This window comes from Phodopus roborovskii, unplaced genomic scaffold (assembly GCF_943737965.1).
Source record: "Phodopus roborovskii unplaced genomic scaffold, PHOROB, whole genome shotgun sequence".
Taxonomy (NCBI): domain Eukaryota; kingdom Metazoa; phylum Chordata; class Mammalia; order Rodentia; family Cricetidae; genus Phodopus; species Phodopus roborovskii.
The window spans coordinates 2,137,335-2,425,692 of record NW_026126586.1 but is presented as its reverse complement, the minus strand read 5'-3'; positions in this window follow the sequence as shown (position 1 = coordinate 2,425,692).

Genomic DNA, 288,358 nt, shown 5'->3' with positions numbered 1-288,358 from the left:
CCAGGTGACCATGATATGTCAGTACATCCCAAAAGAAAAGGAGAATTTTTATTCCTATTAAGAAGAATGGGGTAGACGAGAACATGCCTTTAAAGTGAATCAAAACGTGACAGGAGGTCTCATATGCCTCCCTTCCTACTTATCATTTTGTAGCACGTTCTTCCAAGACCAGAGCACTAAGAAGCGCTTGGTACCCTGTCTCTCCCATTATGGACTCTACGCCCATGAAAACTGTTAACAAGAAAAATAAGTTGCTTTTAGTTATACTATTTTATCACAGCAACAAAAGAATTAATCCATGTATACTATTCCAAAGAACACACCAAGCGCTTAGTAGAAAAATAATGTGAATCATTGTTTCAGTTTCCCTTATACTTGTAGGAACTGGCTAGTAATTCAAATTTTACATATAACTATGGGTTATTTGAGGGGGGGAGCATAATGAACTTCAAATCATTTTTTTTTTTCTTTTTAAGAGGTAATGGGTATCTATCCCAGAGGCCCAAGGTAAATACTATGCCACTGAGCTGTAACTTCAGATCCTGAGGATTTTTAACTCTAAATTTACTCTAACTTCCTATGCCTTGACACATATATTGAATGCCAAAGGGAAAATCACTATATAAAAGGCCCATGAATATGAAAAGCACAACCAGGAAAATGTTTCTAAAGCCTTGTTATATACATCCTCTTGGCAAACTCATGTGCATGTAAGCTTGTTAAAAGTGGACTCTGGGAATAAACAGGACTCTCTTATCACAGACATTTAGTGTCCTCCAAACTCCCTAACTCTGAAAAAGAAACAGCTAAAGGAAAAAGCCATTGCCAAGGCAAGGTTGCCCTTGGTATGGAAATGACTGCAGAGGGAGGGAATAAGAAGCCAGAAGGTCATCCATGAGGCAAACACTTTACTCTTGAGAAATAGGTAAAAAAGGCACTCTAGCATGGCTCAGCTAAATAAGAGGGGGGTTATGATATATATATATATATAATATATATATATATATTATATATATATATATAGATAGATAGATATAGATATAGATATAGATATAGATATAGATAGATATATAGATATATAGATATATAGATATATAGATATATGGGAAAAGAAATCAGTGAAGAAATATAGGAAGTAGAGAGTAAGAGTAACTCTGCTAATGTGCAACTTTATTCCCAAGAGACCCCACAACCTAACTTTTGCAGAAGCATACAAATACATCCAGAAGTTAGACTTATTTGTTTGTTTGTTTGTGGGGGGGATGCCCCCACCCCCGGACAGGGTTTCTCTGTGTAACAGCCCTAGCTTCCTAGAACTCTCTCTCTGCTGACCAGGCTGGCCTCAAACTCACAGAGATCTACTGGCCTCTGCCTCCTGAGTGCTGGGAATTAAAGGTATAAGCCATCACCACCCGGCTGACATCCAGAAGTTTTATGGACCACAATACTATATTGAGAATTTTAAGAATATTCAATTGTTAAATGTTGAGTGACTCTGTGCTCATTTTCTAGGAGAATTTTGACTGGACTACAGAACTGTTTGAAGACAACTTCAGTTTATTTCAATGGTTTTCGTCAAACACAGCCTTTATTAACAAATAGGAATTGAAGAGTCAAAAACAGAGAGACTGGCTGATTTCTCCCTCTACTAAACTACTGGAAAATGGCTACATAGAAAACTTAATACAATTTCAAATGTTGCTGCTCTAGTAGGAATGCTAATTCAAACAAAAATGCAAGAGAGACTAAACTAACTGATGCCAATATTCCAGGTTCTTAAAGGAAAAGCATCAGCCTACTCATTAACTGCTATTTTATCACCTATTTAACTCCCAGAAGACACATTTTAAATTGGCAAGTATAATACATTATAACCCAGAAAAAGAGCTGAGAACCAAAAAAACTCTTGCTCATGAAAACAAATCACTATTTCCCCTTCCTTTAGTTTTTCCCTAAAATGATACAAAGATTAAAATGACAGAAAACTGTTGAAATTCTAATGCACAGTAAAATATTACCACATTTTTAAAAGCATGTAATTCATTAAATGGTAATTCAACATTGAGAAATCAAAACAAAATTCCATCCAAAATGAATTTCCTAGCAATAACAAAAAGTGAAAATTGGGATATGGATGTACCAAGAAAATTTAATTATATTTATAAGTTAAAAATTAATTCCCTTATTCTTTTCCTATAGAAAAAAGATTTTTTTAAGAATATACTTCAAAAATATACTTTACACAGATCTTTCTATATAAACCCCAGATAATTACACAAACATTCTTGAGGATAACCATCTTAACCACGAATATCTCAATAATAAAACTGTGAAAATATTAGGCACTGTTGGGTATTCTTTTTAACATTATAATTTAATTACAACATTTCTTCCTTCCCTGTCATCCTTCCACAATCCCAAATGTCCCTCCCACTTTTCTTCAAATCCATGGCATCTTTTATTCACTAATTTATATTTATGAATTACTTCTTCATGCTCAACAACCTGTTGAATAATTGGTTACCTGTCACACGTATACAAAGAAATATGGAGGGGTGAAATATAAAGTATAAATCAACAACATAGACATAAAAACTGTAAAAATTTAACTTAAAATTACTGTGGTTCAAAAGAATTTATTGCATCAAACACAGTACAACATGATATGATCACTAAACTAAATAACAAATTCATAACCTTTTGGGAGAAAAAAGATATTCAGAAACCATCTTATGTAGAGTTAGACTCATTTTACTGAAAAAAAAATATATATATACATATATATAATATTTACACTGACTTATGATATTCTAATGCATTATTTCGTTATTTTACCATTCAGTCATACCTGAAAAACTATAAACAATATGGAGGCTATATAAGTTTTGTCAAGTATATAAACACTTGTATACAAAATATATAAAATATGTATACTTGAGGACTACATATTTAAATACTTAACAACAGTGATGTTACTATTTGAAGAATGAAAGCTATTTCTTTAAGAAACATGACAATTACCAAATAAAAAAAATAACAACACAGTAAGTATTACAATTGCAATTTATTATATTTCTACATATACATTTTAGATGCATTTAAATTTCAAGCCACTTTTGAATTTCTTAACCTGTATTCACTGATTAACTGTGCTGTGACAGGATTTACTTAGTAATAGAAGACCCTGATAAACCATTAGTGAAAACAAGAAAGAAGAAAAGAGGCACAATATAGGCAAAGGTAGCCATGAGCCATCCCTAGTGACAGGCTGCACATGACAGCTGGCTTCCTCAGCGGTCCATATACACAATTCTTTACCACCATTTCAAGGCAGGGTGAGCCAGTATCTGTTCTGGTTATTTTCATGGGAATTGAATAAATATTGGGAAATCAGGAAATAGAAAATAGATATACACATGCAAATATAAAAATATTGTCAGTGTATAAGGTACTGTTATCCTGAGAATCAAATAATTTATGTAACATCTGCTTTCATATTTTTATAATTTTTTCTAATTAACATGCATATTTAATGCCTAAATGCTGAATCTCTCTCTCTTCCTCTCTATCTCTCTCTCACTATGCATATTGCTTTTTTTTTTTTTTTTCAATTTCAAGATTGTGGGTTCCTAGGGAAAAGTCTACACAGGCAGAAATCCAAATTTTATTGAACACAATAACTTTAAAATGTAAACAAAAAGTAAATCAACTTTTTAAAGTGACATTGAAGTCCTAGGAGTTTTCAAATCTGTGCCTACAATGGTCACATATTAATAAACAAGGCCTCAATATAGTTAAAGTCATGAATTCATATTTCTAATATTTTTAAAGCCCTTTTGAACTTTTCCTAACATCCAAAAGAAATGAAAAGCAAAGTCATCCCCTCCTATCCAGGGGGTCTCTCTCAGCTTGTGCACTAACCCAGCCTGGTGAGTTCCACTGAGAGCAGCTACAACCCCAGGCAAAGCTGGGTTCACAAAGTTTGTGCATCAAAGCAGCCATGTGAATGTCATCCACCATATAAACAAAATGAAAAAGAAAAACCACATGATCATCTCACTAGATGCTGAAAAAGCCTTTGACAAAATCCAACACCCTTTCATGATAAAGGTCTTGGAGAGATCAGAGACAACAGGAACATAGCTAAACATAATAAAAGCAATATACAGCAAACCAACTGCCAACATCAAACTGAAAGGGGAGAATCTTAAGGTGATTTCCTCTAAAATCAGGAACAAGACAAGGCTGTCAACTCCATATCTCTTCTAGAGTGTACATGAAGTTCTAGCTAAAGCAATAAGACAACAAACCGAGATCAAGGGGGATCCACATTGGAAAGGAAGAGGTCAAACTGTCACTGTTTGCAGATGATAGGATAGTTTACATAAGTGACCAAAAACTCTACCAGGGAAGCCCTAAAGCTGATAAACACCTTCAGCAAATAAGCAGGATGTAAGATGAACTCAAAATAAATAAATAAATAAATAAATCAGTATCCCTACTATATACAGACAACAAAGGGGCCGAGAAATCAGAGAAACATCATCCTTTATAACAGCCAAAAACATAAAGTATCTTGGGATAACGCTTACCAAACAAGGGAAAGACTAATTTAGCAAGAACTTTGTGTCATTAAAGAAAAAAATTAAAGAATATACCAGAAAATGGAAAGACCTCCCAGGCTCTTGTATAGGAAGGATCAACATAATAAAAATGACAATCTTGCTGAAAGCAATCTATAGAGTCAATGCAATCCCCATCAAAATCCCAGCACAATTCTTCACTGACCTTGAAAGGATAATATGGAAAAATAAGAGACGCAGGATAACCGAAACAACCCTGTACAACAAAGGATCTTCAAGAGGCATCACCATTCTGGACTTCAAGCTCTACCACAGAGCTATAGTCCTGAAAACAGCCTGCTATTAGCACAAAAATAGACAGGTAGACCAATGAAAACAAATCAAAAATCCTGATATTAACTCACACACCTATGAATACCTGGCTAAAAGTATACAATGGGAAGAGGACAGCATCTTCAACAAATGGAGCTGGCACAATTGGATGAGGGTGTGTAGAAGACTGCAGATAGACCCATGTCTATTGCCATGCAGAAAACTCAAGTCCAAATGGATCAAAGACCTCAACATAAATCCAGCCACAGTGAACCTCTTGAAAGAAAAATGGAAGGTACCCTTGAACAAATTGGTACAGGAGACCGCTTCCTGAACATAACTCCAGTAGCACAGACACTGAGGTCGACAATTAATAAATGGGACCCTCTTCAACTTAGAAGCTTCTGTAAGGCAAAGGGCACAGTTGACAAGACCAAACGGCAGCCCACAGAATGGGAAAAGATCTTCACCAATCCTACATCTGACAGAGGGCTGATCTCCAAAATATACAAAGAACTCAAGAACTAGTCAACAAAACACCAAATAACCCTATTAAAAATGGGGTACAGAACTGAATACAGAATTCTCAATAGAGGAAATCAAAAAGGCTCAAAGACACATAAGAAAGTGCTCAACATCCTTAGCTATCAGGGAAATGCGAATGAAAACGACTCTGAGATACCATCTTACTCCTGCCAGAATGGCTAAAATTAGAAACACCAATGACAGCTTTTGCTGGAGGGAGTGCAAACTCACACAGCCATTTTGGAGATCAGTATGGTGCTTCCTAAGGAAAATGGGAATCAGTCTACCACAGAATCTGGCAATCCCCCTCTTAGGCATCTACCCAAATGATCCACATCCATGCAACAAAAACATGTGTTCAATTATGTCCATAGCAGCATTATTTGTAATAGCAAAATCCTGGAAGCAACCTAGATGCCCCTCAACTGAAAAAATGGATAAAGAAGATGTGGTACATTTACAAAATGGGATACTACTCTGTAGAAAAAACAATGGAATCTTGAAATCTGCAGGCAAACGGATGGAACTTGAAGAAACCCAGTCACAAGAAGGGGAACGTGGTATATACTCACTCATATATGGATTTTAGACATAAAGGATCACCATAGAAACTAGGATACAAGGAGGAACCTAACAGATTCATACAAGGTCCTCCACAGAAGGGGAAAGGAACAAGATCTCATAAGCATAGTGGGAGTGTGGGGGTAGAGGGCAGTAAGTGGAGGAGAGGGAGTTGAAGAAGGAGAAGGGAAGGAAAGGAGAACATGTGGAACCAGGAAGATTGAGTTGGGGGAAAATAGACAAGAGAGAAAAAAAGAGATACCAAAAAAAGAGAACCATTATAGGTTCAAAGAGAAAACTGACTCTCTAGAGAAATGTCCAGAGACCTACAAGGGTGACCCCAACTAACAACCTTAGCAACAGTGGAAAGGCTACCTTACGGGCCCTACCCTGATAATGAGATTTATAACTAACTTGTATGCTATCACAGACCCTTCATCCAGTAGCTGATGGAAACAGAAGCAGACACCCACAGCTAAACAGTGAGCCAAACTCCTGGAATCCAGTTACAGAAAGGGAGGAGTGATATCAAAAGCGGTCAAGACCAAGCTACAGAAACAGAGACAGCTGACCTAAACAAGGGGGAGCTCATGGACCACCAGTCTGATAGCTGGGAAACCAGGATTATACTGACTCAGACCCCCTGAACATGAGTCCTAGTTAGAAGGCCTGGGCAGTCTATTGGACCTCTGACAATGGAACCAGGATGTATTCCTGGTGCACGAAAGGGCTTTGGGAGCACATTCCCCATGGAGGGATACTCCCTTAGCCTAGAGGTGGGAAAGGCCTAGTCCCTACTCCAAATGACTTAACAGATTTTGATGATCCCTCCTGGAAGGCATCACCCTCCCTGTTCAGTGAGGTGGGGGATGGGATGGGAGGGGGTTTGGGAGCATGGAAGGGAGAGGGAAGTGGGATTGATATGTAAAATAAGAAAAAATAATAATTAAAAAAGGAGACTATTCAGTCAAATTTGATTTAGCTCAGAGATACAGAGGTTTAACATTCATAAGTTAATAAATCAAATAAATGGACTCAAAGGCAAAAATCACGAGAAAATCTCGATACAATAAAAAAAGTTTTTTGACAAAATCCAACATGCCTTCATGATAAAAAGTTTTAGAAATAATAGGATGAGAGGAAACATATCTCAACCTGGTAAAAAGCCACATATGATAAACCATATACAATAGAAGAAAAACTAAAAGGAATCTCAATATCTACACTCAGGAGAACCTAAGAGTCTGGAGTGCTGTATTAAAGGCATGTGCCATCGTACCTTTAGTTTTCTAGTATACGAATAGGTTTAAATAGAAATGAAATCTATATCCTCCTAAATGAATGTCTTCACAAATTCAGTACCTTTCCTCTCTAGCTATCATGCTGTATCAGAATTTCTCTGTGTGGCTTTGGCTGCCCTAGACTCACTCTGTAGACCAGGCTGCTCTCGAACTCACAGACATCTGCCTGCCTCTGCCTTCCAAGTGCTGGGAGTAAAGGTGTGCACACCACCAGTGCCCAGCTCACTTCTACTCTTGAATTAGTAAGTAACTGTAGCATGAATTCTAATTGTTCTTAACAATAAAAATTCAGAGTCAGCTATCAAGGGGTGAGAGCTGAAAGAGCAGGGAAAGCAAAGCAGCCTGCAACTAGCTCTTACCTCTCTACCTCAAATGGAAGAGGTGATCCTGTGCTCAGATTGAACGTCTCAGACTGCCTCAGACGGGCTGCTTCAGAATGCCTGCTGCTCAGACTGCACTGAGCTCCAGTCTCTCCCCTCCTTATACTCCTCTTTCTAGCCAGCCATACTGTCTCCACCTCTCTAGTGCTGGGATCAAAGGTGTGAAGCTCTGTTTTCTCTGTTAGAATGAGTCACTATGGAGTAGGCCAGGGTGGCCTTGAACTCACAGAGATCTGTCTGCCTCTGTTTCCTGGGTACTGGGATTAAAGGTGTGTACCACCACAATGGAGCATCCATGGCTAACTAGTGTGGCTAACTCTGCACTCTGATCTTCAGGACAGCTCTACCTGTTAAAGCATAAATAAAATGTCACCACAATAACAATTACCATTTACTGAAATATTCTACTGGTAGAGAACTATTATTAGGTACTCTAAAAACACATTTGTTTTTAGAAGCTTTAGAAAGCCTGGTTCAGGAACAGCTAAATGCTGGACATATTGAGGAATCAACCAGCCCTTGGAATTCTCCTGTATTTGTGATCAAAAAGTAATCTGGTAAATGGAGAATGCTTACAGACCTGAGAGCCATCAATAAATTTATCCAGCCAATGGGCTCTCTACAGCCTGGAATGCCCTTGCCTTCTTTGATACCCAAAGAATGGCCTATTATAGTTATTGATTTAAAGGATTGCTTCTTCACTATACCTTTACAAGAACAAGATAAAGAGAAATTTGCCTTCACGGTACCTAATTACAATAATTCTCAACCGGTAAAGAGATATCAATGGAAGGTTTTGCCACAGGGAATGCTAAATAGCCCCACCCTGTGCCAATATTTCGTACAAAAACCGTTAGAAATAATTCGTAAACAGTTTCCACAATCCATAATCTATCATTACATGGATGATATATTGTTAGCTGACTCTAAAGGAGAAATATTAGAAAAAATATTTGAGAAAGTAAAGGAAGTTTTACCTCGCTGGGGATTACAAATTGCACCTGAGAAAATACAAAAAGGAGAGTCTATCAACTACTTAGGATATAAAATAGGTCTACAGAAAATTAGACCACAAAAAGTACAGATCAGAAGAGATCGCTACCAGACTCTTAATGATCTTCAAAAATTACTAGGAGAGATTTCTCAACTGCAAACCATTATTGGAGTAGAAGGGCATGGTTTGAAAAACCTGAAAATGGCCCTAAAAGGAGATAAGGACTTGAATAGTCCATGAATACTATCAGCTGAAGCTGAGAAGGAATTAGAATGGGTAGAAAAGAGGATACTAGAAGCACATGTGGACCGTGAGGATCCAAACCTAGACTGTATTCTGGTTATATTACCATCTAGAGAATATCCTTCAGGGATTTTGATGCAGAGAGAAGATATCATATTAGAATGGATATTCCTACCACATAAACAGAATAAAAAACTAAAAACATATATAGAAAAGATCTCTGAATTGATTATAAAAGGTAAATTAAGACTTCGTCAGCTAATAGGAAGGGACCCAGCAGAAATTATAGTACCTTTAACTAATGAGGAAATTTCTTCCTTATGGAAAGATAACGAATATTGGCAGAGAGCTTGCAGTAACTTTTTGGGAATAATTAGCAACAACTATCCCAAAACTGAGAGAATCAAATTCATAAAGAAAACTATTTGGATTCTTCCACGCATTGTAAGAAAAACACCTATTTCTGGAGTTCATATATTCTACACTGATGCAAACAAATCAGGTAAGGCAGGATATAAATGAGGAAAAATTAGCAAAGTGGTTCAAAGCCCTTACAATTCTGTACAAAAGGCAGAATTGTATGCCATTCTCATGGTACTTATGGATTTTAAAGAACACCTCCATATACTTACTGACTCTCAATACGCAGAGAGAGTCGTTTTATACATTGAGACTGCAGAATTTATTCCTGACAATACAGAATTAACTTCATTGTTTATACAGTTACAAGATACTATCAGAAAGAGGACTCATCCTATATATATAACACACATCAGATCCCATACGGGTCTGCCAGGTCCTCTAGCACAATGCAATGATGAAATATTTTCTTCAAATCTTGCTAAATGTTAATGGACTAAATATTGTTAACTGTGATTCTTACTTGATAACTGTTGTATAATATATTTTGCTATGTTAAGGTTAAAACCCTTCTTTTTATTTAGACAGAAAAGAGGAGATGATGGGAGATGTCATTCTGTATATGTTTCTCATACTGGTTAATAATAAAGCACTGTTGGCCAATAGGAAAGGAAGATAGGAGGGACTAGGAGACAAGGAGGAAATAGGAAGTAGGAAGGAGGAGTCAAGATGGAGAGTCTGGAGAGAGAAGTATGCGGCAGCCGGCTCCTGGTAAGAAAAACACGTGGACATACATAGATTAACACAAATGGGTTAATAACTAAGGCAGAGCTAGCCGATTAGAAACTAGCACCTGGCCAAAGCATTGTATCAAATACAGAGTCTCTGTGCATTATTTGGGGCTGGCGCAGTGGCAGGACAAGACCAGGCGGCGGCAGGCGGAAAAACCGTACCCTTACACACATTGGTCACTGATTGTCATTCAAACACCAGGGAAGCCTCTAAGGAATCACACCTTTGCTCTCCAGAGTTGTATACACACCACACCACACACACACACACACACACACACACACATGCACGCACAGACATGCACCACCCAGCTGGATAACAATCTTCTTCTCAGATTTGTGGCATTTTATCAGTTTGTATTCTTTTACCCGATCACTTCCATGATCGTATCGTATCCTCTGTGACAATTTTGGCCTGATTCTCAAGGAGGACAAGCAATACCTCCAGACATACTCTATAATGTCTCCGGTACACACTACTTACCGCCTATATCAAAACACAACAGTCAGTCATCAGGTTTACTGGAAGTATCCCTTTGCAAATGCTCAAGGTAAGAAGACACCCCACAATCCAGATCTACCTCTACAGCCTGGTCTGCTACCCCTGCACTCACTCTTTGCTATTTGTCAGCTTGTGCTTCCCAGGTCTCAGTAAAAACTGACAATCTGGAAAGTAATACTGCACACTTTTCAGAATACCACAGTTCCTACATATCACTCCTTTCGAAAATACCTATAACCATACTATTGATTTCTTATCTCTAATTCAGTTTCCAATATGATGAATCATATAAATTATTATTTCCTTATTTTGTATTTGTCAAAGTCTAGCAAAATACTAGTATAAACTGGCCCACTGAATCAAAACTAAATTTTTCATATGGAACATTTTTCTTCAACCGTTATCTTCAACACGCATGTGCATGTGCGCATGAACACACACTTGCACACAAGTACGCCAACACACACACACACACACACACACACACACACACGGAGGAAACTCCTTGTTACCCTTTTAGAATTAATGAAATTGTATTCCAAACGTCCAAATGAATATACAATAAATATTTTTTCTAAAACTATCATATCCTTGATTACACACAGACATATTCAGAATCTTCTTTTCAAAATCACACTCCCCTTTGTTTCCAGCCTTCCTCTTTGTAGCATTTTTCTATCATTGCTTGACGTTCTTGAAGAATTACCTTTGGCTAGTTGCTTTTCTTGGATTTTTTTTTTTTTTTTTTTAATAGCAGTTTCACTCCAATTCATGCCTTTGACCATCAACTTCAATTGTGAATGTTTTCCACATCTTCAAAGATACAGTCCAAGGATAGCAATTACATAACACCTAAGAACCCCAAACAGAGTTTACCACTTGTATGTTTACTGCCTCAAAGGATTTTGCATCACTGTTCTGGGCAAGCTATCAGATAGAGCTAGCACTAAAGAAAAACCCAACTCAACATCTCTAATCATTCTACCAATCTCTTCTGCACACCACTTAATACCAGAGACACAACATTTCATCACAATAAAATAAAATCTTCTACAACTGAACATTTCGAGGAAATCTTAACTGTTTAATAATCACCCTTTGTGTATCTTTAGGCCTAAGCTGTTACCTTATGTTACTAAAACTGTAGTATCTCTCAAACTTGTCCTTTTACATTCCATTATCATACCCTAAACCAAGTAACACCTCTTAAATAAGTAGCAAGAACTACTAACTTCCTAACTAGTCAATTATCTGCACTCTTTTTCCACATACTAAAACTGAATCTCTTCATTTGCCTTTTGATGACCTACATGCTACCCTTTACAATATAGTTACAACAATTATATAAAATTGTTCTTGGTTTTTCAATTTTAATGAATTCAATTTTAATGTGAGTTAAACTGCCTTGTTTTATGAAGAACAATGAACTTTAAAAAAAAATAAACAAGGATTGATAGGGAAGTTGCTATGTGTATTGGTCTAAATAGGAGCAGCCCCCATTGGCTCATTAATTTATGTGAATGCTTGGTCGTCAGGGAATAGTATGACTTGAGAAAGATTAGGAGGCATGACCTGGCTGGGGTGAGTGTAGTCTTGTTGGAGAAAGTGTAACACTGGGGAAAAGCTTTAAGGTTCCCACAGCCTGAGACAGACCATTGTTGCTCTCTCTCTTGTCTCTGACTGTAGATCTAGATGTACAACTCTAAGCTACTTCTCCATTGCCATGTCTGCTGCTTGCCCCAATGACAAAGGACTAACCTCTATTACTGTAAGCAAGCCAAAATTAAACGATTTCTTTTATAAGAGTTGCCATGGCCACGGTATCTCTTCACAACAATATACCAATGACTAAGAGAGTTAAGTGTGAAGGGTGAAATAGTAGGGCCCTGGTGGCAAACACCTTCAATCACAGCACTCAGGAGAAAAAGGCAGGTGGATCTCTGTGAGCCTGAGGCCAGCCTGGTCTACAGCATGACAGCTGAAACTACACAGAGAAACACTGTCCAAAAAAAAAAAAAAACAGAAAAGAGCTGAGTTTTATCATACTGAAGATACTTAGTGACATTGACATTATTCACTTGAAGCAAAGTGCTACTTGGGTGAGGGTTAGAACTTATGCTATCAAATACTGATATCACAAAGCAAGTTGATAACAAATAGGCATTTGATCTCAGAAAATAGGTATAGATAGGTATAGATTAAAGGGATCACTCTTAGAATAAATGGGAATTTTAGCAAAAAAAAAAAAAAAGGTTTCAAAAGAATCAAAAAACAATTAAAAATTCACAGATCAAAGGAAAAGGGGTAAAGTAACAACAGCAAGAATGCTTGAAAAAGTCGTAAGGAATCACTCTAAAATTACATATAATACACTTAAGTCTATGTGTGATTTAAATTATTTTCCCTTCTGTGTTGACAGTGTTACCTCAATAAACTAAAACCCCCAAACCAGCCATGAGAATCCTTTTGGGATAGTGGTCAAGATTGGAAAAGAGACTCTAAAAACACTGTAGGCTGTGTTGCCCCGTGTTGCCTTTCAGTTGAAAGTAACTTGCTTTGACAGTGATATCAACAGCAGACAAAAGACGAGGAAGAGACAAGCTAGCTAGATCAGACACAAAACCTCAGCACTGAGTACCAGAAGGTACCATGAAAGCTTGTAAGGGAAGAAAGCAATCAATAGTCTTAGCCAGCTACAAAGCTTCTGAACAACAATGGCCAGAATCCGGATAATATCCCTAAAGGTGCAATGGTAGCAAGCATACCATGAGGGTAACCAGCAGATCTTAAATGGACTTAAGCCCCACTTAACAAGAAATCATTCCAGTGACTGGAAACCAACCTAAATATTGGAGGCCAGTGATGCCACGCATCTAGGAGAACATACAAACCACCACTTTACTAAACCAGCATCATTCCTAACCACATTCTAAGTGTTTATCCATATGTCTACAACAGATAAGCATCTTTACAATAAATGGAGACCATTTCACTACCAACCAAAATGAAGACAACAGGTGGCTATATAATGCCCAGCCTCAAATGGAACATCTACAACATAAGTACTCCATCTAAGGCTCAGGGATCTTACCAGAAGAGGCAGGAAACTGGTAAAAGCCAGAGGAGGATATTTGCTGTGAGGCTGAGTTACCTAGAAATGTCAGAGAAGCTATGCCCGTGAAGTCTCAACAAAAGAGCTGCCTAAACAAGACATGAAGAAAGAGTGAGACCAACAGACAGACATACCAATGTGGAAGTGGGGAAGTCTTATTGGGCTTCAACCCTAGACAAAGAACTATAACTATCAAGAAATGCTGAGAGTCAGAGACATTGTCTTCCCCAGGGAAAAGTGCCTAAATTGGTTATCCAATACTAAGTGGTCAGCCCTGATTTCATATACATTCATGTAACAATATATAGACTAAACAAATTATATGCATATATGTAAGAGTATGTCATTGTACATACACAAAACCTGTGTGTATGCATGCTTCTGTGCATGGTGTGTGTGTGTGTGTGTGTGTGTGTGTGTGTGTGTGTGTGTGTGTGTGATGTAACAGCAATTAAAGAGGCCATGAGTTAGAGAGACACTAAAAGTATGAAAAGGGAAAAAATAATACTATATTCTATTTTTAAAGAATATACATAATATATGACAGAAAAAAAAAACTGGAAGATACCCAGAATATGTCAATGTTAGCACTTATAGAGGAATGATACTAGCAGGGAGGGGGGTGAGGAATCAAAAACAAAAAGGCAAACAATAATGAAAAAGGAAAACATGGGGAGCTAGCGAGACTGTTTACAAGTTACGAGCAACTTGCTGCTCCTACAGAGGACATGGTTCTGGTTCACAATATCCACATGCCCACATGGCCATTCACAGTGTCTGTAATTCCAGTTCCAAAGGATCCCGTGCATGGTCTCCACAGGTACCATGGACACACACACAGTGAACAGATACATAAGCAAGTAAAACATGCATAACTAGGCAAGGCTTTAGGGTGTAAGCTCTAACCCAGTAACTTGGGAGATTGCAGCAGGATAGCCATAAGTAGAGATTTAGAAGCCAGCCTGGTCTAAAGAAGCCCAGCCATAGGAAAACCAACCAAATAGTAATAGTAGAGAGTTGACAGTAGTCTACGCTAGTGACCAAAATTAACCTCAACAACAAAATTTCCAATGTGATGTACACTTCTAAGACAAAGGTGAATTCTCATTAAAAGGCAAAATACTTTTTTTTTTTTTTTTCTTTTTAAGTACTATTAGGTCATTTGGGAAAAGAAAATGAATGACAGATTAGGTATAACTGTTAAACTAATTTTACATTTATTGAAACTGAGGGTATTTTAAAATCACAAAAGACTATTCCTTTTTCATTCTTTGTTTTTGTTTTGTTTTGTTTGAAATATGAACTGAAATGTTCACTATGTATGCTGACATTGTTTAAATGTTTCAGGGAAGAAAACCAACCAAATACAATAAAGTGATAAAGTGGAATTTGGTTTTGTTTTTTAAGGTCAAATAAATCTGGAAGATTTTGAATTAAGTTAGCAAATGTAATTGGTTATTTGAACGAGAAATGATCCCCACAAGCTCCTATAGTGTATCTAAACACTTGCCCCTCAGTTGAAGGTACTTCTTCAGGGAGAATGTAAAACTTAGGGGTGGCAGAGTCTTGTTATAGGGTGTTTGACACTAGGGGTCGGTTTTTAGTCTGTAATATCTCATGCCACTTCCTGATCTGTCTGTGTTCTCTTCCTCATGTTCTTTCTCCTTCCCCACCCCTCCCTTCCCACTTCTGTCCTTGATGCTTCCGCTGTGAGGATAAAATGTGATTAGTCATCTTTCTTCGTCTATCCCATTTGTGCTTGCTGACACATCGTCCCTACTGTGATGGAACAGGAACCGTAGACCAAATTAAATTCATTCTTCCCTACTTTGTTGTAGTATTTTTTTTTTTGGGGGGGGGGTTCATGGTATTTTATCACAGCAACAAAAATTGACACACCATGTTTCCAAATCTTAATATGTCAACATATTCTTGTGTCATCAAACACACAATCAGTGCTGTCCAGACCATTTTAAACTAGGCTTTCCAGAGCATCCCTGGGAAAAACATGTCATCAAATGCATTTGAAAATGCTTACTATACTAAGTCAGGAAGGAAGTAATCACAAGTATCTGGAAAGCTCCAAAGATAACGGCCTAGCCAAAAGAAAACACTAGCAGGGCAGTAAGAAGCTTTCAACATCTACCACAAAGATGTGGCTGTTTCTACTGTAACTCCCTGTGGATTGAAGCACAAGAGCACTAGACTGAACATGTTCTCTACTTCTAAAACCTACTAAGATTCTCTTTACTGTCTCCTCTAGAGCTGGAACTGACCAGATTCAGAATCAGTACACAATGAAAACATGCATCCACATACACACAAATGAAAGAGTTGATAGGGTGCTTTATACCAGTCTATCTCGGATTTTAATGTCCACATGAATTGCCCTTAAATTTTCATGAAACACAAACTATCTTATTGGGTATGATGTTAGACCAAAGAGTCTACTCTACAGTAGTACCAAGGCTGTTGACCTATATACATTATGCATTAAAAGTACAAATATAGCACAAGCAGAACAAAAAGTTGATACCTATAACTGATATTTGTGGCCTTATAGTTCAAACTGCTTTCCAAAGGCCTAATTTTCTCCCATAAAACAATAGTTTTTCATTTGTGAATAAAAACAGAAACTACACAAAAATGATAATACATATATTGTTATTTTCTGGGAACTGTACTTTTTAGACACTCACAAAAGTGCACTTAAAGAACAGCAGCGTGTACTCTACATCTTCATTCTGCTTCTGGTTCTGAATTCCCACAATGAAAAACCAAAGACTACAGTCACTTTCAAGAAAGAGTTCTTTAATATTACTGACTGCAAGGCTTCAACTGTAAAATTGTACCCAGCCCAAAATGGCATGTATAAAGCAGAATCCTTATCAATGATTTACGGAAAGCAGCAGCTCATTTTAATAAACCATCCCCAAACATAAAATTGATGGAACCAACTGCCGTGTTGGGCATACACAACAGCTGATGAAAATCATTCAAGATTTTTATTATTACTGATTTCCTTTAAGGTTTTTAAAATTTTCTCCTATTCTGTATCTTTATCTTGATAATACAATCACTTTAACAATGAAATAAAGTTTTAAACTACAGAAATAGGAAAGCAGAAATATAGTACAATTAGATCATATACAATTTAATGCACATACACAGACTAATTATATAAAATGTACTTTGTGTAACCAAAGGAAGTTTAAACTAAGAGAGGTATCAAAACTCAGTACTGTTGTTGAGCAAAGTATGACATGTGACGTATTACCATCATTTCTGAACAAGGAAAACTTGGTAAGATTAGAAAATTATTTCTCCTTATGATTGGTTTCATTATTGAACCTTTTCTTATTTTAGTTCACAAAAAACAAACAAACTTATTTTTGCATATTACATGTCAAAAGTTGAATTTTTATACTAAAGTAATTTTGTAGTTGTTCAGTCACAATGAAGGACAAAGATTAGCCAACTGTTTAGTTTCTTCTCCTCTGTTGTGTCTTTGATCACTAACAATGCTGTGTGAACAGCCAACAGAAGGCTGACATTTCATAAAATATGCAGTGATAAAAACTAATACTGTAGCATCTGGGAGCAATATATAAAATGCAGAAATACACCTAATAACTGTGATCTTAAATTACAAGCTACTTACTTTTAAAAGTTAAATGGGGAAAAAATACCTAAGATTAAAGAAAAGGAATAAAAATCAGAAAAATGAAAGTGTTTTTTTTTTAATGTTAATAATACTATACTCTTCTTCCTCTTTAAGAACTTAAAGCTAGAGGTCTTGTCATAAAAGATGATATGAACTATATACCTTTTAACAAATGAAAAGCATACTACAAAACTGCCAATGAAAGATACCATACAAAATGCTGAGAAATTTTTAACAGGTTATTTACAATTCTCAAAATTGTATCATGATGCAATATATCATTTTTAGAAGATATCAAAAATCATGACTAAAAGGGACACTATCAGGACAACACACCCCCAAGACCAAGTTTTCAGCACAAAGGGGAAAAGGGAAATCCCATGTTAGGATGAGGTGTTTAATTTTAATTTGGCATGTTAATTAGGGTTGCTGGACTTCATTATTTTGATAGCTGGACTTTGGTAGTCAGCCTCAGGAGGATAAAATGGCCAAAAGAGGGAATGGACCTTGATGGCTAGCTTTAAGAACAGTGATTAAGAACACTGGCTGCTCTCCCAAATGACCAGATTTCAATTCCCAGCACCCACAGGGCATCTCACAACTGTCTATAATCCAGCTCCAAGTGATTGACACCCTTACACATACATTCAGACAAACATCAATGCACATAAAAATAAAAAAACCATTAATAAAAACTAAGAGAAAACAAAGGAGAATGAAGAGAGAAGAATGGAAGAGCAAAGCCTTCCAGATCATGTTTGCCATGCTCAGGCCTGATGGAGCCCCTTCACTGACAAATTAGATTTTTAAACTGTAATAATCTAAGTGAATATATTATTTATCCAGCATTAATATAGTTTTCAGCAATATACTTATCATTCTTAGGACACCACAACAAGCCAAACATGCTAAAATATATTTAAATAATTTTACCTTTATCACTAATCATGTTTAATCACAGAAAGTGTGAAGCTTCACAATAAGAACAATCTAAGACCAATCATTAATTAACTACATGGCATTTATTTTAATCCATCACCTATGTCCATCAAAATCAGATTCCTCAGAACTATTCCAGTTCTTATAAAATATACATACCAAGTAAGAGATAATGAAAAATATGAAAGCTATATTCAGTACTTCAAGAACTCTAAATTACACTTGGACTAAAGAAAATGCACAATAGTTAAGTATGTGAAAAGCACTGCCTTGTGATTATAATTAGCATCTGAATTTAGAGATTTCACTCCTTAATGCACACCACCATCCTGTTACACTTACTTTACCATTTTATGTCACTTACAGGAGATAAATATCCTTTTCCCTTCTCACATTTACTTCAATGCTATTTAATTGTTTTAGGCCATTATAACAGCTTAATCAGTAGTCTCGAAATCACTCATCTCCCCCTGGGCAGGAAAAGGCATATTACAAAACTGATAAGAGAAAAGACATGTTTACATTTACATTTCTAATGATAAGTAAATTATGATTTTTTGCATAGTACAATGATATTTAGTTTTACCGAATACTTTGCTATTCTCTTAACATTAACTTTCTACATATCTCCAAATCAAAACATCATGCCTAGAGAAATGTGATCCTACAAAATCTACTAAAAGTAACTTAAATAAAGCTGAAATACTATGTATGTAATGTTTGTAAACTAGAAACTAGTCTTATTCCAATATGAAGACAGCTTCAGTCTATTATCTAAGAAGTCCAAATCATTTGAGTTTATATAATCCTTTAAAAAATATTTTGTCTTTGTTTCACATATACTTAAATATCACATAATAATTGTATTTACTAAAAATTTTTTAACATAAGGATGCATTTGACTTAGGAATCAACTGGTGGTGGCACATGCCTTTAATCCCCACACTCCAGAGGCAGAGGCAGGCGGATCTCTGTGAGTTCCAGTATAGCCAAGGCTACACAGAAAAAAACCTGTCAAGAAAACTAATATATAATTGAAAATACTCATAGTATTATCAATATTATTTAATAATGAATGATAGTACTATGTACAGTTAGAAAGAAGTAACTTTTTGGCTATTTATAATTTCATGACTGTAAGAATAATTTATTCAGTTAAATGCTCTTTTTAAAAAATAATTGTACTGAGAGAAGAAAAAAAATTAAAGACAATTTTCAGTAGTTTTTCATCAAAATATATACCACATTCCCCAAGTATTCACTAAACAAATAACCAAAACAAGCTAAAGAATTCTGATTTCTTCTTTGTAGAATATCAATTTCAATGGAAACAGAGTACTCAACTATCCCATTTAGCTCAATAACTATGAATGGATCCAGGTGATAAATATTTACAAGAAAATTTATAATGGACCATAAATAGGCTAAGAGAGACACCCTCCTACAGTTAAAATCCAATACAGAAACAGGAAATACAGGACCTAGATCCAAGTATACAAACAGTAATGTTGAGTTTCCAAATTTCAATCTATTGACAAAGTAGGACCACTGGAGGGTTCCAAGCAAGAACACAGAAAAGTAAAGTCAACACTTTAGAGAGATTAGTCTGACATGAATATATACTAAACATTTGGCATCATGGTAATAATATCAATTAAGAGATTCAATGGGAAAGGAGTAAATCAATGACTTAAGTAATTATAATATAAAATGTGGCTTGTTTATCAAAAATTAGTGGGGAAGAAAGGAAGGAAGGAAGGAAGGAATTAAGGAAGGAAGGAATTAAGGAAGGAAGGAAGGAAGGAAGGAAGGAAGGAAGGAAGAAAAGCCGGCCATGACATTTACTCCTAGAGAGGTAAACCATCCTGGTCCTTTACAAAAGGGTCTAAAGGAGACAGACCAGAAAAGGAAAGGACTCAATAGTGAATCTGAAAGACATGAAGTTAGGAACTGGAATTGGAGGATTTGCTCATATTATAAATCTTAATATTTAATAAGTACTCTAAATAATTAAACTGGCTATTCAGAAAATGGGTGACCAGATAATCATTGCTCCAACCAGGACATTTATGCAAGTGAAAAGAAGTACAAGACAGGATGCTGTCTGTCCTTCCCAGAGACCTATGTTCTCCTTCCTACAGCTGAAGGTCTAGTACCTTACAGGGCAAAATATGTCCATGGACTCTGAGAACAAAAGAATGTTCTAGGTTATCTAGTGAGTTCAAGAGAAAGTGTTCCGAAGAATGGTCTGAAAAACATGCCAAATTGAACTGCCTGGAGAAATTGAAAGTCGATGTATGTTCCCATGCAAATGAAATCTATGTTCTTATACCCACAAAGAACTGAATCTATCTAACAAACTAAATCAACAGGAGACTCTCTGCTCCCTGATGTTTATGTGATATAGCCTACACTAAAGCCCTGTCCCAGATATTGGATTTCCAAACACCAGTAATGTTTTACACGACTACATTTGTGAAAGTTAGTATGGGAACAACAGAAAAACTCTAATTTAGGCATACTATGTTTCCAGAGAAGAAGTAAATGTAGGATTTGGCTCTCTTTTAAGATGAAAATGTTAGAGCCTAAATTTCAATCAAAATAGATCAGAGAACAGAGCTAGGTAATCTGGATGGAATAGCACCTTGCCTTTTAACCTTTTACTTTAAAACACATTTCCATTTTGTTATGCTTGTAAGGGTTTAGTCATGCATGTAGTCATCCCAAAATCCAGGTAAATATTATTAAAAATTCAGAGTAGGAGCTAGAGTGATGGCTCAGCAGTTAAGAGCACTGGCTGCTCTTCCAGAGGACTCAAATTCAATTCTCAGTCACCACAGGGCAGCTCACAAGCACCTGTAACTACAGTCCCAGGGGATCCAACATCTTTGCTTGGCCCATGCAGCTGTGCACCAGACACCCAGAGAGTACACAGACATACATGTAGGCAAAATGCCCTTACATATATAAAAGTATTTTTAATTAAAAGTAATTGTCACTAATATAATTTCAAATTTAATTCTAAAATTATAGGTACTAAAGGAAAACTGGTACCAATCAGAAGTCTGTTGTTAGCTACAACACAAACCTTGTCGGAATTTCATGTTATACTAACCAAAAAAAAAAAAGAATTTGTTTTATTTCCAGAAATTCAACATTTATAGAATCATGCTTCCTAAACAATTTAGTATTCAAGTTAAATTGGTCAATAAAATTTTAGTATTAAGAAATGTATCTACTATACAATGTAAATAGATTGGAGACTTAAACAATTGAAATTTAGAAAAAAAATGTGTAGACTCTATATAGCAATAACTAGAAAAAAAACTATTATTTTTTTAATTTAATTCTATGCACTACATTACACATAGAGTTTTTACCAATTTTCTTACATATTATTAAAAAGTAGAAAATATAAATCAAAGATGGGTGCACATTGTTTTTGCTATGCTAAAACAAAGATGCGCCATCAAGAGATAGGGAAGGCTACAGGTAAAACAGGTCTTCCTAAACCCTGAATTTGAGATGGGGAGAAGCTAGACAGCTGTCTACTGTATTTCATGACATGAAACTGCCAAGATAAACCGCTCTCCCCAACCCTGCATGCGGAGAGAACTGAGGAGACTTGAGGAGTGACAGAGGGAAAACCAAGAGGGTGGTAAACTGAAACCAGTGACACAAAGGAAGAGGGATCCCAACAAATGTTAGCCCCAAGTTTCAAGTAAACAGGGAGTGGCCAATGACTGTAATAAAAGGAGGTGGTTGGTTAATCACAGAGTGGATAGGCTAAGGAAGCTCTTGCCCTGATTGTGAAGAGTTTAAGGGAGACTGGAGACAACTGCAAATAACAGGGACTGGCCCCTCGGAGAAATTTTAGTATCAAAAGGAAAGAAAACAGGGAACATGGCTCCAGGGAAATCGAGACAGAACCAAAATGATTTAAAATGAGAAAAATAGTATGTTTAAGTATTTACAAAATATATCTCCAGCACTTAAAGGGAAGTTAACAATACGGGAACAAAGCAGAGGTTTCGCCACCTTAATTATTCTTTATGGAGTTATTTTTTAACCCCCACTAAAGTACAGAAGGTTGAAAACCCTGATTAAAGACACAATGAAACTGAGTTTAAAATTTTTCACTTTAAATGTATGTACTATTAGCTCACTTGAAACTAAATAACTAAAAGAACATCCTAGTGGTATATAAATGTTTCACCAAAATGAGAGGCTCATGAGTATGTGATTACTTAGAATTTCTTAACAGTAAAGTGTCAGAGAACATGCTAAAGCTTCTCTTTACTGTTTTGTTATCATTACTTAATTTTTGTATTGGTTAGCACTGAGTCCGGGCTCTTAAACATGTGGCCAGTTCTGTACGGCTCCCGGTATTGCTTCCCTTTCACTACCTATACCAATCTTAAGCATACCAGATGGGAAAATGATAGAAGCATGAAAAATAACATCTGTAAACATCAACAAAATTGGAACTAAAAAATATTTAAATACATAAAAAAGTTTTGGAAAGGATATATAAGTCATATAAAGAAATAAAAACTGAATTACCTGAAACCTATTTCATCAACCCTAACACAGAAGCATATAGAGCAAGAGGTACTCTTTCTTCTTATACAACTGCCACTTTTCACAAAAAAACACAGCCCATTTTAATAACTCTGTTGACATCAATGCAAATATAACTTTTCCCATCTGAAATGTATGAGTCAAAGAACTGGAATACCCAATCACAATTAATTTTAGAGCATATAAATATCCTAGCCACAAATTACCTCATGTCTATTGGCTATTCTTTATCTTTCCCAATGTAAGTGATCACAGTGAGTAATGAAAGGGCTATACAATTCAGTCACATAAAACTACTGACTTGTACACTTGAAAGGTAAATGACCCGTTTATGAAGTAACTTACTCCACATCCCTCATCAGGGAGAATGTCTAACTTTTGGGAAATACATGTACATATATCTGTCTGAACCTGAAGTGCAGTGATGTGATAAAAAAAAAAAAAAACAAAAACAAAACAAAAAAAAATGTTTACGTCAAAACATTTCCAGAAAGGCAATGGCAGAGGATGAATCATTTTTGTGGTAAAGGTGATGTGTCTGAGTGCACAGAGGGGTATTTAACTTACTTCTGTTTAGAAGATCGTTTTCTCTGGCACCACATCAAATCCTAAACATTAGATACAAAGGGGGAGAATTTCTAGTAATCATCTCTAGTTCTCTATCCTAGAAACAGCAAACAAATTTTATTCATACTGAAACTTTTTATATCTGAAATTGAGAAAATTATGAAACTGCCTTTTGGCTATATAAAAAAAAAAACATGTTAATGTTAGAAAAAAAAGAGAAAAAAAGACCTTAGGGTGGAGAGACTAGAGAATCTAGCCTGTGCAGCCGGGCGAGCCCGTTCATTTGGAAGAGGCTAGCCTTAGGGAAAGCACTGCTTCTCCACCCTTTCTTCTAGTTCTTCTCTGAGTACTCAGCTTTATCTTTTGTTGGTTTAACAACTTTGGGTATCCCCCAACAATGTAATATGCCTCACTCTTTAAACCAGTGTTCTCTGCTTTTATTTATTTTTTTTTCCTTCCTTTTTCTTTTTTGATTGTTTTTAAAGTCAAGGTTTCTCTGTGTTAACAGTTCTGACTGTCCTGGAACTCGATCTGTTGACCAGGCTGACCTGGAACTCACTGAGTTCTACCTGCCTCTGCCTCCCAAATGCTGGGATTAAAGGTGTGTGCCACCACCTCCCAGCAACGGTTCTGTGCCTTCCTAAGTTTGGATCATTTAATACAGTCCCTCATATTTTGGTGACCTCCAACTATAAAATTATTAATTTTTTTGTTTTTTGCTATTTCCTAACTGTAATTTTTGCTACTATTATGAATGGTAATATAAAAATCTGTGTTTTCCAGTGGTCTTGGGCAAGCCCTCTGAAAGGGTCTTTGAACACCTAGGGGATTTCAATCCACAGCTCTAAACCCTCCTTCCTTGCCATGGGGCTGTCTATCTACCCTGTCTGCCTTCCATGCTTTCACACTATTCCCCTCCTCCAGGCAGCAACTTAAGTTGACAGCTGGCCTGTCTGGAGTTTTCTTTTCAACGATAATAAAATTGTCCTTGTGTTCCTATTTAAGTCCATTCTTAACTTATTACTGTTTAGGGTTTTTTTTTGGGGGGGGTGTTTGTTTTTTTTTTTTTGAGACAGGTTCTCTAGATGCTTATCCGGCTTGCCTAGAACTCACCACATAGACCAGGCTGGTCTGGAACTGAAGAGATCTGCCTGCTTCTGTCTCTGGCTCCCAATGCTGGTATTAAAGGTGTGTACAACCACACCCTGTCCTGTTCTTAAATTATCTGATTAATGAGACGAAGAATCCCAAGGGAGGGTCCCCAATTTCCCCTGTATACCTGTAGAATATTTGGTATCATGTATAGTGATATCACTGATGCTTTTGAAGAATAAAGCAGTAAGCTGTATCTTTCCTGTTTTGCCTCACACTACCTTACACACTACTTAGACAATATGGTTTCTGTGTAAAAGTGCCACCCACACAAGACTACTGAGGTTTTAAATCAGGATTGACCACTTTAACAAACAGTATCTCAGGAACTTAAATTTCAGTCAATATCAAGGGTCACAATTGTCTTAGTTAAGGTTTCTATTGCTGGGAAGAGACCATGGCAACTCATAAAACTGTCACAGATTGTTTATAGTTTATAGCTTATGGGGGGAGGTCATGGTGGCATACAGGTTGACATGAGTGCTGGGTACATCTCTTGAAATGCAGACCAATAGGAAATGGATGATCTTGAGCACATGAGACCTCAAAGTTCACCTCCACGCTGCCTCCAACAAGACAACACCTACTCCAATGAAGCCACCGCTCCTAATGATGCCACTGCCTATGAGCTTATGAGGGTCAATTACATCCAAATGAGCACAACAAATGTCACATCCACCTTGTCTAGTCTGAGCCAAGCCAGGCTTTTACACTCAGATTGCTCACCCTTTCCATTCTCCATGTGTTCCCCAAACAAGAGCTACCTATGGACACTGGGCATAGGTGTTTGCTTTTTAAGACAAAGGGGTGACTGTACATAGTTAGTCTAAGGGTCAAGGATCCCATAGGGATTTGTGCCCTAAAAGTGAATGAGCTCATTTTATTACAGAGCTAAGCTCATCATGACAGGCAAGAAGTAATCATATGGCTTTGTTGCCATCTTGGCTAATGATCGCTTCAAGAGGGAGACAGATATGTAACTTGGAAAATGTCAGTAAGATAGCAACAACAATGCAACTTGAACTTCACATTAGTTAGTAACATCAAGATGGAGAGGACCGTGTGTCTTCATTATCATTATCATTTTAGATATGCTGGCAAAACGCATAAACTTCCGTACCTATCTCTGAGCCCTGGAGGGTTACTAATCTCATAGAATTTCCTACACCACAAGTATTTAGGCACATATCCCAATCTCCTCTCCCAACTTTTCATTTTTGGTTTTCAACCTACTGAATGACTACGAGGATCACCGAAATTCAACAGCCAGAGGGGACTCAATGTGGGGTCTTCTACAAAGTCATAACGTTAACAAATTTTTATTTCAGACTATGAAGGTAACACTAGACTCCACGGTTATTCTTAAAATTTGACACATTGTTTTGCATGGTATATGTACTAGTTCTCAAGGGATGCTTGGCAACATGTAGCATCCCTCCTCTAGCCTATTCTACACCTACTGAAAGCATATAGAAGATCCATTTTGTCAACCTTAACAGCAGTAAGACTATGTTGAGCAGCTATAGAGAAGAATAAGATGTTATAGTGGTTGAGCTTACTATAACACCAAACTCTACCACTTTCACAAACAGGCATTGCCTGAACTGCTTGGTTTTAAGGTAACCAATAAAAACTGCTAGTACTTTTAAATAACAACAGCAAATCTAAACCTCCCACTCAAATTATCAGTTTCATATTAAAAGTGGATGCTATAACAATTTAGACATTAGGTCTTAGGACTTCAAAGAACAATACTTTGAGGGAGGAATTTTAAAAGAAGAAAAGGGGAAAGACAATATCTAAGAATAAAGTAAATTTTACCTATTTTACTATTTCAACAGAAGAAAAAAATAGTAGAGGCTAATTTCAAAGATTATTGTTCATTTGCCTCTACTAGTCAAAGAGGAAAAATAGAAAACAAGAGTCAAACAAACAAAAAACCCACAAGTATGTCTTAAAACAACAATCTAATCTTCATTTGCCAAGTAATGTTTGGTCTTAACACCAAACATTTTATAGAAGACCAAACTATGGAACTGCATTATTTCTATACCTAAGACAATGTTAATTCCGACAGATTATCATGGAAAACTCTGTAAAAGAAACCAAATGTTCTAATTAGCCAGGATATTCAGCCAGGAATTTATAAAAAATGCAAACTCAATCTCTACCTTAAAAATCAGTGTTGGGGAGGTGGTTCATTGGGCAATGTGCTTGTTGTGTAAGTATAAGGCCTGGTTTTGTAATCCTAGCTCCCACATAAAAGCTATACCGAGTGGCATGCATTTCGAACCTGTAACCCGAGTGCTGGAGAGAGGGGTCACAGGGAGACCCTGGAGCTTGCTGAACAGCCAGTCTAACAGAAATGGTAAGCTCCTGTGGTTGACACATACACAAGCACACAAGCATGCACACACACAAGCACACACGCATGCACACAAAAGAAGTTATTTTTCAAAAGGATATAATTCCACAATTATACTTTACCTTAACTTTTCATCTATTTACTTTCCTTGACAATTAGGAAAAGAGGGGTGTAAGTGAAATTATTATATGGAATAAGACTTTATACAGGTAACAAATGTTTTTTATTTTGATTTGTTTTGTTTTGTTTTATTCCATCTAGGAAGACGCTGTACTTACTGCTGAAGTATTGTTAAACTGCTTCATTAATTATTCAGAACTTCACTGTCTTTAAAATCCCAAGAAACATGTACCAAAAATATATAACCCATTATTGTTGTGTGTATCAACAGATGGAGCATATCAGTTTCATGGAATCAGTATGAATAGTAGTTTTAGTGGTTTGAAAGAAAATGGCCCCCGAAGGGAATGCCACTGTTAGGAGGTGTGGTCTTGTAGGAATAGGTTTGGTCTTATTAGAGGAAGTGTGTCACTGTGGAGGTGGGGCTTGAGGTTTCATATATGCTCGAGATACCACCTGGTATTTCATACTGCTTCCTGTTTCCTGTAAGTCAAGATATAGGACCATGTCCATCTGCATGCCATGTTGCACCATGATGGTAATGGACTAAAATATAAGGAACCACAGTTGAATGTTTTTCCTTTGTAAGAGTTGCTGTGGGTCATGGTGTCTCCTTATAGCAATGAAATCCTAACTAAGAGAAGTTAAAGGCATGAGCTCTAGAAACCCACTGAGGCTTAGCTACTTTACCTAAGAACGAATTTATAATTTATTACTTAGAAGGATTAACTGCTCCAATCTACATACATTGTTTAGAACAGTGCCCACTGTAAAGTAAGTGCTCATTTGCTACCTGATGCTCTACTCTCCCTTACACCCTGACTTTGCCCATCTCTCTGTGTAGTAAGGCTATCTACACGCCCGTCTCTCTGTGTAGTAAGGCTATCTACACGCCTGTCTCTCTGTGTAGTAAGGCTATCTACACGCCCGTCTCTCTGTGTAGTAAGGCTATCTACACGCCCGTCTCTCTGTGTAGTAGGCTATCCACACGCCTGTCTCTCTGTGTAGTAAGGCTATATACATTACCGGCCTCTACTTCCAAAGCACCTTTCCTCTCACAGTTTGCTCCAATGTCTCATTTGCAGCTATGACTTCGTGTTTATTGTGCTTTTTGCTTCCTGCAAAAACTGCAATGACTTACTATTGCAGTATTTAGAATTTTAAATTTCAAAATCTATAAATAAAAAGTTAAAATAAATTATTTTATAGGAAGCTAGTCCTGATTATAAATGCAGACTAATGACTTTTTCCTTTACACAAAAAGACATGATTTGAAATAGCCCAAAATCTGTTCCTTACAAATAATATTATACAGTACCACAGTTTTTAATTGGTTTAAAATCAAGTATCATAAATTATTGAGAAAGAACTGAATAAGTCAGTGTATATAGATCTTGGGACATAATATGAAGATCTTGTAAAACTTTATCCATTTGTTAATCATGTTGTAATATTTAAAGATTTTTATTCTATTTTTCCATTACTTCAATTCATAACACTTTCTATGCTTGAGATTGGGGGTGATTGATTTCAGACTACTTACTACATAAATGATCTACCACTGAGCTCTACCCTCGGGCCCACAAAATATCACTGCAGTGTCATTTTCCATTTACCTAGGAGCCAGCTACCTCAAGGTGATCGCTTTGTTCTAGACAAGGGGCTTATCAGATGGGAAAGGTCCCTGCAGAAACAATTCCACAAAGGTGAAGCTGTTCTCTCTTCAGCATGTCAAATCATAGTCATTTTATCCCAGGCCAAGCTGACACTGACCACGTGTTCTGTCCACTAAGTCTATGGCTTCTCTACAAAGCTTTTACTGTTCCCTCATAAGTAGTGAGTAGCTTGGGAATATACCTACAGAATAAGCAAATATTCTTTTTTTGAATTAAGCCTTACATCTCCATTCCCCCGCCCTTTTTTTTTTCAGAATCAAATGAAGAATCTTACCTGAAATAATTACTGTGTTGCTTTTATTTCTCGAATTTCTTTACACTTCATAATTATAAATGAGGAAAATGTGATTTTGAAACTGTATCAAGTAAACAAGGGCCAAGAAACCTCTTAAAACAGTCAGTGTGTCATCTTTGGCTATACTTACTTAGCTTCCTAAGTCACAAGTCCAGCAGCCCCTTCTTAAAGGATCTGTAAGCTGTCAAGGAAATCTGTCAACATTTGTGCTATTTCATTTTGCATATAACTAGCCAAATACTTTGTTGCAAGTAATACAACATGATGCATACTTAAAGTTTTCCAAATAAAAAGTCTAGAACAATAGTAGCTAGTACCACAGTACATGAGGCTATGGTGTAAGCTTTTTCCAGAACCAAAGAATAGCGAGCATTTTGTCTCTGCAAATTCCATTCTTCAACCTGTAGACCTGTCGCAAGAACAGAAAATTATTCTGGCATGAATGAGGTGCAATCTTGGAGAACAGTGAGTTCCAGAGCTTTTGCTTCTTAAGAGTATTATTTCTATGACAGGAAGAGAACCTGAAAATAGGTAATATAACCTTAAATTATTCAGTTAACTCTTTCACAATAGGAATACTTGTCATTCTAATGCTGAAAGACTTCAAGTTTACTAAGAGTTTCAAGAAATGCCTTATTTCTCAAAACTTTACTCTGTATTAGTTCACTAAATAGACTGCCATATGCTAAGGATAAGGAACGTCAACCAGTTATGTCAAAGAAGCCCTATTTATTAATAGTTAAGGCTACAGAATTATCTTAATAGGCAATGTGGTTTATTCCAAAATATATTTTAAACCTCAAGCAAAACCTTGTCACCTAGCCACACCTTTCAAATGAAAACCCCAGTAAACTAGCTACTAGTACCAAGTCTGGAACATTACGAAATCTCTTCAAAATACATCAGTAAGCGAGTGGGAAACAACACATATTCAATATACTAGTAACACAAGTTTACAGTTTCTTGTAGATGATTTCCATTGTAGACGAAATTTCAATTTTCAGAAATGTATACATTTTAATTATTTGTTTAAAAACATTAAAAGGATTTAAAATATATCTAAATATCAAGGAAACATATTCTTGAAGTTTATCATTCCAATGTTATAAAGTCTTTGTCAATGATATGAAGTCATGTTTTTCAAGTGATTTATTTTCATAGTAGGTAGTTGGGAGATCAAAAGTGATATAAAATGAGAGTTTACTCATATTTCTGATCTTTTAAATTAAATTATGACTGTAGGATTTATGATGACTTAATTTTGTTACAATTCTTAATTTATATTTTAAAAAATGAACTCTTGGTTTAAATCATAACCACGTGTACTATTTTAAGAATCTTAGCTAATGAATTAGACCTTGAAGTTAAGTTGAGGCAGTTATTTTCTGACATTGATATAGCAAGTTCATAAGTAACTAATTGGTATTTGTATATTCTTTAAAATAAAACTTAAAACACAACATTGCTTAGTGTGCTTTCCCACACTGCTTTATATTACTGGAGTGCAGTGCAGAGTGGGGAAAATTGATATGCAATAGTAGCCTTCTGTTTAAGAAAGAAAATCACAGTGAACAGCTCCCTAATTTCTCAGATCCCAATGGCCAGAGAATAATTCTAACCAGCAGGGGGAGATAGGAAGGAGAGTAGTAAGACAAAGAACAGGCTACAGGCAAGAAAAGCAGTTATAATTATAGCTGGGAACACAGAATTTGCTAAAGGAAGTCTACTGTATAATTATATTTGAAAATTTAGCAAGATGCCCAGAGGCTGACTCGCAGCTGTCAGGGACTGGTAACTTTACTTCTTTCTGTTCATGTAACTACCACTTCAGCAACCAAATCTAGCATCTAGACGTGTTACTAGAACTGACGGTTAGAGTAAAGGGATAGATCTTTTAAAACATTTTATTTTCTAAAAAAGGATAGAGGCATCTATTTCAACAAACCTCACTTGAGCTGTCTTTTTAGGCTTCTCTCCTTCAAAACTTAAAGATTATGACAGCAAAACTATTATCTATAGGCAGAATGCTACCATAAATTCTGAACAGATTCAGATCCTGACTATAATACAATTCCAAAATCAGTGTGCTTATAACACTGATATCTTCACTACTCTCAACTTTGCCTTTCCCATCCCCACTCCTATCGTACATAATGGGAACAACACAGCCTGCTAGACCTGAAGCTAAGATTTGCCTTTGTTCATTCCCTTACCTTCCTAAAATCCATCCTAGTCTTTACCAATTCAAACCATCAGATCTTACACAGTAGGCAGAAGAATCTATCCAGGTTTAGTGAGAGACCCTGTCTCCAAAAGTAAGGTACAGAGCAATGAAGAAGATGCCTGACATCAGCTTCTGGCCTCTGTGTGTGTGCGCGCGTGCATGCCTCTGTATGCACACATGTGTGCATGCTAAGTTTCAGTCAAGGTCCTCACGGTAATGTTTAATTTTTCAAGACTGCTAACATAACCCAACTTATGTCTAGTATTGTATACTGATTTATTCCCTGTCTATAAAACATCCAAATGTTGTCCCGTTGTTATAAGACACTAGATGCAAAACATCTCTGTCATTATCAGGTTCCTAATGGTAAAGTCAGAAAAGGACTAGTGGTTTCATCCTTTCAAAAATAAAGTTTAAGTATGTGAAACCAAGAATGGAAACTCTCACCAATGACAGAGACTGCGAAAGTCTCAAAAGAGAATAAATCAAGGTTAGTTACCAGGCCTTTAAGAACTCATCATTGAGGAAAAGAGGATTTCCTGGGTCCACAGGTTTCACTCTTTCAGAAAGTATCTTTTAGAAATAGCATGACCAAGAACAAAGATGGGGTTTTATTTGCTTTTTGTTTTTGTTTTTTTTCCAAGACAAGGTTTCTCTGTGTTCCAGCCCTGGCTATCCTTGAACTCACTCTGTAGACCAGGCTGGCCTCAAACTTAGAAAGATCTTCCTTATCTCTGCCTCCAAGTGCTGGAGTTAAAAGCATGAGCCACCTCTCCCAGAAAAGATGTGATTTTAAACAAATAAAGAACCACTCGTTTGGTACATTTAAGGCCCACAAACAACTTTTCTATTCTCTCAAAAGTAGGGAAGGTTTGTATTTTTAAAAACACCTTTTATAAACCTGGCTCACTCTTACACGTAAGACTTCCTATTCTCATTTGGCATCATTTTACATGTTTATAGTGAAATTTTCTTTCTCTGTCTACCAGAGGGAAAAGTATCAAACATTTTTAGGTCAACATAATTTTACATGTTATGTAGGAATAAATCATCAAAGTTTCAAAATTTTGTCAAGAATCTCAACTATGTAATCAACAAAAATTTCCAAATAGCAAGTTTTCCTCAATTTCTTTTCAGTATTTATTATAGATATTTTCTTAAAAGTAGTAAAGTTGTTGCATGTTAGAAAATTAAAGACAAATCACACACAAGTGATCACACACACACACACACATACACACACACACACACACACACACACACACCTCACAACAAATTGATGGCCTATAGTACTCTATCCTTAGTTACAATTCTAAATGAAAAAAATTAGGTACAGTCTTTCAACAATCAAGGCCAGAAAAAAAAAATAGGTTAATCAAAATGACAAATATTTCAAGATTTAAAACATATGGTGATTTAAAGATTTAAAATATGGTGACATTTAAAATGTAGAAGGGATATTTTTACCCTGATTTTTGTGGTACTGATTATTCTATACAAAAATTAGCCTTTTTCATTCAAATGAAAGCCCCAAGAACCCAAGAATTAGAGTACCCCAAAGACAACATTTGTTAGAATTACCACACACAAAGGTTTTAGAAAAAGTTCCTATTGCTATGAAGAAGAAGAAGGAAAAAGGAAAAAAAAGAAAAAAAAAACAATTATTAAAAGCATCCTTCGGCTTACACTTACTTCAGTTAACAATCTACTGCAGAGGGAGTCAGGGCAGGAACTCAAGGCTGGAACCTGGAGGCAGACACTGAAGCAGAGGCCATGGAAGATGGCTGCTTACTGGCTTCCTCCTCACAGCTACCCAGCCTGTGTTCTTACACTATTCAGGACTGCAAGCCCAAGGGTGGCAAAACTGCATTTTGCTGGGTTCTCCCATATCGAGCATCAATAAAATGCTCAGACAAATCTAGTGGGGATATTTTCTCAGATGATGCTTCCTCTTCACAAATGACTCTAGCTTGTGTCTAGCCAGCACAGTCATTTACTGTGCAATAGCATTTATTTGAAATGAATACAGGTAGAACAAAAATCAGAGGGAGGACATCAAGTAACTAATGGAACAGGTCTTCTTTGGGGGTAATCAAAATGTGTTGGAACGAAACAGATTTGGTTGGTGCATAATACTACAAATGTACCAAATACCACTGAACTCCTAAGTTTATCTTATGCGCATGTCATCTGAATAAATAAATAAAATAAAGCTATTTCCAGTTATAAGCTCTTAAGACAGACAAGGAGACTATTAGAAGACCCTGGTGAAGCAGAAGTGAAATCTGTAACTTAATTAATACAATTATATTAATTATTTATTAATCTCTTAGCCATATAAAGCCATATTAAAGTAAACTCAGAGGAAACTGAATAGAAGGCATGATTTTAGCAACTCTGAAGTTGCTAAATAATGTCTAACAACCCATTTTCATTTGGAAAATGTTGAAATAAACTAAGTGAAGACAATTCTAATGGCAAGAATTAACTACTTAAACACATTTATTCATTTGCAAACTACGGGGGTAGTTTCCTTGGTTAGGTCTGGATAATTACTTTAGAACTCAGGTTAAGTAAAATTTAAACTCATACAGACATTTCAAAAAAAGCTCTCAATTTAAAATAGGCAAAGTCAAAGAAACAGTTCAAAGGAAATGCTGGCGCAATTCCTATAGGTAGCTTCAGCATTCTAGCTTTACTAGTAAAATGGGGAAAGCAAGCCTAACAGAACGATATAGAATAACACTAAAATATCTCCTTGATAACTTAAATTTTATTTTATTTTAAATCTGTAACTTTCTCTACAGCTACATTATCATAAAAATATTAAAAAGATTTCATATATTAACAGAAATTATTTTGTGTCTCAACACAATGTTCCTTATAATGCTAACTTGTAAAGAATGTACTATTCTACTCAAGCTTACTCTCTTAAAGGTAAATATGCTGGCTAAACGACTACATCTCCAAAATGAAACCAAAATGAATTGATAAACTTTCCAGCATGTATAATCCGCTGCATCCAAATACTATAAATATGTTGCATTAATATTAAGCCTGATATGTCAAATTATTAATTAAGCCTAATAAAAAATACTAACACATTTAAATTAGGAAATCAAGGTTTAACAAGTACACACACTCTCTCAGAAGATATGACCCTACTACAACTTTGACAAAGGACTTCTACACTTAGAATCATACAAGAATCAAGTTCTGTTTGGGAGCCCCACAATATGGTATTTTACTAGTGCACTCCTAGAAAACTAGCACAGCCCTCAGGCATTAAATGAGCCAATGCATGCTCCTGTGTTCTCCCAACAGCATTCCCTGGAATAGGACTCAGATTTTCAGCCCTACAAACAATGTGCTTAACTGTAACACCACTTGCACAATAGGGATCAGTAATTAGGCTTACCATTTTTAATTAATTTTGAATTAATAACCTCAGAAGAAAACTTTTTATTTTGGTTGCTTCATGATGAAAAGTAACAACTTAAGCTAGAACATTAAGAAACAAAAACATTCTATTGTAGCCAGAAAGAAAGAACAAAGTGGGGCTAATTACAATACACTGACTTAAATTTGAAACCACAATACAATCAATCCTCAGACCAAGCCATGTTCTTGGAATGTGTATTTGAAAGTATTAAATAAACATTTTAGTTATTACCAAACATTTAAATATATACATATAAAAATTACCTTTCATGCAGCTTAGCCTATAATGCAGCTGAAAGGATACATATTTTTCACAGAGTGACACAGAACTAACTTTCTAAAGTATCATGACAAGGTAGTCATTACCTTAAGGAGTCCAGCCTTCAGTAAAACTCACTAGAAATTAAATTTAGACAGAAACAGGACTAAGAACACACAACTGTCAAATAACATAGCAAGAATTTGAATCTTCTATTCTCATTATATCTCTTAATTATTATTCTACATACAGGAAGAAAGGAAGGAAGGAAGGAAGGAAGGAAGGAAGGAAGGAAGGAAGGAAGGAAGGAAGGAAGGAGTTTGTACTACCTATCTACTTGCAACTCTAATAATACCTCTACTTAAACAGATAGAACCAGAATATTAACAACTTTCCAGTAAAACCTTGGCTGAGAAATGCTAACTTCAACCACTGAACCGTTTCCAAATAAGATGGACACAAATGTATTCCACACCTTCATTGTGTATAATCTTCCTTAAGATGCAATAATACAGTCAAGCAGGCAAATGGCTAAGATTCCCAAGCTCTTGAATTACTTCACCTTTTCAGAGACTGTCTCTCTTGGTAAATTTTAAATTCACAACAATTCTCTAACTACCCTTCAAGCTTTTCTGGAACCCCAGTCTGCTGTTTTATAAAAAATGAATAATTCATGCAGAAACATTTAAGATCTTTGATTTCCTACTTTGTACATGCTAACTCCACTCCATTCTCAAAGAGTTCAGAAATATACTACAGAGTAAATAAGCCTGTGTATATCTTTCCAGTTCACCATTTTGGGAAGCTGAGGATTAGATTTGGGACTGTGAGTTCAAAGCCAGTCTAAGCTTTAGATTTTTAGTAATAACAAGTTTCAAAAATAAATAAATAAAATCAGCCCTGTCCAGAACAGGAAATCTCATACAATGAAACTTCAGGATAAATAGGACTACAAGGGTATTAAAGGTACAGGAAAAACCAGAATGAAAGTATTTGCCAATGAAGAAAAGTAAAAGACAGAAGATCCCCAGCCAAGAATAAGGCAGCCCTTCAAAACTACTAAATCACAGAGAGAAAGTTGGGCCCCTGTGGTAAGAATTCTGAGAAGCCAGAGCTCATTCATGCAGAGAAATCTTTTTGCAAGAACTCTCAACTGGGAACTCCAGTTCAACTGCTTTAGCAATCTATTTCTGCTAGATCTTGTAAGTGCCTGATTTGAAGATGTCTTGCTGCCTAACTATGACTTGCTATTTGTTCTTTTGCTTATAAGCCTCACCCAGGGCATGCTTTGTGTTGCCTGGGACTCTCAAGTGGAAACTCCAGCTGGCCACCTTCATAGGGTTTCTCCAGTTGTTTCTGCTGAATATTGTAAGCCATCAATTTGATGGCTGTTGCTATCTACTACTTGTAATTTGTTCTCTTTACTCTTGCTTGATATATTCTTAATAAACTCATTCGAAAATGAAAGCACAATTACTGTAGGTCACTGACGGAGCAAAACTATCACCTGCTTCCCCACCCATCCCTCCATCACTCAGAAGCTGAACCCCTCCAACTACAGCAGGCTGCAGCACTGGCTCTCAATCATCATAATGTTAAAATATTAGCACCCCTACCAGTAACAGGTTCACAAACTTAGATTTAACTAACCAGCATCAAATGACTGTCGTCTGCAGTGAGAGAAATATTTGTATTCTCTGCGGGAACTAAAGATGTTAGATGTACTAGCTGCTGATCGAGCCATACTGTAAACAGGAAAAACAAAAACAAAAAAACAAGAAAAAAAAATCCTTATTGCCTATGTTCTGTAAATATATTACTTCATATTTCTACAGCTTAACATACACAAAGTGTTTAAAGACCAAGTCCTAAAGGGTCCCCTACAGGGGGCATTTACAGTAGTAGGGAAGAAAGAAACTTAATTCTGGTCAGATTATTCGAAGAATTCTATTACATAAATATGAAATAATAATTTTAAGTTAATTTAAAATAGTCCAAAAGGAAGCACTGTTTATGTTTATTACCAAGTGAGTTCTGGGGACCCAACTCAGGCCATCTGAGTGTACCTCCTCCTGAGCTCTCTGGACAGGCTAGGAAGTATTTCTGTAAAAGCTAGTTTAAAGGAGGAAATGACTTCATACTTTATAAACAAATTACAATCTTTAGAAGTCTAATGTTAGCTTTCTTAAATCTACTCTGAGTTAAACCACAAAAATATAAGTGGCCATTTAATAGACAAACAAATAATGAATTTGGGCTGGTTTTACTTGATTATATAAAACTACTTACAATTCTAAATAAAGAAAAATTGAACTGTGACCCAAGGGTAAGTTAATTTGTACAAATCTTGAATAATGTCATAGATGTTTCCAAAACAGATGCTTAGAGACCCTGAAAGACGCTCGCTCACTCAGAAACCAGATTAAAGTTCCATCTGGAGCCAATGGCTCTGTGGTTCTATTAACAATTATCCCAAGTCACCAAGGTGAGCCTACACATGTCACAAAGTCTCCTTGGAGAGTCCTATCTCTAAAACAAGATGATAAAAATAATTTCATGTATGCATACTACTACACAAAGATTCAGCAGGTATTCAAGTGTCACTGTACTTTCTCAATTGAATAAATATAAAACCATACATAATTTCTCTATGTGATTTTAAGCAGTGTACTCTGTCTAAAAACAGTTGCTGGGACTTTGCATCACCACCTCAATGTGAAATGAAGAAAGCAAAGTTCATTTGTTGTTGCCTTTAAGTAGAATAATGCAGATGTATAGAATAACCTTATAATTCTCTTTTTATTACAGGCATCATTACTTAAATATGAATAACTTAGTACAGCATGTTAATGGCTGGAAATTATCACAAAGTAAAAGATTTTAGAAAATGACATCTGGTGGAATCTTCTCAAAGACCAAATTTTAGGGCAATACTTTTTGAAGTTCTTCTAAAACATTTTACATTGTTCTGAAAAGGTAATGAGTTCTTGTCTCCATCACTGTTGCTTCATGAGGGTTTCCTTCTGGAGCAGTCCACAGGTCCAGTATAGGAACCTGAACGTCACTAGGATACAAGCCTAACAAGCGGTTTGAGGTTCACTCTGTCTGAATGCCTTTAGACTACTTAAAGTAGAAAGATATTTACATGACTTGGCTGGACAGCCCCAGAAGGCACCTGATGTTCAGTAAAAGATCACTAGACTGATGTGATGATTTAAATGATTTTAAGTATCCCATGATAAGGCATGTCAAACAAAATGTAGGATATGTGTAGCATGTGCTTGTTTATTCAGGTATCATACATACATATATATTAATATTATATATAAATTATATATGAATATATACATATTATATATATACTTTATACTTTATACCTAACCCAAAAAAATCTAAATTCAAAACGCTCTAAAAAATTAAACATTTTGAAACCTGATATTCCACCAAGAAAATTCCATACCTAACATAACGTGAGAGGTTATAGTTACAATACAGGTGACTACAAAACTGAAAATAGTTACTTTCAAATTATATGCATGAGTATATAGGAAACATGAACAATCTCCCACCACTGAAATATATTGTATGTATTAACTATTCCAGGGATCACAAAATCTGAAACATAAAAACATGTCTGGTCCCAAGCATTACACATGAAAGATACACAATTTACCTCTTTGTGTGTTGTGGTATTTGAAAGTATTTGACCCCCATAAACTCATGGGGTGCAGCACTGTTATGAAGTGTGGCCCTATTGAGCAAAGTGTGGTCTCCTTGGAGGAGATTGGATGATACCTGGGCCACACCTTCTGTTGGAAATGTGTCACTGTGGGAACAGGCATTGAGGTGATAGTAAGTAGATTTCCTGTTGCCTGCAAGATGTAGGACACTTGGCTATTTCTCCAGCACCATGTCTGCCTACATGCCATGCAGCTAGGCTCTTCTGCCATGATGGACCGAACCTCTAAAACCATAAGTAAGCTCCCTCAATTAAAATGTTTTCCTTTATAAGTTGCCAAGGTCATGGAGTCTCTTCACAGCAATAGTAAACACTAACTAAAACATATAAATATGAATATACTAGATTGAGATTTAAATTTTACTTTAATATATGCATATACATGTATGTATATATGTGTGTATGTGCATATACATACATATTATACGTGCCCCACACACACACACTCAATGTTTTGAATGCACGAAGGCTTACACTACATGAGTGAAGGTCAGAGGAAAATTGACAAGCAGCAGTCCTTTCCTTCCCTGTGGGTCCTGGGGACTGACCTCAGGTGGTGAACTATAGTGGCAGGAAATTTTACCAACTGGCCATCTCACAGGCCCCTGCACGTTATTTCTTGCTTGGGACCATGGATCAAGGCTCTCACAACTAAACGGGCAACATAGCAGGCCATTTTACCGCCAGAGAAGCTACAGCTAAAAGTCACAGTCCAGTGAAAACATGTTCCAAGTTCCTTGTTATGTATCTGGGATTACTGATTTGGTACACATTAAAGTCTAAAAATCAAATACAAAGGAAAAAATGGAATATGTACCAAAACTAACATTTTTAAATCCTCAGTTATTTTATTTTATGTACTCTTTAAGCATGCAAAACACCAAAGACATACATTTCTACATAAAATACATATTTGAGTAATAAATCCCCAAAATAAAACAAGACAAACAATATCCTTCAACTCATTAGTTTAAAAAAAAAAAAAGAAAAACATAAAAATGAAGAAAAAGTACTGGTAGCCTTTCAGGAGACAAAAAGCTGATATTTTCTTTAATACATATTAGTGCTCAAATAAACTGGAGAAAAATACCTGAGGCAAATAATATTGAGAGATAAATGATAAAATACAGAAATAAGAGCATTACAAGAGAAGCTTTAAATGAAATTACTTAGTTTCTCCTATAAAAAGATCAAAAACATTTTCATGTTAAATATCAATGGCAATAAATCCTCTATGGATCACTGTTGATAGGAAAAAACAGGTATCTCATAATTGGGAGCTAAGAAAGCACTTCTAAATTTTGGCAAAAACTGTCAGGAGAGTTATAATTACCCTTTTATCCAGTAACTATATTTCTAAAATGTATACTTACATACATATGTGTGTGTGTGTGTATGTATGTGTGTGTGTGTGTATATATATATATATATATTTTCTAGACAGAGTTTCTCTGTGTAATCTTGGCTGTCCTGGAACTAGCTTTGTAGACCAAGCTGCCGTTGAACTCAAGAGATCCTCCTGTCTCTGCCTCCTGCGAGGTGTAATTAAACATGACTGACACCACTGCTGGCTACTGAAAAATTATAAATACTGGATAGTAGCCAACAAGAACTGTTCACACAAATCTCTACATATAACACCAAAATTATATGGGATCATTAAAATATAGGTTTTTCATTCCCCGCCCATAAAATGTCATGAAATGAAAAACACAAATATGTTAATGTTCCATTTTTATATGGATTAACATTTTATGAGTAAATCCCTCTTTACTAGTAAACAATGCAATGCTTTAGAATAAGCTTTAAAACCCCACACTTTTTTCAAAGATTTTGCCACTTTTAAACAAGAAATAGAAAGAAAACTCAAAAAAGGACAAGGAAAGGCAGAAATTGATGCAGGATACTTGACTCTCGAGGTAAGCTACCTTGAGCCTCTAAACTGCTGAAATGACTGAAAAAAGATTTTCTGAAAAGGAAATGAAATGAGCTCCTGAACTGCCCAGTCGTTCCAGAGTAGGCTTTAGCCACAGATTTCATTTCTAGCTTGTGTGCACACTACAAAACAGCCAGGTGCAGGAGGACCCCACAGGATGTAGTGAAGGCATTCCCAACATCCACACAACTCCGTTGCAAATATCAACACAAAGGGCTACCAGAGGTTCTCACTGTTGCAAAGGAATGGACATACAGCCAAGAGGAGGAAAATAAACTCCTCTTAAGAAGGCAATGAAGGTAGACCATTAGATTTAATTCTGCTACTAACTGGTCCATCATGTTACCTTACAGATGTGCAGGTTATTCTTTAGCAATCTGGAATATCAACATCAATAATTATCTATTCAGTATCTCAGCTCCATGTCCATTATTCATATGCATATCTCTCTCTCTCTCTCTCTCTCTCTCTCTCTCTCTCTCTCTCTCTCTCTCTTTCCTCTCTCTCCCCTTCTATCCCCCCACACACTGTGTATGTATAGTTGTTTGTGTATAGTGCACAAAAAAATTAATTAAAGCATTTTTCAGATAGTCAAGCAATTTAAAGATTAGAATATAAAACGTTAATAATCCTTAATATTACATACTTAATAGTTAGTAACATAACTATACTTATTTTCTTTATTACAAGTTCATATGAAATGAGCAACCAACTATACAACAGAACTAAAGTCATTCCCTTGAAGCTATGTGAAATTTTTATTATTGAGACCAAAATTTCAAAGAACCATTTAGCATCCCCAATATTTTCTTCATCAAATAATAATCATATATTCCAATAGATGTTAAAAACAACTTAGTCACAAAACTTCCTCCTAATGCTGCCCATCATTTAAACTACAGAGCAAATACAAAATACGATACATTTTAATTTTGGAACAACTACTTTCAAAGGCAATGCACACTATAGATGGCATGATATATGTTTAGTCTCAGGGCACAGTAAAAGTGGCAGATTGAGGGATGCTAATCTGATGAAAGAAGTGCATTTCACTTTTAAGAATGATAAAGTTTCAAAGTTGAATTATTTCAATTATTTCCCAAGGAATTCATGATGATTTTATTTTGTAATGACTGTCCTACATATGTATGTTAAAACTTGTAGGCATATTCTGCGCATTTCATTTGTTCATAAACATACTTACGGTATCAGTTATTGGTATTCAGTGAACTGTTACTGTCTTCTAACCTTGGTCTAGGCACCCACCTCTCAAACCTCGCAGTTCCATACTGACAAGCTGGATGCTGGAAGATCATCTCTGGGAACTCATCTACTATCATCAGTCTACAGCACCTTTATTTACAGAGTAACACACTTAACACCATCACCTCTTTCTCCTTTTACTCCGCATGTGCCTGCAGCTCCAATAGCTGTGGACTTAAACGAGGAATACTCAAAATGAGTCCTATGATACAAGACGGTCTCAAAACAAAGTACATAAAGAAATACAAATATTCTTCTAACAGAAATGCTGGGTTTGAACAGTGAATGGATGAAGTTAAAGTTTACAATTTTTTCCATAGAGGGAGGGTGTATTTCTATTTTCTTCTTATCTAAAAGGTTACTTATAGTTATAAAAACATTTTTTAATGCAACTACCACTAAACCAGCTAAGCTCTTAATGGTAACAACGGATATGTATTCTGGTTGGCCTAAATCAAAAGACAAGATTTGACTAAATAGCTACAAGGTAGCTCAAAAACATCAAGACAAGGTTGGAGAAGCACATTCATATAGTAGCAATGATGACAAATGAGAATGAAATCTGCATCGAGCTACAAGCCAGAAAGTAGTAACTCATTAACAGCACCCAAGTCTCTGGAAGACATACTAAAACCAACTTTGGGTAGTAGATAAACCTGATTCAATGTCTTACTCCTATCTATGAAAGTCTGTGAATTCCTACTGCACTCCTCTACCAGTATTTATCAGATATGGTTAGGTGTATTTTCTACACAAAAATTTACTTTGCCTATTCTAGTTCTATCAACCAATACTAGACTGAGTTAATTTGGATGGGGTCTAGCAAGTTTCTTAATACACTGTAAGTATTGCCTCTTGCTTTATATTCTATCCATCTGCTAATTTGGTTTCTTGCTTGCCTTTTTTTGCTGCAGCTGTGCACCGGGTTAACTGTTTCAATGGTTTTCCTACAATAACTCACAAATTTTTTCCTGATCAGTGTGCTGTATGATTGGTTCTTTGTTCCTAAGATAATTATTTTACATTTGTCTACACTGAACTGCATTTGCCATCTGCTGGCCCAATCACCTAAACAATCCAAATCTTTTTGAATCTGATTGCATTGTTCCTCATTATTTCCCTTAGCTCCAATTTTAGGATCATCTGCAAACTCCAAGATCTTTTCTTTAAAGCGTGGACACATTTTATCTTAATAGAGAAGGGTTTTTTTAAATGACCCTTTAGATACTCCAGCTGAAATCTTCCTCCATCTTGGTAAGTTTCCATAAAGCTTACCCCAAGACACCTTCCAATTACAGAGTCAAAGTGTTTCCAGAAACAAAACTGAGGACGGCCCACTTTATCTTTCTCTACATTGCCATGTTATTAAGGCATGTATGCCTAAATCCTCTTCAAAGAACAAATTATTTAAGGAATGTAAAAGCTCTGTTCTCTACTTTGAATGCTCACAATATTTTATTTTGTAGTGCCTGTCCTAAGTATGAATGTCAAAACTTCTTGTTCACAAACATACTTAATCCAACACACCAACTATTAGCATTTGACACATCTCTGCCTTCTCACCTTGGTCCAAGTACTTATCCTACAAACTTGAATCTTACTAACAAAGAATATTTAAGAAAATATTTACTAGGAATACATATATTACAACATCCAAACTACCTTTTACCTACTACTGATAGCATGCTTATTCCACAATTTCTAACATTTTTATACATCAGATTACGCAGGGTCCAGTTCATTTTAAAACATCTTTTTATAAACCAATTCTTTTTTCAATGTTTTGAAGTTGAGATACTGAACAAAGATTTTCTTGAAATATTTGAACAAATTAAACTGTTAATTAGGACATAGAAGACCTGGTCAATTTTTAGGACTGAGAATATTTGCAGACATATGAACTGCACTGATTTCATAGTATAAATCTTATCACTATTAAAGCCCTGCATATCTATATAGACCATTAAATCAAAGGGGGGAGACATTAATGTGTGCTCTCCTGCAGTGACTTCAAGTGGTAGATGCAAAAGATGCTGAATTTAAGAGCCTCTTAACTTACTCACAAAGCACAAGTCACAAAAAAACAGGTCTGACCACAAGCTAGTGCTGGCCTTCAAGGAGTTCAGAGTAAGACACAGACAAGTAAAACAAGCTTATCATTGTAGGCAAAGGGAAAAAACTGTCTCCTAGTTACTAACTGATAAGCTTTGTGAAGGGTATGTCCAACGAACAGCATCTTCTAAAAGCAAATCCACTAAAATATGATTATTAACACAGGAGGAAAGTATAAAATTCAACAAAGCCAAAAAAGAAAAGACCCTAAGAAAACAGGAACTTGCTGGTTGCTTCAGGACTATAAAAGTGGGCTTTCGTGTTTCAGTGTTCCATAATCAGCATACATCATTGCTTTAGTTCTTTTCTTTTTGTTGTGCTAAAGACTAAACAGGTGCTCCAACTCCTACACTATAATCCTAGCACTATTATTACAAGAGAAAACTTCCCCCCCCCAATTGTTAAAGCCAAACTTTGACCAATTGAATATTGTTGAAGAAATTAGAAACCATTAAGTTAAATCAAAAAATATCAGCAAATTTACATATTAAAAATATGTAAAGTAGCAAAAGGACACAAGAATTCATAACATATTAAGCACATTTTAAAAAACTAGATTTGAAAAAAACTAGATGATTTGAGGGAAATTATTTTATTATAAGATAGGATTTGAGAACACATTAAGAACACTTATTTTGAAATTTTTTTTAAAAGCGAGATTATTACATTAGATCTTTCATCCAGATTTGGGGAAGAACTCACAAACACCTCACCAGTCTTCCCCTTTCCCACCAAACCCTTATGAAATGACACTAAAATTCTCTCCATGCACATATGAATTGTAAGTAACAAAAAATTACTAAAGCCACATTATTTCAATCATTGGCCTCTTTAAGCTTCATTTCCTCATTATGACTAAAGGAGATAATAGCCATTATTGTACAGGTTTTATAAGTACAGTAAGGCATGGTAGTGTACTCCTGAGGCAGAGGCTAGCTGATCTCTGTGTGTTCAAGACCAACCTGGTCTACAAAGTGAGTTCCAGGCCAGCCAGCCAGGACTACACAGTAAGACCCTGCTTTGTTTTGTTTAAAACATAAAACAATATATACAATATCACACCCAAAATTAAATGTTCCATAATGATAGTTATTATTGAACTACCTAGACTAAAACTCATAAACATTTCAAAATAAAATTTAACATAATGTTCCCTTTTTTCTACAGATACAGGACAGGGAAAATCACAACAAAACCCAAAAACTAAATTCCTATCATTTAATATGGCTTCTTTGTAAAGTAGAGGAGTGGAGATATGACGGCAACAGTGAGTTGTTATAAAAATGAAAGAATCGGTACGAATACTCTGAATACCACGAGGCACGTTCTCCTATTTAAAAGGCTGTTACACCCAGTAGTAGTTAGCAGTTTTCCCGAAGGGCTGGCATGCAAGATTAATAAATGTTCGATGAAGAGAAGCAAGTCAGTAAGTCAAAACACCCTGAGTACGGGACCACTTCCAACATTATTGTTTTGTATACAGTTATTAGCAATACTCAGCTATCCCTTATTTTTATGTTTTAGTTAGAGATCTCTATAAACAAGTTACTGGTAACAAGGAGAAACAAACCTCCCTTTCTGGACTTGAACAATTCAGCCCTGACAGCAGGAGACGAGCTCATTCCACTCACAGAGCATGCAATTATCTGCTGCTGTCCTTATTATTTTCAAAGGAGTTTTAGAGTAGGGCTGCCACCTGGAAAGATAGGCTTCCTGGCAAACTTTTTTCTGCCTCTCAGAGACTCTCCGCAGCTGAGTAAGAACCAGTGTAGAAATATACTTTCAAAACACTGGCTATAAACCTAGCCACCAAGTCAAAAAGAGGAGACAGCCTTGTCAAGAACCAGCTGTGGTTAACATTCAATGTTACCAGAAAGTGGATCTGATCTTTAGCATACTAATCATTCCCTTTAAAGGGATTTTTAATTAGTCTAAGAACAATAAAGAAGCTCTATTCTTCAAGTATTTAATATAACACAAAGATAAAGTCAGTCTTTCCTGGCTAAAGACGTACATATATTCTAGATTCCCTACCAGGTCACAAAAATCTTTTAACAGTACAAAATGACAAGAGAAGTAGGAAAAAAAAAAAAAGCAAAACAAAAACCTACTTAAAAAGAGTCAGTCCTTTCCTTCCCAACCTACATAAACTTCCCTGAAACTTGCCTTTGCCTTTGGTAATCGGCTAAGCAAGCTGCAACAGCATGAGGACAGTGCAGATAGCTAGCAGGTGCTGCAGCTTATCACAAAACCATGTAAAGTAATCACAATGACAACCAGCACTACCACAAGTGACATCAGTCATCATTCAGCTTCTCAGCTTCCTCGGGGCCAGAATAAATAATTTACCAACTCTCTAGCTTCCAATCATTAATTATTTCCTTTGCATCCAAACCACATTTTAACTCTGATAGGTTCCATGGAATAAAACACACAATGGGAATAATTTTCAAATATAGAGTGATCTGACCAATGTAAATGCAAATGTCTACCAAGTGATGCAGCACGGATGTAGTAGGGTTTGGAGGTGATCATGTAATAAATTAAGTAAACGGGAAAAGAAACAGAGCTTAACGAAAAGAAGAAAAAACAATGGGTTCCTATGCGCTTTACCAAAGAGAGAATCTAACTCTGGACATGAGATTTGAACCCCAAATCCCAATCTCACAGCAGGCTACTTGACTGTAATTGAAGGGCGAGGCAGAGAACCTGTCCCATGACTTTAAGAAAATATTCATTGCTGCCCTCACAGGAAAGGGGCAAAAAACTTTAAACTGGCACATAGGGGAAATTTGTCAAAATAAACTTAACATACAAGAAGACAAATATCTTTTAGAAGTATTTTAGTGGGTACTTTAAATTGGTATGTGAGAAAATTACAGACATCAATAAATTTCAGAGAAAACAGGTATAAGAGAAATCAAAGAATATTTTCTACAAATCTTATAATGATGTTACTTTTGTTATTAAAAGGTGTTCACTAATGCTACAGAAATAAGAGAGAACAAAAGTCATATCCTAAATACAGTTGTATACAAGCCTGCTAATCCTGCTAAGTATAAATCAACATTTATGATTAACACAGCAAGACCACTGTGGCACATAATGTATTGCATTGTTATAGCAACATCGGTTTATTACACAGCATAGACACTTTTTTCAACTTCTGAAAATACTGATATATGAGAAATGGCCCAAACCTATCCACATACCTAATCTTTTCTTTTAATTTCAGTAAGAAATCCTTGCACTGAAAGAGTAAAAACAATAATACTCTAATATCTGGCTTGTATACCAATTTCAGTCATCACAACTTGACTGTTGTTAGAGTACATAACAACCTGGGAACAAAATCATATTGTTAATAATAAGCAAACCTATGCCTTGCTGATGCACTGACCAAGTAAGGAACTATACAAGTTAGACAGATTCCTAACAGGCAGACAGATAGGAAAAGGCCAAGACAATTAAGTGAAGATGGCATGCTTCCAGCTTCTTCATCCTCTAGAACTGATTTTAAAAAAAGGTCCAAAGGGGTCCTTTCAGGCTGACAGGCCCAGAGTGGACAGGTAAGTTCAAGGCTGGAACCAGATGTGCTTATCCCAAGCTGTACTATTAGCAACTCTTCTTTGTCTAAAGTGGCCAAGTCTAACTTAGGGGAAGAGGACACATTCCAGCGCACTAAACACAACAGCAGAGTTAAAACCTCTCTGCTTTGCTCTGAGTGTGCGTATGGGTGTGCATGCAGATTTTCACCTTTAATAATGCTTATTACATGCTGGTCCCTGCTGAGGTTCTTTTCCTGCCCTTCAAATCATTTAATTGGTAGAGAAAACAAACCCAAACAAGACCCCTAGATGCTAACACAGCACTTGCATTTGTTTGATAAATAAAGATATTATACAAAGAGATGGGAAGGCTTAGGGGCTCCACCAGTTACTTTCCTGTACTCAAACAGCAGGGTCAAAGCAACTTACAGAAGAGTTTATTTTGGCTTACAGTTCTAGAAGGTTAGAGCCCAAAACTGCAGAGCAGAGACAGCAGGCAGACACAGTGCCTGAGCAGTGTGCTGACAGTTCACATCCTGAATAGCAAAAAGCAAGCAGAAAGCAAACTGAAAATGGCTTGAGTCTAAACTCTCAAAGCCCACCTCCAGTGACATGCTTCCTCCAACAAAGCTGCACCTCAAGAACCTCACCAAACTGTACCACCAAATGGAGACCAAGGGTTCTAAGACATGAGTTTTAAGGAGATATTCTCGTTCGTGCTCAAAACATGGAACCTTGCAGATCACCCACGAATATCTTTATAGACGTCAATACGTTAAGTATATTAACCTTTTAGTATCAGTCAAAAGAAACTAAATGAACAAATATTGTCACATTATGAAATACTATAAACAGTAAAATAATTAATAAACAGATATTAGCAAATAGCATGTATCATATTCACTAAAAGCTAGAAATCCCCAGTAGAGGATTTTATTTTAGCCTGCTTTTTTGGTTTTTGGTTTGACTTTTTTGTTTTGTTTTGTTTATTTATTTATTTACTTACTTACTTACTTACTTACTTACTTGCTTGCTTGTTTATTTTGAGGCAAGGTATCACTGTAACAGAGCTGGCTGTCCTGGAACTAAGAGATCCACCTACATCTGACTCCTGAATGCTGGTATTAAGGGCGTGGTGGTCCATGAAGAGGTGGGATTAAAGGTGTACCCCACCACAAATGTCTGAGCCTTATAGTTTTATACGCTTTGGTGTTTTCCCTGCATGTATGGCTGTGATGGTGCCAGACCTCCTGAAACTGGAGTTATTAAGTTGTGAGCCATGTGCTTGCTGGGAATTGAACCAAGGTCCTCTGGAACAACAGTCAGTGATCTTAACTGCTAAACCATCTCTCCAGTCCATGAGGGCTTTAAATAAATGGTTCTAATATATGCTGCAAATAAATGGTTCTAATATATGCTGCAAGAAATAAAATTAAGAGCCCAAACTCCCAATTCCACAACTGTAACAACTTAAAGGAACTTGCTACTTCATTATCAAATTCTTCTTAATCCTCTTCATATGAAAAATCAGACTTCTACTTACTTAAAAAGCAAATAAAAAATGACTGGAGCACTGTGCTAACAGAGATTTCATTCTTTTTCTCTTTCTAGAATTTTGCTATATTGTCCAAACACATAAAACAATCTACTATATTTCTTACCTAGTTTTATCAATATGCCATAACTTACATACACATCAAGAAAAAAAAAAAAGTTTCTTAATCCAATTCCCTGTGCTCTAACGGAATACCTGAGACTGGATAATTTATATCATGAATGAGCATTCATTTGGCTAATGGTATGAAGGATAGAAGTAAAAGATAGAATGTAGTAAAATTCTTCTTAGTTCCAAAAATGGAATGAGAAAGATAAGGAAAGGCCAATAAATGAGAAGGCTGTCTGTGGTGATTATTAAATCTTGCCTTTAGATTCAAAAGAGTAGTGTCATCCACAAGTTATAGAGATCAGGCAGTAGTGATATATACCTTTAATCCCAGCAGCCAGAAGCTAGGAAGTGGTGGTATACACTTTTAATCCTAGGACTCAGGATTAAGAAGTAGACCTATCTCTGTGAGTCCAAAGCCACCCAGATCTACACAAGATTGATCCAGTCCTAAAGGGAACCAGCTCACACAAAGATAATCTCCTGGGATCACAGCACCTGGGATCACATGCCTTTAATCCCAGCACTAGAGGGTATAAAAGATAGGAGCAAGTTCTTCAATAGTCAGTATCAGGGATTCGTTCTCCAGTCACATTGACAATAGGAAGACACTGAAGTCTCAGGATTCTCTAGCACACTGAGGAAAGGTCCATACAGTCTGCAGTTTGGTAGAGCCAGGGTAGCCTTTCATTCTGAGGTAGAGTAAGAGCTAGTGACCAGCTGCTTTGCTTTTCTGATCTTCAGTTTGAAGTTTGAACCCCAATATCATCTGTCTCTGAGTCTCTTATTTTTTGTGTTGCAGCTATCCCCACCATCAAAGAGAAAGATCCCATTGACATCAAATTCTGATACTGGTGTCAAATACACTGTGTATTTGCTGTCATGGAGAAGGTGGGGGCCTACCTGAGGGTGGAACCTATGAGTCATCATCTCTGGCTCCTTCTGGAGCTATGTGATGGAAATAAACAATGAGAAGTACAAAAGAATCACTTAAGATTATTAGCAATGTCTCTTGAACCACCAACTGCTTAAAAACCCTGGCCAAGGTCATCCATGACAACTCTGACATTTTTAAGGAACTCATATAAATCTCACTCAGGAGAATGTATATAACCCCTTTGGTGAACTATGGTGTGATGGCCCAGAACATCATCCCTGGCACTGGCAAGGCAGAGGTTAAGGGCATCTCACAACAATAATTCTTCTAATTTGATGCTCAGTTGGTATTGCTATCCATGACCATCGTCAAGTTCATTTCCTTGCAATACAACAAATTTACCTATAGAAACATGGTTAAGCCTCAAGTTCCACATGGCCAACAAGGAGTAAATAGCCCTTGATCACCTACCCCAGGACACAGAAGAGAGAGTGTGCCCCAAAACACTCAGTATTTTGCGTCACAGACCTCCAGAAGAAGGAGGAAGGGTTAGCAATCCCTACTCTCTCTTTGTACAACAAAGTTCACAGTATCCTACCAGAAAGAAAAGAAATAATGCATGATACGTGTTGGGGATTATTTGTTTATATTTGTATGAAGATGTGTCACTGTGATTGGTTTAATAAAGATCTGAATAGCCAATGCCTAGGCAGGAGAGAACAGGTGGGACTTCCAGGGAAAGAGAGGAACTCTGGGAGAAAAAGAGATGGAGAGAGGCCTCCAAGACACTGAAGAATTTTGGCATACATTTAGATGAAAGGTAACTAAACCATGTGGAAGAATATAATTTAGAAGGGGGGCGCGTTATTTTAAGTTATAAGAGGTAGCTGGGAAACTCAAAGCTAAGGTCAAGCTTTCATAATTAATGCTAAGTCTCTGAGTCATTATTGGGGGACTGGCAGTCCCAATGAGAAAGCATGACTACAGATAAGAATGCTAATTCACCTGGAGAATCGGGGAAAACTGAGCTATACTTTTCATGATGGATGGCAGGAAGGAGAATGTACTAGTTATCCAGAGGGAGTTCTCAAACTCATTAAAATGATGCCATGACTTATTTCACAGAAAGAATGGAAGCAACAAGAAGAAAGGAAAGAAGAAAGGAGGGAGGGACGGAGGGAGGGAGGGAGGGAGGGGAGGACGGAGGGAGGGAGGGACGGAGAGACGGAGGGAGGGAGGGACGGAGGGAGAGAGAGGGGGAGGTGTTTACAGAGGGGATAGGCAGATGCTAAGTCAGTAATGTGCATGCCACACAAGAGTGAAGACTGTGTGGACCACTTTTATGTCAACTTGACACAAGCTAGAGTCACTTGGGAACAGGGAACCTCAAATGAGAAAATGCCCTACTAGATTGTCTGTGGTCAAGCCTGGATAACATTTTCTTTACTGAAGATTGATGAAGGTTACAGCTCACTCTGAGTGATGCTAACCCTGGGCAGATGGTCCTGGATGCTATAAAAAAGCAGGTGTAACAACCCATGGGGAGCAAGGCAGAAAGAAGCACTCTTCCTTGGGCTTTGCATCAGTGTATCAGTTCATGCCTTGACTTCTTCCACTGAGTAATTATGATGGGGAACTATAAACTGATCTCATTAGTACTCCTACTTCAGACAGGCTATTTAAAGTCAAACATAGGATCTAGGAAATTACACAACATATCTATAAGTACACCATGATAATAAAGTAATTTAACTTGTGCAGTTTTTATTCCTGTCCTTTTTGTTGCTACAGTGTTTGGATTTACTGTTTAGATGGGCAACACAAATACTAACCTAGAAATCCTACAAATCATTATTATTAAAGTCTCTTATGCATCAGTAATCAGTGCCCTAAGAAATCCCAGAGCATAACAAAGCCTCCCTTTTTTAAACTTCACAAATTCTAATTTTAATAGTGTTTCATTCAACAAGTCTAGAAATCACATAAACAGCAACCTTGCAACTAGATGGGAGAAAACCTACTTCTAACCCTCAAAAGAACAACTTAGTTCCTCTCCTAAAATATCCGTGCACAAGGCTGGGCTTGGGAGTCAGAGAGGCAGGGAGATCTCTGAGTTCAAGGCCAGCCTGGCCTGCATAGTCAGTTTCAGGACAGCAGGGACAGACTGTTTCAAAAAAAAAAAAAAAAAAAAAAAAAAAAAATCAGTGCTGAGACCCAAACTACTTCACCTTCACCACCTATTAGACACAAACTGGGTGGGGCACTAAGGAAATTTTGTGTTTAATAAGTTCTCTGACCATACTTTTATAGTCACATAAAGAAGCCAAGACACAACCCATATTATCATTCTCAGAACTGCAGTATTATTTCAGAAAATGCTTAATTCTGTGATAAAAATGAGAAAGAATGTGCAAACACCGCTTTTATTTGCTACAGGGTGTTATTTTCTAAAGAAAAGAGCTCTGATATATTATACACATGAATAAGAATCACTGCTCAACAAGTTTTTGAAGATTTTAATGTACAAACATAAGCCATCTATAATTTAAACACAATCTAGAAATTAAACTTTAAGAGCCTAAGTATAGCTTAGTAATATAGGTTGCCATAAGGTAAAAAAAATAAAAATTAAAAAGACTTCACCAAGAGAGGTGAAGAAAGGGGGAGAGGGGAGAGAGAAGGGAAATCGTAAGCTACACAGTTGGAGATTTCTATTTTCTCACGCAAAATTTCACTCAGAAAATAGTTTTTTAAAAATGTTTTGGCAAAAGTGCCAACTTTATCAACATATGTGACACACAGCACAGCTTTTAAAAAAATAATAAGATCACTGGATCATTCAGCTAAATTGAAAATTCTGAAGGTTTAACAAACAGGATTAGCTTTCAGTACAATGTCAAACACACTGTGTATTACCAGACTTACAAGATAAAAAGAAACATAAAAACACTACAATATTTGACATACAGAAAAAAAATTACAACTGTCCACTATAATGTGGTCCACTCTGCCTTCTTATCTTTCTGCTTACAATAATAATACCCTTTCAAATACATACGCCTTGAAAATGAGTTCTAACCATCCAGCCCTAAGAGGGATTGGATATGTTTATCAAACTCACCCGCTCAAGGCTCAGGGATCTATATGAAAGAGGCAGAAAGATTTTAAGAGCCAGGCGAGGCAGAAGAATTTTCCAGGCACCGAGAACTGAGACACATGTGAACACGGAGGCCCTGGCAGCACACACAGGGTCTGCACAGGTTCAAACAAGACAAGTCCCAGCAGAAAGAGAAGAAGTGGACACAAACTCCCACTCTAACCGTAATCAATGCCTGCTCGCAGAGGGGAAATCAGTCACTGGGTATATCCACCACACTTCCAAGAGTTCCTGTCCAATACAAAATGGATTCCATGCTTTTATTTTTTGTTTTGTTTTTTGTTATGGCTTATTGGTTTTTGTTTTGTGTTTTGCTTCATTTTCTTGTTTTGGTTTTGTTTTGAGAGACAGAACATGAAATCAGGTGGGAAGCTGAGAAGACTCAGGAAGGAGAATATAGCTAAAATATTCTGTAGGAAAAGAAATTTTGCAAATCAATAAATTTGGCTATGACATAAAGTATTACCTCCCTTTTATATGAATTAGGTAAGGCATAATTTAACAAGTAAAAGAAAAAGTAAATAGGTTCCAAGATTAGTACAGTGTCAGCCATTCCCAAAACAAATAGCCACCAACCGTGTTGGTTAGTATAAACACAAAAGAAAAATAGTGACCCATAATAAAAGTTAACTTAAACAGTTAAGTTTAATGATGCTGTATATCAAGTGAAAGTCCTGTTCAACAGACAATACAAAGGCTATCAGAACCCAGGAAGGCTCCACTCTACCATATCCTATCCTAACAAATAATAGTTACAAAAGTGTCCTAGGTAAGAAGATAAAGTCATAATAATCATAGCAGTAATAATATTTCATATCACTAAGTGAACTAGGATTTCGTGATATGACGTTATTTGAATAATTACAACTTTGAAATACCCTATCCTGCATGCTGTGGCATTCATACCAAATCACACAAACACTGCTGTTGTTTAATTAATCTATTTTCTGATGTGTTTAGTGTACTTATTTAAGAACCAGGATGGAGAGCTCCCTGTTGTCAGGTAGCAAACACAGATGGAGAGACCCTGCCCCATGAGCCTCACACAAACTGACACCCTTTCTTAATCCCTGAGACTAAAAACTGTACTGGACTGGGCATGATGGTTCATGTCTTTGATCCAAGCACATGAGAAGCTGAGAAAGGAACGTAACAAGTTCCAGGCTAGCCTGGGCTAGATAGTGGAACCCTGTCTCAATAATAAGCAGCTGCATTAGAAGCTGAAATAATGACTTTGTCATATTTATGAACGTATTAAAATTATTGTGTATTGAGCACTGTGTTAAGGATGACTTAATAGCATATGGCCATGTATGTAAAACACGTATTTCAAACACACGTGTCTAGTCCTAGAAATATTATCTTATGAACAAATCATACTCGATCAAACAGAGCTCTGGGAATGCCCTTGAGTTCAACTGTCAAAGATCTGGTCTTAGAATTTATTATCGAACAGGCAAATACACAAGATCTTAGAGGTACAGATATGCAGCTTTGTTCACCTCTACAGATTATAAGAATCCAATCAGAAAACACCAGTAGTTCAATTATGTGTCCACCATTCAAGAAAGATAATTAAGTATAACACAAACTGAATATACTGAACAAGCTAAACCTGTAAGACAGGTAACCAAATAAAACCTCTAAAATGCACAGTAATCAGTAGTTAAATACTATATACTATCTACATTTATAAACCCAGCAGGTTAGAAAGGCCCCTCCAGCTGACTAAATTATTCCTAATCACCGTACCCTCCACTTACGTTTAGCTGTATGACAATGATCAAGCTATTTATTTAATATCCTCCTCTCTAGTTCCTCAGCCACAAAATGAAAACTTACAATCATTGGGAAAGTCAAGAAATCCAAGTAAAATATGTGAACACTGAGCAGCATATAGTAAGAACTAAGTAATAGTTATTAATATATCTCTTTTCAAACACAAGATTTTTGTTGGTTTTTTCAAGACAAGGTATCTGTGTGTAATATCTCTGGCTGTCCTGGAACTTGCTCTGAGGCCAGGCTGGCCTCAAACAAACAGAGATGCACCTGCCTCTGCTTCCTGAGTACTTGGATTAAAGGTATGTACCACTACCTGGCTCAAACAGAAGAAATTCCAGGGTGTGTATCATCAAAGAAATGATCACTTATACAACGTAGTAAGTATTCTTTCAGTAGGTGGTAATAACAACATACACTCAAGAGATTGCCATGACTGCTAATATATACTTTATTCATCAAATGGAGAAAACAACATTTCTCTTCAAAAGGCCTCAAAAGTATATTAAAGAATATTTAAAAGTGGAATTCCATATCTAATAATATATGAAGTTCTCTTCTCCAAAATAGAAAAGCCACAAATATATATGATATACACACTTCTAAATCCATGTTACATAAATCACTAAAGAACATCTTTCAAGATCTGCATAAGATAGTACTGCAACATTTTAATTAAATAAATATATGCAATATTTCAATGTAAGAAATTGGGATATATGTGCATAATTTACAATTCTGTAATAAAACCTATCTAGAAAGTCATAGCATTCTCGACTTGAGATATACAATGCACCTTCTCTCCCCAGTGTAAAAACTATAAAGCATATAGTCATTCACTCTAAGAAACAGGAGAGGAAAGTCATGTTGCAGACATGCTTTGCTGAAGTGTTATTTACGTGTTCATCAATTGCTAAAGGAAAGCTCTGATTATTACCATATGACACAGAATCAGAAGAAGAAATGATAGTGATTGTTTAACAATAGAAACCAATCTAACTTATTAAAATATTATTTGTAATACATAGGAAATAATTACCATTATGACAGACGTAAAAATTTACGTAAGTATCTTGCTGTTTTCCAAAATCCCATATAATCAACTTAAAACAAAGAAGGGATCCAAATCAATTCTATAAACTTTCCAAAAGCATTCCAGAGGTAAAACTGACTCGCCACTAAAATCAAATAACTCCATCATTTATTTTAAAACAAGAAATGCAGACCTGCCTTTAGAGAGACAATATGGAGTTAGATTTACAAGTTTCATTTTTGTTTACATACAAAACATTATCACTAATCAACAAATAACTCACAATGACCACATACACAATTTCCTGACACTTTATCATACTCAACTAACCCTAAAAGGGTAAATTTAATGTTAAACAACAAGGCATAGCTAAAATCCCATCACTGACATAAATTACTAACAAAGTAAAATAAAAAAGTCCATGGCACGTGGATGAATATACTCTCTGCCTTAGAGCCAATACTTTAATTTTCAAGAACCACAAAGAAAAAAAAAATCAAAACTAGTCAGTAACAATGCAGCGTCTAAAAGCAATAAACTCAAAATTAAGTTATAAATAATTTAAAACATGTCATGAAGATATATTAATAATTCATCAGATAAATAATTTACTAAATAATCAAATAAATAAATAATGAAATACATAAATAAATCAGCAAATAAATAATTCTGCAAAATAACCTAAACAATAAGCCACCCAAACAAATCACAACCTATAAAACTACAATGACTTTCTGGATTCTGATAGTTTTAAATAAGCAAATGTACACAGAATAGATCAATCCTTGTTACAATTAGAAATATTTTTCAATGCTATTGGAAAAATCCTCATTTTAATACATGAGAACACATTTTCAATTTTTAAAGGCAACACAGGACTGGTTCTTATAAATTAGTAAGATTATAATATGCACCTCTATATTTTGCATATATCTTTAACATATTTTCCCTGAAACAAATGGACATGAAATATTCTTAAACTTCTTTTTTCAAAAAGATACTTACAGTATGACAGTGCTTCAGTCTATGACGGCGTTGCTGTCTTCACTCAGCCATTGGAAACTTTCTGTAGTGGGACAACAATAAAAATACCCTTAGTATGGACATTTCATTCACATCTGAGCCACATTTTAGGAATCCACAAAATAATAGAAAGTAGACTGTTTTAGTCAGAAACTGTGTCAGGTTTTAAAATCAGGTCTCAAAAGTGAGCTTTCTCTATTGGAAATAACATATAAGCTCTAACAATTTGCAGGGTTTCAGATATGAAGATGACATACAAAGACAAAACAACTGGATGGCAACTAAGATGCTGCTAAATTTGAGAACCTCAAAGTCTTAGAAAGTACCCAATGAGATCACTTAACTGTTACAATCTAAATTTAGCATACCATAGGGGTCAGACATAAAGCTAGTCTTCACTGAACATTTTCTAAAGTTTCTCATGTACTCAATATAATATAGCATTCTTGAAATCTTCCTGATTTATTCATAAACCTTCAGGATTCTTATAGATCTGTTCTTCACTTAATTAACACTTAAGTTATAAACATTTTTAGAAACAGCACTAAACAGTAAAATGGTTGTAAATTTTCATTTATCAAAAATTTTTCAAAAATGCAAAAACATTCTGCCATATAATATATAGCCTTTAATGTTTTATATCCTGCCTTTAAAGCTATCAAATGTTTCCTCAAACAGTATTATTAAAATTACTTAAGGGCTGAAGAGATGGTTCAGTGGTTAAAAGGGGCACCACTCTTCCAGAGGAACAGAATTCCATTCCCAGGAGACAGAACAGGCAGCTCACAACCACCTACACAACTCCAACTCCAGAGTACTCAATCCAATGGCCCGGCATTTGAGGCACCCCCCACTCACAGGCACATATACCCTCACACAATTAAAAATAATTTTAAAAAATACTAAAGCACTTGTGATAGCTACTGTTGCTTGTCAAATTGACTACATTTGGAATGAACTAAAATTCAACAGGGAGGGTATACTGTGAAGGATCTTTTTTTTTTTTTTTTTTTTTCTTATTTAAATCATTTGAAGTAGAAAGAGCCACTTTTAATTTGGATCTTTTGAGATGGGAGGATCACCTTTAGTTTGGGCCCCTCCTTCTGCTGGTGACCTATATAAAAGGCATGGAAGAAGGAAGCTGGCTGTCTTTGCCTGCATGCTTTCCTTCTCACTCAAGAAATCTACTCCTTCACTGGCATTAGAAGAGGCAACCTCTTCAGGATTCTGACGTATACTGAATCCAGCAGGTATACTGGCTTCGCAGACCTTCCATTGGTAGACAGCCATTGTTGGACTAACTGGACCACAGCCAGTAAGCCATTCTAATAAATTCCGTGTGCGTGAGTGTAATTCTCTAAGTCTGTTCTTCTAGAGAACTCTGACTAACAAAGAACTCAAGAACAAAATTCAGCAATCATCAAGAAATTCCTAAAATTAGGTATCTCCTGTGTCATTTTAAATATTTCCTTCTCAATGCCAATTATTATGACTGAAGTCTGAAATCCACTTTTCAACAGATCTCACCTCCACCAGAACACAATGTGTTTTTTTTCCCTATCTATGTCCTAATACACGAACAGAGACCTTAAAATTTAGGTCATACCCCTTCCAAATCAAAAACATACTAACCACCAAAAAATGATTAACCAACATAAATCCAGGAGTGCATAATCAAAGGCTGATTTGGCACCCTCTCCAACCAACTATACTGTAAGTTTCTTTTTTTTTTTTTTTATTCTGCCTCCTACTTACTTCCAAGTACACACATTGAAGCAAGAGGCCCAGTTCCATTCTAAATTTCACATTGTATTGTACCTAATACATCATTAACACTATATGGCAAACTAAGAGAGATAATAATCCTGTACACAAAATGAAAAAAGAAAGATTTTAATTACAAAGGATCATTTTCTAGTGACCAAAACTAAGGAAAATAAAAATGTTAACAGTTAAATTAAGAGGGTAGTCTCAGAATAGAGTACATGCCTATGGTGCTTTGATCTCTTCCTTCCCCTGTCCTCCATTCCTTCCCAACCTTATGTGCTCTTTTCTTCTTCCTCCTCTCCTTTCCAAACCCACTGAGAATGCCTTGTATGTGCATGGCTATAGAGCTAGAGGACTGGTAGTGGGGAGGAAGTCTCCTTTTTCCAGTAGCTACTGCCAATAGCTTCTCAACTAGGAATGAGTTCCATGAGCTGTGCTTTTACAAATAGGGTGATTATAACAATAAATATGTTGCACATTTCAAAAAGGTGTAATGGTACTGAATATTTTCAGCATAAGAAATACATGGAACATCAAGGTGGCTTAGCAGATAAAGGTACCTATCACCAAAGCTGACATCAGCTCCATTCTATGACCAAAATGTTAGAAAAAAAAAATTACTCTCTTAAGTTGTCACTTAAGGAAATCCAGAGAATCATCAGGTCATACTTCAAAAACCTGTATTCTAAAAATTGGAAAATCTAAAACAAATGGACAATTTTCTAGATAAATACCACATACAAAAATTAAATCAAGACTACACAATTTAAATAGACCTATAACGCCTAAGGAAATAGAAGCAGTCATTAAAAGTCTCCCAACCAAAAAGATTCTAGGACCAGATGGCTTCAGCATAGAATTCTACTAGAATTTCAAAGAAGATTACTCTCCAAATTGTTCCAAGATACCCAAACTACAGAAAGATGCAAAAAAGAAAGAGAACTACGAACCAATCTCCCTCATGAACGTTTATGCAAGCATAGTCAATAACATACCATCAATCCGAATTGAAAAACACTTCAAAATAATCATTCATCACGACCAAATAGGCTTCATCACAAAGATACAGGGTGTTTTAACATATTGAAAACTGTCAATGTAATCCACCACATAAACAAACCACATGAGCATCTCATTAGATGTTGAAAAGGCCTTTGAAAAATCCAACACCCCTTTATAATAAAGATCTTGGAGAGATCAGGGATATCAGAAATGTATCTAAACAAAATAAAAGCAATTTATGCAAGCCAACAGCCAACCTCAAATTAAATGGAAACTCAAAGCAATTCCACTAAAATCAGGATCAAGACAAGGCTGTCTACTCTCTCCATATCTATTCAATATTGTACTTGAAGTTCTAGCTAGAACAACAACAACAAAAGGAGACCAAGGGGATACAAACTGGAAAAGAAGAAGTCAAACTTTAAGTATTTGCAGATAATATGACAGTTTACATGAGTGATCCCAAAAATTCTACCAGGGAACTCCTACAGCTGATAAATATCTTTAGTAATATGATGGGATAAAAGATTAAGTCAAAAAAAATTCAGTAGCCCTGCTATATACAAATGATAAACAGGCTGAGAAAGAAATCACAGAAACATCACCCTTTACAACAGTCACCAATATAAAATATCTTGGTGTAACTGCAAACAAGTGAAAAACCCATATGACAAGAATGTAAGTCTCTAAAGAAACTGAAGAAGACATCGGAAAATGGAACAATCCCTGTAACACAAAAAATATAAAACCTAGAGATGGACATTAGGGTTCAAGCTGAAGATCAGAGACGCAAAGAAGCCAGGCCACCCATGGTTAGGGCAATCCTGTCCTCAACATGGCTGGGGACTAAATGCTGAATGAACACCCTGAGCTCCTGTTTTACATATCTCTCTAGTGCTAGGATTAAAGATGTGTACTACCACTGCCTGGCCTCTATGGCTGAAGCTAGCTTTGCATTCTGACCTTCAGACAAGGTTTATTAGTTCATAAACAATATATCACCCCAGATCTCCCATGTTTTTAGATAATAGATAGGTAATATCAACATACTAAAAATGGCAATCTTAGCAAAAGCAATCTATTGACTCAATTCAATCCATCAAAATCCCAACATAATTCTTCACAGACTTGAAAGAACAATACTCAACCTCATACGGAGCAAAAAAAAAAACCAATAGCTAAAACAATCCTGTACAATAAAGAAACCTCCAGAGGCTTCACCATACCAAACTTCATCTACTACAGAGCTATAGTAATAAAAACAACTTGGTATTGACATAAAAACAGACACATGGCCCAACGAAATTGAATCAAAGATGTTAATATTAATACCTATGAACACCTGATTTTTGACAAAGAAGCCTAAAAAGTACTGTGGAAAAAGGAAAGCATCTTTAACAAATGGTGCCAGCATACCTGTATGTCACTATATAAAAGATTACAAATAGATCTGTATGTATCACCATGCACAAAATTCAAGTCCAAGTGGATAAAAGAACTCAACATAAATCCAGTTACACTGAACCTGATAGATGAGGAAGTAGGAAATAGCTTTGAAAGCATTGGCACAGGAGACCACTTCCTAAATAGCACAGTAGCACAGACACTAAGAACAACAATTAATGAATGGGACCTCCTGAAACTGAGAAACTTCTGTAAGGCAAAGGACATGGACAATAAGACAAATGACAGTCTACAGAATGGGAAAAGATTTTCATGAACCCTACATCTGAAAGAGAGTTGATCTTCAAAATATATAAAGAACTCAAGAAACTAGATATAAAATAACAAAATAATCCAATTTTAAAATGGGGTACAGATTTAAACAGAATTCTCAACAGAAGAAATTCAAAAGGCTAAAAGACATTTAAGGAACTGCTCAACATCCTTAGTTATCAGGGAAATGCAAATCAAAACAACTCAGATAACATCTTACACTAGTCAGAATGGCTAAGATCAAAAATACAGAGGACAGCTTATGTTGGAGAGGATATGGAGTAAGGAAACAGTCTAGAACAGCCTTGTTCAACCCCATCAGAGGAACTGCTTCTTTCAGAAGATGGGAATTAACACTGAGACTCACAGAGTGAGAAACTTTAGAGTACTCAGCTCTCAATGGAATGTCTTCATCAAACCTTTCCCTCAATGCTCAGAGTTCTATGCAGAAGACAAAGGAAAGATTGTAAAAACCAGAGGTTACGGATGGCTCCAAGGAACAGTACCTTCCAGGCACAACAGGATTGATATACATATGACCACACAGAGGTTGTGGCAGCATGCAACACAACCACACAATACACAGGTTAAAGTTAAATGGGGTCCCAACACTCCAAGGGGAATTAGAAATGGGGCCCTACTCCTAAACAACAAGTTGTCTGCAACTGGTATTTGATGGCAAAGGGAAAAAAAAAAATCAGTGTTCTCTATTAAAGTCTCATAGAGTATATCAAACACATTTTTGTTCAGAAGACCCTATGCCCAGTAGTGACCAATAAAACATTAACCTAATAGAATTTTTGTGGACTTCTTGTTTCATTTTTGCTTTGTTTGGTTTTTCTTTTCTTATTAGTTGTGATATTTTGGTTGAGACTAGCCCCATAGGCTCATGTACACAGGCTTAGTCCCAAGCTGGTGAAGTAATTGGAAAGAATGAGGTGTAGCCATGTTGGTGGAGGTGTGTCATTAAGGGTGGCCTTTGAGGTTTGAAAAGCCTACACTAGGCCTACTCTTCCTCTGATTGATGCCTGTGGACCAGGCTCTAAATCTCTCAGCTACTGCTTCAATAGCATGCTTGTCTGCCATGCTAATAATGTAATCAAGCCTAAAACTGTAAGCAAGCCTCCAATTTAATGCTTTCTTTTCTAAGTTACTGGTCATGCATGATGTCTCTTCACAGCAACAGAGTATCTTTGTGAGGGTTTTATTGTGCTTCAGGGTTTTGTTTCTTTTACTTGTTTTAAAGAGAGAAAATAAAAGAATATTGGGTGAATAGGGAGGTGAAAGGGTCGTAATCAATGGGGAAAGTGAAAGATGATCAAATATAATACATAAGCTTTTTCAATTAAAAAGAATGATAATACTCAAAACAGACACAAAAGCACATTTACTAAGTTTTACACAGAAAGGGGTACTGATTTCTGAGTAGAAAACAAGATACAACAATCATATTAAGATATAAATTTAAAAGTTATGGGCAAATTATGTTTTAACTTATTAGTGTCAACATAAGCAATATACAAACAAATGCAGAAAATTTAGAAACAATAAGCAAACTCAGAAACCAGCTTTCAGTCTTGAGGATATGTCCCAAAGATGGTGAGACTGAACTTATATTCTGATTCCTGCACAAGGCCCAGAAGATAAGAACCTATCAAAAGTTAAGATTTCTATGAAACTGATATTTCAAAAGATTATAGTAAGCCAGGCAGTGGCACATGCCTTTAATCCCAGCACTCAGTAGGCAGAGATAAGTGGATCTCTGTGAGTTCAAGGCCAGCCTGGTCTACAGAGTAAGTTCCAGGACAGCCAGGGATACACAAGAAAGGAAGGGAAGGGAAGGGGAGGGGAGGGGAGGGGAGGGGAGGGGAGGGGAGGGGAGGGGAGGGAAGGGAAGGGAAGAGAAAGGAAAGGAAAGGAAAAGAAAAGGAAAGGAAAGGAAAAGAAAAGGAAAGAACAGGAAAGAAAAAAAAAACTGTCTCAAAAAACCAACATGGGTGGGTATGTAGGTAGGCAGGCAGGCAGGCAGACAGCTATGTTTAATAGAAAAAAAAAAAGATCACCAACATCTCCTTGCTGTTACCCTGTTACAATCATGCCAAGTACTCACTAATCATTAATCCATGTTTTAATTTTTATCATTTTGAGACTGTGATGGGAGATGTCATTCTGTATATGTTTCTCATACTGGTTAATAAATAAAGCACTGTTGGCCAATAGAAAAGGAAGATAGGAGGGACTAGGAGACAAGGAGGAAGTAGTAAGGAGGAGTCAAGATGGAGAGTCTGGAGAGAGCAGTATGAGGCAGCCGGCTCCCGGTAAGAAGAACACGTGGACATACATAGATTAACACAAATGGGTTAATAACTAAGGCAGAGCTAGCCGATAAGAAACTAGTACCTGACCAATAGCATAATATCTAATACAGAGTCTCTGTACATTATTTGGGGCGGCGCAGCGGCAGAACAAGACCGGGCGGCGGGTGGATAAACCATACTCGTTACAAGACTGAAACAATTTTCCTGGAATATAATCACAAAGTGTCCTTCACAAAGGTTCTCACACAATGTATATGACCTCTTATGTCTCATAAGAAGACATCATTTAAAGGACTCTTAAATTGCTCCCAGCCAAGTGAAAAAAAATAGTAAAATAGTTCAATACTACATGAAATAAACCAATGTATCCTTTAAAAAGTCCAGAACCAAACCAAATATATAAATAACTTTACTACAGCAGACACACATATACACACAAGCCACATGCACGTGTAGATGTATGTAAAACATCAGCCATCGATGAGGACCAACACAAGGGTAGAATTAGACTACAGAGCATTCAAATTTTTGAAAGATTACTTAGTAAAACTGGTTTAAGCAACAAAGGATTACTCATCTTGGTCACAAAATAAATAAAATATGTAAAATGTTTACTCAATGTAAAAGGCAGTGTTGCTATAAGTCAATTCTTTTAAACAGAAAAAGGAAATTCTACTTTTAGCTTATCTTAAATGAAACTAAGACCAAAAAATGTAATATTATTAAAAAAATATAAGCTAAAAGGAAGTAGATAAAATAGTCAAATAACTAAATGCTTAATTATTTTCCAGACTAATTAAAGATACATAGGAATGATCTGAGAAGGAAAAAAGACAAGTAATGATCTATGAAAATATATGGGTAACTACCAATTTCCAGACCATATTTATTATAATTATTCTACCACAAACACAGGCTAGCATTTTCTTTCCTGAATGCACTCTAGAGGAAAAATAACAGGGACAAGTAGACTTGACAATGAAAGTTAATAAAGACAGAATTTCAAGAGTTAAAGATTTTCTCTCATATTGAGAATATCCTGTCCCTACTACAAAAACTACGCTATTTTATTAAATCTGGTTAATTTGAACATATAGCTTTAAAAAATAAAACATTAATTGGGCTGGGAGGATGGCTCCATGAATAAAAGTTTTGACTATAAAAGCATGAACACTTGAATTCAAATCCCTAGATTAAAAACCAAACACGCAGCACTAGTATCTGCGATGCCAGCAGACCAACAGGGAGACAGAAAACAAGGACTAGAAGTATGTTCATGCAGAACCAGCAGACACAGAAGAAAACCAATGAGACCTGTACCCAACTTTGTCTTCTTCCTGTCACACACACTACCACATATGCACATTTCTATTTACTCATACAATGTGTATACAATCATTTATACACACTCTGTGCAAATTAAACGTTAAAACTATATATAAGTATGAACCAAATATATTTTCAATTATATTGAATAGGCTTCCAATCTTCACTACCTACCCTCTTCATGAGGAGGTGACCCATGTATCTCAGTATACCTTTTTGTCAACTATAACAGAGTCTTATACTTTCAAATACAGTCCTTTTGGTTTGTTGGTTGGTTGGTTGGTTGGTTGGTTGGTTGGTTGGTTGGTTGGTTGGTTGGTTGGTTGGTTGGTTTTGGTTTTGGTTTTGGTTTTGGTTTTGGTTTTTCAAGACAGAGTTTCTCCATAATGCTTTGGAGCTTGTCCGGGAACTCGCTCTGTAGACCAGGCTGGCCTTGAACTCACAGAGATCTGCCTGCCTCTGCCTCCTGAATAGTGTGATTAAAGGCCAACAACGCCCAGCCTCAAATACAGTTCTTTCAAAAATGGTGTTTATCAGATTTACACTAGACAGTCTAAATTTGTCACACAAGACAATATCACTTAAAGTACTCAGAAATAAAATCTATTTAGTAAAACTTAAACTGTGGCATCATACCCACAAAAAAAAAACACATATAACATCATCTTTATATTTGTTCTTTTTCAAATATTTGATGTATAACTTAACTGAAACACCACAACAGCTCCATGGAATTCTGGCTTCACATAAGACCATGTTCAATAATGACTAAAACCTTAAAAAGTAGCAACATGGGAATGTGTGTGTGTGTGTGTGTGTGTGTGTGTGTGTGTGTGTGTGTGTGTATTATACAAAAAGAATATGACCATGTAAAGAGAAAAGTATTTAAAATCCACTTAATGGCAACCTAGTAGTCATGCTACCATAAAATTGAGAAGACAACACACAGCAAAGTAATCAAAATGATGCATTAACCTTTTTAACTCAGTGACACAAAATTCAAATAATTTAGCAAAATTAAGTTTTAATTAAATTATTTACCAGAATTGGTAAGATTCATACACTTATACCTCCAATAATACAAAAATTTAAACAGAAACAACAAAACAAAACTGTCATCCACACCTAGCCATGAAGAATAAAAGTCTATGTAACTAGGAAGACAGCTCAGTCCAGAAAGTGTTCAACACCCTCATAATAAAAGGCCAGGCACAGTAGTGTGCACCTATAACACAGTACTGGGGGGCTCACTGACCAGCTCATCTGGCTGAGCCAGTGAGACCTAAGTTCAGTGAGAGATCCTGTCTCTTTTGAGAGTAAAATGACTGAGGAAGACACAGAATATCGACATGCAGGCACACAGGGTTTAAACCATTTGGAGAATATCAGTGTTAGATTTTTGCAATTAGAGAATTTTCCTCCAAACTGTTCATGCCTGTTCTGTACTGTTTGTCTGCTTAAGCAGACAACAAACAATTTGGTAGTTTAAAGCTGAATCTAAGCTGGAAGTTGATGATGAAGTTAAAAGTTAAAAGAAAACTCGATACTAATTAATGTTCAGTGTAGAAGCCTACTTGGACTTAACCAATTCAAGCTTTGACAGCTCACACTGAGGTTAAACTACCAACACATTCTAAGACAAAATAAAGTGGTAACTTTTGAGATTTTACAATTATACCACATGCATCCCTAGGTCCCTTCATGTTGTTTTTACTTAAAGCAGGCTTTGAAAAGCATATTCTCTTACACATGCTCTTTCATTCTTGTACAGAAAATGTTCCCCATATCGTGGCTTTTTTCATTTTAAAATACGAAAGTGGAATAAGTAAACTAAATTTTGGGTAACACAAAATGAAAATTAATGGACTTCAAAAACAGATTTCAAAAAATAAAAAGTAAACCAAAAGGGTATTACTTTTTAAATTTCATCCATAAAAATAAAACCACAAAACAAAAATTCCTTATCATAACATGTTAACAATTCAGGGGAAAACAAAAGTAGTATTTTACTTCTCATCTGTCAAAGAAGACGAGAGCATTATTGCAGAGAGAGTTTAATAAGCAAAACCATGATAACTCAATACTAAAATCATGAGTCAGTACCACATATACCCCTTCCAAAATGCCCGCAACAGGTATTACCATAGCTACTGCTCTGGACATAAAATCACAAACTGATATTTTAATCATTATTTTTCTTCCATATGAAATATGTTACCTTCTAACAATGATCATGTTAATTCTCTTCCACTCCGGAACAGCCCTTTAAAATTCACCCCCGAGAACACACTCTGTTCTGCATGTCTCTAAAGAACTGACTTAAAAGGTCTCTTCCTTTGGATCAAATCAGAATGCTATTCTTTTTTTTAAAAGAGCGCACATTTCATATTTGAATGAAAGGAAATACATGACACTTTCATAGTTATGAAAGAATCAAGTGTACTTTACAAAAAGACAGACAGATACAAACACAGATCCACGCCTATGCCCACCCACCCACACTAATGTGACACTAGAGAGTGAGCCATGGGCCTCACACATGCTGGGCAAGCACTCTACCATTGAGCCATATTCCCAGACTGCTTTTCCTTTTCTTCTTTTCTTTATTTTTTATGTTGGTTTTTAAATATTTTTTTATTATTATTTAATTGGTACCTGGGAATTCAGGGCTGAACCACCAGGTTAAGTTCTTCTGAAACTTTTCAAGTAACATTAATTTTGCAATGGTTAATTCTTAAAATTTACCTCACATTATCATACAGAAGAATATTTGCTGCTTTATCATCTTTTTCTAGCAATTAAGAACTAGCACTAGTATTAAGCTGTAAATATTATCAAGAAAATCAAGTGAAAAAAGTTCATGTCTTGTTCTCACCTAATTATAAAAATTATCTTAAAAGGTTATGTGACTTACTTCAAATTCTATATAGTTAAAATCATAACTATTCCTAATTATATATCTTAACTAAAATTATAGTAAATTAAATATTCTGAATCTACATTATCATGAATTTTACAATTAAGTCATTCTTATCATTTATATGAACGCTTTTAACAATAAATTAGTTATAAAATTCTAAGATCTTTTTGTAAATAAAGTCATTACTTTTTTAGTCACCTTTGATTAGATTGACATTTATATGTAAAAATATATAGATTATTATTTTTGGATTTAAGTTCCTCCTAACAAGTGTAAATAAAAATCATTAACTAAAGGTTATTTAAAGTTTTTCAATTTAAATTAGGCTTCCTAAACTTGGGATAACTTTTGGTAAATGCTTTTTATTTAAAAAGTATAAACTGCCATATAATTATAAATGCTGTTTAAATTTGTTACTTAATTTGAGATAATTTAAATTCAAAGAAACAAAAAATAGTTATTATAACTTTTAATTATACTATATTTGAAATACTTATTTTTATGTCACATTAAGAAAGAGTAAGGTTATATACCAGCTCCACTTCATTTTACTGTCAGTGTTTTATTTTATACTAGAACTAACCCTTGTATTCTAAGAGATGGCACTACACTCAATTTCATTCTTCTATAACATTTGTAAATGTTGTATAGTCCAGTGCAGCCCATTAAAAAAGTTAGTCAACAAGAACTCTAGGTATGTTTATGAATAAAGTTCCTGGAATCACTTTAAGAGACTGATTGACTCCTTGATGGTCTCTGACTGGACTATTTAAACTATTATAATCAAAATTTTCACAAAAAAGTTAATGTAACAAATATCTGAGTAAGAGAAATATTTCACATTCTGCAGTAGGAACTATGCTTTCAATATTTTACTATACGAAAGTCAGATAAACAAAATAAGTAGTTTATTAATTCTTCATACTGGTTTTCATCTTCGTGAATTAAACACAAATGTAATGGTTCATGTTACTCGGTGCAGTTTATTTACAACTACACATACAAACGGTACATAAAAAATAAAAAGACTTATCTGCTCAAAACTAGCCACAATAATTTCCTATGTAGGAAGAAATGGAAAAATATAAACATGCTATACTAAATCTTGTATTTACCAATAAGTTTTTCAGGTTGAAAATTTAAAACTATTTCTTATTGCACACAGTATCATCACAATATCTATGCTGTCACCAATCAAAATGCATAGAGTAAAATTTATATTATGCCTGCTAATTTAAATAAATGCAAAAGAATATCTGTTCATTATAACAATAAACAGAAGAAAACTGAAGCCCATTTACAACCTCTAAAACAGTTCTCAACCTGTGGATTGCCTAAGACCATCAAAAACCAAAGATATTTACATTATGATTCATAAAAGTAGCAAGATTACAGTTTAGAAGTAACAATGAAAATCGTATGTTGGAGGGTCACCACAAAATAAGGAACCATATTAAAGTGTCACAGCATTAGGAAGGTTGAGAATCACTGCTCTTAAGGTCACCTCAGGAGTAACCACTCCCTGAAGGTAGGGATTAAAGGAGTCTACTCCCTAAATTGGTAGGTAAATTCAGTTTTCATCTATTATTTACATATTCAATAAAGTTGTATTTTATGTATTTTTAATTATCATAAATGGTATACTAAAAGTATTTGCTACTTTTAATTCAATCATATTTAATTAATATAAAGTACTGAGCCACATATCCATTCATTTTATTTATCCATTCTCCCACTAATGAACATTTAGATTATTTCTCATTTTTCACTGTTATAATGTTTTAACAAATATCCTTAAACAAGTGTCTGTCTGTTTCACTGTGTCTGTGAGAAACAGAGAGAAAGGGGACAGAAAGAGAGAAGAGACAGAGAAAGTAGTTTCTCTAAAGCAGTTAAGAGTGTCTCATCTTACAAAAAACAAGGAATAAAAAGAACAGCCCCAGCACACCAACTCTCCATATCACTCACATTACAGCACCTAAAGTCAGAAGGAAACAGATGAATAAATAGTTAAGTATTGGCCTGTATTGAAAATCAAATCACAGAAGCCTGGTATACAATCTAAAGGTCTACTTCAACATTCCATACTAAGCAATCATGAAAAGTTTCTGGGGAGGCCAGGTGGTGGTGGCACATGCAGGTCAGCACAGGCAGGAGGATCTCTGTGAGTTAGAGGCCTGGTCTACAAAGCTACATAGAGAAACCCTGTCTGAGGAAATGTGTACAGAGTAACCAAAGACACATTTTAGAAGGATGAATCAAGCATCACTAAGGGGGAAACACAAAAAGGGAGGCCAATCTATCCCAGAAACCAGGTGAAGACCCTAGACAGAAAAACCATGCAGCAAATTAATCTTAATACATTACAGTCTACTATCAGAAACAGGGGAAGACAGAGGAAGGGAAAGACCGTGTTTATTCATTCATTCATCCCATCAGGAAATACTTTGTAAAACTCTATTATAATATCCTTAGTGCTACTAAGTTACTGTAAGGATCAAAGTGTCAGAAATAGCACTGAAGTTTTGAGTCTCAGAAAGTGAAGGGAAAAAAAGAAACAGACATGTCAGGACAGAGTGCTGGGTTTCAAGACTTCAGGTTATTTCCATTTTAGAAGTGCTAAGGGTTTTGTTCTGAGAATTTTACTTCTATGTAAAGTATTTTTATAATAAATACATCTAAAAGGTTTTAAACTTACATTATAAAATCCTTGAAGCAAACAAAAGAATACAATTAAACTGATAAATACATCTCTGAACCTAAGAACTAGACTATCTCCAAAATCTCCTAATTTTCACTTTGTTCCTCCCAGAATCTATCCTGCCCCATAAACACATAGCTAATTAACACACTGAATTTTTCTTAACTATACTCTTAAGTTTTCACCATAAATAATTACATATATATATTTATACATACATATATATATACACATATATATATATAACTAAACGATATGCTCAGTTGTCAATCTGTTTTGAAGTTTCACATTTAATGTAGTGGACACATCAACAATCTCCAGTTATACTAAATACTGTTTTATATAACTGATGTGGACACCCACGCCTGAAGGGCATCCACTACATTGCTATATAATGTGTCAGTGGATGAGTATGCCACAGATCATCCACTTTACTTCTAGCTGAAGTATATCTGAGAAATTCCAGTTATTTGCTAGCCATAATGTCTCACAAAATGTTCTTGAACACATTTTCTGCTCTGTACATTCAAGTGTTTCTCTCATGTAACTAAAAGAAACAAGGTTCTCTAGAAAAATATAAGAAGGGATGAAGCACAGGTGGAGGAATGTTAGCCAAAATTAAAAGTGTATGAAAAAGCCATATAGAAATATACATTATAGATTTACAGGCCAATTTTTAAAATAACTTTTAAAAAATATTACAAGAGAGATAGTCTGAATGGGTAGGTAAAGCTGCTTGCTCATATAAGTCATAGGTTATTAAGCAAAAATCTTACTGAGGTAGGTGACACAAGCCCTAAAGCCTTCCCACCCCCAAAATGTATTTAGCATCATTTTTGGTTGCCTACCAGCTAGAAAAGATACTATTGCTCAAGATACTACACACCATGAATGCATGATACAGAGAAATCAAGATGAAACTAAGATGGACATTTTTCTCCCTTCTGGCTAGCTTTGACCGTGTCAAAATGCAGGATACTGTTAGAGAAAAGGCGTCAACAAAACAAACTCCCCAAGCCTTGAATTCTGAAAACTATGATGCTAACCTACCAGTCAGGATGTGACTGCCTAATAGTGGAAAAGTGAAACAGCCAACCAATCTTTAATTGTATTCGAGGCCTTCTCCAAAGGAGGAAACGTCTGGTATGATAAACCTAGTCCAAAAAAATAAAATAAAGTAAAGCCATGGCTGGGAGATCATATATTCTAGGGGAAATTGACTACATTATTTGGCTAAACTGTCTTCAAAAATATCCATTTATACCCACTGATACTCTCAGCCTCTGACTTTGGGGGAACCTTTATGTTCAGCAAATGCAGGAGAAGGGGTAGAAAGAGAGAGCCAGAGTATAGAGAGAAGCTGCAAATACTATCTTTTGGGCAAGACTATTAGGCTCATCATCTCACAGTGTCTGCTGTTAACAGTCAAGCAGGATTCAGGGATGAGAGCACACAGCTCCATCACCTTTTACACTACAGGGTACTAACAATTCCACCAGGAGGTGCAGTCACTATTGTCAGCTGTATCCCTTACTGGTGAGTTGACCAGATGCCAGTGGATGGCTCCCAGCCCCAAAACACTAAGAGCCACTGCTGTGGGAATGCTTTGTAGAGAGGAGGGAGTTGGCAGGCATGGGGGGGGGGGGGGGAGAACCAAGAGGTTACAGGCAGGTGGTAAGAGTATCGAGAATGAAGTACAGGCATGAAACTGCCAAAACAAACATACTTAATAAAAGAAATGGTGAAAAGTGCTAATAGAACTGGGAACAGCGATTACAAATGATCTCCACACAGGAGCTACAGAAGCTGCCAAACTTACACCATTCTATCATGAGGACTTCTCTGGAAATGGGCTTCACTTTGCTCTCCACATCAGTTCCTTGGGGTTTTTTTCCTTAACAATTGCTATTGTTTTATGTACATGACAGTTTCGACTGCATTTATGTGCATCATGCATCATGTATGTGCAGTGCCCAAGGAGATCAGAAGGTGTTGGATCTCCTCAAACTGGAGTTTTGTGAGCTGACATGGGTTCTGGGAACTGAACCAACATCTTCTACAGGGGCAGCAAGTATGTTTAACTACTGAGACATCTCTCTGCACACATTCCTTGTTTTTTATGGTCACGACTGATTGCTCTATCACTAACAAAGTACAACTTCTATCCTTAACATCTAAGGTCTTCAAATACTGAAAAAAATCAGCTTGATCCAATTTATCATGAATAGTCCATGATCCTAACAGTTATGCAATGAAAATTCGATAATCACATTTATAAAATTCTGCAGGCCTACCCAAAGAAAAGAGATATCACTCCCAGAAAAAAAAAAAAAAAAAAAAAAAAAAAAAAACACTATGTGTGCCTAAGCATGGTGATATATTATTTTATGACTGTCTAGAGGATCAGAATGCAAAGCCAGCCACAATAGTTAGCTAAAGAATGGATTGTACCCAACACCAACATAGTGAAACTGATAAATTTTATGGGGTTGCTTACAGGATCTTAGGACCCAACAACCAGGAAGTCTCTAGAGCAACTGACAAGCAATTACACCTCTTAAAGAGTCCCACCCATTCAATTAATTGTTTTACATTTTATATAATCTCAAGGGGAGGAAGGGCCTCAAGAGGATTTCATGAAGGTTTCATGAACCTTGTAAACCTCCTCTCGCTCCCTATGTAGTAATGTTATCTGTTGAGGGCACAGAGGCCCTTATACTCACAGAGAAGCACTAAGAGAACCAGGAATGTTAGGCACACATGGGCAACCCCTCAGTGAAGGAGATAAAAATCAAACAGTTGCATTCCACCAAGGAAGCTGAGAGTGGATTTTGTTAGCAAACTGGTAGGTGACCCTTTTATTATCTGTAGAGGAATGCCACACCCACCTTTTGCTAAAGCGGAAGATCTCACACAAATTCCCGGAATAATTATTCCAGACTCTTCCTTCCCTAGACTATTACCCATCCCTAGGAGAGATGTGCTTTATGGCCTGCTGACATCTAGGCCTTTTGAACATACCTTCATGGTCACATGTACTTTGTAAAAGAATCTCTATATAGCCACACCTTAGGCTTTATTGTGCACCTAGAATTGAACTGATGGTTGCCTGGAAACCTTCTCCCAGATTGCACTGTGTTTCAAGTATGTTGACAATGAACTGTCTCGCAATGGACTCCCCAGAGTCTGATCCAGGTTGACAGAGTCAATCTGCATCCGGTTTTCATTCTTGTCTCTTCCAGAGGCTGGCTTCCCCTGCACGGAATCCCTCAGTTAATATAGGAGACCTTCATACACTGCCTCACAATGGTAATGATCATATCCAACTAGAAGTAACTACTCTGCACCCTAACATAACTACCAATTTTTTTAAAAAATCAAATTAAATTTCAATGTCTAAAAACATAAAAGAATTCTATATATGGCAAAACTGTGCTTCAAAAATAAGGGAGAATTAAATTACAAATAAAACATAAGTTAACAGAACTACTACCACAACATCTGTTCTACAAGTAAGGCTAAAGGCTTAAGTATAAACGGAAAAAACATTTTAAAAGTAATTCTATTATAAGCCTTACAAAGAAATTATCTCTAGTTCACATGGGCAAACATAAAAACAAGAATTAGTTCACTCTTATATCTTACAGTTTGAATCTGAAATGTCCCCAACAGGTTCATGTTTTAAATTAAAACCCAACCTGTGGCACTATTCTGAAGACTTTACACTCTTTAGGAGGTAGAGTCCAATCAGTGGAATTAGATCAATAAAAGGCCTCTCTAAAAGTTATACTTGATTCTTTTTTCTTGACCTATCTCCTATTCTGCTGTTAAAAGTTCTGCCATTTACATCTACTACCACAGATGTGGACACTCCAGTCATTATTCTCTATAGGCAAAATCCAACAATAGTGTATTACAATCTGAAACACATCTACATCAAACATAGGAGAAGCCAATTTCATAAAAGAAAACACCATTAGACTTAAAACCCTAACACAGTAACAGTAAGTACTTCCAATACTCTACTCTCATTCATAGACAGATCATCTGATAAAACTAAATAGACACTGGAGTTAAATAACAATAAATGGACCTAAGAGATATCCATACATACCTCCCAAACACTACAGAATACACATTTTTCTCAGCCATCTCATGAGACTATAAAGTACATATCAGAATACAAAGCAAGTCTCAACAAATACAGGGAAATAGAATGCTATCCTACATTCTATCTGACCACCTGGAACTCAACAACAAAAAGTAGAAAGGTCATAAATACATGGAAACTAAATGATATATGACAAAATAAAACGGGTGAAGTGAAAAAGTCAAAAAGAGAATTGAAAAATTCCTAGAAGAAAATAAAAATATGACACTGAAATATATGTGCCTCAATGAAAGCAGTCATAAGAGAACTATGTGCCTACATAAAAATTCTTAAAGGATCTCAAATTAATAACCTAACAATGCAGCTGAAGGCCCTAGGGGGGAAGACGTCCTCAAAAGAAGGTAGGGAAAAATAATCAAAATCAACGCTGAAATTCATAAAACAGAAGCAACAATCAAAAATACACACACACACACACACACACACACACACACAAAATCAATGCAACAAAGAATTGGTACTTTTAAAAGATTAACCAAATTGACAAATCATTATACAAAATAACAAAGAGAAATGATCCAAATTAATAAAACATATTAAAAAGGAGAGATTACAAATGACAGTGAGAAAAATTCAAAGAATACTAAGAATATAGTTTAATAGTGTGTATTCCACCAAATTGGAAATTCTGGGGGGGGGGGAAGGGAATGAAAATATATTTCATATAATAGTGTGTGTGTGTCTATGTATATATATATATATATACACATATATATGTAATATTATATACACACATATATATGTAATATTATATACACGCATATATATGTAATATTATATACACATATGTGTATATGTATATCTATATATATATATATTCATCCTAACTAAGTTAAATAAAGATGAAATAAATCCTATAAATAGATCCATAACTGCCAGTGAAATACAAGCAGTAATTAAAACATTTCCAACTCAAAAGAGCCCAATAGAGAATTCTATCAGACTTGCAAAGAAGAAATAATACTAATACTTCCGGAACTATTCCAAAAAACTGAAAAGTAAAGAACATCCCAAAACTCCTTTTACAAAGTCAGTATTGCCCAGACACTAAAACCAGACAAAGATAACCCAAATCCCAAAATATGAAAGGTCAGTATCTCTGATGAACAGACACAAAATCCTCAAACCAAAAAAAAAAAAAAGAAATGCATGCAAAATGAACTGAAGAATATGCCAAAAAAAAGAATATCCACCTTGATCAAGTCAGCTTCTGCACAGAGGCTGAGAAATGGTTCACCATATCTAAATCAATAAATGTAGAGTACCACATAAATAGACTAGGGTGTTTAAACCATTGATCATCTCATTAGATGCAGAAAAGGCCTTTGGCAAAACCCAACAATTATTCATAATAAAGAGCCTGAAGAGAATATGGATACAGGGATATTAATAAAAGCAACAGCTAAAAATTACCAGCAAACATCATCCTAAATGAAGAAAATTGTAAAACATTTCTACTAAAATCAGGAACAAGGTAAGTATATCCAATCTTCCCATTCCTGTTCAGCACAGTAGTTGGGATCTTAGCTAGACCAATAAGATATGTGAATAAGACACGGAGATACAAGTAGGAGAGCAAGAAGTCAAAGCATCCTAATTTGCAGATGATACAATTCTATACATACAAGACCCTAAAGGTTACATCAAAAAACACCAATAGCTGATAACAATATTCAGCAAAATAGCAGGATACAAAATTAACAAAAATCAGCAGCCCTCCTATATACAAATGACAAACACAACAAGAAGAAAAATAAAAGGAAACAATACCATTCATGATTCACTCCCAAAAAAAGGAGGAGGGAAAAATCAGGGAGGGAAGGAGTGAGTCTTAGAACACACATAAGTGGTGAAAGACTTGTACACTGAAAACTTTAAGGAACTGAAAATAAACAAAAAAAAAAAAAACAAAACAAACAAAAAGAAAACAAAGACCTCCTATATTCATGGATTAGCAGAATTAATATTGTGAAAAATGAGCATCCTACAAAAAATACAGATTTAACATAGTCTCCATCAAAATTCCAATGCAAATGGAATTCCAATGCAATGCTTCAAAGAAACTGAAAACACAAACTTAAGTTCCATATGGAAATACAAAAGACCCAGTATGGTGGTTTGAATAGGGAATGCCCCACATAGGCTCTCCTGCACCATGTCTGCCTTCAAGCCACCATGCTTCACACCATGACACTAAGGGACTAAACTTCTGAAACAATAAGCATGCCCCCAGGTAAATGCTTTCTTTTATAAGAGTTGCCATGGTCATGGTGTCTCTTCACAGCAACAGAACAATGACTAAGAAAGAAGCTGGTACCAGAGACTAGGAAGTTGTTGTGATAGGCCTGACCATGCTTCTTGGTGGAATGTGGATTTTGAGACTTTGGGTTAGGAAGGCAGTTGCACTTTAAACAAAGCTTAATGGCTCATACATACATACTAGTTAGTAGGGGCAGAGAAGACTGTGGCGCTGAAGGCAATGAAGACTATGGCAGCACAGCTCAAGAGGTTTCCGAGATTATTAGTAAGTGGCCTAGAAATCATTCTTGTTGTATTTTAGTGAAAACTGTGGCTGCTTTCTACCCTTGTCTAAAAAAACTGCCTGAGGCCACTTAGTTTTAGAGTAAGCACTGGCAGAGGAGACATCAAAACAGCCTAGTATTGACTGTGTCATGTGGGTATTAGTGGCTAGTCTTATGCAGATCCATAATAAAAAGCTGATCATGAAAACTGAGCAAGAAAAAAAAAAAACATGTACAGTTTGAGGAGAAAAGGAATACCAGGATAAAGTGTAAGAAAAGCCTGATGCTAAATGGAATGGGTGACCTTAGGGCATGTCTCCACCCAGCTGAGGTTCCACCTTTCAAATAGGAATTAAGGAAAACTGCAGGGCTGGAACCAGACCAAGAGAAAGAAGTGTATTTCAGTCTACAACGCTGAAAGGAGGGGAGAGCTAGCTAGCACTTTGACAGCAGACATGGAGACACAGTCTGGAATTTGCTCAGCTGGTTTTAGGTCTTGCTTTAGTCCAGTTTCTTCCCTTTTGGAATGGTGATATATATCCTATGTGTCATTGATTGTTGGAAGGATGTGATTTGTTTTTTCAGTTTGATCTTACAAGAGATTACAGTTAAGAGATTGCCATGACTCTCCAAAGAAATGTTGAATTTTGGACTTTTAAACCGTGTTGAGACTATGACAGGCTATGGAGACTTTTGAGGTTGGACTGAATGCATTTCTGCATTATCATATAGCCAACAGCCTATGGTGGTCAGGGAGCAGAATTTGGTGGTTTGAATATGAATTACCCCCCACAGGCTCAGATAGTTGAATGTTTGGTCATTAGGACCGCGATTAGGAGGTGTGGCCTGGCTGGAGGTGTGGCCTTGCTGGAGAAGTGTGGGTGGGCTTTGAGGTTTCAAAAGCTAAAGCCTGGCCCAGTGTTTCTCTCTTCCTGCTGCCTGCAAATTCAGATGTAGAATCTCAGCTGATACAGCACCATGTCTGCCTGTGTGCAACCATATTCCCCCCATAACAATAACTAAACCTCTGAAACTGAAAGCAAGCACCTGTTAAATGTTTTCTTTAATATGTTTTGCCATTTTCATGGTGCCTAATCACAGCAATAGAACACAAAGACAGACATATACACAAAAAACTCCATTTTTGTATTCAATAGATAACTGTTCAACCATATTCATCACTGCTCTACTCACAATAGCCAGGAAATAGAAACAGATTAAATGTCCATCAACTGATGAATTGGTAATAAATATGTGGTATATTCACACAATGGAATATTATTCAACTATTAAGAAAAATGAAAGTTGTAGGTAAATGGATGGAAATGGAAACAGTCACTCTGAGTGAGGTAACTCAGACCCAGAAAGACAAATGTCATGTTTTCTTCTCTGTGAGCTTAGCTTCAAATCTTCAGATATGTATATTTCCTTTGGAATACTCAAAGGTGCCAGGAAATTACTAGGAGGCTGTGGTAGTACTTTGTTTATGCTATAGCAAAGCTTGCCTCAAGATCAGAGTGCAAAGAAAGTTAAGCCACTAGCTAGCCACAGAAGCAGGTGGTAGCATACAGCTTTAATCCCAGCACTCAGAGACAGAGACAGATGGATCTCTGTGAGTTCAGGACCACCCTTGGCTACACAAGATTGAATCTGTCTAAAGAGAAACAGAGCTCATACAAAGGTGATCAGAGCACTTGGGATCTGCATGCCTTTAATTCCAGCACTGGGGAGGTGGAGACGGGAGTGATATAGCTGAGTGGAGAGAGGAATAAAGGCCAGAGGAGACTGGAGCTCAGTGCAGTCTGAGCAGCAGTCAGCCTGAAGCAGTCTAAGGATTCAGTCCGAGGATGTAGTCTGAGGAGGCACTCGGACCACAGAAGGCATGCTGGCCATTCTGCTCTTTGGCTCCTTCACTTTTCACCCCTTGAAAGCTGACTCTGAGTTTTTATTATTAAGAACAGAGAATTTGTGCTACAGGAGGCCATGGGAAGAAATGTTCTACATAGTTGAAATAAAAAGCACTAATATAAAGGGTTAAAAGGGAATAATGGAATAGGAAGGGTTAAACTACGGTTGGGGAGCAGAGGGTAGGGCAGAGGAAAGAGTATAGGGAGACATAACAACACCTTTTGAAAAGGGCATTTTGGAAATGTACTACTAAAGCTCCCTAAGTTCTCTCACAGAGTCATACAGAGAGAGAAAGAGTCAAAATAGACTTACCCTATTATATAGTAACAACACCCTTACTAGACATCAGAGACTAACCAGCTTTAAAAAAAAAAAACAAACCTCAACAGATACAAGAGAATAGGAATAGTCCCCTGTATCTTATCGGACCACCATGCTTTAAAATTGGAATTCAACAACAACACAAATAGCAGAAAACCTGCAAACTCATGGAAACTTAACAATGTGCAATTGCACCACTCCTGGGTCAAAGAAGAAATAAAGAAAGAAATTAAAGACTTTCTAATATTCAACGAGAATGAGGATACAACATACCCGAACTTATGGGACACCTTGAAAGCAGTGCTACGAGGGAAGTTCATTGCACTAAGTGCCCATATGAAGAAAACAGAGGATAGTCACATAAATGAATTAACAGCCCAACTGAAAACCTTAGAACAGAGAGAAGCGAATTCACCCCGCAGGAGCAGACGCCAGGAAATAATCAACTTGAGGGCTGAAATCAACAAAATAGAAACCAGGAAAACAATACAAAAAAATCAATGCAACAAAGAGTTGGTTTTTTGAGAAAATCAACAAGATAGATAAACCTTTATCCAAATTAACGAAAAAGCAGAGACAGAACATGCAAATTAACAAAATCAGAAACAAAATGGGGAACATAACAACAGACACAGAGGAAATCCAGTCAATTTTCAGGTCATACTTCGAAAATCTGTATTCCACAAAAATTGAAAATTCAAAAGAAATGGACAAGTTTCTGGATAACTATCACTTACCAAAATTAAATCAAGAACAGACAAACAACTTAAATAGACCTATAACCCGAAATGAAATAGAAGCAGTCATCGAAAGCCTTAAACGAAAAAAAGTCCAGGGCCAGATGGATTCAGTGCAGAATTCTACCAGACATTCAAGGAAGAACTAATACCACTACTCCTCAAACTGTTCCACAAGATAGAAACAGAAGGTTTATTGCCAAACTCTTTTTATGAGGCCACAATAACTTTGGTACCCAAACCTCACAAAGACAGAACTAAGAAAGAAAACTACAGACCAATATCCCTGACTCAATAAAATAATGGCAAACCGAATTCAAAAATACATCAGAGAAATCATCCACCATGATCAAGTAGGCTTCATACCTGGATTGCAGGGATGGTTTAACATACGAAAATCTATCAACGTGATCCACCATATAAACAAACTGAAAAAGAAAAACCATATGATTATCTCCCTAGATGCGGAAAAAGCCTTCGATAAAATTCAACACCCTTTCATGATAAAGGTATTAGAGAGGTCAGGGATAACAGGAACATACCTAAACATAATAAGAGCAATACACAGCAAACCAACTGCCAACATCAAACTGAATGGAGAGAAACTTAAGCCAATTCCTCTAAAATCAGGAACAAGACAAGGCTGTCCTCTCTCTCCATATCTCTTCAATATCGTACTAGAAGTTCTAGCTAATGCTATAAGACAACAAAAGGAGATCAAGGGCATCCAAATTGGAAAGGAAGAAGTCAAACTGTCTCTATTTGCAGATGATATGATAGTTTACATAAGCGACCCAATAAACTCTACCAGGGAACTCCTACAGCTGATAAACACCTTCAGCAAACTAGCAGGATACAAGATAAACTCAAAAAAATCAGTAGCCCTACTTTTTTCAGACGACAAAGAGGTAGAGAAAGAAATCAGAGAAACATCACCCTTTACAATAGCCACAAGCAACATAAAGTATCTTGGTGTAACGCTTACCAAACAAGTAAAAGATCTATATAATAAGAACTTTGTGACTCTAAAGAAAGAAATTAAAGAAGATACCAGAAAATGGAAAGACCTCCCATGCTCTTGGTTAGGTAGGATAAACATAGTAAAAATGGCAACCTTACCAAAAGCAATCTACAGATTCAATGCAATCCCCATTAAAATCCCACCACAATTCTTCACCGACCTTGAAAGGATAATAATCAACTTTATATGGAAAAACAAAAGACCCAGGATAGCCAAAACAATCCTATACAATAAAAGAACTTCAGGAGGCATCACCATTCCTGACTTTAAGCTCTACTACAGAGCTATAGTTCTGAAAACAGCCTGGTATTGGCATAAAAATAGACAGGTAGACCAATGGAATCGAATTGAAAATCCTGATATTGATCCACGCACCTATGAACACCTGATTTTCGACAAAACAGCTAAAATTATACAATGGGGCAAAGACAGCATCTTCAACAAATGGTGCTGGCACAATTGGATGAGGGTGTGTAGAAGACTGCAGATAGACCCATGTCTGTCGCCATACACAAAACTCAAGTCCAAATGGATCAAAGACCTCAACATCAATCCAGCCACATTGAACCTCTTAGAAGAGAAAGTAGGAGGTACCCTTGAACAAATTGGTATAGGAGACCGCTTCTTGAACATAACTCCAGGGGCACAGACACTGAAAGAAACAATTAATAAATGGGACCTCTTCAAACTTAGAAGCTTCTGTAAAGCAAAGGACACAGTTGACAAGACCAAACGGCAGCCCACTGACTGGGAAAAGATTTTCACTAATCCTATATCCGACAAAGGGCTGATCTCCAAAATATACAAAGAACTCAAGAAACTAGTCAACAAAACACCAAATAACCCTATTAAAAAATGGGGTACAGAACTGAAGAAAGAATTCTCAATGGAGGAAATCAAAAAGGCTGAAAGACACTTAAGAAAATGCTCCACATCCTTAGCTATCAGGGAAATGCAAATCAAAACAACTTTGAGATACCATCTTACCCCTGCCAGAATGGCTAAAATTAGAAACACCAGTGATGACTTATGTTGGAGAGGATGTGGAGAAAGTGGAACACTCCTCCACTGCTGGTGGGAGTGCAAACTCATACAGCCATTTTGGAGATCAGTATGGCGGTTCCTCAGGAAAATGGGAATTAGTTTACCACAGGACCCGGCAATCCCCCTCTTAGGCATATACCCAAAGGATTCACATCAATGCAACAAAGACATCTGTTCAACTATGTTCATAGCAGCACTATTTGTAATAGCAAGAACCTGGAAGCAACCTAGATGCCCTTCAATTGAAGAATGGTTAATGAAGATGTGGCACATCTACACAATGGAATACTACTCTGCAGAAAAAAATAATGGTATCTTGAAATTCGCAGGCAAGTGGATGGCACTTGACGAAACCATCCTGAATGAGGTAACCCAGTCACAAAAAGAGAAACACAGTATGTACTCACTCATATATGGATTTTAGAACTAGATCAAATGATCACCAGCCTATAATTCACATCACCAGAAGAACTAGGATACAAGTTGTATTCTAAGAGATTCATATAAAGTCCCTCACAGAACTGGGAAGGGACAAGTCCCCCAGACCTCAGGTAAAGTGGGGGAGGATAGCTAATGGAGAGAGAAGTAGGAGAAAATGAGAGGGAGGAGAGGAAGGCATGTGCGACCAGGAGGATTGAGCCTGGTTAGGAATGGAAAATAGGAAAGAGAGAGAGAGAGACAGAGACAGAGACAGAGAGAGAGAACATAAAAGAGGGAGCCAATATTGGTTTGAAGATAAAGTTGAACACAAAGAAAGGTCGAGGGAACTACAAGACTGCTCCCAACTAACAATCTCAGCTTCCGTGGAAAGGCTATCATAAATGCCCTTCCCGGAGAGTGAGATCAACAACTAACTTCTCCATGGAGCCCTCAACTAATGCCTGTTGAAAACAGGAGCAAACACCCATACATAAACACTGAGTCGAACTAGAACCCAGAAGCAGATGGAGAGGACAAGACCATGCGGTAGAAGTACATAGAGACAGCTTACCTGAACAAGGAGGAGCTAAGGGCCACTAGACTGATAGCTGGGAAGCCAACAGGGGACTGATTCAGACCCCCCTGAATATGGGTCTCAGCCAGAAGGTCTGAGCAGTCTAAGAGACTCAAGACAGTGGAGCCAGGATGTATCCCTGGTGCACAAAAGGACTTTGCAAACATATCCCCCATGGAGGGATAACTGCCTTATTCTAGAGATAGGAGAGAAGCCCTAGTCCCGACTTCACAGGACCTGTCAGATCTACATGACCCCAACTGGATGGCATTCCCCTACATATGGTATTGTGGTGGGGGGTTGGGAGGGGAGGGTGTTTAGAGTGCATGGGAGAGGGTAGAGAGGGCAAAAGGGAGGGAAGGAGGGAGGGAGAGCTGGAGGGGAGGGAGGGAGGGAGGGAGGGAGGGAGAGGGAACTGGGATCGACATGTAAAATAATAAATTAAAAAAAAAAAAAAAAAAAAAAAACGCTTTGACTCCAAAATTTAAGTTGAAGAACAAGTTACTGGGGAAATGGATTTCTATTTTTGTTTCCACAGAAAATGAAAAGCTGTGGATTCCTTCCAGACTAATGTGGTTTGATCACACCAGACCGCCTGAAACAGAGTACAAGCTGATCCTACATTCCAAACAGCTGGACAAAACAGCCCTACAGACTACAGCTAGGATATCTGAATCTTCTTCGAATCCCCCAAGACAGCGCCCCTTACCAGCAGGAAGTAGTTTGGAAAGAACGACGCCCAAATTCCCAAATATTGTGTATAAATGTTTGTTTTCATTTAATTGGACTTTGTTATATAAAATTAAATAAAAAAAAAAAGTCACAATGCCTGGAATGTGTTACTACTTTTGAAGCTATGGGACAATTATGTCTCTTGACCTTCAAATATTACAGGCTACTGCCATTGTTCTTGGTTACCCTCCAGAAGTTGACAGGAAGACATTATTACTAAAGACTCCATATGCTTGAGTCATAAAATATGATGAAGTCAATCTGATACAGACCTGAAAGGTTCATCCCTATTGGCTGCCTTTCACAATGCTATAGAGTACTATGCTGGGGGTGGAGGGGGAGTAATCCCAGCTCTAAACTCTATAAGCTATAGAAATGACTGGCCTGGCAGGACACACCCACTGCTCCAATTGTAGCATGAACATCATGGGAGTAACCATCCAATTTCTAATTGTACTTGAGTCCTGCTCCACAAAATTAAACCTCTAACTAGCATCTTAATGGATTAAGAACAAGTCATAGGGTCTAGGGGAGTACCTACTAGTATTACTCTGATAAATGGCACAGTATTAAGGCAATTCCTAATGACCAACAGATCACACATCACTCAACACTCATCTGAGAAATTCTACTTGCAGTAGCTGGCAATTTATAGAGGCTCACAACTAGCCAAAGTACAAAGAAGGACTTTATTTTTCTTTTTTCTTTTTTGTTTATTTATTTATTTATCTATCTATCTATTTATTTATTTTGGAAAAGGATGCAAAGTTGGGTGGATAGGGAAGGAAGGAGTCTATGTGGAAAGAGCTTCAGGGGTTGAGTATGATTAAATTATGTTGTATGAAGCTTGCCTTGGTTAATGTTCAATTGCTGTGAAAAGACACTATGACCACAGCACAGCACTTTGAAAAGGGAGCATTTAATTGAGGCTGGCTTACATTTCAGAACTTTAATCCATTATCATATCATCATGGCAGGAAGAATGGTGGCATGCAGACAGACACCATACTGGAGAAGGAGCTCAGAGTTCTACATCTGGATCTACAAGAAGCAGGAAAGAAGAGTGATCACTGAGCATGGATTGAGCTTCTGAAATGCCAAAGCCCATGCCCAGTGACTTTTTCCAACAAGGCCACACCGGTTAATGCCGTTCCCTAAGCATTCAAGTATGTGTCTATGGGGGCCATTCTTATTCAAACCACCAGAGAATCACCAACAAATTTTTTAAAAGATATACTTTATGAAAACAGCAAAATAAAAAGAATGGAGTACAAATCTGTTCAGCATTTGTACACACCTGCATCAGTTTCAACAGACTGCTATAAATTTAATAAGTTAATAGTAATGTTCATGTTAACCATAAAGAAGAAATTTTTAAAATACAAATAGGAATGGATGGCTATCAAAATAAGTCACCACAAAACTTGTCAGAAATAAAAGATACATTAAAAAATTAAAGAGAAAAAGATATAACAAAATAGCATAAGTATGTGGATTACAGTATCATAATTAATCCAGACACAGTGTCTGTAGTCCTAGCTAACTGAAAGGTTAAGTTGGAAAGATCACTTAAGTTCAAGGTTAGATAAGGAAATATACTAATAACCAGCCTCAAAACATACACACATAAATAATACTACTAACAAAATTAAATAAAACAAAATTTTACACTAAAATGGTGATCTCAATATTCCATATTTTCAATACTGGACAGAACATCTAGAAAGAAGATCAGTAAGGAAACAAACAATAAAATAATTCAACAAGAACACAGCTGTATATGTATAACAGTGAATACAGGGTGAAAGACATGAGAACACAAAATAAAATACAAAACTATACACTCACCTCAGGCATGCACAGAAATTCTCCAAGAAAGACTATTCTAAGAAAGACCATATGTTTACTACAAAGTATGTCTCAATAACTTATAAAGGCTGAACTCATACATAGCATCAACAGAAAGAATCACCAAATCCAAAGCTGGTTCTTCAAATGGCAGAATAAAGTTGGCAATCCTGAGTGGTGGTGGCACATGCCTTTAATCCCAGCACTTGGGAAGCAGAGGTCAGTGGATCTCTGTGAGTTCCAGGCCAGCCTGGTCAAGAGAGTGAGTGCCAAGAGAGGCTCTAAAGCTACACAGAGAAACCCTGTCTTGAAAAAGAAAAGAAAAGAAGAAAACAAACAAAACAACTTGGTAATGCTTAAGACTTCTTTGGTTTACAAAGGGAAGTGGCAGCAATGAACTAGAATCACCCATGGAAACGAGAGCATTACTACCAATCTTACAAATAAGACAATTGCAAGAGAAAATTATGAGTGACTGGCAACAAGCTAGACAGCAAATATTAATCGACTAATCCTTAGAAACACAAGTTTTACATAAAAAAAAAAAACTTCAGTAAACCTGGTACAACCACATTGAATCTGTAATTTAATACGTTCAAGAAAATAAAATCCAAAAAGGTGACTTCATTGATTTCTCTCTCTCTCTCTTTCTCTCTCTCTCTCTCTCTCCCCCCCTCTCCCTCTCCCTCTCCGTCTCTGTCTCCTTCTCCCTCTCTGTCTCCATCTGCTCTTGAGCCTAGATTCATCCTTCTACTTATTCTTTCTGCCCACCAACCCCACCTATCCCTCTACTGCCTAGCTATTGGCTGTTCAGCTTTTTATTAGACCAATCAGGTGCCTTAGGTGGCAAAGCAATACATGTTTAAATCTTTAAACAAATGCAGCATAAACAAAGGTAAACACCTTTACATAAAGTAATATTCCACTGCATAAACAAATGTAACATAGTTAAAGTAACATTCATCATCATTTACCACTGTTGTTGAAAGAGATACTAAAGTTCAAACACACACACACACACACACATCATTCAAACTGAAATGGAAAGAAATAAGCCTACTTATTGATTAAATGAACCTATACATAGAAAACCACAAAGGATCCATAATAAATGAACTATAGCCAAAATTTTCAGCAAAGTTACAGCATATGATATAAACACAAAAAAAAATTACCTATGACTCCATCTGGAATAAATGACCCAAAATAAAATCAAGTCAGCTATTCTATTTACAACAGAATCTAAAGAGTAACATACCTAGAATAAATCTAAATGAGGTACAAATCTTGGACACTGAAAAATTACACTCACGTTTAAAGAAATGAAAGACCTACATAAGCGGAAAGACATTCCATGTTACAGACAGTGTTAACAAAACCACCTTTACACTGAACCTTCTGCACGGCTTATTAACTAATTACAACTGCAATAACTGTAGAGAGGGTGAAATGCTGCAGGTTCATAGCCTAATAGCCTAATTACAATTTATTGTGGGTACCTTTTTTGGAGGGGAGGGTAAGACAGTATCATTATGTAGCTCTGACTGTCCTGAAATATTCTATGTAGAACAGGATGGCATCAAAATCAGAGACCCACTTGTGTTTGCCTCCCAAGTGCTGGAATTAAAGGCGTGTGCCTCTATGTCCAGCTCACTGTGGGTGACTGTATGCCTATTTAAGCCATTGCTTGTTCTCGTGTCTGATCTAGCATCCTTATTGCTAACAGGTAAAATCCTTTTAGAATGTATTAACTTAAGAGCCCACTACTTCCACTATCCAAAAGGCTAAGAGAGCTTTCAGATAGCATGTGATGCTCACAGCAGACTTCTTCCCCTTTGCCTTAGCCTACCTACCTCATGTTCCTATCATCAATTAATTTGGAAAGTACCTTAATTTATGACTTTTCTTTGTTCTGTTATTATAAAAATTTCTTCACACTGTTGCCATATTGGAATATGGAATCTGAGTCACTCATACTTGGCTCCAGAATAACAACTACTTATTCCCCTTTGAGATCAGTGTTTCTGTGTCAGCATTAGGAGGAGTTATTAAGATGTTAGTATCATCCAAAGTGATGTACAGATTCAATGACATTACATCAATTCTAATGACTTTTTTGCATAAACACAAAAAAGGTGCTACAATGCTTATAGAATGGTAAAATTGTTTTTAAACTATAGTAACCGTTATACAAAACCATGGACAGGAAGCCACTGCCTTACAGATATTTGTTAATGTGAAGCATATTTCAAACTGTTAAAAAGACATGTTAGTCAGCTTTATAATATTCTTTCTCTTATGAATCAATTAATCTTCATATGTCTCCCTAAATCTTTGGCACCAACCTTGCTACTCTTTTGGCCTCTACACCTAAATTTCTCCTCTTCTACAATATGTATGACAGAAAGAAAACTATTACTCCAAGTTCAAATTTACCTTCCTACTTCAAAACACCTGGTCTCAGCTAACAGGTGCTGTAGTCCTGTCCTCCATGGTAATAAATCGGGGCTCCTTATCTTGTAACTATCCATTCCACCCCTAAAATTAAATAACCAATTTTTATCAGCTGTACTTTAACTTCTTTTCCTTCCAGTTAAAAGAACAATTACTTCAAAGCAGCATAAATTTCTCTCCCTTAATTCCTCTACCAATGTGGCCTTTTGTTTCCAAATAGAGATCAAGAAACTCAACCTCTGAAATATACCATGCTTTCTCCTTTTCCAAGCCCCTGGGTAGTCTCTCATGAAATAAATTCAAACTCACTCTTTTTATATCATTCTTGAGTCCTGTCAGTCACCAAGTGGATTTATCATTCTTCTAGCACACCGCAGAGTTCATGTCTGGATGCTCTGTTTCAAATGTTTTACTATTCAGCCAAACACCTCATCCTCTAAGACCTAAAGGCTTTTGTTATTCTCAAAATATTTAACTTTCCTCACATTCAAGATGCCAACAGACTGCAAGATGTTTACCCATTTTAAAAATAGTAAAACAATGGAAATATATATCTCATACATAATAAAATATAACTTCTTTCTTTAAAATCCCAATTCAGTGTTTATATCTCATATTTCTTTTTAAAGCCTTTAGTTTTGTGACTTTGTACTCACTGTCTACCTCCTTTAGATTATAAACACTTAGGGATCAAAATTCTCCCATCTATGATTCTATAAAAATTCTACTAGACTGCAGGCAAGATGCCAATAAATCACTTAACCATGGAAGCCTGACAAGCTGTCCAATATCTGGAACCAATGTAAAGAGGGGAGAATAACTCTACAAAGCAGTCCTCTAACATCCACATGCACATTGTGACACAGATACCCAGAGTGCACACACATGTGCACACACACAAACAAACACAAACAACACACACCACAAACGCACACATACACACACCACACACACACCTCACACCAACATCACACACACAACACACACAACGCAAACACGCACATACACACACCATGCACACAATGTGCACACAAACACACACAACACACACAACACAAACGCACACATACACACACCACACACACCTCACACCCACATACATACACACACACATCACACACATACACACACCACGCACACACATGTGCACGCACACACCTCACACCCACATACATATACACACACATCACACACAAACACACACCATGCACACACATGTGCACACACACAAACACACACAACACACACACCACAAATGCACATATACACACCACACACACACACCTCACACCCACATACATACACACACATCACACACACACAAACACACACCACGCACACACATGTGCACACACACAAACACAACACACATACCACAAACGCACACATACACACACCATACCCCACACACACACACACAAACATACAAACACACATACTACAAATACCACAAACGCACACATACACACACACCACACCCCACACACACATAAACACACATACTACACACACCACAAACGCACACATACACACACACACACACACACACAGTAATTTTTTAAGGGCATTTGCACATATGGAATCCGAGAGACAGTGATAACACAAGACCTATACAAATGCAAGTCAGACAAAAATCACACAACATGGAGGAAGGAAAAGGGGCATGAAGTCCCATACCTAGCCAAAGAGCTACTGGCAACTGATAGATGCTGGGAGAGGTAAAGTTGGTTTTCTTTAACACGTAACCACATTCCACGGGAGGTCCTATGCTCAGGAGAGGTGGTGAATATAAACTGGACTCCATGGTTTTGTTTTGGGGGTTTTTTTAATCTTTATTTTTAAGAGAAACAACATGAATTCGGGTAAGTGGGGAAGTAGGATCTGAGAGAAGCTGGGGGTGTGTAAATATAATAAAAAGATATATGATTTATTCCCACAGAATAAATAAAAATATTTTAAATTACCATCAGAAAGCATTAACAATGATAATAGTGGTGATACTGGTGGTGCCCCAGGCCAACACATCTTAGTAACTAATAAAGAATAATAACAATAACTTATTAAATTCCTCTAGGTTTGATGTAATAGAATTGAATCCAGATTTGAATATATGAAAGACAGAGAAAATGGAAGAGATCAGATAGACCAAATGACACCTATCTTACATATCAGAATAAATTAGAAATATACATTAAAACCAATTTGTGAAATGGATCTCATTCAAGTGTAAGATTTTTGTATTTTAAAAGATATATTTACTAAACTTAAATGTCATACTGCAAATCTGTCACTCTTTAGTACAGGAAGCTATATTACAACATTTTCTACATCAGGAAAATTTCTACATTAAATTTCTACGTTAGGAATATTTTCTCAAACTCCATCCCATCACACTTCAGTAATGTAATTGCCCGGCTCCTAAAGACACCAAGCTCTTCCAAAACTCTGCCAAGGACACTAAATTACAACTGGAGCTTCTTGTTCCTGCTTTAACAAAGCAATACTCTACCTGTTTGTAGCCTATCATAGTGATTAACAAAGAAATGCTCTACCTGTTTGTAGCCTATCATAGTGATTAACAAAGAAATACTCTACCTGTCTGTAGGCCTATCATAGCAATTGCTCAACAATATTAAATTAACTGAGAAGGCATGTGCAACTTGGAAAGAAAACAGCATTTGCCCTTTCTTTACTTTAAAGTCCCATTATTTAATAATTCTGAATTTCCAAATAACATAGGAGAAGGGAGTAAAAACTAGGGAGCAGACTGAAAAGCCTGATATTAGGAGGCACTTAGATTAAATGAGTAATTTAAGACATAAAAAGAAGCCACTCTGAGTTTATGCCTGCCCATCATTTTTCTACAGTCTTTTCTGATCTGCAATTCAGCACTCTTAAACTCATCTTTCACTACAATTTCAGACAACTCTCAGTCAGCTTGAGAGCAGAAATAATCTGGACTTAAACCTGCTGTCCAAACCCAGCCTGCAAGCTACAGACAAGATGTTCTAGCAAGTGACCCGATTCAATTGTGATATACCCGTTTTAAATGTGTTTAGGCTGTGTGCCTTTGCTAATGGCTGCCTTGCTCCAGCAAAGTCCTTTTGCCTATTTGCCAATACTTGAACTTCCTTCAAAGCATGGCTCAAGTTTCCTGCCCAGCTGAAGAAGGCTCAAATTCCAAAACTGGATTACTTTTTCCCCCCCCTTGAATTCTTAAAAAAAAAAAAAAAAAAAAAAAAATACACATTTCTTATCACACTCTTTAAAAATGAAAATTACCTTTTAAAAATTATCTCTTCCCACAACTGTGAAACCAAACCAAGAGCCAATTTTCATTTTCATAGTTTAATCTATCTATCAGTGCCAATCAATCAGTAAATATCTGAATTGAACATAAGTGCTAATAGCACATCTGGGTCTCCTGAGGACTGGGGAATGCATGCAGGGGAGCCCTTCCTAGAAGACTAGCCCATCTGGAATCTGCCTGCATCTAGGCCCACCTCCACCCACGGGAGGGAGGGGGTAAACGGGGACCTGTTTCTGGCCTACCTTCCCAGGCCCTGCTTGGAGCCTCCTGAGGCCTAGGGACCGCACATGGGGGAGCCCGTCCCAGCAGATCAGCCCATCCAGAGTCTACAAGGATGACCCCAACTAACAATCTAAGCAATAGTGGAGAGGATACCTTAAATGCCCTTCCCCAATAATGAGATTGATGACTACCTTATATGCCATCCTAGAGCCTTCATCCAGTAGCTGATGGAAGCAAAAGCAGACACCCACAGCTGAACACTGAGCTGAACTCCTGGAATCCAGCTGCAGAGAGGGAGGAGTGATGAGCAAAGGGGTCAAGACCAGGCTGGGGAAACTCACAGAAACAGCTGACCTGAAAAAGGGGGAGCTCATGGACTCTAGTCTGACAGCTAGGAAACTATTATAGGACGAACTCAGAGCCCGTAAATGTGGGTGTCAGTTAGGAGGGCTGGGCAAACTATGGGGCCTCTAGTAAATGGATCAGTATTTACCCCTAGTATACAAATGGACTTTGGAGCCCATGCCACATAGCAGAATACTTTCTCAGCCTAGACACATGGGGAAGGGCCTGGCCCTGCTCCAAATGATATGACAGACTTTGAAGATCCCCCATGGAAGGCCTCGCCCTCCCTGGGGAGCAGAAAGGGGATGGGATAGGGGTTGGGGGAGGAGGAGAGAGGAGGGGAGAGTGAAAGAACTGGAATTGACAGGTAAAATAAGCTTGTTTCAACTTTAAATTAAAAAAGCATAAAAAAGAAAAATATGTATATCTGATTATAGATAATTATTTCTTTTCACTGCTTAAAATTACAAAGTAAACCATAGTTGTGCCTCCAACTGCACCCATCACCTCTCCTCTGGGAATGACTACCAACAGCTCCTCTAGACAACAGCTCCTCTAGACTGCCACCAACAGCCCCTGCTCCTCCCTGCGTCACTTCCCACATATACCCATTAAGGTAGGAAGCCTCAACTTGTACCAGCAATCCTATGTGCCTTCATGAAGAGCCCTTGCTTGCCCTAACCCTAGATAGGAGAACTAAACTCCTCTCTAACTGGAATCCGCCTACCCGAACTGGCTTCCCCAAACCCAGTCCAGACTCATACATTTTGCACCAGGACCCGGCCTGCTAAAGCCACTAAATTCTTCCCTCTATATACAGCCTCCTCAATTCCCAGTATAGACAGGGTGCCATATCCAGTGCCAAAGTATAGTTTGGTTAGCTGCATCCACACCACCCCAAACTCCAGGCTTACATCAAGAGGCAAAACCACACCAGCACAATTCCCTGTATCTACTAGACTTCACATAATCTACATCATACTCAATTTTCAGGCCCTGTGTTCTGTCCCACTAGATCGTGTCCATTTCAGACACACATCAATAAAAATAGTCCACATGTCCAGATCTCATGGGAAAAACACAAACAATATGAAAGAGCAAGGCAGTACCCACTACCACCACCCCAAAAACTCACAAACCCTATAAAAATCTTCTCCAGTGACCCAGAATACAAAATTTAAAACATTGATAAGCTTAATCAAAGAGTTAGGAGATGACACAAAGAAACAGTGGACTAAAAAGAAAATGACCCTTAAAGAGAATAAATGCCTGAAAGCCAGTCCCAGCCCTCGGGAGACAGAGGCAGGCAGTCTCTGTAAGTTTGAGGCCAGCCTGGTCTGCAGAGCAAATTCCAGCACAGCGTCCAAAGCAATACAGAGAAAACTTGTCTCAAAATATATAAAAATAAAAAGAGAGAGAGAGAATAAATGCCTGAGTAATAATGGGTATTACTTATGGGAAAACAAACATTGAATGAAGTGATAAAGACAACCCAAGATTTTAAAATCAAATTCAATAAACAGTAATACTGAAGAGAACTCATGATGCAATGAAAGCATAAAAACTAAGCATTCCCGTTAGAAAACCCGAATGGAAGTCTTACAAGTAGAATGGATCAGGCAGACAATAGAACATTAGAACCTGAAGACAAAGCAGAGAACAAAATATATATATATATATATATATATATATTATATTTTAAAACTTAACACATGAAAGGAACAAGCAAGATTAAATTTTCACATTATAAGCATAGAAGAGGGAGAAGAACCCAACATCAATGGCACAGATCAGATCTTCAATATGATTAAAAAGCACACACTGTATACCAAATAGACAAGACCAGAAAATAAACTCCACATAGCACATGGTAACTAAAATACTAAATATACAAAACAAAGGAAAAGTTTTGAAAGCTGCAAAAGAAAATACCAAGGTCAAATGTAATGGAAACCCCACTAGAATAATCATTTATTTCTCAGTTGCAAACTTTGATAGTCAAAACGACCTGGAGCCAATCTTGACTTCTGTACCCAGCAAAACTATCTGACATAGCTGAAGGAGAAAGAAAAAGTTCCCATGATCCAAAGAGATTAAAAGAATTCATATCCAGCAGTCTAACCCTAAAGAGAATACAGGAAGTAATACTTTGGGCTGAAGAAAGGAATAAGCAGAACCAGAAGAATATATATATAAATATATATGAGAAACACAAAGTATGCCTGAGAACACAAAAAATAAACAATAACAAAATGAGAACAAGAAGCAAGTAAGCAATACTATCCTACTATCTGACAAAATAAGGCTTCAAACTAAAACTAATCAAAAAAGATAAAGAAAAACATATTATTCTAATCAAAGAAACAATTAACCAAAAAAATTACAATACTAAACTTATATACACCAAACTCTGGTGCACCCAATTTTATGAAAATCTTACTACTGCAATTAAAAACACAGATGAACACCCATCTTTAACACTAGATGGTTTCAACACCCCACTTTCTCTGAACAAAAGATACACAGAGAAAACTCAGAAATACATCAAGTAGACCCAACATTTATCTATAGAATATTCCATCCAAACACCAGAGAATACATATTCTACTCAGCAGCCTGTGGAAATTTCATTAAAATAGACCACATACTGGGATGAGGACCCTAATGCTTTATCCAATACCAATCAAAATCATACATACAAGTAACAAAAAAAGAGGCCATGAACTTAAAGGGGAGAAGAGGGGTGGGGAGTGTTATGGGCAAGGTTGGAGGGAGCAAAGGAGGAGGGGGGGAAGATGTAATTATATTTCAATTTCAAATCTGTAAAACACAGGTGCATCCTAAATTCTCATTAACAATTAATGTTAATATATATTGATGAGTATTATAGACCAGCAACAGAACTGCTGAGTTCGCAAAACCATTCCCAAGATTCAGCCTGCGCTGCTCAAGACCACAGGCAACTGCTTTTCTCTAGCACCTCTGACCATGGGCAAAGATGTAGAGAGGAGAGGCAGCATGACTAGGAAAACATAAGCCATTACTCCTCCTTCTCCTCCTCTTTTCCAATTTCCTGAAGACCTCTCTAGATCAGGTAGGCCTGTGGGCATGCCTATGGGGCATGGTCTTGTTAACAAACATACAAAGTACTAGTCCATTGTAGGGGGTACATCCCATCCACTAGACCCTGAATTGTGTAAGAGGAAAGAAATGTAGCTAAGTATCAACATAAGAAAGCAGGCAGAGTAAAGTGCATTTGTTTCTTTCTGCTCTTGAATGTGGTGTGATGTAACTATTACTTGACTTCCTGAACAAATTAAAGTCATATAAAGTTGCATTTTATATGCACAGCAGCAGAAATGAAACTAGAACACCCAACATGCTTTGTTTCCTCCCAGAGCCATGGCTTCTGTATTTGCATAATATTACCTGTTCTCATCTCCACTTCAAACATGATGGGAGTATGGACATTTCTTTCTATGGCAAGTATCTTAGCCACTCATAGACCACTGTTTGATTACTGACCAATTTCATTACCAGTGAAATTAGTTCTTGGATTAACTTTCCTCTGTTAAATAATCTCCTAATGTTACTATTTTCTAGGCAAAAATAGGCAAGTTGCCCCAAGCCTATAATCTCAACACTTGGTAGGGAGTGTGAGGCCAGCCTGCATAACATAGTTAATATGAGGCAAACCAAAGCTTCAGAGTAAAATCCTGCCTCTGGAAAACAAATCAGCAAACAGAAAGAATATATTTCAGCATAGCAAAGTATTAAAAACTTTCAAGTGAAGACAGTTTATTATACACTAACATTATTCTGAACACAGATAAAGAGAAAATCAGCCCCTAAATTCTTAAAAATAAAAATAAAGAATCTAACATTTTATTCATAGCAAAGTATTTCTCACTAGGATGAAGTCTTTACTCAACTGCAATATTTGCCTGAATTAAATCAATCACATACAATAAAAATGTCACTTTTCTGAGACTTACTTAGTAGAGGGGAAAATTGGAAAGATTATGGGATTTGGAGTCACTGCAGGCCAAGACATCTGTTCAGAGGGGAAAAAAAAATGTTAAGGACCTCCTGTCACTGACTTATCATTCAAATCCATAAAACTCAGAACTTTTTTAAACTCGGTACTTTTAAAAGATAAATTGAACTAGACTATTCAGTTAAAGCTTTATGTTTATCCAAACATACTTCCACATAGTTGCTTAAAATTATAAAATAGCTAAGTAAAAAAGAATCACCTTAAACATATGGAATACAAGCATAATCTGTAAATAGTTCAATGTGCTAACAACAAATTATTACATAAAAGATTTCTTCTCCACTCTTTTTTCAGTAATTATTACAAATATTCCTAGTAGAACAAGATTGATAAAATAATTCATTCTCTGCCTTTAATCCTAGCACTTGGGAGGCAGAGGCAGCCTGATCTCTGAGTTCAAGGCCAGTCTCAACTACAGAACAAATTCCAGGACTGCGACAGCTGTCTGACACAGAAACCCTGTCTTGAAAAACAAACAAACAAACAAATAAAAATCACTCTCTATCCATATTGTATTCAGGAAATAGGACAGTTCCACAACAGAAAAACATGTATTATTTTTCTTCTGAGTAAATAGCATTCCTTAATCTCTGAATCCATGGTCTTGACCTCTACAAATATTTTTAAATCCCATAAATGAACAGATTAATATTAAAGATAAATTTAAGATTACAGACCACGAAAGAATGAGAAATGTAAAGAAACAGGGACCTAACATTATTAATAAGGGCCTGCTGAGCATAAATTCCAGACATTTATATAAACTACTTATCTCATTCAAAACTTTGAGGTAACTTTATAAAAATATTACACATATTTTCCAAGCTATCTCTAGCAAACAACAGTAGAATTTCAATTAAGTAATGTCTGGGTCTAGATTGTAATCCTATTAACAATTCTCCCTTTTTTTCTCTAGAATAAGATGCCCTATGGTAATACCAAAGTAAAAATAAAACATTTTTAACAAAAACAACATGAGTCCTATTAATCTTTCAAGAATCTTAAATATCAAGCTTTCAAATATTAACATAAATAATTATAGTTTAAATCACAGCTTTAGTATGTTGAGGTTCTATAAGTAAACAGATGATAAGGATCTATCACATAAAGTTCCTAAGTGATTCCCAATTAATATATACTTCTTACTGATAAAGACTCAAAAATGGCATCAACATCTCCAAGCCATCTTCCTACCCTCTTCTCTTGTGGGTTATTCACCATATGCTCATAGACTAGCCTTCCTGGCTCTTCCTATTCAACCATTCTTCCTAGTTGGCTAGTATATGAAAACAGGTTGACATGCTAAGTAATTGTCTACAAACCTCATCAAAGTTTTGACGTCTGCTTTCTAGTAGCTACACAGGCATCAATATTTTACATACCACTCCTTTTCAAACAACAACAAAAACAAAAAATCCCACTTTAAGGAATAAATGGTATTTTACAACTATGTGCACATTATATAACTCATACAAAAATTCCATAATAGACATTTTCTAACTATTAGGAAAGCGAGTAGCAGCCCCCTAAACTGATCTCACAACGACTAACATAGACTTAGAAGAATGTTGCTCTAGTTCTGGCCCACTAAGGAAATACTGACTGCACTTCAGTGCTTTGCCTTCTTTCTCTCCACAGTGAAGGAGATGAAAGACAAGGAGAGGAAGAAAGGGAAGGCTTCCCTAGCACATCAAGAGTTAGTTTATCAGCCCGCCCAACACAAAAGATCTATAATCACTTTATCCATTGTAATTGTAGACAACTCAGCACATTCACACAACTTGACCAGTTTTACTACCATTTTCATACTTTCATCTCAAACAGGATGAATCAACTAAGTCATTTCCAGTGTCTATTTTAGGCAACTCTTCACTGATATTTATAAGGCCATTCTGGAATCATATACAAATGACTCATATAACCACATGCTCAGCTCAACAAATTATGAAATTCTGCAATGTCTAATCACAAAACTTCCTGTTATTTCACCCATACAGACTTAAAAACATGAAAACTACAAAGTCTTTCCATCTAATCACAAGGACATTATTACAACAGTATCTATAATAATTTCTTGCAATCTTCAGATGCTGCTTTTTTCTTTGGTCCCCCCCACCACCACCACCACCCAGTTAATCCTGGTTGGCCTGGAACCCACTATGTAGACCAGGCTGCCTTCTAGATTAGTTTGTCTCTATCTCCCAAGTGCTGTGTTGTCTTAAAGTTCTTCCATGAGTAAATACTGCAATGACTTCTTAAAGTTTCTTAAATAAACTGTTTATAAAGCCTTATTAGCCAATCTAGAAAGAATTACAATGTTTTAAATCAAGTTTTACACAGATTTCTCCTGTACCACCAGTACTGTAAAGCCCATTGAGTAGAAAATATTGTTTTTCCATAAAAGCTCCGTATTAGCTAGAATGTCAAAAGTTAGGATGTTTCTTAGTTAGGATGTTTTCTTAGCAGAACACCATAAAAATAACCTAGGAATACTTATGAATGTCATTATTCCACATGACCAGTCATGACTAATTAGAAAAGCCTATTTCTTATGTGTAATTTTAACAGATTTGTTTGACCTAAGTATGTCAGAATTACAGAATATGAATATAACTTTACCCCCCCCTAAAAAAAGGAATAGTATTGGTTTTACAAAACAGTTAAACTAAAACAACAAAGAAATACATGAAAAACAGTACAAACAACAACAATTTCTCAAGTTTCAGAACACACTACCATTGTGATGACCCATCCATATTGAAAGACTTCCTCTAGATAGACATAAAAGCGCTACTATTCAGATCAATGCAGAGAATGACACAAAAAGAGTTGAAGGGAGGGAATAAAACATACTACTAAACTGTATTCATGGGTTGGCCTTCCTGTTTTTTCAGTGATCAAGTATGTAAATGATCAACGGTTAGCTGTTATTGCCCTTAATAGCCAAATGGAAAGGCAGTGGTTTGATTAAATTCTAAACCTAAATATTAAGGAAACAAATAGAAAGAAATTGAATCAATATCCCAAAGCTAAGTACATTGGGGTGAAAAACCTATTGCACGAAATAAGTACCAGAGCTGAAAGGAGGGCAGACACAGGAGGGACATGAAGGGCTGCAACACTGCCCGAGTCAAAGATGGCTTATTTTACACTTAACAGTGGCAAAAGAAACAGCAAATATATGCAAGCAAGTGCAAGCACAATACGACTTTACGAGTACTTCGTATTCAGCCTCCTCGGAAAGGAGCAAAGTCATTGAGGCCTTTTAGTGTTTGCACTGATGCTTTTCATGTTGGAAGAAAACACAGCAAATAAAAAAGTGATCATTTTTACTTTGAAAATGAAAATAAATCTCCTAATGAGCAATACAAAGAAAGCCCATCAATTTACTTTCTAAATACTAATGATAATAATAATACTAATACGATATTTATACAAGACAATTAAGATTTCCAAGAGTTCATAGGTCAGCCAGTCAGCATCCCAGCTTAGTATCAGCTATGTAAATCAGGAGTGTGATCTACCCCCCAGTCTCTACTTCCTTACTTATGAACAACGTGAATTAAGATAAAATAATGTGTTTAGAATATAAAGAAGCAAGGTAAAGTAATAACTAAAATTAAAATTATAAAAATTATGGGACTGAAAGTAGTTGCTATTAGATTTTCATAAAGTTCTTTAAAACGTAACTACTTAGCATGTATACACAGGCTCTAGGTCCAATTCACTGTACCGTAAAAATAATAGTACAATCATTTTTATGTATGTAAAACATAAGAAGTTATATGGAACACTTTAAGCGCTTTCATTTACATATTATAAAAATTACATGAAGAAAGGAAAAGCTGAATCCAATTAGGACACCCTTTGTGTGGCTACAACTGTTTAAAAGTATGCTTCGGATCTCAAGAACACACTACCCAACTGAGGCTGCGCTTCAAGATGTCAGACTCAGTGCTTCTGCCATTAAAGAATCTTTCATCCAGTACTACATTTAGGGTCAAGATTCGTAGCCTATGTCTTAGCAAAACTCAACAAACTGCTGAGCAAGTTTTTCAAAAAGTACACCAAACTACTATAGCAAAATACAAAAGACCCAAGCAAATGGTGATGCAGACAACACACAACATACAGAACATGGAATGTGTACTTCTTTTCCCTCTGACAACCAGAGCTGACTGGCTCACTTTATGCCCATTAGCAAGCTTTTTTGTTACATCCTGACAACTGAACCTTCCTATACTAGGCCATCTCCACATTCAGGCCTTATCTTCATCTTTATTACAGAACAGGGTCTGTCTTGTCCAGCACCACATGAGAAATGAATATCAAGTTGTCTCAATACCACATCTACTAAAGTAGTATCACATTTTAACAAGAACCCAAGTGAGTTTGACCAGTACTCTCTATCACACTGCTGCAAGCCTTTACAGTCAAATTTGGAGATATGGTTATGGACATCAGGACTTGGAATCGGACAAAACCAAAGACAAATTACATAAAAAAGAATGTCTTTGCCACTGTATTCAAGGTTTCTTTTCCTATTGTGCCGACACTTGATGCATCCTGTGCAAGAGCACACTAGTAACAGTTGGTTTTATGGATTATATTTTTCATATACTACACGTACAAAAGCGCTAACATTTCCGCACAATGCAGCCCAGGTTAACATGTACCCCACACGTTAAAGTTTCCGGATTCAGCCCGATTCATTTGAGAAATGGGACTGCAGAAAGTGGTGGGGGCGGTGTTTAAAAACGTAAACTTCAAAAACTGTTGACACTCTCGAACGCTGAATTAATAACTTAAAACGCTGAAACTCAAACTGTCCATCACTAGTATCGCCCAAACTCTAGGTCGCGTTTGCACAGAATGTTTTGGAAGATAAATACATTTCCAGGAAAAAAAAAAACAAAAAAACGGGGGGGGAGGGGGTTTGCAACTTTCACCAGTTTTTCTCGGTTCCTGACAGGCCTCGAACTTTCTCGCTGGTGTGAATAACTTAAGGAGCCCTCCAACACAGGAAGGCAGGACAAGGGTTTGTCTGGTCTCAGGCTGCCCGTCCCAGGGCTCGAGCAGCCTGACTTCCGGCCTGGGAAGGAAACGTGCTGCCCAGGGCTGCAATAAACAGGGCACCCGAGCCAGGAGGAAGTGGGGCCGGCTGAGCCACCCGGCTGTGCGCGGTGGCGCCGGGGCCTCAGCCCGGGCTCCGGGCAGCGGGGACGAGCCGACTGCGGGGCCGCCCCGCGCGGCCGCCTCCCTCCCCGGCCCGCGCGGAGCCCACGGCCGCCCCAGGCCTTGGCGGGCGGGGACGGACGTGCCGGGCGGGCGGGCGGGGAGGCGCGGCGCTTTGCCCCGTGAGCAGCGTCGTGGTTTTACCTGTGCGCAGCAGGGCTCCCCAGCTCCTACTCCCTGATCCTCCTCCCTCCTTCCTCTCTCTCTCTCACACACACACTGTGTCTCTCTCCCTCAGTCTGCCGGCCTCGCGTGGAACCTGCCGGCCCGACCAGCACGACAAGGGCGGGAGGTGGCGGCGCTGGCCAGCAGCACGTGACCACGCTCGCGCCGTAACGGCGTCCGCCTCCCGGCGCTCCACCTCTAGTCACCCGGCGTGTCCGGGGACCGGTGCGCAGGCGCGCGGCCGGCTGGCGGGGCCGGCGGGCAGCGCTCGCCCCGGCGCGGGCCGAGGGGTCGGAGCACTCCCGGGGCCCGAGGCCACCCGGGCCGCGACGACGCGCACGCGCGCCTCCGCGGGGACCCGGCTGCGGCGTAGATGGGAACCCGCCCTTCGCCTTCCGCAACCTCGAGTCCCCACGCGCCACCAGCTTCCCAGAGTGGCACTGGCCAGGACACAAGTCTGCTCGGGCGCTCCTGCCCGGGAGCTCCCGTCGCCTCGTCACCTGTAAATGGCCTTCCCGTCGCCATTGGTCTACAGCTAGCTGTGCAGATGCTGACTGCTGCTGCCACACTACTGTTTGGAGGGACGCTTTAGCACTTTGTAGCAACCCGGGGAGGGGTGTTCATTTTCTAGCAAGCCCACCCCGGTAAAATCACACAGGTTCTAGCTTCTCATAGCTTGAGTCTAGTCTCCCTAACCATCTAATGACTGACAGTTTGGGCAAATGACTACACCCTGATCTTGTCACCTTCTGCACCGGCTTAATCATGGCATAGAACCTGCAGCACTGGCTTGCTTCTGTTTCTTTCTCCAACAGGAAAGCATTTGAGTGTAATGATAATTACCGTGACAAATACCTCATCTACTTTTAGGGGGGGAAAGTGTGCCTTTTATTAGTCTTTACCAAAAAAAAAAAAAAAAATCAAAAAAAAAAACAAACTCAAAAAGGAAATTGGTAATTTGGCTATTAGGTTCGGAATAAGGAAACGGAACAGAGAAAGGTCAGAAGTTAGCTGGTTTCCAAGGAAGGCATTGTTATGTTATATTCTCACAGGGATTAACTTTTTTTTTTTTTTTTTCTAGTGCCCTTCTTGCTATAACAGAATCAGAACAGGTTGAATGGGCTAAGTTAGTGCTTCTGGCTAGATGTAATGGCTGCTAATAAAATGTAAAAAAAAAAAAAAAGTCCTCACTGAAATTCTGGCTAAACTCATTATTACATTAGACTGATGAATTCTCAGAGGGTGATGATACAGGACTAGCAACAGAATCCTAAGAAATTTGAGAAGCTGTTCTTTCATACTGATCTTTTTCCAGCTAGCAGTCAGGCACATGATGGTATGCTATGGTGCATAATGACTTTCTTCCCCAGCCTCCACATACCTTGCTCCAGACCCTTATCTCTTTCCTTATCTCTTTCCTTGGCTGCTTCCTCTTTGCTGGTGTTACTGGAACTGTAGGGGTCTCTGTGTGTGGTCACTAGATGACACAGAAGACATCTCTAGCCCCTCTTGTGGTTCTTAAGAAAAGACTGAAACAAAGCTCAAGGGCAATTTTATTAAAGTTTAAAAGAAAAATTTGGAAAAAGACCAGCTGTAAAGCTTGGCTGCTTCTCGGGGGAGGGGGATGAAGGAGCTCAGGAAAACAGCCATGCAATCTGTGGAGGTCTGAATGAGAATGACCCCCATAAAGTCATATATTTGAGTGTTCAGTCATCAGGGAGTTGAACTGATAGGATTGGAATGATTAGGAGGTGTGGCCTTGTTGAAGGAAATATCTTACTGAGGGTGGGGCTTTAAGGTTTCTAATGCCCATGCCAGGCCCAATCTCTCTCTCTCTCTCTCTCTCTTTCTCTCTCTCTCTCTCTCTCCTTCTTCTTCTTCTTCTTGTTCTTCTTGTTGTTGTTCTTCTTGTTGTTCTTCTTCTTGTTGTTGTTGTTGTTCTTCTTCTTCTTCTCTTCTTCTTCTTCTCTCCTCTCCTCTCTTCTCCCTCCTCCTTTTCCCCCTCCAGATCAAGATGTAGCTCTCAACTACTCCAGCGCCATGACAGATACATGGCCACCAAGCAGCTGCATAGTGGGGAGGGAGGCTTGACAAACAGAAAGAAAGCACAAAATGTTGGAAGGCAAAGCCCGGGGTGTTTAGGAAAGCATGCTTAGGGAGAGATAGAAAGAAGAAAAGGAAAAGTAACTCCTTTCTGAAAGGCAGGCTGGCTTACTACCACACAGCTGCAGCCCTACACAGGGGCTTGGGATTCTAGGAGGAAAAGGAAAGTCGCTGAAGAACAGGTTAGCCCAGCTAGCTCTCTTAACTGAACTTAGGTGAGTGCAGCTGTCTAAGGGCAGCCTGAGGGTAGGCTCAGGTCCCACTGGAATAGTAGGTCTTGGAGCCTGAGAGTGCACTGCCTTGATGGGGAGTTTTTTACTCTAACACTAACAGTAGGCACCCAGCTTACCTACTAAACTATGAGACAAAAAAGCAAGAAGATATGAGACAGGTTTTTCCAAACAGGCAGGCCCGCTTGACCTCATAAAATGCAACTCCATTATCCTTTAGGTCATAACAGTTTTCTCTCTGTCTTGTTCTTTATCCCCTCAGAAAGAGCCTGTCTGCAAGAGCCCAGTCTATAGAGCACCATGGCAAGGCACAGACTAGCCCTCTAGGTTCCTATCGGGTGCTTTAAAAAGGACTATAAAGGTAACCTTAGAAAAACAAACTAGACTGATGAGTAATAAGTCCATAAAATAGAAACATGGTATGAAATCCACTTAGTTATGCTACTTGTAATACAATTCATGTGCTTAAGGTGGGAGAGTTACACTTTAAACCAACATCTCCACATTGTTAGAAACTATCTATATGAACTCTTTGTCTTGGGTAAAACAGCATGAAGTATAAAGAAATGCAAACCATATTTAGGAATAGCAGGAACTACAGGGACAGCCCCTGACTATAACTGACTTCTAAGCTTTTATGAGCGTTCAACTTCCATTCAAGCCAGGCTAACATGTTAATAAAATATGCATTATGGCACATCCACTGGGCAGTGAGAGGATTGTGTCTTTCTCTTTCTTAATTTTGTATCAAATGTTGCAGTTTTCACCATAAAACTTTGCTGTATTCAGTCCCATTTTTGTTTTCATGCTTCTGTGAGAACCTGAAGAAACACACGCCCGTTTTATCCTCTGCTCTATTTTCAATCTACAGCTACAGGACATTGGTTTGGCTTAACTGTGAGACAGCTTAACTCTCATTCTAGCCATAGCAAACAAAATTGACACCATTTTTTTCCTAATCCCTACCCAAAAAAATGAAAATAAAAAGCTGAAATCAAAATCGATTTGTATGTAGTGTCTGCATACCTATGTGTGATAGACTTCTGGCTCCTCCTCCTTCCAAATCTATTTTTCTCTTCTTCCATTGGAATTGAGTTTCAGCTGGGAACACAGCCATCCATCTGGAGGCTGCATTTTCTATTCCTCCTTGTGGCTGGGTGTGGCCATGTGACTCCATGTTCATCCATAGACTACTAGAGGAAGCAATGTGTTCATTTTCTATATTACTTGCCTTACCACAAAAAAGTGCAGCCTATAATGTTTCTTCCGCTCTATTCTTGCTGTCCACTGTACAGAAATACAGACATACTGACCTAGCTCAAGATGCATAGCCTGGCAGAGCAACCAGAAAAAGCTGCTGGGTCTCTGGATTGCTGCATGAAAAGCTATCTACCCAAAACTGACTTCATGCACCAACTTTTATTGGAGAGATAAATGCATAACTTAAGCCACTGAATTGTTAATCTTTCATTAAGCCATATATACGTGTGTATGTGTGTGTGTGTGTGTGTGTGTGTGTGTGTGTGTTTGTGTGTGTGTATTTAAATCACAACAGTAACTAAGGAGCCAGCTTCTCTCTGGCTTGTGTGTGTGACTGTGTATAAACATACATACATATACATGTATGTTTATGTATATATTACAATTCTGGTAAATAAGTTATTATGTGATGGAAAAACTGTCTAGATCATCTTTTAAGTCATAAAAATATAAATGCATTTTCTCCTAGAACAAATGATGTTGCATTTATAGATACCTGAGGTTAAATGCCTTAATACTACAAAGTCCATTTCACATCATTATAAACAAACACAGCTCATATTGTAAGTTCCTATCTTCATTAAAGTGTTTGCCCGGTTATATTTTGAGTGGATGCTTAAAAAGACGTTCTACAGGATATGAGCTTCTCAAATGCAAGAAATGTGTCTTATTCAGCTCCAGACTTGTTTGATGGAATTGTTTGGTTGGCTGGGTTTTGATACAGTCTTCCCTATGTGGTCCAGGCTGGCCTCAAACAGTATTTTTACTAAGGTATCTAGGTTGTTGAGATCATATATTTTCTGAAACAAAAGTAAATGTTTCACATTATAAAAATCATCGACTTACTGTACGACTAAACAGAATATTATTATGTGATGAAAAGTACCAGAGTAACACAAATTCAATCACATTTCTAAATTCTCAGTGTCTGTAGGCCAAGAGTCCTTAGTTTACTGTGATTTTTGCTTCCAGTGTCTCTCTGTGTCTGTAAATAGTTGTTAGCTGAGGCTGCTGTCCATCTATGTTTGCAGGCTCACAGGGTTGGCAGCAAAGGTGAGTTACTTGACAGTTTTAGAATGAGAGGCTCAGTCTCTAACTGCCTGTGAACTACAGGCTGCTCACACATGTGAGCCTTACCACACAGAAGCATGTTTCACCAAACAGGGCCATAACTGACAAAGAATATAATCATGGACATGACATTCTGCTGGCCCTTCTAGCGTGGTCTTTGTTAGAAAGTATGGCTTAAGTAGAAGGTATCATATAGGCATGCACTGTCAATAGAAGCTGCCCTCAAGTGTGCCTGCCAATGGCATGAACACACATAAATAAGGTGTGAGCACGTAGAGTACTCACATAAAGACTCATGAGAATGGCCAAACGCTTATCTGAAAATGCTAAATTCTTCTAAATTCCATATAAAGGGAAGAGGGTCTAAGGGTAGTGTTCTTTTCATCCAGAATAGATCCATTACAACACATGAACACAAGCAGTTGAGCACCATGGCCATTGTCGGTTCATTAAGATAATGCCTAGGCTTCCAGACTAATGTGGTTTGATCAAGCCAGACCACCTGAAACAGAGTACCAGGTGATCCTACATTCAAAACAGCTGGACAAAGGAGCCTTACAGACTACAGCCAGGATTTCTGCATCTTCTTAAAATTCCCCCATGACAGCGCCCCTTACCATCAGGAAGTAGTTTGGAAAGAATGACGCCCAAGTTCCCAAATATTGTCTATAAATGTTTGTTTTCATTTAAATGGACTTGATTATATAAAATTTAAAAAAAAGATAATGCATAGGAAGAAATTATTTTTAAAAGGTGACTGGGATATGAATATTGGAAACATGTAATATATTTTTGTACCCTGGAAAATGTATAGCAAAAGTGTCTTACTTGGTCTTTGGCACATTCAGTTGAGTCCATCCATTTGAACAACCAGTTTAAAACACTCAGTGGAACAGAGGAAGACAGATGCTTACGAGCCAGTGTTGACAGAGATATCAATCAGCTACATCACAACAATGATGCATAACAACTCCAGCATCTCAATGACTTGAAAGCCAAACACTTTATTCACTCTGGAGTTACAGGTTGGCAGTAGGTTACCTGATCTCAATTGGATTGGCTGTGCCACAAAGGCCTTTGTTGGACTCTAGACTTTTGGTTGAGTTTGGGTTTGTTCTCCACGGTTCTTTTTGTTTTCCAGGTATATTCTGGGAGGAGAAGCTTGCTCTAGTCACCTTTCTATTTCTGTGATAAAACACCATGACCAAGGCAACTGTCTTAGTTAGGGTCTTATTACTGTGAGAGACACCATGATGCCTGGGTAGTGATGGTGCACACTTTTAAGAAGAGACAGTGAGCCACCGGGCCTGGCTTGAGCTTCTGAGACCTCAAAGCCCACCTCTGGTGACATATGCCCTCCAACAAGGCCATACCACCTAATAATGACACTCCCTATGGGCCTATGGGGGCCATTTTCATTCTAACCGCACAGTAACTTAGAGAAGGAAGAGTTTATTTAAGGTTTCTTGTTCCTGTGATAGCAGATTGAAGGCAAGATGGCAAGAGCAGCTTCCTGCTCGCTGCAAGCAGGAAACAAATGAAGCACCTGGGGAATTAACACTTGGTAATCCTTCCCAAACTGGCGCCACAGGGGGGACCCAGTATTCCAATGTCCCAGACTGATGGGGTACATCTCATTCAAAGCTCCACTCAGCTACATGGAGCACATTTGTGTTCTATTCACGGCAGATCACAGGAGGACAGGCGACAAAGGGACAGTGTGTTTCTTAAAGCTTTGTTTCAGAATTCAGACTATATCCGTCCACTTACACTCTGCAGGCTTAAGCAAGGCATCCCACAAAAAAAAAAAAAAAAAAAAAAAAAAATCCAGGAATACATATATATGGTACTGGAATGCATTCTGCTCTGTCTAGTTGGAGGCTATGCGAAGCTCCATGTCTGAAGAGGTGGCAAGTCCTTCCAATTTAAGGGTAGCTGAAGAAGGAGAGCTCGATCACGGGGAGCCAACATCTGAGGCTGGTCAACCCACGAGGCTCGATATCATGGAAATGTCTCCACAGGCCGTGCACTCACACAGCAATGTGCCACTTTCAGGCAATACTCTATAAAATACAAAACCTAGTTTATAGTTCCGTAATAAAGGTAAAGATTTTACAAGCACGGGAGTCTTAAAAATGATGGTTCCCGTGGCAAATATAACCTAGCCTTTTGTGCCCATATACTGTAAAGACAGAAGTCCTAACTATAATCCAAAAGGAGAAATCATGAATATTCAGGCATAAGGGTGCTGAAAGAGTTACAGGCTCAGTTAGAAAATTACTTTGGGAATTTTATCTTATGGACAAAGCCTCAAGTAATGTACAACATCATATAGCGAGTGTTTTAATAGGTGACTTTATAAAGTCATTTTCTTTCCTTTAAAAAGGCTACAATAGCATCCAAATAAAATGAAGCATGCTTCCTTATTTTCTGTTTTTGCTCCAAATGTCAACAGTTCACTTGAGAAACTTCACTTCTTGAACCTGGAGAACTGGTGTAATTTTCTGTGTACTTTTTAACACAGAGAATCCGTGATCACCTGCTTTTAGTTTACTGGCTTCTGAATAGGTGAGGTGGGTTAATATGATATAATCCACAGCTTGCCATTAGTCTGGCTATTTGAAGGGCATTAGATACTATGCTATAGTAATTAAACTGTAATTTTAATTCAGTTTGCACACTTAAATACCAGAAGTGGTAACACTGTTCCATCAAAAATACTTAAAGAACATAATGCTATTCCAAATTCTGTAGCGTCATAATGTGTCACATGTGTAGCCAACTCCCCCTGATATCAAATTATCAATTCATTTATGTATGCCTTAAGACATGAACAGATGCATTCTGGAAAAACTGGAGTAGAGCTAAATTTCATATAGCAAGATATTCTCTCATTTAACTTTCATATCTTATGGTAAAATATTTGAAGTTACAGTCCTACAGCAAAAGCCTATAGGGACGTATCTACTATTGAGGTTCACTAGGGGACTGTCTAGACCTATCTGATAGGCGACCTTATGATTTCCTGCTTAAATGCCCACAAATATACAGAAGAGGAGAAAACCTGGCATATGGCCCTGTAGACTCAAAGTGGAAGAAGACAAGTTGTTAAGGAGTCTGTGGAATTTCAACTAACTGCTTCTTCAATCCTGATGGGCTGAAACCCTATAGAGCCATGGTCCATGAGTTCCTCTCTGTGAGAGGAACATAATGGGTAATGAAAAACAAGGACAAATAAAACAGCACATCAAGACGAGGAAAATTCTCGGTGTGTCCTCGGAGACCTCCTCTAACTCCAGTGTACAGACGGACACTGGCTGATAGCAAATAAATGTGGGTGGGGCCAATGAGAGCGAAACTTCCATCTTCGTTGAACTTAAGTTGATTAACATTCATCTCTCCAGGAATTCAGAAGCAATTCCTGCACGTGCCGCCTCAGAAGGAAAGGTGAGTGAACCGAGAGGAGATGAACCTTGGGATTCTTATTTACTTGATGAAAAGAGCTAAGAACATGCATGAAGAACTGCATTTATATGTGACACTCTTCAAAGAAAAATCACAGTTATCAGAGACCTCAATGTGGGTAAGAGGAGAAAACTGAAATATCAGGCAAACATACATACACTCATACATGCATACATACATGCGTGCATACATACATGCATGCAAACATATACATAAACGTTCATATACAGGTATAGAAACATTGACATTTAGTTGCTTGTTCATTTGGATTGTACACATGGCTTCATTTATACTAAACACCTACTCTACCACTTAGCTATACATTCAGCCCCTGTCAGACACACGCTAATGTCCTAGGGCAACAGTCCTCAGTTAGAGCTCCATTGTCTTTGGAAGGAACAACGTTTTTCTTTCTTGTATACGACAGTTGACTTCATGGGCACTTGTTTCAATGTGGTCCAAGTATTAATGTGGGCACAAAGGCTCATGGCCCTGAGGCAGACAGCAATAATCATCTTATTATGCTTAAAGATTCCACGGGTCAGGAATTAGAGTGTCATATTTAAGATGGTTTGGCACTTCTTTCTCTAGGCTTCAGTTGGGAAAAGGTTAAGATGGAGTGTTTGGCTGATAGGGGCTGGAGTCATCTAGGCATCTATGTGCCATAGGGCAAGATGGATTGGAAGTCTAGACTGCCCACCCATGCCTTTCCTTTGAGGCTTTTCTCTACTTTGAAAAATACCCCAAGGACACTCAGAACCTAGGGCTCTGAGTGAGAGTGTAACATGAATAATAAAAATCCAGTGACTGACATTGGGGTTCAAGCTGAAAGATCAGAGAAGCAAAGCAGCCAAGCCAATAGCTCTTACCTCTACCCAGCCTGAAGCAATCCTGACCTCAACATGCCTGGAGACCAAAATTCCACAGACGGAATATCTGCTCCTAACTTGTATACCTCAAGTGCTGGGATTGAAGGCATGTGGTACCAAGTGTTGAGATCACCTCTGTGTGAGCTGTTTCTCTTTAGGACTGGATCAATTTCATGTAGCACAGTATGGCCTTGAATGTAAAGAGATCCATCTGCTTGTCTATTGAGTCCTGGGATTAAAGGTGTGTACTAACACCGCTTGGCTTTAATGGCTAGCTAGTAGTAGCTGCTGGGATTTAAAGTGTGCCTCACCATTGCATGGCTCTATAGGTTGTGGCTAGCTTTGCTTTCTGAACCCTCAGGCAAGCTTTAATAAATCATAAAAAATATATCACTACATTGGAGTGTTTCAGGGAACAAACGAACAGCTTCCTGACCAGAAGCCTCACCTCTGCATAATTCTATATGTTTAATTTAGCAGGCCAACATTTGAAGCTAGGGACAGTTGTGTTTTCAATGGGAAGACTATCCAGGGCAATATTGGATCAACTTTAGAAAATAAAATCTGCCACAACCTGTTACTAGGATAATGCCATAACAATTTAACCCAAAATAGAATGACTCCAAAAAACACAAGTCATTATCTTCTTTGTAACAAAGGTCAAAAGATTGACACAGAGTTTACTAGACTAAAATCAAAGCACTCCCTTTTGCAGGGTGGTACTCTTCATTTGGACAATTAGTGGAAATCAGTTCCTTGAGATTATAGAATCAGGTCCTCATTTTCTTGATAGATTACAATAAGAGGTATCCCTCACTTTTAGAAGCCACTCACATTCTTTGTCTGGCTCACTTCTTTCTTCCTTAAAAGCTAACCACACCACCGAGTCACTCTCCTGTAACATGCCTCTGACCTTTAATAAACCATCATAGCTCTCTGCAACCCAAAGACAACACAGTAGAAAAGGATCTGTTTACTTTTAAGGACTGTGCACTATATTATACCCAGTAGGATAAGTCCAGATATTCTCTTCATAAGGCCCATAACAACTTAAAATTCCTTTCGTTGTTTAAAGTAACATGATAAGGTTTCAAGGATTAGTATAGAATCACATTTGTATGAATAGAAGAGTCAGGGCTCTCTGCCTGCATATCACACACTCTAGGATACCTACTAATGTTCTGAAGTTTTCCTTTTGGTAATAGCCCATCCCTGGCTATATATGTACCATAAATGTGATTTTGCATATCAAATTGGCCTTCAGAATTATATCTGCAACTGCTCAATGATGCTTAAGCCAATCTGTCTACTGGAAAACACTGGGCACAAACAATTATGCTCTATGAATTCCAAAAAATTAAAGGCAAAAAAAAAAATCATCTGTGATGTATAGATGAATTAGCAGTTAAGAGTGTTTGCTGATCATGCAGAAGACCCAAGTTCAATTCCCAGCACCTGTATCAGAAAGCTCACAAATGTCTATAACTCCAGCTCCAAAGGATACAACATTCTCTTCAGGCCTTATGGGCACCTGAATAAACATGCATGAACACACACACAGAGATATACATACATATAATCAAATAATAAACTTTTAATTAAAATGGTGGCACGTATTTATAATTTCAGCACGTGGTATGGAGACAGAAAAATTGTGAAATTGGGTCAGTATAAAAAGGTCCTGTCTTCAATTTTTTTTTCTTTAGAAGTAATTTTGGCGGATGATTAAACTTGATTGTCAACTTGACAAGCTCCGACATCAAGTAAGTCCTGACAAAGCATAACTAAGGAGCGAAGTTCCTCCCCCACAGTGGGTGCCACTAGCCAAGCAGTGGCCGGCTTGAAAGAAGTCTGAGGAGCAATCGGTGTCTTCTGCCAGTCTTCTCTCTTTTTATGGGCTCTGTAGACCAAGTTGGCCTTGAACTCACAGAGATCTGCCTGACTCTACCTACTGAGTGCTGCTGGTGTTTCTTTCCTTTGCTGACAAATTTCCTTACTCTTCTAATAAGAACTGAAGACTAGCCTTTACTGAGACAATGCCGGGAATGGAGAATCAAAGATGGGGAAGAACGTAGAGGGATTGGATCACTCAGTAAAGACAAATGAGAAATAATATAAAACAGACCATGTGAAAGATCTGAGACACCTTAAAAGGCCCCACTTCTGGGTTATGGGTATAGAAAAGGGGAAAAGAAAACCACAACAGATGCCTAGAAAACATCTCCAGTAAAATTATGGAAGAAAATGTCTCAAACCTAGATAAAGAGATGCTTAGTCGGGTATAAGGGGCATATAGAAGATCAAATTGAAAAGATCAGGTGAGCATTTCTTCACAACATGTTATATTTAAAGCATTTAAAACACAGAATAAAGAGAGCATCTTAAAAGCTGCCAGAGGGAAATGCCTAGTCACTCATAGAGGCGGGCCTATTAGAACAACTGATAATTCAACAAAAAACCTTTAAAGCCAGAAGAGCTTGGAAAGATGTACTTCAAAGCCTGAGGGACCACAACTATCAATCCAGGATGGGTTTAAGAAGGACATTTTTAAATTTCTAGAAGTAAATGAAAATGAAAACTCAACATACCAAAGTCTATAGGACACAATGAAGGCCCTCATAAGAGAAAAGTGTATAGTACTAAATGCCTACATTATAAAAATGTGAGAAATCTCAAATTAATAAATTAATGATGTATCTGAAGGCTTCAAAAAACAAGAGCAAACAACACCCCCAAAAAAGTAAATGGGAAGAGATAATCAAAATAAGAACTGAAATGTATGAAATAGAAATGAATATATATATATATGTATGTATGTATATATATATATTACACACACATATATATACATACATACATACATACATATATACATACATACATACATACATATATATATATATATATATATATCCACTGGAACAAGTTGGCTCTTTGAAAATACTAGTAAAAGTTGTTGGGGTGGTGCATGCCCTTAATCCCAGCACTAGGGAGGCAGATGCAGGCAGATCATTCTGGTTCAAGTCCTGCCTGATCTACAGACAGAGTTCCAGGACAGCTTGGGCTACACAGAGAAACCCTGTCTAAAAACAAAACAAAACAAACACAATAACAACAAATACTAATAAGATTGACAAACCTTAAGGCAAATAACTAAAAGAAAGACAGGCAGAATCGAAGAATAATGACATTAGAGACAAAATTGACACATGGCAACATGTATTAAGGAAATTCCTCTAAATTTCATTAAGAACATTCTTTTAAAACATATATTCCACCAAACTGGGTGAGATGTGTATGTATATATTTTGAGAAGCTTCTAAGTTTCCATATGATTTTTTTCATGTTTTTACATTAAGTTTTCTTCCCTGTATTTTCCCATGTATCCTGTTCTCTTATTCCTTTCCCATCAAAACCCTCTTATACTGTTATTCCCTTTAACCTTTTATGCCTCTATGTTCTTTCTTCTGTCCCTTGAAACTTTGTCCCCATGGCCCATTACTAATTTTCCAAACTCTATGGGTATTCTTAATAGAACACACATGTCTGAAGATTCAAGTCTAAGATCCACAAAAGAAACATGTGGCTGTTGTCTTTCTGAGTCTGGGTTATATCTTTCAGAATGATTGTGTCCAACTCCATACATTACCTGTGAATTTTATAATTTCATTCTTACTAACAACTGTGTAAATTATACATTTCATTATTATTCATTATCCACTACTCATCAGTTGATGGGCATCTAGACTGTTTTTATTTCCTAGCTATTGTGATTGGAGCATAAATAAACACTGATAGAGAGGTATTTCTATAGTAAGATGTAGAGTCTTTGGGTATAAGCCAGAGTGGTATGGCTGGATCTTGTGGCAGATCTGCTCCTAGCTTTGTGAGGAACCTCAAGACTGATTTCCAAAGTGGCTATACCAGTTTATATTGCCACTACCAGTGAGCGTTCCTCTTTCCCACATCCATGCCTTCAATTGTCACTTGTTTTTTGGGTCTAGTCATTTTGATGAAGTTTGGATAAAACCTGAAAATAATTTTAATTTGCATTCATTGAATAGCTAGAAATACTGAACATTTAAAAGAAAACATTTCTCAGCTATTTGTTTGTATTTTATCTTTGAGAACTTCATTTAGGTACATAGTTGCATGCCCCATCTTCTAATGGATGTTTAATTTTTTTGAGTTTTCTGTATATTCTGGATACTAACCAGATAACAATGTGTATCTGGTAAAGACACCCTCACTCCCCCACCCCACCCCAGCCACTCTGCTATACTGCCTGTGGAGCAATGGCATCCTTGTCTGTCTAGAAATGTTTGAGGTTCATGACATTTCCTTCTTGACTGTTACCGTGGTCCTATTGGGAGAGTCCTTTCCTATGCCAATGAGTTCGTTGTATCCCTCCTTTCTTCTCTATGGTATCCACAGCGTCAGGTCTCACACTGGGGTTGTGGTGTAACCTTACCACCTGCTTCCCCTCCCTCAGCTGGAAGTGCTCTTGCCGCTCTGCCTTCCCCATCAAGGACTGCACAGTCAAACCATGAGCCAAAATAAGCCTTTCCGTCCTTACGTTTCTTTTACTGGACATTTTGTCAACACCATAAGCAAAGTAACTAGTGCAATAACTACCTTAAACAGGTACGTTACAGGGTCCCATGGGTCTCCCTAAGGGGAGGGGGCAAGTAGACACAGAGCTAACAACTCAAACACCAGCATCAGGTTAAAGCAACACGCTCAGTTTATTAAGGAAGGGGCAAGCCTTATATACCCCCCACCCTGTCTCAGGGGAGGATCTGTTGTGATGGCAACTGCTGGTGTGATGTGGCCTCTTTTCCTTGGTCCACATCATCTCTTGCTACAGCTCGCTGCTGTTGTCAAGGCTGGCTTTCACAGAGCATTTACTACACACGCCCTTAGAGCCGATCTAGGTAGGCTGGCCATTAGGCCATAGTCAGTTATCCACATAGATCATTAATTTTGGTGCACGTATATGTGTGTACAATACATGTTGGTTTATATGTATGCTCACATGTGTGTAGGTACATGTGTGGGTATGCAGGTGCACAGGCATGATTGTACCCATGCATGGAGAGTTCCAGAGGTAATGTCTGGTATCTTTCTTCATCGCTTGCTACTTCATTTATTCATTCAGGGTTTCTTGCTGGCAGCCATTCTCGAATAACCACTCAGAGATTTAATATTAATTATAAATGCTTGGCCAATAATTCAGGTTTGTTATTAGCTAACTCTTACATTTCTTATCTATGTTTTGCCACATGGTTCTACTTTCTCTCAGTACTGAAGGCTGGTCTTGTTTCTCTGAATCTGCTGGCAACTCCAGATTCTGCCCTTCTTCCTCCCAGAATTCTCAGTTTAACTCTTCCACCTAACCTTATCTTGTTCAGCTATTGGCCTGCCAGTTTCTATATTAAACCAAATCACAATGACATATATTATCACAGTGTAAAGGAATATTCCATAGCACCAGAGCTGTGATTGCACTAGTCAACTTGTTCCAAAGCTGGCTGTCTCTGCCTCCCCTGAAGCTGAGATTACAGGCAAACTGCCATACTCACCTGAGTTATACGCATGTTCTGCAGATCTGAACACAGGTCTTCAAGCTTGCTCAGCAAGTGTTTTAGCTGTGTGGAACCGAATACAAGTGTCCGTGCTTATTCAGCAAATGTTTTAACTGTGTGGAACCCAATACAAGTATCCGTGCTTGCTCTGCAAGTGTGTTAGACACTGAGTCATCTCCTCTGTCCCTAAATAAGCATTAACCAATTACTACAGCTCAGTGCCCCAAAACATCACTCAGAATGACTGAAACCTGGTAGTGCTCAGTGCTCAGTGGAGATGGGATGGGTGATAAAACTAGCTTGTCAGCTACAAACCATGATAACTGTTAGGTAGATTACAAACTAAGAACAAAAACAGAACTATTCGAAGATGAGAAAAACCAATAACCCACCCCAAGAAAAACATTTCTTCAGGAAAAAAACAAAGGTGAATGAATTCACACCTACTGAAATTTACATTTACATCATAAGATATTTTAAAGACAGGCAAATGCAAATTCTGTTACATTTCTCACAACATAACAAAAAGTTTATCTATAAAGAGCTTCCATGAACTCATAAAGAAATATTAATATCACTTTAAGAAAGATAAGATCCAGGAGTGAACTAGCATACAAAAGGAAAAAATACAAAGGGTGGTTAACTTACAAAAATGCAAATTAAAGCAAAACAAAAATATAATCTTCAGTACAAAGGGAAAAATAGCTAGTCACACAATAACTATACATTGCATATAGATATGTATGTGTTTATCTAGAAAGGTATTTGTATAAATTTACACTTTTGAACCCAGTATTTATACCTACAGTCATCTATCCCAAAGAAATAATTGACAATGTTGATAAAGGTGTTGTAGAAAAATGTACATAAGAGAAATATAATAGATAAATAATTGAAAACAACTTCAATGTTAAGTAATATGGAAATAATTAGTCATAATTATGATCTATCTTTAAAACAGAATGTTATATAAGAATTGCAAGGAAATTTATGTGTACATTATGCCATATTTACATAAATTCACATTACATACCAGAAAAAAATACCAAAACACTTTCTTTCTTTCTTTCTTTCTTTCTTTCTTTCTTTCTTTCTTTCTTATTTTTTTTTAACTTTTTGAGGCCTAAGACTCACCAGGCTAGCCTTGAACTCATAGAGAGCCACCTGCAGATAACTGCTAAGCCTTGGGATGAAGAGCACCCGCCACCATATCCAGCAACAAAAGCTTTTTAGTTGATATTTCTTCTCTTAATTGATGGGTTAGAGGCAATTTTGACACTTCGTTTTCACACATTTTTTAGTAAACATGTATTATTTGTATAATTGAAATTTTTTTTTTACAGTCCTGTCCATTCTGTACTGTAGTGATGGCTCAAATCTGAGCTTTGTATTTCCTTTCATTCTTGGCAATGGATGGCTGAAAGTTCTCTCTTTCGTTTTGAGGTACTGACAGCCCTGAGTTGTTTCTCCATCCTGCTTTCTGGGATGGACATGTTTTACACACTTGTATTGGTTACTTTTTTTTTTAATCAACTTGATCCAAACTAGAATGGCATGGCAAGGGGGACAGACCCTCAGGAGAGGGACTGACTCTGTTAGATTAGCCTGTAGGCAAGACTGGGGGGGTAGTTTCTTGGTTAACTGACAACCGTGGGTTGTACCACCCCTGGAAAGGTGGGTCTGTGTTGTATAAGAAAATGAGCTGAGCAAATCATGGGTGCAAGCCAGTGTTCCTACATGGTCTCTGTCTCAATTCCTGTCTCCAGGTTCCTGTCTTATATTTCTGCCCTGATTTCCCTTCATAACAGACTGTAAGCTGCAAGATGAAATACACTCTTTTGTCCCAAAGTTGATTCTGATTTTGGTGTCATAATGTCAGCAAAGCTTTAGAGATTCTCTCTCTCTCTCTCTCTCTCTCTCTCTCTCTCTCTCTCTCTCTCTCTCTCTCTCTCTCTCTCTCTCTCTGTGTGTGTGTGTGTGTTACTATAAATAAACCTAGGGTCTTGCACATCCTAGGCAACTACTCTACAACTGAGCTGTATCCCTAGTTTTGTTTTGTTTTGTTTTGTTTTTTAAGAAAGTTTCAACTTTCAACTTTCAAAGTTCTCCAGACTGGTCCTGAATTCTCTCTCTAGTACAGGCAGACCTTGAACTGGCAATTGACCCCTCCATCAGCTTCTCAAGTAGCTGGATCACTGCTTGCACTAACAAACCCAACTTACAATAGCTAAAAGACAGAAGTAATACAAATGTTCATCTTCAGATGACCAAATTTTAAAAATGTGTAGATCTACACAAGGAGCTACTAGAAACATTAGGAGGAAAGAAATTTTGACACAGCTCAATATGGATGAGCCTGGAAGACGTTATGCTAAAAGAAACAGAATGCCAATGTACACACACACAGAGACACAACTTCACATTCCAAGAGCCTGCTAAATGAAATAGGACCCACAACACACACATACACACACCCTATACACGCTCACACATGCACACACCTATACATGTACACACCACACATACACATGCCACACACACCACACACGCCATACATACCTTACACACACATCAATGCTTAATGCGCACAAACACCCATTCCAATTCACACACCATACACAGACACCACATGCATACACAGCCACTTACACATACCTCCATTTACACTCACACACACAGGCCACACTCACTACACATACAGCACATACACACACACACACACACTCACAACACAACACATATACACACCTTTACATTCGTAGATTCGGATGCACAGAAGCAGAATAGTAGGAACCAGGAATTGTAAGGAAAAGAAAATGCCAAATTTTTCCTTTAATGAGTACAGTTTTTGTTTTAAAGAAGAAAGTGTTATAGAGATTGCACATGAATTCACTTGAACACTGCTCAGTTGTACACTTGAAAAAAAATTAAGGTTTCAGCAGGCCCGGTGGTGGCACATGCCTTTAATCACAGCACCTGGGAGACAGGTGGATCTCTGAGTTCGAGACCAGCCTAGTCTACATAGCTAGTTCCAAGATAACCAAGGCTGTTAAACAAAGACATCTTGTCCTAAACAAAACAAAACAAAAAAAGATGCCAGCCTTTATGTTAGGTGTGCTTTGCCATAACTTTTCCAAGAAAGGTTTCAGGTAGAGGTAAAGACTACTGAAAGAAAAACCAGGACGTTCTGTCTCACACCGGCAAGGCACGTATCACACCACCAGCAGGACCTGAGCACTGGGCCACCGGGACTGTCTCTTTGATTACTGCAAGTCGTCATTTACTAAATTTGTCCCCCGCTTTATTAATTCTGTGAGATGAAGAGTGCACTTATCAACTTGTCACCAATTAATGGATACCTAAATAACGTGTAGCACACTCACAGGGAAGTAAGCTTTCCTGAAGCCACCGTGTTTGGGGACTCAATGCAGAGGTCAGCACTGTGAGGGAGTGGACCACACTGATTTCTTTCTTTTTCTGCTTGGTTGACTATATGTGCTTTCACCGGAAGAAGAGGTTTGTTTGTTTTTGTCATTGGTAGACTTCCAAGGGTCCCTGAGGTTGAAAAATGTTATTACTGAACTCGGCACCTAAGCATACGTTTGTAATTGCAGCACTTGAAAACTGAAGGCAGAAGGGTAAAGAGTTCAAAGCTAACATCAGCTCCAGACAAAATTGGAGGCTAGCCTGGGCTACCCGAGATACTTTTCAAACCACAAAACAATATAAGACACGGCATAAGGAAGCGCTCCTTCCACGGTAAAATCTGTTCCTGGTGCCTCACATTTCAGGGTCTCTCCAGTAGCAATCTAGATAGAATATTTCTGTACCCAGGATGTTGTGGATTTAACAGGTTGAGCATGATTACCCTTCGTGGCTAGAAGTCTATAACACATTTTCCTTTGTAGAACAAACTGGAATAGATTCAGTTTTAGTCACATCTAAATTCTTCAGTTATCTGTCTATTCAAGACCTATTATAAATTCAAAGTCTTAAATGGTTCTTGTCTTACTTGGATTTCAGTTTGGACATATTTTTTTCTTATAAAAAAAGAAAAAAAAGATCAAAACCAAGACCTTCACTTGTGTCTCTTTATCTTTGATATTTGCTTAATTTATACATTAAAACAGCTTTACAACATCTCACTGTTGAATAACTTTACATTATTGTTCTCAGAAGTGGCCCCAGTTAGAAGAGTTCCCTTCATGCACAGCACAACAGCCTATTATACACATGTATAACACAGAAATCTCAAAACCAGACTCCATGGGCTCACAGGACACTCTAGCCTTCTGTCTTCCATGCTCTCTATTCAACCTTCTAAACCAGTGGTTCCTTAAAGTGATCTAAAAAATGATTGTAAAATACGGATATTTGGGGCTACCCCTTGGACCAGTCACTTTCTTCATTACTGTATAAAAGCATTGGGCAAACGCATCCTAAAGAGAGAAGGGTTTATTTGGGTTCATTTTGAGAGTCCTGTCCAACCGTGGTGGATGACATGGCAGCGACTGGTCACACTGAACCCCTGCTCTGGAGGAGAGGTAAGAAGGCTGGTGCTCAGCTCACTTGTCTCTTTATTTAGTTTGGGACCTCACAGTGACCCCTATGTTTATAGTAGATCTTCCCTGATAGGTTGAACTTTTCTGGAAACGACCTCATAGACACAACCAGAGATATATTTCTATGGCAAATAGAAACCTCATCAATTTGATAATAATAATTAACCATCACATTCCCCCACCCCCTTCCATGTCACCAAACATTTTGACTTAGATTGATTTGGGGGGAAAAACTGATTGTTGAGATCTTGTAAAGATATGCAGAAATTAAACCTCCAGCTGGTGTTGAAAATTAAATTTATTTAAGTGATAGTGCTCTCCTCTCTGAGGTCTCATCCCTCAATTTGAAAAACAGTGTTTCAATAGCCTCTTTGGTGCTCTAGCGATATTTAAGTGTTCTCATTAGTTTTGTTATCTATTTATCAGTTTGTTTGCTTGCTTATTGATATGCTGTCTTTCATGTACTTAAGTGCTTCTCAAGGAAACCAAGGCTTGAACTTGCTTATCTGCTGTGGGACTCAGAGAAGTATGTAGAAAAGACCAGGGCTTCTCAAGCTTTGATCTCAGACTTTAGTGTGGTTAAGAATCACTTGGCATCCTCAGCATAAAAAGGGTCTGATTCAGTATGACATCTCGTTTCTAATGAAATTGCAGGTCCATGGACCACATTGGACCAGCAAGGCGAAGATATTTTGGCTCTCCTCTTATTTTCTTCTCATTTCTCTGGCTAGATATCTCCACACTCTTTCTCTTTGTTTTACATAGTCTCTTACAAGACAAAAAGAATTTCGTTTCCTTTCCATTGAAAGACAAATAACCTCATAGTTGGAGCTCAAGATTTCAAAGATTCTGCCCCCTAACCTCAAATGGGCAGATAGATGAAAATGAAACTTAGATATTAAAGGAGTAAATGGCCACTTGATATGATAGTATGATTTGGGATCCTGCTGCTATATATTATACTGTGAAAGCAGCATTCATATGTATGAAGGTATGATACAATAAATGTTCAAATTTTATTTTACCCAATTATACAAGAATGTTAAAGCATTGTTTTTAAACATTGAAACTGAGTAGTATTTTCATAGCATGGTGTTTTTGCTTATTATACTTAATACTGTTTTATGCTGATATCACATATTGACAAATTCATGTCTTTTACTAGTATATAACCACTTTGGAGGCAATGACTATTATGCCTTGCTCATCTTTGCATCACCCCAGAGCCTACTAGGTACTCAGTGAATGTTTCTTCAACAGTGACTGTATGAATTGTTAATCACATGAAAACGCTCAGTGATGCCACCTCAAATCTCAATGGCTTAAAATGCTCAGCATTTATTTTCTTAGCACACTAGTCTCTAGATGAATGATTTATTTCTGTTTTGGAAATGTAGTATCTCTGATCAGACTGTATGCACTGGCAAGTCCGATGGTTATCTCCCCACAGCCTGGGCCATGGGAGGGACGAGGCATGCGTTTCTTAGTCGCCAATGAGCCAATCTACTCTTCCTTTGGAAGCAGATGCAATGGCATGATTATACAAGTGGAGATAGGTAAGTTCTTTGAAAGTTTCTACATGCACCATGTCTGATAATGCCCCATTGATCCCAGTAAATTATCAAGCCAAGCCTGAATTAGGACAACAGGGATAAAATGGGAGAGGCAAAGAATTGAAATCACGTTTTGTGTTCATTCTACCAAAGTATTCTTCTCTGCTATCATCCTCCAAGTCTAAGATTCCCACAAAGTGTGGAAAAGCATAGTGCACTGGAGTCCTTTCTGATTTTCATTTTGAAAAGCACGAGTTAGTTCTGTCATAATAGAGGCTTGATCTGAAGTGATTTAGTCAAAAGCATGAAGATCCTGATTTTTACTGGAGTACAGCCTAGGCTTCATTACAGTCCATTCTCAAGTCAGGTGTATCAGCCACAATCCCATCCACCTGCTGGTGCATGATCCTTCCAGGCACTGGGCCAACGAGCAGGAAAGCAGACACCCATGTGTTTAATCAGCCTCTGCATCTTGATTTGAGGGGGGAGTTACTCTTTGAGCCATGTTAAACAAAAACATAAAAATTACCTTAAAAGCACCTTGATGAAAAGGCTCTGTTATCAACTTTTTCATCAGATGGAAGGAAAATTCTGAACAGGGAGATAAGAGGCCAACAGCGCTGACTTTACTGAAAAAAAAAGAAAAAGAAAAACATAATAAGTGCCTAGTTTAACAAAATGATCATAAAGAAACCATTGATTGTAATAACAAGAAAAACTAAATAAGCAATGCCATTTTCTGTGTCCCCTTATTCTTCTACCACAAGGAGATATATTACACAAAACATATGTGTATAATTGGGAGGAAAATAAAATTGCTTAAAAAGAGATACTCAACTGACAGCAATAAAATTTAGACCAAATATCAGAAAACACTTAAGCCTAGCTGTAATATTGGTTAGACTTCTGTTTTCTGATTTGGTTGAGCCTGGGAGGTCCATTGAGCTGCTCTTTTGTTTAAGCTGGTGGAAAGGTACACTAATCTTATGTAATGGGCAGAAGACAAGGAAGCCATGCTCCCTCATCTCAGCACAAGGGACGCTTGAGGAACCATGGATGCCTAGGGAGGATTATTGTATTTAATTCTTCCTAGAAAGGCAGAGACTTGTGGGAGATGCACCTTAGGCCAGTGAAAGGTTTTTTTGTTTTGTTTTGTTTTTTTTTTTTTCTTTCTTTCTTTCTCTTTTCTCTGAACTCATATAAAGTTGTGAAATAAATCAGTTCCCAGCTTCAACCTTTTTGTCTGGATGGTATTCTGTGGAAAAATCACCATTTAAGATCCAGATAGAAAATCCTGGTTTTTCTTACCTACCAAAAAGACCTACAACGCACTTGCACGTCAAGGCTAATGAGAGCTAACAAGCATTCCCCCATGCCTAACGAGAACCAAGTTCTCCAATGACGGGTTCACTGGTGACGGTGTCTACACCGTTTCCACAACTGAGTAACATTCAGTTAGTTGTCTCTTTGTAAGACAGAATTCTGACAGTTAAAACAAATAGCATACCTGGAAAGAAGCTAAACTTGACTGTAAACATGTCAAGTATCATGGAAATTAAGAGGCTTCTGTCCACGTTGAGGACCTCTAATGATTTTTTTCCCTACTAACAGCTCACCAAAAATTCAGAAAAGGATGAACTCAATGGTCAAAGCAATACTCATGGACACGATGGAAGCCGGGCTGTTAAAAACTTCATTTTGGACTAATAGAAGGATACGCGGTAACTGAGTTGCTTCATTTCTCTCCGTCTTGTATCTGGGAGATATTCATGGAGTAGGCAGTAGTTGCACAGGCAAATGTTTGATAAGTCGAATGGACAGCTCTATCAAGAACTGTGAAGGAGGGATGCATGGTGGGACATGCCTGTCACCCCAGTACCTGGGACACTGAAGCAGGAGGGTCTTGGGTTTGAGACTGGCTTGGTCTACAAAGTGACACCTTGATTCAAAATAGAGAACAAAGTAAGGGTAGCTATGGAGGGAGGGAGAAAGAGAGAGAGAGAGAGCTCTTGACAGAGAAGGTGAAGGTGACAGAGAAGCGTTCATTATGAGATTTACTCTACTTGCATACAAACAGCTTAGCTTGCCACATGGATGTTGACAAAGCATGGGACTCTTGTCTCAGAAGCAATGCATTCTATTACTCATCATACAACAGTAGTTTCATGTTCATGGTCCTTTGCCTCCCAAGTTCCCCAAGAATGAAGCGAATCAGAAAGTTCATGTGTTGGCAGTAGTCAGGGTCATAGCTGATGAATGAGAGTTCTGGAAAGTCCAGGCTTACTCCCTGATGCCTCTTTGTAAGGAAAGATTCTCTGTATTACATTGGATAGCAAAAATCCTACAATCAATTCTCCTAGCTTTCTTTTCCAAGACTATTGGTTATATGAGGATGCTGAGGGAGTGAGAGGTTATATGAGGATGCTGAGGCAGGGGGAGGAAGAGAGAAATATATATATATATATATATATATGTGTGTGTGTGTGTGTGTGTGTGTGTGTGTGTGTGTATGCTGTCAATGTCCCTGATAATAAGAAGTGCAGAGATAGAGCCACTGAGGGGGCTCAGGTAGGAAAAGCATTGCTGCTAGTCCTGAAGTTTGATCCTCAGGTCCTACATGGCAGCAAGAGAGAAGTGACTCAGATAAATTGTCCTCTGACTTCTGCAGGCGCACTGTGCTAGATGTATGTCCACATCAACCCACCCATCCACACAAATCAGTAAGTGAAATGCTATCCAGGCGCCCTCCCTGCTGCTTCTGAAATTGTGGCTCATGTGCCCTGAGGTGTTTCTTCCCCAATCACAGTCTCACAGGACCTAGGCTCTGGTGACACCATCTTTTCCTATTTGTCTTCAGGCCCTAGGATTGGTGACTCTTCATGGCATTTTTAATATCTATGTCACTTTAGCATTCATCTTGGGACCTTGCTGCGTTTGTATACCAATTCTCTGTATAAAATAGTCTCTCAATTTGGAGACGTTTGTATTTTGGTATCTATTGCTACACAATTCACAACAGCCAGGAAAGGGAAGTTGCCTCGATATTAACTGATGCTTGGAAAAAGAAAATATACACAATTGAATTTTATTCTATTGTAAATAAAAATGAAATCATTCCATGTGCAGGAAGATGGATGCAAACTGGAGATCCTGTTAAGCAAAGTAAGCCAGTCTCAGAAAGACATCTGCCATATTTTCTTCTCATATTCAGAACCAAGATTTAAAGGTGATACACACACACACCACATATATTGGTGTATATAATTTTAGTTACTTTTTTATTGCTGTGAAAAAATACCATTGGAAAAGACAACTTACATTAAAACAAACACATGAAAAAAGCTTTTAATTTGGGCTCATTGTTGCAGAGGATCCCCAACATTATAGCAGGCAGACATGCATGGTGCTCATGGTGCTGGAGCTGCAGCTGAAGAGTTTACACCTGGAAACACAAGCATGAGGCAGAGAGACAGAGACAGACAGACAGACAGACAGACAGACAGAGACAGGCAGGCAGGCAGGCAGGCAGGCAGGCAGAGACAGACAGACAGAGACAGATGGAGCTAACTGGGAATAGCTTGGTTTTCAAAGCCTCCGAGCCAATCCCCCCCCCCCCCACACACACACACAGTGACACATTTTCTCCAATAAGACCACACCTCCTAATCATGGTATTCGAATTATGAACCTATGGGAACCATTATCTTTTAAACCTCGTGAGTTTGTGTGTGTGTGTGTGTGTGTGTGTGTGTGTGTGTGTGTGTGTGTGTACGTAGGTCATGAAACTAGAAAGAAGATCGTGAGAAAACCTTAAGGTGAGGAAATAGTAAGGGCAATGGAACACATGTAGTCAGAAAGCAGAAGAGGAAGCTAACCTGGGGTGCGGGAGGGAGGAGCACAGGCAGTAACAAAGATAATAACACGTGTGTGAAGATGCTCTGATATAACCCATCAATTCGTAGGTAAGTTTTAGTATGAGCTCTGTTCACTCATTTAGGAGCATCTACATCTACACTGGCAATGAGCAGTTTTCTATACGGCGTCTTTAGGTGCAAGCAAGGGAGACCAGAAATGTGGGCTAAAAGAGGTGAGAGGGTTAGGTGAAAAGGTTAGGCTCACAAGAGCAGCTGTCCACATCTCATCCCAACTCCGTGTTTAGTGACGCCATGATGATGACATAAAGCTAAACAACACACCCCTGAAGTTCGTTCTTGCTCTGTGTCTTCATTTTTATTTTTACTTTCTTCCTCTTTTCTTTATTCGTTCCCTTTCCTTTCCCTTCCTCTTCTTTCTTTGTCTTTTTAAAATTAAAATAGATTTTTTTCATACAATGTACTCTGATTACAGTTTCACCCAACTCCATACCTTGTCTTTCTTTTTCTCATTAGAATACAAAAGGCATCTGAAAATAATAATAAAATAAGTTAAAATAAAACAAAAACAATCCAGAATAGGATATAGCAAACAGGAGAAAAAGAGCCAAAAGGAAAGGTCAAGAACTACGTATGGATGCATCACTATTTCGGACTGAACACAGGAGTTTGTTCATACTAAGTAAGCTGTGCTCCCAGACCCTTCTTGTCTTTTTTACAGGAGTTTTATTTTCATTACAGGGTAGTTCAACACATCAAAAGGCGCAACAAGCTGGCCAAGCTTTAACAACTAGGTTTCTTTAGAGAGAAAAGGGCCTTAGTTGTATTGTATGCTGGCTTCAATCTTGTAAATATGCCATTCATAGACAGCTTCATGTTGTCATCATTATGTCACTAGACAGACCTGAGATGGGATGTGCATCTCCAGCTCTTGTGAACTAATGCAACAAGCTCTGGAACATTCCTGCCCCTTCCTATTCCTCCACACCCTCAGGTCAACTTCTCTTCTTTTGACCCAGGTTCTGGTACCCCACACTTGCAAGTAAAGGCAGAGCATCATCCAGTGGGAGCATCAATAGCATCTATCCACTCACCTCACTCTCTGCTTACTCTTTAATTAGTTAATTTCTACTTATGCATGCTTCAGTTTTAATGGCATTTCTAGAGAGATGCCTTCCTGGACCACCTCAGTTTAAATTGGGTCTCACCTGCTGGTCATTTTCAAGCCACTTCATCATTTAACGTCATGGCATACATCCCAGTTTGTAATTAAGTAATTATATTTATGTTCATGTATTCATTGTGTGGCCACTTCCACTAGTTTATAAACTCCAAAGGGTCAAGCTCATCATATATTTTGCCCCCCTCTGTATTACTGAATAACACCTGAAAAGCACTTTGAACAGTACCTGGCATGGTATAGATGCTCAATAAATATTTATAGAATGAAGGAATGAATGGATGGATAATTAAAGCAATGAATATCTAATATATGCTAGATACTCTCTGGAATTCTTTCATGCATGCTGTTTTATTTTTTATAACACCCTTAGTTATTACTGTCCTTGTGCAGAGGAGGACATTGTCTCAAACATGCTAACTAATAGGCTTCAAAGTCATATAAGCAGCACTATTAAAAATTAGCCAATTTAATTAAAACTCTTGTGTTTTTATGTAGCATTCACATCTATGATTTTTTGTTTGTTTGTTTGCTCTCTTTTCTTTTCTTTTTTCAACCAGGATTTCAGTACGTAGCACACACTGACCTCTATCTCATGGTGTAGACCTGGCAGATCTGAAACTTCCAGAGGTCTGCTGACTCTGCCCATCAAGTGCTGGGATTGCAGGCATGGGCCACCTCTGCCCCGCTTTCTTGCTTATTATAAGGTCTTTAATTGAAACTTATTCCAAGTTTGCACATGCTGTGGCTGACCGCCTTTCATGCTGTAACAAAGTATGAGGTCTGTCTCTGAGTATATGTCTTTGACCAAAAGCTCAACTACTTTTGGGGGTTTCATTTCACTAATCTCAAGAAAAAACATTTGCCATTAAGTGACTGCAGTCACGATCCATTCATACAAGAATACAATTGCGGAAGGCAAGGTCCTTGACTGCTAGTGGATAGACTGGGAACTTGGATTTCTTCCTATCAGCAAAATAATTGGATCCCATCAGTCAGATGGGCACACCACAGCACCCGGTGGGGGAAGTGAAGGGAAGGTGGCAATGGGACTGCTGATAGCTTGTGTTTATTAAGAACCAAGCATGGCTGGGAAGATGGCTTAGTACATAAAGTGCCTGACAGAAACCATGAGGACTTCAGTTTTCATGTCCACCTCCTCCCAAAAGCCAGGACCCCCATTGCTGGGGTGGGGGTGATATGGTGGGCCAGCCATTTTAGCCACATGGATGAACTCCATGCTCAGTGGCAGAGAAAATTAAGTGAGGAGGCTAAAGAGAGCTCAGTTGTGTGCTTACTACTCTTGTAGAGGGCCTACGCTTGTTCCCAGAACCCATGGTGGCTCATAACACCATCCAGATCCATGAGGATTATATTCTTTTTTAGTATCCTTAGTTACCTGCACTCAGACCAATGGAAGAAGACACCCAGTATTGTCCTCTGGCCTGTACACACACACACACACACACACACACACACACACACACACACACACACACACACAAATCCCTTAAGAGGCTGGTGAGGCACATCTCTGAGTGTGTTGATGAAGGTATTTACAGAAAGCTTTGTCTGAACAGCGTTTGTGGTTAACACCATCCCACAAGTCTTGATAGGATAAAAAGGGGAAAAGTAGAAGCCACCCGAGCACCAGTACTCTGTTCCTCCATTTCCTTGACCACTATGATGTGCATTGCTCTGCCCTGCCATGATTGACTAAATCCTCTGAAGCCAGGAGCCAAAATCAACCCTTCCTCTTTCTCCATTGTTTTCTAGCTAATTCAGAGAATAGAGTCTTAGACACATACTAGGGTGAATTGAGGAGGCAGATTTGGTGTAATTGTACCTAGTCAGATCTCTGGGTGCCGAGAAGCAATGCTGGTGGTGGCTTTTCGATTTTCAGGTCCTGGTATGGGACATTCTTTCAGTTGAATTTGCAAGTACCTAATTTCTTACATTAAATCCCTCTCTGTTTAAAATATCCAGAATGGTTATATTTCTCTTAAGATAATAACTGCTGTCCAACTTCGTGAAAGCTCTGTCTAATCTCCTGATTTCACTTTCTCCATAATTTTACCTCATCCTTTATTAGGATTAATTATTCATAATTTTCTTTCACATCCTGCCAAGAAAATAATCCTTTTGAAACAAAGAAGCAAATGCTACTGAGACCATGTTCAACTAACACAAATTCTCATCCAAAAGAGATATAAATTTATCCCATCTGGGCCAGGAATTTGTCATCAGAGGCTCGATCATACCTAGCATTTTCCAGAGATCTGGGACAGGAGGTACCCTGTAGAATACTGTGAGGCCTTCAGAGGCTCCTTAATTCTTGTGTCACTGATCCTGACCAAGATGGACTTAATCACTGCTCTTTTAGTTGAACACAAACAAGAATTCAGTGGCATTATTGTGTATATTTCAGTTAAACACATTATTTAGGTCAGTAGTTCTCCATTTCAGTATCTAGACAAGCAGTACTAGCATCACTGGGGAAGTCTTTAGAAATGCAACTTTGTGGGTTCTACCCCAAATGGATTAGAAGTAGAAACTCTGGGATAGTACTAAGTAATTGAAATTATAAATCCTCCAGGTGATTCTGAATAAGAGTGAAACAGATTAAGAACTGTTGGTAATCCACATCTATTTACATAGTTCTTCATGGGCAGTGATAACGGAGTTTTCTCCAATGGGTATGATGATCTATCAGAGGGACGCCAGGTGGGACTTCCAGTAAATGATGGAGCTATGGAAAAGCCTTCTTTGCAAGTGCTCATTTAGTTTCTGGTGCTAAATGATGTGCTTAGGAGCAATGACAGCCCACAAAGAAGGGCTTTGATGAACTTACCATGACAAGAAAAGTACACTGCTTCACACAGGGAAATTTGGTAGTCTAAACCATACATGTGTGAGTCATGGTAGTCTATGGCTATAATCTCAGCACTGAGCAGGCAGAGATGTGGTGATATATAATTTATGATTTATTAATTCTTGCCTGAGGGTTCAGAAAGCACAGTCAGCCTTAAGCTATAGACTCAGGCAGTGGTGCTACACACCTTTAATCCTAGGACTCAGGATTAAACTGTAAACGGCTCTCTGTTAGTCCAAGGCCACCGTGGCCTACACAAGAGAGAAGAGTAACAGAGCTCATGCCTTTGATCCCAGCACCTGGGATCACACATGTTTAATCCCAGCATTAGGGGGGTATATAAGACAGGCCCTAAAGTCTGAGAGCTGCCATCTGTTCCCCAGCCACATTGAAGACTGGAAGAACTGGTTCTCCAGCCACACTGGGGAGGCACCAGTCTGAGTCTTGGTGACAGCTTGTGGAGGCAGGATCAACTCTTTCATTCTGAGGTAGAGTAAGAGCTAGTGACCAGCTGCAATGCTTCTCTGATCTTCAGCTTGAAGCTCGAACCCCAGTATCATTCCCAGATCTTTTAGTTTTTCATGCTACCCAGAGACAGAAGGATTACCACAAAGTCAAGGTCATCTGGTCTACACAGGCCAGGAAGGGCCACATAGCAAGGAATTTGTACCTATTTGAACTTATAAAATTATATACACCTTAGTCTAACTGCTTAATAAATGAGCCAGTCTGAAAACAGATTTTGAGACCTGCTCAGTAATCATTCTTTCCTGTCATTGTTTATGTTGTGCTTTGTTTCATGATGAAGAGTGGCTCTAGGGTGTTGACTCCATTAGCCAAGTGCTTTGTACTGAGATGCCAGATCATGAAAATATTGAGACTTAAGTATATGTATATGTGTGTGTGTGTGTGTGTGTGTGTGTAATATCTCTCAGAGACAAAACAAAATGTACTGTTTGTGTTTTTTAGATGAAACAGTATTCAAAATAGTTTTTACTGGGAAATAATTTTCAGTAGCAATTAGGTAGTGCTTAAATTCATAGTACCTCAATACATTATTATTTAGTCTAAAACATGCACAAAATCCACTTCCAGACAAATGTCTCATAAGCAGATGCTGCATCATCCTACCCCTTAAATAAGAATGTGGGCTACTGATGATTAATTTTAATACATGTTTTCAATGATGTGTACATATAAGGACGCATATCAATTTCAGATTATAGAAGAACTAAATATTTTAAAAATCAAATTCTTTAAATATTTCAAAAGTGTATAGCTATTTTAAAATTACCAAACGCTATTTCAGTGTATTCCACTATCATCATAACTGAGAATGAAGTAGTTGGAGCACAGCTAATCATATTCCGTCCTTGCACACACTGTTTCTGAGTGCCTTACCTTTCCTGAAGCGAGTCCTATCTCTATGAATAACTGCTCCATAACCCATCATCTTCCTCTGGTTACAAATTCAGGTATGATTGCATAATCTTGTTGGGAAAAAATAGAGTCCCATCTTGCTTAATAACTCTTTTATTCATTCTCAATACTAATGTAAAACCTGGACTGCACATTGACTTATGCATCTGGCAGTATTTGAGATAAAAATGAAGAATTCTGTTTTACAAGGTTCAATTCTTTAAGGAACTGGAGCAGCAACCTTTTCTTGGTTTTTTTTTTTTTTTTTTTTTTTAATTTTTTAATTTTTTTTTCCTTTTCTACATTTAAAATAGAAACAATCTTATTTTACACATCAATCCCAGTTACCTCTCCCTCCCATCCTCCCATGCCCCCCCCCACTGACCTGCTTCCTCCCCCATCCCAGTCCCTATCTACTCCCCAGGGAGGGTGAGGCCTCCTATGGAGGATCATCAAAAGCTGTTATATCATTTAGAGCAGGGTCTAGTCTCTGCCCCTTGTACTTAGGCTGATCCCTCCATGCAAGAATGGGCTCCCAAACTCCATTCCTGCACTAGGAATAAATACTGGTTTACTGCAAGAGATCCCATAGACTGCCCAGGCCTCCGAGTTCAGGAGGCCTGGTTCCATCCTATGCTGGTTCCCCAGCTGTCTGTCTGGGGTATATGACCTCCCACTTGCTCAGGTCAGCTGTTTCTGTGGGTTTCCCCTGCAGGGTCATGACCCCTTTGTTCATCACTCCTCCCTCTTTACACCTGGATTCCTGGAATTCCACTTAGTGTTTAGCTATTTATCTCTGCTTCTGCTTCCCATCAGCTACTGGGTGAAGGCTCTAGGATGGCATTTAAGGTAGTCACCAATTTTATTATAAGGGAAGAGCATTTAAGGTAGCCCCTACACATAGTTGTGTGGATTTGTATACTTTGGGTATATGCTTAAGAGTAGAATTGCTGGATATTGAGGTAGACTGATTCCCATTTTCCTGAGGAACTGCCATACCGATTTCCAAAGTGGCTGTACAAGTTGGCACTCCCACCAGCAATGGAGGAGTTTCCCCCTTTCTCCACATCCTCTCCAGTATAAACTGTCCTTGGTGTTTTTTATTTTAGCCATTCTAACAGGTGTGAGATTGCATCTCAGAGTTGTTTTGATTTGCATTTCCCTAATAGCTAAGGATGTTGAGCACATTCTTAAGTGTCTTTTGGACCTTTACAATTCCTCTACTGAGTTTTTGTCATACAGGTCTTTCACTTGTTTGGTTACCCCAAGATATTTTATGTTGTTTGTGGCTATTGTAAAGGGTGATGTTTCTCTGATTTCTTTCTTGAAATATTTATTGTGTGTATATATAGTAAGGCTACTGATTTTTTATTATTATTATTATTTTTTTTTTTTTTTAGTTAATCTTGTATCCTTTCACTTTGCTGAAAGGGTTTATCAGCTGTAGGAGTTCCCTGGTAGAATTTTTCTGGTCATTTCTGTAAGCTATCATAGCATCTGCAAATAGTTTGGCTTCTTCCTTTCCATTTCGTATTCCCTTGATCTCCTTTTGTTGTCTTATTGCTCCAGCTAGAACTTCAAGTACAATATTGAAGAGATATCGAGAGAGTGGACAGCCGTGTCTTGTTCCTGATTTTAGAGGAGTCACGTGGAATTTCTCTCCATTTAGTTCGATGTTGGTTACTGGTTTGCTATATATTGCCTTGATCATGTTTAGGTATGTTCCTGTCATCCCTGATATCACCAAGACCTTTTACATGAAGGGGTGCTAGACTTTGTCGAAGGCTTTTTCAGTATCTAGGGCGATGATCATGTGGTTTTTCTTTTTCAGTTTGTTTATATGGTGGATTACACTGATGGATTTTCATATGTTATACCATCCCTGCACCTCTGGGATGAAGCCTACTTGATCATGGTGGATGATTTTTCTGATCTGTTTTTTGGATTCAATTTGCCAGTATTTTTATTATTTTTGCATCAATATTCATGAGGGATATTGGTCTGTAGTTCTCTTTCTTAGTTGTGTCTTTGTGTGGTTTGGGTAATTATAGCCTCATAAAAAAGAGTTTGGCAATGACCTTTGTGCTTCTATGGTATGGAACAATTTGAGGAGTATTGGTATTAGCTCTTCTTTGAATTTCTGGTAGAATTCTGCACTGAAACCATCTGGCCCTGGGCTGTTTTTTCGTTGGGAGACTTTTGATGACAGTTTTTATTTCATTAGGAATTATAGGTTTATTTAACTTGCTTATCTATTCTTGATTTAATTTTGGTAGGTGATATCTATCCAGAAAATTGTTCATTTCCCATAAATTTTTGAATTTTGTGGAGTACATGTTTTCAAAGTATGACCTGAAGATTCTCTGGATTTCCTCAGTGTCTGTTGTTATGTCCCCCTTTTTGTTTCTGATTTTGTTAATTTGCATATTCCCTCCCTGCTTTTGGTTAGTTTGGATAGGGGTTTGTCTATTTTGTTGATTTTTTCCAAAGAACCAGCTCTTTGTTTAATTGATTCTTTGTATTGTTTTCTTTGTTACTGTTTTAATTGATTTCAGCCCTCAATTTGATTATTTTCTGGCTTCTACTCCTCCTGGGTGAGTTTGCTTCTTTTTGTTCTAGAACTTCCAGGTGTGCTGTTAATTCTTTAGTGTGACTATTCTCCAGTTTCTTCATGTGGGCACGTAGTGCTATGAACTTTCCTGCTTTCAAAGTATCCCGTAAGTTTGGGTATGTTGTGTCTTCATTTTCATTAAATTCTAGGAAGTCTTAAATTTATTTCTTCCTCTACCCAGGAGTGATGCAATTGAGCATTGTTCAATTTCCATGAGTTTGTAGGTTTCCTGCAATTTGTGTTGTTGTTGAATTCTAACTTGAAAGGTAATCCAACAGGATATAGGGGGCTATTCCAATTTTTTTGTATCTGTTGAGGTTTGCTTTGTTGCCAAGTATGTGATATGGTCGATTTTAGAGACAGTTCCATGTGGTGCTGAGAAGAAGGTATATTCTTTGTGTTTGGATGGAATGTTGTCTGTTAAATACAATTGGGTCATGACTTTTGTTAATTCCTTTGTTTCTTTGTTACATTTCTGTCTGGTGATACTGTCCAGTGGTGAGTGGGGTTTTGAAGTCTCCTACTATAAGTGTGTGATTTGAAATTTAGTAATGTTTATTTTACAAATGTGAGTGCCTTAGTATTTGGGGCATAGAGGTTCAGAATTGAGATTTCATCTTGATGGATTTTTCCTATGATGAATATGAAATGACCTTCTTCATCTCTTTTGATTAATTTTAAAGTCTAATTTGTTAGATATTAGAATAGCTACACCAGCTTGTTTCTTAGGACCATTTGATTGGAAAATCTTTTCCCATCCCTTTACTCTGAAATAATGTCTGTCTTTGAAGTCGAGGTGTGTTTCTTGTATGCATCAGAAAGATGGATTCTGTCTTCATATCCATTCTGTTAGCCTGTGCCTTTTTATAGGTGAGTTAAGACCATTGATAATGAGGGATATTAATGACCACTGATTGGTGATTCTTGTTCCTTCCTTCCTTTGTTTCTTCCTTCCTTCCTTCCTTCCTTCCTTCCTTCCTTCCTTTCTTTCTTTCTTTCTTTCTTTCTTTCTTTCTTTCTTTCTTGTTTGGTTGGTTTTTAGAGACAGGATTTCTTTGTACTGTTTTGGAACCTGTCCTGGAACTCGCTCTGTAGACCAGGCTGGCCTTGACTTCACAGAGATCAGCCTGCCTCTGCCTCAGCAGTGGTGGGACTAAAGGCATGTGCCACCAATGCCCAGCTCTTTTTTCTTTTATATTTCTTTTTGGTGTTTGTATTATGTATGGATTTTCTGCCCCCCCCCCACCTTTTTTTTTTTGGCTTTTGGTAACATGGGATCATCTATTGCCCGTGTTTTTTTGTGGATGTAGTTAACTTCAATGGGTTAGAGTTTTCCTTCTAGTACTTTTTCTAAGGCTGGATTTGTAGATATGTATTGTTTAAATCTACATTTGTCATGGAATATCCTGTTTTCTCTATCTATAGTGATTGAAATCTTTGCTGGGTATAGTAGTCTGGGCTGGCATCCCTGGTCTCTTAGTGTTTGTAGAACATGTATCCAGGATCTTCTGGCTTTCAGAGTTTTCATAGAGAAGTCAGTTGTAATTCTGATAGGTTTGCCGTTACGTGTTACTTGGCCTTTTCCTTTGCTTCCTTTAATATTCTTTCTTTATTCTGTGTGTTTGGTGTTTTGATTATTATGTGGCAAGGGAACTTTTTTCTTTTTGATCCTGTCTATTTGGTGTTTTGTAAGCTTTTTGTACTTTCATAGGCATGCCTTTCTTTAGATTGAGAAAGTTTTCTTCTGTGATTTTCTTGAATATGTTTTCTGCACCTTTGAGTTGGGCTTCTTTGCCTTCTTCTATGCCTATTATTCTTAGGTTTGGCCTTTTCATGGTGTCCCATATTTCCTGGATATTTTGTGTTAAGGATTTGTTGGATTTAAGATTTTATTTAGTCGATGAATCTATTTCCTCTAGTTTATCTTCAGTGCCTGAGACTCTCTCTTTTGTACTCTGTTGGTTATGCTTGCATCTGTAATTCCTGATCATTTACCCAAGTTTTCTATTTCTAGCATTCCCTCAGTTTATCTTTTCTTTATTGCCTCTATTACAGTTTTCAGGTCTTGTATTGTTTGAAATGTTTTCTTCATCTGTTTGAGTCCCCCCCCCCCCCCGGCTTTCCTTGCATTCTTCAAGAGATTTCTTGGATTATTATTATTATTTTTGTTAGTCTTTTCCTACATTTCTTCCAATTTTTTTCTTCCATTTCTTTAAGAAATTTTCTCATTTCTTCTTTGAGGGTCTCTGTCATTTTCATAAAGTTGTTTTTAAGGATTTCTTCTTCTGTTTCATGTGCATTGGGATGTTCAGGTCTTGCTGGTGTAGAATCCTAGATTCTGGTGGTGTCGTGTTAGTCTTTTTGTTGTTGAATGTGTTCTTATACCATTGTCTTCCCATCCCTTCTTCCAGTGTGTGCAGGACCCTTTTCTGGTGGGTATTGGTCAAAGGCTATCTCCAGGTGGGTATAGGCGGGGGTCTCTCCTTTTACTGGTGGGTGTGGATCCAAGGCTCTTTGCAGGTGGGTGCAGGTGGGCCCAAAACTCCACTGGCAGGAGATGCTAGATGGTTCTCTCTTCCAGTGGGTGCTGGTCCAAGATTGGGAATGCAGCAGATGTTGGATGGCTGGGTCTTCCTCCAGGTCTCTTTGGGGGGAATGGGACTGGGGGTTGCATTTCAGGGGACTCAAACAGGGCAAGTTGGACAGGAAATGGTCAGCCACTCACCTCTTCCTGTGTGTGCCGGTCCAAGCCTGGGATGGTGGCAGATTCTGGATAACTGGTCTGCCTCCAGGTCTCTCTGAGGACTCCAGTGGAGGGATAAGAATGGGAGCCACATTTCAGGGGACTCAAACACGGAAAGTTGGGCAGGAAATGAACTCACCTTTTCTGGCAGGTACAGGCCCAAGCCTGGAATGGTGGCAGATGCTGGATGTCTGGGTCTACCCTTTTTGTTCAGTTTTAACCATTAATTGCCTTTATAGAATTTCCAGTGGGTTATGTGTGCCTAAACAAGGTTCATGATGTCACTCCAAAGGACTATACAAACAACAAGAAAGCAACATGTTCAATTAAGCAATGACCTTGATTTATGGTCTGTGGAGGGAGCAGCATGTGGCTCAACTTCCTCCCAAAGTGCCTATTCAAACATTTCTGTTCCACTCTGTTTTTTGAGACTTGGAATAGATCAGCTTAGTTAGAACTTCCCACTTCTATGCACTCTTAGTCTCTGTCTGACTTTTACTTCTGCTAAAAATGCATCTGCCTCTCTGCCTGCTAAATTAAAGCTTTGACTGTCAAGCTACTGACTTCTGACTTACTACTAAGCCATGAGCAAGCCCTCTGGAGCACCTGCCTCTATTCTCCCGACTCTGCTCACTTTTCTCTCCAGTGTGGTGCAGCACTGAATAATCCCTACTTCTTATGGAAAAGAAAGGGAAATGCTATCAGAGAGGACCCAGGTGTCATCAATTGGCCAGATAGTGTTTTGCGTATTTCATTGTTCACATATAAATATAAAATATTTTATAATATCTTGACAAGTAAGTTTCATCATCATCAACCTACTAAAACTGTGGTACATGATTGTGACCAAGATGAAGGACTTCACTCCTGCAACCTTCTACACATTTCTGCTAGTGATCACTTTCTCTATTTGAAAATTGTTTTCTGCCCATAAAATGTAACAAGCTTGCTATAAAAATGAGAACACTGCAGTAAAAAATAAAAAATAAAAAGTCAACGTCCATCATTTATTTATTTTTCTAGCTATCAATTTATTTATTTATTTATTTATTTATTTATTTATTTATTTATTTAGGTTTTTCGAGACAGGGTTTCTCTGAGTTGCCCTGGCTGTCCTGGAACTCACTTTGTAGACCAGGCTGACCTCAAGTGCAGAGATGTACCTGCCCTTGCCCCTGCCTCCCAGATGCTGGTATTAAAGGTATGCACCACCACTGTCCAGTCCAACATTTATTCTTGTTCTTTAAATTTATTTATTTAGCTTCTCTTTCTCACTGTCTCTCTGTGTGTGTCTTTCTCTGATCTCTCCTCTCTCTCTTTCTCTCTCTCTCCCTGTGTGTGTGTGTGTGTGTGTGTGTGTGTGTGTGTGTGTGTGTGTGTATGCTCATGCACATATGCACTGGCATGCTCCAATGCACTTGCAGAGGTCAGAGGACGACCTGTGTGTGGTGATAAATTGTTTATGATCTAATAAAGCTTTCCTGGAGATCAGAATGCAAAGCTAGCCACAGCCATAGAAGCTGGGCAGTGGTGGCACACCCCTTTAATCCCAGGACTCAGGAGACAGGCAGGTGGATCTCTGTGAATCCAAGGCCACCCTGGGCTACATGAGAGCGAATCAGTCTAAAAGAGAAACAGAGGTCCCAACACTAGAGAGAATATAAGGAGCTCAGTGCAGTCTCAGGCAGCAGTCTGACAGTTGGTGAGGAGCAGTACAGTCCGGAGATGCAATCTAAGGATTCTAGGAGATGGGATAGCCCTTTCTGTCTGAGGTAGAGGTAAGGGCTACTGATTGGCTGCTTTGCTCCTCTGATCTTCAGTTGAACCCCAGGATCTGTCTCTAGGTTTTTGTTATTCATGTTGCACCCGTGACTTCTGGGGATCAAACACAGGCTGTCTGGTACATGCTTCTCCCTGCTGAGCCATCTCATTGGTCCCCATTTCCACCACCTACCATCACCTGCACACTCTTCTTACACTGCAAGGCGTGAGTGTGCATGCATATCTCTACTTAGTAGAATTCTAATTTTATTCAGGATTTTCTTTCTTAATATTAAATTGAAGGCATTCCTCTGAATCATTTCCTTACTCTTCAAACTCCGTCTTTGACGAGCTGCCCATCTTTATTTTCACTGCTCCATTCAGTAGAGCAGTGTGTGGCTGAGCTGCAGGATGACGTCGCTCAGTGCACACAGTGTTCCAGGCATCTGCATCTTCTTTTGCCTTGTGACATCGGTGCTGTTTCTGCCCGCCATTTGACTGATGACAGGAGGACAAGGGTGTGAGGATTGTCTTCTCCCCACCCTCACTAATGCGATGTGCATCCGTGCCGTGCTCATTCTGTGCATGCTCTGACTTCTCAATCCAGGCTTCACTACACAACCCCTGAGGAACTTAATGGCCAAGGCTATTCTTTATTCCACAGTCTTTCAAATTAACTTTGAACTGCTGGGGTTAATGGTATGAGTGTGAATGCCTCTTGCTATTCTTCTACTCCAGGTTTTCTCTAAAATAGCTCAAGGCAGAGGTAGCCCAAGGCCTCACCTCAAGATTACTCACTTTCTTGCCTTCTTCAGTTTGGTAAGTGACCTCTAAGTCTGGGCATACAACTTAGCCTCTCTATTTCTTTTTCTAGTCAGTTGCCAAATCATGTCATTGTGGCAGAAATACATGGTAGGAAAAACTACTAACCTCACGGTGTTAAGGAAGCAAAGATAATGGAAGAAAAAGCATCAGGCATATCCCCACTCAGGGTATGCCCTCAATGGCTTAACGCTCTTCTACTGAGCCCTAACTCCTAAAATTCCCAACATCCAATAGTGCTACATGTTGGCAACAAGGGCAATAGTACATGGACTTTGGACATTTATTCAAACTGTAGAACCAACTCACCACAACCTTGTAGAAATGTAGTGAAATGACTTTAGTGTGCTTTTCTTCTATCAAAACAAAACCAAAAACCAAAAAAAAAAAAAAAAAAAAAAAAAAAAAACCAAAAAAAAAGACAACCCCCCCAAAAAAACAACAAAACAAAACAAACAAAGAAAAAACCTGAACCATTGAAGGCAGGAACCTCACAATGTGTTTTTCTGTGCCTTTAATGCATCTGGTAGAGAACTTGAGATACAAGGAGTGCTTAGCAAATGTCTGGTGAACATGGCAATGAATAACTTTGCTGACAACATAATATATCTGCATCTTTCTGTTTCCATCTTTTACTTTGATGCTTTATGATTTGGCCCTGAGTTTTTACATTGATGCTTCAGTGTTTAAAAACTCTTTCTGCTCTTCAGAAGACCTGAATTCAGTTCTCACTGCTAGGTAGAGTAGACCTGTAACAACACACACACACGCACATACACATATGCACACACATATGTACACAGAGTCACACATACACACACACATATGCATACATATATGTACACACACTCACACATGCACATACACACTCACACTCAGAATTAAGAAACAAATTCAGCATACTTACAGGTTATAAAATCAAGATAAAATTATTTTTAAAGCTTACAAATGAAGTCCCTAAAATTTTGAGAAAACAATGACATTTCTCCAAATATAAGATTTAAGCATAAAGACAAAAAGGCAAAAGAGATAGTTATACACTGAAAACTAAAAACAGGAATGAAATGGAAGAAAAATACAAAATAAAAACCATCCCATGTTGTGGTGGTTTGAATGAACATAGTTCCCATAGGATAATATATTTGCATGCTTAGTCCCCAGAAAGATGTGAGAGATTAGGAGGTGTGGCCTTGTTGAAGTATGTGTGACCTACTGAGTGTGGTTTGAAGTTTTAACAGTCTGTGATTGGCTCTGTATCATTTTCTTTCTGCTTGCTGCCTTTGGCCCAGGATGTAAAGTCCTCAGCTACTGTACCAGTGCCATGCATGCCTGCTTCTCATCATGATGATCATACATTAGTCACTCTAAGCTGTAAGCAAGCCCCAATTAAGTATTTTATTTTATAAGAGTTGCCTAAGTCATAGTGTCTTTTCATGACTATAAAAGAGTAACTCTGGTGATTTGAAAGAAAATGGTCCTCATAGGCCCATCAGGAGCAGCACTATTAGGAGGTGTGGCCTTGTTGGAGGAGGTTTGTCACTAGGGGGTAAGTTTTGAGGTCTCAGATGCTCAAGCCATGCTCAATGTGACACTCACTCCCTGATGCTTGCCAATCCAGATGTAGAACTCTCAGCTACCTCTCTAGCACCAAGTCTGCCTGAATACCACCATGCTTTCTTCCATGACATTAAGGGACTAAACCTCTGAAACTATAAGCCAGCCCCAACTAAATGTTTCCTTTATAAGAGTCATCGTGGTCATGGTGTCTCTCCGCAGCAATAGAAACCCTAGAGAGTAACTAACATATTTTCATGTTTTGAAAGAGTTAACATTGTTGAAACAAATATATCACCCAAAGTAATCCACATATCCAATGTTATGCCCATTAGGGTTTCAGAATAAATCTTCACAGAACTAGAAAATTAAGCCTTAAATTTAAATAGAACCACTCAAGATCATAAATGGCCAAAGAAGAAGAAAGTTGGGAGCAATCATACTACCTCATTTCAAAACATACTATAAAGTTAAAATAATAAAAAAAGCAGTCTGGTGCTAGCATACAAACCAGACCTTTAGACCAAGAAAATAATCTGAAAACCATAAAAGAAACCCATGAATTTGTATTTAAATTAGCATTTAATAAAAGAGTCAAGAACACACAACAGCAAATGGACATCGTTTTCAATAAATGGTGTTAGGAGAAGTAAATATTTGCATGTAGAAAATAATGTTGGGCCCTTATCTCCCATGAAGGATAAAATTCAACTTGAATTGAATTAAAGGTTTAACCACAAAATTTAACTAGAAGAATACACAGGAGGAATAGGAGGAAGAGGAGGAAGAGGAGGAAGAGGAAACAACCCAGGGCCACACCCATGCTGAGCAAGCGCCTGCTTTTGGCTCAAACTGGTTTAAGTTGAGTTTCTGTTATTTGTAACCAAAAGAATCCACACTGACACCATCCATTTCTCTGCTGGGAAACAAGATTCCCAGAAAAGAGAATGTACTAAGGCAACTAACCATTAATCAACTGATTTATTTCTGAATATGAGGCCAAAGAAGACAGATTGATACAGATTATTTTAAACCTTACTTGTGTGTGTGTGATCTTTAGAGTTTTCTAATGGAAGATAATTTCATTTATTTACTATTTACTTGTTTCCTTTCTATTTGTGTGCTCTTTGTTTAGTTTTCTTCTTTAATTGCTCTGGCTAGCACTCCTTGTTACATACTGAGAGCAGGCATCTTGCCTTGCTTAGCTCTCAGGGGAAAGCTTGCAGCTTTTATCAGAAGTGTGGTGATAGACGTAATCTTGTGACATATAGTATTTGTTACAATAAAGGTTTATTTTGTTTGTTTATAATGTGTGTGATGGTCAGAGGACAACTTTCAGAAATTCCTGCCATCATGAGTGCGTATGTCAAAATCAGATTATCATTCTTTTCCCTTCTGAGTTACCTCATCAACTCTGAAGTACATTCTTTCTATATCTAATTTTCTGAGAGTTTTCTAATCATGAAAGGATATTGAATTCTATTGATATTTTTGCTATATCTATTGAGTTAATCATACTTTTAGCCTTTATTCTGCTAATGTGATTTATGGCTCCTACTGATTTTTGATGCATTACAAGAATAGCCTGTAGGACAACGTTATTTTCAGATAGGAGGTGAACAGGTCATTAAGTACTCTGTCCTCTTGGAAGGATTAGTGTCTCCATGAAAATGCTTCGCAGGAGATGTGTATCCATTTTGTCCTACCACCTGAGAATTGTCCTTCCTTTTTACAACAGTAAGAAAAAACACACTAGAGGATGGTGCACTTAGTTTAGAATTTCCAGACTCTAGCACTATGAAAATAACCACAGTTCTTTATTAAATACTTGTCTCAAGTATTCTGATGTAGCAAGCCAGAGGACCCAGAACTTCAGCAATCTTGGAGCCTGGGCCATTGGTATAAATTTGGTGCTAGGGTCAGCCTGGAGCTTGAGCCTATAGGAGCTGAGCAAGTGCTGGGGTAGCCCAGATGTTTGGAGCTGCAGACTCTTGCATGGTGGTGCCAGAATCTGCTACTGAAGGCCTACTACTGGGGTTTGCAACAAAATCTGGCATTCTCTTCACTGTGTCACTACAGTAGCCTTGGGGGGAAAGGTACAACGGAAAATGCTAAACTATCCTTCCTTTTTGTCTTTTTCTATTTTTGTGTGTGTGTGGGGGTGTAGTACATGCATGTAAATACTACATGTATGCATGCATATATGTATGTATGCAGTGTGTGTGTGAGAGAGAGAAAGGCAGAGAGAAAGAAGCATAGAGAAAGAGAGAGACAGAGAGCACGTGTGTGTGTGTGTGTGTGTGTGTGTGTGTGTGTGTGTGTGTGTGTGATATGCATGTGGAAGTTAGAAATCTCTGGAACCATCTTCAATGGCTCTTCCACCCGATTCATTGAGGAAGGATTTCTCAATCACATGCAGAACTCACTGATATGGGTAGTCTTGGCAGCCATCTTACTTTGGGCAGCCTGTATTTCTGCCTTCTTGGGACTATAATTACTGGTGCTCTGCCATGCCTACCTAACATTTGCATAGATTTTGGCATGGGTTCTGGGGATCCAAACTCTGGTCTCCAGGTTTTCAAGCAAGCACTTTAGCCATGAAATATCTTCTCAGGCCCTGCAACCTTCTTCTGTGCACCTGTCCCCATTTTTGTGCTCCCTCTGGTCTCAAGGCCACACACCGCGGGTCCTCAGGTCTTGCGTGTGCATTTTGCATACGGACAGCTTGTCAGGTTGACACTCTGTGATGAGGCTGCACCCAAAGCACCTGCTTTCCGCTTCACCTTTCATCAAAACGTTTTTAGTTAAGATTTGAAGTTATTTCCTCTGAAGTTGCTAAATCAAAACCAAGCTTACCAGGTTCTAGATTAATATTCACTTATAACATATTTCACATCTGGCTTCATATTATCCTTGTTTTGGATAAATTGTTGCTACTTCAAACTTTTCCCCTTCCTTTTATTGAGGCAGTTATCCACTTACCACTTTTATCTGAATTATCACAGAAAAAAATTTATTTTCCTAATAAAAATAATTGGCTTTCTTAACTTCAGTCTTATTCAGTATTGCCTAACTTCACTTTTCTCCATAAGGGTTTTTACAGTGAGAAATTTAACTTCTTTTTATTTAAGATCTTTGGGGCTGTACAATTTTCTTTACTTTTAGTATTTCCCAATACTGAGTAAATGACCAGTCATCCCTCTGTTGCTAGACACTTCAGAAGACTCTGAAAAGCTAAGATGTGATGCAATGTTATGCTAAATTAAAATGTATATATTCTTTGATTTCTTTTAAATGGCTATTAGAAAACTTTTATCTTTGAGTAATGGATTATTGAATATCCAACATGATTTATTTTTATCTTTCTCTGTTCATATTATCCGTATTAATCCACTTTTACACGATCAGATAAAAGGAAGTTCTGCATCTGAATTTCTAATGGGTTCCTAAAAACACTTTTTTGCATGTTCAAATATCTACTTGGTATGAAGAAAGACTGGTTATTCAAAATGTTGTTACCTGTGTTCCATGTTCCAGAAGTTTACTGGAACCTATTGTTAGTATCTGAATAATCTGTATTATAATGGCCTGACTCCTATGTAGAAAATGAGAAAGCCAGAATTTATGAAGCTTTCCTTTAAAACATTTCTAAACAGTGACAAGTTAAATTGATTTTTTTCTTCAGTGATCACATTACCTTCTGTGTTTATTTTCTTTTTAAAAATGAATCTCCATTCTAATAAATCTTCATCTAAAAGGACCGCCTTAAAGAGATGCTTAATTAAATCAGACGAGAAAGTAATTCTGCCTTTCGAGAAACAGAACATATATGTTCTTTAATACATTTTCTTCTAATCAGCAGTCAGTAAAGCCTGCTTCTGCACATGCTGTGGCCTCCTGGGTGTCCTGGGATCTAATGCCACATATTAGCAACAGCTATGATGCATATGTATTTGGTCTCTGACAGGTTAGTAATCCCCTCTGTCTCTACCTTAAGGGACTTCAAATTTCCTGACATCTGACAGGGAGAGTTTTTAGAAGATAGTAAATGAGGTAGTAGATTTTCACGGATTTTAAGAAATATGATTTGAGGGTTACTGGGATGCTTAGTGGGGAGCCATTTGTACTGGCCACCAAGTGTGTGGACTTGAATTTGGTCCTCAGGACTTACAAGGTGGAAGGAGAGAATCACCTCTTGCATGTTGTCCTCTGCATGCTACACATGAGCTTTGGCACATACACATGTGCTTGCATATGCATAGACGCATGCACAACAAATAAAAAGTAAATAGTAAATTAATTAGAATGAATGTGGTGGCATGTGCCTTTAATTCTGGCATTTGGAAGGAAGAGGCAGGTAGATTTCTGTAGCCTGGTCTTCATACTGAATTCCAAGCCAGCCAGGGCTACATACTGAGACCTTGCCTAAAAATAAAATTAAATGAATAAAAAATATTGTCTGAGGCAAACTAAACCTTCTGCTTCAGCTAATTTTACATTACTATGTCTGACCAGAGACAGGGTTAATGTTCATTTTCACTTTTGCCACTCTATCAAAGAGAAACCCAATTAAAAAGTGAGACTTTCTACTCCAACATTTTCTCCAGCATCCTTGCTCGTTTCTACACATTTACCTACTGTAGATGTGTCATGAGAGTAGAATCAAAGCATCGGCCCTTTGCATCTGACTTGTTTCACTTAGCACAATGTCGTCCAAGTTTCATTCATGTTGAAGCATGGAGCAAAATTGATTCCTTGTTGTAAATAATAGCACTATTTTATAGACAAGCTGCTTTCTGTTTTTCCACTCATCTGATAATGGACTCTTGGATTGTTTACATTTTGGGTTATTGTGAAAATAGTGCTATGGAATATGTATATTATGTATTATGTATGTATGTATATTTCAGTTTGGATCTATATTTTCAGTTCTTTGGGGATAACCATCCATCCATCCATCCATCCATCCATCCATTCATCCATTTATCCATCTATCTCATCTACCTATATCTCCTAGGTCAGATGGTAATTATTCTGAGCCTTTTAAAATTAGCACATGTTAATTTATTTCTCCTGAGTGCCATGACACCTGTGTGGAGGTCAGAGGACAAACATGAGGAGTCAGTCTCTGCTTTCCACCCTGTGGGTTCTGGGGATAACGCCCAGTCCATCAGGCTTGACAGTGAGCTTCTTTACCCAGTCAGCCGTTTTGAAGGCTCTGTCCAGCCTTTTGAGGAACCTTTAACTTGTTCTCCATGATGTCTGTACCACATTTTCTGTTTACACAGTAATGTCCAAGGACAGTAAGGCCTGTTTTCTTTTGTCTGCATGCTGACTGTCATACTCATCAGTGGCATTGCATACCTGTAGTAAGCAGCATTCCACCGTCACTTTGATTTGCCTCACACTAATGGCTGGTGATCTTGAGAAACCTCTAATGTGACCATTTCCAAATATCCCTCGAAGAAATACCTGTTCAAATTGTTTGCTAACTTTCTAGTTAGGTTGCTTGCCTTTTAACGGTTGAGCTGTAGACATTCTGTCTATGTTCTGGGTGTTTAGCACCTGCCAGATTTACGAACCCCTCATTCTGGGTATCGCCTTTTTCCTTTCTAGAGAACACCTTTCAAAGCATACAATTTTAACTTTAATGAAGTCCAGTTTACCTATGTTTTTAAAATTTTGCTGCATGCATGTGGTGTCATATTTAAGACATCATTACTAATCTAAAATAATGATTTGCCTCTAATTTTTACTCCTAAGAAGTTGATAATTTTAGATACTACATTTTATAATAAATCAGTTCTTAGTTTACTTTTACATATGTATGAGGTTTAGTTTTTAAAAATAATAATAATTTGATTTTAAAATGTTTGAACATTTCTGAAACCAGATAAATGTTGCCAAAATATTTAAATTTTAAAAATAATTCACTACTTTCATCATTAAATACAATTTTTGTAGAGATTTTGTCTTTAATTTTGTGGTGTGTGTGTGTGTGTGTGTGTGTGTGTGTGTGTGGTGTGTGTACCTGAGTGCAGGTGCCTTTGGAGGCCAGAGAAGGACATCAAATCCCCTGCAGCTGTAGTAACACAGTCAAACATCACCTGACTTTGGTTGCTGGGAACTAAACTTAGGTCCCCTGCAAGAGTTGTACAAGCCCTTAACTGCTGAGACATTTCTTTAGCCCTAAAAAAAAAAAATAAGTTCTAAGATTGAATACAAGATAATTGAAATAAAAAACTTCATTCTCTGTGCCTTAAATACATCTAATATTTTAAATACAAACCAATGGAGCCATTTTTTTTTTTATAAACTTTCTGCTTCTTTCATGTCCATGGTCTCTTGGATACATATTTTATTCTATAAATGCTTTCAAAGTCAAACAAGAAAGCTCTCCGGAGTATTTCCTTATCAGCTTTTACTAAGACAGTCTACAGCACAAACAGATTTCCAAGAGCAAGCACAGCTCCTCCACTGTGTCTTCTTGTCTCTGAAGGAATGGAACCACTGTGGATCTGTAAAGAGAGAATTGGTTTTGTGTGTGGGGCACTCATACAGATGCTCTTCCTTCTGAGAGGACATGCAGGAGGACGGGGCTGGTCTCTCACAACTCTTCCAACTGCTGCTGGCATAGTGTGTGATGAGGTCCCTGCCCCCGTATGAGTGTCTTATGGTTATCAGGGTTCCCAACACTAGGCGTGTTATCTTCATTAATATATTAACAAATTTTGGTAGAAACACATTTTACAAATATATTTACATAGGGCTCTCTTGACAAATTAAGCTATTTTTCTGGAAGTCATTGATAAAACTTCTGTTCACTACTTATAAAGTCAATTCAAAAAGTAGCAATAAACATAAATGTCCATGTAACCAGGGAGACTGAGTTTTGCATGCTCAAACCATTGGCCACAGCAACACCATTTAATCTCTTCCTATAAACTCATGTTGCATTCATCTTGGTTTTGTATATTTGCTTTGTATCACATGAATTTTACTAGGAACTTTCCAGCCTTCTTTTGTAATAAGGTAGATTTGAAAATTTCACAGAAAATTTATTAAAATTGTTGTACCTGAGCTAGGTGAATTGAAATATGCACATATAAATGTATGCATAATTGGAGACAAATATATGTATACATACATATGTGGTCATTGTGTGGGTATATACCGATTAAATTCACATGCCATGTATTTACTTATATATACTGATTGTGTATGTAAGTATAATAATTATCAGTGGTAATTAGGAAAGCACATACTGATTGCATTTATTGATTTTATATTGATGTATATGTGCACATCAACACATGAAGATAAACTAATAGATGATATGCCATTAGGAAGACAGATATAGAACATATCATGTTTGAGATTCTGATTCAATTCATCTCTCAGGCTCAGGGGAAAAGGTTGTTTTAAAAACTTTGCAGAGCATTTAATCCCAGTACTTAGGAGGCAGAGGCAGATGGATCTCCGAGTTCGAGGCCAGTCTAGCCTACAGAGTGAGTTCTAGGACAATCAGGACTACAAAACTAATCTAATCCTGTCTCAAAAAATGAAATAAAGCTAATAAACCAAACCAAACAAAAAGCTTTGCAGGTGATTATAACGTGTAGCCAGATGTTAGTGTTATATAAACAATAAGAAATGGAGAATAAATAGTCAAAGTAAATACTGAAAGTATTGCTGTTGCTTGGATGCATCCCTGGAATTTCATGCATTGGAAATGAAACCCCTTAAATCATATGCTAACAGACTTTAAGAGGTAACTGTCTTGATATTGCTGCCAGCATGGATGGTAAGTGGATTAATCGATCTTCCCAAGGATTAATGGATTGTTATAGGAGTGATTTTGCTTTAAAAGTGAACGTGTTGCTTGTCTTGCACAGTCTCATCATATAATGCCCTCAACAGGGTCTCCAGCAGCAAGATGTCACTTACAGATGAACACCTCCACCAGGGACTGTACGATATAACTCTAAAACTGTACAGTGTATATTTCTTTTCTCTATTAATTGCCTGATCTATGGCCTCAGCTCTAAAACTGACCTGTGTTTTGACATTTGTATATCTGCTCTCAGCTCAAACCTCTCCAGAAGACCACCATCCTGTAAACCACCCAGGAATCCATGCTCTACAACTTCTTAGTTGGCAGGAGAGCTAGATTCACTCCACATTTCCCTTTCCCGTCTGACAGTCTGCATGTCCCCTAATTGTTGGCATTTGAACATTTGCCTCATTCAGAAGAGAGCTAACCAAAGCCTACATCATCAGAATACTAATTACCAGTAGCTTTTGCCTTTCTTTCCCAGTCCTGCTTAGTAATGAGTACTAAAGGCCCTCAGCTGATGAACAAACCCAGGATAGCTGTCTATATGTCTCTTTCTTTTGTTCTTGGAAACCCATAATCCTCTACAGTCAGGGCTTAGTCTTTCTATCCAGATTTGAATCTTGACCTACAAATCTAGACTTCCCGAATATCCCTATCATCCCAGGCCTGGCTTTTTACATCCTGAGATTCAGTTTGGGGGTGCTCTCTTCGCAGTATCTTTCTGGGAGCTAGAGCTCTAATTCCCAAAGCCCTGGGATAATAACTAGGTGGCCTTTCTCTCTACCCTCCACTGCTCATGCAATGTATACATCCCAGGATGTCACTTCACTGAGCCAGCCTAGACTTTCTTGCTTTCCACACTTTGGTTCAAATCGCCACCAGGCTTAGGAAGGTACTTAATGCTGGTTGATGTTTGTTCACTTGACACAAACTTAAACATATCTGGGAAGAAAGGATCTCCGCTGAGGAAATGCCCCCATCAGAGTGGCCTGGGTAAGTCTGTGGAGCATGGTTTTGATTGGTTATCAATGTGGACTGTACCATCCTCAGGCCAGTGGTGCTGGGTGGTGTAAGAATGCAGGTCAAGCAAGCCATGCAAAACTAAATTAGTGAGCAGCATCCTTCCATGGCCTTTGCTTTAGTTCCTGCCTGCAGCTTCTTACATTGAGTTCTTGCCCTGAATTCCCTAGACTTCCTGAAACAACATGAAACAACACAAAGCCAAACAAAAAACCCAGAATTTCATGTAGCTCTCTCCTGGTTCACATTGAAGATGGAGAATTTAGGATGAAGGTGGGTCCCTTAGGGAACCCTGTTTGCATCGAGACACAAACCTGCCTGGGAAGAAAGAGGGAATGACATTTTCTGTGCTTTTGGCAAGAATCACTGAGAGGCAAGGTCTTCTGCAAGTATTTTTGTCTGCATGACTCACAGGAGAAAAAGTCAAGCAAATATCATATATATTATGTCATTACATAAGGACTACATCTACAGATGAACAGTAAATTGGCAACAATTTCCCAACCATGGCTCTTACTATTTATTTAAAAGGTCATTTCCCTTAGATATCCTTCTTCCCTTTTAAGTGAAAACATTCTGAAGAAAAGTAGTGAAAAGCTCACACATTAAAGACTGAACACTCCATCACATAAAGGCTTTACAATCATTCTGGCAGAATCCATAGGAGAAACAGTCTCTGGGGAGGATTACTGAGGAGGTCGCTCTTACTGTTCTGAGAGAATGGGAAGCTGCTACTTTCACCCTGGCGTTCAGGTCACGGTTAGTTGCAGGGTCACAGACCAGCTTTCAGGAAGCAAACGTAGATATAAACAAAAAGGACCATCTGATTTGTCCACCTTTGGTACTGCGGCGACCTGCAGGGTGTCGTGGTGATCTAGGCCTTGAAGCTATACTGCCATGGACTAAGGCCCATGGAAGCCGATGGAGAGCAATGCTGGCATCTGGAGGAGCTATGATTGGAGGGCTGGCCCTGGCAGATCAGTGATAATGTCCATGACCTACAGTGCCCACAAATCCACACCTTCACCTTTCTAGTACCATACTGTGTCTCTTGGGGCCAAATCTGGAATTACAGAGGGTAGAGAATGCTGGACTTAGTTCCAGTTATACTGAGTCGACAAAGTGTCAAGACGCCACTGAGCAGCTTCCTACAGAGCTGGGACAATGTGACCCCTTTGATTCTCTTACTCACATCCGTAACTGAAGCCATCCCTTTAAACTTCCTGTTACAGTTGCTTTCTCCTCTCCCTCTTTTGTCCCCACGATGCCATGTCTGGACAGTCTCTCTGGTTTGGTTTTTCTCTCTTCCGCTTATGCCCTGGCGAATCATGCAGTATGTTCCCGAGCTTCAGAGGGCGATCAATGTCTTCTTCCTAACCGCCCAAATCTCAGCCTTGGTAACTTGCTTTATTACTGAAAAGTATATTTCCCATGAGGATTTATAATTCATCTTGAGCTTCAATCCTATTGCTTACATTTGGAGATAGCTTTATTTTAACTCAACAGGCCAGATGAAAAATGCCATGAGTTATGACATTAATGGTCTCCTTGGGCATCTCAGCTGAGCTGTCTTATACCATCATTACCTATCTACTTGGTCTGACTGTCTTAATACCCTCTTCCCTTTTCTTGCCTTCAGTCTGTGGCAAGAACTAGGTATGTAGAATTCTTTGTTCTTTCATCTTCTCCTACTGGCTTAAGAAAATGCTCTTCCAAGCTCCTGACACATCTGCTGCTTCAAAACCATGGCTCTCAACAGAATCAGCTGTGGTGATTGAGCGCCCACGATAGCTCACATCCCTCCAATTACACAAACCATGACTTGGAAGCATATAATCCATCACCAAGTTCTAATTGTAAGTACTTTTACATTTGAATTTTCCCATATCCTCACACCAGTGACTTAACTGACTAAGAATATCTATGGTTCCCACATTGCATGCCCACTATAGGTCAGAGATGCTCTGCTGCAAGTTACTTGTAATCTGTGATTTTAGTTGACAGAACATTAATGTTAGCATGGTGGAGGTAGCAGAGAATATGAGGAACAAAAGCTGTTCAGAAATTTCAGTGTTATGTGAATGTGGTTGGGTATGCTTATAAGCCTGGTACTCAGGAGGACTGAGTTTGAGGCCAGTTGGGCTATCTAGTGACACTGTTTCAAGAAATAAAAATAGGGATACCTATGTTGAGCAGGACTCCCATATGGATTTTATTGACCAGAAAAATCTCTCAGAGCTATGCCTGGAGTCAGCAAGGCAGGTTGAATAGCCTCTCTTGGAAAGGAAATTTAGTCATGATAATGATGGCTGGGAGATGCAGCCTAAGGCTTCAGACTGTGCTCTGAGGGGCGCTTCCCGTGTTAGGAGCTCAGTTTTAGTAACAGAGTTTCAGGGCCAGTATAAAGTTGGGAATTACTAAGAAACAGAAAGTAAATGCTTTGTATTTAAGCATGGGAGGTAAAAAGAGTGGTTAGAGAGAGAGAGAGAGAGTCTCCAGTGTCTTAAATATATAAGTACATATGTTTGTGGCTTTTGAGGTTGTATTGCAGAAAACATATCATTTATAACCAGGTTCCCATATTAAGTAAAGTCTTAAAACATTAAGTTTAAAATTGAGATAGTGTCCTTACTTTCTTATGTTAATGAACTTTCCTTTTCTAATAAATCTGCAACCTTGATTATGAAGTACATTGTTTGTGGTTAGGGATGAGAGAGAGAGGATGCTGCAAGATTAAACTCAAAGCTCACAGACAATTTAGTCTTGAGCATAGCTCATTGGCTGCTTTAATATTCCCCTTGCTATCCTTCCTAAGGTGGTCTAAATAAAAAACACCATATCTGCTATTATCACCCTATTCATGGTCTCTGATCTAGGCCATTGCAATTGTCTCTATCACAGAAGCAGGGTCACTAAAAGTGATGCATTATAGGAAGTTAGAAGCTAGGCAGTTGCTAAGGTTGGTGGAGTAGTTTATGCAGGTTACTGTCACTGTGTCTCATCTTGGGTTTGGAGTTCCTAGACAGAAGATAATTAGTGTTGATGGCTGCAAACTGCCCTAGTTTTCTTTCTGTTGCTACAACAAACACCATCACCAAATGCAACAATGATGGGTTTATTTGACATACAGGTTAGAGCCCATAATCAAGGGAATCCACAGTGGGAGCTCATGCAGGAATCCAGAGCAGAATCTGAAGCAAAGACTGTGACAGTGATGCCTGGGGGGACTGGCTCGATCCTCATGGTTTGTTCACATTGCTTTTCTTATACAACCCGGGGCCACCTGCCTGGGAGAGGCACTGCCCATGGTGAGCTGGACCCTCCTTCATCAACCGTTAACCAAGAAAATGTTCTAAAGACTTGTCTGCAGCAGGCCAATCTGATGGCTTCCTTCTCCCAGGTGACTCCAAGGTGTGTCAAGATGACAAAAATTAACCACCCCAGAACCGGAAACCGGATGTGTGGGAGAGCAAAGGTAAACAGGATAAAACAGGTCCCCAGCTAAAAGGCACCCACATTTAGTCAACACCCAGGAAAACAAAAGAAGGAGACCCATGGAAGGTGAGTCATGTGTGAGCCACTTTGCTGTGACTGGAGTTCAAAACATAGCTGTTGTCCATTTTTTATCTTCTTGGGTAAAATGTATCTGTGTCTACCCAAAGCCTGTTTGGAAGCTAGCACAGCTCAAGACTGGATGAATTGATGCATAGTTTGCCATCTCAACTGTCCAGCTGGTCTACATGGATGCAGTCTTGCATTATTCCTATTTCTTCTCCACCTGGAATTTGAGTGATACTTTCAGAGTGTAGCAGATCATATAACTCAGCTGTTTAAAGGGCACCAATAGACTCCCTTCCCCCATCGCTCAGCCTGGCCAGTATAGTCCTATGTGGTCTGGTCTTTGCTGTCATCATTTATACTTTCAGAATGGCTGTATTCTGCTAGAGTCTAACACGTGGATGGCCTTTCCATCTGAGATATTCTTGTTTTTCTGCTTTATCTGGTCAGCCCTGACTCATCTTTTTGCTTTTATCTCAATTCTAATTTTCTTAAGCAATCTCTTGTTGCTCTGATTAAGTCAATTCCTTTTCTTTTGTGTGTGAACTATCATGACATCTTATATCCCACATTCATGATCTTATAAAAGCTGTTTCTGAAACATTTGATTGATATATAATTACATGTAGTTATAGGATGCAATATGAGTTTTTATTCATGTGTATATTGTATATTAATAAATTTGGGATAATTACCATGTCCATTGCCCTAAAGGGTTATCGTTTCTTTGTAGTAAATACATTAAAATGCTCTCTTCTGTGATTTTGACATGTGGCATATATTCTTGTTGTCTATATTCACTCCACTGTTTCACAGATGCTGGGCCTAAGTAGAACATGATGCTTGTGACAGTCTTTTATCTGCTACTCTCCTCAGTTCTTCATCATGCCCTGAACTTTTCCCGAGACCACAATTTTTAGGAAATGAGGATGAGTGAGATTACACAGCACACATCTTTCCACCACTGACTCAGTCTGCAATACCTTCTAGAATACTCCTGCTGTCACAATCGACAGGATTGCATTGTTACAGCTTTATAGCATTACAGATGTATTTACACCACATTTTCTTTACCCATTTCTCCATTGATGGATAATTAGGCTGATTTTATGTTGTGTTTAACAATGGGGTGCAGGTACCTGATAGACTACGTTTCATTGGTTTGTTATTATTTAACTAGTAAATCTCTTCTCATATTGATGTATGCCCTGGAGCAAGATCAGTGAATTTTTTTTTTTATATAAAAGACAACATAATAAATATTTTAGACTTGCAGCTCTGCAACCATGCCACAAATTAAGCAGCCATAACAAAACATGAAAGGATGAGTTTGGATGTGATGTGTTTTTAATATAACTATCATTAAAAAATAGCTGAGGGTTACATTTGAACCCTACCTTGATATTTGACACCCAGAAATCTAGGACATCAGATTTAAAAAAAATTTACTTTCTGTTATAGCTCCAGTTCCTGGGATATTGCTTTATTTACAGTGGGTGCAAAAAATTATTGCAGAATGAATAAATTAATTCTACTTATTGCCATACAAACAGATTTCTGTCATACTGTCTTTCCAAAATTTATTCAAGCCATCTAAACTTGTACCTGTCTCCAGTGCAAACATTGTATTTCACTTCCCACTTCTCATCTTGCTTACCATTCTCCCCAAACCCTCTATTAGTATCTGGACTGCCAGGCACTGAGATGCATGCCTACAGTTCCAGCACTTGAAAAGCTAAAGTACGGGAGCTCAGAGTTAACCTGAACTACATAAAAAGGCTATTTCAAAACTATAAAAATGAGCAACCATCAACACCAAATGCACAGAAAATAAACCAACAACCTTGTTTTTATGTCCCTCTAAGCCGATTGAGTCCATTTGCAACAGGGCTTTCGCTTTATAGTTTATCCAGCCCCTGTGGTCCAACATCCTCTAAGTCCTATTTGTTCCTGGGAAGTGAAATGGGGGCGGGGACATAGTGAGACCCAAACACAAAACTGAGCTAACAAATTCCCTTCTGTGTATGAGGCCGCATGTGTTGCTGGCACTCCAGCCTGCATCAGGGCTGAGTTGGGAGCTGCACTTGCACAGGTAAAGGTAGACTGTATCAAGGAAATGAGACCCGAGGCAATTTATTTAAAAACCCATATAGCTTTTATATTGTGAAAATATCACAAACTTAATTTGATTCCCTGCACTTCCAAACATTTCATTAAGAAACTTTTACATCATAAAGCAGGTTAAACAATGACTACTGATGACATACTGCTGTACTCACAGATTATACCATAGAAATTGTGTCTCTGAACCCTCATCAGAGAAGATTCTTCATGCAGTACATGGCAATTTATACAGAGGCCCACAACTGGCAGCATGCAGTCTTCATGGGATGTTTGCATCTCACCCCACACGAGACTCATTTTTGGAAGACGGTAATACTCAGAGATGGGTTAGACTACAAGCAAACAGTATTTTCGGGACATGATAGGGCTAATATGCATATGTACTCACAGCAAATGTGACAGCATGCACAAGCCCCTCTCATACTCAAGCCAGACAAGTCCCAGCATGGAAGGAAAGCTAGGTGGACATGGAGTCCACTCCTACCTGAGGAACTATTGGCCTGAAGGAAAGACGGTGAACATGTGTCAGTCATCTTTGAGAATGTAATTCCTTTTATGTCAGCTGTAGTGATATATTATTTATGATTTATTAAAGCTTGGCTGAGGATTTGGAAAGCACAGTCAGCCTCAAGCTATAGAGTCAGGCACTGGTGGTACACACCTTTAATCCTAGGACTCAGGATTAAGAGGTAGACAGATCTCTATTAGTTCAAGGCCACCATGTCGTACGGATGAGTGAAGAGTAATAGAGCTCATGCGATTGATCCCAGCACCCAGGATCACACACCTTTAATCCCAGTGTTAGGGAGGTATTTAAAACAGGAACAGGGTCTCCCAGCTGGAATTCATTCTCCAGCCACACTGAAGATAGGAAGACATTGAAGTCTTAGGATTCTCCAGCCATGTTGAGAGACAGCCGCCTGAGGTTTGGTGGAGCCAGGATCACCTTTCAGAGAGGTGGAGTAAGAGCTAGTGGTCAGCTTCTTTGCTTTTCTGATCTTCAGCTTGAAGTTTGAACCCCAGTATCTGTCACACACCTTCCATCCAGCACCTGGGAGGAAGAAGCAGGCAGATCTCTGTGATTTTGAGGCCAGCCTGGGCTACAAAGCGAATTCCAGGACAGAAAAACCTTGTCCCAAAAACTGAAAAAATACAAGTAAAAGAAATAAAGTAATAAACAAGCCACATAAAGATGGAAAATACACAGGGAGCCTGGATCCTGCATGTTATTGTGTTGTCTTTGAATTGTTTGCTGCAGAGGGAGCCACAACTACTAAAAACATTTGATCATAAATGTTGTTGGATTAATCCAACTTATATATTTTGAAAATGCCTTGAATTCTAAATTTAAGTCTAAGGGCGTGTTACTTTGGAAAAGAGATTTTGTTTTCGTTTCCACAGAAAATGAAAAGCTTTGGATACCTTCCAGACTAATACAGTTTGATCAAGCAAGACCCCCTGAAGCAGTGGCTCAGGTGATCCAATATCTAAAAGAGCTGAGACAATGCAACCTCCAGATAACTACAGCCAGGATTGACCAGGTTTCTGGGTTTTTCTCAGGATCTGCATGGTATTGACAGCACCCCCAAATAGCAGGAAGCTATTGTTTATAAATGTTCGTTTTCATTTAAACAGGGTTGATTATAAAATGGTTAATGAATATAGTCAATTTCCTTCTAAAGAAAAAGGGGAAATATACAAAAATGAATAATTTGAATTGATATGGATTTTGATTTATTAATACAAATTTAAGGTCACCTTATTATAGGTATATTTCTCCTCTTATTTATGTATTGTGTATATATATATATAAAATTTTAAAATGTAATATATAGTTATACCTGTAATAGTCAAAACTTAGAGTTATATCAGATGTCCTAGGTATACAGAGAAATATTTTAAATGGATAGACATTTTTCAAACCTTTCAAAGGCATACAGAATATGGCATTTAAAATGGTTTAGGATTTTTCATGACAGTGAGACATAATTGCTCCTGATAGCATTGAGCTATTTCCAAGAGTATGATGACACCAATTTGGAGTTCATTCTCTTGGCTACTGGCTTTTTGGGCAAAGAACTACCCCCACCTCAACCATTGACTTTGGACATGCTATCCTACTGTGCTACCTAGCAGGAGATAAGTTTTTTTTTTTTTTTTTTTGAGACAGGGTTTTTCTGTGTCTTTGGAACCTGTCCTGGAACTAGTTCTTATAGAGCAGTCTGGTCTTGAACTCACAGAGATCCTCTTGCCTCTGCCTCCCAAGTGCTGGGATTAAAGGCCTGTGCCATTACCACCTGGCTTGCAGGAGATAAACTGCTGAACCTTGCCAAGTCAGGATAAGTCAGTCTTTCAGTTTCCCTGCTTCTGAGATAGTCTGCCTGATATGCTAAGCCTTAGCCAAAGTTGGTTGCCCCAATGTTACTATGAGACCTTGGGAGACTATCCTGGTAGCCTGCTGTTTCTATCTTCGCTTGCACCTTTAGGAAGTTGCACACTTGCACTTCCTACGTACCCTAGTAGTGTTATTTTTCTTCTCAGGTCTTTGATGAGGTTGAAGACTAGACAGTCACAGCTAATATCCTCTCTTGTCTAAGAAAGAAAATACACGGTATAAGACTTAGACTTTCCAGATTAAGACAACTGTCAGACAGCTATCAGAGTAATCTGTTATATGCCATTACTCTGAATCTAGCTCAATGTTGCTCTTGCTGGTGGTAGGTCTTAATTTGAGCATGTTTTTACTTTTCTTGGAATATACTTGACATTTGTTATCCTTGTATATAGTTCTTATATCAAGCTCAAAACCTTCTTTAGACAAAAAGGGAAATTTGTAGTGGCTTCTTGCGTTGGCAGTGAACTTGTAGCAGTGGCCACACCCTTTAGGCATGGTTTTGGGTACAGCATGACTCTTCTAAGTTAGAGGAGCTGTGGAGAGAATCAGAAGGGCAGAAACTGCATTTTCTGGAGCAGGAAGGCCACGGTAGTTATTTACTCTTTATCTGTATAAGTTCTTCCCCAATAAAACACCTATTTATCATTTATCTTTGGTCCAGTGAACTCATTTATACCTTGCCTTCAGAGATGAGCTTGGTAGGGGAAGAAGAATCAGTTCATGAATGGAATTCACAAGCAAAATTTGAATGTATTCTTTTGATGTTGATTTTACCATCTTCAGAGTGTGACCATGGCAAGACTGAGTTCAAGGTGAAGGAGCAACCCTACTAGCAAAATCCTTAGGATTTCCATTTTCTTGAAGCACTTTCTCTGCGTCCCCTTAAATAATCGGATCTTTACTGTGGCTCACATAACTTACCTTATTCAAATGCTGTTTCTGGAGACCCCTGAACATATAATCTAGCAAAGGACTGTTTCCTCTTCAGTGACTCCAACAGTTGATAGCCACCCAGGGACATGACCCTTCCCTGTACTTTCTTATACACCTATCAGAGAGGATTTTATTTACCACAGCCTCTGTGGGGACAGAGCCTGTTGTATGAGTTATTGATGAAGATGATCACAAACCTTTTCTGATATGAAAATCTAAGTTATTTATACCAGGTACAATTGGATTAACATTGATATAACCCTCACATGTAGTTCAGTATTTTCCTCTTTAAGTTGGGGGAATTAAAAGTTAACAGAGCTTAAATTTCTTGTCTGTGTTCTAAGTTCAAGACAGTGGTGAACATCTCTCTTTCAGTGGGCATGACAATTGACTGAACATGTCACTGAGTGACTTACTCATACCAGTGAGTACGGTGGTATTGCTTGATAGACCTGATGGACTCATATTGTATCAATTATCCACTGAACTTGTAGCTTTGTTTTTTTACAACTTCTTCAACCTTTCTCATAGTTCCTCAACACCTTGGATAGCTGCTATAGTTTCCTTCTGCTGTTATATCAAACTATTCTACCCAAAGCAACATTGAGAAAGAGTTGGCTAGGAAAGTAAATGTTATAGTTGAAGATCTGATTATATTAACTAGTCATCAATAGATAGTCAATCTGTGTCTTCAATATTCTTCGCAGCGTATGACATTGAGACAAACATCACCACCACCATCATCATCACCATCTTCATCATTTGTAGTAGACTGTAATTTAGGAAATAGTGACTTCTGGTCACCGACTGAATAACTCTTACTAATTTTTTTTCATTTTTCCTGGAGCTCTATGTAATAGTACAGACACTGACCCACTCTTTATTTATTTAAAATTCAGGCATTTTGTTCATCATAGATAATATTGCATTAATTTTGAGCTTACATGACATTTTAAAGTATTTCAAATATTGATTACTGAATTTTTGGTCCCTTCTTTAGTTTTTTAGTTTTTATTGTCCCAGTTTCTTCACCCTGGACCCATCCCTCTTGTTCTGACAATTCAGCCAACAAAGCCTTCACTCCGGTTCTAAATGAACAAAATATTGTCTATCTTCTTTAAAAACATTTTCTTTTTTACTACATTTATTTACTTATTTGGAGGAGGGAAAGGTATGCCACAATACCAACCTGAAGGTGTTAGTTTTCCCCTTTCACCATGTGGATTCTGGGGACCAAACTCTGGTTGTCAGTCTTGGAAGCAAGTACCCTTACTTTCTGAACCATCTCACTGGCCCATCAAAGTTTTCTGTGGGCACATCTATATCATTTTCTTTATTATTCTCATAATGCTCTCTCTTGGAATCACCTGTGAACATATTTAATTATTGATGCTCCCTACCTTATTCAGTTGTGAAATCCTGTTTGGTTCACCTTTGCATATTCAAAGTTAGCATCTATTAAAACCTGCTGAACATAAAATTTTATTTAAGGAACAAAACATTTCTTGTCATGTGGAAGGAAATTGTGAAATACTTGTTAGAAGGATTTATACCAAAAGGATTATAGTATTTTTATTTTTTAAAATGAAGATGCTCAGATAACTTTTAGGCTACCCTGGAAATTTACTTGAATGGAACACTTGATTCATGCATGAAGCAGAACAAATTAAAGTTCAGTCCTCTTAGCATGCTATGACTGGCAGTCCAGTGGTTGAATGAGAAAGCCCATAGGCGCATGTGAATGAATAATTGGTCCTCAGTTGATAGGACTGGGAAGGAGTAAGAGATGTTGTGAATCAAGATGTGGGCTCCCGGCTGTGCTGCCATCATGGACTCCAACCCCTAAAACCACAAGTCCAACTATAGGCTTTCTTTTATAAACTGCCTTGGCCATGGTGTGTTTTCATAGCAAAAGAAAACAAAGGCATGCAAATAGAAGAGGGAAATGTAGTAGAAGTGTGTGTGTGTGTGTGTGTGTGTGTGTGTGTGTGTGTGTGTGTGTGTAAGGTACAGAGAAAAAGGGATAAAAACCTAGATCTTATTTGTCTGTGGTAAACTATAAAAAGGATTCTATATGCAGAGACTCAGGGTTGATTATACAGTTTATCTTTAAGCAGTTTGATATAGCATTGTTGTGTATCTTTGCATCACTAAATAAATGTTACAGAGCATAAACAAAAGAAGCATACCTTAAAATAATATTCTACAACATAGTATTACCACAGGACACGACGCAGGAATTTATTTCTAAAATGTTAATTGTATTAATATTTTCAGGTTAAACTTCATTTTCTTCTTGACATAACCTACTAGTGCTTTCATTAGGATTTATTTTAAAGCTGATTCTGTGATGAAAAATGGCAAAAAGAAAGAGAAACTACACATCTCTCTATTATGGTGGCCATGTCTAGAGCAGCACTGCAAGGTCTTTTGTTGGTGAAAAGGGTCAAAGAGAACATGACCCTGTCTTGACCCCAGGCCCAGGCTTGAAACCCCACCAATCTCTGAACTTGCCCCAGAATCAGGCTTCAGAATCCTACCAATCCCTGAAGGTTGTGAGTTAGAAATGCCACCAATCCCTGAGCTTGCCCCAGAATCAGACCACAAAAATCTTCCAATCCTGAGCCATACTGGAAAGCTCTGCCCTCCATTCCCCAAAATACTATGTAAGATCTGTACCCTGTTCAATTTGTTTCTGTTTCTCACTTGCTGCAGCTGCCCTCCTGGATTCTTCCTTCCCAATAAATCTGTTGAAGTGAAGTTTGTTGTGAGGTGTGACTCTTTGGCTGGAGTGGAGCCCAGCTGAGACAGCTTTGACCTAGAGCGGAGCAGAACTCCTAACTTTCCCCCAGCAGAGCAGAGCTGTAACACTTCTCTGGAGCAGAGTGCAACAGAGCTGTAACAAATTGGCTGGGGAAACCCTCCCCTGCCAGAGCAAAGTTGTTACACTTGCATTGGGGAAACCTTTCCCCACTGAGCAGGGCTGTATGCTGTTGTGCTTATGGTGACACTGTGGCTTCCCACTTCCAGGATACCTTTCCATCTGAGCTGCAATTATTACACCGTTTGTTTTGTTATTTTATGCATCTGGTTCTGGATTGTTGTATTCGTTGTAGAACAGACTCCAGGTCACACATAAGTCTTTTGCAGGTAGATTATTTTGACACGCAGATGGAAAGCATCCCACAATCATTACTTATGATTTAAGATGTGGCACACAGGATTTAAAGGGGTTCCTGAATGTCTTTTGAGGATGTTTTACTTCTGCTATACAGTCAAATCTTGGTTGTATTTCCAATGTATGCATGCATCAGTTAGCCACTGCTGTGTAATAAAACCTCAAAAATGTTAGGGTCTGAAAATAACAATAATTTCTCATTTCTATGTCCACCTTCTAATCAAAAGAAATAAATACTTTAGGGGGAATCTGAATTGACAGAGATGTTCAGCTTGTTTCGATTAGGCTTTGCTAGTCTTGGATAGGCTCATTTATGGATATGAGGTCAGCTGATAGGCCAACTGAGGGCTGAATGTGTAGGTTTGGCCAAGATGGGAGCTTATCTTTGTTATATACATTATGTTATTCTCTAAAAGGTAATAAACCTGGGTTTGTTACCATAACAATGGCAGAGTTCAATGGCAAAGAAAATGGGCATGCATGATGCAGTTTCATTGTCTCTTTGAGTATGAGAAAAGGATATAATAGAAAACTTGCTCCTTTGAGACAAAGTCTCACTAAGGATCTCTAACTGGCCTGGAATGTGATCTGCTGGACTCTCCTTCTTCTTTTGCTGGGACCAATGGTGTGTGCCACTACATCTGGCCAAGGGATAGTTACTTTTCTGGATCACCAGCTTACAGTGTGTGGCACCCTAGACTTCGTCTTTGCCAACAGGGGAGGCTGCCTTGCAGGGTATCAGGTCTCAAGGGACTGGTGAAGTCTCCATGGAGCTCAGAGTGACCTCTGGTTGAGAGCCAAAAAGCAGAGCACTTGTCCCTAGAATCACACAGAAGTGGAATTTTGCCAACAGTCACTTGACCTTGAGCTCTATAAAGAAATGTTGGCTAGCTCATTCTCACGTTGTAATTTTATGAGAGCTGTACAGAGCCAGGTAGGCTGTATATGGAATCCTGACCACAGAAATAGTAAAAATAGGCCTGAGCTGTTGAAAGACATTAAGCATATGGTGATTTGGTCTGCAACAGTAGAAAACTAATACATAAGAGGAGGGGGGATTTTTTCAGAAAGACTAAAAATCAAGTTATTAGCAGAAAACAAGAATAACTTTTATAAATACCACAGATAGGGGTTTAAATTAGGTATCAAGCTGAAAACCAAATTATTTCTTAGATTCCTGGTGGCCAGTGTTGAGCGGCAGACACAAACCTCTCTTACTGTTTCTGCATTTGTGTTTGCATGTCATTCCTGATGGCAGATGTAAAGAACACAGCACAATGCTGCGAAGCACCCAAGGCCAAGTGTGGTGGCTGAGGTTTCCCTAGCAGCTGATAGGCCATGTTAAAACGCCGAGGACGTTAGAGCTGAGCAAGCCCTGAGTGATCTAGCCTCCTGCTCATGCTTATACTAATGCAACAGTTGGTGTGGAAGTGCACAGCGATCTTGCACTAGTGTTATTTGTGTGTGTGAATGCACAAGTGGGCACAGATGTGCATGCTTGTGAATGTATGTATGTATGCATGTGGGTGGAGGCCATGGGTCCCATTTTTTCTCCTCCATGGCAATGCGATTTCAAGTGCATTCCACCCAGCCAGCCTTTTACAGGGATCAGACTTAAGTCACGCTCAGTTTGCAGATTGCACTGCCTTCCCAGCTCTAGTCTTAAATGTGCGTGCCTGTTCTGTACACTTATGACTACCCTGCCTTTCCAGCTCTGGGTGACAGGACTTTTGTGTCCTTTCCACATAAGGTCTCACTTGTAGTTCACGCTGGCAGCAAAGGCATCGCATAGCCCAGTCTGGCTTTGGACTTGTAATTGTCCTTCGTCGTTAAACAAAGTCAGCGCACTGCCATTTCTGTTCAGGAAGCAGAGGGACAATAGGGAAGCACAGCACACAGGTTGTCTGAAATCCTAAAGTAGTAGACGAGATGCTATCTCCATCTCCACTACTATATCACATCTACCATGCTGTCTTTTTTAATGTTTATTTATTTATTCTCTTATATAACACATCCTGACCACAGCCTCCCCTCCCTCCACTCCTAGCCACACCTCACCTGCTCTCTCCCCCAGATCTACTCCTCCTCCATTTCCCTCCAGGGACATCAACCGAACACAACATAAAAAGTTACAACAAGACTAGGCACAAACCCTCATAAAGAGGCTGCATGAGGCAACCCAGTAGGGGGAAAAGGGTCTCAAGAGCAGGCAAAAGAGTCTGAGACAGCCCCACTCCCGCTTTTAGGAGTCCCCCCAAACACCAAGGCAGCATCCATAATATCTATGTAGTGGATCTAGTGACCCACACAGACCCCATGATTGCTGCTTCAATCTCTGTGAGCCCCTATCAGTCCTGATTAGATTGGTGTCCCTGTCCCACCACTAGGAAACTTGCATAGTTACAGAGGATGAACAGTTCAGTCTCCATAGTCTCCATTACTGGGGATCTTCACTAGGGCCATCCTCATGGTTTCCGTATCACTCCCCAGATACCTCCCAATTCCAGTCATCTCTTCCACTACTTTCCCCCACCACTGATCCCTCCTATTCTCTTACAAGTACATAACATGTTTGTTTTTCTGGGTCTGGGTTGCCTTCCTCAGAATGATTTCTTCTAGTTCTATCTATTTGCCTGCAAATATCATGATGTCATTAAAAAAAAATCTGAGTACTTCTCTGTAAATGTACGATATTTTCTTTAGTCATTCTTTGTTTGAGGAACATCTAGGTTGTTTCTAGTTTCTGGTTACTATAAATAAAGCTGCTACGAACATAGTTGAGCAAGTGCCCTTGGGGCAGGATGAAATATTCATTGGATATCCACCCAAGAGTAGTAGAGCTGGGTCTTGAGGAAGATGAATTCTCAATTTTCTGAGGAACCACCATATTGGTTTCCATAGTGGCTGTACAAGGTTGCACTCCTGCCAGAGTACTCCCCTTGTTCCACGTTATCACCAGCATGAGCTGTCACTGTGTTATTGATCTTAGCCATTCTGACAGGTATAAGACGGAACCTCAGAGTAATTTTGATTTGCATTTCCCTTGCTATATAGCAAAATAAGTAATTGCTCAGCTATATTGCTAAAACCACAGCAAACAATTGTTAGGTCATAGCTTAGCTAGCATGTCTCATTCAAGGTATTTTCATAAGGTTACAGTCAAGATATGGCTGATGCTGTAGATGTCTACAGCCTTGACAAGGACTGGAGGACCCAACAAGTGAGGAAGTCTGTGTTGGTTATTTGCGCAGGACTTCAGCTCCTTACTGCAGCATAGCCGTATGTTTAGAATGTAGGGGAAACCAAGTTTTCTAAGCATACAAAATAGGGTTTAGAGTACTTTAGCTCAAATGCCTAAGAGACATAAGTGGTGACTAGAGGTGAAGGTAGGATGGGGGTAAAAATTGGTGGGGCTAACATATAGGCTATAATTGAAACCATGGAATGACAGCTTAGTGGGAAAGCCTCTGAGGAGGAAGGGGAGCTGCAGCGTCATTCTGACATGGCTGTCAGAGACACTGCTCCTGGATGACCATCATTTCACAGCACGCGAGTCATTGAAGATGTCCCAGAGAGCATGAGCAACACAAATTAGATCCAGGAGGTTATTGATAATAATATAAAACAATGGAGTAGGGAGCACTAGAGAGATACTTGTGGATGAATCTGATCAATATGCATTGTATGAATTTTTAGGAAAAATTATTTATGAAAAGAGTATTGAAGGGACTTTATATTTTAAGAATACCAGGATATTGGTTAGGGAAAGACACATCAATTTGAGGAATAGAATGTCCATATAAAAGGGGTCCCTAAGAATGACAGTGTGTTGCAGGAGATGTCCCTAGGACCTGAGGTTTAAGATTTGAAACTGGGTAGAGTGGATATGTGGGGTTTATGAGGATGTTAAAAGCAGTTTCTTCTCCAAGAAGAAACTCTTCAAGAGTGAGGAGATTCTTCAGGCTCAGCAGGTAAAGAGAGGTTCACTTGCTAGTAAGTGGAAGTTTGGACGGTTCTAAGAGGCCCCAGTTTTATAGGGGTGCTCTGCTTGGGGAGGGGCCAGCCGATGAGCTGTGGAGGGGAGATTTAACTGGGAGGAGAGGTTTCTTCAACTGTCTGCTGCCCCAAATAACACAGAGATGCTGTATTAGATATAAAACTGTTGGCCTGTTACTAGCATTTCTTATTGGCTAGCTCTGTCTTAAATATTAACCCAGTTCTATTAATCTAAGTATTTCCACCTGGCCTTATCTTACTGGAGAGAGGGTCCGAACCTCTTCTTTCAAGTCCCTACATTTTGACTCTCCCTACTACATCTCTCAGAATCCTCCTTGTCTCCTAGTCCCGCCTATCTTGCCTTCCTATTTGCCAACAGGGCTTTATTCATTAACCAATAAGAGAAACATATTTACAGATGGGGATGACATCTCCCATCACTCATTGGTTTACCAAGTTGGATCATTACTTTGTTCTGCCATGGGGTTCCCTTTCTGGAGTGTAGCCCTGGTCCTGGGAAGGTCTACCCATGCAGAATTCTCTGAGTTGAATGACAGAAGAACTCAACTTTACTCACATTTTGTAATAAAAATCTAGAGTATTTCATGAAGCCTATGGATGGGCCTATGACTGGGTTTCAGGCATCTTAGAGGTTTTTCCATAGTGACTGGGAACTTACAAGACAGAGTCTGTGAATATCATGTCTACACACCAGGATTGAGCCACACAGTGAGGTCTTGTCTCAAACAACTGAGGGCTAAGGCTATGGTCACTGGGAGGGTGTTTGCCTAGGACCTGGTTTCTATTCCAATCCCTAATATTGGAAAAAGTTCTCTCTCTCTTTCTTTCTTTCTCTCTCTCCTTCCCTCTCTCCCTCTTTTCCTTTCTTCTTTCCCTCATAATTATACTTTCTTACCTCTATTTCCAAACTCTCTGGTTGTGTGATGGAAGCCATGACCTTGAATCTTAATAGTTCTGGAACATCATTTTAACCTCAAAGTATGTTGCTCTGGAAATCCCCATTAACTTCACTTGGGTCATCAATAGATGTTTTAAAAATCTATTTTTAATCACAACAGAGACAGAGGCAGAAGCAAGCAGATCTCTATGAGTTCAAGGTCAACCCAGTCATAATTAGTTCCAGGCTACTCATAGCTGCACAGTGAGATCATATCTTAATTTTTTTCACATCCATACCAAATCTATTGAATCAGAAACTTTTGTGTGCTTTAATGAGTCCCCTAGTGCAAGGCAAGTTTCAGAAACACTGGGTTTCATCTTACATTTATCTAACTAGAAAGGCTCTAGAAAATGTGCAATTCCAGGCAGTATAAAGACAACCTGACTCTGGGATCTATCTCTGCCAGGTGGTTCCTGCTGTATGTAATATTACCCATCTCACTGAAAAACACATGAGCAGGGTAGCAGTGAAGGAAGATTCAGCTGAACGTGGGGAAAGTGATGGCATGTGTAGGAAATGCTGCATGGGCACAATGATAAAGATAATTACGACAAGATTTTATACTCTGCACCTGAGAGCTGCTTCTTCTGGTAAAGGCATTGATACTTGAATCCAGGAAGATTGACAAGGGTCAAGAGCTGGTGTGCAGAAGGCAGTCAGTGAATGAGGTGGCTTAGAGACTGACATGACCCTGGTTTATGGCCTGGGGCATGGACAGTCACCCTACTTGCTCGATCATGGGTCTCCTTGCCATGTTAGTTCCCATCCACTTGGCTATCTGCTTAGGTCTTATGAGATAGATTAGTTGTTAATGCTTTTCCCTGGCCCTAGTGGGTCTATGAAAACTCTTTTGGGGTGTTTCATAAGTAATTTCTACAAATCTAAGATTGTATTTTTCTTTTCAGTGTAATGACATTTGCATTAATGGTGTAAAAACAATGGCAGGAAGATTTGCTAGCTCTTCAGAAGAAATCAGGACAGTGGTATACTTTGGGGCATGTATTTCAAGTGATCAAGTACTTGCATGTTTATTGATGCACTGTTCCCAACAACCAAGCTATCAAATAAACCTAGGTGCCCATCAGAGTGAATGAACTGATGGAAGATGTCATTCTGTAAATATGTTCCATATACTGGTTAATGAATAAAACACTGTTGGCCAATAGGAAAGCAAGATAGGCAGGACTAGGAGACAAGGGGGGTTCAAGGAAATAGTAGGGAGGAGTCAGCATGGGGAGACTGGAGAGAGCAGAACACCAGCCCGCTCTCTGGTAAGATGAGATCACGTGGAAATACTTAGATTAATAGAAATGGGTTAATAATTAAGACAGATCTAGCCAATAAGAAACTAGTACCTGGTCAACAGAATTATATCTATTATAGCATCTCTGTGTGTTATTTGGTCTGGCGCAGCTGTAGGACTGACCAGCGGAAAAAACTGCTCGTAACAATGAACAGATGAAACTTATTACATTTACACAGTGGAGTGTCATTCAATCATAACAAAGAATAAACTCATGTCATTTGCTGGAAAATTGGTGAAATTGGGGAGCATTTTGTTAAGCTAAATAAAGCTAGAGCTGGGAAGACAGTAGTGGCATATGGAATGGAAAAGGGAAAAGAGGTAGGGGAGGCACACTAAGGAAATACGATAGAAGGGGTGAATATGACCACATTGCATTATGAGAAGGTTCGGAGATATTACAGTGAAACCTCTTTCTTTGTAAACTTGACAGTGGTTACAATGTATATGTTCTACACCACCAGATGTGCACAGAAAAGCAAAAGATTGTCACACTTATGAATGCCTTTCATAAATAATACAGTTATTAATTTTTAAAAAGAGTAGTTCTTTAGATTAATTTATTTCCTTATGTGCATGAGGGTTTTGTCTGCTTGTATATATGTGCACCATGTGTGTTCAGTGCCTGAGGAGGCCAGAAGACAGGCTAGATCTGCAGTTATAGAAGGTTATGAACTGTCATGTGAGTGCTGGGAATTGAACTTAAATATCCTGCAAGATCATCAACTGTTCTTAATTGCTAACCCATCTCTTCAGCCTCTATTTTATTTTATTATTATATGAGACAAAATCTCACTGTTTAGCCTTGACTGGCCTTGAACTCAGAAATCCACCTGTTTTTGACTCTCTAGTGCTGGGATTAAAAGTCTACTATACTCAACTTTATTTTATTTTTAATTATGTGTTTGTGTGTGATGGGAGATGCCATTCTGTAAATGTTTCTCATACTGGTTAATGAATAAAGCACTGTTGGCCAATAGGAAAGGAAGATAGGAGGGACTAGGAGAGAGGGAGGAAGAGGAAGGAGTGGGGAGGAGTCAAGATGGAGAGTCTGGAGGAAACAGAATGCCGGCCGGCTCCCCGGTAAGATAAGACCACGTGGAAATACATAGAAATGGGTTAATAATTAAGACAGAGCTAGCCGATAAGAAACTAGTACCTGGACAACAGCATTATATCAAATACAGAGTCTCTGTGTGTTATTTGGGGCAGGCACGGTGGGCAGAAAAACCTTACTCCTTACATGTGTGTCTGTGTACATGTGTGCAGGTGCCCATTGAGGCCCAGTGGGGGAGTGGGTCTCCTGGAGCTGAACTTACAAGTAGCTGTGGGCAGCCACCATGGGTGCTAGGAACTGAACTCAGGGCCTCTGAAGAGCAGAGCGTGCTCTTGACCATTGAGCCTTCAGAAATGGAAATTATTAATTATCTTTCAGCCTTTGATCACAGTTAATATTTGGTGACAAAAAGTTCACATAATGTATTCCTGCTGCTTGTGATGCTGTTCCTATCAAAAGCCCCTCTCAACTGTTTGGGTTGGGAGCTGAATTAGCCATTTTTTTTTCATGGAACACCATTCTTACTTGAAAGGAAGACTGACAGACAGGCTATAGTATTTGGCAGACATGCCCTGTCACTTCCAGGAAAACAACTGACTGTAATTGTTGCCAACGATAACATTTGAGCTTTCAAGTGAACACTGTAGTTTTGGAAGAGGTCATATCTACCACCACGAGCCTGGCAGTTTCCCTGTATGGGAAACTTGTGAAAATGAGATTGATGGTGAAGCTACTCTAAGCTCTAATGTTGGGAAGGCTGGCAGAACTCAGTGAACCACTGTTTTTAAAAATGACCTTTTCATGAGGTTACAAACTTGCTCGTGGGTAAATGATCCACTCACAGTGCAAGAGAAACAATGTTTTTTTTTTTTAAACATCAATTTATGTAAGTTTATTGATGTGTTTCCAGGTTTTGCATTATGAGGAACTTGTCCGAAACTACCATTCATTAAGTGTCAGTATACTATTAAACAGCAGATCTACCATTATTCAAAACGGCTGTTAAAATTTTCTTTCCCCAGCTACATATGTGTGTAAACCTACATGCTCTTTGTACACACCAACCCAAACCACATGGCAACACAGGCTTAATGCAGAGGCAGCTATGATAGCACAGCTGCCCTCCATTAAAACAGACAGTGGCAGATTTCCTCAAATGTAAAACATTTGTTCTTGCTTTTTCCTGGCGTTTTTGTCTTAGAATCCAATCTTTTCCCACAAAAGTGATTTATGGTAATATGCGATGATTTTATTATCATCTCCGTTAATGAATTAATCCTATTTGATCTCATATTTAATTTCTAATGTAAACGTTGATACATATTATTCATGTTAAGATTCTTTGAGGTCTTCAATAACTTTCAAGATTATCAAGGGGACCCAGGGCCAAAAGGTTGAGTGTGACTGAGTTAGAAGTCTCAGCTATGACAACTACAAGATGTATACAGAACAGGAGATGCATGGCTTTCTTAAAACAATTTGACAATTCTGTATTCTTAAAGTAGCATTCCAGGGGTGAATAGGTTGGAGTCTGAGGCAGGTAGTTCTGTGAGGCATCTAGGGTCTTAGATTCTGTCATGTTGCCTTGGAATCCCCTGGGGCACAGGTTTTTAATCTAAGGTCTGTGATTTCAAGGTGTGCATGAACTAGGGTAGGAAACCTCTAAAAGAAATGCAAAATTTCCTTCGGCTATAGTCAATACGTCACAATAGTGAGCCACAGACATTTTCATAGCACATTGACTGAAAGTACCTCAAAATACTGTCTCTGCCACCACTACTTTGAAGCCATGCTGTTAGAAGTCTGCTAGATATTATTAGGTGGGTATACATAGTAATGTGCCATAGATTTTTGTTCTCATTACTTTTTTGTCAGCTTGACATAAGCTAGTGTTACGTGGAAAGAGGAATCTTAGGGAGTTGTCTCCATCAGATTGGTCTATGTAGGTAAGCCTGTGGGTCATTTTCTTGATTAATGATTGACGTGGATGGCCCTAGTCTTGAAGTTGACGCTAACCCCTGGGCAGATAGTCCTGGGAGCTATAAGGAAGGGAGTTGAACATGAGCCTGAGGAGCAAGGGAGTATGTGATGTTCTCCCATGGTCTCGGCTCCAATTCCTGCTTTAGGTTCCAGCTTTGAGTGCCTGTTCTGATTTCCCTTCAAGGTGAAGTATAAGCTTAAGCCGAAATAAACCATTTCCTCTCTAAGTTACTGTTGGTCATGGTGTTATATCCCAGCAATAGAATGCAAACCAAGATAGAGTTACATTTAAATTACTTAACAGTTAATCTTTCATTATGATCCAGCATTAGCTTCATTTGGTCCATGTCAGGGTGGGGGATCAAGGGGGACAAGGTTACATATGTGATTGAGAAGCTGGCTGTGGTCTAAGGTCATGATCAAAGGCAAGAATGTGGGGGCGGGGGTCAGACACTTCTTAAAGGAAATCCACACAGCATACCCTGCGTACCTGCCATTGCCAAGTAGTGAGGAACAGGACCACACTTAGCTGGAAGGCTGCATGCCTCTCCCAGACTTGAAGACAAGTGAGGCCGAATATGAAAAGCGCAGAAGGAACTATTGCACACTGGGGTGGGGCACAATTGAAAATCTCTTTTCAGGCTTCGGTGGGGCTGTGCTTTTTCCCATGGAGATATTCTAACTTTCCATCTCTCTTCCCTGTGTTGCTGAGGGACTGTCCTTCCTTCTCTCCAGGGACCATCTACTATCTTTGGTATTATACCCCATTCCCTTCCAACAGTACACAGACTGCGATGCTGAAGTCAGCACCATAAATTCAGAAAGTAATGAAATGTTAGGTCAAAGTTAAAAGGTTGGTAGAGCCTTCTTAAAACATCTTTCTTCACATAAGTATTTGTGGCAAAGAAGTGTTACGATGAAGGGAAAATAGTAACTTGGAGTGGAGAAATCTGGAAGACGATACTCGTGCTATCAAGGTGGACGTTAACATAATCAGACACATCTACACATGCCCCCTGACATGGTGCACAGAGATGGACATCTTCTCTGAGGTGTTTTTACTCCAAGTTACATCCTTGACTAATCATTAGGAAAACTTCAAGAATCCAATTGGAGGACCTGTCCCAGAGAGGCGGTGCTCAAGACATGAAATGGAAAGAAATTATGGATCTCAGAACAAAACAGCTGACAAAATCCAAGGAAGATCTCCAGCTTCATGGAAGCAATGCTAATTTCCTGGTTCTGATGTTATATAGATGTTACAATTAAGGAAAACTAGCTGGGTGTGATGACAAATACTTGCAATCCCAGCACTGGAGGCCTGTCTGCTTTACACATGGAATTCCAGGGTAGCCACTGCTATGCTACAAGGTCCCATCTCAAAAATTCTAGCCTCCTCCCACCAGAAGGGGAGAGAAAGAGAGAGATAGATAGAGAGAGAAAACTTTAGAGAGAGAGAAGAGAGAGAGGGAGAGAGAGAGTTTCCACCCACTGTACTGAATCTGATGGTCCAGGCAGGATGTAGTACAATATATACTTAGCCCCTCTAAACCTTAATGCTCAAACTGGGAGACTCTAATTCTCATCATATGGGATTGTTATAGGATAGAGTAAAAGACACAAAGTTGTGGCTGCAGAGGCAGCTAAGAGTGTTCTCTGCTTCTACAGAAGTCTACAGTTCAGTTTCTAACAGCCATGTTGGGAGGCTCATAACTGCCTGTAACTTCTATTGCAGGAGATCCAATGCCCTCTTCTAAACTTCATGATCACCTGTACACACACACACACACACACACACACACACACACACACACACACACACACACCTCTCTCTTTTAAAGCAAAATAGATCTTAAAAATCTTTAAATAAATGGCTAAGTCTCTGAAGCCTAAGACATGTCAGATAAATAAGCATTATCTTACATTGAAAGCAGAAACCTGGAGTCCTTTTGCCATTTAAGCAAGCTTAAGGGAAACGTATATAAGTATTTATACAGTGCTTCAAATAAACCACATATGCTCCAAGTCAAGTTACCATTAGTGATGTTAAGGTCACCATAGTGCTACCGGCTTTAACTAAACTTACAACACTGTTGGGGAATGTAATTTAATTGAGACACACTCTAATTTGGATTAAGGCTTTTTTCTAATTTAATTCCCCATGCCTTATATTTTCACATAGTTGTTAGTCTATAAATTATTAATTTAGTCGCTTTGTTTGATTATATTTTTTCTGGCATTGCTCATCAGTGCTAACATGTTTAAACATTGGTCTTAGTGGTTGCTGAAAGCAAAGTGATGTAGGAGGAAAATACCTCAATGACCCAAATCTAATAAAAACCATGCCTTGTTAAAAAAAAAATGTTTCATGATACAAAGCTAGGCTTTGTGACGGAATCCTTTCACATGCTGCTCTTAAACCGTCGTTGTGGAGTCTCTTCTGAAATGGAAGAGGTGAAGCTGAGGGTAATAAGAGCTTATCAGTTTTTCCTGCCTTCGCTTTGCCCATGTGGACCAGTGCTGGCAAGTGTGGACTGCAGATTTGCACCTGGCTCAATGTGCTGCTGGTCTGGAATAGTGGCTGGAAAGAAGCGTTACTAACACGAAAGCCATTTGATGGGGCTATTTGTTGAATTAATTAAAATGAGATCCTATATTTAATATTTTTAGCTTTCTCATGTTTCCCTAACAAGTTATTAGCATTGTATTTGACAAGCATTTCAGTTTGTGATGGACTGCAACACTTTGTCTCTACCTGTAGCCACAGTAACACTGGTCTATAGCATCAGGGCAGTCTGGCAGATTCCTGCAGGTTATGTGCAAATCAAAGTGCTCAGTGTAAAGGTTGGGGACCTCATGGAGCACTGAGCACATTTAAGCACAGCTGAAGTTAACCCTGCTGGCTGAAGCCCCAGGTACACTTGCACATTCCTCTTTATGAGGCTTTGTGTCTTTCATCTCTTTGTTTTTGTTTGTTTGTGTCTCTCCCCCCCCACACACACACCCCTCTTTAACCCAGGAATCTCCAGAGAACAGGCTCCAACAGCTCAGTCTCTCCTGGTTGGTTCCAGGCTGTGCTCTGGACAGAGCAGGCTGGAGCAACAGTTGAGCCCTGTTACCTTCTCTTTGACTTGTCTTTTCCTGATCATTTCCTTCACTTACTCCAGACAGCTCTCTTGGATCTCAGAATGCTTAATGTGGTTAGTAAACACATTAGATTTCTTGGCAAGAGCTTTGCCCTTAACTTGCTTGTTGACAACAATACCAACAGCTTGCTGGGTACCACCGTAGACTCTTCTAGCTTTGCCATAAGCATTTATGGGGTGTTCCTTTTGAAAAGTACCCGTTTCCTTGGTGTTCGTATTATCGTCCTTATTGTAGATTCGCATACACGTAGCCAAAGAGCAACAGCATGTTATCTAAACAATATAGAGCAGCAGTTCTCGTCCTAAGTATCGAGACTGTAAAAGGAGTTCTTAATTGGTCTAGATAATAAAAGGCCAGAGTCAGAGACAGAGGGAAATGCTAAGAGATCAGAGAGAAGGAGCAAGCCACAGCACACCTTACCTCCTAAGTGTCTTAGCAGAGAAGAGGGCAATTTCCTGTTTGTCCCTGCATACATCCTGTTTCTGCCCAGTTATGTCACTTCTACAGACCTCTGTGGTTAGCTAGTGGCCAGCTCCATTCTCTGACCACCAGACGGGCTTTATTTGTGCAAGAAAGATATCACCACATATCCCCCTTTTTTGTCTAAACTTTTTTTTTTATGAGAAAAACTATGTATAATAAGTACAATAACTATATACATGGCAATAAGTACATTAACAATGCCTAGTCAATAAGCACATGACAAATTCTAAGAAAATACTACATTATCTATTCTTTCTTGATCAGTGAAAAGTCTTGTACCTAATTTACTTCCTATTCTAATTTGCATATAAAATTATCTTTTAATGTCTTCTAAACCTATTACACTTAATATCTATAGTGAGTTTCTTTAAACAGGAAAAACTATACTATTTAGTCTTCAACTCACTCAGAGACCCAAGAAGGAAATAACAATCACTGAGTAAACAGGAAGTTCAAGCAAGTGACTTCTAAAAAATGTGAGAAATGACAGAAACAGCTGGCTGCCTGGACAGTCACTCAAGGTTCCTCTGCAATGTTGGGGCATCCATCTTCTGCCTATAGGCCTAGCATATCTGACTGACTTCCGTGAAGCAGGATAATCTGAAGGACTGGACCACCTTGTCTTGGCAAGGTTTGCAGTCACTATTTTTGGTGTTCTGTTTGTCCAATTTGGGTGACAGCATTCCATCAGCAGTTGAGGCAAGATATCACCACACATGACCTTTTAGAGGAAGAAAACAACCCTTTCATAGGGGTTGCTCAAGGCCATTGGGAAACACAGATATTTAATTATGTTTGTAACAATAGTAAAATCAGTTATAAAGCACTGATGAGATAATTTTATGGTTGGGGTGCACCACAACACAAGGAACTGTATTAAAGGGATGTAGCATTAGAAAAGTTGAGAACCACTCATCTAGAGGCCAACTCTGCTCTGCATGCTTCCTGTTCATTTTGGAAACTGCCGTGAACTTCCCCAGTAAGGTTTGGAAATGAAATTCAGTAAAACCCAGATCATTTGCTCTTCTACTGTCAACTTGCAAATATGTTCCTGGGTTCCTTTGGGGACTTACTTACAGGGAAGACTGAATAGAGCACTCTGAGGAAACTCTGGGAGATGCTGGAGAGGTGACTGGAAATGCCCAATGTAGGCTCCATGGGGCAGTGCTGCTAGGGAGCTTTCTCTGCTGCAGCTCTGTCTTGGGTATTTCCTTCCAGGAAAGGCCCCGCTGGGTAACTTGTTGTGGTATAGTTCACTAAAGTAGACATCAGCTGGTTAAAAAAAAAAAAAGCAGCATTCAAACTGACCAGAGAGTGGCCAGGGGATGGGGACCAGCATCTACTTGGTTGATGGATGCCTACATGCTGTCCTGTAGGATAACCAGGTTATGAAGCCTGACGAGAAGTATCGTTGGCTTGATTAAATGCAATGTCATGGTTCTAAAAAGATAAAGGCCTATTCAAAGCCATTACTTATTCTACAGCAGTAAATGAGGCATTTGGTTGCACAACATTTGGTACATGGAAAGGATATCCCTCATTTGCATTTAACAACCCATTACTTGCTCAAAATTCTATCAATGGTTGTGTTTACTTCAATAACTTGGTATACTGTTTATGCCAGAATATAATTCATTAAATTCAAAATGTGTTCAGTTTTAATTCACTTTATATTGCTACTCCAATTACTGAGTTTTCCCATTGTACCTTACTCTATTATCAGCAACCATGTGGCCCAATCTCTCTGACTTCTTAACAAAAATTTAAGATTTATTTATTTTTGTGTGTATGAGTATTATTGCCTCCTGTATATCTGTAAGTAAACCATACAAGTGCCTGATTCTTACAAAGGTCAAAAGAAGGCATTAGAGCTCTTGGAACTGAAGTTAGAGATGGTTTTGAGCCACCATGTGGATGCTGAGAATTGAACCCATAGCCTCTTGCAAAGCAACAAGTGGTTTTAACTACAGAGCCAACTCTCCAGCTCTTGTATCCCAGGTGGGCCTAGTGGTTTGAGGCATGGACTTCTGGGGTCTTGTCATGCTAAGTTGGCACTATACCAGCTGAGCTATATTTTTCCCCAGGAGAATCTGAGTGTCACAGAATTTATCTAAATTGTCTAAAGCTGAAGCTGTCTATTGACTGAGCTAGACAAGGAACCCAGCTTCTAGCTTCCTTTCATGAATAACCATCAAGATTTAGGGCTTGCAAAGGGCAATTTTCTTGTTTCTATATTTATTACTAAGGAAGGTCTTTCAGAGAACTGAGACGATGGCTTGGAGGTTAAGCATATTCACTGCTGCACACGGATTACTCTTCCAGAGGACCTGGGTTCGATTCCCAGTAGTAATATGGCAGCTCACAACTGTGTGTAACTCCGGGCCCAGGGTATCCAACACTCTGTTCTGGCCTCCATGGGTATCAGGCACACACATGACTACACAGATATACACACAGGCAAAAATGGCCATATACATAAATCAAATAAAACAGAATTTACAAAGAAATGCCTATAGAGACATGCACTATGTTTTTTAATATGTTAAGCGAAGTGTTGTCACTGATGAAAAGGTGGGACTGAATTGGAGATGGGATATTTGGTTTATCTGGCAGAAAAATGCAAGCTTGTGTTGACCCTTCAATTCTTCACACTTTTTTTTTTCTGCCAACACCCTCCTCTGACATGGAATAATTTGAGCTGTCAGTCAAATGATCACTCAGAGTTTATCTTGAGAAGGTGACATATTTGGAATTGATGGGAAACACTGGTTTGCTTGCAGGAAGGAAAGCAAATTCCTAGACAAGGTATACCCTTTTCCCTTTCCCAACAGCTTGTGTAGAGGTGTAGGAAGGTAAGGCCTATCGGACTGGAGTCTGCCTGGCACTGTCAGAGGTCCTGATCACGTCTAGTCAATGAAGGGTGACTATACAATGTCAATGAATTAGAGTACCTGGGTGCTGGGAGGGTATATAACTCTCTACCCATTGCTAAAATAGGGATCTACTGTTTCCTTTTTCAGTGTCTGTGTTGTTGATACCACACCTTCTCAATGGCACCCCCACCCCCAACCAGGCATTCTTAGGACCCAGCAACATGGAGGCATTGATGGAATGCGGCCATTCAGCCTCCTCATTCAGCCCAGTTTTTCATCTGGAGGAGGTCACTTTGGAGCCTCCAGTAATGGGATGCAAGTGGGATTAGCCAGTGCTTTAGTTCAATCCCCTTTCTGGTGGCTACACGACTTGGCAGGGAACATTGGATAGGGAAGGAGCCTGGGTACCTGGTGCATCCATGGAGATGAACCTAATAATTAGGATCAATTCCTCCAGACTCAGAGCAACAGAAACTCATCCTCAGTTGTGTTTGAGTCTTCACACATTTTTGGTTTGTTGTAGCAGTCAGTATTCTAGGTAATACAGTATGTCTGGTTCTAAATAATTTCAGTTCCACTTGGAAGGTGGATGCTCACCTAAAAATTATTAGCATGTATTTTTACAAAATATTTGATATAATTGAGTATGCCAAGTGTTCAGAGAGGTCTCAAATTTTCCCAAGAGATTAATAGAGCCAAATGGATTGAGATACTTGATGAAGCAGCTAATAAACAAATTACTACTTGTCTAAATTTTACTGATATCATGCTGTTCACTTCTAAATAAGTTCATTTTTGATGTTAATATCCTGTGTAGATGTGAGAGATGCTGTTCTTTGCATACAGACTGCAATTTTTTATATGCTGAGTTCATTTCACAGTTGTATTTCTTTGTATTTCACCTCTTTCTAGAAGAATTTGCAATGAGGTATAAAAAATGACTTAGCAACAAGGTTAATAAAATAGAAAAGCAGGGTGTAGAAAGAGGAACGAGGAAAATATGTTAACTGTAATTATTCTCATGGCTGCCGTGATGGAGTTTCAACCTTGGGTCTAAGCATTTGGCAGGCTGGTAAGAGGAAGCATGATAAATTACACACCAGCCTCGGCAAAGAGAAAGTGTGTTCCCGGCCCCAAGGGAGGCCAAGCTTTGTGCAGCTTAAAATACCTGAGAACTAGTCCTCAACTTTTTCATCTCAGGGGAGCAGGACCCACCAGGGGAAGAAGGCAGAATGGATTTGACTAAAATCTCCAATTTGAGGTTTATAGAATACATTTGTAACAACAGTGGGAAGGAGGGCACCCTGGACTAAGTCACTGTGGAAAGCCTGTCTCTGGATTTGCTCTTCCATACAGTTTAGCTCTCCGGGACCCAATTCAACTTACTGATGGAGATTTTTATGGTTGCTTACTTTTAAAAGAATCCAGTTTCTTTGCTTAGTATGTGTGAGCTCAGATCAAACGATACTTCCAAAAGCACTGTGACAAAATGTCATTAGCTAAGGTTTACAATATTTTAAGGTGATGATTTCTTTGACAGGCAATTGGGGTTTTCAGATAAATGAGCTGGTAAATTTTGGGTTCACTGGTGGATTTTGAAGGAAACACTCCTATACTGAAACATAAGTGATACTCCTTATACATCTTTAGCTCAAATCTTTCTCCACCTGGTCTACTGTGCTTGCATTGCTTAGGGAAAATGTCGCTTGGAGTTGGTCGCATTAGCTATCGTTTCAGAAATAAGAAGGCTGATACTCAGGTGAGCCCATGGTGCAGTGGCTATGAAAACAGGGTTTAAACAAGAAACCTGATTACATGATGGTGAGCTTATTTCCCCAACCTATAGTCCTTATTGATCTGCTAATAAACATAATTCGGTATAATTTTTGAAACCTTGGTTTACCCTTAAATATAGGTAGGAACAGCAAAAGTGCTATTATTGAGATAAAAATAATTACCATTTTAATATTAATTTCTAATAGAATAGTATTATTTTTAGAGTGGGTGGTATATAGCTGAGTGCTCTTCCTACTCTCTGATATTTCCAAAGCACTTAACATTACCTTAAAACTCATTATGCTAGTGCTGAATCAGATATTTAATGTTATAACTCTATTCTTATTATTTATTTAGTACCATCAAAGGAGTTAGTTCTCAGTGGGGATTGATAGTGCTAAAAGGATGAAATATTTCATGTTCTACAGGGACAAATGCTATTTACCTAATACTTTCTATCCAAAGAAATCCAATAAAAATGTAGGAAAATACTAGCAAGTCACCCATAAAAGTCTTCCTAATGAGTTAAACAGATAGTATGTAAAGTATGCAAATGTATATTGCTTTGATTTGCTATGTGTTACTTTATAGAAGTAAAGGAGCCTATGTGATTGTATTACTTAAGGAAGTGAAGAAATGAAGATAGTTTACCAAGTTATAACAGAGTCTCTGTGTTATTTTCCATTACTGTAGCTAAATACTGATTATCAACTTAAAAAACATGAGTGTTTTATTTGGCTCATAGGCTGTGAGTACTGATTCATTGTTTGTTGGTCTTATTGCTTTTGGGTTGTGGCAAAACAGAACATGGTGGGAGTGTGTACTGGAAGGCAAGAAGCAGATGTAGAAGGAAAGAGACAGCATTCCAATATCTCTTTTGGGGGCATACCCTCATTGTCCAAAACCCTCCACTGAAGCTCACCTCTCTCTCTCTCTCTCTCTCTCTCTCTCTCTCTCTCTCTCTCTCTCTCTCTCTCTCTCTCTCTCTCTCTCTCTCTCTCTCTCTCTCTCTCTCTCTCTGTGTGTGTGTGTGTGTGTGGTGCATGTATATATGCACACCTGTGGAGGTCAAATGTGGGTGTGGTATCCTGTTCTACTATTCTTTGCCTTGTTCCCTTGAGACTAGGTCTTTCCCTAAAGCTTAAGCTTGCTGTCAGTTAGTCCAGCTGAGTAGCATCCCCGTATCTCTGCTCCCCAGTAATGGAGTTACAACCACAAAAGGCCATGCTCAGCTTTGTATGTGGAGCTGAGGACTCACATTCAGACCTCATGCTTGCATCTTCCCCACTGATGGATCTGTTCAGCACCTGTGGGCCCTTTTCTGGAAGGTTCTCCCACCTCCCAATGGTGTTAAGCCACTAAGCCTCCAACACAGCAGCCTTTGGGAGCTGTCGAGATTTACACCACAGCAATTTCTCCTGAGTTATCCACTGCACTATAAATTATTTCTTGCTTTTTAAATGTAGGATTGCTCTATTTTTGAAAAATGAATGGTAATTTCAGGTTGGCTGTTGTCTTCCAAAATATATTTCATTGTTATTATAAATTTATATAGTTGATTTTTCTTTAAACATATTGACATTAAAATGAGCTGTGTTTCAACATAAAAACTGGCTATCAGTTTTCTTGGACTCTGTTTTCCTTCATGGAAAATTTGCCAGAATTTAGCTAATTTAATTGAAAACATTAATCCATTAGAACATAGGTAAATAAATGGGCTGTCTATTTGTCCCTGGCTAACTTTCAGTCTGAATAATTAACTGCTAATTATAGGCTTGTGTTCACATTTTAGAAAATTTTAATGTTCAAAATTAAATTTTCAGGTACTTGCCTCCAAGCCTGACCACCTGGGTTCAATCCCTGAGACCGGCAGGATAGAAGGAGATAACTATCTATTGCAAGATATCTCCTGACCTCCATATGTGCTTTCTCTCTCTTTCTCTCTCTCTCTCTCTCTCTCTCTCTCTCTCTCTCTCTCTCTGTCTCTGTCTCTCTCTCTCTCTCTCACACACACACACACACACACACACAAACACACACACACACATACTTCATTAAAATTTCAACTACCTTTGGTTTTTTTTTTCTTCTATTGAAATAAAATGTTTTTCATATAATACATTCTGATTATGGTTTCCCCTCTTGCAACCCTTCCTCTGTGCTTCCAAGCTCATCTAGATCTATACCCTTCTGTCTCTCATTAGAAAACAAACAGTTCTAAAGAACAATAATAAAATAAAACGAAAACAATTCGGCTAGAGCAAACAAACAGAAGAAAAAGAGCCAAAGAAAAAGCATGTGAAATGCATGCAGACACAGACACATGATCCTGCCCCTCAGGAATTCCATAAACACACAAACCTGGAAGCCAAAAACATATGCAAAGGACCTATAATGTTAAAAACAAAACAAAAACAAAATGCCCTGACAGACTCCAAAAAAGCTGAGTTCCTTTGTGTCAGCCATTACAGCTGGTCATGAGGCCTACCTCTAAGACTGGTTTGCTTCTCCAGTGAGACTCCCCTGGAGAGAACTAATTTTCAGTTGCAAGTGGTTATTAATTAAAGCTGGCTTCTGGATTAGGTGTGGGGGCAGTATGTCTGTTTCTTTCAGCTCTAGGACCCCATCTTGTGCAGACCTGTGCAGTTCCTGTGCATGCTGCCAGTCTCTATGACTTCCTATGGCATTGATCCTGCTGTGTTTGGAAAGCCTTGGTGTCCTTGGTGTCCTCCCTCTGGCTCTTATGTTCTTCTTGCCTCCTCTTCTACAGCATTCCCTGAGCCTCTCTGTGCATTGTCTGGCTGTGGCTATCTGTATTTGTTCCCATCTGCTATAGGAGGAAGCTTCTCAGATGAAGGCTGAGCATGGCTGAGTATAGCAGAGTGCCATTAGGAGTCATGGTATTATTGCTAATATATATCCCACTAGCGGAGAGCAGTATTTGGTTTTCCCCTAGGTTGCTGGCCTATCTTGTTTCAGGTTCTTGGCCACCCAAGCAGTTTCAGTATGAGTTCTGTCTCACAGAATGGACCTTAAATCCAATGAAATATTGTTTGATTGCCTCCACAAACCTTGCGCCTCTATTGCACTAGTGTATCTTACATGTGAGTTGCAATTGTAGGTCAAGCTGGTAGCTGTCTACTTTTCTACTTTAGTAGCATGCAGAGTACCTTCCAGTAACATGAACATTAGTCTATAGCAGTGAAGGCTCTAGGCAGGCACCAGCTCAACTTCATGTTCAAGACATTGTCTAGGTATTGTCTTCAGAAACAGGGCCTTACTCTCAATTTGTAGAGAGCAACCAACAGGCTTGGCTATACCCTTGGATATTTGGGGTTCCTATGAGGGTCCTTTGGTCAATAACTGGATTAGATATAATCCATTTCCAGTACTTGAAGTTTTACTAAATGACAAGAGATGCTCTGTCTCCTGTGTTATTTGGCGATTCATTTAGATCAGCATCATATATGTGTATATTTTAGGAAGCTTTCCATACAACCCCTTAAATGGTCCTTAGTTTTAACTGTGCCTTCCAGTCCTACCCTCATCCCCCTCTTTCTTCCTCCCCATTTGATCCTCCCATTCCAGTCCTTTCCCTCCCTCCCTCCCATCCATCCATCCATCCATCCATCCATCCATAACTATATATTCTAATTCCCCTTCTTAGGGAGATCTATCCCCCCCCCCCAGTCCTGTATTCTGTATCTAACCACTATGGTTACCAGATTGTAGTTTGTTTATACACAATTTAATAACTAACATCCATATTTAAGTGAATACATAGCATATTTATCTTTCTGGGTCTGGGCTAATTCACTAAGGAAGTTTTTTTTTTTTTCCTAGTTCTATCCTTTTAGCTATAAATTTCATGATTTTAATGGTTAAGTAATAATCCATTGTTTAAATGTATCATATTCTCTTTACTTATTCATCCATTGATGGACATACAGATTGTTCCCAATTTCTGGCTATTATGAATAAAGCCATAGCGAACATTGTAGAGCAAGTGTCTCTAGTAAGATGGCACATTCTTTGGGTATATCCCAAGAGTGGAATAGCTGGATTTTGAGGTAGATTGACTCCCAGCTTCCTGAGGGACCACCACACTGATTTCCATAGTGGCTGTATGAGTTTGTGCTCCCACAAGAGATGCAGCCATCATCGTCCTTGCTCCACACCCTAAATAGCACGAGCTCTCACTTGTGCTATTACCTCGGCCATTCTGAACCATGTAAGATAGACTATCAGAGTCGTTTTGATTTTCATTTCCCCGATGACTTAGAATATTGAAGAACTGAAGGTACTTCTTGGCCATTGGAGTTTTTTCTTTTAAGAATTCTTCATTTAAATGACATCCTAAAATTCACAGGCAAATGGACAGAACTAGAAAAACAAAACAAAACAACAACAAAAACAACATCCCGAGTGAGGTAACCCAAAACCAGAAACACAAATATAGGATGTACCCACTCATAAGTGGATAGCACACATAAAGCAAAACATACCCAGCCTACAATCCACAACCCGTGCCACAACCCGTGGCACAACCCAGAAACAGATGGAAGCAGATGAAGAAATTCGGAGCTAACCACTGGGCCAAGCTCTTGGAGTACAATCAAAGTGAGGGAGGAGTCAAGACCATGATGGGAAAACTCATAGAATCAGCTGACCTGGGCTAGTGAGAGATCACTGATTCAGATCTGACAAATGGGGAACCTGCATAAGACTGACCTAGACTTCCTGAATACAGGTGACAATGGTGCGGCTGGGACAATATATGAGGCCACTGGCAGTGGGTCCAAGATCTAACACTAATGCACAAACTGACTTAGTGGAGCCCATTCTATATGGAGAGATGCCTTGCTCAGCCTAGACATGGGTGTGTGTGTGGGGGGGGGGAGGGGTGAAGAGTTGCCTTGGTCCTGTTTCAACTAGATGATGGGACAGACTTAGTAGACTTCCCTAGTGGAGACCTTACCCTGATGGGAGATGTCATTCTGTAAATATGTTTCTCATATTGGTTAATGAATAAAACACTGTTGGCCAATAGGAAAACAAGATAGGAGGGGCTAGGAGACAAGGAGGATTCGAGGAAGCAGTAGGGAGGAGTCAAGATGGAGAGATTGGAGAGAGCAGAACCACTGGCCCCCTCTCTCCGGTAAGATGAGACCACGTGGAAGTACTTAGATTAATAGAAATAGGTTAATAATTAAGACAGAGCTAGCTGATAAGAAACAAGTAACTGGCCAACAAAATTATATCAAATACAGAGTCTCTATGTGTTAATTGGGGCTGGCGCCACAGTGGGTTCAGGCCAGCAGGGAAAACCTACTCCTAACATTACCCTCTCCCAGGAGCAGATGGGAAGGGGAGAGTGGGGGGGGGGAGCGAAAGGAGAGAAAGGAGGGGGAACTGGGATTGGAATGTAAAAAATAAATGAAAAAAGAATTTTCTGTTTAGACCCCATTTCCTCTATTGAGTGTGGAGTTGGTAAAAAAATATTTCCCCATTTTGTTGAGTGCTGTTTGTTAGAATGAGTGTCCTTGCAGAATCTTTTTGGTTTGGAGAAGTTCCATTCATTAATTGTTGACTTTAGTGCCTGCACTGTCTGTGTTCTGTTCAGAATGAGATCTTTGATCAATTTGGAGTTGCGTTATGTTCAGGATGATAAGGATGGATCTATTTGCATTATTCTATGTGCAGTGCTCCAGTTTGACCAGCACCATTGTTGAAAATACTGTCTTGTTTCTAATGTGTATTTTTGGCTTCTTTATAAAATATCAAATATCCTTGATATTAAGGTGTGTTTCTTGGATACAGCAGAAGAATGGATCTTGTTTTTGAATCCATTCTCTTCGTCTGTGTCTTTTAATAAAAGAATAGAGACCACTGATGTTGAGAGTTCTCTATGAGCAGTGTTTGTTGATTCCTATCTTTTGTATACTATGTATGGGAATCTTCCCACCTCTTTTGATTTGCTGGTCAGATATTATTAATTTCTTGGGTATGGTTAACTTCTTGAAGTTTTCCTTCCAGTTCCTACTATAGAGCTAGTTTGGTAGATACTGCTTGAATTTTTCTGCCACGGAATGTCTTTCTTTCTCCATTTATTGTGATTGAAAGTTTCACAGGGTGTAGTCTGGGCTGGCATCTGTGACCTCTAGAATTTTTTTTGAACATCTGTTTAGGTCCTTTTGACGTTTAGAGTCTCCATTGAAGTCAGTTGTTAGTCTAATAGGTCTGCTTTTACATGTTATTTAGTCTTTTTTCCTTGAAACTTTTAATATTCTTTTGTGTTTTGTTTATTATGTGCTGAGGAGAATTTCTTTTCTAGTCCAGCCTATTTGGTGTTCTGTATGCTTCTGGTACTTCACTAAGCACCTCTTTCTTTAGCTTAGAGAAATTTTCTTCTATGATTTTGTTGAAAATATTTTCTGTGCCTTTGAGTTGAGTTTCTTTACCTTTCTCTATTTCTAGTATTGATAGGCTGAGTCTTTTCATAATGTCCCAAATTTCTGGATGTTTTGAGTCTGGATTTGTTTAGATTTGACATTCTCTTTTCTTCAATGCCTGAGGTTCCCTCTTCTATATCTTATATTCTGTATGGTGAGGTTTGCCTCTGAAGTTCCTGTTTGTTCAAGATCCTAAATTTTCCTTTTTTAGTTTTTACTCAGTTTGAGTTTTCTTTATTCTATTTCCACTTGCAAGTCTTGAATAAGAGTTTTCTTTGTTTCCTTCCACTGTTTGTGTTTTCATAGATTACATTTATGAAATCACTCAGATAATCTTTAAGAACCTCTAACATATTCATAAAAGCTATTTTGGAGTTCTTGCCATATGCTTCATCTATATTGTGTTTCTCAGGGCCAGTGTAGTGGGCTTTAGTGGGAACAGATTGCAGTACCTATTGTTGATTTTGTTTTTATACTGGTGTCTAGGCATTTGGATTTAGGATGATTGTAATTTTAGGTGGTGATATCTAGTCTTATCTTGGGTCAGTAGTCTGTTCATTGTTTTTGATGCTCTTTCTGGTTCTTAGGAGAGTGTGGTGACTCTGGGATATCAGGTAGGGAATGCTTTTGAAATCCTGCCAGGTGTGGCCACTGGGGGTTCTGGGTAGAAGGAGTTTTCCTGGCTCATGTGGCTGGCTTGTTCCCAGGTAATGCCTGGGAGAATTGAAGGCAGCTTCTCTCGCCAGTGTGGCTGGAAGATTTTCAGGGAATGGCTTAGGGAGTTGGAGGCTGAGACAGAGGGATGGATTGTTGTGTAACAGCTTCCTCTGAGTAGGGAATCTGCAGAGAAGCTCCTTAAGCAGGAAGGTAAACAACACAAAATAGCTTCAGGAAGTTCCTGAAGCTGATCAGATTCCCCAGGCCCCTCCCTAACAGAGTAAGCAGTAAAAGCAGATAGTGCTTCTCAGAATAGCAGAGCCAAGCAACAAAGACGACTCTGAGATCAGACCAGCCACCTGAAAGAAACAGAAACCAGCTGAGCTGCCTGGAAGAGGTTTAGACCAACCAGGTCACCTAGAAAGGATATTGCCCAGCCTCTTGAGTTGTCTGCATGCAGTGTGTTCTAGAATCCCAGCTTTGTGAATTGTGGTGATATCTTGTTTGAACACTAACAAATAGCCTGCCTAGAGATCAGAGTGCAGAGGGAGCTAGCCACTAGTTAAACATAGAGGCCAGGGAATGATGGCATACACCATTTCTCCCAGCACTCAGGATCTCATGCCTTTGATCCCAGTACTTAGGATGCACAGGGAGGACAACAGGGAGGAGGAAACAGGAAGTGATTTGGCCAGGTGGAAAGAGGAATATAAGGCCAGAGGGGACAGGTCATTGCATGCAGTCTGAAGATTTGTGGAGACAGGATTTTGCCCACTTTGGCCTGAGGATTCAGTAGAGGGAAAAGTTCTCTCTTGTGGCTGACTCCTTTACTTCTCTGACCTTTCGGCATTTACCTGATATCTGACTCTGGGTTTTTATTATTAAGACCAATCAGAACTCGTTCTTTGGTGAACTGTTACCCATGCAGGGGTAGGCTTTGATGATGCAGCTGTCTTTGAGTTCTTTGTGTTCCTGCAAGTAACCCTTCATCCATATTCTTGTAAGTAACCTCAATTAAACTCCCTGGTTCACCAAGTTAGACAGGTCTGTTGGCCTGTCCTGTACTCCCTATCTGAGGAGAGTAGGCATTGTGTTGCATCTCTACAGGAAAAGTTGTGTCCCACAACACAGTTGGTGCCTGAACAGGGACACACCAGAACCAAAGGTGATCTTGGGAGTCTGAGGTATTTTTCCCATGCAAGTGATCTTAGCAATCAGGAGCCACAGACTACCACAAAGTCATGCCGTGAACAAACATCACACAAGAGATTTATTAGTGAGAACACAGAATGGTGGCTGCATTTGACAGGAGCAGGGACAGAAGAGGGCTGGGGGAAGGGGAGGCTTTTATAGGGTTCTTGAAGCATGTGTTGTGAGCTAGCGGAAAAGTACAGAGTGGTTGAGTCATGGGAGCTGGGGTTTCCAGGCCTCCAGTGGCAGGCACTGCCTTGTCTCTTGTCCTTAACTGGAAGAAGTAACTGAGGCTAAGCAGCCTGTGTGGGAAGCATCTACAGAGGACATTCAAATGCAGTTGTCTTTTCATATGTGGTGTGTGTTAGTGTATCTTTGTATTATAACAGGGGTTACATGATTCTTGGTATGGGTAGAGAGACATACAAGTAAGGCCGAGTTACCAGGATTAGGAGCATCTGTGGGAGGAATCTCAAATGGCAGTCTGTATCTTTGTGGTTTGGGGTTGCATGACTGTTTGATGAGTGGGGTCAACCACATAAACACGGAGATGCCCTGAAAACAGTCAAAGTGAATTTTTTTAATCATTGAGATTAGCCCACAAGGGCCAAGATTGTTGGCAAACAGTGGCAGAGGTTGCTTGACCTCTACGGTGTGTGGTTAGAAATGCATCTGAGGCCAAGATGGCAGCCAAGCAGGAGCTTGTTAGAGTAACATCATCTTCCTTGTTAACCTCTGATTCAGAAGTAAATTAGATAAAAGATAATGAGAGAAAGAGAGAGATGATAAAAGCAGTAAAAGATACCCCTCAAGTACAATCTTCAGTGGAAAAAGGTGGGGCCTCTCCCATGGTCCCACACAAGAAACTAGAGGAATGAGGAGATAGCACCTGAGATGCTGTGGTCAGGGATGACTTCTAAACAAGCAGAGAAAGAGTCTGGCTCAGCCTGGCTTGTGCGGCTGTGGGACATGGGAGGGGACAGGGTCAGTCTGACTGTTGTGGTGGCAGCAGAGAACTGAGCAATGTAATGTAAGGCAAAGCTGCATATCCTTAGGGTATTAAAGGGGTCAGTTCTTGATGGACTGACATCAAGTGTGAACACTTGGTTATTACATCAATCTTCAGCTCCACAAGTAGCAGGGGCTGGAGGACCACAGAGGGGGGAAATGTGCTCGAACCCCAGCTTACTCAGCCAGACAGAGCTGTGTTCACAAAGGGGACAAAGAGAGGGCTGACTCAGCAGGGACCTCAAAGCTCTTGCAGGGCGTGCCTCAGTGGCTTTGCTGAGTCCCTTGGTATGGGGCAAGACCTTTACAAAGGAGGAACGGCTTTGGCAGAGCTCAGTGACTTAGACCATCCAGAGGAGGGAAAATGGGAAAGTAGAGAAAGGTCTGGCTGGGTTACCAGAAGACAAAGGTGGCAAGATTTATGTCTCACTAGAGTGCCTAAGGAATATATTGATAGAAGCCAAACTGCTGTGGAGGTTCTGGGAAGCTGTATAGACCGAGGAACAGTTCACAGAAGACAGGCATGATAGAACAGTACAGGTGAAGGTGATCCAGCCTGTCCCAGGTGCATTTCCCTCCAGCAAAAGGCTGTGCTGGGTGGAGGTCGTTTTCCCAGTCAGGAACTCCCCCAACAGCCAGGTATAGCGGGTAGAGAGGTAACATTTAGAGTGAAAATCTGGGGCCTCTCTGGTCCAGCAAGCCCGCAGATGCAGCAGGAGAAGGCAGGGTCACATTCACCTTTGGCCCTGAGTCCATCTGAGCAGATTAAGTCAGGCCCACTGAGTTCATCAAGAGTGGAGGAATGTAGGAGTCTCTGTGCAGAATGTGGAAATGTAATGACTCAGAGAGAATGGCTGAGGATTATGGGAGCTAATTAAGTTAGCACCACCTATCCATGCTTTGTATCCAACCTTGATTTGTGGAGGAAGCAACTGAAACAAATGGATGGAGCCATTTCATGCTGTGCGAACCTTATGTTTGACTTTAGCATCTTCTTAGTTGTGACCTTCTGGGGTCACCTCACACTGCTGGGAACGGAGGACCACAGATTTTCAGAGTGCTTCAGCAAGGTTGTCTTTGCTATGGGATGGTGGTTTAAGATGTTCTGTGTTCTGCCCATGCTCTGGAAAAGTCTTTTTGTTGCATAGGTAACATAGTGCTAACTAACCTCTGGGTGTTTTGCAGATTTGGAAAAAGACAACCAGGTACACTGGTGCTTCCAGCCACTTACAGTCCTCGGGCTGAGCCCATCAAAAGGAAAATGGGTTATTAATACAACAGCTAAGAGCTTAAGTCCAAATAGTACCCTACATTGGTAGAGAAGAACACTTCCAGAGGCCATAGGTTATTGAATAAAAATGCCAGTGCCAGGGGTGACTTCCTTCCTATGAGTTGTTCCCCAGGGGAGCCCCTAAGACACCACAAATCATAAGGACTACTGCTACTACAGCTGGCTGTATGCCAGAACTAGACTGTAAGACCCTATTGTGGAAGACATTGCAAGGGCATGCTTTGGCTGCAGGATGAATTTAAGCTGGGACTGAACTAGAAACTCCCTCCTGGCTTGGCTGGCTTTCACGGTGCTGGATGGGGCCATTCAGGCTGCTGGTGAGCTGTTACCAACATCCCTGCTTGGCTGTTGTCTTAGTCAAGGTCAATGTTGCTGTAATGAGACTCCAAATGCAAATTGGGTAGGAAAGGGTTTATTAGGCTTACACTTCCACATCGTAGTTCATCACTGAAGGAAGGCAGCACAGGAACTCAAACAGGGCAGGATCCTGGAGGCAGGAGTTGATGCAGAGGCCATGGAGAGGTGCTGCTTACTGGCTAGTTCCCCGTGGCTTTCTTAGTCTGCTTCAGTATAGAACCCAGGACCACCAGCCCAGGATAGCACCACCCACGGTGGACTGAGCCCTCCCCCATAGATCTCTAATTAAGAAGATGCCTTACAGCTGTGTCTTATGGAAGCATTACCTCAACTGAGCTTCTCTCCCTTCAGATGACTCTTGCTTGTGTCAAGTTGACATACGACTAGCCAGCACAACTGACTCTTTGCTACATTGGCAAATAAACACATCACTATTAAGCCACAACCCTTCCTGTCTTCTTTGTCTCCAAGGTTTCACATTAAAAATATAAATAACTTTAAAAATTCAAATTCTTTTAAAAATATCCAACCTTTTTATAATCAAAAATCTTTTAAAAGTTTGAAGTGTTTCAGCTGTGGGTTCTTGAAAAAAATCAAAATTATGTTAAACACTTATGAGCTTCAAGAGGGAAGAATCAGGGAGCAGTCAGTAACAATTTGAGCAAAGCAAAAGCAAACTCCAACTGTATAAATATCTCCGTATTGACCAGGCGTTGGTGGCACACGCCTTTAGTCCCAGTACTTGGGAGGCAGAGGCAGGCGGATCTCTGTGAGTTCAAGGCCAGCCTGGTCTACTGAGCTAGTTCCAGGACAGGCTCTAAAGCAATACAGGGAAACCTTGTCTCAAAAAACAAAACAAACAAACAAATATCTGAGTGTCCAATGTATGGGCTTGACTCCGGATTTTCTGGGCTCATCCAAAGGGCTCACTTTTCTGGCTCTGCTCTCCTCAGCACACAGCTTGCCTTCTAGGCTCTGGCCGGCTTCCTTCCACTGCTGCTGCTGTCCCTGGTAGCTGGACCATGGTACCCAAATGTCCAAAATGCTGAGGTCTTCTGCTGTACCTGGGCAGCACTTTTACCAATAGCCTCTCCAGGCTCTCTTCATGGTACCAAGCCTCAACTTCTTTGCATGATCCCTTTCCTCCTGGGCATTCAACCGTCACTGAGGCTGCAAGGCTGCACCTTCATCAATGGTCAATGGCCTCTTCTGGCCTTCCACAGTGCCAAGCCTCAGATGCTTTCCATGGCACTGTCATGTCTTCAAAACCAGCACTACCTAGCTGACTCTTACACATTACCAAGTATGGCTGCCATCATGAAGTGCAACCTTGACTGCTTCTGGGAAATAGATCTGTAGGTTGACCCTGAGGAAACACTGCCCAGAAGAACTTCCCTTCTTTCAGATAACTCTAGGTTGTATTGAGTGGACATGAGACTAGCCAATGCAGCTATGGACCAGGCATGCTGAAATAGTGACACTCTAGGCAGGATGTGTCTGCTTGTTCAATAAAGGCTTGGATATTGTGGGTAAGATCAACAGCTTTCTAGTTGGCTTTAAGGCCTATTCCATAGAAGGGAGTTCACATCTTGTGCTATAAAACAGGACATACATCTGTGGCTAGGGAGTTGTAGATCTCAATGCAGAAACCACTTCTATGGTTTTACTGAATGGATCTGATTTGCCTGTCAAACTGCCTTTTAAACATGTGTGCTTGCACCCATAGATCTCCATTGCTGTCAACCTCAACACATAACCATTGCTGATGCTCTTGAGAACAAGTGACTGTGGCTTCCTAGACTACAAGGGACATCTATAGTGGCTGTCTTAGGGTTACCATTGCTGTGATGATGCACTATGACCCCGGCAACTCTTATCAAGAAAGACATTTAATTGGGCCTGGCTTATTGTTTAGAGGTTTAGTCCCTTATTGTGGTGGGAAGCATGATAGCATGCAGGCAAATATGGTAGCTGAGTGTTCTACATCTGGGCTGGCAGGCTGCAGGGAGAGCAAGCCCCTATGTTTGGCTTGAGCTACAGAAACTTCAAAGTCCACCCTCAGTGACATACTTCCTGCAACAAGGCCACACCTACTCTAGTAAGGCCACATGTCCTAATCCTTTCAAATACTGCACTCCCTATGAGTCAGTGGAGGCCACTTTCATTCAAACCACCGACATCATCCCCTCTAGGGCTCTTTGATCACCGTGGAAGAGGGAGTGGGAAGAATGTAAGAGCTGGAGGAAGAGGTGAAGTGTCTTTGAGTCATTTTTGCTCCTGTCCGTAACCTCTTCCCCAGATGCCTGTAAATAACCTCAGTTAAACTTATCCGTTCACCAAGTTGTACTTTGGTTGGTGTATTTCTGTCTTAGCATTTCTATTGCTGTGAATAGACACCATGACCAAGGCAACTCTTATAAAAGAAAACATTTAATGGGGTGGCTTCCAGTCTCAGAGGTTTAGTCCATTATCATCATGCTGGGGGCAGGGGGCGGTGGTGTGCAGGCAGACATGGTGCTGGAGAAGTAGATGAGATTCCTATATCACGACCCAGATGCAACAGGAAGTGGTCTGTCTCACTGGGTGAGCATAGGATACCTCAAAGTCTACCCTCCCAGTGACACACTTCCTCCAACAAAGCCACACCCACTCCAACAAGGCCACACCTTCCATTAGTGCCACCCCCTTTGGTGGCTATTTTCTTTCAAACCACCATCATACTGTACTTTGGTCTGTTGTGGGTTTTCTATGTAGGCTGAATAGGGGTGTGTGTGTGTGTGTGTGTGTGTGTGTGTGTGTGTGTGTGTGTGTGTGTTATCTTTACAGGAACAGTTTCATCACACAACATGGGGTGATGAGGAGGGTTATAGGAGAAGATCTGTATAATCCACTAGAGATGGGGGCAGAGAAAGCTGCCTCCTCTGAAGTTACATAAATGCAGTTTTCAATAATAGTAGAATAGTAGAAGTTTCCATGAGCTTTTTAAGTATGTAAGACAAACTCATATTCATGTAAGTTTTTGTCTCTTGCCTAGATTTGAACACATCCTCATGTTAGAAGTGCTGTTGAACATTTTTATTTTAGCTTAAAATTGGAACACTAATAAAGCAGCTGTAGATCCATAGATAGGAAATCTCAGACTGTATGTCTATATCATGCAGATTACAGATACTGCCAGGGTTGAGAAGATGGATGAACATTGACTGGTAATAATAGTTTCCACTCTCTAGTACCATTTATTCACTTAAGAGAGAAAGGATGATGACTAAGAGGTCATGAAGAAATAACTTTTTAAGATGCACAATTTGGCATTGCTTTCAAAATAGAAATAGACAACATGAAAATAAATGAAATTCCCCTGAATGAAACTATCTACAGATAAAAGTATCAGCATTCCTCTATATAGTCATAGTTTTTTTTTATTTTTAAAACTGCCTGCTGAATTGCAAAGATCAACAAAACAAGCTATAAACTGCTAGAGGGGTTGTGGTGAAAAGGAAGGAAGCTGTCATTGCTGTTGGTGAGATTGTAAACTGGTGTAGCCACCATGGATATCAGTGTGGAAAGCTAAGAATAAATCTCCCCTCTGAGGCACCTACACCACTTGGCATATGTCCAAAGGACTCAGCATCCTACTCCTCAGATACTTGGTCAGCCATGTTCATTGATGCTCTATTCACAGTATCTAGGAAATGGAAGCAACCTAAATGTCCTCCAGCAGAGGAAAGGAAAAATGAAAATGTACACACACACAAACACACACACATACACACATACACACATACACACACACACACACATACACACACACACACCATATAATACTATTCAGATGTAAAGAAAAAAATGAAATCATGAACTAGGCAGATGAATGGATAGAAATAGTGAAGGTAATCCAGACTCACTCAGAAACACAAACATCAAATGTTCTCTCTCACTAGAGTCTCCTACCTCCACATACTCAGATGTGAGTAATATTCTGGAGTAACTGCAGTTCAGCAAACTAAAAAGAGAGGACTGCTGGGATGGGGAATGGGGGGTTAGGAAGTAACAGGGGAGTAGTGGGATATAATGGATCTGTTAGGAGAAAGAAGGGAGGCTCTAATTAGGGAAGATCCCATGGGAGAGGAACATAAATACAGAAGAAGGGTAAATTAGTAGTATGGATGGCTATGTATGTATGTATGTATGTATGTATGTATGTATATTCCTCATCTGGACTGAGACAATATTCCTTCCAAGAGCTAAAGAATATCTAATCAATTCCAAACTAAGCACGATAAGCCCTCTTTTGAGTTGTTGGTTAGGGCTGTCCAAGAGACTACAAAATATTACAGACTATTGTATTGCCCTTGGTTACCTCTGAGAGGTAGAAGGGAGTTCCCTATCCCTGACTACCCCATGAACTTCAGACACAGGACCTAGTGGCCCCTAAGTTGGAAATGACTAGAATGCCTCCTCTTTGAGGACTAGCTTTCTTGGTACCAGAAGGTGCCATGCAAGCTCCCAAAGTAGGGAAGCAACCCACAGTCATGCCAAGCTATGGCATCTATGAAATCACCTACCAGCATAAGATAACCCTGAGGGTGCAGTAGTTACATGAATGCCTTGGAAGTAATTAAAAGCTCTCTAATTGACTTAAGATCTTCAATAAGGAGAAACCACACCTAGTACTGGAAACCTAGCCAACCACCCAAGCCTAGTGAAGTCATGGATCTTGGAGGAGGACCTATGACCACATTACCAAAACAACGTGATTCTTAACTACATCCTAAATATTTGATCTTATACAGAAAGATATGTGTGGTTCTCATACTGATCAAGAAACCTCTTTGCAACAGACAGAGACCATTATGTAAAACCATAACCAATCAATATGATATTCAGGATTGTGGAGCTCAATCCCAATGGATACATCTGAAAAACACACCCTCATCTATGGCTCAGGGATCATCATGGAAAAGGAGGCAGAAAGATTGTAAGAGTCAAAGGATCAGGGATTTTGCTGAGTTATTGTGTCTGTTAGTATTATCAGAAATTACACCTTAAAGACTCACCAACTTGACTGCCTAAACATGAGCAGAACAAGGACAATAGACATACTGAAGTGGAAAAATCCCATGAGGATTCAAACACAAAGAACAATAGGCAACTAAGGAAGAAACAGTTTCTCCAGGAAAGAATATACCCGGTTATTATCTAATACCAATGATGAGCCCTGAAAACGCGCACACCCACAATATCAGTATACAGACTGAACAGGTTATATTTACAAATATGTATGTGTATGCATATATGCATGTAATAGCAATGAAAACAGAAGCCAATAATTTGAAAGAGATTGAGAAGGGATACATGGGAGGGCTTGGAGGGAGGCAAAGGAAGAGGGGATGAGATAATTATAATCGTAAGAATAAAAACTTAATTTTAAGAAGAGCCGTGGGATGTTTTATGTGCAATTTTAAATGTGACTTTTCTTTGTGTAACCTTGTGAATTTCCTTTGTGTTAGTATATACTCCTAAAACACCGTATCCCATCATTCACTGCTGTGACATCATGCATTCACAAAAACCCCTCCAGTCTTGAACACTTAGGTTGTTTCGAATTTTTTGAGCATCATAAAAATGGAGCAATGAACATCTTTGTATATACTGTCTCTAGGTGATTGATAATTGATATTGAAAACCTCCTTGTAAAATTTAATGCCAGCTTGTTTACCCATGGGACATGAAATTCCTTTGCCTTCCAGAACATGAAATACTATTGTTTTTCTAATTTTCTCTAACTCTAAAGTATGGCTGTAGTTTTTGATTTCTAAGATTGACTAAATTAATGCATTTGCTTTTTTTCTTGGTGATATTATATCTGTTGTATATAGTATTGATATTTTTATTTTTAGATTTTTATTACTTTTCGTGTGTGTGTGTGTGTGTGTGTGTGTGTGTGTGTTGCGTGCACGTTGAGTGTGCAGATGCATGTACCCATGTGGTGTGTGTGGAAACCAGGGGACACCAGGTGTCTTCCTCTATTTCTCTCAGTTGTATCATCTTGAGACAGCCTCTTCCTGCAGGAAATGCATGGTTTTGGCTTGACTGACTCTCAGCCTGCTCTTGGGACCCCTTTGTCTCTGCCCCAGCCAGTACCTTGCCCCCATCAGTGATGGTGTTACAGGAATGTGCAGCTATGTCTAACTTTTTACATGCATGTTCAGAATTTATACTTAGGTTTTCATGCAAGAAGCAAGTGGAAGATACAAGCCAACATGCTTCATGGGCAAGTTTGGAGATAGAATCTCCAGCCTATCAAACCTTCAGATGACGTGACAGACCTTGAGCTTGAGGTGAATCACTTAGGTAAGCTGCTTTGGAAACTGCATCAAATAATACATTTTATGTGTAAATTGCTGTTTGAGATAATTTGTTATTTACTAATACATGATCAGTACATTAGATATGACTATTTAAGACATGTGACTCTATGCCCTATTTTACTTACTTTAGAATATAGTTCTGAAGATTCATGTAAAGTCACATAAATATAGGACTTACAATAGTGCCTCATGTATATAATAAACACATATTCCTCCCCTACCCCTGCAGAAATAGAACATGACTGATGGGCTTGAAATCCATTTATAACCCTTCATAAAAATAAATGATTAATGCTTTTAAAACTATAAACCTTCCTGTCATGGAGTGAATTAAGAATTCAATAAAGGGCCAGAGAGATGGCTGAGCAGCTAAGAGCACAAACTATTCTTCCAGAGGACCTGACTTTGGTCCCTTGCACACATGCCAGATGGCTTGTGGTGACCTGTAACTCTAGCTCTCAGGGATCTAACCCTCTCCTCTCATGTGAACACACACACAGATAAGCATGCATACACATGATTTAAAATAAAATGAATACATCATTAACATCCAATAATTCTTTTCTCCAGGTAGATAGTCCATTTTCTCAGCATAACTTTATTTCTTCACTCTGAATTGAGCATCACTCTTTCACGAATTGGTTACTTTTAGGCAACCATATTTGTCTTGGGCCTTCCTATGCTACCACCAGGCACATGATGTTTGACCTGCTTTAACCTTTAACCTTATGGTATGTTCTGATACTGGTAATACAAAATTCTCCCTTTGTATTTTATTTTTTACTTTTATGTGTATGGCTGGTTTGGCTGCATGTATATGTGAACACCACATGCAGGCCTGGTTCCCACGGAGGTCAATAACATCTCATGTATCTAGAGTTATAGTTGGTGAGTTGAGACATGATGTGGGTGCTGAGACTGAACGGGGTCTTTTACAACAACCAGTACTTGTAACCACCGAGCCATCTCTTTCCAGCTCCTTCCCTTCGTTTTTGAGGTAAGTAACCTCCGAGACAGCCTCTTAGATTACTTCCTCTTGGGATTCATGGCCCTGGGCAATTTCTTCACTTAAGTGTGGTCTGGATGTGGTGATGCTGTTGCTTCTGTGAGTAGATTGCAAACACACTGTGGCCTCTCTTGGGTACTCCTCTTGTTCCTGGAGCACTCTGAGGGAAGTCAGCTGGATTTGTGAGCTGCTCTGTGGGAAGGTCTACGCAGCAGCCAATGGGGATCTGAGGCCTCAATCTCACAGACTTGGGAGAACTGAACCATGAATAGATGAACTTTTAGATGACACAAAAGCCCCCAGCTGGTGCCTTGATTACATTCTTCTGAGAGAACATGACCTAGAACTGTCAAGTTAAACCAAATCGACATTACTGATTCACAGACACTGGAATAGTAAGCATTTGTTGTTTTCTGCTGCTAAATTTGTGGGTGACTTGTTACATGGCTGTGTATTGTAGATAACTAATACAATTCTTTTTTGAGTGTTTGCCTCTATCCTTTCACATGAACATGATATATTCTTATTCTTAAAAACATTTAGAGAAGTAAAGTTGGTATTACCTATCTGTAAATCATTTTAGGACCAGTGATGCCTTTAGAATGGTACTAGTGCTTTGAGTTCCATTCAAATCACCAGACTCCTATTATGTTCCTCAAAAATGTGAGTTTTCTTTATACATATTTCTTATTAGATTTAGTTTTAGATATTTTGTCCTTTCTGTTGGTATTATGAATGGGAATAATTTCTACTTGATTATTGTTTGTACGTAAGAAATTAATTGAATTTTGTCCCTCTTTCTAGTAATCTCCCACTTAATTGAATTCTATTATTAGTTTTCATTGTTTTCCATTGTGTCTCTTGGGTTTTCTATATAGACAATGATCAAGTATTCTTTTTAAAGCAAACTTAGAGACAGTGAGCATGAAGTTACAAAAATATGTGTTCATGTGTACCCCTAATACATATATTATGAAAAAACTAATTGTAATATGGAACCAAGAATTTGTAAATAAATAAAAAGGTATTAATTGTTGTATTCATTTATCTCTTTCTATTGTTTAGCACACTTCCTAAATAGAGAAGTTACTGAATAGATGGTGAATAAGCAAATGAACAGATGATCATTTTCTTTTCATTTGGTTCCTTAGGTCCCTCATTAATGTTCTGAGCCATTTCCTTATAATGTTCTACCATATCCTTGGCTGAATCCATTTTACATTTGCTAAATCCTTCGCTTGCAAGCAATAGGATCTAAATAGGACCATTATTAACCTGAATAACCATTGTGTATTGGGGAAGACAGTATGAATCCCTGTACACATTAGAATAGACTGGTACTTAGTTTTTGTGTGTTTCTTTTCTGGGCCCATATGTGGTGGCACAAACCAAGCAATTGTACCTTCCATTTGAGCAGGGCTCATTAGAGGACTCTGGTTTATACTGAGACAGGCAGCAGAATGTTCCAGGAGGAATTCAGAAACTTTATAAAGGAGAAAATTGTATGATCTGCCCAAATGGCAAAGAAAGGTACAAAGTCAGAACAAATCTGAAAACCAGATAGAAGTTTTTTTTTTAATCAAGAACGTATTGAGCAAATGTCTGGACAAAGGGATGGGGATATTGTTGCCTGGCACATGAGCATGGGTGGACATGGACCTAGACCAGTTAAGGGCTGAGCTAAACAGATTGCAAAGGAAATGTCACTGGAGGGAGAGGCGGAAGCCATGATCTGAGAAGCTAGGCTTTATTCCAGGTACAAGGAAAGCCTGAGTTGGGATGGGGGACAAGAGCAGAATTTGAGGGAATTGGTAGGGGGATGGTGAGGTGGCTCTAGATTGGAGATGATGTTAGTGAAACAAAGAGGGTCATCTATGGGGCTATTTAGAAGCATTCTCTAGCCAGGACTTGGGATCCTTACCCGGACTCAGCAAGAGCTCTTTGCCATCCCAGGGATTAAAGCCTCTGTTATTCTGGGAGAATGGACAACCTCTGTGGAATCCTCAAGATGCTCTAGCATTGGGTCTGGGATGAAGTTTTCGTAACAACAAGTATGCTTTGAAATTTTAAACATTATTTTATTTATTTTACTGTAAGAAATATTAAACAAAAAGATGTCTGTTACTTCTAAGATAATTCTACACAAAAACCTAGCTGTGGGCTTTTTACTGTTAATTTTATATGGCTAAGTAACACAGTAAAATGTCTTTTAAATAAATGCATAACCATACTGAGAGACTTGAAAGTTTTATGACCTGTTTTTTAAGATTATTTTTCATTTTAAGTTTTTCCTTTTAATTCTAATATATTCTGTAAAAAACCATTACTACTTTCCTGCATGTAGTTTAGCTTATTATTAATCTGGTTAAATTAATGTGAAGTTAATGACTGTATTTTAGAATAACCTTCTAGGATGTAATAGTTTTATTGGAACAAAACTATTTTTGCCAAAATTATGTGAAACTAATGAAAAATTAATTGCTTTATAAAATGCTGGCTTTTATCTAAAACTAATAATTCCTGTACATCTCTTAATCCTCCTGCAAACAGTTGGCAGGAAATACAATCTAAGTTTACCAGTTCAGATTTCCTAAGAGCTTCAGAGTCATTTTTATTTTTGTGTGATCCAACCTTTCAACTTCTTCACAACTTTAATCTTAACAAAACAGTCTTCTAATTAAATTCAGGCATATTAGTTCCCCAAAGTGGGGAGGAGAGAGAAGGAGAGGAGTAGAAACACCCAAGTGTAACTTAGATTTGGAACCTCTAAACTAACAGTCTCCTTTCTTCATAGTTCATGTTGGCATTTTTATATGACACCTTCCAATACAATGTAATTTTAATGTATCTTTTGAGTCAGTGCTGTATTCAGAGCCTTTTATCTGTAGTTTGCTGTGTTTTACTCCATCAGCAAAGCATGCAGCAAAATAAATGAGGGAATCTGAGGGTTTATTTGGAAACATATTAAGGGGTAGATTTCAGAAAGAAAGTCCCTGAAGTGCTCACACTTGCCTGATCTCCATCACTTTTAAGTACTGTTAAGTCGTCACTCAAGAGCAGGTTTCAATGCTTGTGTTACTTTTGTATTGGGGTGTGTATACTCCCATAAGTCAAACCTCAAGCTGTCCTTTGTTATCAGTGTTTTTCATAACCCAACTGTTGTAGCAGCATTTCATTTTAGAGTGATATCTAGCAGGAAGCTTATTGACCCCAGCTTTTGTTTTTTAAACATAAACTGTTGGCCTTGTTTTGTGCTTAGCAGCCCGCCAGACTTTGTTTATGCAAGAGGCTTTCTTAATACTCTGAAAGAGAGAGAGAAAAAAAAAGTATTACCTGACTTAATTTGTTTATTAAACTCTTTTAGCACAAAAGGGAAAAAGTCCAAGTTTGAAGACAGGTTTGGAGAGCGTCACACATGTATTATTGAGAAACACTTCCTTCCATTGACTTCTCCTCTGAAAGGGTTTTTTCTTCCATACAGAGAATGGACCCGTTTCTTAGGTTAATTGCTGGAATATGATGAGGTTCAGTTTCATTTTTAGTCACTTTCAGATTCTATTCCAGGACATTTGGGATAGAGCCCAAGAGCTTAGCATGTTTTCCTTTTTTCATGGTAAAATTGTGCAAATATGCATTAGAGTGTGAAAACAAACAGTCTAATACATTTTTGCAAAGCTCTTTATGTTTACTGTTTATTGCAGATACCAGATCCTAATTAAAATGCGCTAACAAAAGCCAAGACACAAAGAACAAAGATATAACGAAACTTCATCTTTATAAAATATTTGTGATTAATCCTGGGGGATATATGGCCTAAAGCACGGCAGTAGAATTTTAAAAGCCTTCTTCCACCACACCAGGAAGGTGATAAAATTCAGTACTACCAGGGGGTTCAAGAAAGATAAAACACAGTGTGATTATTTTTTTGGGGGGTGCAATCTTCCTATTAAAGAGGTTCTAATCATTCTTCGATTTAAGGCCTGAAGGCTTTTTTCCCCCTCCATTATATATCCCAAATGAATAGTATGAAGAACTAAACAAAAGAAGAGATGTTAAAAACATTTCTTTTGGAAAGAGGTGGCTGCATGGGAGGTGGCAGAGAGTTTCTGCATGAGGGTGGGACAGACTGCTCTTGCTATTTGCATTTTAGGAGAATTAAAAGGGTAAGGGGGAATATGAAGAGTGTTGTCAACTGATGGAAAGGACACAGGACCTAAAGTTTCCCTAACCAGTTAGGTATGTACGTTGTTTTACTGTTGCTATGATAAAATACCATGACCAAAAGCAACTTAAAGAAAGCATCTTTTATCTGATGGCTCTGGAGGGATGGAGTCCATGAAGGACAAGAAATGGCACCAGGAGCAGGAGTAATGAGATCACAGAGAGAGAACAGGAAGTGGGCTGAGACTACAGACCCCCAATGTCCACTCCTCAGTGACACACTTCCTTCAGTAAGGCTCTCCCTCCCAAAGATTCCATGACATCTCTCAACAGTGCTACCCACTGGGGACCAAGTTAGTATTCAAATGCATGAGCCTATGGGGGATGTTTCTCCATCAATCGACTGACTATGCTAGCTAACACATTGAGAGAAAGTACACATCACAACTTGTGCAAAGCAATGTGAAGAAAGGAGGGAAACACAGGGAAGAGGAAATCAGAATCACTACTTTAAACCTGCCCTGCATGGTTTGCATTTAAAAGATTGTCTTTCGGGCACTTCATCTTTTTAATTATCTAGTACTAAAGAGCAGGTGCAGGAAAATGGTCTGATGTGTTTTTAAAGATGGAGAAAAGTCAGAGCTGGAGCGATGGCTTAGGAGTTCAGAGCACTTCGTTCTCTTGCAAGGAACTCTGCTTTTTTTCCACAACAACCACATCATTTGGGCCACAATGGGCTACTTGAAACTCCAGTTCCAGGGGATCTGATGCTCTTTTTTGAACGAACACACACACACACACACACACACACACACACACACACACACACACACACACACACAGAGGCTAAAATACACATATTGAAATTGTTAAGGTATAGAATTATAAAAGCCCTTACTGCAGTGGTTTTCAAAGTCTGGATCCATGATGTTTGCCTTGAATAGTAGAACCAGAAGTGAAGACAACATTCCCAGCAGAAAACAGTGGAGAGAAAGATGAGACATTGAACTTAACCCCCAGGAGGAGTTGGAAGAAGGTCAGCGTTGATAAGGAGGCAACAAAAATCACATTTTATCCCAGTAGTGATGGCTAGCCATTGGGAACATAAGCAAGGGAGTTACGTTTCAAAAATCTCTTTAAAAATGGATTTTGGGCAGGGTGTGGAGTGGGGCACATCTTTAATCCTAGCACTTGGGAGACAGAGGCAGGTAGATCTCTGCTGAGTTCAAGGCAGTCTGTAGAAGAAAAGAAAACAAAACAAAACAAAAATGGATTTTGGAGATTTTAAGTTGTAGATGCTGTAGTTTGAGACATATTAAATTGTGTGTTGGCCTACAGTGAGTGATACACAAATGAAAAACTTTGACTTACTAAGATGCAGGATAGGCAATAGAGCAGAATTAAACCTGTGCTCCCTGGGTCTGTTTCCTTCTGAAAGGGCCACTTCAGAGAGAACAAGTTTGGAGATGATCATTGCTGTGGAATTTTGTTTGAACTGAGCAAAGACATATTACTTTTTGTTCATGCTGCAGAATATTACTTTAACTGTGTAAGCATGGGTTACTTTTGTTTTTTCTGCATTTCTGCATTTTTCTGCATTTAAATTATGTAAAGATGTGTTGTATTTGTTTCACCTGCCTAAGGCACCCGATTAGTCTTATATAGAGCTGAACTAGGCAGAGAGAGGATAGGCAGGGCTGGCAAGCAGAGAGAATAAACAGGAAGGGAAATCTAGACTCAAGAATTGCCAGAGAAGAAGGAGGGAGGAAGGAACAAGGGGGATGCCAGCCAGCAAACACAAGAAGCAGTGAAAGTAAGGTATACAGAAGGAAAGGAAAGCAAAAAGCCCTGAAACAAGACACACACACACACACACACACACACACACACACACACACACACACACACACACACAATTAATTTAAATTAAAAGAGCCAGTCAGAAACGAGCCTAAGCGAGGCATTCAAACTAATAATTAGTGTTCATGTCATGATTTGGGAACTGGTTGGTGGCCTAAGAGAAAGCCTGGTACAGATCATAATCTAGAAATCTAGGTGTGTAGACATCTTCAGGGAAGAGGAAGGGCCAGTGTGTGAACAGTTACTGAATCCACAGGAAAGGGAGGAGAGGGTTGTGCAGGCAGAATTTAGACACCATGTAGTACTGAACTCCACAAAACACATTTCAGATAGCATTCCCTTATTCGAGGAAACAGCTGGATAGGGAGGAGCCAGGCTGGTGGTCCCATAAAAGGATGGAAGAGAGAGTTTCAAGATGCAAGAGGGTTTAACTGGGTCAGGACAAAAGAAATGGAATATGTCAATTAATTGATTTAAACAGAGAAAGGTGCTTAATGTCCTGTGTGAAAGTAGTTTTGTGGAAGTAAATAGGAGACAGAAAGACAGAAACTAAGAAGTTAGAAGATATTTGTCTGGGCAGGGGCAAGCAGAAATAAGAGGATAACTACAGGGTTACATGGTGTCTAAGGAGAACTGTTAAAGACAACAGTTAAACATGTTTTTTTTATTCCTTTTTTTTTTTTTTTTTCCCGAGACAGGTGTAGCTTTGTGGAGCAGTCTGTCCTTGAACTCACAGAGATCCTATTGCCTCTGCCTCTGCCTCTGCCTGCTGAGTGCTGGGATTAAAGGCGTGCACCACCACTGCCCCGCCCCGCTGAAGGGCTTGTCTTTAACCAACTTTAGAAAACAGAGGAGTGACCCTGATGGGAAGACTAGAATTTTATGTCTGGTGGCCCCTATTTTCTCTGTAAAGGGGTGGTCACGGCCATCGGTCAGCTGCAACAGAAGAGGTACAGATGTTAGAGATTTGAGGAGACTGGAGATATTTTGAAATAGTAATTAAGAACCTAAGAAAAAGACCATCAGATAAATGTAGCATAGTTATTGGGCAGAACCCGGTGTCTAGATAAGATTGGTGTCCATGGATTTACAATGGCACCCTAGGTATTGAGAAAGAGCAGTCGGGACATAAGCACAGGACAGTCACAACACAGTATAGGAACTGAATCCAGGGAATGATGATGAATCCCAGGAAGGACAGATTCGTTCCTGAGAAGTAGAGATAAATAAGCTGAAGAGAAGGAGAGAGTATGTCAGCAGAGGGCAAACACGCCTGATCGGCCAAGAGGTGTGGAAACATGGATCTCGGGGAACTGAAGGAAGTTGCCGGCTGGGGCAGAATATGTGGGGGCAGGGAGGATTTAAGAGGAGTGAATGAAGGAGCGTTGAGAGGAAAGATAGGTAGTTAAAATATGTCTTAAACTGGCATTTCACCAGGTGTGGCCCCTGGGTCAGAAGGAACAGGGACACTGTCAGGGACACCATCATCTGAAACCTGCCTGGAACTTGAGACCTTGCCTAGACTGAGTTATCAGCAACTTGGGGTGAACTGTTTTCTAAGCCCTCCAAGTAATGTTGGTGTATACCAATGTTAGGAAGTAGTGTTTAAACAATGACCGGATTCATTGATTAAAGAGCCATTTTAGCCAGGGGTGATTCGAATCCAAATAATAAATGAGTTGATGTGTACAAAGTTGGCAGGAGGTTTCTAACCTACAACTTTAGACTTCGGTGTTAAGGTCTTGATAGTCTTCTCAGCTGGCCAGCAGTTGGATTAAATCTTTGGCAAAGATCGAAAAACGTAGTTTGCTTTGTTTGGGTATAAAAGTTCTGTCAGCCTGCAGAATTGTGGTAAGTATTATATTGTGCAAGCCCCTGGCTAGAGGGACAAGTGGGTGATTGAGCGTTCAGCCCATTTTCACTCACAAAGCCGTGTGCTTTGGTGAGGGGCTGTGTCAGCCCAGAGAAGGAAGTAGATTTTGAAATACACATTTACCTACGGGAAACTCTTGTTTTGTAAGTGACACAAAGGACCCTGAGGAAGTGGCAGTCTGTACCTCCCTCCCTCTACCAGAGGTCACTGTGTTTCCTGGACTGTGCCCTTCCAACAGGGGAGCTGGAAGCAGTGACTGAGGCAGTGTCCCATAGCACACCTGGCTTCCTCTCCAGCTGCCTGCAGGATTAAGTTCTGTTTTGGGAAGTCTTTGCGAGCCCAGGAGGGAAGGTGTAGTACAAACAAACTCCAGCCTCCCCACTAAAACGCCAAGGAAATTCTATGCACAGTGATACCACCCTCTCCCGAAGTACTGGGTCTGACCTGACAATAGCAAACAAACAGCAAGCTGCGATCTGTTTTTAATTCCAAATGAAAACCCATTCTGAAGAGAGGCTAGAAGGAAAGGCAGCTGGGCCACAATGTGTGCTTTGGCGGAGGACCCCAGGAAGCCTCGGTTCTGTTAACCTCAGCCCCCCACCCTGCCCAGAGGCTTACCTCCCACCACTGAGATGGTTGTGTATTGAGGATAAGGATGTTGACAATAGGGTTTAAGCTGCATAAATAACTGCAAATTGCTGTTTGGCCCAGCAACTGCCAGCAACAAATGTGTGAGAAAGGAGATGATACATGGAGCATAAGCTGTGGGAAGGGAGGGTTGGGGAGCAGGGATGTGGGGTCTGGCATCAGCTCTGGGTGTAAAAGACTCTGACAAGGTGATCACGGGCCACCCACAATTGCTGCTCAGCTACAAGAAGTTATTTTGACAGGACAAGTGGTGCACTTCAAATAGAGGACAGTGATACAGAGAACCCACAGATGGTGCATTAAGACGTTATAGGAAGGTTCTGGTCTAATGAGCAAGCTACCGTAGTAACTGAACAATAGAAGGACTGCAATATTGCAAATATTCATCTCTCAATTCTCGGTCCCTTCTTATGGTGGTGATGGGAGGAGTAACAGGAAAGGTGGCTTTCAAAGGAGAGGCGTGGGTTGGTGCGGAGCTCAGCGGGTAAAGGCATAGCTGCCAAAGCAACCTGAGTTTGGTCCCTGGGACTCACAGCGCAGAAAGACAGAGCTACCTCTGGTGACACATGCACGCACGCACCCACGCACTCACGCGCACACACCCACACACAAAGGGATGGATTTTATTATGGAAAAGGGGATGTGCTGGTTAAGGCAGCCTCGTTTGCTCCCTGGCCCTCATGTTTCCCGTGGTAAGATTTTTGATGGATTCTCCAACACTCATTCTCATCCATCCGCTCCATTCTGTGCCACAGGAAACCTCGAGGTAAAGGACGAGCAGCCACCGTGTGTGAAGGCTCAGGTCAGGGGCTATGCTGGTTCATCAGTCATCCCAGCAACATGCCTTTGCTTCCTGTCCTTTCCATCCACATCTTACTCCATTTTACACTTTCTCACTCATGGTCACGAGCCTGTGTTCTTAACCATGAGACTTCCAGAGTCCCAGAGAAGCATTTTACTAAGTTAAATGGGGGGTAGACTCTATTGTGGATACAAAGAAAAAATTAAGATAGAGGGTTAAATGCCTGACGACTCTGGTGTGTCCCTCTGAATCTGTGTGCCCAGCAGGCTTCCTATGCTGCCATGACCTTCTAACAGCCATTTCCTTTCTTTTGCCATATACCCGTGTGCCAGGATAGTTTTCTTTCCTGATTACCCCCAAATCCAGCCCAGTCATAGGCTATTGGGTCCTTGTCTACAAAGCTACACAGAGAAAACCTGTCTTGAAAAAGAAAAAAAAAAAAAAACATGTTTTTAAAAACTCTCTAAAAAAGACTTGATAGCTTAAAATAATAAATTGTTCTTGCTCATGGATCTCAGAGAAATCTGTGTCTGCTCTGCAGCTGGCTGACATTGCTCTGCTCAATACATATTTATTCCAAGCTGAGGAGGACAGTGACTATTTATCTGGGGAATGTATCTTTCCTAGCAATAGCAGAGAGCCAAGAAGCATGTAAAATCCTATAACTACTCTTAAGACTTAGAAATGATAAGCTTTCAGTTTTGCTTCCATTTCATTGGTCAGTGCAACACCAGCTGGGGGGGAGGGAGGTAGTGTACTCCACCGCTGTGAAACTATAGCAGAACTCAAGTCAGGGTGTTCAATCAACTTCTCTGGATCGTTTCCCGGGTATTTTTCACATGATGGTGAGGACAAGAAGTTTTATCGGGTTGCTTTCTAGTTTGCCATGATAAAATACCATGGCCAGAAGAATTCTGGGGACAAAGGGTGTATTTCAGCGTGAGCCTCCATCATTAAGGGAAGAAGTCAGGAAACTGGACCACAGACTACAGAGGGAGGCACTTCCTGGATCACTCTCTAGCTCATTCTTCATTCCCCCTCCTTTGTTTGTTCCTCTCATTGGAAACAGATTATTCTCTCCTTATTATAGTTTTACCTCTCTCTGTCCTCCACGGGTACACTCCCTTTCTTTCAAAGGAAAGAGCAAGCGACTAAGAAATAGTCAAACGTGACAAAATAAAATATAATGAGATGAAGCAAAGACTCTCATATTGAAGTGGGACCAGGCAACCCGACAGGAAGGAAAGAGCCCCAAGGGCAGGCACAAGAGTCAGGGTCCACTGGTTCTCACTCTCAGGAATCCCATAAAAATACTAAGCTAAAAGCCATACATGCAGCGAACCTAGTTAGACCAGTGTAGGCCCTGTGCTTGCTGCTTCGGTCTCTGTGGGTCATGTGTGCCTGGCTTAGTTGATTTAGAGGCTTGTTCTCCTGCTGTCCTCCATCCCTTCTGGCTCTCTCTTCTTCCCTGGGATTCCCTGAGCTCTGAGGGGAGGAATCTGATGAAGACCTCCCTCCCATTTAGATTCCCCCTCTCCCTCTCTCTCTAATTCCTGGCTGTGGGTATCTGCATCTGTTCCCATCTGCTGCTGAGGAAGCCTCTCTGGTGATGACTGAAAAAGGCACTGATATGTGTGTATAGCTGAATATTATCAGGAGTAATTTTATTGATACTTTTTAATTTTTTCAGACCAGCGAGCTGTCACTCCTATGTCCTAGTCTCTTTTGTACAGGAATCTGCTCTGAAGGCACCAAAAGAGATACATGGACACCACCCCAGCCACAAAACCTTTCACCTACACTTTGTTCTGACTGTAGAATTCACTAGGGCAATGGTGGTGCAGACCTTGGAGTAACAAACCAGTGTCTGATTTGACTTAAGGCCCACTCCACAAGAAGGAACCCATAGACACTGCTTGAGTGACCAAGCACAGAACTAGATAGGTCTGGGACATAGGATAAAATAGTCCACTCTCTTATGCCACCCAGACCTTCCTGCCTAGGGATGGTGCCACCCATAGTAAAATGGGTTTTCTTACACCAGCATCAATCGAAATAATCTTTCACTGACATGGATGCAGGCTCATATAATCTGGGAAATCCCTCAACTGAGGTTCCCTATACTCTAGGTTGTATCAACCTGACAATCAAACCAACCAACACAACCCATCCATGGTCAACCTGACCTGCAGCTGTGTCACTGTTAAAACATAACCTTTCTTTTCTTGTTTTTCCCCAAGATCTCATAATATAAAACTATAATAAACTTTAAAAGTCCCATAATCTTTAAAAATTCTAATGTTTTAAAACTTTCTTATTCCAAAAGAGAATGGTAATATAAAAAATGAATAAAAACTTTAAAAATCAACAATGAAAATATAAATATTGTAGCACAATGTCTAGCATTTGGGATTCATAGTCTTGTATGTTCCAAAAAGCTTGGGCCGCACCAGCTTCTACAGCTCTGCCATTTGTAGCACACACAGCTTGTCCCATAGGCTGAGGTTGACTCGTTCCACACCTGTAGCTGTTCCTGGCAGACATCCTATGGGACTGGCATCTCCGATGTCCTGTGGTCTCCACTGCAACTGAGACTATAATGGCCTCTCTTCAGGGACTCTGACCCCCTGACGCCATAAGCATCAGCTTTTCTCTATGATCTCTTCAATCCTGGAGTGTCTAGTACAATGAAGGCTTCTCTTTCATTGGGGGCCTCTCAGGGTCTCTGGACAGGAATTCCAATCCTGATGCCAAGTCTCAATTGCTTCCCATGATCCCTTTGTACCTTCAAAACCAGTGTGTCATGTGGGAGACTCTTATAATTGGTCATGTTCCGTTGCCAGTTTTACAAGAAGCTTTGGACTCTTGGACCACAGTTTCTGTGTGCTGACCCAGGGGGAATACTTCCCAGAAGAGTTCACGTCAGAGATGCTAACCTCTTACTAATAACAGCTGAGTTTTCAGCCCTAGGTGACCCACATCCATTGTCTCAGTGATGCATGGATGGTTTCATGTATACAGATGTTTAATCCAAATGCCCCCACAAATGGCTTCCCTAGTCCTTTCTTCACTCAGAAACTCCATAAGCTAGGCCTCCACTGTCTAATTTTTTTCCCCAAACATTCTTATCTTCCAAGCTCCCACAAAACAGCCGGTTAAGCTGTAAGCATTCTAATTCTAAACTTCTCCACAATCTTCCCCCAAACCACATGGTCACATCTACCACAGCAGCAAACCCCACTTACTAGCTTCTATATTAGTTATTTTTCCTGTTGCTGCGATAAAATTTCATGACCAAAAGCAACTCGGGGAGGAAAGATATTATTTCCGCTCAGATTTCCAGAAATAGTCCATCACTGAGGAAAGTCAGGACAAGAATCCAAGGCAGAAGCTGATGAGGGAAGACTGCCAGTTCCTCCCTGGTTTGTCCTCACTTACTTAGCTTTCTTATATGTTCCAGACTCACCTGCCTACGGATGGTACCACAGTAAAGCTGGGCCATCCCACATCTGTCATCAGTCATTTGCCAGTCAAGACAGTCTCACACGGACATAGCCACCAGCCAATCTGATCTGGGATTGATCTGGGAAATCCCTCAATTGGACTTCCTTCTTCTCACATGACTCTAGATTGTATCAAGTGGACAATAAAACTTATAACAGACAGTTACTGTTTAACTGTTAGATGTAGAACATTTTATTGCTAATGTTTCCTGCCATGTGGAGGGAACTTTAGTACAGAGACAGAACACGAGGTTGGAAAAGCAGAAGAGGCATGGCAGAGGACAGACATTCCAGGTGTCCCGTAAGCCTGGTGTCTCTCCCTGAGGCCAGCCCTTCCACTGTATTCCTCATCCTTGATTTTATTTACCAACCTTTCTGTATGGGTCCTCTAAACTGTCAGTGTTCCATCAATACTCATTTTTGTGGCCTATATTAATTTAATTAAGCTTCTACTGTTTTCAGACAAAACCTACTCTGACTGATAAATATTCTTTGGTGTCCTTAGCCACTAGACACAACACATGCTGCTCTTTGGCTTAGGGGTCTCTTTAACAAATATATAGATGCCCAGGTATATGCTTTCAGTGTTCATCTTCTTACCATGCACGGCACTCGCTATCTTTGAAAGCCCTTGCCCACAGAGAAGTGTTTGGAGCATCTCTGCAGTGGAATTTTTGTTTGGAAAAGACTCAATATGGATCAGAGAAGACAGACAAGGTGGTGGTGGCAGGAATCAGAAGAGTCAGGCTTTGGTTGTATATTTGGAGAATTCTCAGCTGACTTTGGAGCCTTATTGAACCTTGGTTTGCTTTACATATCAGGGATCATCATTCTGACTTCATAGAAAGCTATGAAGAATCAAAGAGGACTTCAATGAGATTTTTTTTTTAAGATTTATTATGTAGTGTTCTGCCTGCATGCATGCTTACAGGCCAGAAGAGGGCACCAGAGCTCATTACAGATGGTTGTGAGCCTCCATGTGGTTGCTGGAAATTGAACTCAGGACCTCTGGAAAAGCAGTCAGTGCTTTTAACCTCTGAGCCACATCTCCAGCCCCAAGAAAACATTTTTATATTGTTAATAATGATCCAATATACAAGAATCATTTATTCATTTGCTCATGTATTAAACATTCTTGATTCGGGGTATAAATATATCAGACATGGCATCTAGTGTTGGAAATAAATGAAACAGCCACGATTCTTGTACTTTTTGATTTTATAATCTAGAAATGATCAGACTATAAAGTAATCAGTGAGAAAAACTGAGTGCCAATGGGATAAGCCTAAGCTAGGCTAATTATCAAATGTTTTTCATCTCTGCAGAGCTCATTCCAGTTCTACATTTACAGTCCTCTCATCCATCAGCAAGCTCTACAGGTAAGTATCTGAGCTCTGGGCTTGAGCACAGGCTTGCATTCCTACTTGGGAGAAGAAAGACAGGGTGAGAATCTTCCAGATTCACAGTGAGACTTCAGAGTCCTTTTGGGGCTCATCAGAAACTGTCAATCAGCTTATTGCTGTAAAGGGTGTCTTATGGCTTCAGGCTGTTAATGTGGACAGCCCTGGCACAACTTGAGAGGAAGTAACCTGAAAGGTGATAGTGATTAAAGCAGATGATGCTTGAGTGCAAAGTTCATGCAGGGCTGTTAATGGGTGTTCTGCCAAGACCCTTAGTGGTAAGGGATTGTAGAGTGGCTTGTTAAAATTAAAGGTGAACGAGTTTGTCAGGGACAAGCTGGAGAATCAAGATTGTAGCTAAGGCAGTACTATATAGCAACAAAAACTGGATCACCACAGCTTCTCATAATGTCACCCCATTTAACAGCAGAGGACATGGCATACTTATCATGGCTGCTATTTGTAGCATGAGTTCTAATTTGTCTTAATAAAAGCCCAGAGTCAGAATGAGGGGTAAATACTGAAAGATCAGAGAGACAAAAGAGCAAGCCACAGCCACACCTATTTCACCAGTTTCTCAGCCATAAAGAGACCAGTTCCTGTCTCCTCCTGACTTATATTTCTCTCTCTGCCCAGCCATACCACTTCCTGTCTATCTGTACAGACCTCCAGATCTCTATGGTTAGCTACTGGCTAACTTTACTTGTTAGAGTACAAATAAGGTATCACCACATTCCCTCCCCTTTTTGTCTAAAGTAAAAATGTTATAACTAATATAAGAAAAACTAGGTACAGCAAGTACAAAAGCTATATGCATTATATACTGGCAGTAAATACATCAACAATGTATAGACCATTAAACAATTGAAAAAATCAGAGAAAATACTCCATATTTATCCTATCCTGGTGACTCCAAAAGGTTGTACCTAATTAACTTTCTATTTTAACTTGCATTATCAACCCAAAATTATCTTTTTATGTCTCTCAACATTATATACATTCTACCCCTGTAATAAATTTCTTTTCTGAATCTGGTAACAAGGAAAACTATAATTATAAAGTCTTCAACTATATCAGATACCCAAGAAGGAAATAATATCATCAGAGTAAGCAGAAAGTGCAAGCAAGAAATTTCTAAAACATGTGAGAAATGATGGAAACAGCTGTCCCAAGTTTCCTCTGTAACATTGGAGCACCCATCTTTGACCTATAGTCCTAGCATATAAATATCGGACAGACTTTCTGTGGTGCAATACGTTCTGAAGGGCTGTCCTCCCTTGTCTTGGCAAAGTTTGGCAGTCCTTTCTTTTGTGTCCTGTTTGTCCAATTAGGACAGCACACTGTCAGCAGTTGAGGCAAGAAGACTTTATTGCCCAGTGGTTTCCTTTTGCTATAAAGAAAATAAACTCCATATGGAGTTTCTTCAATGCCTATCATCATTTGTTGTCCAGTCTCGGCGTAACTGGAAAGTTCAGGGCTTGTCTCAAGTCCTGGCTAGAGCAGTCTGTCAGGCTGGATTATCTCAGCTAGCCACCTTGAAATTGTCCTCAGAAGTTTGTGGTCCAAAGCTAATCTTTAGGTGATGTTTTTCAGCTTAGTGGTGTTATCATATTCCTGGTAGAATTGTCATTGTGGGGTTCCATCACCCTTTTGGAGACTTCAAAGGTCCCTGTTAGGCATAGCCATGTTTTGCTACAGAAAACATAAACATTTTAAATGTCATATGCAGCAGAGTATAAAAACTTAATTCCTAATTACCTGCTACAGACTAAAACCCAAAATTATATACAAGAAGCTAGATGAAGCCTTTTTCCTGTGGAAAAAACAAAACCTCTTCCCCAAACACATCCTGCTTTCCATTCTGGGGTCAGCACATCTTTAAAGTATACAGGCTGATTTAATTCTGTAGCTTTTTTCTATTATCCAATGTCTTCCTGCAGCTGTCATTCCTTTCTCATCAACATTCTTAAATTTAATAAAGCATTATGCAATCTGTTTCCGGGGGACTTTATGTCCCTTTCTGTTTATTTACCATATCCTTTAGTGTTTGATTTGATGTTGCTATAACTGCTTGCCCTGTAGGATTGTGAGGTATGCCTTTAATATACTTTAGATTGTAATAAGTAAGAAATTGTTTCATTTTACTAAAGATATATGCTGGAGCATTGTCAGTCTTTATTTGTATGGGTATATCTATGATGGCCATAACTTCTAACAAATGTGCAATTATAGAATCGGCCTTTTCATAACTCAAAGCAGTTGCCCATTGAAATCCTGAATAGGTACCAATAGTTGGTGTACATGTTTTAATTTTCCAAATTTTCCAAAATGGAACACACCCATCTTTTATTTCATTTCTTTGCATACCCTTTGGATACTTCCTGCTATAGGTGGAGTTTGGTTGTATAAAGAATAAGTAGGGAATTTCCTTATAATCTCTTTAGCTTGTTGCCAAGTGATGGGAAAACCATTTTCAAACCCTTGCTATTGACATGATGTTGTTTATGAAATTCTGAATCCTTCGGCACATTTCCTATCAATAGTTCATCAATTTCATCATTACCTTTTACTTGAGGGCCTGGCAGACCTGTATGGGATCAGATGTGATATATATATATATATATATATATATATATATATATATATATATATGATTCCTATTCCTCATTATTTCTTGTAACTGAATAAATAATAAAATCAATTCTGTATCATCTAGTATATATTCAGTGGTTTCAATATGTAAAACAACTCTTTCTGCATATTGCTAGTCAATAGCTATTTTGAGAGGTTCTTTATGATCCATTCACAGCATGAGAATAGCACATAATTCTGACTTTTGGATAGAATCATAAATGCTTTGAGCTACTTTACTTAAATTTTCTGATTTGCAACCTGCCTTTCTTGATTTATTTGCATCAGTATAGAACGTAGGGCTCCAGTTATTGGTGTTCTCTGTACAGTGTGAGGAAGGATCCAGTCAGTCCTCTTTAGATATAGAATGTTCTTGCTTTGGGAAAGTTTTTGTTAATGTTTCCTGAAAAAATTATTGCAAGCTCTTTGCCAAGATTCACTTTCTGCCCATAATTTGTCAATTTCATCATTAGAAAAAGGTACTACAACTTTTGCTTGATCTATTTCTGCTAATTGACAAAGTCTCAATTTTCATTTTAGAATTAACTCAGAGGCCTTTTCTACATAAGTTTTTAATTTTTTCCTCTGCTTATGTGGTAAAAGTATTCATTTTAAGATAATATCTTCCTTCTGTAAAAACATTCCTGTAGGAGAATGCTTAGAGGGTAAAATAACCAGAATGCAATCAAGCTTTGGATCCATATGTGCATCCTGTAATTTCTTTTCCACCAAAGCTAATTCTCACTCATCTTCAACTGATAATTCTCTTAGACTGTTTAAGTCCTTGTCAACATCTAAAGTTTTGAACAAATTAATCAGTTCATCAGGTTTCACCCCAATAATGGGCCATAGATAGGAAATGTCTCCTAGCAATCTTTGAAAGTTATTAAGATTTTGCAATTGGTATCTCCTAATTTGCACATTTTGGTGTTTAATTTTTTGTAGACCTATTTTATATCCTAAATAGAACCTCATCTTTTTAATTTTTAAGGAGCAATTTGTAATCCTCAACAAGACAAAATTTTCTTTACTTCTTCAAACATTCTTTCTAAGGTATTGACATTTGAATCATCTGGTAAGATGTCATTTATGTAATGGTAAACTATAGATTGAGGAAATTGATTATGTATCATTTCTAGTGGCTGTTGTACAAAATATTATCACAGGGTTGGGCTATTTAACATTGCCCATGGAAGAACCTTCCATTGATATCTCTTAACAGGCTGAGGAGTCATTTTAAAAGTAGGGCTGTTGGTGCCTTTGAAAGATCAGAAGCTATTCTTGTAGAACCTGAATGGCTGGTGACTATTCTTTATAATATCTTCTAATATTTCTCTAAGAAGCATGCTATTTAATGGTTCATTTCTAAGATTGGAGGAATGTTAATCTGAATATTCCATTGTTGTAACAAATCATGTTCCCATAAATTCATTGCTATGTTAGCCACATATAGTTTTATTTTTCCTCTCTGTCCTTCTGACCCTATACATTTTATACATCTCATGATCTGAGGTAAAGTTCCAAACCTTAAAAGCTGAACATTTGCTTCCTGAAGAGGCCAATTTTGATGTACTAATCTACAGGCATAGTAATAAGTCATTAGAGTCTTTTAATACCATGTTCATTCAGCAGAAGAATAGTGGCAGTATCTCCTTAGGTCTATGATCTAACCATAGATTCTTGTTCCTGATAATGGTACCAAGTATGGGCTTCATGTTGTGGAGTGGGTCCTAAATTCAATCAGAAAGTGCTTGGTTACTCCCTTGATGTTCCTGCTATGATTGTACATAGGGCATGTCTTTCCAGTTCAGGTCAGTTTACAGGGTTCACCATTGAGTAAGACTGATAATTACTTTTCTCCTCTTGTAGTATGCATAACACCTTTTAGAACCATGAAAGCCAGCCCATAGAGACTAAGTTTCTAGGAGAGTACTGGCTTGATTTCTCCATGTTCTATTACTCATTTTTTGGCATTTTCAGCAATAGGATTTTACTGTCAAGTTATGGTGGGTAACCAAGGGCATTAGCCATTGATAATTGGTAAAGGGCATTGGTAGTAGTCTGTGATACTTAGGGTCTATGATACCCAAAATAACATAACTCATTTTGGGAACTGTGCATTTCATTTGATAGCTTGTGGTATTTATTAAGGTCACTGTTGTCTTATTGTAGGGTAACTCTATTTAAACTTTTTATATATGTGTATATGTGTACTTTAAGGATGATTCTAAAGTAGAAAGGTTTTTTAGGGTTTTTATTTATTTATTTTTTTTTGGAAAGGTCTTTAACGTTAAGTTTTCCCTTTCTATATTACCTCCTATAACCTGTTCTCCTACCCATCCCCAATTTAACCATTTTTACTTTATTATTTCCCTTTATTCCTTTATGCTGCTGTGTTTTATATGACTTCCCTTGAATGTCCCCCCCCTTATAGCCCCTTACTAATTTCCCGATCTCTATGGGTATTTCAAATGAAACATATGTATCTGAAGATTCATAGTTAATATCCACAAAGAGGGAAAATGTGGGATTTGTCTTCCTGGGTCCTGGTTATCGCTCTCAGAGTGACTGTTTCCAGGTCGATCTGTTTACCTGTGGATTTTGTAATTTTGTTTTTCTTACCAACTGAATAGTAGTCTACTGTGCAGTGTACCATGTTTCACCTATTCATCATTTAATGGCATCTAGGCTGTTCCCATTTCCTGGCTATTGTGAACAGCACAGAAAAGCACAGATGAGTAGGTATATCTGTAGTAGGAGTAGAGTCCTGAGCACATGCCCAGGAGTGCTAGAGTTGGATCACATGGTAGCTTTGTGAGAAACCTTCATTGTTGTGGAATATTATTTTAACTAAGCAGATATGTTACATTGGTTTGTCCTTCATTTCTTTAATTATGTAAAGATGTATTGCATTTGTTTTTGCTATATTTGTTTAACAATGTAAAGATTTGTTGCTTTACCAGCCTAAGGCACCAGATTGGTCTAATAAATAGCTATAAGGCCAATAGCTAGGCAGTAGAGGGATAGTTGGGACTGGCAGGTAGAGAGAATAAGTAGGAGGAGGAACCCAGGCTCATAAAGGAAGAGAGAGAAGAAAATGTGGGAGAAAGAAAGGGATATGCCAGGGACTAGCCAGCCAGCAGCGACTAGCTAGTCAGGCATGGAGAAAGCAGTGAAATTAGGATATAAATAATGAAAGGTACAAAGCCTTGAGCTTGTAGAAGAGAACAAGATTAAATTAAGTTATGAGAGCTAGCAAGAAGCCAGCCTAAGCTAAGGCTGAGCATTCATAGCTAATATTAAGTCTTCATGTCATGATTTGGGAGCTGGTTAGTGGCCAGAAAGAAAGCCTGTTACACCACATACTGATTTGTTTCTTCTTATTAGAACTATTTATTCATTGTCAAACTATTGATTGAATGATTTGCCTTTTATGAGTTTAGGTTTTCTTTTTAACCTCTTTATAAATTCCAGATGTTAATCCTCTATTAGCTACATATTTGGCAAAGATTTCTCTCCCATTCTGTAGTCTTTTTCTTCAATTTGCTTAATATTTTCTTTGCTGTGCAGCCTATGACTTTGTTTAATCCCATTTGTCAACTTTTGGCATTATTTTTTGAGTTGTTAGAATCATTTAAATAAATATTAATTACTCATGCCTATCTGTATCATGAAGTATTTTCCCCAAGACTTCTTTTAGAAGTTTCAAAGTTTCAGACCTTGGTCTTTGATCTATTCTGAGTTGTTTTTCTTACAGGTGGAGAGATATGAATCTAGTAAAATTCTTCTAGACTCATTTACGTTTCCCTCCATGTGGCCATCATGCATCCTTAGCAGCATCTGTTAAAGGGCTGTCTTTTTTCAAAATGTGTGATTTTGGCATGTTTGTTGTAACAAGGAGAGCAAGGTTTTATTTTCAGTGTTCTCCTCTATTTCAATGGTCTTGGTGTCTGTTTTTATGTATGTACTATTTTGTTTTTGTTACTCTGGCTCTGTGCTATAATTTGAATAAGGCATTTTGAAACTTCTATACTTGTTCTTTCTGCTTAGAATTGCTTTGTATTCTAGGGTCTGTGCATTTGAATATTAATTTTAATATTTTTCTAGTTATTTGAATAATGTCATTGGATTGGGTAAGGATTACATAGAATCTGTAATTGCTTTCAGTAATATATCCATTTTCACAATGTTAATTTTGCTCATCTAGGAACATGCAAGCTCTTTCTATCTAACAGTGTCTTCTTCAATATCTATCTGCAGTGTTCAAAAGTTTTCACCTTTTACCTCCTTGCTTAGATTCTTAGATATTCCTTTTTGCTATTGTAAATTTGGCTCCCATAGTTGTTGTTGTTGTTGTTGTTATTGGTGTGTGTGTGTGTGTGTGTGTGTGTGTGTGTGTGTGTGTACATGTGTTATGTCTATATTTATGTGGGTGGATGTGCTTGTTCATGTGAACACATGTGAAGGCCAGAGGTTGAGTTTTGAATGTCTCTTTCAATCACTGCCCACTTTTTTATAGATAGGGTCTCTCATTAGTCCTGTTTTCTTTTCTTTATATATATATATATATATATATATATATATATATATATATGTATATATATATGATTTTTTCTTATTTTATATATTGATCCCAGTTCCCTCTCCCTCCCATGCCCCCTGACTCCCCTCCCATCCCATTCTCCCCCACTCCACAGGGAGGTGATGCCTTCCAGGAGGGATCATCAAAATCTGTCAAGTCATTTGGAGTAGGGTCTAGGCCATCCTTCCTGCCTCTTGGCTAACGAAGCATCTGTCCATGGGGAATGTGCCCCAAAAGTCCTTTTGTGTACCAGGGATACATCCAGGTTCCACTGTCAGAGGTCCCTTAGATTGCCCAGGCCTTCTAACTGAGGCTCATGTTCAGGGGGTCTGACTCGGTACAATGCTGGTTCCCAGCTATCAGTCTGGGGTTATCTATGAGCTCCCCTTGTTCAGGTCAGCTGTCTCTGTGGGTTTCTGTAGCCTGGTCTTGACCCCTTTTCTTATCACCCTTCCCTATCTGCAACTGGATTCCAGGAGTTTGGCTCAGTGTTTAGCTGTGGGTGTCTGCTTCTGTTTCCATCAACTACTAGATGAGGGCTCTATGATGGCATATAAGTTAATTATAAATCTCATTATCAGGGAAGGGCATTTAAGGTAGACTTTCCACTGTTGCTCAGATTGTTAGTTGGGGTCAATCTTGTAGGTCCCTGGACATTTCTCTAGAGTCTGTTTTCTCTTCAAACTTATATTGGCTCCCTTTATTATGGTATCTCTTTTATCCACTCTCATCTATTCATCCCCCAACTCAATCCTCCTGGTTCCACATGTTCTTCTATCCTTTCCTTCTCTTCTAACTCCCTCTCCACTCATTGCCCCCACCCCACTCCCAATATACTGATTTCCAAAATGGCTGTACAAGTTTGCACTCTCACCAGCAGTGGGAGTCTTCCCCTTTCTCCACATCCTCTACAGCATAAGCTGTCATTGGTGTTTCTAATTTTGCCATTCTGACAGGAGTAAGATGGTATATCAGAGTTGTTTTTATTTGCATTTCCCTGATGGCTAAGAATGTTTAGCACTTTTTAAAGTGCCTTTCAGCCATTTTGGATTCCTCTATTGAGAATTCTCTATTCAGTTCTATACCCCACTTTTTAATAGGGTTATTTGGTGTTTTGGTGACTAGTTTCTTGAGTTCTTTGTATATTTTGGAGATCAGCCCTCTGTAAGATGTGGAGTTGGTGAAGATATTTTTGTGAACCAACAAAATCAGAAATGAAAAGGGGGGCATAACAATAGACACTGAGGAAATCCAGAGAATTTTCAGGTCATACTTTGAAAACCTGTACTCCACAACATCAGAAAATTTAAAGGAAATGAACAAATTTCTGGATAACTATCACTTACCAAAATTAAATCAAGAACAGATAAGCAAATTAAATAGACCTATAACTCCTAATGAAATAGAAGCAGTCATCAAAAGCCTCCCAACCAAAAAAAAAGCCCAGGGCCAGATGGCTTCAGTGCAGAATTCTACCAGAAATTCAAAGAAGAGCTAATATCAATATTCCTAAAATTGTTCCATACAATAGAAGCAGAAGGTTCATTACCAAACTCTTTTTATGAGGCTACAATTACCTAGGTATCCTTGTCACACAAAGACAAAACTAAGAAAGAGAACTATAGACCAATATCCTTCATGAACATTGATGCAAAAATACTCAATAAAATACTGGCAAATCAAATCCAAGAACACATCAGAGAAATCATCCACCATGACCAAGTAGGCTCATCCCAGGGATGCAGGGATGGTTCAACATAGGAAAATCTATCAATGTGATCCACCATACAAACAAACGAAAAAGAAAAACCACATGATCATTTCACTAGATGCTGAAAAAGCCTTTGACAAAATCTAACACCCTTTCATGATAAAGGTCTTGGAGAGATCAAGGATAACAGGAACATACCTAAACATAATAAAAGCAATATACAGCAAACCAACAGCCAACGTCAAACTGAATGGAGAGAAGCTTAAGGTGATTCCTCTAAAATTAGGAAGAAGATAAGTCTGCCTTCTCTCTCCATATCTCTTCAATACCATACTTGAAGTTATAGCTAGAGCAATAAGACAACAAAAGGAGATCAAGGGGATACAAATTAGAAAGGAAGATGTCAAATTGTCTCTATTTGCAGATGATATGATAGTTTACATAAGTGACTGAAAAAACTCTACCAGGAAACTCCTTCAGCTGATAAACACATTGAGCAAATTAGCAGGATACAAGATTAACTCCCCAAAATCAGTAGCCCTACTATATACAGACAATAAGGGGGTTGAGAAAGAAAGAGAAACATCACCCTTTACAATAACCACAAACAACATAAAGTATCTTGGGGTAACGCTTACCAAACAAGTGAAAGACCTATATAGCAAGATTTTTGTGTCTTTAAAGAAAGAAATTAAAGAACTTCCAGAAAATGGATAGATCTTCCATGCTTTTGGATAGGTAGGATAAACATAGTAAAAATGGCAATCTTGCCAAAAGCAGTCTACAGATTCAGTGCAATCCCCATCAAAATCCCAGCACAATTCTTCACCGAACTTGAAAGGATAATACTCAACTTTATATGGAAAAACAAAAGATCCAGGATAGCAAAACAACTCTGTACAATAAAGGATCTTCAGGAGGCATCACCATCCCTGACTTCAAGCTCTACTATAGAGTTCTAGTCCTGAAAACAGCTTGGTATTGGCACAAAAATAGACAGGTAGACCAATGGAATCAAATCGAAAATTCTGATATCAATCCATACACCCACAAACACCTGATTTTTGACAAAACAGCATCTTCATCAAATAGTGGTGCACAACTGAATGATGGTGTGTAGAAGCCTGCAGATAGACCCATGTCTATTGCCATGCCCAAAACTTAAGTCCAAATGGATCAGACCTCAACATAACCCTGCCACACTGAACCTCTTCGAAGAGAAAGTGGGAGGTGCCCTTAAACAAATTGGTACAGGAGACTGTTTCCTGAACATAACTCCAGTAGCACAGGCACTGAGATCAACAATTAACAAATGGGACCTCCTCAAATTTAGAAGCTTTTGTAAGGCAAAGGACACAGTTGACATGACCAAAGGGCAGCCCACAGACTGGGAAAAGATTTTTTTTTTTAATTTAGTCTTTTTTTTTTTCTATTTTTATTTCATCAGAAATAGATTTTTTTCATAATGTGGTGGATTTCTTTGAGCTTTAACAAATAAAGCTTGCTTGAAGATCAGTGTGCAGAACTAGCCACTAGTTAGCCATAGACGCCATGTAGTGGTGGCTCACACCTTTAATCCCAGTACTTGGCAGTCACACACCTTTATTCCCAGCACTAGGGAAGTGGAGACAGAAGTGATAAGGCTGGGTAGAGAGAGGGGCATAAGGTGGGGGAGGAGGCAGGAGCTCATGACGTTTAGTCTGAGGATTCGTAGTAATAGGGTCATCCCTTTGGTATGAGTATTTGGTAGAGGTAAGAACTAGTTGTTGACTGCTCTGCTTCTCTATCTTTCAGCATTAATCCTTATATTGGACTCTGGGTTTTTATTATTAAAACCAATTAGAATTTGTGCTACAAATTCCCTCAACTTCTCCAAGGTTCTCCCCCCATCCCTTTGAACCCACATTCTTTCTGTCTCTCCTTAGAAAATAATCAGGCATCTAAAAAATAATACAAATGAAAACCAAATAAACTAGAATAGAACAACACACACACACACACACACACACATACACACACACACACAATCAAAAAACGTATATAGATGCAGAGACACATGTTTGCACACACAGGAATACAATAAAAACCTAAAACTGGAAGCTACAATGTATATGCAAAGGACCTATGAGAAAAAAATAAAAAATACCCTGACAAAACATCATGAGACAAAGGACTTCCAAAGATGCCACTGGATTTATTTTGTGTTGGCATGGGCTGATAGGTATCCTTAAGAGTGGTTTTCAGCCCCAGTGAGATTCCCTTAGAGAGAGTTAGTTTTCCATTTTCTAGTGGGTATCAACTGGAAATAGCTTCTGGGTTATGGGTAGGGGCAGGTGTCCACTTAGCACTGGAAGCCTCTTGTGCAGAGGTTTTGTACATGCTGTCCCCATCTCTGTGAGTTCACATGTGCATGGATCATACTATATTAAAAACGTGTTTCCTTGGTGCCTCCCATGCCCTCTGGCTCTTATACACTTTTTACCTCCTCTTCTGTAGGGTTTTCTGAGTCCTGAGGGGAGGGGCCTGATGGAGACATCCCATTTAGGACTGAGTGTTCTCAGGGCTTCCATTCTCTGCATTGTCTAGCTATGGGTCTCTGTATTTGTTCTAGTATTTTGCAGGAGGAAGCTTTTGTGATGATGGCTGACAAGGCATTGATCTTTTAGTACAGAAGAATGTCCTTAGGAGTTATTTTATTGCTATTCCTTTAGAAAAATAGTAGTATTTGGTTTTCCTTTAGTTCACTGGCCCATCTGGTCTTAGGTTGTTGGCCACCCAACAGTACTGGGGATGGGTTCCAGCTCATGGAGTGGCCTTAAATCCAATCAGACAGTGGTTGGTTATTCTAACAAGCTTTGTGCCATTATTGCACTAGTGTATCTTGCAGGAGGTTTTCATTGTAGGTAGAAGAGTAGGTTCTCATTGTAGGTAGAAGGGTTTGTAACTAGTGTGGGGCTACCTTTAGTAGCATGCACCGTATCTTCCAAAATGCAGAAGACTAGTGCATAAGGGTGAAGGCTCTAAGTAGGCACCAACTTGACTTCCCCATATTCAAGGAATTGTGCAGGTATTGTTTTCAGCAGCAGGGGTTTACTGTGAGTTGTGTGATGCAACCAATATTGTTTGGCCAACAATTAGTAGATGTAACCCATTTCCAGTACTAGAAGCTTTATTTGGTGATGAGAGAAGATGTCCCATTTGGGCTCTCTCTCCCATTATTTGGCAATTTTATCTAGGTATACATTCAAGTTAGGTATACATTCACATATGTATACATTTTAGGAAGCTTCTACTGTATTAGGCTTCCATACAATCCTTCAAATGGCCCTTAGTTTTATGTGGGTTACATCTAATCTAGTTGCTGGCCAAAGATGCTGCATGGTCATACAAAGCAGACTATTGCCAAGGCAATTAGTTCTTTTCCATAAACTATTTCAGTTGTCCCTTCCTGTGTTTCCTCCTTTATCCATCCTTCCTTTCCCCTTCTGTGCTTCTTCCCCTTCTTAGGTAGATACAACTCTATTCCCTGCTCCCTTACTCTATACCTAACCTCTGTGGTTAGATGGATTGTAACTTGCTTATCAAACACTTAGCAGCTAATACTTACATCTAAGTGAATAGACACTGTGTTTGTCTTTCTAGATCTGGGTTGCTCACTCAGGATAACTGTTTTTTTCTAACTCCATCTGTATACCTGCAAATTTCTTTTCTTCTTCTTTTTTAGTAAATGGCTAAGTAATTTTCCACTATGTAAATATAGCACATTTTCTTTCTCCATTGATCCACTGGCTATTCTGAATAGAGTAGCAATAAACATAGTTGAACAAGTCTCTGATAGGATGAGGCATCCTTTGGGTATATGCCCAGGAGTGGTACAGTTGGATATTAAAGTAGACCAATCTCCAGCTTCCTGAGGAACTGACACTAATATTTGTAGTGTCTATAAAGTTTGCACACCCCTCAGCAATGGAGGAGTGTTCCCCTTAATCCACATCTTTGCCATCATGAGCTGCTATTTGTTTTATTGATCTTAGTCATTCTGACTAGTATAAGATGGAATATCAAAGTAGTTTTGATTTGCATTTCCCTGATGGCTAAGGATGTTGAACATTTCTTTAAGTGATTCTCGGCCATTTGAGTTTTGTCTTTTGAGAATTCTTTGTTTAGATATTTGGTTATTTGAGTTTTTTAGAATAAATTTTAGAGTTCTTTATATATCTTGGATATTAGCCATCTGCTGAGTCCAAAAATCTTTTTTTTTAAATTGTCTTTATGATTCTTTGGATTTCCTCAGTATTGTGTTACATTTTCCTTTCAGCTCCAGTTTTGTTAATTTGTATCTCCCTTTTAGCTCATTTGAACAGGGCTTTGTCAATCCCATTGATTTTTTTCAAAGAAACAACCTTTCTGTGTTTTTCTTTTGTGACTCTTTATCACTGTTTGCTGTTACTTAAGTTATACTCTTGATTTATCAGAGCTGCCTTTGTATATCCCAAATGTTCTGAGAAATCATATTTCCAAGATCTTGGAGGAAAACCTACTACTGTCACTTCACTAAACCTAATCCCTAGCTACATTCTAAACACTTGCCTCTATACATGCAGATAACTCTTTGCAAGAGACCCAGCCCATTACAGAAACCCACAACTAATCATAATACAGAGTTATGGAGCCCCATCCCAATGGATATATCTACATCACACTCCTTTACCTGAAGCTGGGGGAACATTGTTGTAGAGGGGATGAAAACAATGTAAATCACAGAGAAACGGAGTTTGCTGTGAGATTGTCTCCTACATTTCAGAAGCTATACCAATGGAGTCTCACCAACATGGCTGCCTAAAGGAGCTAAAGGACAACAAATAACAATAGACATGCTAATGGGAAAGGGGACATTCAGGAAGCCCAAACTGATACAAAGATCTATAGGCAAATACAGAATATGGAGAGTGGGGGGAAAGTCTTCCCCAGGGAAGAGCAACCAATGGCTTACCCAATGCCAATGGTTGGCCCTGAAAATATATGTATACAAGCAATATTCCATGGACAGAGCAGGTGGTATTTATATACCTAGGAATGCACACTATACTATGTGGCTCTAACTACAGCAGGGCAATGGGAGAACTGGATGACGCCAGATTGACATCTACCATGTCCTTGCTTGTGAGCCACTGCTACTAATCATTCCATCATTTTTGTTTATTATTGTATTATGTAATATGCATAGACATCTTAGGAGCAGTGTAAAATGTTAACACCTGGTGCTGGCCCATTATGAAATTCCAAGAAATATTTGTAAGACTTTGCCCTGACATAAAAGACATTAGTAAGTGCCAATATGTTACTAGACAAACTGGGTTGTTGTTATTGTTATTGTTGGTGTGTGTGACATAGGTATATTATATAATGGTATAAGCACTTGACAGAGAAAGATTCAGACTATTAGGCACTATTTGCTTTGGTCACTCTTGTACCTGACACATATGAGGACATTAATAAACGTTGACTGAATTAATTCTTGGGATCCAGGTGTTAAGACCACTAAAATAGTGTCAAAAATTTTCTATTCACAATGGCTAAGTTATAAAATTAACCTAGGGAATGTTAAGTACTTTGATATTGTCTATAGAAATGGTGCTCTCTGCAATAATAACATTGTTCAGTGCAGGGTGAACCTTTCCCAATTGGAGAAAAGTGAATACAAATCATTTTCATTTTCAAAGTACAGGGACACTTCCCACTTAACACCATCAAATGTCCCCCAGAGAGTGGTAGACCGGGACACTGCATTTAATCACCCCCTGTTCAATATCAGTTGGATTTATGTCAGTGCTCATGAGCCAGTAGATATTAAGGCCCTAGGTTTTGACACCCACTCCTATCATATCTTCCAAATGCTTTAATAATAGTGTTGGGTCACTTAGTAATTGAAACTGAGAACAAATGTGATTAATTGTATAATTTCAGATTGTTCACATGGAGTTCCATTCATATTACATCATCAAACTCACAAAAGGAATGACATTTAGATGGAACCTCTGCTTTTGCTGTCATACATTTGAATCTTAGTCCTAATAGTTGTACAAGGGTGTTCTGAGTCATCACTTGCAAGCAGAAATTCTCATAGTCTGAAAATACATGCGTAATGGATCTCTGTCCTCCATGATGCCTTGCTGAGAACTTGGAACAAAGTAGATTCTGTGAAGATTTGATAAATAATGAATATATGAATAGAGTGAATAGGATGGAAGCAGTGAAGACATCAGTTTGTTAGCAATCTACTTACTGTCAATGGCCCTTACAGGCAACAGGACAAGTACACTGGCAGCGTGACATTCTGGGTAAGATCGAGTCTGATGCCACCGACTCTGCTGGGACAAATTTAATCACAAGTCATCATAGGCTGTGAATAGTCAAAGATTTGAACAGAGTTTGAGAACTGAAATAAACAATTGACTTAGCCATTGTGTTGCTGATGGATATTCGTTTTCCAGTTTCACGTTAGTAGAAATGGGGCCATTCCACCAGTAGTTTTGGGCATTTGAATACTTGACCTCAGTTGGGGGCTGTTTGGAGAGGCCTCAGATGGGTGTCCCTGCCGGAGGAAGTGTGCCACTGGGGACAGACTTTGAGGTTTCAAACTTCATGTGCTACTCTAGCCAACATGGGGCTGCTTGCAGCCTTGCTGTCCATCATGATGGATTCTTATCTTACCCTTCTGGGGTTGTAAGTCCAAAATAAACACTCCTTTCTATAAGTTGCCTTGGTCATTGTGTTTTATATGGCGATAGAAAAGTATCTAACATAGGGTTGAAGTGAGTACTGTTGCATATGTTCTATTTTTTGTGGGGACAGGATAGTTGCAGGATAGATGGTGAATATACACCGAGTCTATACTTTAGCATTTTGTTAACTGTTACCGAACATAAGCATTTACTAGCCTTTATTAACCCATACTAATCATATTTGTATTTGTGTTTCCCTCAGCCTTACTAACAGAGGGTATTAACAAACTGGATTCTTTATGTATGAAGAATCCATAGCTGAATATGGGGGAAATACCATCTTTTATTTAACTTCCATATTGTTTTCTTGTTATAAAAATGAATCTGAGAAAGATTTATTTCATTGAGTAATTTTTCTGTGGAAACATATAAAGATTTAGTAATACAATCAACACATAAAGAAAATAAAATTTTGGGTTAAGAAGAAAGTAGGAGTGAAATCTGGATACAGGTTTGTTTGGTGCACACACATTTGTACCATTAGGTTCCAGCTGGTCTCTGATGTATTATAAATGTGAGTTTGTATTTCCTGGCCACCAATATGAAGGGGGAAGCATGGCTGGATCATTGTAAGATTCCAAGTGAACACCATCTTAACGGCAAATCAGCTGTTCAGGAGACATACACCATTTCCTTGCATTTGAATTCTCCTTCCCTCTGTCCTGTGTGACCAATTCCTATCAGCTCAACCAAGGGCTCACGTCTGTCTTCCTTGATTAATTTTTGTTCCCATAGATGTTTTTACCTCCCAATTCTAGTGCTTGGGACTGAGAAGTTCAGTGGGACGTGCAGCATCCAGGCCCAAGAAGTGGTTTTGGAGTTACTTTGCTGAGTTCAAATTTCAGTTGTGTCTTTCATGGAATACGGACCTTAGGCACGCTACATAACCTGTGTCTGTGCGGTTTTCCAAGCGCCTGTTTCCTCTGTTGTAAAATGAGAATGTTAGCAGTACCTGTTTAAGAATGATGGGAATGGAGACTGGAGACATAGTTCAGGGGTTACAAGCTCTTTCTGCTTTTGCAGAGGACTCTTGTTCAGTTCACAGTACCCACAGCAGGGAGTTTACAACTGTCTGTAATTCCAGATCCAGTAGATCCAGACTGATGGTAAATGCATGCGCGCGCGAGCACACACACACACACACACACACACACACACACACACACACACACGAGAGAGGGTGGGGAGAGAGAGAGAGAAAGAGAGAGAGAGAGAGAGAGAGAGAGAGAGAGAGAGAGAGAGAGAGAACATGGCTGGAATAACATTCACTTTGGAAGGTGCATTTGAGTAGGCATTTGCTAACAGCTTGGGTATCAGGAGCTGACATGTCATCTTTTTTATTAATTAAATTTATTCACTTATTTTACCTTCTGACCACACTTTCCTCTTCCCCCTCTCCTCCCTGTCTCTCCCCTCACTTCCCTCTGTCCCCCATCTGCTCCTTCTCTCTGTTCAGAAAAGGGCAGGCTTAGCAACTGTATTTATAAGAATTGTTACCAGCCAGAATCACCCATCTCCATCCCTTGGCAGGACCAGTTCCTCCTTATAGCAGCAGCTGAATTCAAATGGTAGTTTTTCCAGCAACAGATATGTGAACTGGCATGCAGACTCATGCCCCCAAACCCAGCTCTAGACAAACATGTCTATTTTCCTGGCACTGTTCTAGGCTGCGGCTGTTGTCCTATGGGGCACCCCCTTTACCCATCAATATTTTAATTTGGGCGATATATTGTATGGCCATCTTATACAGCTAATAAGTCCAAGTATTGGCAATCAAGTTTAGCTAAACGCCCTATGTCTCTTGCAAGTTCACATTACCTGAGAACTCTAAAGGCTGGTTATTGCAGGGTTTCATAGCACACAAAGCCGAGGGACAGAATGGGTAACCCTTCTAAGGAGTTTCATGGAATCAAAGCTTTTCTCAATGCACAAACACTTTACCAATTAATGTAGAGGACACATTAATTACCAGAAGGTAAACCTAGACTGACTTAAGCACAGAAGGAAACTTGCTGACCCAGGTAGTTGGAGGTCCAGAGTTAGTGACTATTGATCAACTAGTTCAGTAATATCTCTAAGGTATTATCGCCTGGCTTGTGATGCATTTCTATTGCTTATATACACCAATGTCCAGGGCATGTTAGTTACAATTTTTTGAGACAGGTGTTAGAAAGGGTGATATTTGTGAGGGTTTCTTTAATAAGGGATCTACCTTTACTAACCCCCACCACTCAGTTCCAGTAATATATCTGGCCATAGTCACAGACTGAGATACAAAGGCCTTGATTTGGGAAGAAGATTGTTTTTTGAGCCTAGGCATTGGTTTACATAGGAAAGAGCACAATTTAATACCCTGCTCATGTAGAAACAAAAACAGTTTATACCATCTCATTGGTATACGTGGTTTAATGGATCCTGTTTCTTTGCATTTTTGTTTTGAACCCATGGGATATACCCATATTAAACATTTGCCAGACAGTATTGTTAACTGACAGGCAGACCTAAAAAAGCAGATTCCCGGCCAGCAGTACTCACACGCTCTGCCTTGTCGAGACTGATGTCATATTGACCAGCAGTCTAATTGTTGGTCTTATGGAACATCTATTTTGTTGATGTTGACAAGTCAACTCCTAACAAGAATGGGCACCTGGGCTCCTTTAGGTGTCATGCTAGGCTATCCCATGCTAGGCTCCTCGAGGCCTCCAGCTCCACTGCATTACCTTCCACTATCATTAATGAAGTTATCAGCTGAAGTTTGAGCTGTTCTGTAGGAACCAGATAGAGGTCTGCTGGGGAAAATGTGAAGACAGGCCCAGCATTTATCGAAGGCTTTATTTTATACCCATTTTTGCAGATTACCCAGATGAACCATGAATTTTACTTCCCCCATTTTTATATAAGACTACATACACCGCACTGTACATGTAAAACAAATTTGGAAAGGAGCCTCAAGCTGGCCTCTGAAATTGTGTAAGCAATTATCACATTTTTGTGCGCAAATGCAGTAATTATATGTGTAATTTGGCAGCTGGGTTTGAAAATTTGGCCTTAAATGGAACATAGACAGGAAAAATAAATGTTGGAAAATGCCAATATTTTATAAAGATTTCGAATCAAATAATGGTGGAATTATTGCAAGCCATCTTAATTTTTAATTATAATGATCATTACACAATATACAATAATTTTTTTGAGAAAGAAAAGAACTATAGATCAATTGCCCATCGTTTTTGTCAGAAAAAATGCCTCATTTCTTGGGGGAGGATAATTGTATTTTTCTGAGGTTATGGTACATATTTCAAAGCCTTTTTTTCTTGTAAAGAAGAGCTAGTGATTGCTCACTGCTACAAGTTCCATGACATTTTACTCTGGGAGAATAGAACTCTTTGTACTGATTTCTTTGGAGAAAAGCAGTATTAACTCTGCTTATATCTGAGCTAGTAGTCTTAAATTAGATAAAGCTTTCTTATAAGCATTTCAGTTTTGGAATATAAGATTATAGCCCAAATAAAGCACAATTTAGATTTCTTGGATCTAGATTTAAGTCTAACATACATAATAAAAGGCCAGCTTTTAAACTGGTATCATGATCAACTAGAATGTATATGGTCTCCCCTGTGCATATGAGAGCTAGCGCCTTGGATCTACTAGATGGATGGCCTTTAAGTACTGGTACCTTCTGTTGTTAGTAGGGTGATGTAAAGGCTGATTGTCCAGGCTCTGTAGCCAGCCAGCCTGGACTCTAGTTGTGACTCTACTGTCTTTGCTCTCTCTGCACTTAAGCTTCCTCATCTGCTAAAATGCACGTGGTAATTGGCCAGAGAGCAGAGCTTCTGCTAAGACTGAATAAGACAGCCATTTGAAGCACTCTGTATATTGTCCAGAATCAGTCAACTTCTCATACATACTATTAAACATTAATTTGCTTTCTAGCATTGAGCCCCCAACATACACTCCAAATTGCTATGTGTAGAGAAGATGTCACAGAGTCGTTAAACATGTAGGAAGCCCTGTGTGTTTGAATCTCTCCATGATGGGACAGTGCCTGGAGAGATGAGGAAGAGGATGGGCAGTGTTCCATAGTGGGACTTTACTTCCAGCTGTTGTTTGGATAGGGTATCATCACAAAAGGCTCATTTTTGACCCCCTAGCTACGAGTGCTATTTTGGAAGGCTCTGGAAATTTGAGGAAATGGAACCCAGTTAGAGGAAATAGATTATATACTTCAGAGATGTGTCTTGTTCCTAATCCATTTGTCTCTGTTTCTTGGTCTCCATATGATGACCTCACCTTCCTTCTCCTCAATTCTATGCAGTAGTTCCCAGTAACTGGTCAACCATGGACCGAAGCCTCTGAGAACATTAACCCAAAACAAACTTCCCCTCCTGTGTCATGATGACAAAAAGTGTGACTAACAGGAGTGCTGTAGCCATTAGAGTCACTCAGGTTTATGCTTCTCTAGGGAATAAAGAAAGAATTAAGAAAGTCTCTCTTTCTCAAGGTGCCTGCAGATTGCTGAAGGAAATTGGGAGAGTACCTGAATGACTATAGTGTATGGAGAATATAGCAGGAGTAAAATGCCAGGAAGAAATGAACAAATATTCTGGGCAGTTAAAAAAAAAATATGAGAAATGTAAGGTGGGGAGAATTGTCAGGTAGTTTAATTTTCCTCTTCTGATATTTTGTGTCTTAGAATAGATGATTTGTGAAGCCAATATTGAAAGTTGTGGAGATTTTGGTTAGAGACTCAGTAAGGCTGAAAGAAATTCCAAGTGAGGAAAAGAGCAGAAGCAAGGGAAAGAATGGAGAATGGGTATCATCTGCAAGGAACCCTGATACAGGACAAGAAAGGGGTCTCTGAATGGATGGATGAGACATTGGTCTCTATTCAGGGCCAGGAAACTTCTAAGGATAAGCATTTGGATCAGATTTGTTCTAGAGTGATGCATTTCAGACTCTATCAGAGAGTCACTTAAACTCTGTTTAACTCCATATCCCTGCCCCCTGCTCCAAGACACTGGCTTAGCAGGTACTGGGTAGAGAGCCCTCCAGTTTGCATCTCCAGTGATGTTGCATGTTGCCCTGGATGCTGAACTTCACCAAATGCTCCCTGATTAACAATGACACAAGGCATGGGGGCTTCCATGTGTGTTTTTATTGCTAAAAAAATACTTGGCCTGTATACCTTCAACATATTTATTTGTTTGCTATCCTAGTCACTGTTCTTTTGTTGTGAGAAGACACCATGACCAAGGTAACTCTTATAAAAGAAAGCATTTAACTGGGAGCTTACTTATAGTTTCAGTCAACTAGTCCATTATCATAATGACAGGAAGCATCTTGCAGGCAAGAAAAGATGGGTCTCAGAGCTAACATCCTGATCTACAAGCAGATAGATAGATAGATAGAGACACAGACAGAGAGAGACACACAGAGACAGACAGACAGACAGACAGACAGACAGACAGACAGACACACACACACACACACACACACACACACACACACACAGACACACACTGGCCCTCTTATGGGCTTTTGAAATCTCAAAGTCAAATCCCAGTGACACATCTCCTCCAACAAGGCCTCACCTCTCAATCTTTCCCAAACAGTTCCACTCCCTAGAGCCAAAGTGTTCAAATATATGAACCTGTGGGGGCCATTTTCATTCTAACCACCACACTTACCAATTATAGAGAAAACTATCATGTTAAAGGCTTAGCTAATGAAGAAACAAAACATCATTGCTTCATTTTTAACTATTAATGGTGCAAGACTTTTTAAAGATTGTTTTTGTATTTGAGCATATATGGGTCACTGTTCTTTTTAATCTTTGATATAGTCATTTAAATAGATGTTTCTTAATATTTAAACTATTGGAAATTTTCTGGATTTTTTTTTTTTGTTTCTGAGGGACATATTGTCCCAAACCACTAAGTCCAGTTTGTGAGAACTCCCTCATTGCTGTTTTAAATAACACCCCCTCACAAGCTATGTGAAGTTGACTGGTAGGGGCTGAGGAGATGGCCCAGTTGGTAAAGTGTCTGCTGAACAAACATGAAGATTTAAGTTCAGATCCCCAGCACCCATGTCCTTTCATGTGTTGGTGGAGGCTTGGAGTAGGCAGAGACAGAAAGTTCCTGGAACTTATGGCCAGCCATCTGGTTCATTAATGGTGAGCTCTGGGTTCAAGGAGAAACTCTCTCTCAAAAATCGGGTGAAGCCAGGCATTGGCGGCACATGCCTTTAACCCCAGCACTTGGGAGGCAGAGGCAGAGGTAGGTGGATCTGTGAGTTCAAGACCAGCCTGGTCTACAGAGCTAGTTCCAAGACAGGCTCCAAAGCAATATGGAGAAACCCTGTCTTGGAAAAAAAAAAAAAAGGTGGAGAAATGATTGCAGAAGCTATTCAGCATTGACCTTGACTTTTCCCCTCCAACTATGTGGGATACACACACACACACACACACACACACACACACACACACACACACACACATACACACACACACACACACACCCTCCCATCTTCTCTGGTGTCAAACAATAGTCCTTGCAAACCAATAAGCTATGTTGCCATTTGTCATTGTTAATAAAATACATTTGGATTCCACTGAAATTCTTTGCTTGGAGGAGTTTTAAGGAAGTTTTTTTTTTTAATTACGTTTTCAAATGTTTAGAATGCACGGATGTGAGATTTTTTTAAATTTAGATAACAGATGCACTCATCAAAATCAACTAACAATGGAAGCCCATACACACACCTATCCTAAATGTTTTTTTCCAGGCAGCTCCTCCTTATTCATTATTGAAACACTATTGTCACCTTGAAAGGAGAGGCTGTGTTTGCTTTCATTATTGTTACTTGACAAATATACTTGCGCTATCCATGCTTGGAATGGCTCTGATTCCATCGCAGAAAAGGTTAACTACTTGGACACATCTCTTCTTGTACACACATGTCTGTAGTTCTTCCCAGCACTTTCCTCGAATCTCTGTTTGGAGGAAAACATGATCATGGCTACCTCCATCTCATTTTGTTTTAAAGGGTCAATTCCTTTTCAGTGTTGCTTACAAACTAAAGTTGAATATATAACTGGCACTAGGAAACATTTTGTGTACTCCTGGCTCTAACTCCTTAGCTGCTGATGCTTTGACTGCACATATCAGGGTCAAAAGAGTAACTTGGTCCTGATACTTTTACCATCAATGTATTAGTTTAGACTGTGGCTTACATATTTAAACTTCGGTTATTTAAAAAAAATGAAATTCTTCATCTATTTTATTATTGTTGTTGCTATCTATTTTACTATTGTTTTGTTGTTATTTGTATTATTTCCTTGATTTGAGGTAGGGTCTTGTGTAGCCCAGGCTACACTGACATTTTCCTTGAGCTCTTGGGCCTCCTGCCTCCATTTCCAAGTGTTGGGATGACAGTCCTATGTCACTGTGTCTGCCTGAATTCTTCATGTGTTTTATTATTGCAAACCAACCAAGTGAATATCTTGAGCTTCAATTCATCGAATGTCAAGGGGGTCAAAGATGCCTAGGCCCTCTCTCTATGTAGATGTCCTGCTACTTTTGACACAGCTGTAGAAAGTGAAGATACCAGTATAAGTGCATGTGTTTATGTGAGTGTGTGTGATAGAATGTTGTTCCGAGAGCATGTGCGAGTGTGTATGTGAGAGAGTGTGGATTGGGTGTATGTGTGAGTGTATGTGTAGGTGTGTGACAGAGAGGGTATGTGTGTGAGAGAATGTGTGTGTGTGTGTGTGAGAGAGAGAGAGAGAGAGAGAGAGAGAGAGAGAGAGTTTGATTCCTTAGAACATAGAGCTGAATCATGGAGTACATATACCCCAATATTTTTGTAAAATATGATCCCAGGGCAGCCAAATGAGGGGAAAAGAAATGAGGAAGGCAAATAAAAGATGGTGGGTTTTGAGTTGGCTAAGAAAGCTGATTGCTTGCTGTGTAGTTGGCTTTCTGTTGTGACTGAATAAAAGAATAAAAGAGCAAAGAGCTGTTTTAGCTTATGGCTGCAGAGTTTTCGGTACATGGGTGGTTGGTTCTATTATCTCTGGGCCTTGACAAAATGCTAATATGATGAGGAACCCGTGGCGGAGGAGGCTGCTCACCTTTGGTGGCCATGAAGAAGTAAGATCAGGGCACACCCCCAATGATCTGACTTTCTTGTGCAAACACTGACTCCTGAAGTTTCCCCATCTCCCAGCAGTATTCCAGACTGGTAGTTAAGTCTTACACACATGCAACTGGACTCTCTAGATCCAAACTATCACACTCAGACACTGAGAACAGCTGCAGAGAGACTGTGGATATCCGTATTTCAAAACTACCATTGCTTGAAGGCAGAGTAATTTCTTTCTTTCTACCTCTTATTTCTCACTGAACAACTGGCAAGGCATTTTATTTGGGGTTTGTGTTACACAGTTCCTCTGGCAAGCTGCTGGGCCAGTATTTTCATGGGCCAGTTTGGGTTGGATCCAGACTCTCTGTCCTTGCTGGGACAGTGAGTCATCCAGTACAGCAAAGAGATCAGCAATGATGGTGACTATTAAGGATTGATTACAGCCTTTCAGGGATTTCATTGTGTCTGCTCTGCTCTGCTGTGGTGATGGTTAATCTCGATATCATCTTGAAGGTATCTGGAATCAACTAGGAGATACACTTCTGAGTATACCCATGCGGTGTTTCCTGAAAGTATCAACTGAGGGAGAAACTCCCTCTTCAAGGCTCAGAGAACATTGTCCAATTAATGCCACCTGCTAAGATATTGACCATCTTATTGGCTTGAGCTTGGGAAGGTCACCATATTGCTGCAATGATTTCATGATTACAATAGCCATGCCATGTCCAGATGATGGCATTTCACAGGGTTCCTCCCCATCCCCATCCTCACTCTTTTATTTTATTTTGTTTTTGCCACTTGTATAGTGTCCTCAGTTCTTGGTGAGGGGCTGGACAGGTGATACACATGTCCTACTGGTGGCTGAGCATCCAACAGTTATTTATTCCCAGCACTTCATCAGTTATGAGTCTCTGCACTGACTGATGCACCCTGCAGAAGCTTGCTGACCAAGGCTGAGGCAGTGCTAATCTCTCCATAGAAACATAAGTATTTAGGAGATAGCTTGATAACATATCCATTTAGCAAAACAACAATAATATGTCCTCCACCAGGACCTATGAAGGATTTTTAAAAGAGCATTGTGAGGTTTGATGGAGAGTAAATGGCAGAAGATTAAAGGATGAATCTGAGAGCTCAACTTTGTAATGTTTAGATCTTTGTCAACTTGACATAAGCTAGAAGCTAGAATATCAATGGAGGAACTGTTTCCAACAGACTGGCTTAGTCTAAGGGGGCATTTTCTTGATTAATGATTGATGTGGGGGGCACAGCCCATTGTGGGTAGTGCTATTCCTGGCAGGTGGTTCTGCATTGTGTAAGAATGCGAGCTGAGCAAGCCATGAGGAGCAAGCCTATGAGCAGTATTCCCCGTGATCTCTGCTTCAGTTTCTGCCTCAAGGTTTCCCCCAGTGATGGACTAAGACTTGTTAGCCAGTTATACCCTTCCCTTCCTAAATTGACTTTTATCATGGTCTTTATCTCAGCAATAAGAAGTCATCTATGGCAAGCTTAGACTAGTAGGCTGTGCCTGTTGATGTGGTGAGAAATTAGATTGTGACCTTGTTAGCTCAGGGCTATCAGAGTTGTCAGGAGCTGGGTGTGGATGTGAAAAAAGAAAGAAACCAACAAGGGATTCCAAGAGTTTTGGCCTGAGCAACTAGAAGAAGAAAAACGAGTCCTAATAGGGCTGTTACCTTCATTTGATAAGATCTCATATTTTCTAAAGCTGTTAGTTACCAAGTGGAGTCTCCGTTGTCAAATACACCAAACTGAAGTGTCAGTCAGAATGTATAACATATGGTTACATAATATGTCTTCTAGCTACTACATGTAAGTAGATTGAAAGTTATCATTTTTGTTGTAGTATCTGTAGTATCTGTAAAAAAAATAGGACAGAATTAGCTGTAAAGGTAATGTCATTGTGTGAGGGGGGGGGAGAGAGAGGAAGAGAAAGAGAAGAGAGAGGTGGTGTGTTGGGCGAGGGTCTTCAAGTGTTCTCAGTTTTAGTAATCTTTCAGTGAGAAGCAGTCAGGACTCTCCATGACATTTGAGGATATTTCAGATTCTTAAGATGTTGTCATGCTAGTTTTCATTGTTATTGATGCTAAACACACTAAGAAAATCTCTGGCTCATGCCAAAGGTCCTGAGCGATTTTAATGATTTATGAACCAAAAGACCTCCTCGATGCCTGTGAAGCTACCCAGATGGTGTTGCTGAAGGCAGCGTGAGCAATGTTATAGCACCCGAGGCTCTTACCTGGCTCTTCGGTTCTATAACAAGTTGTGAAAAAGTCTTGATGGAGCTTTTAGCTGCAAAACATCTTAGCATGTAATCTGTTTTTAGAAGATTAATTTTGTCTGACATTGAGAAGCAAATGATAAACAGCTTATAGGAGACCAAAGAAATAGATGTGTTTCCGTTGAGGATGCCAAAAATCACACTTTACTTCAGGAAGTTTAGCAGAAGAAAGTCTGATGAGAAAAATGGGCTGAGCCATATTCACTGAATAAAAATCAGAATATTCTTGCCAAGGTTTGTTCGGGGGGGGGGGCAGGGAATAAGCAGGATTGTTCTCAGTTTTAAAAATGCAGGATACTTTATTTCAAAAGCACTTTTTGTTGTTTGTATAATTATCAGAAAACTTATGCCTCTTAAAAACAGACCTAAACTTCTGTTTTGTGATGTGTCATCATGGGCCTTTTAGGTAGCGGAGTCTCAAAGCTTAATGAATTCTGGGGTACAGCCAAGAAAGATATGGGAAATCTAGTTGGCAGTTTTACTTGGGACAATGCTTTTAATTACAATGAAGAAACCATTTGATGTGCCCTGTGCCTTTCGAGGGGATGTGGTTAGATGGTGAGATTTTGCATGTTGTGATTTATAGCCTTAATGACTTGGGTCAAAGCATGTTGTTCTCAGCAGAGTCAGTGAGAACAGCACAGCGGAGCCAGGGAAGCTGATTCGAGTTTAGTGCCGCTCAGGGCAGACGCAGAATGATTAGCGCGTAAATGTGAACACCCAGACTACGCCTGTGGAAAGACACTCGTGATGACAAATAACACTCTGTAGAGTTTTAGACAGACAGGCACAGGGGGAGAGTATGCTCTTCACCCAGGGGAGGGTAACATATGACATTTACCAGCCCAAGGAGATGTTACAGATGGAAACTGTTATGATTCCAGAGGAGGTTTCCCATACATTTACAGATGACACTCAGTGAAGTTTGTGAGCTTCTGGAACCTTCCAGAAGCTTTAGATTTCATGTCATTCACGTGTGTTATTCACTGATTGTGAATGCTACTCATGAGGTCAGAAAGCCACATCTTTCATGTGATAATTTCAGAGAAACCTGGCAGGATGAGAGTCCTAAACTTGTTTATTTATTCATTCAGTCAACATTTATTCACACGCATTCATAGACAATAGGGCTAGGTAGTGATGAATAAGAAATGAAGGACATTTTTCCTTTAGAGAGTGCTATTATCTGTTAAACAACAATGGTTATTATTATGTTTTCCCAGGCTACATGAGTCCTGGCTGGAGTGGTATGGCATTAACTGAAACAGCACAAATCTTTCTCATTTTCCTCTCATGTGAAGTGTGAGGATTCTATAGGGAGGTCCAGCCCTCATCACTAGGAGACCCATCATGTCTGTGATGAGTACCATAGACTTCCCCATTTCTTGCTTTGTTCTTTGGCTTCTTCTCTTTAGAACTTCTGTCTCTTGTGATGGTTCCCCACCACTGTGATGGCTCCCACCTCTGTGGCCACAGCGGGGCTGCTCTTAACCAGGGTCCGCCTTTCTGCAGAGTAGCTCCAATACTACTCTAAAGTTGCTTGGTGGGAACAGTGTAGTACATTTTCTGATGCTCTCCAAGTGCTGGTGCCACATCCTCCCCCTGGTAGTAGTGGATAACAATCCTCTCTTAACTGTGGATGCCATCAGGATGCAGGGACACTTGTGTCATCATCCTAAAGAGCTCCACAGCAGACCTTCCTTTCTTATCAGCTCCTCTCAGTCTGCTCCCTGACCATCTTCTCCCAGGCCCAGCAACACACACTCACATGGAACTCATAAAGGGGTCAGGGGGTTACAATTCCTGGTGGCTGCATTTTTCTTCATATTCTTTTTATCAAATGGCTTACGTCAATCATGCTTTGTAGTGCAAAACTTATTTTTATTTTCCCCCATTTAAATCCATAATTCTGGCTTTTGAAGAGTATATTTTTTACAACCCTTGACAAAGGAACTGGACTTACACACTTGTGAAATTTCAAAGCATTAGGACACATAGTGCTAGAGGACATTTCTCTGAAGGAAATGACCCCGAGTGATTTGTGGGCATCTAGATGAGAGCTCAAGTTATATCCTTAGAAGCAACAAACTTGACTGTAGTGTGGCATGAGTCTTATGAAGGTGATCAAACTGTGATGTAATATATTACAATTTTGGTAAAATCTTACTTGGGAGTTTTGTAAGGTTCATCATGACTTTTCAGATGCTCTCTCTTATTGGCCAAGAATTTAATCAGAAGGGCCCAAGAGGTCACCATTACTTGGAATATTAGTAAAGAAATATTAGGACTGCTATTACATGTGAACTATGGATTTCATAGGAAAATGCAGAGTTGTAGAAGAAGGTACAGCTTTTGGGAAAAGTCTATAGAATATGGTCAGTTGTTAAAGGCTTTTTGCTAAAACATGACAAGAGGTTCCAATCGAAGATATGTTTTGTTTGTAATACTGAAGATTGAACCTAGGATGTTGTACATGCTAGGCAAGAACTTTGCCACAGAGCTATATTGCCAGCTCTCAACTTTGGCTTTCATTTTGTTTTCTTTTTCTTTCCTTCCTTCCTTCCTTTAGTTTTTGAAGCAGGGCTCGTCTTCCTAAATTGTCTTAGCTGGCCCTGAATTTGTGATCTTCTCATAGGCTTCTTAAGTGGCTAGGGTTGTAGATTTTGCAATCTGTACATTTAGAGGTAAAGGACTGTGCATCATGTGCAGTGGCACCAGGCAGCGTGTTGAATTGTGTCCTGATGATGAATGTCAGGTAGCAGAGTGTTTAGAACAACTCAGCTTGTTATGTTTCAGTGGTCAAATCTGACATTTGTGAACTTTATCTCAGGACTGAGACTGGGTTACTCCAGAAGGCTTCTTGGCATAATCTTTACTTGTATTTACTTATTAGTTTTTTAGAGACAGGGGAAGAAGGGAGCAATAACTTCCTGTTCCACCAAACCCTCATATTTTCCTTCCAATGAAAGCATCTGTATTTTTTATTTTTTTGAAAAAGCATAGATTGAGAATGTTATACCTTTGAGAAAAATCTGTCAGAGGACTTCCCATTGATAAATGCATGAGTCTTTGCCTCTGTGGATGATAAAATATTATCATTAATATTATATGAAGGCATTGCTCCTCTTCTCAAATAACTTATTTGTTTTTAGTAATGTGCCTGGGTCAATGATCATGCTAATGTTGGGTAGAAGTCCACTCAGCTCCATTAAATGAAGACTTAGCCTTTTTCTTCTTTAGAGTCTCTATTTCTTGCAGATGAGACAGGGAAGTGCTGTGTGCAGTTTCAATGACTAGAACAGCAGACATTGCTTGTCTCTAAGACTCCAGTGTCAAGGCTTAGAAATACCTAATGCCAGTATAGACTGTAAGTCTTAGAAATACCTAATGCCAGTATAGACTATAAGGTCTACCCAGAAGTGTACTGGAAGAGAACATTTAACTTCAAAATTTGTAAGAAAGAGAAATGAGTTATGGACAAGAAGGTGAAACATAATAAAATTTACACCTTAAGTGTAAAGTATCTTTCACTCTTGTAATCTATAATCGAAGTTTAATGACTTTAATCAAAGTTTAATGACTTGAAAGTAGCACAAAAATCAGATTTCCCTTATCTACTTTAGTAGCATGCATGCTACACACATATGATATATAATAACTATGTATATAATACATAAATACAAACAAACCCACCAGTGTACGGAGTTTTCCCTGGTTCACTAGTGCCCCCTTATGTACCAATCTCTGATAGTTTGAGGTGTCCTCACAGGCTCATTGGTGCTGCTTTGGGATTTTATAGACCTTTTACGAGGACATTGGTCACTGGGGACAGCTTTTACAGTCTGTGCTACTGTCTGTCCTCTGTTTCCTATGTGTAGTCACAGTGTGCTCCCTGTCTGACCTCTGTTTCCTATGTGTAGTCACAGTGCGCTCCATGTCTGACCTCTGTTTCCTATGTGTAGTCAAGTGCGCTCCCTGTCTGACCTCTATTTCCTATGTGTAGTCACAGTGTGCTCCCCGGCTTCAAATTGCTGCCACCAGGCCTTCCCTTCTACTGACTGTGGCTCCTCAGACTGTGAGCCAAACACGCCTTTTCACCATTCACGTGCTTCTGGTCAGGGAGTGAGAAACGTTCTGATGACACCCTCTATCGAATTTGATGACAGCACTTTGAAGACCAGTTTTAACTTAAAACACCGTAAACAGTCATAAAAATATACCCTTGGCTGGTTCAAGTCAACTTGACACATGCTAGAGTTAACTGAAAGGAGAGAAGCTCAATTGAGGAAATGGCTCTTTAAGATCCAGCTGTAAGGCATCTTCTTAAATAGGGACCTATGGGGGAGGGCCCATCCCATGGTGGGTGGAGCCACCCCTGGGCAGGTGGTGCTGGGTTCTATAAGAAAGCGGGCTGAGTAAGCCACTGGGAGTAAGCCAGTGAGCAGTACCCCTCCATGGCCTCTGCATCAGCCCCTGCCTCCAGGATCCTGCTCTGTTTGAGTTCCCATTCTGACTTCCTTCAGTATAAGCCAAATTTACCCTTTCCTCCCCAAATTACTTTTTGGTCATGGTGTTTCATCACAGCAATAGAAACACGAAGACACTCCCCATGGTTAAAGAGGTTTTGAATTTGCCTCTCAGCAATTTCTCGGGCACATTTAAAAGGCTTTCAGGGTTACCACTGGAAACCCAAACACTACGACACAGTATCATCCATCTTCAGAATGTAGAAAGAGAATCAATATTTTCGTTACAGGTAATTGAATCTACAAGTAAGCATCCAAAGGGGGCTATTACAAGCAATAACATTTTTTTAAAATTAATAATATAACATTTTAGGAACTTATTCTTACATAAGTATTCACTATATACATTGTTGGATATTTATTAGTAATCTATGATAGGGTAAGTATACATATTTATGTTGTACTAGAGAAGTCCAAATTGAGCATGTTTGTTTAAATGAATAAAGGACCACTGAGAGGATTGGGGGTTGGAGGATTAGGTAACGAATTAGTGAAATAGATGCAGATGAAATATGACCTCCTTCATGTGCTGAATTTCAGGGAAGCTGTAATTCCCCTGACTATGGCCATGAGTTAGGCTCAGAGTATTGTATTAGAATTCCTAGTAGGAAGGGATTTGGATCTGTATGCAAAGTTAAACATGGTTAGACAGTAAAATATTGATTGCTCACCACAAACAATGCAGCAGGGTATCTAGCACTTGTTTCCTTGTGGAGCATAATAAGGTAATTAATTTATCTCTGTTTGAGTTTTATTTGTGAAATTTTTTTTCCAGCGATACAGATTTAAATGCGTTTTGTGCATGTTTCAAACAGCTCTCTATTTGTGCTATAATAACCATGTACACTTTGTGGCAGTGCTTTAATAACCATCACCTTAGAAATGGGGATACTTTTTCTTCTTTGAAGTAATAAAATCCAAGGCTCAGCAGTAAAACCACACTCTGGATATAAAAGCTAATGACTAATAGGAGAGTTCTGACCCTCTGAATTGCGTTTACTGTTCACCAATGATTATGTCATTAGGAATGAATTAGATAGTCAATGAGGTGAATCTTCAAATCAAAGCTGCCACTTTGAAAATCTCAATAACTGCTCACTTGTAGGACTAGGCTAGTATTTAGCAGCTATTACTGTTCTATTGCTGGGTCATGCAGCCATGAAAAGCAGTTCCCTTACATCTTTCTCTCCTCTCATCTGTTTCACTTTTGTGGAGATTTGTCTGATAATTCACTTTGATGTGAACAGCAGAGGTAGATCCAAGCCAGAGAGGACTATGGCAGAACCAAGAGGACCGGGCAGAGGTCAGCGGGCATTCTCCAGGGTGGGCTTTCCCACACAGTGGCTGTGGCTCTGCAGAAAGCTTTACAGCGTGTACAGGCCCTGGGCTCGAACCGCAGCGCAGCGAACACAGCATGGCAGTGGATGAGCAAAACAGGATGGGCGTTCCAGAGATGTTAATGGATGAGGATGCTTGCTTCCACTCCTGTTTGTGCCAGTTTGCTACAGGAAGCATGATGCCTCTTTTGTATCTATGGGAGGAATTTATTCATCCTTAGGTGTGATTCTGTATATTCTCGTTTTTATGGAAAAAATATCACTATATTTCTCTGGATGGTTACCATTTGTGTAAATTGGAATTATAGCTACAACAGTCACCACTTACCACCATTTCTTATGCCATCTCTCATCCAGGCAGGTCTGACTGCACACTTGTGGAATGGGTGGTCAGGAGCTCTTCACAGATGATAAGTAAGTTTATACAGCTGGTCTCAAAATTGATCTAAACATTGAATGCGGGTTATCTGAGGATGTGTGCTAGCTGAAGTCAGGGACTTTCATATTTATTCGTGATTCTTGGGCACACAGAAAAATTCCTGTCATCTTGAGATACTCAATAGACTATTAGATCAAAGGGCAGAGATACATTTTGCTTCAAGGCTCACATCCATGTCACTACACAGCATCACTTCTTCTACCTCCTCCTCAGTACTGGAGCATCACTTCCTCTACCTCTCCCTCAGTACCAGAGCATCACTTCCTTAGTCTCCTCAGCACTGGATCCATCACAGTCTCTGAAGTATTCAGCATAACAAATGACACTCTTAAAAAAAATATAACTTTGAACTTTCTTCTTGTCTCATAGGAAAATAGAAGATAGGAGTCTACTGTTAGGGGGTAAAAGGACACACATTCAATGACACACACACACAACCTAGACTCACATAAACAGGTACACAGAGACATATACACATGCCCACCCAGGAAGATACATAAGTATATACATACACAGATATTCACAGAGAGATAAATAGGCAAACACATATAGACACACTGACATACAAACACAGATACAAACACACAAGCTTAGACACAGAAAGACAAAGAGGCACACACACACACACACACACACACACACACACACACATACACACATACCTAATGCACCAGATATCAACTTGAAAATCAAATCAGTTATCTCTTCAGAGTGCTTGAGACATGGTTCTGACCAGGTATGGCTATGGCTGAGAAAGAATCACGAATTCCTATCTTTTATGTCCTTTGTATTACTAAGAAAACTCTGGGGAATATCTATTCAGGTATCCCACCCACCATGGGCTACCCACTGGGTAGTTTATTTTTGAATGGTCTGAAGCCTATTTGATTTTTAAAAACCTATTATTTATTCTACTTTCTTCTGGTAACAGCCCTTGATTCCTTTTAGAAACCATTTCTTACCTGGTCAATTCCCCATGAACCAGTCCATCTCCTGCTATAGAGTTTGAAGATGGATGGATGACCCAAATAGGTTCAGTTCAAATTAGGCCTTGCTTTATGAAGAGAGGGCCCTCTTCTTGCACTACTGAGCTGGTAGGATATTAATTTGAAGTTGTTAAAGAGTGAAAGAAATGCGTCATGACTATGTGTGTGGCCTCAGCCTGTAATCCTAGCACTCTGGAGAAATAAGTAGGAAGGCCAACCCAGTTTACATAGTGAGAACTTGTCTGTATAGGTATAGAGATGAGTGACTTACTTCTGAACACTTTCTCTTGGAAATGCTTCCTTTTAGGTACATGGTGACTATATTAAGGGTGGTGGTAGGATGCTAGGTGCCAAATGACTCAATAAGCATGTCCAAAATGTAATGTTTTTCATACACAGAGGAGATTTTTTTTTTATAGCCACCATGAGGACAGGGTCAAACATGTTTTCAAAATTCCAAGTTATTCAAAGTTAAACAGACTTATTTCCTGATGAGGGATGTCCTTCTGTGTGCTGTGAATATATGTCTCTCTTATTGGTTGATGAATAAAGCTGTGTCAGCCAATGTGCAGGCAGGAAGTACAGGCGGGGCTACCAGACAAGGAGAATTCTGGGAAGAGGAAGGCAGAGAGTGAGTTGCCAGAGAAAATGCCCTGTAGCTGCCAAGGAAGAAAGAGGCCTGCACATCACTGCTAAGCCAAGACCGTGTGGAGAGACACAGATTAATAGAAATTGGTTAATAATTAACAGAGAGCTAGTCAATAAGAAGCCTGAGCCATAGACCAAACAGTTTATAATTAATGTAAGCCTCTGTGTGTTCATTTGGACTAAACAACTGTGGGGCTGGGCAGGAAAGAAACTCTGTCAACAATTTCCTGCAATTGTTAGTTCTTTTAGAGAAAATGCATTTCAGTGTATAAAATGTCCCAAACATTTAAATCATAAGTCTATTGTCTAGTTTTGTTTTCTTCTTCTTGGTCAGCCTTTTGGGCCTTGACATAGGAGAATGAACTTGAAAGGATTTCCTGTGTTAAGGTTGCTGAGGGAATTCTTTCTGGGAAGGCACTGGTATTTCTTTATAGGGCAAAGAGTTCTCCAGACGGTCTATCTCAAAATGGAAACAAAGTTCGTCAAAGACCTTAGAATAACCTTCCTCCCCAGTGGCTAGAGAGTCTACTGACTTACCAACAAGAGAGTGAGAAGGAATGAAGGGGCAATTTAATATGTTTGAAAGTCACTTATAACCTCAGTTGAATAAATGTTTCAAAGAGGCAGGCACTGTCCTTTATAGATGCAGAGATTAATGTATTTGGGGACTTTCAAGGTCATGCTTAGAATGGATGATGTCAGGAGTACACAAACTTTTCTTTATTGCCCTGCTCAATTCCCTTGGCTATGCTTTTCAAAATACAGTACAGTTACTGCACAACAGGGCTAAGAAATCTTTCCAAACACATTTCACAGCAATGGCTTTGTAGGAATATGGTGAGTATTTTGTTACCATGAAGCAGTCACTTACAAAATGAAAAGACACTGCATGGAACTTTCTTTCCCAGGTAAGAATAGTATTCTCTGTCAAGCTGGAAAACTTTCATTTAGTTTGTAACCTTTGTGAATTAAAAAAAAAATGAAATATTTTAACTGGTCCTTTAAGATTAGTTCTCTATTCTTTTGAAAGTATATGCTCAAGTAATTTATTTTCTGAATATTCCTTTTGAGAAAAATGACCTGTCAAAACAAAAGTCTGGTGTTTTTTAGTTATCTTCCTTTGAAATATATTTTTTTTCCTCAATAAGATATATCCAATTAATGTTCTTTACAGCAAAAGACTTGCAATTAAGTCCCCATTTCAAAGTTAGCCCATCTGAAGGACAGAGGTTTCACTTTAGAACAATGTCCTTGATTCCAGTCTCCATCATTTACTCATTTCTAATAAAAAAATACCACTAGGTTTTGAAAATTGAATTGTGTAAAACCCTGGTGAAGTCCAATCTCATTTGGAAACAGGTGATCTTCTACCACTGAGTGGCGTTCCAAGTTCCTCCAAGCAGACCTTGAATGCACAAAGGCTATGCTGGCATTTTTTTCTGCTTAGAATTCCTAGATTTTCAAACTCACCGGAGCATTCGCTGGTTTCTAAGATGTCTGCCATGCAGAGCCTTCTCTCCTGGGCACCGAGAGGCTTGCTTACCTGCTCTTTTGTTTGTGGCAGATCCTTACCCACCAGCCTGGTTTATGAGCATCTGCAGTAATTAGGTGGATGGTGAATTAAATAGGTTACACCTGAGTTAGTTGAGAGCTTTAATCTGCCTGCTTGAGTAGGAAAATTCTAAGCTTCTACTGAACTGAAAACCCAATTCACTGACAAGATACAATGTGACCATGGTTGTGGCTAATGAGGTTCTGTTGGAAGAGATTGAATAATCATTTAAAAACCCATTCATTGGCTGACCCAGCGGTCAGGATAAGGCATCACCTTAACTTCCAAGATGTGGCTCATATAACCATTTGAAGGATGTCTGCAGCACATCAACAACCACACTTACCCATAGGAGAGCATGATGGACATGTGTTTCTTAACTAAACCAAAAATCTGCATTTGGCTAACAGTATCTTGTATTGGTAGAGAAAAATGGCTGTTCTGTCTTGTTTGTTTCTAAGACCTCTTGGCATCCATATCCACAGTGGGTTTTCATACACTCTGAAGTAAGCATCAACAGCTGACACCCATCACCCAGCCCTGCTCATGGAGAGTGCTAGTCGGCTACATGGTGACATTTAGCACCTTCTGTGTTTAAGCTCAGTGCTGTGAACTAATTTTTTACTTCAGAACATTTGCCTGTTGGTTGATATCAGAGTCACCTATGAGATCCCAGGCATTGGACCAAATCCTGGGGCCAGAGGTCATGGATTTGCTAGCCATTCTTTGACAGGTAAGACCCATGATGAACCTTTGTACCCAGTGAGAAGAATAAGACTTAAATCCTAGCCAGTCTTTGGGTCTATATTGAGTAACTTTGAGGTTTTAGTAAACTACCATAATTTTAGCTTTAATCTTCTTTGTCTATAAATACAAGAATTATATTTTAACTACTGGTTACCAGAAAAATAAGTAGTTCATTGATAACACTGCTATTTCTGATATTAAGCACTCCTTGGTCACAGGTTTGCTCTCTGAAGAGGTCTGTGTCCACATTGCATGGTGGGTATCTGTGTATCTGTGGCTGCTGCGGTGTCACAGTTTAAGTCAGTACACTTGCTGTGCCGATGGCACAGTTTCCCATACTATTCCAGACTCATTTTCAAAGTATCTGGTTTGCTCAATGAGCTTGAGAATGGCATTCAAAACCAAACACAAAACTCAAGTTGGGAAAGTTGGGAGCTTCAAATGTGCCTGTCATGTCCCTTTCCTGTAGGACTTCAAATGTAGACACAGATGGCCATAGCTATTTGCGGCAGCAAGAACCTGGGCATTTTAATCCACACAACCCATAGTTTTCTCTGACACCACCTTCACAGGCATCCTCGTCTGCTTTGTGTACTTGCAGGCTCTGAAGCTACTCTTTATTAAGCCTCTATGCTGTGCAAGATACTAGGGGAGATGGCTTGCTACTGAAACTGTAACTTGCACAATGAAGTATTTGGGAAAATTCAATTACATGTTCTAGGTGAGGAAGCCGAAGCCTCCAGACAATATAGTTTTATTTGGACCTTATATTCTCCTGAGTTCACATTATTTCTAGGAGTGCCTAACAATATTTATTATTATTTTTTTGTTTACATTTTCTACATCGTTGGACTTATTTATAAGTAAGCAGCTATGCATTTATTTAGTACTTTGTCAGTACTTACGGCACTGGAGAGGTCTCCCAGCCAGTAGCAGGAGTGGTGAGAATTGACACGTTCTTGTGTTCTTGTTTCTGATCTTATGTGAGAGATTTCAATCTTTTCACACTGAGTTCAATATTAACTACAGATTGTCATAAATGGCCTTGCATTCTTAGTTTGCTGAAAATCATACATGGGTGTTATATTTTGACAAGTTTTTTTTTTTACTGCATTTATTGATAATCACCTAATTATTTTGAAAACAAGTTCTTAGTGGGGAAACATAATGCATGCACACTATTAAGAGTTTCTGCACTTCTGAACTCAAATTAGCTCAATACGTACTTCTTATTGTCTTTCTTGCAGGGACTCAGATAGATGCTAACGATACAGTTGTGAACAGAGTAGGTGGTTCTACCTTTGCAGCTGTAAGCCTGGGGTTGGTATGAGAGTCTTAGATTTGGAAATTATATTGATATGTCATATTAATTCTGATGGTCAGCTTCCTTTGGTTCTTCAAGTAGTCCAAAATCTGCAAGTGGTGATCATTTGCTTGCCCATTTTCATGACATTTATGCCTTGCTTTGTAGCATGGGCAAACTCTGAGCAATGGAATTGTGGCGAATAGATTTTTCTTATTCTTTATAGTAATGGGCTGCATCTAGAGTTTCATCACTGGTATACATTTTGTGGTAGCTAATTTGAAATATTTTAAAGAAATCATATTTCTAACCTAACATTAATGCTGAATTTTATCATGTAACATTGACATCTGTTAAGGTCACTTTTTTACTTATCAATTTAATGAGTATAAGAATAAACTTGCAAATATTGCAACAATTTCACGTATAGATGTGTATGTACAATAAGTCAACTGTTTAGATTGTATAAATAAATAGTATGTTTAGAGTTTTAGATTTATGTTTTAGAATTAGAACAAAATTGCTTATAAGTATTTTATCTGCATGTATGTATGTACCCATGTGTATGCTGGTCCCTGAGGAAGCCAGAGAGGGTGTTGGATACCCTGGAGCGGGTGTTGCAGACATCTGTGAGCTTCCTGGTATGTGTTGTGAGGCTGGAGTTGCAGATGGTTGTGATCTCTCCTGTGAATACTGGGTATTGAATGTGGCTCCTAGGCAAGAGCCACAAGGGCTCTTAACTGCTGAATCTACTTTCCAGCCTGCGGACTTTCTTTCTCTTAAGCACAACAAGACCATCATAAAAACCCCTGAGCAGCTAGTTCTCAGACTCATTCAGGTCTTGTATGTGGTTGTCATACTTTTTTCTTTTTCTCACAGTGGTGTAGTTCAGAGTTGTGTATTACATGTAGCTCTAAGTGACATGCCTTTTAAAATGTCCTTAAACCTGGGATAACATTCCATCTTTCCTGGGCTGTCTTGACCTATAAGCTATTCAGGATGATAAGACAGTTAGTTATCTGTGGGTTCTTCTTTTGGGTTGGCTTTCATTGTGTTATGATTCAACTCAGTTATGCATTGCACATGCCTATGCCATGTCTTCTCCCAATCTTGTTCCATCTTCTCCAATCTGTTTTCCCCTGGGAGTGACCTACACGTTAGCCATCTTTGCTAGCTTGCACTCAGACACATTGTACCAGAACACCATTTTTTAAAAAATGGATTCTTCTCTCATATAATACATCCTGACCAGAGCCCCCCAGCTCTCCCAGCTTTCCCCTATCTCCTTTCTTCCCCAGATCAACTCCCCTTCCATTTCCCTTTGGAAAAGAGCAGGCCTCAGGAGATAAAAACCAAACACAAGAAAACAAGACGCAAAACAAGACAAAAGCCCTCATGTTGAAACTGGACAAGACAGACAGATAGATAGCAAAGAGTCCCAAGAGCAGGACAATGAGTCCAAGACACACCTGCTCCTTCTGTTAGGACTCCCTCAGAAACACCAAGCTCACAGCCACACATATATGCAGAAGACTTGGTACAGACCCTTGCAGGTCCTGTGATTGTTGCTTCCGTCTCTATGAGCCCGTGTGAGCTCTGTTTATTGGATTCAGTGGGCCATGCAGAACACCATTCTTAAGGGACACTCTTATCACCTTGCTTATGCTGTGACTTCTCATGGGTGAGCACTTTCTTGCATGCCCATTCTTCTCTGTCTGAATTGGAATCGCCCCCTTCACTGTATGTCTGTAGAGATTCCTTCTCACCTCTGCAGGCTCTGCTAACCTGTGCTGGGTCACACTTCTACACAGAACTACTTGCCTGCCTCTGGCACTTTGCTATGAACTAGGGAACCTGTCCATCTCCAATAGGAACATCTGCTTTTTCCTGATCTACTTGGTTCAGTGGTTTCCTGAACAGGTCAGTCCTAGAGTGGTTAGAGGAGGGGATAAGAAGTAGGGAGAGGAAGGAGGGGAGGCAGGGAGCAGAAGAGAAGGAGAAGAAGCATGATTTAAAGCACCAATGCATGTGTTTGCTGGCTTAGATCAGGGGAAGTGGACAAAGGATGGTTACTGTCCCTGTCCTGTAGCACTTGATCAGAGCATGGTCCATTGGAAAGCAAGGTGAATTTCTTTGCCTCAGGGCATAGGCTCTAGTAGTGAGCGGCTGGGTGGATTTAAAGCTGCAACACACTGATGTGAACTAGACTTTTGTGCTGTTTTCTAGCCCCTAAAATGCAACTTAATGAACTTATATACAGTTAGAATTGGCAATCAGAACAAGGGTGAGGAGGAGGGCTGAAATCCTTGAGATAGGTTTGGACCCCTACAAGAGCACAAATTTAAGCTGGCTTAGCCACAAAGTCTTCTCTGTACAGAGTACTTGAGTTGCCTAGAAGGAGCTACCCTAGACATGAGGTTCAGCACATGTGCATAGCCAACAAGACTGAGAGGAAGATCATGGCTAGGGCACTGCAAGCCCTTAACAAAGTGGCATCCTCCATCCTCTTTGGGTATGAGTGCCTGACTCTGCTTGTTCCGTTTACTGATCGGATAGCTGTCCCTTGCTTCCATGATGCTTTTCTGCCCAATACTATCTTTTTCAAAAGAAGGTGCCACCTGAGGCCACACCTGAGGGGACTGATACTTTCCCTGTCCTTCCTATGCCCTCGCTATATTCATTTTCCAGAGTAAAAATGTTCCCTTTTGTATGCAACCAGTTCAAACTATTTTTCTGAGTCCAAACATTTTGGCTCCCAATTTTATTTTCTTTAATTTTTAAAACGATTTTGCATACTAACCACAGTTCCCCCTCCCTCCTCTCCTCCCATTCCCTCCCTGCTCTAGCCTTCTTTCTTCACCCCCACCATCCACTCCTACGGGAGTCAACAAAGCCTGGCATATCAAGGTGAGGCAGGACCAAGTTCCTTCCCCCTACATCAAGGCTGAGTAAGGCATTCCATCATAGGGACTGGGTTTCAAAAAGTCAGCTCATGCGTTAGGGACAAATACTGAGCTGCTAAGCACCCCCCCCCCACAAACAGACCAAACTACACACATGCCATACATATGCAGAGGGCCTAGGCTGGTCCCATGCAGGCTCCCTAGCTGCCTGTTCAGAGTTTATGAGCTCCTATGAGCTCAGGTCAGTTGTCTCTGTGGGTTTCCCCATCATGATCTTGACACTCCCTTGCCCATATAATCCCTCCTCTGCCTCTTCAAGTAGGCTCTGGAGCTTGGCTCAGTGTTTGGCTGTGGATATTTGCATCTGCTTCCACCAGTTATTGGATGAAGGTTCTATGACGATAATTAGGGTAGTCACTAATCTGATTATAGGAGGCCAGTTCAGGCCCCTCTCCTCTATTAGGAGTCTTAGCTGGGTTTATCCTTACGGATTCCTGGTGTTTCTCTGGCATAAGATTTCTCTCTAACCTCATAGTGGTCCCCTCTATCAAGACATCTCTTTCATTGCTCTCCTTCTCTGTCCCTCCCCCAACTTGACCATCACATTCCCATCCTCCCCCTTTCTATTCCCCCTCCCCAGTTTACCCAGGACATGTCATCTATTTCCTCTTCCCAAGGAGATTCGTGAGTCCCTCTTAGGGTCCTTCTTGTTATCTAGCTTCTCTAGGGCTGTGGGTTGTAGTTTGGTTATCCTTTGCTTTATATCTAATATCAGTTATGAGTTAGTACATGGCATATTTGTGTTTCTGGGTGTTGGTTACCTCATTCAGGATGTTTTTTTCTAATTCCATGCATTTACCTGAAAATTTAATGATACCATTGTTTTTGTTTTTACAGTGGAGTAATACTCCATTTTATAAATGTAACACATTTTCTTTATCCATTCTTTAGTTGAGAAGCATCTAGGCTGTTTCCAGGTGCTGGCTATTATGAATAATGCTGCTATTAACAGCAAGTGTCCCTGTTGTATGATTGAGTATCCTTTGTGTATATGCCCAAGAAAGGTATAGCTTGGTCTTGAGGTAGATTGACTTCCAATTTTCTGAGAAATTGCCATATTGTTATGAGTACTTTAAAACCAGCCTGGTCCTACAGCCAGGTCAGCCCCAAGATAACACACAGAGGCTTGTATTAATTATGAAACTGTTGGCCAGTGACTAGCCTTTCTTATTGGCTAGCTCTGTCTTATTTATAACCCATAATTACTAATATATGTATTTCCACATGGTCTTATCTTACCAAGAACACCAGACTCATGTTCCTCTCCTCCCGAGATCACATCTCTGCAACTCTTCCTCTCTCCTACCTCTCCCAGAATCCTCCTTGTCTCCTAGTCCTGCCTGTCTTGCTTCCCTATTGGCTAACAGCGTTTTATTCATCAAGCAATGAGAGAAACATATACAGAAGACTTTCCCCCATCATCGCCTCTTTTCTGTCTAAATAAAAAGGTTTTAACTTTAACATAGTCAAATTATATATAACAAAACAGTTATTAATTAAGAACTATAATTACAATATTCAGTCCAATAACATTTAGCAAGATTTAAAGAAAATATTTTATCTATCCTATCTTTGTGAGTCTAAAGTCTTATATGTAACTTACCTTTTATCAACTCCATCAAAGACCACAGAAGGATAATAACAGAGACAACTAGATGCATGGTTAGTCACTTGAAGTTCTTCTGTAATGTTCCATCTTTGACCCACAGGCCATAGTGTGTCTGGCAGACTCCTCAGCAAAGCAGGAAATTTTAAACTGTCTGCCTATACAGGCAGTTTGTCAGACACTTTTCTCTGTGTCCTGCAGACTGTCTGGTAGACTCTTCCATGAAGCATGAACCCTGCAGCAATTTCCATCTTGTTTCAACAGTCAGTTTCCTGTGGGTCCTGTATGTCTATTTTATATAGCATAAAGTCAAACAGTCAAAACAAGAGCAGTTCCTTGCCCAAATGGCTAGTCTTGCCACATTGAAAGCAAACTCCATACTGTGTTTCTTCAATGTTCATCTTCCTTTCTGATGCAGGTGGTGTTGCCAGTATTAGTTATGGGTCACTGTCAAGAAAATCCCTAAACCATTTTAAATGCCATATTCTGTAGGTCTTTGAAAGGTTTGAAGAATGCCTATCCATTTGAAATATATCTCTATATTTCTAAAAAACCTATCTAACCTAACTATAAGTTTTGATTATTATAGCTAGCTATCTATAATTTGTATTTAATTATATATTACAATTTTAAATGCGGTATATAAACACAATACCTCAACAAGAGGAGAAATATATATATATATATATATATATATATATATATATCACAAAATTGTATCAATAAATGAAAATCCATACCAAGGCAAAGTACTCATTCCTGTATTGTTTCTCCTTTTTTCTTTAGAAGGGGATTGACTGTAATCATTAACCATTTATAACCAACCCCATTTAAATCAAGACAAACATTTATAAACAAATATGGGAATTTGGGCGTTGTTCTTTCCAAACTGCTTCCTGCTGGTTGGGGCGCTGTGAATCATGAGAAAATAGAAGTCTGGCCAAATATTGGTTCTAGTATTCTGAAGCTGCATTGTCCTAGGTGTTTTCAATGTTGGGTCAGCTGGGACAGTGCTTCAGGGGGTCTGGCTTGATCAAACCACATTAGTCTGGAAGGAATCCACAGCTTTTCATTTTCTGTGGAAACACAAATAAAGTCTCTTTTCCAAAGTAACAGATCCTTATATTTAAATTTTGAAGTCAAAGCATTTTCAAAATATATAAGTTGGATTAATTCAGAAGCATTGATAATCAAATATCTTTTAGCAATTGTTGCTATTTCCTCAGCAGTCAGACAATTCAAAGACAACACAATAGCATACAGTATCCTGATATTTTCCATCTTTACATGGCTTTTTTATTACTCTACTTCTTTTACATTTATTTTTTCCATTTGTGAGACAGGGTTTTTCTGTATACTTTTGCCTGTCATGGAATTCACTCAGTATACCGGGCTGGCCTTGAAATCACAGAGATCTGCTTGCCTCTGCCTCCCAAGTGCTGGGACTTTCTTCTTCTTCTTTTTTTTTAAATATGCTGTTTCTTTTTCTCTCCCAAGCCTACATATATTTTTAAACACACTGTAAACCTTCAGAGGTTTTACTTTTTCCCTCTGAATCTATCTTTACTGTAAATCTTTATCTTTTTCTGGCCACAAGTTTTTTATCTGCTAAACAACATTGCTAAAATTAAAGTGCTGTCTGTTTTAAGCTGCTGTCTTTCCAAGATGGTGGGGGTACATTTACTGCCAGCATTGAGAGCTGTGCTCACCGCCTTGGTCTATGCTGCCATCAAGCAGCTTACTTGCCAGCTTGGAGATATGGCCACTGCCACTGCCACTGCCAGCTGCTGATACACACCATTGAATTGTTAGCAGGACCTTTTAAAAGAGCCTTGCAGTTTTTTTTCTGCTTATGTTGAGTCAGGAAATCTCCCTTAAAGGAGAAGTGCAAGTCTCTGCTTGTCTGAGGCAAAACAGAGCCCACCCAAGAAAAATGCTGCTACCAAGAAGCCTTGCTTGTTTCTGGTCTTTTGTTTCTAAAATCTCTTTATAAGCTTTTGTCAAGTTTTAAGTGGAAGTTCTTAGTACCCACGTTGCAGTCGCCATTTTGTTACAAGCACTTTCCCACCAGCCTGGTCCCACGGTCAGCCCCAAAAGAATACATAGAGACTTGTATTAATTATGAAACTGTTGGCCAGTGACTAGTGTTTCTTATTGGCTAGCTCTGCTTATTTATTTACCCATAATTACTAATATATGTATTTTTACATAGTCTCATCTTAACTAAGAACACTAGATTCACATGTCTTCTTCTCTTGAGATTACATTGCAACTCCATTTTACATTTCCCAGAATCTTCCACCTCTCCTAGTCCTACCTATCTTCCTTTCCTATTGGTCAACAGTGCTTTATTTATCAACTGATAAGAGGAACATATGTACAGAAGACTTCCCCCCATCACTATACTGATTTCTAAAATGGCTGTATAGGTTTGCACTCCCACTAGTAGTGGAGGACTGGTCCCCCTTACTCCATATCCTCTGAAATACAAACTGTCATCAGTGTTTTTGATCTTGGCCATTCTGACAATGTATGATGGTATCTCAGAGTTATTTTGATTTGCATTTCCCTGATGACTAAGGTGTTGAGCAAGTCCTTAAATGTCTTTCAGCTATTTGAGATTCTGTTAAGAATTCTCTGTTTAGAGCTGTACCCCATTTTTAAATTGGTTTATTTAGTAGTTTGTTGTCTAGTTTGAGTTCTTTATATATTTTGGATATCAGTCCTTTGTTAGATGTAGGGTTGGTGAAGATATTTTCCCATTCTGTAGGCTACCATTTTGTCCTGTTGAAAATGCCCTTTGCCTTCCAGAAGCGTCTCTATTTTAGGAGGTCCCATTCATTAATTGTTGCTCTCAGTGTCTGTGCTACTGGTGTTATATTTAGGAAGTGGTCTCCTCTGCTAAAGCATTTATGTCTATTTTATACGTTCTCTATCATGTCCAGTGTACCTGGATTTATGTTTGAGGTCTTTGATCCATTTGGACTTGAATTCTGTACATGGTGATAGATATGGATATACTGCATCCAGTTATGCCAGCATCATTTGTTAAAGATGCCTTTCTTTTTCCATTGTACCATTTTGGCTTCTTTGTCAAAAGTTAGGTGTTCATAGGTGTGTGGATTAATGTCAGGTTCTTTGATTTGATTCCATTGTTCCATTTGTCTGTTTTTATGCCAATGCCAAGCTGTTTTTATTACTATAGCTCTATAGTAGAGTTTGGAGTTAGGAGTGGTGATGCCTCTGGAAGTTCCTTTATTGTAAAGGATTGTTTTAGCTATCCTGAGTTTTTTTGTTTTTCTATATGAAGTTGAATATTATTCTTTCAAGGTCTATGAAGAATTGTGTGGGGATTGCATTGAATGTGTAGATTGCTTTTTGTAGGATTGCCATTTTTACTATGTTAATCCTACCTATCCAAGAGTATAGGAGATCTCTTTATTTTCTGATATCTTCTTCAATTTCTTTCTTCAAAGACTTAAAGTTCTTGTCATATAGGTCTTTTACTTATTTGGTAAGAGTTATCCCAAGACATTTTATATTATTTGTAGCTATTGGAAAGGGTGATGTTTCCCTGATTTCTTTCTCAGCCCAGTTATTATCTGCTTATATGAGGGCTACTGACTTTTTTGAGTTAATCTTGTGAAGGTGTTTATCAGTTGTAGGAGTTTCCTGGTAGATTTTGGGGTCATTTATGTGTACTATCATATCATATGCAAATAGCAAAAGCTTTACTTTTTCCTTTCCAATTTGTATTCCTTTTATCTCCTTTTTGTTATCTTATTGCCCTTGCTAGAACTTCCAGTATTTTATTGAATAGATATGGAGAGAGTGGACAGCCTTGTCTTATTCCTGCCTTTAGTGGAATTGCTTTGAGTTTCTCTCCATTTAATTTGATTTTGTCTTTTGCCTTGCTGAATATTGCCTTTATTATGTTTAGGTATGTTCCTTGTATTCCTATTCTCTCCAAGACCTTTATTATGAAGGGGTGTTGGATTTTGTCAAAGGGTTTTTCAGTATCTAGAGATGATGATGTGGTTTTCTTTCTTTCTTCCTTTCAGCTTGTTTATATGGTAGATTACATTACTAATGACAGATTTTCATATGCTGAACCATCCCTGCTTCTCTGAGATGAGTCCTACATGATCATGGTGGATGATTTTTTAAAATGTGTCCTTGGATTCAGCTTGCCAATATTTTATTTAGTATTTTAGCATCAAAGAGGGAGTTCATGAGGGAGATTGGTCTGAAATTCCCTGTCTCAGTTGCATCTTTGTTTGATTTGGGTATCAGAGTAGCTGTAGTCTCATAAAAAGAGTTTGGCAATGCTCCTACCATTTCTGTTGTGTGGAACAGCTTGAGGAGCATTGGTATTAGATCTTCTTAGAAATTCTTTAATGGCTGCTTCTATTTTCTTCGGGATTATACATCTATTTAAATTGTTTAGCTGGTCTTGATTTAAGGTATGTGGTTCCTATCCAAAAACATTGTCCATTTCTTTTAGATTTTCTAATTTTGTGGAGTATAGGTTTTTGAAGTATGGCCTAATGATTCTCTGGATTTCCCTAGTGTCTGTTGCTATTCTTTTCATTTCTGATTTTGTTAATTTGGATATTCTTTCTCTGCCTTTTGTTTCATTTGGATAAGGTTTGTCTATCTTGGTGATTTTCTCAAAGAGCCACTTTTTATGTCATTGACTCTCTGTATTGTTCTCTTTGTCTCTGTTTTATTGACTTCAGCCTTGAGTTTGATTATTTCCTGTCTTTTACTGTCTACTCCTTCTTTTTGTTCTTTTTGTGCTGTTAAATCACTAGAGATTTCTCAAAATTCTTTATGTAGGCATTTAGTGCAGTGAACTTTCCTCTTAGCATGGCTTTTATAATGTCCCATAAATTTAGGTATGCTGTATATTCATTTTCATTGAATTCTAGGAAGTCTTTACTTTCTTTCTATATTTCTTTATTGACCCAGTGGTGATTCAACTGAGTATTATTCAGTTTCCATGAGATTGTAAGCTTTGTGTAATTTGTATTGCTGTTGAATTCTAACTTTAAGCCATGATGCTCCAATAAGATACAGTGGGGGTATTCCAGTTTTTTTTGTTGTTGTTGTTTTGTTTTGTTTTGTTTTTTTGTATCTGTTGAAATTTGTGTTGTGACTGAGTATGTGGTCAGTTTTAGAGAAGTTTCTATGAGGTGCTGATAAGGTGTATCCTTTTTTATGTTTGGGTGGAATGTTCTATAGATGTCTGTTAAGTCCAATTAAGTCATAATTGTTAGTTCCCTTATTTTTCTGTTAAGTTTTTGTCTGGCAGACCTGTCCATTGGTGAGAGTGTGGTGTTGAAATCTCCCACTATTAGTGTGTGTGGTTTGATGTGTGATTTAAGCTTTAGCAATGTTTCTTTTACAAATATGTGTGTCCTTGTGTTTGGGGCATAGATGTACAGAATTGAACTTCATCTTGATGGATTTTTCCTGTGATGAATATGAAATGTCCATCTTCATCTCTTTTGATTACCTTTAGCTATTTTGTTACATATTAGGATAGCTACACCAGCTTGCTTCTTAGGTCCATTTGATTGGAAAATCTTTTTCTAAAACTTCACCCTGAGTTAATGTCTGTCTTTGTAGTTGAGGTGGGTTTCTTTTATGCAGCAGAAAGATGTTTTGTGTCCATTTTGTTAGCCTATGTCTTTTTCCTTTAAAGATTTATTTTTTCAATTATTTTTTCTTATTTTACAAATCGATCCCAGTTCCCTTTCCCTCCCTCCCTCTCTCCCATGCCCACTGACCCCCTCCCATCCCATCCCTCCCTCCCACTCCACAGAGAGGGTGATGCCTTCCAGGAGGGATCATAGCCTGAGTCCATTGATATTAAGGGACATTGATGACCAGTGATTGTTCATTCCTGTTACTTTTAGTTTTGTTGTTGGTGATGGTAGTATGTGTATTTCCCTTCTTTGGGATTTGCTGGTGTGAGATTATCTACTGCCTATGTTTTTGTGGGTGCAGCTAACTTCCTTGGCTTGGAGTTTTCCTTCTCGTACTTTCTGTACCAGATTTAACTGATATTTTCTTCCCATCTCGTGTGCTCCCACTTCCTGTGTTCAGCTGTTTGTCTCATTGGTCCTTAAGTGCGGGACGGTTTTTACCTCTTCTTTATTTCAGTGTGTGCAATATACTTTCTCTCCCATTTTCCATCTCCTTCCATGTCCAGCTGGAGATGGACTTCCCCTAGGGACTATCCTGTCTTCAGGACTCACTGCATTCTGCAACAGTGTTCAGAATGACCTGGTGGATACTGTGCTCTACTCTCACAGTTGCTGATCCCAGAGGTCTGGGTTGAGTTCTGAGTGTTTGCATTGTCATTAGGTGCCCTGGGGCCACTCACATGAGAACCACTGTTTGAAAGCAGCAGTTTGCATCCTCACCTAACTTGTCATCCAGTAGTCTTTATGTCACAGCTTTGAGAGTGATTGGCTTAGAGCTAATAGTAACTTCATAGACTCCATGGACCGGGCAGATGGGACCCAGAAAGACTCTGTGTCCCTCAAGGAGCAATCTGATCTATTTGCCCTCCTCGGCAGAGCTCCTTTCTTTCATGGGCCCCAGGCTGGTTATGGCCACTTCTTGTAGTCTACTGAGACTCCCCTGAAATGTGGTTAACCAGCAACAGCCATATCTGGATTCCTGCAGCTGTGACAGAATGCAAATTACCCTCTAACCACTGGATGCCACTCTCCCATCAGAGTTTTGCTCTGCCTACTTCTCTATTAAGCTCCTGCAGTGAATTATTCTCTGGAGTTTGCCCCAAAATTAGTGTGAAGTTTGACAAAAGTGTCTAACTGATCATAATCATCTTCTTTCTTGTCGGTTGATATCCAAATTAGGCAAACCACAGAAAATTCCAATTCCAGTTGTTTCTTGTCTTCTGGTTTTACTGTTGGTATCCCCTGTGTTGAATCAGGAGACATTTGTACCCAATTATATATTTTCAGCACTTTCATGTCTTTTCCTGATGCGTTGAGCCTTTACAGCTATACTTCTTACAATCTTAGATTGCATGTCAATGAGATCTTACAGAAAATCAAACTTGCTAGCTTATCTGGGAAGACTTGTGATGAAAGTTGTCAGGTTTTGAAGTTGGGGTCAGGAGTCACTTCAACATGGCAATTCTTAGTTTCTTTACCACATGCCATTTTGTTTCCTTCTAAGAGAAGTTGTGTACAATCCTCTGTCCCAAACTATGTTTTGCCACATAGCTTATTTTGGCCACCGAAATTAAGTATCCAAATTTTTCCAAGGTCCTTACACAGTTACACTGGCTCCAAGGTGTGTCCCATGACCCTTATGATGGAATTGGCATCTGTGGTCAAATACCTGATAAGAAGGAACTAAGGGGAAGATTTGTCTTGGCTCACAGTCTGAAAGGTCAACAGTCTATCGTGGTGGTGAAACTACAGAACCCTGGGCACACCTCACATTTTAGAAGATCAGGAATCAGAGAGATTGGACCAGAGCCAGTGTCCATCTATAATCCATAAACCTGGTCTTTGTATTCCAGCTAGGTCACAAGCCCAAAAGTTCCCACAGCATGGTCAAAACAGCATCTGTCAGACACATAAACCTGTGGGAAACATTTCACATTCAGACTTATGGTCTGAGTCAGAAGGGACCCCATGGGCTCCGATTTTGAATGCTTGTTCCTCAGCTGATGGCACTGTTTGGAAATCTTTGGAACCCTTTGGGAGAGGGAGTGAGTTGGAGGGGCAGACTTTTGAACTGGGTGCCTGTGCTTTTTGCTTCCTATCCTCCAGGATGGGGACAGCCCCCACTTCATGTTTCCATTGTCCAGGTGGGGTCTCTCTGCCATGCTTTCTCTGCTATGAATTACTAAAACAGGCTGAAACTGTGAGCCAAAATAAGCCTTCCCCCATTAAGTCATCTGTACCAGATAATATGGTCACAGGGATACAAAATAACAATACAACAGGTGCTTGATGCTCCAGGACCAAAACCACCCTGAATCAAACCAAATATGTATCAACTAGATGGTTATAGACCAACCTGCAGACCACTAAGAGTCCATGTAGGTTCAATCTGCTGGTGTTTGAGGTCTTGAAGGAAGCATCATTGTGGCAATAAGTATGTTTACTGGAATGCCTGAGCTTGATAGACTCTCTGAAATAGTTTTCTTACACTGAAATGCTGCTGTAGAATCTAACAGTGTCAAGACAAGCAGCTATGAATGGGCATGAGGCCTTAACACACACGCACGCGCGCACGCGCGCACACCCCCCCCCCCACACACACAGAGACAGAGTGAGTTTGGGGATCCTTAGATATGTTTTAGGGACTTTCCAAAGGTCTAGAAGATTCCAGTATCCATATATTGCAGCATGAGAAGTTCTGTATTTTCTCTGAGGACTCTCTCACCTCTGCAATCTCAGAGTCTGCTGACACTAGAATGCCATTTCCAGAAAGTTTGCTCCCCTTTGCACATGTCTTATGCTTTCTCTTGTCTTTTGTCTATTACTTTTGCTGCGGCTCTTTTCCCCTCTGTTACTGATGTTACTTGATGGTTATGGCCACTCAGTCTCTATGTCATTCTCTCACCCAATTCTCTCACCCTCTAAAATACTTGCCATATCATTGATGAAGAAACTGGGACTTGGAGAGGTGAAGACATAAAAACTAGTCAGTACTAGAGCTCACATTCTAACCCATAAGAGAGTCCTACACAGGTATGTTTACTTCAGACTGTGCTGTACCAAAGAGCCTTTTAGAAGCTCACAGCATATCTGTAGGAACTACGAAGGGCTCGTGAGTGTGAAGATGTCTGTAGAGATGGGATGTGAATCAACCCAAGCCCAGCACATAGGCTGGCTGCAGAGACTGTTTGCTAATCAGATGCCCAGGACAATTTAACCCTGAATGAGGTTTGTGGTTTTCAGTAAGTGTTGCCTGTCAGTGGCACCTGCTACCAAACTGCAGAAAAAGTGTTACCTGCCTGTTTGCTGTATGAGCTACCTTGAGAGGGATAGATGTACTTCCAATGCTCTCATCATCTCAGACTGGTGCAGGTCCCGGGCCTCCATCCGCACCTTGGGATGAAGCACAGAGAAATGTGCCACATGAGTCCATCAAGTTCATCACGACTTTCCTCCAACTGACTAGTAAGAGTATTAATCACTTCTACATCCATGTGACAAAGCACCTGGCAGAAGCAGCTTCAGTGAGGGAGGGTTTTATTTGATTCATGTTGCACATTTTCGTCCATTGTGACAAGAAAGGCATGAGGGGCTGGCTTGGTTATTAGTGGTGGGGCATAGTGGTAGCTGACCCAGAAGCAAAGAGCTCGGGCTATAACCAGAAGTGGATATTACCTCCTAGGCCCACTCCTGGTGACCTACATCTGTAGGCTAGGCCCCACATCCCAAAGGTTCTATAGCTTCCCAAAATAGCAATCCCAGGTGGAGACCTTGTCTTTAAACCATGGCCTCTTGGAATAGTATAAATTCCATCTTTGGGTTTAAGGCTAGCTGGCCTGAAGGAGTTACTGACTTTCTTGTATGGGCCACTTAGTGCAGATACCAGAAAGCCAGGAATGCAGCTGAAAGCCCAACACCTTCTCGTGCACCACTAGAGTGAGGTCCTGCCCTTGAGATGCAGGACTGCCCTCCTCTTATTGGGTACCATATTGGCGGTACCCAGTGTGCCCACAATGAGCTTGATTCATCTCATTCGTACAACTGATTTAGTGAGACTTCTGAGCAAGTACTGTAGATGATTCCCCTCAGATAAAGCTCCCCAAGTCCGTCCCGACAGAACTCCAATTTCATTCCAGTAAGTACCATCCAAGCGGGTCTGGGCCTATTTTGAGAAACAAAAACTCTGTCATATGATTGTCTCACTGCCCCAGACAGTTGTTGGAGGTGGGTGATTCTGCCACCCTGCGACATTGTGACCTGGGGATAAGGACACATGTCTGGGGAAATGTTTGCTTACTCTGACATATGAAAACCAGAACCTTCTCGTCTGCTCTCTGTGTGTGATGGAGTGATCACAGAGGACAAGGTGGGCAGTGACAGAGGTCACAGAAGACAAACTGACTGAGTCAGGATGGTTGACTGCCCACTTCCATTTTCAGAATTTACATTTTTTAATTTAGTTGTTTTAATATATATATATATGCATATGTATCTATATATAGTTTTGCTTGCGGCTGTTTCTACATGTGTTTCTTTGAACCACAGGCATGCTTAGTGTTCAGGGAGTTCACAAGAAGGCACTCTAGATCCCTTGTAACTGAAATTACAGATGGTTGTGAGGTCCCTTGTGGGCAGTTTGAATTGAACCCAAGTTCTTCAGAAGAGCAATCGCAGCCCTTAGCAACTGAGCCATCTCTCCAGCCCAGATGATTTTGTGTTTTGACACAGTGTCTTATGTCGTTCAGGATGGCCTTGAACTTACTGTGTGGCTGAGTAGGACCTTAACTGTCTGATCTTCTTGCCTCCACGTTGCAAGTGCTGGGATTGCTGTCATGTTCCACTGTGCTTGGTTCATTGGTGCTGGGGATGGAACCCAGGGTTTTGCGTATGGTGCAAAGTGCTCTAGCAGCTGAGATACTTCCCCAGCCTTGGAACGTGTGTTATTTGAAATAATGAAAGGCCCTCATTGCTCATCCTGTTTTATGTTTTCTCGTGATGCAACACACAGCAGACAATGTGCAGAGCCTGTGCGGGCAAGGCTGTGCCCGCTGCCTTGTCTTGTTCTTGTAGTTCCTCTAACATGTGGCGGCTCCTTTGCCTTTGGTCATTCACAGCCCGATTTGTTGAATAACTTCCCCTGCTCCATTCATTGCTGGTAGACTGCAGTTCATGGCCCTGGGCATGGTGCTGACTGGTGTGATGCACAAGGAACATAGGACCCTCCCGGAGAAGTATGGAGATCATGCTTAAAGCTTGTTTGCATTTATGAGCAATGCTATGGGGGATGCTATGGGGAAAAGGATAACCCAGGACAGCTAGGTAGTTTCTAACAATGCTAGGCATGCTGTCTAAATTCTAGGCCTTGGTCTTTCATCTGTGCAATGGGAATCCAACAAGTTCTATACAATGTGGTAAGTAAGATTCTATTTGCAAACCTCCTGGCCTGTGCTTGCTTTCTGCCTGCTCTTTCTCTATTCTAGCCTCTCAAGTGTTCCAGAGTACTTTGCCTTCACTCACAGTGGATGTTTACACTGCTCTTCTCACTGGGAAAGATGCCCCTTCCTCTGGTAAACTCTCTCAGGCTCTCAGTGCAGGTGTCTGTTTCCTGAATTTATGATCATCTTCCATTGTTGCTCTCATAGTCCCTCTGGGGAGTCAGCATGGGGCTTGCTTACTGTGTTTTCAGTTCACGCTGTTCACCCTCACTAGCCTCATGACCCAAGAAGACAGAGGTCATAGCTCAGGTTTACATCTGTTCAAGGTAACTAAGTCAGTGGCTTGCCTATATACCATTCAACAAAATCTGCTGAATGAATGCACAGCTATGCAAATGTGTGATAATTACCAGGGCTTGTCAGTGTTATAGTGCACTCCTATCAGACTCAGCCATTTCATATTTCCTAATGTTCTTTTGAAAAGTATCAAGAAGATTCTATCATAATGTTTCCCTTTATGTATGCTTCAGAGGAGCAGGTGGTGGTGTACAGGCAGAAGGTGAAGGGAGTTTACTTCCCTGAGCTCTGCATTCTAAATTTATGTGGAGTTAGATCCTTGTCTTTGTAGGATTTATACAACCCTCCAAAGAGTTAAGTCAGAGATTAAACATGGTATTGGTTCCTTACAGCTTCACTTGAATAGTTGGGAACAGGGAGGAGAATTATGTCACTAATAACACAAAATGGCTCGCTGAATAACAATGTAAAATGTGCACTGTCTTTAATTCAATGGTGATGTGCGTTGATGTATCAGAGTCACCTAGGGGGATTGAGGGAGCCACGTGAGACAACTCAGCAGGTAAAGGGACTTGCCACACAGGACCTGCGCTTGTGCCTGGAACCTATGGCAAGGCGGAAGGAAAGAACTGACTCCACAGAGTTGTCCTCTGGCCTGTGCATATTCCATAGCTGCATGCTCGGACACATGTATCACACGCATGTGCGTGAGTACACACACACAGATAGATATAGACACACACACAGAGAGATGGATATAGACACACACACACACACACACACACACAGAGAGAGAGAGAGAGAGAGAGAGAGAGAGAGACCTAGGGAGCCCATGCCTTATACCCAAAGATTTGGCTTTACTGGCCTAGAACACATGCATGGAGCACGCCCCAGATCTCAGCGCTTTGCTGTTGGAATCAGATTCAGTTCTGCAGATGAGTTCACAGGTCCTCTCTGGCGCTCACCTTCCTCTTACCTTTATTCAGGTTTTCTGAAATGATCTTGCATTTCCAAAACGCTGCACACATGCCCTTCTGTAGGCTCACTCTTCCCTGTGGGAAGGCATTCCATTCACAACCCAGGCAATAAACCCACAAGAATCATGAAGGGTGCTGGAAGCCATCCCTGGTCCCTGTTGATATGCCTTTTTCTGTGTGCTAAAACTGAGTGCACCTAAACTGCCTGGTGTAAGATGTGATCATTTCTGCCCAGATTTGCAGCCATGAGTTCCAAGGCAGTTCAGGCCTATAAATGTGAGAGCTGTCACAGCCCTCTGGCTCTATGTCCAGACTGTGCCCCATCTGGCCAAGGCCTGGACTTAATTGAGCAGGAGTCTGACCCTCTGCCTGGGCTTTTGTTATCCTGTAGCCCACACAGTGGTGGATGGTGGGCTTTCCCGAGGAAAGCGTCTCAGTGCACGGCTCTTTTGAGCAGGCATTCAGAGGCCTCCACACACACAGCATATAAGGATGCTATGAAAATCAAATGGGTTTTATTTATAAGTCCCTGTGCTCCTCCTCCAACCTCCCAAAGAAAAAAAAAATTGCAAGCAGAGAATGCAAATAATTTTTCAAATCCATCGTTTTATGAAAATGCCTGTTTTTATTCTATCTTTTTTAAGGACTAGAGAACCACATAAACGACAATTCCAGAAACCATAGATTTATGACTTTTTTACTTTCCAAATATGTTGGCACAGAGTAAAAAAAAAATAAAATTTTGTAATTTCGGGAGGAGAATAATGTACTTTTTTATTAAAATGGAAATGACACACTGCTGCATATCTAAGTTGATTTAGCGTTTTTATTAGTTATATAACTGTTTTAATACCTCGCTAACTATTGCATTCTCCCTTAAGGTTTCCATTGTTCACATACCCTGGAAACAAATTGATAATTCTGAAAAAATAAAGTATTTCTTGGTTGTTTGCTAACAGCAGAATAGCAATCAGTCACCACAGGGTTACTACAATGGGCGCCATTATATCTGGGTCCTTATCAATTTCACTATACGGGTAAGTATTATTGCGGTGTACCGGAACTCCTTTGGTGTTATTGCTTAATTTTAATTGTGATTGTAAAATGTGAACAATGTAGATCTTTAAACCACAATTAAACACCTGCTATACTTGTTGTCTGTTGGCATTTAAAGATATATTGAGTATTTAAAAACTGCTGATTCAGCTATTTCATGGAGCATAAAAATAGATTTAATATGAGAGCAAGTACCGGCTGGAGCAGGAGGAGTTCTAGAGTAGTTTTAGGAAGTGAGATAGGTAGGTCCAAACCTGAGTTTCCCATAGAAAGTGCAATCCTTTCTCAGAGTGGTTGTCTGCCTCTGCCTGCAGATTTCTCTTATCCCTGGGAATCTGACTCAGTCCCACTGACAACTTGTTAATGAAGAATCTCCTGGAAGCACCTGCCCGATGTTGATGAGATATTAATAGGAGAAATAACAGAGTTAGGGAGGCGCAGGGGAGGGTGCTGAGCAGAAGGGGTAATGATCTCAGATTTCAGCCTCAGGTCCCAGTCCAAATCAAATGTGAAAAATAGGTGGCCGCAGCTTTCCAGGCCTAAATTGGACAGATGAAGGGGGGACTTTAAAGTTCCCTCAAAGCCGCATCAGACAGCATCGCTGGCTGAGCTGGCTCTGCAGTCTCCGAACTGACGGCTTTCTTTCCTTTCCTTTTTCCTGATGAGTAGGTGGGTTTAGACATCATCTCCATCATCATAATTAACCATTTACACAATGTCTGCTAATCACTGTACTAGCGTTTGAGTTTCCAATCGCACTTAAAACAGTGCTGCCTGCCTAAGCTTGGTTTCCCTGGAAAATAGCATATCTTGTTTTAATTTCCCAGAAGTGTTTTTATAAACAGTGAAGAGGGGAGCAGTGTGGCTGGGACGATGCAGTAATGAAAGAATCTTTCCTGGGAGAAATAGGACCTCAGGTTGCACGCGAGGAGCAGGAAAGAATAAATTATACTGGATCGTATCCATCTAAGCTTAATTTTTTATTTACAAAAAAAAAAAAAAAAATAAGATCAAAATAGATTTACAAATCCCAAGTTTACATTCCAAGTACACAAATCTGAGGGTGGGTGGTGGGCTGCCCAGGCTGCGGGGAGGTCCGTGGGAAGCAAGTACACGTTCTGCAGAGACTGCAAAACATTCAGCTAGGAGGGGTGGAAGGCGGGCGTGGCAGAGGCAGGCAAGGTCTCCACGTGAGGGAGGGGTTTGGGGGTGGGCCAATAGGTAAGGTGTCCAAATTCCCAGCATTTGGAAATCTAAGCCCAGGAAGAAGAAAGAACAGCTTTGGTGTTTTGGGAACTGGTCGATTGTGGGTTAACATTAACCACTGGCTCTTACATCTGCTCAAAACAGGCTTGGTTAACATCCGGCCCGAGTTGGGGTACAAAATCCCTTGTCTCCATGGCCTGGAGTTGGAAATGGCTGTGCTGGAGACTAAGAGTTTTGTCTGGAATAGAGGAGACTCTGTTTTGAGACTTGCCTTGGACCTAAGTAAGTTTATACCCACTATTGTGATCTATAGTGTATCAAATAATGTCTTTTAGTATAACGTTCTCTTACATATACACCTTAACTTGCTGTTGCTCTTCAATACTCTCCTTCCCACCCCTCATCCCCTATAGATAGCTGGTCCTTTCCGTTTACACAGGTAGCCCTGCCTTTGCTTCCATATTGTATCTGTGCATGATATATGTGTGTGTGTGTGTGTGTGTGTATGTGTGTGTATGTATACATACATATATGTGTGTGTGTATATGTATATATATGTGTGTATGTATACATACATATATGTGTGTGTGTGTGTGTATAGTTCAATCTAGATTCCACATGAGAAAATAAGCAATGTTTTTTTTGTAGTCCCTTATTAATTATCTATTATTCCCTCACATTAGACCCATTTATCTCCCATTATAGCATTTTTTGTTTTTGTGTCCTATATTTAAATGTATATGATACATATTTATATAGTTAAGTCTAGATTCTACATACGAGAGAAAAATGGGATATTTGTTTTAAGTCTGGCTCATTTCACTTAGCATAATCAACTATAGTTTTTTTTTTTTTTTCTAGACAGGGTTTCTCTGTATTGCTTTGGAGCCTGTCCTGGACTTAGCTCGGTAGACAAGGCTGGTCTTGAACTCACAGAGATTCACCTGCTTCTACCTCCCAAGTCCTGGGATTAAAGGCGTGTGCCACCAACACCCAGCATCAACTATAGTTCTAACCATGTTTTTGCAAATGACACAATTCAATTATTTTTTTAAAGCTAAATAAAACTCTCTATATATACATACTTTTGTGTATATATTATTAATATTTTTACATTTTTTTTACTTTTTCTTTTACATTTGTTTATTCATGGTGCTTGAACCTCAGGTTAGAAATGCACTACATACAGGTCTTGAACAGTTAACTATCAGCAGTTAGCACAGCCTTGGATAAGGTTTTCTGGTGAGAGTCACAGGAACGTGCTAGACATGTTAACATGGGCAGAGGAGGTGACATGCCTCCTTTTAGTTCAGAGGAGTCCTTTACTTCAGGCTGTGTTTGCTGCACTATTACTACAATGGGGGAGCTTCCCGGAAGCTCCCCATTGAAAACACTACTCAACACTCACTAGCGCTGGTTGACAAGGAGTATCTGTGCTGAGTACCAGATGCAGCACAGATAAAAATATTGCTGGATGTAAATATTTATGGCTGTCTTGAATGGGCTCCTTTCCTCCAAGAGTGGATCAGATAACTGAGCTAAACCAAAACATTGACGAAGTTCACACCTATAGACTCATAGCATGTATACGGTTAGAACCACCCATACTTTAGATGTCTGAGTACACTGATACATTTTATTATTGCCTTGGCTATTGGTAATAAATGTTATTAAATAATAGAAATATAAAGGACAGAAATTTGGTTTGGGGACCACTTGTGTTGAAGGCCTATACTGTGGTGTCTGGTTTCCCTCTATGAATCTGGAAAACCAGCTCTTCACACACAGGGCTGTCTTTTCCTCTGCCAACAAACAGGCTTTGGCTGTGTTATAATTATCTTTCTCTAGCACTAGATACCAGTGTGCTGAAGGCCGGGGTTCTGGAACATTTCCTTATTGTCCTTGCTTTACCTGATAGACAGCCTTGATTGGACCAGGAGGCATCTAAGACATTAGCAGAGCACACTTGATGTGTGAGGGTGTTTCCAGAGCTAGTTGACATGTGGACTGAAACCTAGAGGGAGAGCCTTGCCATCCTGTAGACTAGAGGCTGGGAAGGTGGAAGAAAAAGCCACCTTTGTCCATGGACACCAGAATCTCCTTTTTTTTTTTTTGGTCAACATTGCCCAAGGGCCATATCACTGATTCTGAGGGAGGATCGTCTTTGGAGCAGCTGCTTTTAGACCCTTTCCTAATGGCATTTTATACACCATTTTAGGAGTGCTCCAGAGCCCACTCCCCGTGCCTAACATGTATCTGTCTTAGAATAATGTCATTCTCTGCAGCCTGTGGCTTAGGCAGACTCAGCTTGGTAGCCTTTCATAGCCTGGACAGCTTTTCCAGAACTTGAAAACTTGTCTTGATTGAGGATAAACTTGTCTCATTATCCACCTATTCCTTGAGGCAGGGTCTTTCTCTGAATGATGGGTGAGCTCTTGGGTAGATTAGAACCCATAGGCGTCAGAGACACTTCCGACTCCACCATCCTTTTCCTATCCTCTGTAGGGCTTGCATTACAGGCACCTGTATATTTTCAGGGACACCCAGTGCTTTACAAACGTTCTGGGATCTGAACTGTGCTCCTCAACCTCTAGCTCAGGCTGGCCTTCTGCCTCCACCTCTCAAGTGCTGTGATTACAGGTGTGAGCCACCATACATGATTCCAGTATAACACATCTGAAGAGACTATTGTTAAGAAAATTACCTGAAGCTTGGAATAACGAATGTCCCTCCAGGGTCATTCATCAAGCACAGGCACCATTGCCAAGTTGACCTGAGGACGATTACTGACCCTGGGACTTTGCCTTACTGACTTTGCTACTTGTGATGAATTAAGGGCTCAAATTTAGCAGATTCCATGCAAGCGAGTAGATCACATGTGGCAGAGATGCAAATAATTTCTGTCTAGTAGCAGAGGCAACTCCAAAGGCCATGGCTCTCATGGCCTTATGAGCGTTAACCTCTCATATCTGACCTACAGTGTCATCCTCATTATTTCTCTTTAAGTGCCTGTACAGACCTCGCTTCTCAAAGTCTTACTCACTCCTCCCTCATTAATGAATTAATAAGCCTTTGATGGCCATTTGCCGGGTAACTTTATGAGGCTTGTGTTTAACTCCAAAGTGCTTTGACTTATGTATAGCATTTTACGCACACTACATCTTTATAGATACAAAATCAATTTCTGTTCAGCAGGCTGGCTTCATAAAAAACATTCAGAGTCTTTCTCCTGCAGTTTTAATTAGACATGTAGGAAGTTGTTCACTTTGTGGCAGGCGCATGGAAGGGTCTGGTCACCTCACATCTGATCTTCCATTAAAGAATTTCAATGGGCTGGAGACATGGCTCAGCAGTTAAGAGCACTGGCTGCTCTTCTAAAGGACCTGGGTTAAATTCCCAGCACCCACATGACAGCTCACAACCATGTGTAACTCCAGATCCAGGGGATCTGTCAGCCTCACACAGACAAACATGCAGTCCAGACACCAATGCATATAAAAAATGAAGGTAAAAAAATAAATCTGTTGTTTTGTCATTTTTGCATTTTTAACTTTTGATTTCATCATGTGGTCTCACTGATGATCTTAGCACAACGATAGCCAGATATGGGGAAAGGGTTAGGGACTAGGACTTGTCATTTAATCCACTTAGATGGAGTCTTAAGATGTTTAAAAATAATTCCTCAGACATTCTTTCCAGTATTCTTTCGCATAATGATTCCATATGGCAATCCACAATAAGGACAGAGCAGGTTCTTTCTTATGTTTGATTTAGCTGCCATTTGTCATTTCAGTATGGTAGTTATCCAGTTCAACAAGCATGTGTCCTGAGCACCACATGAACTTCCCAGCAGGTTACTAATAACAATCACAGAAAAACACCAGTAAATATATGAGTACCTACTATGTGCTAAGCACTATGCAAAACACTTCATGACATCAGCTCAGTAGGGGAGGCACAGGAGACTTAGCCAGATTAAGAACTGATTAATTAAAGTCCAGAGGGCTTTTCTTTTCACCAGACAGATACATTTGCAAAAACCATTTCTTGTTAAATAATCTGAAAATCTTTTTTCTTTATATTAAATAGCCAACTCATAAACTAGATCTTATCAGAGTGGCAATACATCCCTTCATATTTTTATTTCATTACATTATCAAATCGTCACTTATTTTAAAACAACCCAAACCTTCACTCGTTGTGTCCACTATTTCTAAACTGGTCTATCACAAACTCTGCCCAATATTTTTGCCAGGGCTCCTATGTTGAGGTCCTGGTGATAAATTAAAAGTTTTAATATATCCTGTCCTCTCTCCCTTCTAAGATCCCTGCCTACAATATGCGGTAAACTTGAAAATGCTCGATCAACAGCAGGCAGTGTTTGCAATCACAGAGGTTATGGTCCCTTGAGAGGGAAAGGTTGTGAGCAAGACAAATGAGTGTATCCTTTCAGATGCATGTAAGTGTAGCAGTGGATGGTGGCTCTGTTAGTTGATGCATGTTACTGTGATTAAATATACAAGGAGAAACGTACAGGAAGAAGTATTCATTGTGGCTCCTGGCTTTAGAAGGTTCCACCCATGCTTGCGTGGCCTTGTGCCCGTGAACAGAAGATGGTAGTGGGGATACACAGTACAGGTTTTCACTTCATGGTAGACAGGAATCAGAGAAAAAGATCAAGAACAGGGTGGCTGGGGCAGGTACAACCTCCGAAGACTCACTCTCAGAAGCTTGTTTCCTCCTGGTAGACTACACCTCCTTACATTTCTATTCCTTCAGAAAAAAGTGTCATCAGCTGGAGACCACGGGTTACTATAACTCAAGGGAAGGACACAGAGGAGTCAGGTGGGTTGGGCTAATTGGGGTGGTTGAGTTGAGGAGATGAGCATGAATGTGGGTCTTGGAAGGTCCACTGGAGGCTGTTTGAGCAGAAAGGAACCAGAAGCAGAATGTCCCAAGATGATGCAGAGAAGAGACAGCAAGCCTGGCATGTGGAGAACTAAGGAGGACAAGTTTGGAGATACTGGGGGACATGGTGGCTTTTCCCTAAGATGAAGGGAGCACTCTAGGAATTCAGGTGGGAACTGGCGTTGTCAGAGTTAGTTTCAGAGGTTACTTACACTGACAACAGAGAGCTGTGGTGGGAGACTAGACAACAGAGGCAGGTTTGAACCTGGACAGTACCGGAGGCGGTTGTAAAGGCCAGTGGAAAGTGAGGGCAACTGAATATCTGATAATGAGGTCAGAAGCTTAGAGAGAGAGAAAAGGAAAACCAAAATCATTGTTAAACTCATAATGTCTTTCAAGTTTACAGCCTACGTGTTTTAAAGATAGTATCCTACGTAGGGCCTGTGAGATGGCTCCGTGAGCAAAAGTAGAGCCTTGCAAGTTTGATGACCCGAGTTGGAGCCTCAGAACTTACAGTGGGAGGAGATATCTGCAACAGGACCCGAGGCTGTCTTTCGACTTCCATATGCATGTCCGGCACTTACAAGATCTTATATACACAACAATCAAAGTATCTTAATAAGACACTATGCAAGTTAAATTTCCACTCCATGTAGAAATGGATAGACCCAGGAATCCTTAAGGTCAGGTGGACATAATAGACTCTCTTCCTGTTGGCGTCTGGAGCTTTGGTGGTAAACCTCTGTCTCAGGCTATGGGCTATGACCCATTTCCTCCATGTTTGTTTTTCTCCCTTAGTCCTCTACTTCTCTGATCGTCGAAGGTAGGAAAGACTTACAGTTTACATATGCACAGAAGAAAAATCTACATATTCTAGAGTTTTACCTAAGGGAAATCTCTAGTGGGGAGATGGATTATTTAATTAGCACTATATTGTGAAAGGGGCTATAGGACATTTTTTTTAAACAGTTACAAATTTGAAACCACTGGTGGCTTGTGAAATCAGTTTAGTGGGAAATAAATGAACTTAGTGGGCCACAAACAGCATTTGAAAGAATGAAATAGAATATAAAATAAAAGAGTGCATCACACTTAATAAGAGTGGTAGCACGTGGAATTTCTGTTTCATAGACACACATGAAAGAGTAAATGTACTCTTTCAGTGACCTGTCAAGTCTCAGGCTCTGAAGTTCCTGCCATGCCGAAGGTGCACTCTAAGTAGTGACTTTCATATGGAGAGCAACACAATCAATTTAATGCTGGTTTTAGTTACAGCAAAGTCATATAATATAACCTTTGGTACCTCAAGTTGTCTCACTGTGGTGGAAGTCTGCTGTTCTTCTGATTACCAGAGAGAGAGAGAGAGAGAGAGAGAGAGAGAGAGAGAGAGAGAGAGAGAGAGAGAGAGAGAGAGAGAGATCAGTTCAAAACAGTTAAAATAAGGAAGAGGTTTGTGGGAAGGATGCTGTAGGAGCTGGCTCCTTGCAATCTGGTACTAACCCTTTCCTCTCCTCCCCTCGCCTCTCTTCCCCTCCCTCCCCTCCCCTCCCCTCCCCTCCCCTCCCCTCCTCTCTCCTTTCCTCTTCTCCACTCCCCTCCCTTCTCCTCCCCTCCTCTTCCCTCTCCTCCTCCCCTCTCTCTATATACAGTGTTAGCTTTGATTTCATGGACTTGTAGCCTGCCTTGCTGTCTTCACTGAGAATTATCTCAGGGAGTGTCAACAGTGTCATCTCTGGTCATATGCCCCTTTTGAAACAATCATTGGGCTGCACAGACGAATGTGGTGAATAGTGTGTGCATGTATGTACTTTCAGAATTCAAGGGAAAGTAAGCTAGAGATATCCAAGGTCGTACACCTTCTGTGTGCACAGTCATTTGCCTTGAAGAATGACTCCAATGTCTTCATATATGGGGCCCATTCTTAAAGGAGCCCCCCATAAGCACCCCACTCTTGCTTCCTTGCAGGACAACTTCCAAAAGCCCTCTGTGCATCAGCCCCAGCTCTCCTGGGCTGGTGAGTTATTGAACACACTGGGTAGAAACCCCCAGGACTCTAAAGTTCCTTTAAAATAACATAAAAGCTCAAACTTGCTCTTTCTAAGATTTGAGGGTTTCAAGTTTATAAGCTCCATCTTCAGGAAATAATGGTGAGGAAAAATATTCACTAATGAAAATCTAAATGAGGGGTGATAAAGTTGAACACTATATTAGATTTGGTTAGTTTCCCTAAACGATGGGTTGAGGGATGTCTTATTCACTGACTGGGTTTCCGATGCCAGCCATTCTTAGAAGTATCACCTCATGCCAAGCAAATCATTTAAATCTCTTATTCTGCTGCTGAGAATGTCCTGGCTACCCAGATATTTTCTTGTCAATCTTCTATAATATGTTCTGTCACACCGAGTCCTCCTGGGAACAAAACAGGTTTACTTTACAATTTTAGGAGATCAACTGTCTCTATCCAATGGCTGGCCAGAGAATGGGATTATTAATACACAATAAGTAACGGGCAACTGAATTAGAGGGCTGTAATTCCATTGAGAGCTCTATATTTTTAAATTGATTTAAAGCTTATGAAAGCTGTAGGAAGGACTTTTGTCCCTCTGAGAAGTTGGTACCCTGTGTCAGAGTGTAGTCAAAACTCTTGGCAATGCCCATAATGCCAATTTCTTATCCACTGTTTTTAGAAACAAACAAACAACAACAACAACCAAACAACATTTTAATATTTTAAATGAGAGAGTGTAGTAGGTAGGCTTCAGAGTTGTAGAAGCCTAAGTTAGCTCTGTTTCACTCAGATCTGTATTTTGCTTGCAGTGTTACTTAAGAAGTATGGATAAAATTCAGTACCGATCAGTTAAACAAGGACTTCAGATAAAATGCATAGCCTTTAAAACATTATGTCACAAATACTACACATTAACCCTTGGAAGTTGCTGTTTATCTGCTCTTTGGGTTTAATGGGGAGTGAGTTATGCTGGGAATGTTTAGATTCTGTGATTCTGACTGGACTATTTGTACTTTATCTAGTTCCAGGCCCATAGGGGGAGGCTGCTGTGTTCACCTGTTGCATCAGGCAATGCATGAGCGGAGGGAATTGTTTTCAACACTGACCCTGATTATCTTGTTGTATTTTGCATTTTTTATGCCAACCATACTTTTGTTACCTTTGTCTTGCTCTTGCCTCTTCTTCTGCCCTCCCTTTCTCCGATGAAACGAAAGCGTCCGATGATCAGGAAGAATGTTCTCTACTTCTTTGTGGGCAGTGTGTTGCCACACTTTGTGCTGTACATGCGGAATTTCCACAGCTGCTTTCTGACTTTGAGAATAATGACACAGCCATCCTTGCTGCTACCTTCCCTGTGGTCAACATTTTTGCAAATGTGCTGATGGTTCTCTTGACCTGGTGGTATAAGATGTGGATAGATATGCATAATACTTTTTCATTATTTGTTAAATGCCTTCCTGCCATGTGGTTTTGGTTTTTTTTTTTTTTTCCTTCAGTGCACAATAGTGTACTTAAAATTCCTGATGCCCAACTGCACTCAAGGCCTACTAATTAAGAATCTCTGGGATGGGATTCAAGAATTCCTGGGAAGAAAAGAGGCAGTGCTACCAGAAACTAGGGAAATCTTAGTGGGGGTGGGGAACATCGCACAGCAGATGATTAACTCTTGGAAGGAAACTTTGAGGGCCTGATCTTGGGGACGAGTAGCTGGTTGGTGCTGTAAACTTTGCAAGGTACTAATAACCATTTTGGCAGCACGGTTTAGTTGATTTTCCGGCAGCCAAAGGGCAAGGTCAGCTGATCCTCACATGGTGGAGGTGGAACGTGTTCATCATTAAAGCTTCCACTGGTGCTGGTGCCCCTGACTAATGAACACTGGGTTAGAAGCCGGTGAGGGAAGCCCCGCCCATTTTCTCTTTTCTTTTAACTGAAGGTTGAAGAAAATGGTTGACCGCTTGGTAAGGGTACACAGTGGAAGGATGGAAGAATGGATTTGGTGCTAGAAGAAATAGACAATAGCTGGCACACCCGGTTTGTAAATGGCAAAGGGAGCATTGGCTTTCCAGTAACTGGTTTCAGTGTTTATGGCAGCTTCTAAGCTATTAAACTTCTGCAGCTCCTTGCCGTGGCTTGAATGTGTATGTCTATCTCACAGTTCATGCTATAAGTTAATATTTTGGCTTGTGTGAATGATGTTTGCATATTTGATACTCAGTTGGTGAAGCTGTTTAGGAAGGACTAAAGGCTTGCCCTTGTTGGGGGTGGGTCATAGACATGAGACGTTCTTTTCTCTGTTTAGTATACTCCATAAGCCCACATTAGACACTTCCTTTCATACGTTTTCCTGGTTTAGTGTCTTATCACAGTAATAGAAAAGTAACTATGGTAATTCCCATTGTGATAATATGAGGAAGTGACTCATGGATTAATGTCTTTGAAAGAGCTGGTGGAGCAGGGCTGGGGAGATGGCTCTGTAGTTTGGAGCATGTTTTTTTGCTCTTGCAGAGGACCCAGGTAACTCAGGTTTCAAGGGATTTGACATCTTCTTCTGACCTCTACACACCAGGCAGACACAAGGTATACACACAAACATGCAGGCAAAACACCCATACACATAAAATAAGTCTGACTTTTTGAAATAAAAGGGCTTAGGCCACATCTTCCCTTTAGAGCCACAGCAATGCCCCTTCCTGGAGGCAGCATCATAGCGTCATCTAGAAGTCCATCCACTCTTCTCCAGCCCTCTGACCCTCCTGGACTTCCCGGCCTCGAGAGTGATGAGAAATGAGTTTCTGTATTTATAAATTACCCAATCTCTGATTTTCTTTTGTTGTTGTTATGACAACACAAATGAACTGGGATAAACATCTGAGTTGTTTGTTGAGAAACCGCGGGTTATCCCAGTGTTCCCCAGATGCTAGAAACACAGAAGGAAGATAGCATGATGGCAGTTGTGGGACATTGTCTTAGGGTTTCTATTGCTATGAAGAGACACTGTGACCACAGCAACTCTTATAAAGGAAAACACTTCATTGGGGTGGCTACATTTTCAGAGGATTAGCCCATTATCATCATGGTGAGACATGTTGCTGGAGAAGGAGCTAAGTGTCCTACAACTTCTCTTGCGATTTGAGACACTGGGCATGGCCTGAGTATGTGTGAGACCTCAAAGTCTGCCTCCACAGTGACACACTTCCTCCAGCAAAGCCACACTTCCTAATAGTGTCGCTCCTTTTGATCTCGTGGAGGCCAAGGACTCAAACTACCACAAACCCTTCCTTGAATTTCGAATTTCTCAGGGAGACTGAAATGGGATCATGGTGTTTCTAGGTCCTACAACTGAAAACACAAGTTTGATGAGAGTAAGGATGCCCTGTTGGCTTGAGACCTCTTCTGATTGGGACAAAGAGAAGAATGTGCTGAGAATCAGTAGAAGATGCAGGCCAGGGAGGTGAAGAGGGCTGGGGATGGAGTCCCTCACTAGAGGGGTGATGGCACTTGCTTACTTGCTCACTAATGCAGAAGGACACAAGTCCCTGGATACAGCTCAGCCACTTCACCCAGTGATAGCCCCGATGCTTTTTGGCAACAAAAAGATAGCAAATTTGTTGAGGTTTCAAGAGGAAACAAAGCACTTCATTCTCTTCTGGTAGAAACAGAATAAACAGAAGAACAGAGCAGAAAGAAGTGTAAGAAGTGTAAGAAAGAGAGCAGATACTATTCTCTACAGACCATCAGCATTTCAGATTTCTCTGCATGAGAAATGGACCGAACATAATAAATAAAGCCTACCTTCCTCAACCCAACTGGGTCTATTTCATAACTGGATGGAGGAGCTGAGGGTGACTGCAAAGTTATGACACCAGACTGGGCCACAACTAAAACCAGTGAGCAGATAAAGCAGGTGGTTTGTCAGAATACAGTTGGTGCTAGTGTTAGAAAAATAAAACAATTTCTGTTTACACCTTGATAAGCTCAACTCCTCTGTTCAGCCAACTATACTTAACAACTCTTGTAAATCCAGGGGCCCATCTGGCCCAGTCTGGAAATCTCATCTTGTTCAGGAATCGTATTTCCGAAGCCAAAAGTAATTTTGAAAGGAATCCTGTTCCCTGTTTGAACTGTGGCATCAGGAGTGGCTAGAGCCAGCTGCCTGGGCCTCCTCTGAACCTCTCCCCTCACTCAGTTGGTCCAGAGGCTTGCACTTGAGTTCAGTAGAATCCCTTCTCGTCTAGCCAACGCCTTCCATTTCTCCCCCTTCCTCCTGCTCTCTTTCTTCCCATTGGCACTAAAAGGCCCAAATGATCATGGGGACCACATGCCTTCTGGTGGGGTGCTACAGGGAGCTGGAGCAGGACAACACAGGGGCCTCCTGGTTAGGTCAGTGTTGGCACGGGGCCTGGAACAGCCCTGAATCTTCACGAATCTTCAGATGTTACTCATGTTCGTTTATCATCTATGAACAAAATTCACATTTCCTGTTGCCTCTAGTCTGTGAAGTGCTTTTTAACTTAATTTTTATTTATCATCATGTTGTGTGTACTGTGCGTGTGCTTGTGCGTAGGCCACATGGCACATGTGGCTACTAGAGGATAAGCTTATGGAGAATAGGTTTTCTCCTTTGTGTTCTGAGGATCGAACTCAGATTGTCAGGCTTTGATGACGAGCACTTTTACCTGTGTTTTCAGAAGCTCTACAAAATATTTTTTATATATCCTACCTCAATTGCCCCTTACAGCTGAGAGAATCATCAAGCCTGCCACACAGCAGGGCAAATAGGCTCAGGGAAGTAAATGGTTTGAATAAACCTCAGCACAGGGTTTCTGGCTCGAACCACTCTGGCAACTTTTCTAAATCTCTATTCTCTGCTCTTGTCCTGACTTTCTTTTTTAATTTCACTCTTCCTTGACTGGCCATACTAACAACTCCATAGCCCATTAAACCATGCTATATGGTTTTCTTTCTTGCTTTTCCTTTTGACAGGCCTTCACTATGAAGCCCAGACTTGTCTGCAACTCGTGACTCTCCTGCCTCAGCCCCTCCCTGCAGATGGTAATATTACAGGTCTGTTCCTTCATGCTTCTCTGCAAAGAGAGTAAGCTAAGTGCTTGCAGATTTGGTTTCTTTGTTTTGATTCTGTGAGGAAGACTTTCAAAAGACTCCATCAGATCGACCCCTTTTCAGAATGGATGCATCCTTTGGTGACATCATGATATGTGCCCAAAGTGTGGCTGGTGATTATGATTCAGAGTTTTACACTAATCTTCAGCAGCAACAATGTTCAGATACCGAGACTTGCTACTGTCTGCAATGTGCTAAGGTTAATTTTGGAATGTGTGGTTTGCATGAGATGTTTGAACATTTGGTGCCCAGCTGGTGGCACTATTTGGGAAGTTTAGCCTTGTTGGAGGAAGTAAGTCCCTGGAGGCAGGCTTTAAGAGTTTAAAGACTTCCTGTCATATTGTCTGCTCTGTCTTCTTCCTGCTTGTGGAAGAAGTTCCTCGCTCTTCATGTAGCCCTGCTTTCTACCTGCTGACATGATGGACTCTACCCCTCTGGAACTGTAGCCCAAATAAACTTTTCCTTCAATACGTTTCCCTAGTTGTGCTGTTTTATCACAACTAAATACAAAATATTTCTTAGAACTAGTTTGTAAGCCATAGAGGACAATTCTTTCCCCTCCCCTTCCTTTTCCATCACCTCCTCCTTCTGTTGTTGTTTACTTGTGCCCTTTTGAGAACTAAGGCAGAGTTATTTGGATCAGTTCATGGCTTTGTTCAATAGCAGTTTGTTTGCCTCAAGAAAGAAACTTGTTCTTAAAGGACTAGTATTTGATGTAGTCAAAGACAAATCTCTCTGTGCATCTCTCTCCCTCCCTATCTCTCTATATCTACCTATCTACCTACCTATCCATCCATCTATCCATCCCTCCCGATTCTTCCCAGCTAGGTCACTTCCTATCTGGCCAATCACTGCTTTATTCATTAACCAATAAGAAAAACATATATACTGAAGAACAGTCCCATACATACATACATACATACATACATACATACATACATACATATATATATCATCTATTATTTATCACCTTCCTCACTCTAGTAAGATTCCAAGAGCTTCTAGGGTAATTAGATTTTCGATTCAGGAACATTACATTTCTTAGAAAGGTAGACTCCAGGTGAAAGGTGTTTGGCAGGAGATGGTAGGCAAGAGTAGAAAAGCAGCTGTTGGCAATACCCTGACGTTCCAGGATCAGAGAGCAGTCCTCCACACCAATTAGAAGCCTAGAAGATGGACGCACAAAACTCAGCAAGGAGTTCTAAGAGGCTCTCCTGGCATTGGCTGTGTCTTGGTCATTTTAATCATTAGAGTAGGTACCAAAACAGGATTGACCGTTTCACAGATAGTACTTGATCTCAGCATGTGGCACTGTTTTTATTGTTGGCTTTAGCTGCAGGACAGTAGAAAAGAGTATTGGGTTGGCTTTGTTGGATATTATTGGTGCTGGCATTTTATAGCCTGTAAAGATTCCTGAAGATGTTATTTAACTTACTTGCAGACACAGTGCAACAGACATACTTGATTTAATAAAAATATTCTAAACCCTCGCACAAGGGAGAGCCTTCCATTAAGGGATTTAGTTTGTGTGTGCCCTTTTGGACCACCATTTCCTCAGCTCGCTGCTGCAGCTTTACTTGGCTGGGAGGCTACTCTGGGTCTGACTGACATTACTCAGCCCCTCTTTATTGTGAAAGCCAGAGAGAGAGAGACTTCACCTAAGTCTGAACTATTTGAAGAACAAAGTAGCATCACCAGGGAGAGTAGAGTAGAGGGTACATTTTTGAAGTAACCCTGTACTTTTTGTGGACAGTGGGAATCCTGGTGCAGCCCCAGAGAACGGCAGATTTAAAAGTAAGGGTTATCTAGTCCTTTGATTATGCTTAAGAATCACCCTGATTTTATGTTGTAACACCGTATTAACCACAGAGCCACACCTGAGGGCAAGGGCCAGGCAGCTACTGTGTCCTAGAAGTCGTGTGCCTCAAAAGTTGGAGTTGACCCACGTGCTGCCTCTCACTGGGAAAGCTACAAATTGCTGATCAGTCCACAAGGTGGGGTCTTCAGTAGTCACAGCCTGGTGCTGGAAACCCTGGGTGTCCCTGGAGAGATGCTGGTCCCTAGTCCATGATGAGAGCTTGGAATGCTGGTTCTGCAACAGAGCAAACCAACTCAGCACTGAAATGGAAGGCTTTTTTTTTTGGTCTGGGCTGTTACCAGAAGGTGCCTCCGGCACTTAGGCATGTCCTTGCACATCAATTCTGAGAGGTGACTAGGACACTTCAGGTGAGGCTCCTTGCTCAGGTGGTTCTAATTTGTGGCAGGTTGACATTAAAACCAACCATAATAGAGTATGTAAGAGCTTATCAACACCCAATAGTGTATTAATCAGCATTATGGACGAATTAGCTTCCTGTGGTTAGTTAGCACAAGTTGGAAACTTAAAAGTGTATTTTTTTTTTCACTGTAATAGAGACCAGAAGTCCCACATCAAGGTGCTGGTGGGCAAGGCTCCCTCCTGAAGGCTCCAGGGAGGACCCTTTCCTGGTCGGTACAGATTCTGCCAGCCCCAGGTGCTCATTGGGTCATGGCTGGATAACTCTGGCTCTTTCTATTTTATCAAGGTGTTTGTCTCTTTGTACGTGTTGTATAAGGACATTAACCATTAGATTTAGTGACTTATAAGCCAGGATAAAAGAACCTCAAGGTCTAGAACTAATGCTATGGAGATGTCTCAGCAGTTACGAGTGCCTATAGCTCTCCCAAGGACCCAAGTTCAGTTCCCAGCACTCAACAGGAAGCTCAAGGCTGCCAGTAACTCCTGCTCTAAGGGATGTGTAGCCTCTGATTTCTGTGTGCACCTGCATGTAAGGGCATATATTCCCTTCCTTCTCTGCCTTCTCTGAATTCACGTATGTGCATGCCCACACACACAATTAAAAACAATAAACTAAATCCTGTTTTAAAAGATCCTTAATTGGATTATTGGATTTGCAAAGATTTTTTTTTTCAAATAAGGTCGCATTCACAGATTTCGAGGGCAGGGCTAGGAGGAGAGTATATCAGTGAGAAATCTGGGGCTTGGGAAAAACAGTTGACTTGTTCAACGTCACAGAACCAGAGCTTGTATGAGAGTAATGAGGGGCCAAGACTAAGTCTGAATCCACATGTATTGCTATGGGGTCTTTAGCCATTGATATGTTGAAGAATATATATAAAATTTCATGTAGAAGACAACTGTTTACTCCTTTAATCTTTAAACCAAATCACTGATGAGCAATAGTGTTAACATGTGCATTCTCAAGTAACTGATTTACCTTATATCTCAAATCAAGACTGGTTTATTTTTAAAATAAAACAAAAATGTCTCTAGGAAGTGACTGGTACTGGGTCATGTAACTGAACTAGTGCTAGACTTGGGGGAAACAAAGATTTACTAACAGCACTGACTGGGTTCTCCAGGTAAGTGGGTATTTGTGTGACAGTAGTGTGGATCACAACGCTCCTGCAACTGAGTTCCTCCATGATGTCCCATGATGTCCTCATGTGTGTCGCTTTTTTTCTCTTGGCTCACAAGCCACAGACTTAGTTTTGCTTGTGAATTTCCCATCACCCAGGGGATGGATGCTGTCTGAAGTCTGAAGAAGTCAGGGACTCATTGGGATTTTAGGATGAGCTTTCTTTCTCTTATTTAAAAAGGGCTAAATTCTTGATGATTTGACTAACCCTTTTTCAGAAAAATGCCCCTGAAGTTTGATATTTGGTAGAAGTCAAATGGTTCTTGTTATCTACTCATGAATCATCTTGGGGTTGTAGCTCCTAGGTTCTGACCTTTGGTCCAGGTGATCTTTATAATCCCACCTATCTTCAAAGCACTGGGGGTCTTTTTAACGTTTGCATCATCCTAAAATATCAGAGAACAATGCATGACTCACAAAGCAAACATTTTCCATAAATGAAATCAGAAGGCATGTGTGAGAACAAGCAGAGGGATACCTATTTAACTCTGGAGAAAATGTGTGCATTTTGTAACTGCTTTTGCAATTTGAAGGCTCTGAAAGTTTTTCAGTAATGACTCTGGCGCATACTGGAGGTTTTGACTTTTGAGTATTATAAAATTACATTTCCCATCTGATGCCAGGGAGGCTGTGCTGCTTCTGTCACAGCCAGGATCCGAGTGAAATGGCTGCTGGCAGTTCCACAGAGTCAGGAAGAGTTCATGTGGCACACGGGTGATGCCCTGCACACAAAGAAGCTGTGCCGTTCTTCCGGGTGGCTTTGTGTGGTGCTCAGCTGGCACTGGGGAAGATGCCCAGGAGACAAGATTCCCACCCCACACGTCGCCATGGTGAGAGCTTGCATGTTGAAAAACGAATCTTTTTCTTTTTTTCCCTCTGAACTGGTTCTTCTGTTAAAGGCCCATTGCTTTGAAGTTTGTCTCTCCTCACCTCTAGGTTTCTACAGAATGATTTAACGCTGTGGTATATCCCATCTGCTGAGGGCTGATCACTTGTACTAGGGACCCACACAGAATGCCTTTTCTTCAGGGATGAGATTCTGGGCACATTTACCCTCAGTGACCTGTTGAAGATAATTGACACTCTGCTGAGAATTCAGGCCATCCAAGTTGAGATCTGGGCTTGTTTTTGCTTTGGGGCCCAAAAAGTTTATTATAATAGCTGTTTTTTTTTTTTTATCATCCTATTAGCACATGTAGGTGTAGTCTGCATATTTAGTGTGGGTGAGAGTCGGAATGGTAAAGGATACCAAGTAGGAATCACATTTTACCCCCTGATATCCAAATCTAATCTTTGAATTACTGTATAATGATGCTGGCCAACAGAAGTTTTGGTGGTATTAGAATACTCTTTATTCTGTCCAATATAGTAGCCACCTAGCTGCGTATGACTTAATAGTTACTGAATTGTGACTAACATGATGGAAAGTGTAGTCCTTAATTTTATTTAATTTTAATAGATTAAAATTAAAATTTAAGTAGCTGCTTATGACTAATGGCTATTCTACTGGGCAGTGAAGCTCTGAACAAACCCTTCTGGTTTTATTTTCATGGAAGAATCTCCCACTCTGAGATACCATGTCTTAAATCACTGTCATCTTTTTGATAGGCAAATCTAATTGTCAGCTTGGAAGAAAGAAGCCTTATTAGTTTGTATAAATAAAGATGTGATCCGTGACTGTCTGCTCGGGAGCTTTGTTTCTCTGTTATTTTGATGTCCTTCCTCGCACAAGTGTCACACAGTTATTAAAGTAGTCTCCTAATGGGTGGCCTGTGTTTCTTACGGGTCTCTGGAATTTCTGCCTAGGTGGTACCTGCCAAACCCTCCATTTTTATCCCCTTAGAATTTTTTTTTTGTTGTTGTTCTTATTCCATTCACTTCAAAATATCATTACCATTGCAAACAAGGAAAATGTGTTTATCAGAAACTGCGAACTCCTTTAGGGCCTCGTAGGATTAATCACGGTTATAAAGTTTTATTAAACACAATTTTTGTTTAATGACAAGCTCCACCAGTCCTTCCCATTCCAAACCAATCCTGTCCTAAGGGTGAATTGCGCTTAGCAGATTGCCTTCAACAGTCTCTTCAACACAATCCCTGTTACTTTGTCATGCACAGAGATATTTTTCTTCCTGGATAATTTGAACTTCCTTAAAAATCACATCTGTTTCATACTTTATTTATTTGTAATTTAAATCCTTAAATTGAATCTTTCATTACTAACATCTGGGCTTGAAATGTAGCCCACTTGAAAAAAAAATACAAATTTTATTTTATCTGTAGTTACCCCCCTTCACTCGGTAGCACTGATACAAACACTCTCTGGCCAGAGGCAAAACAGCCGGGTATCTTAAAGCTGTGATGTTGTACCACGTGCAATGTGGCTCTCTTGATTGTCCCTGAAGTGACTGGCAATTTGCCCAGAATTAGACTGAATGCACGTAATAAGCTGTAGAATTTCTACAATATTGACAATTAGATATCTCTATACACCAGCAGCTGTGTATTGTTCTCATGGTATGGTCTCCTCAAAGCACCTCCTAAAAAGAAAGAAAAAAAAAAAAAAAATCAAAACCTGGCAGAAGGTTGCAAGCGGCAGAAAGGTGATATACATTGTATGAAATATCTCAAATTCAGATTGATGGGGATGTTTCTATTAGTACCGTTTCTGCAATGGAAATCATGCCTGAAACAATGCTTTGGAATAGGAGTTTGTAATGCCACCTCTGGATCCGGTAATTGGTATATTTTTAGCAGGTTTCGGAGGAAGATACCTCTCCTCATTTCCATTCATTGTGAAAGGCTGAGAGAGCTGTATCTCCAGAGCTTCTGGGGTATTCCAGACTGCAGAGAGCAAGCGGTTGGAACACTGGGCGTAGGGATTTGCTCTCACTGTTTGGAAATGGCACTGGTCATTCAAAATAGCGTTCACTATCCCCTGGCTGGGAATTAACCCCAAGATATCACCTTGTTTGTGGCTAGTTTTGATGAAAAAGACCTTGGCTTCTAATTAGCTATTTTTTCACTCTTAATACACAGAGAGCCAGTGGGATGAACATGGACTCATCTCTTTATACACACCAGATTTTATAATATTTAGCCACAGCCCATTTTGTCCATGATTGTAGAAAAGAACAGAGAAGGAAGGAATTATAGTGAGGGTCTCTCACTATCTACAAGCCACTGTCCACAGCCCTAGGATTTAAATGTTATTTTATACTGCACATTTGAAGTACGGATGCTTAGTCTTTGATATTTTGCCCAGTGGATCTGAG